The sequence below is a fragment of the Pogoniulus pusillus genome, chromosome 2, assembly GCF_015220805.1.
Source record: "Pogoniulus pusillus isolate bPogPus1 chromosome 2, bPogPus1.pri, whole genome shotgun sequence".
Taxonomy (NCBI): domain Eukaryota; kingdom Metazoa; phylum Chordata; class Aves; order Piciformes; family Lybiidae; genus Pogoniulus; species Pogoniulus pusillus.
Genome location: NC_087265.1, coordinates 44,067,946 through 44,280,384, shown reverse-complemented (window position 1 = coordinate 44,280,384; position 212,439 = coordinate 44,067,946). Strand labels below are relative to the sequence as shown.

The 212,439-nt window shown below is 43.6% G+C and overlaps 4 protein-coding genes across 12 annotated transcripts; 2 read left to right on the top strand and 2 right to left on the bottom strand.

Moving 5' to 3' along the window:
- The first annotated feature begins 13,699 nt into the window (after positions 1-13,699).
- Positions 13,700-115,184, top strand: CERS6 (ceramide synthase 6). Of its 2 annotated transcripts, XM_064163599.1 has the most exons (11): positions 13,893-14,062; positions 45,079-45,184; positions 47,985-48,115; positions 64,369-64,426; positions 81,240-81,290; positions 83,092-83,184; positions 94,039-94,167; positions 98,264-98,370; positions 110,506-110,662; positions 112,444-112,467; positions 114,054-115,184. In XM_064163599.1, the coding sequence occupies exons 1-11, from the start codon at positions 13,893-13,895 to the stop codon at positions 114,213-114,215; spliced, it is 1,188 nt and encodes a 395-aa protein (XP_064019669.1). In that variant the 3' UTR covers positions 114,216-115,184. The 2 variants fall into 2 exon arrangements, with proteins under 2 accessions (XP_064019673.1, XP_064019669.1); XM_064163603.1 differs by lacking the exon at positions 112,444-112,467 and having other exon boundaries at positions 13,700-14,062.
- Positions 115,185-134,463: 19,279 nt separating this feature from the next.
- Positions 134,464-138,327, bottom strand: SPC25 (SPC25 component of NDC80 kinetochore complex). The gene is made up of 7 exons (XM_064163586.1): positions 138,090-138,327; positions 137,552-137,709; positions 137,402-137,467; positions 136,340-136,486; positions 136,086-136,190; positions 135,715-135,813; positions 134,464-135,145 (listed from the first exon to the last, which is right to left on the bottom strand). Exons 2-7 carry the CDS (start codon positions 137,703-137,705, stop codon positions 135,012-135,014), a joined length of 705 nt encoding a protein of 234 aa, XP_064019656.1. The 5' UTR covers positions 137,706-137,709; positions 138,090-138,327; the 3' UTR covers positions 134,464-135,011.
- A 183-nt stretch (positions 138,328-138,510) lies between these two features.
- Positions 138,511-178,129, top strand: G6PC2 (glucose-6-phosphatase catalytic subunit 2). Of its 8 annotated transcripts, none has more exons than XM_064163540.1 (6): positions 138,511-138,764; positions 145,797-145,870; positions 146,203-146,312; positions 149,567-149,678; positions 151,576-151,691; positions 153,372-157,634. In XM_064163540.1, exons 2-6 carry the CDS (start codon positions 145,821-145,823, stop codon positions 153,881-153,883), a joined length of 900 nt encoding a protein of 299 aa, XP_064019610.1. In that variant the 5' UTR covers positions 138,511-138,764; positions 145,797-145,820; the 3' UTR covers positions 153,884-157,634. The 8 variants fall into 8 exon arrangements, 7 of the variants coding, with proteins under 7 accessions (XP_064019610.1, XP_064019624.1, XP_064019617.1 ...); XM_064163547.1 differs by lacking the exon at positions 138,511-138,764 and adding an exon at positions 138,905-138,981; XR_010306716.1 differs by lacking the exon at positions 138,511-138,764 and adding an exon at positions 177,706-178,129 and having other exon boundaries at positions 145,499-145,870; positions 153,372-154,008.
- Positions 159,267-207,467, bottom strand: ABCB11 (ATP binding cassette subfamily B member 11). The gene is made up of 28 exons (XM_064163506.1): positions 207,392-207,467; positions 205,093-205,114; positions 202,388-202,435; positions 202,244-202,292; positions 197,000-197,241; positions 194,151-194,238; positions 192,775-192,908; positions 189,403-189,574; positions 187,678-187,802; positions 186,565-186,739; positions 185,216-185,329; positions 182,744-182,854; positions 181,315-181,440; positions 180,348-180,551; positions 178,194-178,364; positions 177,659-177,860; positions 176,921-176,999; positions 175,887-176,022; positions 174,256-174,417; positions 168,651-168,755; positions 168,398-168,559; positions 165,134-165,337; positions 163,682-163,923; positions 163,414-163,570; positions 162,580-162,777; positions 161,623-161,829; positions 160,565-160,711; positions 159,267-159,467 (listed from the first exon to the last, which is right to left on the bottom strand). Exons 1-28 carry the CDS (start codon positions 207,465-207,467, stop codon positions 159,267-159,269), a joined length of 4,059 nt encoding a protein of 1,352 aa, XP_064019576.1.
- Between the last annotated feature and the right edge of the window lie 4,972 nt (positions 207,468-212,439).

Here is a 212,439-nt window from a genome sequence, read left to right as displayed (position 1 = left end):
AGCAGAGGTGCTGCAGCCCTCTGAGCATCCTCATGGTCCTTCTCTGGACACGCTCCAGCATCTCCACATCCCTCTTGTAATAGAGGCTCCAGAACTGGATGCAGTACTCCAGGTGGGGCCTGAGCAGAGTAGAGAGAGAATCACTTCCCTCGATCTGTTGGCCACACTTCTAATCACTCTACTAGTAAATCTCACTCATGAATGATTGCTAAGTAAGATACTTGTCTCTTGTTTTGAGCTACTAGGTTGGGAAATAGTGGCCCTTAAGGTAAGTCATGTGCTGTCAACAAGACAATGATCTCTACTTCTGCCAGGCAGACCATAAATCATCCTTAAATTACCTTAAATCTGGCAGCATTATTCCAAATACAAGTGGTATAAGTGAAACCCTTGCTTGTACTTGCACGTGTCTCACTCCCTGCTGTTTTTACTAGATTGATAAACATGCTGAGACTGTTGTGGTAAACATGCTCACTATCCCTAATATTTCTGGTTGAGTGACTTTGAAAGTGTGTTTTAATACCTTTCTAAATTTGTTTTGAAACAGCCTCTGACTATATACCCTTTGCTCTTGGTTCCTAGGCTGATTTTGTAATCAAAGCAGCATGAAGTCAAACAGAACACCGTAATTCTGTGACTGCACTAATAGAGAAACTCATTAACCATCTCAAATAATAATGCACTAAAAATATACAGATTTTCACAGCTTAACATTGAGTTTGAATGGTAAATGTGGAAAAATGACCACATAGAGGGGGAATGACAGAAGAAAGGCAGTCAAGTGAGAATCAATAATGGCTTACAAAGCAGTAAAAAGTCTGCAAAACCAAAACATTAAGAACTGCTGATGCAAAACAGTCAAAGAAATAAACAGCAATTCAGGATTTAAATACTTAATTATCATAGAACAACCAGGTTGGAAGAGACCTCCAAGATCATCCAGTCCTACCTAGCACCCAGCCCTAGCCAGTCAACTAGACCATGGCACTAAGTGCCTCAGCCAGGCTTTTCTCCAACACCTCCAGGGACAGTGACTCCACCACCTCCCTGGGCAGCCCATTCCAATGCCAATCACTCTCTCTGTGAAGAACTTCCTCCTAACATCCAGCCTAGACCTCCCCCAGCACAACTTGAGACTGTGTCCCCTTGTTCTGTTGCTGGTTGCCTGGGAGAAGAGACCAACCCCACCTGGCTACAGCCTCCTTTCAGGTAGTTGTAGACAGTAATGAGGTTACCCCTGAGCCTCCTCTTCTCCAGGCTAAACACCCCAGCTCCCTCAGCCTCTCCTCACAGGGCTGTGTTCCAGGCCCCTCATCATCTTTGTCACCCTTCTCTTGACACATTCCAGTATCTCAACATTGCTCTTGAATTGAGGAGCCCAGAACTGGACACAGTACTCAAGGTGTGGCCTGACCAGTGCTGAGTATGGGGGAAGAATAACCTCCCTTGTCCCACTGGCCACCCTGTTCCTGATCCAGACCAGGATGCCATTGGCTCTCTTGGCCACCTGGGCACACTGCTGCCTCATGTTCTGCTACTATCTATTAGTAAGCCCAGGTCCCTTTCTGCCTGGCTGCTCTCCAGCGTCTCTGTCCCCAGCCTGTAGCACAGGGTTATTGTGGCCAAAGTGTAGAACCCGGCACTTGGCCTTTTTAAATCTCTTCCTTGTGGCCTCTCCCCACCATTTCAGCCCATCTAGGTCCCTCTGCAGGGCTCTCCTACCCTCCAACAGATCCACTCCTGCTCCTAGCTTGGTGTCATCTCCAAATTTACTGATGCTGGACTCAATTCCCTCATCCAGATCATCAATAAAGATACTGAATTAATATTATTTAGCTACAGGAGAACACCTGCAAAGCGTTGACTACTGGGTCTTTTTACAGATATTGATTGGTGGAAGAAAAAAAAATGAGAGAAAATTGCTATTGCCAACTGCAGTTAAAAGAGGTTCACAAATTGACGCTAAGTGCTCCCTCACATGGTGACTATCCACATTGTTATTAGTTCAGGCCATCCTTGTAAATCTTGTAAATGCTGACAATTTGTTTAGTGCTCAGTGTTACAACACTGAATTCCTCCTTGGTTTGTTCTGTGTGGCAGTATTCCACACAATAGACTAAATTTGCTGAAAGAAAAGCTGCAGAGCTTGAATTTTAAAAGCCATTAAAATTTAAGTGTATCGATGCTAACCACTTCTAATGCTGGCAAATTGTCAGGGTTTTTGAAATGGAGTTTTCTAAATACTACAGAGCCTGAAAGGACATCTTACATAAACAGTAATTGAACTGGAAGAGAAGATTCCTGCAGTCAAATGCCACTTGCAGTCAATACACCACTAGCCCACTAGATGGACTCCAGGAGCTCCTTCTGCTCATGGCAGAAGGCAATGGAGAATTACAAAGAGGCTTTTAAGTGTTTACTCACAAAATTGTTATTACCCAACTCATGGGGCTGGCCACAGACCCAGACAGTATCCAAACACTTTCAGGGAACTCTGTCTTGTCAGCTGCTGAGACTTGATTGTTCCCAGGGTTCTGGGGAAAGAGGCAGACAACCTCTGACCTTGTCTCCTGGCTCCCCTGGACAACCTGTGTATCTCCAGGACTTCTCCTCTTGGCAGGAGACTTTGAGGTGCAGGCAGGATGTCTTGTGGTGTGCAGGCTCAGCACCATGTCACACAGGCTATGCAGGCTGATCACATGCAGGCATTTAGAGTCGGTTCCTGGTAAACTCGTGGCAGTGGAGTTTCCAGGCAAACAATAAGGCAATATAGCAGCAGGCAACAGCAGGCATGAATAGCATGGCAGAGCACGGCAGAGCACACTGCATCTACCTGTGTATCTCTTCCATCAGTGTGGGCTGAGACTAATGGGCCTTTGGACACAGAATAGCCAATCAGAATGGCATTTAGCCAGACCTGACTATATCAGGCAAAGCCACAGGCTTGCTTTACTCAAATCTGGCAAAAGCCACTGGCCTTGCACAAGGCAGGCACAAGCTAAGTGTGTGTACCTTGTTTATGACAGGACCAAGACAAGTCTGGGCAGGCCAGAGTCCTCAGACCTACTGGCTCCAGGTTCTTTTGTCTTCTTTCCTGCGCTTGCTTCTCCTGTGGATCAGAGCATGCCTGGGCAAGCCAGGACATGTATAAGCCTATTTGGGGTCTGTCAGGCCTACCATGACAAGCTGTGCTCTAGAGAACGTGAAAAGCACAACACAGGGAGCTCAACGTGTTTTAGAGAAGTGGCATTTATTTAAAGATAGGCAAATCAGGGGCTGGGGGTGTAGTCTGGAATAAAGCACAGCTGTGTGTGTCTGCCCCTGCTTAACCATAGCTTACATGAAGAGTTTCTGTGTCTGAAATGGTGCAGCCCCAGCGTGCTGCCTGCCTTCCCTTCTCAGCTTCTGAAAAAGCTCCCAGTGCTGCTTCAACACAGGAAAAATTTGCTCCATAATTGAGGTGGCAACGTAGAACCCATCTCAGCTCTGTTCCCCATTGTCAAGGGCTGCAGCTTTTCTTCTGCTCTGAACCACAGCCAGGAGAATCCACAAGCAGCAGAATTTCAGCTCCAAAGCAAAGAGACTGAAACCCCTGAACTTGTGGTGCAGCCAGCGTGCACTGCCCTCATCCAAGAGGGAGCTGGGGTTGTTTAGCCTGGAGAAGAGGAGGCTCAGAGGTGACTTCACTGCTGTCTACAACTACCTGAAGGGAGGTTGTAGCCAGGTGGGGGTTGGTCTCTTCTCCCAGACAACCAGCAACAGAAGAAGGGGACACAGTCTCAAGTTGTGCCAGGGGAAGTATAGGCTGGATGTTAGGAGGAAGTTCTTGCCAGAGAGAGTGATTGGCATTGGAATGGGCTGCCCAGGGAGGTGGTGGAATCACTGTCCCTGGAGGTGTTGAAGCAAAGCCTGGATGAGGCAGGTCTAGTTGACTGGATAGGGCTGGGTGCTAGGTTGGACTGGATGATTTTGGAGGTCTCTTCCAACCTGGTTGATTCTATGATTCTATGACTTTAAGTGATTCAGGTTCAGCTGTGGAATCATGTCAGTGTTTCCCTCCATCCTCTGCCCCTGAGGGCAGAGCAAAAGTATGTTGCACTTGGTGATCAAATCCACTGGAAGGTGCAATAGGATAGAGAAACAATCTTTTCCTTACTTTAAACTGTGTTTCTTAAATTCCCTTTCCTGTTGCCCCTACCAACAGTTTGGGCCCCAGCCAGCTGGATCATTATCTGCTGCTGATATCCTAAATGCACAGTCAGAAATGAGTGCATTGTGGTTTGCATTATTTAGTTTCTTTCTTTTCTGTGATGAGTACTTAATTCTAGAAGCAGCATTTTCTTTCTGAGGTTTAATTACTTAGGGTTTTAGTAAATGAAATTGATAAACAACAGCAAATAGTATCAGTGATCAGCATGTCAGTTAAAAGACTACATTTAACATTAAGTGATACCGATTTAATTTCCCCTCCCCCCCCCGCTATGGAGTAAGTAACCTTTCCAAGAAAAGACATTGTTTTGACTGAAACCTGGGAAATGTTTCATTTCTTGGGAGAAAAAAAATGCTTGGCAATGTTAATTGTATTATTCAGCTACCCTTATTCACTTGGTTTAGAGTTGTCCTATTTCATTCAGCTGTCTTGACACAGACCTCACCCAGCAGGGAAGCTCCTGAGCTTTTAGAGCTGTTGTTTATGCTGGTCTTTTATGAAGAAGTAGTTTCCAACTTACAATTTGTTTGTAAAGTTCCCAAATTACAGCCTGGCATCTTTCACTGTGCAGAAAGAAAAGTCTTTCTCAACACTGTTGTGATGATTTGGGTGTTATCTGCCCCCCCCCACACACACACACTTAAGGAAATCACCCAGACTAAACTCAGCGGCTCTGGAAATTGAATGAAGCTTTATATTGACAGCTTAGCACAATATACAAGCAGAAATATACGAGTTTAAAAATTAATGCAGAAACACAACACCACTCCCAGAAACCAGAGTCCCCAGGAGGGGGTCCCAACCACCCTTCCACCCTCTCCTTACCACTCTACCTTACCCCAGACTTTGCCTTACGCTCAAGGCACTTTGGAGGGTCAGCCAAGAAGATTGGGAAGCTGATGGATTAGTCAGGCAGGTTAGAGAGAGAAGTGCAGCCCAAAAAGCCCAGAGGGAGACTCTCTTATCTGTACTTATGTTCTCATTCTTATACATCTCAGCAAACCTATGAGTGAAGTAGACATCACCATCATTTCCTTTTCACAGCCTCTAATCTAATTCTTCTCACCAAAATATTCTAGCTAGCTTCAAACTAGCACAACTGTATCAAAAGTCAGAATGTAAGGAGGCAGCACTAGCACAAAATGTTTTGCAGCAGTATTGATCAACATGTAGTTTCATTTCTGCATTTGGTTAGTCTAGAATGCTGAAGAACACCAGCCTCAACAGTAGCTGCTTTTAACTGGGAAATTAACAGAACAGGACAACTGCACTGCCTCTGGTGAAAGGATGCCCCCCTGCCAAAATTCTGTTTCAAGACATTTGATGTACTTGATTTGTTCAGGTCACTTTTAGAGAAATTCTTTTGGTGGTACTTCTCATAATTTAGAAGTGCTTCCTCCTTTCCTTTGTTTATTATTTGTAGGTAGATCAAATGTACACTCCTTCAGCAAAATAGCAACAACAGAATCATAGAATCATAGAATCGACCAGGTTGGAAGAGACCTCCAAGATCATCCAGGCCAACCTAGCACCCAGCCCTGGCCAATCAACTAGACCATGGCACTAAGTGCCTCATCCAGGCTTTTCTTGAACACCTCCAGGGATGGCAACTCCACCACCACCCTGGGCAGCCCATTCCAATGCCAATCACTCTCTCTGGCAACAACTTCCTCCTAACATCCAACCTAGACCTCCGCTGCCACAACTTGAGACTGTTAAAAAAAAGCCTGGATGAGGCACTTAGTGCCATGGTCTAGTTGACTGGCTAGGGCTGGGTGACAGATTGGACTGGATGATCTTGGAAGTCTCTTCCAACCTGGTTGATTCATTGATTCTGTGATTCTATGATTCAATCAATGGGAGCAGGTATTGCTCTAAACCACTTTGAGTGAGTTTGGTGATATGTATTAGCACCAGTGTGCCTTGTGCCCTACTGATGGCCATGTGGAGGAGTTGCTCTACCAAACCAGGAAAAGCTGCAGCAAACCTCTTGATTTTAAAGATCTGAAGAACTGAAAGCAACCAGGCAAACTTTTAATCTCATTTAGTCTGCTATAATTTTGGAGTAGCACCAGACAACACACAGAACACCAACTAAACTCTGGGCCAGTGCCTTTAATGCAGCAGATAGCACAGGTGCCGGTAACGTGATCCACTGAGACTTTTGTTATCCAAATCTGAGCCAGGTTACACCTGAGCAGAAAAGATGACTGTTGCTGACCTGTGTAAAAGTAGTGGTGACAATTCCATTTCTGTAGGCCTATATCATTAGGTGACTAATGATGTGCCCAGTAGAAGGGCCAAGAGTTGCCCAGGTGATGTGCAATTGCTCTGCACTCTCCTGGGGGAAGTGACAGTGTAAGGCACGGCCCTGCACTGTCCTTCTTCTAACGTATCTTCTATCTGCTGTCTCAGCAGCTGTGGGGAATTCCAGTTCCTTGTGCAGCTACTTTTACTAGTTTCTCTAATAATTTCAGTGAGGTAGAATCACATTAAAAGAGCAGCAGTCTTCAGGTAGCAGTCAAAGCTATGCTGGACCAGTCACATCAGTTCTGACTCTGGCATGGGATTGTATTAGTCTGAAGACACAAGTCTGGCTTTACCGAGTTACCAAATTATGTACTCTGAACTCAAATCACTAGCAGAGCTCAATGTAATAGTGCCAAAATACATTGATGCAGTGAGTGTCCCCAAGTGATACCACTTCACAGCCTCCCAGATTTTTTACCTTGGCAAACAAGCAAGTTTTGTCATGTGGGAAGACATGTAATGGCAATTAGCACGGCTGTCATGAAAACATGGGTACACGAGGACCTCTAAAGAAGTGTACAAGCCATGGTGGGGTTTTATGCTTTGTGCTGGACTCCAATTAAAGTCAAAACCTGAAGCAGAACCTCTCTATAAGGACTGGTCAGAAGGAGAGAAGGAGGCAGGGATTGCCTGAGTCACTGCATGTCTCCATGATTCATCTGTGTCCATTGCTCACTTTGGTTTGGCTTCCTGCTCTAGATTTAAAGAAAGCATGAAGTGTACATCCTAATTATCATTCAGTCATAGTTTGCTTAACTTTAGTGTTGCTTAACTATCTGAGCTTATGCTACACTGACATAGATCCTATTCAAACTATAGTAAGGGTAGCCAGAGTCTCCTGCATCAAATTTAACTAAATTATTTTGAAAGACAACTTATATATATATATATATATATATATATATATATATAAGTTTCCACAACTTTTAGCTGGGAAAAGTGCTTGGTTTATCTCAGACTAGATACACTGCGTTACACTTCCACTGGAATTCAGAAACATCTACTTCACATCTGTTCATGTGACCATGAATATATATAGCATCATATAAGCAGTCACAATTTACTGTGTTGGCCAATTTAGATCTTATTGGCAGACACCTGGGGGGACTGCAGACTTTCAGTAGCCAGGCATTATTTCCATGCTTACTGACCAACAACATCATTGTGCCCAACTCAACAATCAATGTGCAATCTGGATGCTATGCCATCTTTATGTCAGCTATGAAGGGACCTGACCCTACCCATGAACAATACTCACATAATGAGGGAGCTCATCTGGCATTAAAAAATCAGCTACCACAATGCTGACTGTCACACTATTTACAGGGAATTTGCATTGCCAGTGTGAGCTTCTGCAAGATCAGTACCTCCCATCTCATGCCTGCTAGCTGTGCTTCATCTTGACAGTCTGGCAGTTATGTACTGTCTAATAAACAACAGTGCTGAGAACTCCAGCAAGTGCTGTCAGAACTGAACTTGCTGATCTACCAGCCATCTTAACACAGCTTCCAAAATACTGTGGTAAGCTTCCATTATATACTGCCCAGAAGAACATTCACCTGGGCATCTGAGCTTTTTCTTCACAACTCCTTTAACATCACTGTCACAATGTTGTCTTTACTTATCTGAAAGAGTTGGGGCTGTTCAGTGTAGAGAAGAGGAGGCTCCCAGGTGACCTTCTTGTGGCCTTACAGCATCTGAAGAAGGCCTACAAAAAAGCTGGGGAGGGAGTTTTGAAAGATATCAGGGAGTGACAGGACTAGGGAGAATGGAGCAAAGCTGGAGGTGGGGAGATTCAGCCTGGATGTGAGGAGGAAGTTGTTGAGCATGAGAGTGGTGAGAGCCTGGAATGGGTTGCCCAGGGAGGTGGTTAAGGCCCCATGGCTGAAGGTGTTTAAGGCCAGGCTGGATGAGGCTGTCGGCAGCCTGATCTAGGATAGGGTGTCCCTGCCCATGGCAGCGGGATTGGAACTAGATGATCCTTGTGGTCCCTTCCAACCCTGACTGACTCTATGATCTGTTGACATGTTGTTGTAGTGCCAAGCCCAGCTGCAGCTGAACCCTACAGGACCACTCACACAGCTGTCTCCCCTACAGCTTCACCCCAATAGAATGGGAAGGAGGATTTGTGAGCAGAATGCAAAACCCTATGGGTTGAGATAGGGACAGTTTAACAGAGCAATACAAATACTGAATGAACAACAACAGTAAAAAAGTGATAAATGAAAGGAGCAATGTGAGATGCGACACAGTTACTCTATGTACTGAAGGCTTTGCTCCTGCCCAAGCCAGCCCTCCATTTATATTGCAGGCATGACATGTATGGCATGAAATACCCCACTGGCTGTCTTGGGCTTCCCCCCCAGCTTCTTGTGAAGAAAACTGACTGTATATGAGCCAAACTCAGGATTTACTTTGTGTTCACACAAGAACAAAGGGTTAAAGACCCCACATAGATTTAGAATCATAGAATCAACGAGGTTGGAAGAGACCTCCAAGCTCCAAGCAAGGCTTATTCTATTCTAGTCTAGTCTATGCAATTTTTGCAGTAACTGTTGGAACATTGTCCTGATCAACTGATATTTTATGTGCCCCATTACTTGCAGTAACTCTTCTCTTAGAGTAACATTTAAATACTGTTCAGTGTTGGTTTTAATCCTTGTTTTGTATCTGTGTGTTTATATTCAAGTGGAAGCCTAAGGCAGCATAAATCACTGCCTCTTTTACAGAGTTTAATATTGATGGAAAACAAATGTCAATTTTCCAGAAAACTTCCTGTATTTTCATGTATAAAACCAAATCTTATTGGGAAGCATCACAAGGCTCATTCTGTGGCACAGAAGGGATAATTAATTAATGCAAGATGATAGTTTTCCAAAATTAAAATTGTTCATTAATTTTGGTATTCAAAACTCTCACCACCCCATGCCACTAATTTTAGTAATAATAGGTTCTTCACACAGTCATGGAAACAACTTGCAAAAATATATAAGCATTAATTGAACTGGAAGAGAAGTTTCCTGTGGTCAATAGATATACACTTGCGGTCAGTACCGCTTGCCCACTAGATGGACTCAAGGAGCTCCTTTCTGCTAATGGCAGAAGGCAATGGTGAATTACAAAGAGGCTTTAAATATTTACTCACAAAACATTATCTCACGACTCGTGGGGCTAGCTACAACTGCAAACTGTACACAAATGCTTTCAGGGAATTCTGTTACTGTCTTGTCGGCTGCTGAGACTTCTGATTCTTCCCAGGCTTCTGGGGAAAGGAGGCAGGCAGCCTCTGACCTTCTATCCTGGCTCCTCTGGATGATCTGTGTATCTCTAGGACTTCCCATCTTGGCAGGAGACTTTCAGGTGTAGGCAGGATGTTTTGTGATGTGCAGTCTTAGCATGAAGTCATGATAGCTATGAAGGTGAATCGCATTGAGAGCCTGTTCCTGGTAAACTCAAGGCAGTGGAGCATCCAGGCAAACAATAAGGCAGTAAGGCAGTATACTGCCAGAAACAGAGAGTAATAGCAGCAGGCAACAGCAGGCACAAATACAATGGCAGAGCATGTTGTGTTTACCTGTGTATCTCTTTTATCAATGTAGCCTTTGGACACAGAATAGCCAATCAGAATGGCAGTTAGCCAGGCTTGACCATGTTAGGTAAAGCCATAGGCTTACTTTACCCAAAACTGGGAAAAGCATAGGCCTTGCACAAGGCAAGCACAGGCTAAGTCTGTGTACCTTGTTTATAGAGAAGCAAAACAAGTGTGGGCAAGCCAGAGTCCTTAGATTCCCTGGCTCCAGGTTCTTTGTCCCCTTTCCCATGGTTGCTTCTCCCCAAAACAGAAGGAGGGGGAGCAGAAAAGCATTCCTGGGCAAGCCAGGACATGGATAAGTCTATTTTTAGCCTATCAGGCCTGCCACAACATTCTGATCTGTGAGGAAGTACTAGCCATGTCCCAGTCTCATGTGTAAAATGAGTCCTGGAAGTCTATGGCTAGGGGGAGGCTGCTGGGCAAAGGAAGTCTTCTGATGTGTGAATTATTTTTTTTTGTATTCTTGTTATAAGTCTGAAAAAGGAACTTCATTAGACAAAGAACAATAATTTTATTTCTAAAGCTAAGGAATGTTTTTCTTTGTGCCTGAGATCTAACTTAGCTTCTTGATACAGATCTGGCACTGTCTTGGATTTAGTTGCCTCAGGATATGAGACCACAATTGAAAGCATAGTCTTGAAAGTTCTGTCTGGGTCTCTTCTGTAATATAACAGCATTAAGGGACAGAAAAACAAATCCTTGTAGTATCTCCTCCCAAAGCACAATAGTCAAGCATCCTCATTCCATAGTCCTGTCTTAGCTACATCTGCATAACTGCTGCTGCAATTTGAATTCAATTAAAAGCTTTTAATTGGTCATCCTCTCAGATGTTTCAGAACTGTCATTCATTTTCAGATATGCTTAGAGATCTGTCATCCTAACACCATTTTAGCCTGACACAAAAGTCAATTACAGTAATTGTTCAGCATGAATTAACCTCTTATGCATTATCAGATTATTACTGTTCCTAGGTCTATTTTGCAAAGATCTTTTCCTTTCCTGTATCTGTACATAAGCAATGGTGAGCACTAGTGCCTGAAAGCCTCAGTACTGGCTGGGAAAGAACTACTTCACTGCACTGAAAACAGACATAAATATTGAATATACTTCTAAACTGATTGGAATATTGAAATATACTGCAAAAATGTGGGTCACTTTCAGGTGCAGAACAATGATACCAATTTTTCTGATTAAAATTAACATTGCCTTAAACACAGTTATTATTAATGAAACAGTTATCTGTGTATTGTCAGCTTTTAAAATAGTATCTGGAGAGCTCTGCATCAATAGATTGCAAAGTTTATGCTTCTGAGGTAATTGTGAACTTGTATATCCATTTAAGACTGGCTCGTGCAAGTCCATTTAGAAAATGGAGTGATTTGGATGATTTGGGTGTACTGCAACTGAAGAGGGGCTAAGGTATGTGTGCAGGAGTTTGTGAAAGTGCTGGAAGATGAGCTTTTGGAAAGTTCTGGAAGCTCTGGGAGCTAGGTCAGCTGGATGGAGGGAGGGGAAATCCATCTGCAAGAACAAGGCAGAGGGATTGGAAGGAAGAAGGCAGCTACTGGCCAGTTATATTTTTGGCACTAAAAGAGGCTTTGCTGATTTGAATGAAGGAATGTTTTCTTCTGTACAGAAAATTATTTGTAAGTGAAAGTGGCTGCACTAGAGGTGTGCAATTCCCATGGGCAGTTTTCCCTCTAAACTGAACCACAGGAAAGCCCTGGGATTTGGCAGAATGATCATGTCAGAGACTCACAGTAAGATTCTGAGATGATCATGTGGGAGGCTAGAATCAGAGTGGAGATGAGGGCTCAGACAAGTACAGGCAGTGAGCACCATGCAAACCGCTGAGAAGGAAGAGATGGGGGCAGGTAGATCTGGCAGTGATGCTAGAGCCCACACTGTTTTTCAGATGATTTGAAGGTGTCCTTGGAGCAGGGTCCAGCGGCCAGCTCTTTTCTCTCTCCCCAAGAAGTAATCTTAAGAACTAAATCAAAGTATCTATACAAAGTTAGGATGTTGGCTCTGCAGTAAAGCAGAAATAGCCAGTGACAGTTTCATCTGCATGGCTTCTCAACCATCCCACCTAAGTATTCCCCAAAGCATCCCCAAAATATCCTAGATGGAAATTCCCTTCCTATACAGGAATGGTTTAAATCAGTACAGCATTTTTCACAGCATCGGGGTTATGTGTTTAAATTTTCTTCACCACAGAAACGAGGAGCTGTGCAATTTTTCATAAAGGGCAAGTAGAGTCAGTGGGGGGGAAAAGGCCATGCTGGCAGAAAGCCTACAAGGCAGGATGGCAAAATCCTGGGGTATGGCATGTCCGTAAGTCAGTGCATCTTAGTGCGCACAAGCCAGCTGTACAGTGTCATGATACACTTGAGAGAACTGAAGCCATCTAAAAGTAAGTGAGGCAGGACAGACGAAATAGTGATGTTAGGAGGAAGTTCTTCCCAGAGAGAGTGATTTGCCATTGGAATGGGTTGCCCAGGGAGGTGGTGGAGTCACCATCCCTGGAGGTGCTCAAGCAAAGCCTGGATGAGGCACTTAGTGCCATGGTCTAGTTGACTGGCTAGGGCTGGGTGATAGGTTGGACTGGCTGATAGGTTGGACTGGCTGATCTTGGAGGTCTCTTCCAACCTGGTTGATTCTATGATTCTGTGTTACAGGAATGACATAGCTACTACTTGAAGTAATTTTGTGTGTGCTTAGACCACCACGAGTACAGTCCAGCAGCTACTCTAAAGCTGCCAAACCACCTTTGGTGGAGACAGTTAAGTTCTACTCTTGCAGCTCGTCTCTGGTGGGACTGGGCAAATAGGAAACCAAACCCAAAAACCTATATAAAGACAAAAAGATTTTCTTTAGCTAGGAGTGCAAAGCCAGAGTCCTAGCCTCAGATTTGTTGCTGACAAGAGGTGTGCTCTAAAATGCTTTTCTATGCCTCATTTATGCCTGTTTGCTATACATGCATATAGGTTTAAGTCACAAATGTTTTAGAGGATCCTTTCAGCAAGGACAGTCCCGCTCGCATTTAAACGTTCTGGCAGAAAAGGGCAGAAAGCAGTGCCCCAGGCAGGGATTTTTCGCCTAAGGGCCCAGGCTGAGGCAGCCCACACCAGTCCGTGTGGCTGCGCACGGTTCGGAAAAGGAGGGCTTCTTGTTGCGGCAGTCTGCCTATTCAAATCAGGCAAGGGCCTTTCCAGGAGCCCGGCAGTACCGCACGGCGGATCAGCCCGTCCGAGCGGTGGGAGAGAGGGCCGCGGCAGCCCGGCGCTGTGACACGGCGCTTAGCCGCGTCGCCGCCAGGCCGGTTGGGCGTCCAGTCGACGCTGAAGCCGAGACTGCCCGCAGCCTCGGCCCCGGTGAGTACCCGCGGAGCAGGGTCCCCGCTAGCTTGGGTCGCGTAATTTGTGGTTCAGGGTTTGGTGAGTTTCTCTGGAGGGCGAAGAGGGGCGGGACAAGGCTGGTTCCGACTGCCCGACAGATCCAGCCCCGAAACGGCCAGAAGAGTGCGGCGGGCCCCGGGGCAGCTGAGCAGCCGCGCGGCGGGGCGCGGGCGGGAGCCAATGGGGGCCGGCGCGGCCGTGTGACAGGCGGGGCGGCTGCTGCCCCCGCCGGGCGGCCGGGGTGGGGAGCCGGCACAGCCCCGCTCCTGTCGGCAGCCTCGTCCGCTGTTGCGGGGCTGACACACGCCTCCATCATCTTCTCCTCCGGCAGCGAGAGAGGCCGGCGGGCGGAGCGGGGGGCGCCGCGGCAGACAAAGCAAAGATGGCAGGGATCCTCGCATGGTTCTGGAACGAGCGGTTCTGGCTGCCGCACAACGTCACCTGGGCGGACCTGCAGAGCACGGAGGAAGCGTCTTTCCCGCAGGCGGAGGACCTCTACCTAGCCTTCCCCCTGGCCTTCTGCATCTTCATGATCCGGCTGCTCTTCGAAAGGTAACGCTGGGCAGCCCGCGCCTCCCTGAGCTCGGCGGGGCCAGGCGGGCCGCGCGGCTTGCGGCGTCCGCTCACCGAGGGGCAGCGCAGGAGCCTTAACTGCTCGGCGCCCTCCTCCCGCTGCCGTTTCTCAGCTGGCCTTGCGGGGCTCTTAAGGCTTCCCCTACCCGCCTCCGTTGGTCACGTAGCGGGCCCGATGCAGGAAGGTGAAGAGGTACGGGAGTCAGCGGGTTCTTCTCTCCCGCTGCTTGCAGCGCGGGCGCTAGGAGGCGAGGTCTACCCGGGAATGGGCGAAGCTCTCTCCACCTGCGGTGGCTGCGGCGCCCTGGCCTGGTGGCGGCGGCGGGAGAAGAGCCCTCCGGCATCTCTTCGAGCCGGGGGCTGACCGGCTGCGGACCGCTGCCCACGGGCTGCGGAGGGGTCCTGCTCGTCCTCCTCCAGGAATGCCCGCAAGACAGGCGTGGGGACGGGCCGGCTGGGAAGGTGTCCTGATAGGAGAGCTTGCCTGTGGCCTTGCAGGGTCGGGAGAGGAAGCTGAGGCGAAGTGAGCGCTGCCGGTCCTCTGCTCGGCCCAAGCTCCCCTCAGGGCAGGTGGTGGCTGTTAAACCTGGGCACCAGGTGGGCATGGGAGCCTGGTGAGCGTCAGGCAGCCTGAAGGCAGGGTGCTGTGGTGTGGCTGAGCAGAGTTCTGCTTAGACGGTTTGTGTGGTAGCGGTATGAACGGTCTGTGACGTCCGTCGGACTGTCCCCCAGCCCTTTCAGGGCGTAGGATCTCGGTGGAGAAGCGCTCCCGCCGCTGTCCATGACCGAACCAGTGTGTAGAGCAGATCTGGAAGTGTGTGCTGCCAGCCAAACTTGCCATTCTTTGAGAAGCCACACGTTTCACAAACATGAATGCACATACGTACATTGAAATCCAAGGCGTCGAACTACTGAGGGGCCTGCAGTGACTGTGAACGTTGCCGTGTGGGTATTTAACGCAGTCCACCTGTCATCGGGAGGCAGCTGAACTGGGTTGCTTGCTTGTGCAGGCTTCTGCACTGCCTGACAAAGGTGGTGTACCCTCCATCTACAGAGAACAAAAGGATGATTCCTTCTGCCAACACCTACGTGTTTTCAGTGCTGTCTCCCTAGGCAGTACTGTTAGAGCAGTTAAGGATGATAAGGGAAGTCTAGTAGTTACCACATGCCAGAGGAAGGCTATAAAGATGTTTTTAAAGGTAGCACACCTCTTCTAAGCATTCCCTCGCCCTGGTTAGAATAAGGCACCTGGGATGTTGGTTTGTGAAAAACTTGGCTGTTCTTGTGACTCAGTTGAGAGGACCACGTTTGTTTTGAAAAATAAGCTGTCATGGGCTGTGGAGCTTTACAGCTTGACTGAAAAAACCTGTGTTTGCCTCAAAATCTGAGGTTATCAAAAGTTAAACACTTATCCCGAGCTAAATACTGCAATACAGTTGCAGTTTGAGTGCAAAGTGTTATTTGGATCATGACAAATCATTACTGGATTTTTTTTTTTCCCTTGTAGTCTGTACAGTGTGTACTTTTGAGCTCTGAGAGTGAGTGCGTGATGTTGCATCTCTTGCCATCTAAACTGCAATGTGTATCACTGCAGGGATGTCGTTAGATGAAGGAACAGTTAGTCAGGGAGACCATTTCAGCCTGAACTTAGAATCCTATTTCTGCTAGTTCTGATGCAGCTGTGGTTAGCTTTATAAAAGCTACTCAGGTTATTCAGTTGTCCATATCCAATCCCTCTGGTTATTTTTCTTCATTCAGTTAAATTATTTTTTGTGCTTTTTGTTATTGTTATTTATACAGGTGGCAAAGTAATTTCCATAATTCTCTTGTATTTGTTAGGCAAATTTTGAAATTTAGATCTGGGAATGCATTCTCCTAGGCTAATAGTGCTGATTGCTCAATATGCAATACTAGAATATCCCAAATCTTAAATTTTGTGATTGACTAGTCCCAAGACTAATAAAAAGATAACTAAAGAGTTTATTAATATCAGGCATATCTACCACTGACACACAACCCCAATGCATTCATTGTGAAAATGAAGGCAATCCTCAGTTTCAGATGTACTAATCAGCTGAATATAAGCAGAAAACTCATTTCTTTCACCCCCTCCCATTATATGAACTTACCTCTGAAATGCTTCAGAAGGACTTGTGCTCTGTTCTTAATTTTCTCCTTCTTTAATTGGACAAGGTGAGGTTTTGCACTCATCCTGGCTTTCACCAGAAGTGCAGTCTTTTCTCTGTAAACAAATGTTGACTGGATAGGGCTGGGGGGATAGGTTGGACTGGATGATCTTGAAGGTCTCTCCCAACCAGGTTGATTCTGTGTTTCTATAAGAAACCACCAAAGATCTTTCATTACCAAATACTTAAGTATGTATTTTTTTCCTTTCTTTAATTTCAAATCAATTGCAGGACTCCACTAAGAGAATAGAATCAAGCCATTTTGTGTGAGATTAATCCACGCAATATAGTACAATAGTGATGTTTCATGCTGAGTATTTTATTAAAGCAGGCTGAGCAAAAGTGACTCAACCTCATTGTACTAATCAAAGCCGGGGGATAGTCTTGAACTTGAAAAGTGGGAAAAATCAAGCCTTATTTTTGCTCAGCAGTAACTTATTTTGTCAGACCTCTCTGCTTTGTTTGTTGGAAGCTGCAGAAATGCTTCTTGCACGTCATTAATTGAAGACTTGCAATCACTTCAATTGATGAAGCTATAGATGATCTGGAAGGGGAAAGAGTAGAGTATCTGTTAAACTGCTGTGTGTTAGAACAGCAACATTTTTTTGTTTTCATTCAGAAGTCGAGTTGTAAATTACTGATGTTCTATACTGCATCCTGGAACAAGCTTTTGCAGGTGTGTAAAGAGTTTCCTGATTGTTTTGCAGTAGTAGCAACTGTAGAAGTAAAAGTAGATGATGTAATACAGTTGAAAAAAACAACTCAGGTCTACTTTAAACCCACAGTTTTACTGCAATATTTGTAACACCAGTGTATTCTCTACTTTTTGGGTTTTGTTAAGATACTTTTTAGTGGTAGGTAAGGTGTTAAGAATGTGATTATGTGTATTATATCCGTTATTTTCAGGCTCTTTCACAGCTGTGGGCTGCTGGAGTGGTATGGCTTTACTTCTCTTGCAGTGAAGCATGACTAGCTTCATGGATCTCCACAGTAGTAATATTTGTGGTTCAGAGGAAGCTATGGTTTGGACTTCATGTGAATTTTTTTCAATGAAGTTCTTGGTATGTCTAGAGGAGAAAACTTGTCATGCCAGGAGTTAAAAGCTGACTTAATTTATATGTGTATATTTTATATATGTATATAATACATATATAAAATTTACATATTATATATATTTGTGGGTGCAGCTGAACTTACAGAACTTAGAATTTTTGTTCTATTCATGTTCACCTGTTAACAGAGTCAATCCTACTGGGATTTTTTTTTGTGCTGCTGCTTTGGTGAATTGACTAAACAAGTCAAGAAAAGAATCTAAACACTTCTGAAATTATTTTTATTTTCTTCCTTTTTTTTTTTTTCTTTTCAAGTACTTTCAGTAATTTCCTTATGCAGCCATCTTTGACCAGCACATGAAAAGATGAAGTAGATGAAAACATTAATGTATGCTGAGTTGCTTCAGAAATTGGATCTGATGATGATGAAAATAAGCTCTGAAATAAGCTTTGCTCTGAGGTATAATTTCATAACCATTTAATGGATCTGTTTGCTGAGGCCATCATAGTTATGGATAAGTTGCTGAAATACCTTAACCTTTTCTCCTTTCCCTTCCTTCTCATTCATGTCTTTAAACACAAAGTACATTGTAGAAAGCTGTAGCAGCTAACCATAAAGGTGATGTTAGCGCTTTGGAATGTGGCAAGAGTTCAGCAATGCAGCGGTAATGAGGGTACATATTTCTCATGTGTCCATCCGTTTTGTGTGTCATACTATTTTTTGAAGGCATGTAAGCAATTAAGTGTCCCCTCTTGTGCTATGCAATGCCTTCAGCTACAAGCAGATAACTTAAGTGCTCACTAATACCAGTCTCTGTCTCTCCAGATCCATTCTAGTGCAGGCAAGATGGGCTAAAGCTGAATTGCAACTGGACTTACTGATAGCAGAGTAGTGTAGTTTTTTGTTTCACCTGAAAAAGAAATCCTTTTTATTCTGGGCAAATAAAACTTTTCTTCCTTCTTTTATGTGATTGCATAGCTCTTCTTCCACTGTGTTAGAGCTCACTGCTTGGAAGCAGCATCTTTTCCTATCTTCCCAAGCAAGCCCTCTGTGAGGAATGTGTGGTTATATTGTGTTCATTAAGTAGTTGGTGTGCTTGTTGGACATGAAACAGGAGGGTAACACACCTCCGCTTTAGAGACATCTCTCAAGGACAAGTTGTCTGAATTCTCCAAAAGAACTAACTAAATTGTTGAGTTTTTTGTGTCAAGTAGTTCAATATTACTTCTTTCTTTACTTCATCTGCTTGGATTTCTTGTATCTCACCTACCTTGTAGTTGCAGTATACTTTATTTCCCTCACCTTGTAAGCAGCAGATTGGGCTCACATCTGATGAGATCACTTCAAACTAGGCTTATAATCAAATTAGACTTATACTGCCTTTATTGTCCTCTATCCTTGATGTGCGGGGTGATTCTCAAAAGTAAAGCTGATACTGCTCAATTGGTGTAATGGCTGATATGGTCAGGTGTAGCTTGATTAAAATAACACAGCTGGGGGGCTGTTCCTATGTATAAACTGAGCCACCCTCATCATTTACTGTCAGTCAGACCAAGGTACTCTAGACACTCAGTATATGGAAATTCATGGCTTTTGTATGGCATTGTGCTTTTATAATGATAATTCACCCCCAAAGGGAGTCTCAGCTGACTCTAATATAGTATGACACTGTAAAATTCCTAGTGGATCGAGGGTGCATAGTACAATGACTATGTGTGTGTACATGTGTGTGTATGTGTATATATATTGCTAAGTCTAAAAAGTAATTCAGGTGACTTGTAAGTGTTTCTGGTGAATGGTGTGTACACACAAATTGGATTTTCATAATCCCTAAGCCATCTCATATTGGTGCTTTCTTACAACACTGAGGGTAGACAGGATACAGAATTTGGCAGAGACTGTATGAACTTGCGTTTCCAGCAGCTTAAAACCTCATCTGGGGAGGATAAGTAGAGCAATGATCATCATTTTTTCATCAAAACCTGTTTGTAGGCTGTGATATTTTTCACTTGTGTATAACTTCTATGTTCACTGTGAGTTGACTTTCTTGGTTTTTTTTTTTTTTTCCCTAAATCACTTTTTTGGTAATTTCTATTTTCATAAGATGACCTCTCAGGTATTTTTTTTCTTCTTAATTACTATTGAATAAATGCTTCATTCAGTTGAAGTGGAATAGGACTTTGCAAATGGTAATTTCCTGTGGAAATACACAGGTGATGTAAAGAAAATAACTGAAAAAGCTATTTCTTTTAAACTATAAACAGATTTCTTTTAAAGATAGTAACAATAGAGCCTCAGCAGTAAATAACCTTAAAATAAATGTGTATCTTCCTTATTTTACTATCCATTTTTGTGTTTCTTTTTGTTAGTTACTAAATTTCTGTCATGTGAATTTTCCTTTATGTAACTGTGTTTTGTTTCCCGAGTTTGCAATGTCTGAGCTTCAGCCACTGGCACAAGTGTATACAGGCTGGGGACAGAGTGGCCGGAAAGCAGCCAGGAGGAAAGGGACCTGGGAGTACTGATAGATAGTAGCAGAACATGAGCCAGCAATGTACCCAGGTGGCCAAGAGAGCCAATGGCATCCTGGCCTGGATCAGGAACAGTGTGGCCAGTAGGACAAGGGAGGTTCTTCTTCCCCTGTACTCAGCACTGGTCAGGCCACACCTTGAGTGCTGTGTCCAGTTCTGGGCCCCTCAATTCAAGAGAGATGTTGAGGTGCTGGAACGTGTCCAGAGAAGGGTGATGAAGCTGGTGAGAGGCCTGGACTACAAACCCTATGAGGAGAGGCTGAGGGAGCTGTGGTTGTTTAGCCTGCAGAAGAGGAGGCTCAGGGGTGACCTCATTGCTGTCTACAGCTACCTGAAGGGAGGTTGTGGCCAGGTGTAGTTGGTCTCTTCTCCCAGGCAACCAGCAACAGAACAAGGGGACACAGTCTCAAGTTGTGCCGGGGGAGGTCTGGGCTGGATGTTAGAACGAAGTTTTTCCACAGAGAGAGTGATTGGCATTGGAATGGGCTGCCCAGGGAGATGGTGGAGTTGCCATCCCTGGAGGTGTTCAAGAAAAGCCTGGATGAGGCTCTTAGTGCCATGGTCTAGTTGCTTGTCTAGGGCTGGGTGCTAGGTTGGCCTGGATGATCTTGGAGGTCTCTTCCAACCTGGTTGATTCTATGATTCACAACAAAATGTCTGAGTTTACCTGGAAATGCATATTTGTGCCAATCTTAAGATTGGGGGTTAAATATGAAGTAGATGTTGAGCTCCAGTAGGGAATGCCATTAAAACAGATTTCTAACATATCCAAGTGAGAGAAGCGTGACAGCCAAACCACAGCTTGTCTGAGGCAAAGGTTTCAGTGACAGGTCAATAATGATTACTGGGAGCCTGTTATTGGGGGTTTGAGTGCAAGTTTCAGTTACTGTTAGAAACTCTCATTCAGTTCTTCCCAGGATTTTTGTAATGACACAGTTGGATTCAGATTGACTGTGGCTCTTTTCTTTGCTCCTATTTCTGCCTCTCTTGCTGGTAGGCATTTGCTAAGGATTTGTTGTCAAAAAAGGAAGAGCTGCTGTTACACTTGCCTCTTTCTGTGCATCTGCAGTGTGCTGGTTTGAAGCTAGCTAGAATGTTTTGGTGAGAAGAGCTAGGTTACAGGCTGTGAAAAGGAAACAACGGTGATGTCTACTGCACTGGTAGGCTTGCTGAGATGTATAAGAACAAGAACATAAACATAGATAACAGACATGCTCTCTGGGCTTTGTGGGCTGTACTTCTCTAACCTGACCTGCTGTCTCTGTGACTAATCCATCTGCTTCCTAACCTCCCCTGGCCAACCCTCCAAACTTTCCTTAAATATAAGGCAGTGTCTTGGGTAAGGTAGAGGGGTAGGGGGAAGGTGGAAGGGCAGTTGAGAGCCCCTCCTGAGGACTCGGGTTTCTGGGAGAGGTGTTGTGTTTCTGTATTACCTTTTACCTTCTGTATATAACTGTATATACTGTAAATATCTGCTTGTATATTGTGCTAAGCTGTAAATATCAAGCTTCGTTCAATTTCCAGAGCTGCTGGGTCTAGTCCCTTCAGAAATAACCAGATCAACCCACATATATCTCACGTGATAAATCTGGAGATCTGAGGTGAGCTGTCAAAAAGACAACAAGGAGGTTAGAGGAAAAAGGGTTAGGTCAGATTAGAGTTAAGGCAGAGACCAGACTGCCAGAAAGAAGGAGCAGAACTGAGAGCTGATCAGTGTGTGAGAAGTGAGCATCTTGATCTGTATTTTGATTAGTTGCATCTCTCAGCAGAAGAATGGGTGATACAGGGTACTGTTGGTTATTTTCTTTCTTCTCACAGCTAAGGATTTAATTTCTCTCAGTAAAATATTTCAATTAACCTCAAACCAGCACATAGTCTGTGTTACATAATATCCCTTTTGCTTGCCTGGTTTTGTTGTGACTGTGTGATAGATCTGTTGCTGAAATGCAGTGGTCCAGACAAAGTCTGGGTGTGCTGTCATGAAGGGAGCATCCAGAGAAGATATCTTCCTTAATGAGTGCAGAAATTACCCTTGGTGTGCCAAGTACTGAAACTTCATAGGTGGGCAGCACAAACACTGTTCTAAACCTGTGAGCTTTATACCTCTTTGATTCTATTCTATGATTCTGTGAAAGACAAATGAAGATAGATATCTCTTACGGCTTTAGTGATGGGACTTTGGTTCTTGAAGAAGCACAGACATTTAAACAAGTCAAATTTTCCCTAGCAGACTTGGTTAGAGACACTGTCTAGTTAATGAGAAAAGTTTATTTCTTTGCTTTAGTTTAGATTTTTAGCACTATGATGATACTCCTTTCTGTTCTGCTTACATGGTATTAATAAAAGGGGAAATCAACTTTCTTGTATGTAACAAAAGCATTAATCTTAATCTCATTAATTATAACCAGTTGATAGATCCATTTTTTTCTGTGATTGAAATTTACCTTGAGTTGCACAAGCAGCAATTCTTGCATGACAAAATGAGGCACTTAGTGCCATGATCCAGTTGATTGGACAGGGCTGGGTGCTAGGTTGGACTGGGTGATCTTGGAGGTCTCTTCCAACCTGGCTGGTTCTATGATAAAGTAGGGAAAAGTAAATTCGTGTGAAATAAAAATGAGCTGAGAAATTTGGGTGTGTGAACTCAGGTGGTAATGGGTTCCTCTGATGCATTTCTCATCCAGAAAGATATTTGCTGAGCTGAGGAGCTGAAGGGTTCCAGCTTCTTAGCAAAATACTGTCAGGTCTGTGGCTTTCCTGAGCTTTCCTGGTGAGTCATCAAGACTAGAATGCTTCTTGCAACTGGTGAGTGCAGTTGCTTCTGCTAAAAGCGAAGTTTTAAGTAATGAGCATGTCATGAGTAGGAATATGCCTGTTGACAAGCTTTTCTACACTCATCCATTACATTTTCTTGAACCTCCTGTTCTTTGCTACTTGTAGTTGTCCAAAGCATGCTGCTGGATGAAGTCATTTGGTCCGGTTGGGTGTATTTATTCCTCTTATGAGCATCATATTGGAAAGAAGCTGTGGAGATAAATAAAAGCAAGTGGTTAGACCACAAGTAGGAGTGTGTTTTTAATCTATTGAAGCAATAATTGGGTGGTAATTGAGTGGCTGATATTTATCTGTCAACTTTTCCCACACACCTAGTATGAGAGAAGGGAGAGACCAGATATGATAAGAGAGTAGTTTGAAAATATGAACACCACCAAACACTCCCCAAGATTACAACACCCATTGTACTAAATTAACTTTGCAGTGATTGCATTGATGTGATTATGACAAATTGAATAGCAAATGGAGTCCTGGGAGTGCTGCTTGACAGCAAGTTGAACATGAGCCACAAATGCACCAGCAGCACTGGGGAAAAGTGTTGCCAGTAGGTCAAGGGATGAGATTACTCCTCTGTGCTTGGCACTAGTGTGGCCATGTTTGGAATGATAAGTCAAGTTTTGGTCTCCTCTCTACAAGACATGAAGTGAGGGCAGTGAAGGGTTACTTAGAAGATTAAGGATTTGGAGCATCTGGTTTCTGAGAGGCTGAAAGAGCTGGACAGTTCAGTCTGGGGAAAGAAAGCTCATGGGCATATTAGCATCATGTACAAGTACCTGGTAGAGAGAGTAAAGGCAGCAGAACCAGGCTCTTATTGGTGTCCAGAGGAAGGACAAAATTTGCTATTGGAGTGGGCTGCCCTGGGAGGTGGTGGAGTCACCATCCCTGGAGGTGTTCAAGAAAAGCCTGAATGAGGCACTTAGTGCCATGGTCTAGTTGATTGGATAGGGCTGGGTGCTAGGTTGGACTGGATAATCTTGGAGGTCTCTTCCAATCTGGTTGATTCTATGATATGCAGAAAATTCTGTTTAAATGTTAAAGTCTGCTCTAGTTGATTGTGTCATGAGCAGGGGGCTGGATTTGGAGACCTCTAGAGGTCTCTGCTAACCTTAGTGATTCTGTGAAGTCATAAACCTCACTAAATGGCATATTTTCACAATGCAGGGCTTCAAGGGGCTTTTGGGATCCTACATCTCTATGAAATTTATACTGGAAACCTGAGCAGGCAGGGATCAGATTGAAGTTCACTGTAAGCTGGCAGGAGAAACTTAATTAGGGCAGAGCCTATAACGCTTGGTTGAATGGATATCTGGGTTTTCCACTTGCTGTATAATAGATATTTTGATTGTGTTGTAGTGTGAAATGTCAGCAGGTGGGACATAAATCAGGAAATAAATGTAGACAGGGATTACATTATGGGTGCCCAAAATGCAGTCTGATTTGCTGTGGTGTAAACACATTCTATTCCCTTCTATAGTCAATACTTTTGAGTATCCTGCAGCATTAAATTTGATTAGAACAAGCTTTTTTTGAGGATAGTTTTAGTTTTGTTCCATTAAAGTCAATTTTTCTCCACACTGCAATATCATCAAGGTAATTTTGCTTTGGGGAAAAGGAAGAGGTGCTTATAAGACAAGGACTTAGTAACAGGACTAGGGGGAATGGAGATGAGGAGATTCAACCTGGATGTGAGGAGGAAGTTGCTGAGCATGAGAGTGGTGAGAGGCTGGACTGGGTTGCCCAGGGAGGTGGTTGAAGCCCCATGCCTGCAGATGTTTAAGGCCAGGCTCGATGAGGCTGTGTGCAGCCTGCTCTAGGGTAGGGTGTCCCTCGGCATGGCAGGGGGGTTGGAACTAGCTGATCCTTGTGGTCCCTTCCAATCCTGACTAATTGTATGAATGGTGATCTCATGTTTTAATGGAAAAGCTTGTATTCCCTTTGTGGTCCTTATCATAAGAGTAAATTAGTCTTGGAAAAAACCTATGGGAAGTGAGTCTTTAGTTCTGCAATCATTATTTATGAAGCTTATACATATATATGTATATATATACGTACATGTGTGTGACAGAGTTATATATACCTCACACTGATATCATATCAATGATACAGTAAATTATTTCCCTTTATTCTTATACACACATTACATAAAAAAAATAAGAAGAGCAGCTATAAACTACTGAGTTGTCTAGAAAGTGAGATATTTTAAAGTATCACTTTGGTGTTATGATAGAACCATTTGACAGACCAAACATACTCTCTATCCTAATAAGAGGAATTCTTGTATATGCTAACCTGGAACTTTTATTTCTTAGAACATTTATAGGCAATGTGAAAAAAAAAAAAAAAGGGTATTTTTCCAGTTTGGAATGAAATAGAAATTTAGAAATGTCAAAATTTTGTGAGGAACAGATGTCCTGACTTTCAGCCAGCACAGATAAATGGGTCTGGTTACAAGACAGCGATGCAGAGAGAAAAAATGAGATCCCTATAACATTGCCAGTCTCCAGAAGCTTTGTGCTGGTTTGAGCCTAGCTGGGATATTTTGGTGAGAAGAATTAGCTGGTAGGCTGTGAAAAGGAAACAGTGGGGATGTCTGCTGCACTCATAGGCTTGCTGAGATGTGTAAGAACGAGAATACAAACTTAGATAACAGAGTTGCTCTCTGTCTCTGGGCTGCATGAACTTCTCTCTCTAACTTGCTGCCTAACTAATTCTTCTGCTTCCTAACTCCCTCGGCCAACCCTCCAAACTCACCTTCAATGTAAGGCAAAGTCTGGGGTAAGGTAGAGGGGTGGGAAGAAGGTGGAAGGGTGGTTGAAAGCCCCTCCTGGGGACTCTGGTTTCTGGGAGGGCTGTTGTGCTTCCATATTCCTTTTTACCTTGTATATTTCTGTCTGTAGCTGTATATGTTGTAAATATCTGCTTGTATATTGTGCTAAGCTGTAGCTTCATTCTTCCAATTCCCAGATCAACTGAGTCTAGTCTGGGTGATTTTCTTAAGTGTGGAGAGGCGAGTAACGCCCAAACCATCACGTCCTTACATTGTTAGCTAGCTCTTAATTTAAGAGTGATTCAGGAAGTTTTGTTGTGTGGGGTTGTTTTTTGTTGTTTCATCTTTTATTTGAAGAAAAAAAATGTTTCTGAAGTGGATGATTTTCTTGAAAATTGGCTGTCAGATTGCTGGAGTCGTGGTAGAAGGTCAAACCTTGAGCCTGGCATTTACCTTCAGTTGTCAAGATGAAAAGTGCTCTAGCAGAAATGAGCGAACTTTACTTCATTTTACTTACTCTTCACATTGAGAGCTGACTTCAAGGTTTGATGAGAAAGTAGCACTTGGTATCCATCACCATAGAATTACTTGTGTTTTACCTTGTTTTCTGATTGGAATAACTCAGGCATAGCACTAGAGTGGCTTGGAGCTTTAAGTATTAGTAACAAATCTCTTAAGAATAGAAAACTGCAAAGTTATCTCAAAGCATCTACTTTTACAGTTGTTTTTAAATGCATGTAGTTAAATCCTTTAGTCTAAAGGGTGGATTCAGTGGTGGTCTGAGTGGGGCTTTTGTGGCAGTTCTGTTTATTTATTGTATTTTATTGCCTTGCTTTCATTTATAACACAAAACATGACAGCCATCATGTCTTTGAAGCACCAGAGCTGTATGAATATACAAGTGGAATTGAGGATTCTGATTGTTTCATGTCTGCCATGGAAGTTGACTGTATTAAAAGAACGTGCTGTTTTTGGGCCAAAGCATATGACACTTTTAACTCTCTTGCTTCTCATCTTACAGCTGCACTCCCATCCCAAAATAAATTTCACTTAAATGAAAATTAAGGTTTGTTCCAGTATTGTTGCTATGCATCTTTCTGATCTTCATCTTTTCTTCTTTGTGCCCCATAATTTTTTTCTTGTCCTGCATCTGCTCCCATCTTACTTTTATTTACCCTCTTGTTGGTTTCCCTTTTCCTCTTCCCTTGAACAAAAGCTGCCTTTCCATCTTCTCTAGAGCTGCTAGTGAGCAAAGGCAAATCTGAAGTTCCTGTCTTGAGGTTTATCCATCATGACCCATCTATTATGGATGGAAGAAGGAGCAGTTGAAATAGAATCAAACAGGTTGGAAGAGACCTCCAAGATCATCCAGGCCAACCTAGCATCCAGCCCTAGCCAGTCAACTAGACCATGGCACTGAGTGCCTCATCCAGGCTTTTCTTGAACACCTCCAGGGATGGCCACTCCACCACCTCCCTGGGCAGCCCATTCCAAGGCCAATCACTTTCTCTAGCAAGAACTTCCTCCTAACATGCAGCCTATACTTCCCCCGGCACAACTTGAGACTGTGTCCCCTTGTTCTGTTGCTGGTTGCCTGGCAGAAGAGACCGACACACACCTGGCTACAGCCTCCCTTCAGGAAACAAAGTCTTTTGCCCTTTTTGAGTGTGTAGGAACTCTAGATGAGCTGATTTTCCATTGCACCTTCATCAAAGAACAGTGATAAGAGTATTAGAGACTCCTAACTTTGTTTTTAAAGTGTCATTTAGCTGTAAGATCAGCCATAGTGGAAGGTCTGCTGAAAACAGTGGTGCCTAGGAGGGCTGGTTTGGGAGAGGGTTTCACGCTGATCCTAGTCTTATTAGGGATTTTTATCAGGTGGAAAAAGAATATATTGGTCATCTTAATTGTAAAACCCTCAGTGTTAGAAAAAATCATAGCTGCCTTTATGTTTTCTTTCTACAAAGTCCTGCATCCATACCAGGAAATATTCCCTTGAAAATGATTTGGAAATAAACCAAATGCATTGACTAAGAAGATGACTTTATCACAGTTGCTCTTTGTCTTTGGCAGTGGGGGAGTGGGTAACACCCAAACCATCACAGAAATCCATATCATAAATCTGCTTTGGAGAACCCAAACCTTCAGCTATAAATTCTAGTGGCCACAGGGAAGCTTGCTCTTTTTACTTCTAAAATTCTTCTTAAATATTGTCTTGCCTGGAAATGTTCCAACATTATTTAAAAGAAAGTAAAGAAACATTCATGGTAGGAAAGTGTGAACTGTCAAATCATCTTAACTTTCATGGTATCTTCTTGCTTTGCCATGCATAAAGAGTGGGTTCAGAAGGGTCACACAGATGGTTGGTTTTCCTTTTTGCCTTATTCCTTACCTCTCAAATGGTATTGAAAATGTATTAATAATAGTGGTGATGATTATATAATATTTACCTGTTCCAAATGGGTGTGTTGAGATGCCTGTAAGAGGGACTTAGTGCATATGAACAGTAAAGAAAGGTCTGATGCTTTCCTAAGGCACCACAGTATAACACTTGGCATGAAGATCTGCGGGTGAAGGAGAGGTGCTGTGTGCAGCAGGGCTATAGCAAATGGACCTGTTGTCTTTATTTGGTTGGAGAGGAGTGAATTTTGGAATGCATTTTGGGCATATGAATGCCATTTAGGACAGAGCATAACAAGTATTCACAAAGGTATTGTCCTGCAACTGTGACTTTTAATGAAGGACTGTCACAAGTCATCTGAAGCATGCAGCTGGGAAATGCCAACATGGATTTGCTATGGGCAAATCATGTTTGACAAACCTAATAGCCTTCTATAACAGAGTAACTCACTTGGTCAGTGCAGAGTGAACAGTTGACATTGTCTACCTGGACTTTTGACAGGGTCTCCCACAACCATCTCCTAGAGAAACTGACTCATTATGGCCTGGATAGGTGGTCTGTGCAGTGGTTAGGGAGCTGTCTGACAGGCCATACCTGGAGGGTGGCAGTAAATAGTTCTCTCTCAACCTGGCAGCCAGTCACAAGTGAGGTTCCCCAGCGATCAATACTGAGCCCAATGTTGTTTAATATCTTCATAAGTGATCTGCATGTTGGGATCAAGAACACCCTGAAGTTGCTCTTGAGACACCAAAATGAGTGGGGAGATGGACACTCCAGAAGAGAGAACCACCTTCCAGGAAGACCTGGACAGACTGAATGTGAGTGGGTTAGCAAGATCCTTGTGAACTTCAGCAGGGACAAATGTAGGGTCTTGCACTTGGGAATACATAACTCAGTGCAGCTCAGATGGGATCCACCTGCCAGGAGAGTAGCCTTGTTGCAAAGGGACATGGGGGTCTTGGTGAATGACAAGCTCAGCATGAATGAACAGTTTGCTGCAGTGGCAAAGAAGGCCAACAGGATGCTCATTGCATTACCAGCAGTCATTGTCCTACTCTACTCAGTGCTTGTCAGGCCATATCTGGAGTACTGCATGCAATTTTGGTCCCTGTTGCACAAAAAAGATGTGAACAGGTTGGAAAGCATCCAGAGAAGAGCCACAATTATCAGAGGACTGGAAGACCTGCCATATGAAGAAAGACTGAGAGAACTGGGTTTGTTCAGCCTTGAGAAGAGAAGGCTTAGGGGAGGCAGTACATAAAGGGTGACTGTGAGGATGATGGAGACTCCCTTTTCATGAGTCGCATGGAAAAGACAAGGGGTAATGGGTACAACTTACTCCTGGGGACATTCTGACTGACATCCAGAAGAAAGTTTTTCACAATGAGAACAGTTAGAAATGGGAATATTCTCCCAAGAGTAGTAGTGGATTCTTCTACAGTGGCCAATTTTAAGACTTAATTTTACTGGGGGCTGGGGTGTCTCATTTCAACTACACTACCACTTAGAAAGATTGGTCCCTTGCAACCTGGCATTTGGTGACTTGGTTTACTCAGGCTTTATTTCTGACAGTGCCATACTAATGTAATGCACTTCAGCTAATAGTTTTAGTTTAGGGCTTGATTGTGCAGCTGGATTCTTTATGATATTAATGAAACAGGTTCATCTGATCCTACTGCAGAACAGAGTGATTTTGGTGTTCCAAAGCCTCTTGATGGGTGATGTTAAAATAATGAGTAATAAAACCAAAAATTGAGATTCTTCTGTGCCATCAATAAATATTTTCATCTTAAATGACAGATGAGGAACAGTCAACTCCCTCATGTGTGTGAGTAATGGTAATAATTTTTGCAGAGAGACTCTGTAGCACCACATGGCTTGTGGTGTGGCAATCTGCTGCTCTTCAGTATTTTGTCACTTCTGCTGCTTACTTGGAACTTAGCTTAGGAAATTAATTGCTCCTAAATTAGTCCTCTACTTGACAGGTAAAAATTGTTAATGGAGAGGTTGAGGAGCAAAGGTGGGGATGGGAAAGAGAAGTACAATTGGAAGGTGTGCACAGGTGGTTTCTGGAACGTGGGAGAGAGGAGTGAGACTAAAAATAGCGTGAGGGGAAAAACGTGGCCATGATGTATCTCTTTGTACCTTGAAGGAATGCAGTGTAACCAGGCATACCCATTCATTTGTCCTCACCAGAAACAACTATTTGCAGCTGTTCCTTTCAGACACACCACTGAATTCAAAGGATTATGAGAATACTTGCATCCTAGAATAGGAAGAGAGTTGACATATGTGTAATTTGTCTGCCTCGAGTTGTGCATGGGCCAGATCTGAACATCCTTAAGAAAATTAAAATTTGACCTTTTCTTTTTTTAGTAGGTAGTAAAAAGCTATCCTGTTAGTATCATTGCAACCCCCTCCCACATGGAAGGGTGTAGCATGTCCAGGCACCACCACCACCACCCTCTTGCAACATCTTTAAGGAACACACATTACAAACAAGAAATAAAAGGGATGCCAGCTGGCTAACGTGACCCAAAATGATTACAGACTGGTATCTGCTTATTTCTGGTGATGGCATCCAGAAATCTGCCATCTGGGAGAAACAGAACTCTTGCTAGTCTTTCCAAACTGACTCAATAATAACCTTCCAGGTTTGGTTGAAAAATGTAGGTACTGGCAGGTCTTGATGAGAGATTGGATGCTTATCATTCATGAGAGCTGAGGGTAGTCAGTGAGACTGGGAACACCAGAAGGAGACACAGATTTCTGTAAGACTTTAATTAGGATAGGTGGCCTTATCTGTAGAAGTTACAAGTAGTATGAAAATTGACCAGCTTCTGATTACTAATCTGAGAGCTCCATGGGCAGAGGAATTGCAGATATCTGTAGAATGAGGAGACATACCATAGTATGTCAAAAGAAGTAGGGAAAATGAGAGATCTTCAAGACGGAGCAAGTAGATGAAATTTGGGTCTGATGAGCCTCTTAGAGTAAGATTTAACAAGGCTAAGTGCAGGGTTCTATTCTTTGGCCACAACAGCCCCAAGCAGTGCTACAGGCTGGGGACAGTAGCTGGAGAGCAGCCAGGCAGAAAGAGACCTGGGGGTACTGATAGGTAATAAGCTAAAAAATTCTGACTGAACTATGGAGCAAGAAATAGTACTTAAGCAAATGAAGCTGATGGAATTGTTGTATGATTTATCTACTGAACAGGTTGGGGGAGGAAAAAACCCTTTATACATTCAGACTTTCTCATTCTGGGGCAGTATTTAAAGAACCCTCAAAAGATTAATAAAAGTATTACCATAGCTGTTTATCTAAGGTGCTGAGACAATAATTGTTTTATGGCACACTGAGTTGCAGGTGAAAAAGGATTTAAGGCTGAAAGTTTGGCAGTGACAGTAGATAAGATCCATCTCAGAAACAAAGGCCAGATGGGACTGATTTTGTTGAGTTATGTGAAGCATTGTCCTTGGCTTCAAAGGAGTTTAGCCAAAGGCAGGAAGGGTAAAGGTAAGGAAACATGAAAGACTAAGTCTGTCCTGCATGTTTCTGAATTTAGACTGTGTTCTGGGTAGTTTGCTTCTCAGCTATCTTCTGTGCTCCAAATGCCTTTTCTGGGTGGTCTCTAATGGTCTTGGATTTGCTTGGTGAGAGAAAAAGGCTTTAGTAGCCTCATAGAAACTCTGCTTAGCACCTGTGTGGAAAGACAAATTATGATGCTTTCCATTAACTCAAGCTAAAATGGCTTAAGGCTGGTTGTGTGCTTCTCAAGCCAGGTTTACAAATGTCAGTTTTCACAGTGGCTTTTATTTTCCATCAAAGCAAATGAATGAGACAGCCCAGACCAACAGTAGCATCCTCCCCACTGACCCCAGTACTCCTTTCCCATCACTGAAGTTCCTTGTCTGCTTGTAAGCAGGATATTCTAGTCCTACTCACTGAGGAGGCAGCAATGCAAGCAGTGTTAGAGGAGGCACATGCTACGAAGCATCTGGGGGCTGCTTCTCCCACCCAGTCCATGGGGCATGCCAGCATTCCTCTAGCCTCCAGCTGTCAGCATAACATCCTGTGGCATTCAGCCATATGCAGGCTGTGCTCTGTGGCCTGTCAAACCAGTTAAGTTGGCCGTCACAGCAGTAAGACAGAAAGCTGATTTCTTTGCCTTCTTGCAGTAACTTGTCAGGCAGCATATTGTGTGTGATGGAAATGGAGTTCAAGAGTGATTTGCTTTAGTATTCAGCTGATTCAGAATTGTGTTATCATTTTTTTTCCTTTTTCTTTTTATAAATAGTGAGACACAGTGCCTTCTGCCTGTGCAACAGAAGGAGAGAAAGGCATAAAAATGAGTAAGCTGAAATTGAACTGACGTGGTCTTTACTTTTGATGAAGACTAAAGAAACCCTTAATTCCTCTCTGACAGTGACTGTATGAATTGCAGTACAAGAACCCTTTGTGTTCTAAAATATTAAGGATACACACAGAGTGACTGGGAGAGATAAAAACTAGTATTACAGTTGCTCTTTGGAAATACAGGGTCAAAATGGAGATATTTATGAGGTTTCTAAAACTGTTCACTCAGAAAGCTGTAGAAAATACACTGGCAAGATGTCATTAAAAGCAGCAGATGCTCTAGTGTTCTTGCTGCAATTCCACTGTGATTTGCCTCTTTCTAGCCTAGCTTTTTCTGTCTCTTACCCTCCTACCTCCTGTTTTTCAGCATGCATCATTATCTGGCTGCTAATGGACCCTAGTGGCATTGAGTACACACGATCTAGGATTAGGATTTGTGAATTGGAAAGACCGTAACGATTTAATTCTTCCTCATTCCATCTGTAGTCTCGTAGATGACCTCCCTGATACGTTCCAGGCAGAAGTAATTTGAGACCTGCATGACAGGTCCATTGCATTCTCATTAATTGATTTCTTCAGTCACTACTGAGAGCTAAATGGGAGGCAGCATGGGGAGGAATGGCAGCAAGGCTGACTAGCAAAAGATTTGACCTAGTTTTGTTCAATCTGCATGGCTCTGCAGATGGAATCAGTTATAAATCTGCTTCTTTACAGGAGCTTTTTTTGGTTTTTAATTTATTTTTGTTTCCTGCATGAACAGCTGCATTTGGTTTGAATGTTCACATTTGGTGGGTTAAAACATAGGGGTTTTTTATCATTGTGTAGTGTCATGAAAATGTCACAGAAATGTGTATGTATGGTGAGGAAGTAAGGGGAGGCACCTACTCCTGCTGGCTTGCTGGGGGGCTTTCTGCCCTGCCTCTCCATCATTCTCCTTTCTCTTTTTGATAGCAGTGTGACATTACACACTTGGTTTGTCATCCTGCCTGCAGTGGTGATGTTCCCCAAGAATCAGTCCTTGGCCCAGTCCTGTTCAGTATCTTTATTGATGATCCGGATGGAGGGATAGTCCAGCATCAGTAAGTTTGCACATGACACCAAGCTAGGAACAGGTGTTGATCTGTTGGAGGGTAGGAGAGTCCTGCAGAGGGACTTAGACAGGCTGGATGGGTGGGCAGAGGCAAGTGGCATGAGATTGAATGAGGCCAAGTGCAGGGTTGTGGCTGGGGACAGAGTGGCTGGAGAGTAGCCAGGCAGAAAGAGACCTGTGGGTACTGGTGGATAGTAGCTGAACATGAGCCAGCAGTGTGCCCAGGAGACCAATGACATCCTGGCCTGGATCAGAAACAGTGTGGCCAGTAGGACGAGGGAGGTTTTTCTTCCCCTGTACTCAACACTGGTCAGGCCATGCCTTGAGTGCTGTGTCCAGTTCTGGGCTCCTCAATTCAAGAGAGATGTTGAGATACTGGAATGTGTCCAGAGAAGGGCAACAAAGCTGGAAAGGGGCCAAATTTGTGACAGGTTGATGACCCAGTGTTTTGACCCTCTAATTGCTCTGGATAAGCATTACAACAGACATCTGAAGGGAGATACTCAGTTGCTGTGTAGATATGTGTACATTTGTCTTGTGATGCTTGACCAGAGATGCTTCCTTCTAGCCCCATTCATTACCATAAGCCCAGGGCTCTGTTGTGGACTGATGAGGGGTTTACCTGTTCTGCATTCTTTAATTGCTTTTGTTCTTCAACCACTTGCATCTGCTACAGGAAAACTATACACAACTGAAAGAAAGAACTTCTGTTTCTGAGGATACTCTGAGACATAGATGGAACTGCACTGGGAAATGGTGTAAACCTATCCTTGCTGGTTATGCACTGGCCTGAGGCTGTTTTCATTCTGCTTGTACCTGTCAGTCGACAACATTCACCTGCATTAGGCCTGAAAAAGACAATGTCTGCATGCTGCTGTGACCTTGGTGTAACAGCATTCCTTAGCTCCTCATTTTCCTTCCCTCTTTGGCTTTGCAAGTGCCTCTTTCTGAAGCTGGAAAGAGATTCCTATGGGTAAAATCTGATCTTGCAGTGGAGTTAATTCATCACCATTTCCTATTCTGAAGTAAAATTAATGATGATACCATAGTTCTGGGTATACTGAAGACTTCTGCTTTTCTTTGTGTTCCTGGCTGCTGACATGAGGCAGTGGTCGTGCTCTTTGCAAGCCAGGCTGTGTCAGTAACATTTCTCTAGAGGACAATCACTGATATGCATGTTAAGAAAGAGAGTATATGCTGAGGAGATGAAAGGAATTGTCTGGTTGCAGGAGCTGCTCTTGAGTGTCCTTCTGAGACATTTTATCTTCTGGCCTGACATTCCCTGTTCCATACTAAGTCAGGTACAGTCCTGGGCTGTGATACTTCCTCTTGTATCCTGGGTACAGATGCCATGTCTAATTTGTTCTCAAGGAAAGGCAGAGTTTGATCTATAATTCTGTGTAAAGTTGGCAATTACCAAGTGCTCTCAGCACTTGCAAAGCCTTGCTGCAGATCAAGCCCTGTGCAGATGCTTGACTGATGTGGATGCTCACTGGTTTGGAGTGCATGCAACAGGGAAGAACAGGGTCTTAGCAGCCTGCTGCCAGAGTGCACATGGAGGGCTGTAAACACTTGTATTTGCCTGGCTGTGGAAGTTTGGGAGTTTGCTGATGTCTAGGTGGAATTTTTCTCCTCCTGGGCCACAGCTGCCTTACAGGAGGTGGGCATCTGTTCCTGATGGCAAAAACATGCACCCATTCAAATCCTTTACTGGTAGAGATGGCCATTTACCTTTCAGTACTAGGAGGGAATCATGTGCTCAGGAGGGCAGGAGAGCCAATGGCATCCTGGCCTGTATCAAGAACAGTGTGGCCAGTAGGACAAGGGAGGTTCTTCTTCCCCTCTACTCAGCACTGGTCAGGCCACACCTTGAGTGCTGTGTCCAGTTCTGGGCTCCTCGATTCAAGAGAGATGTTGAGGTGCTGGAATGTGTCCAGAGAAGGGTGACGAAGCTGGCGAGGGGCCTGGAACACAGCCCTGTGAGGAGAGGCTGAGGGAGCTGGGGGTGTTTAGCCTGGAGAAGAGGGGGCTCAGGGGTGACCTCATTGCTGTCTACAGCTACCTGAAGGGAGGCTGTAGCCAGGTGGAGTTGGTCTCTTCTGCCAGGCAACCAGCAACAGAACAAGGAGAGACAGTCTCAAGTTGTGCCGGGGAGGTCTAGGCTGGATGTTAAGAGTGATTGGCATTGGAATGGGCTGCCCAGGGACGTGGTGGAGTTGGCCCTCCCTGGAGGTGTTGAAGAAAATCCTGGATGAGGCACTTAATGCCATGGTCTAGTTGATTGGCTAGGGCTGGGTGCTAGGTTGGCCTGGATGATCTTGGAGGTCTCTTCCAACCTGGTTCATTCTATGATTCTATGTTTCAATCAAGTGTCCTTTGTGGGATCTTTTGGCATGTGCAAGTCGCTTAGGAAAATCTTCTAATGAGCTGAAAGAAAATAGGATTGCAACAGTTTCTTGTGGGTTTGGATGTGCAACATACACATGCTTATGGATTCAAGGTGTAAATGATTCACAGATATCCAAGACAGGGGATTACAACTTTTCTTTTGACATCTGCTGCAGCGTTTCCAGTTGCTGTCAGTACTTGTGCACCAACATTGTTCCCATGTGGTGAACCACTGTGGCTGGCACGCAGCTGGCTGACACATCGTGCCACAAACTCCCTTCCCTCTGCCCTTTCTGGCTGCAGCAAAGCAGAGAGTCGTTTCCAAAGTGGAGTTTGGGTGATCCACTAGCAAATCCTATTATTTGTTAATAGGATTTATTCTTGTGCTGCTTTGTCTGATCGCCAATTGCTTATCGTGCATTAGGAGTACAATGAGGTGCCTGTCAGCTGCATTATGAGCATTTTGTGTGCAAGACATTGTTTGCCTGTGATTTCAGGTTTTGCTTCGGGAAGGCAGCCTCAGTGTGGAGAACAGAAGACAAAAGCTCCACATTTCCACCCCTGCAGTATGTCCTGTGCTCCAGCAGATGCTGGTTTCCACATCTCCCCAGTAGGCTGTGAGGCACAGAGAGGGGGTCAGTAATCTCCTCTGGAGTGCTGTGTGCTCTGTGCTTGTGGTTGCAGAGCCACAACTGCATTCCAGGTTGCCTCTGCCTTTCATGCTGATGCATCAATCAAACAGGAAAGCATTAAGAAAAATCAGAAATCATTTGAACTAGAATATAAAAATGAAGATGAAAAGTGTACAGGAGACTTTGGAACCTGGTGAGAACCAGTTCCTTTTTCAAATGTTCTGATCAGTCTGGATGGTATGATACAATGCAGGTAGAAGTTATGTCTCAAAAGGGGCCTGTCTGAACTGTTCCCTGAAGTTTCAGGTGTGAGCATTCAAACAGATATTTTTGCATGTCTTTGCTGAAGCACTTCTTTCAGAAAAACAACTCATCGTAATTCTTTTGGATCAGAGGTATCCTAATATGCATTTTGTGGAAGGGAATACTTTTTAAGAAGTGCTGAAGTCGGATTTCCAAAGCAGAATGTAAATGCAGTCCTGTAATGACTTGAGCTTCTCAAGAATTCACCCTTTAGGTTTGCTTGTGTACCAATGTGTTGCTGATGAATTGAATTGGACCAGCTCACTGGTCCAGCTAAAAACTTGATGTTTTTTTGGGGAGGTGGACACAGAGACTTTTCAGTTTCTCAAAGTCCTTATCTGCTGCTTCAGTAAAGGTGGCAAGGTCAAATGAGTGTGGGTGAGGAAGCCTGAGCTCTTCGGTTGGCTGCTGATGCTCAGGATGTAGTGTTCAGGTAAATGGGGCTGGCTTGGGGAAACCTGCCCTGTCTTGGACTATTTGGATCCAGATGGAAACTTCAGCCGCAAATTTTGAGCAGTCCTTATCTTAATCTCAAATTGGGGATAAAATAGGTAAAATAAGTTACTGTGTAGCTTGGCCACATACTTCTTCAGAAATAGGTTTCTTAAATATCTACATGTCTGATCTGTTATCTGTTTGAATTGCAAGCCAATAAACTGAAGGTCTAGATCTTTGTACCAGTTAGGAACAGGGATTTGTTAGGAGTTAGTGCAAAGTGTCTGGAAAGAAATAGAACTCTAATTCTTGTAGTTGAGTAGTCAGATGATTTGCTGAAGTTTAATTATATACTTATATATAACTTCACATATTTATATGCACAAATGTATGCCCTATATATAGAATCATCTAATTGCTTAGGTTCATTGAGTCCAACCATCAACCTAATACCACCATGGCCATCAAACCACATCCCAAAGTGCCACATCCACACATTCCATGAATACCTCCAGGGAAATGGTTGTCTTAACACAGCCTGAATTTACATTGGGCAGCTCTACCGGAGAGTGCTGAAAGTTTGCATGGGCTCAGCAAGCTACTAATGAAGCTTGGGGAGAGAGAGGCAGCTCTTTGGGGACTGCTGCATGCAAAGATGCCTTTTTTGGTCTACAAAGTCCCTAAGTCACAGCTTTTTAAAAGTTGGGAGGATATTTTTATCTTCACTGACCTTTAACAGTGGGCTAGACTCTTGAAAACCTGAGTTTTACCACTGGCCCTGACTTGTGAATCCTGATTTTAATGTGTGCAAAAAGAGTGAGAGTGATATATCACCATATCCAGGCTTGGTGATGCTGATGGACAGCACCTGAGAGGATGCACAGTGTTTCAGAGGTGAAGGTGACTAGAGTGCATCTCCCCTTCTGTTCCCTTCTGCCTCCGTTTCATCTGGATTTGGAAGGTTACAGAGTGACTAAACTCTTTATTTTTAGACATTTCTTTAGAAAGAAAGCATCAGGCAGCTGGCTGCAAAAATACTTATTTGTGACCTTTCTCTGCATTTGTGCAGTTCTCATTGCTGTTCTGGAGTAAGCTTGCAGTTCCTCCCCACTTCAGCTTTTCAGTCTTGCAGAGTTTCAGGAGAAACTGAAATATGTGTGGCTTTACACGTTTGTACATTCAAAAAACAAAGCCATTGCTTGCATGTTTGGAAAACTTAGCTGCTTTTGTTTGTCAGCTGCTGGGCTTGCTAGTGTCATGTTTTCATAGTAACAGTCCTAACTGGACAAGCAACTGGAGCACTGCTGCTAGAGACCATGCTGGAATATTCCCATAACAGTGGCTGTTGTGAGTCCTGTTGTCATCTAACTTGCATCTTGAGATAGACTCTTCCCTAACCTTTCCACTTGAGAGGCAGAATTAAGTATGTTTAATGACTCAGTGAATCAGGATGATTTAGCACTATGTGTGAACAGGGCTGGAGCAGAGACCGCAATCAGCAGGGCATGAGCTGCAGCTTGTAACGGGAGCTAGCAGGTATGCAAAGGTAGCTCAAGACAAACAGATGCTACTGGTCATGTTTTTTGTCATTGGAGCACAATCTTAAGAAAAGGGAGATGGTTTATAGGCTGGATCTTAGGAGCAAGTTCTTCACAGAGAGAGTGACTTGAAAGAGACGGTGTTGCCTTCAGTCAGCCTTGGCTTTAAATGAAGTTACCATACACTAGACAAGTGGCTTGAAGGGGAATGAACATAGACACAGAGCTGCTATTTTTCAGGAGAACCATAGGAGATGTACAGATCAGAAAGCCATAGCTCAGTCTGGGATGCTTCAGACTTGAAGACTACTTTTAATTTGCCATGGGAATGGGCCGCCCAGGCAGGTGGTGAAGTTGCTGTCCCTGGAGGTGTTCAAGAAAAGACTTAGTGCCATGACTTAGTTGATAGGCTAGGGCTGGGTGCTAGGTGGGGCTGGATGATCTCGGAGGTCTCATCCAACCTGGTTTATTTTATGATTGTATGATCTTGGAGGTCTTTCCCAGACTGGTTGATTCTGTGATTCTGTAATTTGGATGAGTATGTTCAGTCTAAAGGAAAAAAAAAGGGGGGGGCAGAGCAGGCCAACATAAATGTGAGAAATCTAGCTGCAAATGAGAAACAGTTTTACAGTAATTGAATGGTATGGATCAGTCATGTTCTTTAAAGGTAATTGTAGGGCAAAGCATTTCATAGTACTGATGTTGAGTGATGTGAATAATTTGGTTTATTAACTTAAAGTGGTATGTATTAGCACCGCACTAACTGGTTACCCTGCAAGCTGAAACATAGCTGCCCTCTCTTTTTTTTGATCACAGCTGTCTTTCATAGACTGTTGAGTAAAGTGAAGCTTTACATTGTGCATTTACATTGCATCCAAAGTATAAAAAGCCACTCAATACTGGATACTGCTGTGCTAAACCAGTGTGCTGCATTTGTAGGGCACTTGGTTTCCCAGCTGCAGAGCTACTAAAACATTTTTGAAGGTGAAAGGTAGTTCTGGCAAGCAGAGATAGAATAGTTATATAAAGCAAATACATGTATGTCTGTACATATGTTTATGTGCTGTGGTCAATTTGTCTGTTGCATCAAGTGTTACAGGTGTAGTGTTTTTCCTCAACTTGCTTTTTAGATCCTTCTTTGATATATTAAGGGAAAGAATATTTGCTGTCAAAAGGCAGAAAAATGCATGGGAGTGATGCTGTAGCATTACAGGGGGTGTGACAGTACTTAAGTACAGGCAAATGATATTCAAGGGGCATCTGGCAGATGCAGCAATCCCCAGTAGGGCCCATGTGCAGCTGTGCTTTGAATTCTGTCACCAGTGACTTCTGGGCCTCTTCCTGTGCTAGATGTTAGCAAATACCTGTGCTCACTAAAGTGTGGGATTGCACATCCAATGGCATCCTGGCCTGGATCAGGAATAGTGTGGCCAGTAGGACAAGGGAGGTTATTCTTCCTCTGTACTCAGCACTGGTCAGGCTACACCTTGAGTGCTGTGTCCAGTTCTAGGCTCCTCAATTCAAGAGTGATGTTGAGGTGCTGGAACGTGTCCAGAGAAGGCAACAAAGCTGGTCAGGGGCCTGGAACACAGCCCTTGAGGAGAGGCTGAGGGAGCTGGGGGTGTTTAGCCTGGAGAAGAGGAGGCTCAGGGGTGACCTCATTGCTGTCTACAACTACCTGAATGGAGGCTGTAGGCAGGTGGGGGTTGGTCTCTTCTGCCAGGCAACCAGCAACAGAACAAGGGGACACAGTCTCAAGTTGTGGTGGGGTGGGTATAGGCTGGATGTTAGGAGGAAGTTCTTCCAAGAGAGTGATTGGCATTGGAATGGGCTGCCCAGGGAGGTGGTGGAGTTGCTGTTCCTGGAGGTGTTGGAGAAAAGCCTGGATGAGGCACTTAGTGCCATGGTCTAGTTGACTGGCTAGGGCTGGGTGCTAGGTTGGCCTGGCTGATCTTGGAGGTCTCTTCCAACCTGGTTGGCTCTATGATTAAGTAGGTCAGGTAAACAAAAACAACAACAGAAAGTTAATCAGTTGTTTCTCTGTGTCATGGCACTAAACATATTAAGTATCTGCTTAGAAACAAGCCTCTTCCGATCGTATAATTTGATGTGAGGTATCAAACTGAATCCTTGTAGTTAGAGCACATTTAGATTGTTTCTCTGTAAAATCAGCAAGCTATGTTGAACAAGCTAGACAACTGTAACCATAAATCCCTGGAACAATCTATGTTTAAAGAGCATACAGTAGAGGAGCTGGGAAAATTTATTCAATATTGGTCTTTAAAGAAGAGAGTCGAACTCTTCAAATCAGATTTGGACACCTTTAGTACAGAGAAGAATGTTTGCTGGTGTTAACTGCCTCCCTTGGTATTTGTAAATATGCTGATGGGAAGCTATGAGATTTGGCAGATGTATTTAATTTGCAGAGAAAGCTTGCTTGGGTTGTTCTGTTGTGAAGCTCACAGCTGGCTGGTGTTAGCAACACAAGCATTCTTTTATGCAGGTATCAATTGGACTTGTCCAAGTGCCAGTTTTTCATACAATCAACCAGGTTGGAAGAGGCCTCCAAGCTCATCCAGTCCAACCTAGCACCCAGCCCTGTCCAGTCAACTGGACCATGGTACTAAGTGCCTCAGCCAGGCTGTTCTTGAACACCTCCAGGGACAGTGACTCCACCACCTCCCTGGGCAGCCCATTCCAATGGCAGTCACTCTCTCTGGAAAGAACTTCCTCCTAACATCCAGTCTGTACGTCCCCTGGCTGAACTTGAGACTCAGATGTGCGTATATATGTAATCAGTGTATAGCACTTAGCTCAAACTAGAGTTCATTACACTTGGAAATGATTCAGAAATGCTCTGCACACTTCACATTCACAGTAGTTTTCTTATGTTTCTCCATGTAGATGCATGATCAGCACAGGAAGAGGAGATTAAAGCCTTCATCGTGCACTGACAAGCAATTAGCCCAAATGTCTTTGTAGACATGAAAGTCTAAAGCAAAACTGCATGTTCTTGGTACTTATGGGGACTTTGTAGCCAGGGTTCTGCCTCATGGCTTCATGGAATTTTTAATCCATTGGCATAAATCATGTAGGAGCAGACTCAAGGATGATTTCATGCAGGCACTTTGTGTAAGGCTGTGGTACCTTGCCAGAGAATAAAATGTTAATCAGAGTTGTGAACTCCTTATGGGCTGTAATAAGAGGCATTAGTTCAATCTGGTGGTCTGTAGTGGGACCTACTTTTGATGAGTTGACCACAAAAAGGAAGAAGCTTTCTGTGCTTGAAACACATAAAAGAAAGATTTCCTGGTGTGCGGGATAAAGAGTTTACAGAGCCTGTTGTCCATTAAAATGTGTTATACCTAGTTTGAAGAAGTCATTGCTTTAACAGTGGAGGAGCAAGAATGATGATGTGAATCTAAGAAATGATGGCAGCATGGCAGAAACTGAAACAAATTTGGTTTTGCTTGCAGTCCTCATAAGAACATTTGAGGTTAAGGAGCAGAGAGGTAACTTGTCTAATGCACATAGTTTGCAAGCTTGGAATTAAATGTAACAGATTCCAGAAACTTTAACAAACAACAGGATTTAAAGAATGAATAGGGAAGTCCATGAATTTAAGAAGGAAAAAACCCAAAGCTTATTGGCAGTTATTCCTGAGTGTGGGGACTACCAGCACCATCCCTAATAATGGTGACTTACTTTAAGCCAGTTTTAAATGCAGAACTGTAAAGCATCTTTTTTGACCTACATCAAAGCATCATATCTTGATTTAGGTTCTCTTAAATGGATAATCCTGCCCTTACCCTTTTGTAAAAATAATTGGACCTGAGTCCAGTACCTTTTATTGCAGATTACATTAGGACAATACAGTAAAATCAAAGACCAGGTAGTTATTGTTATCTTTCTGCAGTAAGGAGAGGGCAGAAAAGGGAAGCTCTATAGCAATCTTTTTTGTTCAGTCTCTTGATGCATCTCTTTCTTCTCAGATTGTGGCATTGCACCCTGAGAGAGAGGAGAGAGTTGTGGGGTATGGCTTTTTGTTTGTTGGATTCTTTGCTTGGAGGTTTTTGTTTGGTTTTGTTCTGTTGGATTTTTTGGTTAGGTTTTTTTTCCTTATCTCAGTAAACAGGAAGAAAGATTTAATGTTATCAATTTTAAGTTTCTTTTTCTCTTGTTTTAGAGAGAATTTTGGTGAAATGAACTGAGTTTCTAAATTAAGCAGCAACATTGCAATAAGCATTACAAAGTAGTACAATTTTATCACCTCAAAGAGCATGGGAAGGAATTCAAACCTGTTTTGAACTGGTTAATGTGTACTGCTTGCCAGCTAACATTGTCAGTTATTTTAAGGGGCTTGGACTCTTCTCCCAGGCAACCAGCAACAGAACAAGGGGACATAGTCTCAGGTTGTGCTGGGGGAGTTATAGGCTGGGTGTTAGAAAGAAGTTGTTGCCAGAGAGAGTGATTGGCATTGGAATGGGCTGCCCAGAGAGGTGGTGGAGTCACTGTCCCTGGAGGTGTTCAAGCAAAGCCTGGCTGAGGCTCTTGGTGCCATGGTCTAGTTGACTGGATAGGGCTGGGGAATAGGTTGGGCTGGGTGATCTTGGAGGTCTCTTCCAACCTGGTTGATTCTATGATTCTATGAATGCAGCTGTACTGGAATCCATCAAAACAAGAGCTGTTAGTGTTCAGTTAGTTTGTTCAGATGTGCATGTTTTAAAGAGAAAAGCTGGCAATATACTCAGTTCCACAATAGCTCTTCTTAATTGCGGTACCTTACGCAATAAATAGTCCCATGGGTTTCAGTAAGACTGCTTAGGGAATTGAATGCCACAATCTTAGCAGAAGTGGAAAAAGTGAATAGTGCTTTGAAGAAGTGAACATTTGGCAAAACACGCATTGTTTGTACATGTAGTAAGCAGTAATTACTTTTTATTTACTCATGAATCTATTAGCAAAAAACTTTGGGTGAAGAGTTATGTTAATGGTATTTTTTATGGCACTTGGTATGACATGTGGGATTTAAATTCAATTTTAACCTTGAAAAAACATTTTTTTTTAATACTGCAAAGTATTGTTTGAATTAGTTAAGTTTTTATATGAGAAGTAAAACATTTTGGGAATTTCACCAAAAGCAGTCGATGGCTTCTCTCTTCTTGAGCTTAGCAGTGGTATTGATTGTCATAGAACCATAGCTTCATAGAATCAGTCAGGGTTGGAAGTGACCACAAGGATCATCTAGTTCCAACTCCCCCTGCCACGGCCAGGGACATCTTGCCCTAGAGCTGGCTGGCCACAGCCTCATCCAGCCTGGCCTTGAACACCTCCAGCCATGGGGCCTTAGCCACCTCCCTGGGCACCCCATTCCAGGCTCTCACCACTCTCAAGCTCAACAACTTCCTCCTCACGTCCAGTCTGAACCCACCCACCTCCAGCTTTGCTCCATTCCCCCTAGTCCTGTCACTGCTTGATATCCTTCAAAAGTCCCTCCCCAGCTTTTTCGTAGACCCCTTCAGATCCTGGAAGGCCACAAGAAGGTCACCTGGGAGCCTCCTCTTCTCCAGCCTGAACAGCCTCAACTCTTTCAGTCTGGCCTTGGCCTCACAGCAGAGGTGCTGCAGCCCTCTGAGCATCCTCATGGCCCTTCTCTGGACATGCTCCAGCACATCCACATCCTTCTTGTAATAGGGGCTCCAGAGCTGGATGCACCACTCCAAATGCACTCCAGAACTGGATGCAGTACTCCAGGTGAGGTCTCACCAGAGTGGAGTAGAGGGGGAGAATCACCTCCCTGGCCCTGCTGGCCGCACTTCTGCTGTTGAAGCCCAGGCTCTGGTTGGCTTTCTGGGCTGCAAGTGCACACTGCTGGCTCATGTTGAGCTTCTCATGCACCAGCACCCCCAAGTCCGTCCCCTCAGGGCTGTTCTCCAGCCAGTCCCTGCCCAGCCTGGATTTGTGCTTAATATTGTCTCCACCCAGCTGCAGGACCCTGCATTTGGTCTTGTTGAACCTCATGTATTAGAAAACTGTATTGACTGAGCAGCTCAAGTGGACTTAGAAATTTCAGGGTTCAAATGAAGTCCTGAGGCAGTACCCACTCTGGAAACTGATTTATGAGCAAGGCTGTGTTTGGACTAGAGAATTATGTGCTCCTCACCTCTGCAAGCTGCCCTGCTCTTTTAATTAATTGGTACTTCTCTGGGAGGCATTCCTCTCATACTTTTGTTCTATCCCTTTTATTTTTCCCCAACATGAAAGGAAATCTCTGTTTCATGTGCACCAGAGAGTTCGTTTCATTCTTCCAAGCAGTGATACCTATTTTGCAGTGTAATTACCTGTCTGAGCTTGCTCTTGGGCTGTAACACAACATATTGTTTTGGTTGACAGGGTTATAATGTTTGCCTATTTACCATGTCATTGATTGATAACAGTAATGAATTAAATAACTGAAGGCTTTCCCTTGTTTTCTCACAGGTTTGTTGCTAAACCATGTGCCTTAGGCCTGAAAGTCCAAGCTAATGGACCACAGAAAGCTCAACCTAATGCTATCCTGGAAAAGGTTTTCACAGCTATTACAAAGGTAGAGTATTTAACTGAACTATTTGCCTTCTGAAATGGGATATGGCTAAAGATGGATATAAACTGTCTAAACAAAACAAAGCTGAGTGATAAGTGCAATGCTACAGATTTACTGCTTGTGATGGTTTGGGTGTTCTCCGCCCCCCACACTTGGGAAATCACCCAGACTAGACTCAGCCAGCTCTGGAAATTTGAGTGAAGCTTTATATTTACAGTTTAGCACGACATACAAGCAGATATTTACAGTATTTACATTTATATACAGAAATTTACAAGGCAAGAAGTAATACAGAAATACAGCAGCCCTCCCAGAAACCTGAGTCCCCAGGAGGAGCTCCCAACTGCCCCTTCACCTTCCCCCTACCCCTCTCAACCTTACCCCAGTCCCGAGGAAGAATGGAGGTTCTGCTCCGGGTAACTCGCAAGGCAGGACATGTATAAACCTATTTTGGGGCTGTCAGGCCTACCATTGTGATAACAACATTGTGACAAATTCCTTCAAAACTGAGGGGAAAGAAGCTGGAACAGTTGAGGGAATTATGCTTCAGAACTTGCACTTTTTTTTCCTGTACCATACAATTTTTTCCTCCACCATTTATGTCTTTCGTTTCTACAACTCTCACTGTATGGAAACTCAACTAAACCTCTGTGACATCCTGTCCATGCTTTTGAAGCAACCTGAGATTTTTCATATCAGTGAGCAGTGGTCAGGTATCCTTTAGCATTTCCTGAAGACCTCAGTGGTCAGTTGCTTTGTGGCCAAAAGGTCTGTGGAGTCCTGAAGGATGAAGCCACTGTGCTGCAGGAACTTTCCAGTTCCACCTGGGCTCTGAGCTTCAGCTAGACACACTACAGCAAAGTCATCAGCTAAAATTTCAGAGTATTAGAATCATAGAGGGCAAAATTGTGTTCAGTGTCAAGGACAGTAAAATGTGCTATGGATCTGCGTTGCTTTTGTGTCCTATCCTGTGCTGAGATCAGCATGACACTTGGTATGGGTTTTGTCCAGTTTTCAGGGAGGGAGTTGCATATACCTTGTTTCTAAAATGTTCAGCATGTGCTCTCACACAGACACAGCTGGAGGAAGATTGGGAGTTAAATGTTTATTTCCTTGCAGATTGTGCTACTCTGACACAGGGCCTGAGTGTGTTAAATCACAGAATCAAGCAGGTTGGAAGAGACCTCCAAGATCATCCAATCCAACCTAGCACCCAGCCCTATCCAGTCAACTAGACCATGGCTCTAAGTGCCTCATCCAGTCTTTTCTTGAACAGCTCCAGTGATAGTGACTCCACCACCTCCCTGGGCAGTCCATTTCAGTGATCTCACTAATGCCTGTGAGTCATGGTAGGAGCTGGCACACTCAGCCTCCAGCACCCAGTGCACAGAGATGAATGGAAAGAGCTCCAAAGGAAAGTATCTGCTTTCCTGCAAGAGTTTGGTGGGGCTGTCTGGTAGCTGTTCTCAAATAAACTGCCATTTAGTTACCTGCCATTTTTCCATTTTTGAGTTATGTGCAGGAGTTCTGTGATGGTTTGGCTGTTACCTGCCCCCCCACTTAAGAAAATCACCCAGACTAGGCTCAGCTGAGCTGGAAAATAAAGAATGAAGCTTTATATTTACAGCTTAGCACAATATACAAGCAGGTATTTACAATATAGACAGCTGGAGACAGAAATAGACAAGTTAAAAGTGATACAGAAACACAGCAGCCCTCCCAGAAACCAGAGGCCCCAGGAGGGGCTCCCAACCACCCTTCCACCTTCTTTCCACCTTATCCCAGACTTTGCCTTATGTTCAAGGTGAGTTTGGAGAATCGGCCAGGGGGGTTAGGATTTGTTACCCAGACAGCAGGTTAGAGAAGGGACGCAGCCAAAACCAGAGAACAACTCTGTTATCTATGTTTGTGTTCTTGTTTTTAATCCATCTCAGCAAACCTATGAGTGCAGTAGCCATCACCATTGTTTCCTTTTCACTGCCTATCATTTAATTCCTCTCACTAAAATATCCCAGTTAGGCTCAACTTAGCACAAGTTCCCTGTGATCAGGAGATCACTGGTCCTCAGCTGGTTCTCTATGTGTAGAATTGTTGCATGATTAGAAATGTAGCCTGTACCACTCTTCTTACAATATTCAGATTAAAGACAGGCTCTTCTTTTTATTCCCTTTTATTCCCTTCTGCACTGGCTAGCAGCCACTCTAGTAGAATGAGAGTCCTACATTTGCTACTTTGCAGAATAATTGTGTAGCTAATTTTACAGAAGAAAAGTTCTTTCTCACTCTTGTCATGGTGGTTTTCCTCTTGAAGTTGTCACTTTGTTTAATGACCCAAATAATTAACATTAAGCTGCACAGGCAGAGGATTTATCTTCTTCCCAAATCAGTCAAACAATCTTCACTATTGCTACAGGAAATAAGACAAAGATGCAGGAAGATGGAACAGGCATAATGTGTGGGAGGCAGGGAGGTGTCTGTAAGCCCAGCTGCTCAAGAAATTCATGGCACTTTATCCCTACTTACTGCTTTCCAAGTTTCAAGCAAGCTTTCATCTTACTGTCCCTTGTAAGTGCCTTACTAATACTACACTGCATTCAATATTACATCGTATGTCCTTCTAGATTAATAACAGTCAGAGGAAATAGGTTTTGACGTGGGTCTGCCAGCAGATTTCTGTGGAAGTGTTTGATGTGTCTGACAGGCAACCTCTAAGACACCGAGAGGCAGTTACAGTGGTTTGAATTTTAAAGTGAAGTTAGTTCAGTTGGGCAAAGAAATAATTTCTGTCCTTCTGTGTTCTGCAGCATCCAGATGAGAAGAGGCTGGAGGGCCTTTCCAAGCAGTTGGACTGGGATGTACGCAGCATTCAACGTTGGTTTCGACAAAGGCGCAACCAGGAAAAGCCCAGCACTCTGACAAAGTTCTGTGAGAGCATGTAAGCATTCATGGTCTTCTCTTCAGTTTTGAGCCTATGTCCTCATCAGTTTTCCCCTTTGCTTTTGTAGATGAGTAGAAAATTATACAGATTAGTAGAATTTAACATCCTAAATGAGAAAAAACAACCTTTCTCCTGATGGAGTCTGATTGTACTTGTACTGCTTGCCCAGGGAGGTGGTTGAGACTCCATCCCTGGAGGTGTTTGAGGCCAGGCTGGATGAGGCTCTGGCCAACCTGCTCTAGGGTAGGGTGTCCCTGCCCATGGCAGGGGGCTTGGAACTGATGATCCTTGTGGTCCCTCCCAACCCTGATTCTGTGATACTTTAAGAATTGGATAGGAGGGAAATTAGAAGAGTTGCTGTTAAGTATGCTGTTGCTAGCCCAGAGGATCAGAATACTTTTTATATTTCAGAGGAGGACAGATAAATTGCCTAAAGGTGATTACCCTTTAATAAACAGAGGTTTTCATCTGCCAGGGTGCTTAAAGTCCTTTCCTTGGTATTTACAGCTAAAATCCACCCTACTTAATATTTAATAAAGCCAGGCAGAGTGAGATTACAGATAAGCCCAGTCATCCTGAGAAGTTCTTCACAGACAGAGAGTGATTTGCCATTGGAATTGGCTGCTCAGGGTGGTGGTGGAGTCACTGTCTGTGGAAGTGGATGTTAGGAGGAAGTTCTTCCCAGAGAGAGTGATTTGCCATTGGAATGAGCTGCCTAGGGAGGTGTTCAAGAAAAGCCTGGATGAGGCACTTAGTGCCATGGTCTAGTTGACTGGCTAGGGCTGGGTGCTAGGTTGGACTGGATGATCTTGGAGGTCTCTTCCAGCCTGGTTGATTCTATGATTCTGTCCTGTTGCTAGCAGCCAGTGGTCTTAAGAGTTACAAATTTCTGACGTCATTGAAGAACAGCCTTTTTTCAACATGGGCTGTAGCTGTTAATGTACAGGCTTGTGTGTTTAACTTGTAGGAAAGGCTGTAAAAACCTCAAAATAAAATTGAAACTGTATTACTGTCAGAGCTAGCATATCTGGGCAGTTTACTTGACTGCTTCTGTAACTCACATCAAGAATTTCACTCCTGCATTAGCACCAGAATGTTTGGATTGACCTAGAGGTGGAAAAAACTTGCATATACCATGAAATACAGACCCCAATAGGAAAGTTATGGGTGTAGAACATGCTCTGTTTGTGGCATACATGATGGAAAAAGTGTGCAGATGAGAGCTATGAATACAAACTTGAGAGTAAGGTCAAGTTGTAATGAATGCTATTGACTTATGGTGATAGAATTAAGTGCCAGCTTCATTTAGAGAGAGCCACTGGGCACTAGTACAATATGTGTACTAAATAGTAATGATAGTAATTGTCCAAAAAGACTCAAGGTGGATAAATAATATTAAGTGGATAGTTCAAGTACTGTCTGCTTATGACTTGTAGAAGGTACAGTGGGAGTTGCCTTCCCATCTCTGTATGTACATGCTGCTCTGAGAATATGGTGTTACCCAACAGATTGTGCATGCATTGCCCTGATAGGCATTTCCAGTGGTGCAGTACATGCCACCAGCTGTCTTGTCACAGATGCTGGGTGGAGTTGTTGGTAGGTACTCAGAATTGTGTTTGGAGGCCAGAGAAAAGGGATGTTAAACAGTTGTTTAGTTATATCTATCAGGGCACTATGAAGTGCTTCGCTTGGATGTGTCTGGGGAGAAGAAGTCCTTCTTTATGAGGTCTGTAGCCTTTTCACAGCTATCAGTTTAATGGGATGGCATTTTAGATGAGGAGTCCACGTGAGGCAGCTAATTTGGAGCTCTGGACTGCCTAAAACACATGCTCCCAGGAAAGTCAAGATAAGGGGAACACTCCAAGTCTTCAGGAATTGGGTTGCCCGTAGAGATTCTTGTAGCCCTGACAGAGAACAAAATGTGCCCTTGTGTAATAAGCAGGCATAGAGCAAGCAAAATTACAGTAATCTCTACCTGCATCTTTGACTATTGAAGGTGTCTTGAGCTGTCCTTCCAGAGAAGACTTCTGTTGTGCTCTGGCAACCACCTTGTTTGCTTGTGACTTGGGAAGAAAAGTGATGGCAGATACGGGGTTACTTAAAAAGATCTCCAACTCTTTTTACATGAAGAGGATTCAATTTACTGCTAGAAAAATTGTTCCTTGGGCCCACAATGACTTTTCTGTAATGCAGAGGAGAAGGCAGCTGTGCCAGAAAGGCTGTAGGCTGTTCCTGACTGCCTTATCTCTCTTGCCAAATGAGTAGTGTGGGTACTATCTTAATGTAGAGCAGCTTCAACAGGACAAAGTCTGAGAGTGAAACTCAGTGGTAAACATACTTGGCTGAGGTAAATGAAACAGCAACTTAATTATAGCTTCTTCTTGTCCCAGATTTCTTACTTTCTCTACCCTTTCTCTTCTTTTGCGTTTCAAGCAGCTTCAATCACAGGATCACAGGATATTAGGGGGTGGAAAGGACCAAAGCAGATCATTGAATCCAACCCCACTGCCAGAGCAGGACCACACAATCTAGCACAGTTCACAGAGGAACACATCCAGACAGGCCTTGAAAGTCTCCAGGGAAGGAGACCCCACAACTTCTGTGAGCAGCCTGTTCCAGTGCTCTGTGACCCTTACAGTAAAGAAGTTCCCCCTTGTGTTGACGTGGAACCTCTTGTGATGCAATTTACACCCATTGTTCCTTGTCCTATGACAGGGAACAAGTGAGCAGAGCCTGTCCCCCTCTCCTGGCCAGCCTTCAGATAGTTATAAACGTTTATCAAATCGTCTCTAAGTCTTCTCCAGACTAAAAAGCCCCAGGTCCCTCAGCCTCTCCTCATCAGCCTTGCTCTCCAGTCCCTTAATCATCCTTATAGCCTTCAACTCTGATCCTGAACAGAGTGCAGATAAACTGCAAAACCTACTTTTTTTTTTCCCAAATTAAGTAATTCCCTTCCTGCCAGCCTTCATAAGATGTCCTGGCCATTACCAGCTGGTGGTTTTGTTGAGATAAAGGGGAAATAAAATGTTTTGTCTATAGACACTGTTTGCAGCACAGCAGCAGAGTGAAAATACATGACTTTTCAAGGACCTTAGCCAGCCATGATCCCATAGAGTTTAGGGTGTCAGTCTGAAGAAGGCACTATTTTTTTGTCAGAGCTGTGCAGACCACTAATGGTGAGACTTTCATGGCATCATGTACCTGCCTAAGATTTCAGATGTTATGATGGTAAGTACCTCTATGAAATATGAAATGAGTAATTTCACTGGGTTGTAATTCATGATCCAGTGTTAGTCAGAAATAAAAGGGGTACTGAGGATTACTTTACTAGCAACTCATTGGGTTGTTTCTTAAGGATTTCTCTTAGTTCTGACATGAAACTTGGAATTAACAGCAGTGTTTGCAGTCATTAGGAGAGGCATCCACCTACTATGAGCTCAGATCATAGTGCTCAGGCTCTTAGATTACAATATTAGGTGCTGGATAAAGTCTGTCCATAGCTTTTCTTTCCCTTGTGGAAGTTTAGAGAGTTTTGCTCCTTGCTCAAATTGAAGGATCCAAGGTGAATAAATGAAAGGACAACATGATGAACTGAGTGTGTGTAGTGAACTTTTCTACTGACAGGCATTTCTGTTGTTTTTAATTAGCTTCTCTTTGTCTCCATGGCACAGCCTAACATAAAATCAGTCAGGGTTGGAAGGCACCACAAGGATCATCTAGTGCCAACCCCCCTGCCAGGGGCAGGAACACCCCACCCTAGCTCAGAACTTCATCCAGCCTGGCCTTAAACACCTCCAGGGACAAGACCTCAACCACCTTCCCTGGGCAGCCCATTCCAGGCTCTCACTACTCTCATGATGAAGAACTTCCATGAGAGTGATGAGTCTGTTTGTGTGATAGTTTGGGTGTTACCTGACCCCCACTCTTATGAAATCACCCAGACTAGACTCAGCTGACTCAGGAAAACAAGCTTTGTCCTGAATGAAAGCAGGGCGAGGACCTTGGGCTCAGGCACTTTGAGTACGCAGCACATGAGAGAACACAGAAAGTGGGTTACTTTCAGTCTTGTCTGTTCACTCGTGGAGAGTACCTGCAGTACGTTACAAGGCTAAAAGTTGTTTCTGCAAAAGGCTATCAATCCATTTATAGGCAGGTGATAGAAATAGGATCAAGTGCTTTAGTGACTCCATGAGAGCATATCTTTAGCACTAAATCACTAAAAAGGTGTCTGACTATGTGATGGTTTGGGGGTTACCCCGCCCCTCCCACACTTTGTATTTGCCCCAGCTAACTCAGATGGACCCTGGGAATATAAATGAAGCAATTTATTTACAGCTAGCAGAATTTACAAGCAGCTATTTACAATATATACAGTTATATACAATTATATACAGAAATATACAAAAGGATAAACAATATAAAAGCACAACTCCCCTCCCAGAAACCTGAGTCCCCAGGAGGGGCTCTCAAACCACCCCAACACCTCCCCCCGGCCCTCTCAACCTTACCCCAGTTCTCAGGAAGAAGAGAGGTGCAGCCAAGAGGTTAGGGAGCAAGGTTAGTAGGAGCAGGGTTAATGAGATGTGACCAGGTCTAAGGCAAAAGCAAGAGAGAGAAAGAAAATGGAAAAAGAGTCTTTCTTCTTCCCAGAGTTCTCAGCGTGACTGTGAGAGAAGTTGACATCAATTGTTTTTCATTTCACTGCCTGTTATCTAGTTCTGTTACCAAAACATTCCAGCTTGCTTCAAACTAGCACAGACTACAAACAAGTTCCCAAGAGTGTCTTAAGGAAGAATATGCATATGGTGGAATTGCTGTCTACAAGTACATGAAGGGAGTCTGTAGGCAGGGGGTTGGTCTCTTCTGCCAGGGAAACAGCAACAGGAGAAGGGGACACAGTCTCAAGTTGTGCCAGGGGAGGTCTAGGCTGGATGTTAGGAGGAATTTGTTGCCAGAGAGAGTGATTTGCCATTGGAATGGGCTGCCCAGGGAGGTGGTGGAGTCACTGTCCCTAGAGGTGTTGAAGCAAAGCCTGGCTGAGGCACTTGGTGCCATGGTCTAGTTGACTGGATAGGGCTGGGTGCTAGGTTGGACTGGATGATCTTGGAGGTCTCTTCCAACCTGCTTGATTCTGTGATTCTGTGGAATTGCTAAAGGGCTTCAAGGTATACTGCAGTAAGTAACTCTAGGAAGACCATGGATGGTGAGTTCGCTGATCACCAGTCAGAGTGCAGGATTCAAGAATGTCTTTGTTAATGTCTGACCTGTCAGAAAGCCAATGCAGTAGTGATTCCCAAACCAAATCCAGTTTCTTCCTGCTGTCAGTGTATTGTGCTGCTCACAGTACCAGTGTGCAGGCAGGACTGCTTTCCTTGAAAACTATACAGTGTAGAAAGAGCAAGCATCCTCTCCTTCTCCCTTGTTGTCCAGAGCAAAGGGAAGGAGCCTGCAGTACTCATAAGTTATTAGCTTGGGACTTCAGAATGTCATCAGGCTCATAACTTGCCTGTCCTACAGCTATGTACATTTGAGCAAGTTGTTTATTAGAGTCATTTACTATTTCCAAGGAGTGGCTGACAGAAACATGTGGCCAAGACAGTTTTTTTTGGATGTTATGCAAGAGTCTGCATGTGGAAACAAGGAAGGCACAAACTGAGGCTGAGGGAGCTGATGGTGTGCAGCCCAGAGAAGAGGAGGCTCAGGGCTGACCTCATTGCTGCCTACAAGTACTTGAAGGAAGGCTGTAGCCAGGTGGGGGTTGGTCTCTTCTGCCAGGCAATCAGCAACAGAACAAGGGGGTACAGTCTCAAGTTGTGCCAAGGGAGGTCTAGGCTGGATGTTAGGAGGAAGTTGTTGGCAGAGAGAGTGATTGGCATTGGAATGGGCTGCCCAGAGAGGTGGTGAAGTTGCCATCCCTGGAGGTGTTCAAGCAAAGCCTGGCTGAGGCACTTAGTGCCATGGTCTAGTTGATTGGCCAGGGCTGGGTGGTAGAATCATAGAATCAACCAGGTTGGAAGAGACCTCCAAGATCATCCAGTCTGATCTATCACCCAGCCCTAGCCAGTCAACTAGACCATGGCACTAAGTGCCTCATCCAGGACTGGATGATCTTGGAGGTCTGTTGCAACCTGGTTGATTCTATGAAGAGACAAAGGTGGTTTTTTTGGCAGTGATTTTGTTAGTTTTGGGTTGTTTTTTGCCTTCATTCTTCTCTAGAAGAAGTTTAGATACTAAAGTATCTGGAAGTGGGGTACCTTTTAGTTTTGATGTAGTGGAAAGAAAGGACTGTCTCATCTCCTAGCCAGAACACATCTTGTTTTTTCTTAAGGTGTTGAAACTATGTTTATGCACATTGCTCTTGGGGAGATTTTATCTGTCAAAGCTGTAAATATATCTATGTGTATAGATAAGAGACAGATATTTTTGCTTGTCATGCACATTCATGTGAGAATTGTATGGGTGGTTTGCAACTTCTTTTCCATATTGCTTTTCTCAATTAGCAGAGTAAGTCTTCCCTACAAAATTGTACTGGAAAAATAACCATACAAGAGAAAGAAATTAGAGTAGCTGCTTGGTTGCTAAAATTCTGAGTTCTGCTGATACAAATCTTCACAAAGCACATAAAAGAATTCATCAGTCTGTTCTTTGTGTGTAGCAATAAAGCACTAGAAAATGCAATTGGCTGAGGCCAATTGCATGAGGTTTAACAAGGCCAAGTGCCAAGTCATGCACTTTGGCCACAACAGCCCCCAGCAGCCATACAGGCTCGGGGAGGAGTGGCTGGAGAGCTGCCTGTCGGAAAGGGACCTGGGGGTATTGGTGGACAGCAGCTGAACGTGAGCCAGCAGTGTGCCCAGGTGGCCAAGAAGGCCAACAACATCCTGGCTTGTATCAGAAATGGTGTTACCAGCAGGGGTAGGGAAGTGCTCATGCCCCTGCACTCAGCACTCGTGAGACCACACCTCAAGTACTGTGTCCAGTTTTGGTCACCACAGTATAGGAAGGACATTGAGGTGCTGGAGTGGGTGCAGAGAAGGGCGATGAGACTGGGGAGAGGTCTGGCGAACATGGCCTGTGAGGAGTGGCTGAGGGAACTGGGGTGGTTTAGTCTGGAGGAGGCTGAGAGAGGACCTTATTGCCCTCTACAGCTACCTAAAGGATGTTGTAGTGAGGCTGGAGCTGGTCTCTTTTCCGAAATTACTAAAGGTAGGACAAGATGAAATGGCCTCAAGTTATGTCAGGGGAGGTTTAGGTTGGATGTTGGGAGGAAGTTCTTTGCTTAGCAGGTGGTCAGGCACTGGAACAGGCTGCCCAAGGAGGTGATGGAGTCACCATCCCTGGAGGTGTTTAAAAAAGAGTGGATGTGGCACTTGAGGCTATGATCTGGTGATTAAGGATGCTGGGATGAAGGTTGGACTGGATGATCCTGGTGGTCCTTTCCAACCATAGCAATTCATAGTGATTAGATGTTGTGCTGAGGGATTTGGTTTAGTCAAGGACTTGTCAGTGTGAAACTAATGATTGGACTCAGTGATCCTGAAGGTCTTTTCCAATCTAAGAAATTCTGTGGTTCTGTGAAAATAGGTATCAAAAAGTTTCTAGCTTTGAATTTTTAATAATCTCAAGCCCTCTTAAGTCAGCTTCTAGCCACTGCTGAACACAATGATCTTAGGGATGCAAGCAAGAATATGGGGTGAATGGTATTATTGCTGCATCTCAATCTAAATAGTAAAGAAACATTTTAAGTTGTCTCAGTGCAACATGCAACAGAGGACTAGCTAGTGTCTCACAACCAGAAATGAGAACAAAGGAGTGAGTCTGTAAAGCCATACTAGGTGTTCTGAGGTTAGTGGCTACAGAATTACCCTAAACAGGAGCACTCCCTCAGGTGCTGGCAGAGTCAAATTTGTGAGGCAGCTTGGTAAGGGAGGACACAGGTTTTCAATGAAATGTGGAGGGAGATGGCTTCCCAGGGAGGTGGTGGAGGCACCATCCCTGGAGGTCTTCAAGAAAAGCCTGGATGAGGCACTTAATGGCATGGTCTGGTTGACTGGCTAGGGCTGGGTGCTAGGTTGGACTGGATGATCTTGGAGGTCTCTTCCAACCTGGTTGATTCTATGATTGTTCTAGAACAGAGAAGATGTGTCTTTCGCTGAGTGCAAGAAGAGTTTATTATAGCTGCAGGTAGTAGGGAAGTTGAAATGAGTCATAGCAGCCAGAAAGAAGACTAACTAAAGTCATGTAGCAAGTAGCAACTGAAGTGTAGAGAGTAGCAATGACAGTCTGGCAGTTATAGTAAGCATGTAAAATACTGCAATATCACAGTATCACCAAGGTTGGAAGAGACCTCACAGATCATCAAGTCCAACCCTTTACCACAGAGCTCAAGGCTAGACCATGGCACCAAGTGCCACGTCCAATCTTGCCTTGAACAGCTCCAGGGACGGCGACTCCACCACCTCCCCGGGCAGCCCATTCCAGTGTCCAATGACTCTCTCAGGGAAGAACTTTCTCCTCACCTCAAGCCTAAATTTTCCCTGACATAGCTTGAGGCTGTGTCCTCTCGTTCTGGTGCTGGCCACCTGAAAGAAGAGAGCAACCTACTCCTGGCTACAACCACCCCTCAGGTAGTTGTAGACAGCAATAAGGTCACCCCTGAGCCTCCTCTTCTCCAGGCTAACCAATCCCAGCTCCCTCAGCCTCTCCTCGTAGGGCTGTGCTCAAGGCCTCTCCCCAGCCTCGTCGCCCTTCTCTGGACACGCTCAAGCATCTCAATGTCCCTCCTAAACTGGGGGGCCCAGAACTGAACACAGTACTCAAGGTGTGGTCTAAGCAGTGCAGAGTACAGGGGCAGAATGACCTCCCTGCTCCTGCTGACCACACCATTCCTGATGCAGGCCAGGATGCCACTGGCTCTCTTGGCCACCTGGGCACACTGCTGGCTCATGTTCAGGCGGGTATCAATCAGCACCCCCAGATCCCTCTCTGTCTGGCTGCTCTCAGCCACTCCGACCCCAGCCTGTATCTCTGCATGGGGTTGTTGTGGCCAAAGTGCAGCACCCTGCACTTGGAGCTATTGAACTCCATCCCATTGGACTCTGCTTATCTGTCCAGAAATCACATCAGTGTAAAAGTTACATCTAGACTCTGGGATTGATGCATTCAGTGACCTATCATTCTCCAAGGGCATTCTATTGAATAACGTCACAGAAAAGGCAGAGCAATGTGCTCGAAGACAAGGCCTTAAAAGAAGGTGAAAGAGAATGCAGCATCTGTACTGAGGCTTAAGGCAGGGAAACTGTTGCTGTGCAAAATGGCCTGGAGTCATTGTTGAGTATGTAAAGCAAAGACAGAAATCTTTCTCCATTTTACATCAGTGAGAGCAGCACTCTGTAGCTGTGTATATTACTGATTCCATTGTCAGAGTAGGCTGAGTTGAATGTGCATATTTCTCTTAAGACACATGTGAAGTCAGTGCAGAAAAGTGTGATGGTTTGGGTGTTGCTCACCCAACCACACTTAAGAATTCACCCAGACTAGACTCAGCCAAGCTGGAAATTAATTAATGAAGCTTTATTTACAGCTTAGCAGAATATACAAGCAGATATTTACAATATATACTGCTATATGTAGAATCATACAAGTTAAAAAGTAATGCAGAAACACCACAGCCTTCCCAGAAACCAGAGTCCCCAGGAGGGGCTCCCATCCACCCTTCCACCTTCTCCCACCCCTCTACCTTATCCCAGACTTTTCCTTGCATTCAAGGTGAGTTTGGAGAATCAACTAGGGGGGTTAGGAAGCAGAGGGATTAGTTATACAGACAGCAGGTTATAGAGAGAAGTGCATGCAGCCAGAGCCAGAGAGCAACTGTGTTATCTATGTTTATGTTCTTGTTTTTAATCCATTTCAGCAAGCCTATGAGTGCTGTAGACATCACCATTATTTCCTTTTCACAGCCTATCATCTAATGCCTCTCACTAAAATATCCCAGCTGGGCTCAAACTAGCACAGAAGAGTATTGGTGGAAGATTTTAATTAATATATGTTTTTTTTTGTGTGATGTTCTGTGTGCTGCTTCACTGATGGCTTCCCTGCTCCAAGAAGAAGAGGGTCAGACAGTACTGGTTGCCTTGAGTTGCATAAAATACTGTAATTTGTAGCCAGAATCCCTGGACACAAGAATGAACTAATGTCTGGCAAAGCTGTCCCAATTTTAAAGTTGTGGGAACACAATGAAGCCACTGACAGCAATTTTAATTCTTCCCTAACAGTTGCTTTCTCCTGAATCAGAAGTAAACATCTTGCACACACACCTCTTCTCCAGCACACACCTTGCTCAGCACTCACCTTTACAGAGGCAGTCTGGGCAATCTCGCATCTCACCTAGCTCCTACGGTGTGGTTTGCTCTGGGCTTATGCTTTCAGCATTGTCTCTGACCATTGGTATTAGGCTTTGGACAATTCACATTTCTTTGATGCCCAGGCTGAATAAGTAGTTTAGTTATGATTCTGTTATGTGTTTTTGTGGTGTGGTGTACTTGCACAAGCTGGCTCAGCAAAGCAGCCTACCTTTCCAGCTCCACTGAGCAGTCAAGGCCACCTTCCTGATCCCTGCTTCTCTCGTTTGCTCTGCCCTGTACCAGACAGCTGGCTCTACAGCTGTTTCATAGGGCATCCTATGCATACTGGGGTTAAAGTTCACCTTGCATAAAACAGTGTTTGCTGGTCAAATTTTCCTGGTTGTGGGTCACAAGATAGTCACAAGCATGGAGTACTTTTGCTTGTGGTAGAGGAGAACATGTATACATTATGGCACTTTAGGACATTGTATTATGGCCTCAGTGGTTGGACTGAATGGGAAGATGTGGTGTGGTTGAGCAGAGCACAGCATGCTGCACAGTGGCATGCTCTAAGTGCATCTCTTCTTGCTGCAAGCTCCATGTAAGTGCTTAGATGAACACTACATAAGAGAAGGAATGATTTTCTGCTGAACATCTTTAACTCCTCCTATCATTCTTTCTCAGTTTTGAATAGTGAAATGCTAGGTCTAGCTTGCTATCACACCACATTTAATAGCTGAACCATCTGGTGGAGGGGAAAGTGGGAGCAGACTTGTTTCATACTTGTCTTGTACAGTGCTTGAGAGGTTTTCAGTTTGGGATTGGTTTGAAATAGACCCCAGAACTGAGCAAGGATGGCAGTTTCCCTCATTGTTCTCTTACCATATCTGCTGTGCTTACTTGTTAATCTGGTCTGTGACCTCTCTTTTTGGTTTTTAAACCTTTCTGTACCCAAATACAGGATTGGGGGGGAAGATAAAACATTGGTTCCATGCTAGCCCTCTTCCCTTATTGTTCTGCTGGAGCAAACAGGCAAAGATGTTTGTGCCATGTCCTCAGACTACACACACTGTATTTTTAGACTGTGCTGTAAGCACTTTTCATTTTGCATCTTATGAAATTCCTCTTTCCTCAAATTGGATTACCTAAAACTTTGAATTCCCTGCCCTTACTGCCTTCTATGACACAGTTTTTTAACACAATTAATACATTTAACTCATCTGGGTCCTGCAAAGACCCCACCAGTTGATGTTATCATTGCACATTAAGCAAGATTATGATAAATTAACTAGTTTGCTGTTCTCTTGAGGTTTGTGTATACTCAACATTATTTCATGTTATGGAAATTAAATAATTCTTCCCTAATTCTAGTTAATGTGAACATAAGTTCAAAATCACAGTCAAAATATCACTTAAAGACAACTAAAGGAAAGCTTCAGAGAATGTAGTAGCTGCTGCTTTCTGATGTTCCACAAGCCTTGAATTGTCTGGCTCTTGGTTGTGAAAGAGACAGTGTTGCTTTCAGTCAGCCTTGGCTTTAAATGAAGTAACCATACACTAGACAAGTGGCTTGAAGGGGAATGAACATGGAAACAGAGCTTGGTGTTTTTCAGGAGAACTATAGGAGATGTACAGCCCAGAAAGCCATAGCTCAGTCTAGGATGCTTCAGACTTGAAGACTACTTTTGATTTGCCATTGGAATGGGCTGCCCAGGGAGGAGGCTCGGGAGTGACCTCATTGCTGTCTACAACTACCTGAAGGGAGGTTGTAGCCAGGTGGGTGTTGGTCTCTTCTGCCAGGCAACCAGCAACAGAACAAGGGGACACAGTCTCAAGTTGTGCCAGGGGAAGTCTAGGCTGGATGTTAGGAGGAAGTTGTTGGCAGAGAGAGTGATTGGCATTGGAATGGGCTGCCCAGGGAGGTGGTGGAGTCACCATCCCTGGGGATGTTCAAGAAAAGCCTGGATAAGGCACTTGGTGCCATGGTCCAGTTGACTGGATAGGGCTGGGTGCTAGGCTGAACTGGATGATTTTGGAGGTCTCTTCCAACCTGATTGATTCTATGATTCTGTGAGTAGCAGAAACTTGTCTGCAGTGCTGGTGGAGATGAGAAACTTACTAGTTCCGCTCATGTTTTTTGGTATGATGGTAGTTGGCCATCGTGGCTAGGACAGCATTGCTATGTGAAAAGCAAATGCAGTCTGGAAGGCCTTGTGTTCCTCTAGAACTGGAAAATAAGAATGGAGACTAGAGGTCCCCTGTTTGAAAGACTCTGTGTTGCTATCATAAAATTAACCAGGCTGGAAAGAGACCTCCAAGATCATCCAGTCCAACCTATCACTCAGCCCTTTCCAGTCAACTAGACCATGGCACTAAGTGCCTCATCAAATCTTTCCTTGAACATCTCCAGGCATGGTGACTCCACCACCTCCCTGGGCAGCCCATTCCAATGCCAATCACTCTCTCTGCCAACAACTTCCTCCTAACATCCAGCCTAGACCTCTCCCACCACAACTTGAGTCTGTGTCTCTTTGTTCTGTTGCAGGTTGCCTGGCAGAAGAGACCAACCTCCACCTGGCTACAACCTCCCTTCAGGTAGTTGTAGACAGCAATGAGGTCACTCCTGAGCCTCCTCCAGGCTAAACAACCCCAGCTCCCTCAGCTTTTTCCTCTCTAAGACTTGTTAATTGTGTGCCTGGAACATTGTTGATTAGACCAGAAGGGAAAGGGTGCATGGCAGTGATATGTTTTATCTTTGTGCTTTTGCCATGAACTTTCCAGGTAGTAATATCTCTTTGTAGGGCAAGATTTGGTGATGCCAACAGATCAGAGCTTTATTTCATATAGTTCTCAAAATACTCAGAAAAGACTAATTACATAATCATTAAGCACAAGATGTGTAACCTAGCAGGAATTACCAAAGCACCTATTGTATTATGCATCTTCTCTGGTCTGATTACAGAAATGATGCTTTATTATTTGTAAAACTGCATCACTTCAAAATGTAGTACTGGGTTTGGGGTTTTTGTTGTTTGTTTTATTTTCCCCATGCACTACTAAATTTTGCTCTTAAGAATTTCAGAAGTGCATTTGGAACATACAGATTTAGGACAGGACTGGTCTCAAGTGGCACTGTGACATTAAATATTAAATAACTGATTCAAACTGCAGCCAAGGGGAAAATGAGATGGAAGCCAAGTCTTAAGCTAGAAAATTGAAGAGGAAAGCAATCAAAGTTTCTCAATTTATCATACCTGCTATTTTGCAGATCTTAGTGACCTGTGCACAGCTCTCTGCTTCCTTAACTCCTGTTTAACCACAGTGCAGGAACTACTGTTTGAATGGGATCTCTAGTCTAATTCACCAGCTGTACCATGTTGTGATGGTTTGGGTATTCCCCACCCCCCCACACTCTGGAAATCACCCAGACTACACTCATCTGGCTCTGAAAATACGAATGAAGCTTATATTTACAGCTAGCACAATATACAAGCAGATATTTACAGTATAGACAGTTATAGACAGAAATATACAAGGTAAAAGGTAATACAGAAACACAACTCCCCTCCCAGAAACTTGAGTCCCCAGGAGGGGCTCCAACTGCCCCTTCACCTTCCCCCTACCCCTCTCAACCTTACCCCAGTCCCAGGGAAGAATGGAGGTTCGGCCAGGGGGTTAGGAAGCAAAGTGGATTAGTCCAAAATGGAGGGTGAGGTTAGAGAGTAAGATGCAGCTCAGCCAGCAGCCCAAGTGAGAGTGGTTATCTATGTTTTTATTTCTTGTTCCTATACATCTCAGCAAGCCTGTGAGTGGAGTAAACATCACCATTGTTTTCTTTCCACAGCCTGTAACCTAGTTCTTCTCACCAAAACATTCCAGCCTGCTTCAAACTAGCACACATGTAACTAAAATTAAGAGGATTTTATTGACCTTTTAAGTTTTGCTTTATTTTTTAATTCCCGTTCTGGTTACCCCCTTGCATCTGCCAGGTTTTGCAGAAAATCAGTGAAGCATTTGCTCAAGTGTGTGCACTTAGTTTTTGCTGAACTCATCCCAGTGTGGTGTACCAGATTAGTTGGCAGCAGCTCTCCAACTATTCCATCTTCATAGTTTTCTGTATCGTGCTGAAGCATGCTTAAAATTTCATTAGCGGCTCCAAGTTAAAAGGGTTGAGAGATTAAGAAACTGTGCTCTGGATCAAGGATACAGTTGTGCATTGAGTAAGAGCAGTTGGATCTGCTTCTGTGCTCTTGAGAGTCACAAGCATTCAGGACTACGTTGGAAAAGAGTTTTCTGAAGAGTCACTTTGTAGCTGGACTCTTTGCTGCAATGTGTTGCATCCATATTTGAAACACTGGCCAGGTGAGCAGTCACACCACCTAAAGGATTTGCCAGAAGGACTGTTGAGATACTGGAACGTGTCCAGAGAAGGGCAACAAAGCTGGTGAGAGGCCTGGAACACAGCCCTGTGAGGAGAGGCTGAGGGAGCTGGGAGTGTGCAGCCTGGAGAAGAGGGGGCTCAGGGGTGACCTCATTGCTGTCTACAACTACCTGAACCAGCAAAAGAACAAGGGGACACAGTCTCAAGTTGTGCCAAGAGAGGTCTAGGCTGGATGTTAGGAAGAAGTTCTTGCCAGAGAGAGTGATTGGCATTGGAATGGGCTGCCCAGGGAGGTGGTCGAGTTGCCATCCCTGGAGGTGTTGAATCAAAGCCTGGCTGAGGCACTTAGTGCCATGGTCTAGTTGACTGGCTAGGGCTGGGTGCTAGGTTGGACTGGATGATCTTGGAGGTCTTTTCCAACCTGGTTGGTTCTATGATCTCTCTTTATTTTCTTGATACTAGCTTGTAGTTTGCCTCTATCTGTAAAGAAAACCAAGAAGCCCAGCAATTATTTCATATGTACTTTGGAAAATGTAAAATTATCTTTATGAAGGAAACTCTTTGGAAGCAGATGGGATGTAAATTGTGGGTCTTTATCTGTTTTCAGCATATCTATCTGACATAAATGCACTCCCTAAAGCCAAGATTCAAGTGCTCAAATTTACCAGGTGAAATTTTAGCTCCTTGGAGATGATACTCTCATTACCAAAGATTGTGTTTGGTGTTCAGCACTGAAGTCACCTGTTGAAGAATCAATGAAATCTCTTATTTTCCTTGTCCTGCTGTCTAATAACAGGTGCATGTGAACTTCCCTACAATAGGCATGTGACTTGACCTCTGCCCTCCTCTGTCACTGATATTCATTGAACTTTTAGAAACATATCTATGCTTTAAAATTTGCTATTTCCTGTCATGTTGAAGTGAAATGAGTCAGTATTTTCAGAAGGCTAAGGCCCTGAGCACAGCCCTACGAGGAGAGGCTGAGGGAGCTGGGATTGTTTAGCCTGGAGGAGAGGAGGCTCAGGGGTGACCTTATTGCTGTCTACAACTACCTGAGGGGTGGTTGTGGCCAGGAGGAGGTTGCTCTCTTCTCTCAGGTGGCCAGCACCAGAACGAGAGGACACAGCCTCAGGCTGCGCCAGGGGAAATTTAGGCTGGAGGTGAGGAGAAAGTTCTTCACTGAGAGAGTCATTGGACACTGGAATGGGCTGCCCGGGGAGGTGGTGGAGTCGCCGTCCCTGGAGCTGTTCAAGGCAGGATTGAACGTGGCACTTAGTGCCTTGAGCTCTGTGGCAAAGGGTTGGACTTGATGATCTATGAGGTCTCTTCCAACCTTGGTGATACTGTGATACTGTATACACAATGCTTGGTAGCAAAAGTTGTGGAAAACCAGACCAAATCTTTGCCTCATCCTCTCTTATCATGGCCAGGGTGTGGTGGTTTGGCAGTGCTGTAAGAAATCATGTATTGAACTGTGAAGTGTGTAAACCTGGTATCCTAGAGTTAATCTCTTGTGCCTTTTGCAGGTGGAGATTTACATTTTACCTTTATATATTTACCTATGGAGTACGGTTCCTGAAAAAGGTAGGCACTTACATCATTATGCTTTCATAACACCTTGCAGATTTGATTGAAGTCTTGGATAGGTGTTATATAAAGCACAGGCACAGAAGTTATGTTGGCAAAGAATAGAAGTTAAAATTTAATTGGCTTTTGTCAAATGAGTTGTTGCTGGCATTGGTAAGGAGCACTTGATGAAGTAAAGAAGAAATCACTTGGTATAAGCAACATACCTGGTTCACTACTGCTGCTCATTTTAGGCCTTTAGCTACCAGTAAGGTTTACCAGATGATTCAGCTGATTTTTTTGCATCATCCTTGTTTAAATGCCTCTTGCAGGGATTGCTTTTATTCATGAACAAAATCCATTTGTTTTTTATATAACACTACTTTTTGCCTGTTCTTTGTCTGATGGACTATGGAAAAGTTTCCCTGGAGTATATCATCAATGCTCTGGTTTGGGTGATTTAAGCAGAGACTGGTATCAGCAGCTTCCAAATGCCCTGGCATAGATCTGTTAACTCTGCCATGGAGAGTAATGTGGATTCATGGTGCAAACTGGTTTACAATGTGACTAGTTCTCAGGGAGTTTTGTGCAAGTCAGGCCACATTTGTGTAGCTCTTAGAGGTGAAATTTGGGGCCTGTGTGGTCTCAGTGCATTCAGGTAGTCTTACCTCCTTCATTTTTGACAAAAATTAGGCACAACAAATACATCTTAAGTGTCTCTGGGGCTTTGTATGTAAAAGCTATTGAAAAGATCCTCATCACTTTTATGGTTGCGATTCTTGAGGCTCTCCCAGGTGTCAGTCAGCTTGGTGCCTGTGGGGCTGATGATGTAGTTGTACAGAGAGGGAGGACATCAGAGCTGTTCTCAGCTATTTGATGGCTGACCAGACCAGCATGTAGTGTGTAACCTCTCCCTGCTTCCCTGAATGCTTGCACTTCATCCATTAACATGCTGTGTGGTCATCATGTGGTATTCTGTGTTCTGCCTTGGATTCCATCCATGTCTGTGGGATGAAATATGAGAATAGCACAGATCCCTGGGGACCCCCCTGGGCACCAGACACCAGCTGGCTGCTGCCCATGCACAGCCACTCTCTGTGCCCGCTCACTAAGCCAGCATTTAACCCAGCAAAGGCGGCACCTGCCCAGGCTGTGGGCTGCCAGCTTTGCCAGGAGGATGCTGTGGGAGGCTGTGCCAAAGGCTTTGCTGAAGTCTAGCTAGAGCACACCCACAGCCCTCCCCTCATCCACCAGGCAGGTGCCCCAGTCATAGAATGAGATCAGATTGGTTGGGCAGGACCTTCCTTTCCTGCACCCATGCTGGCTGGGCCTGATCCCCTGGCTGGCTTCTACGTGCCCTGTGATGGCACTCAGGGTGAGCTGCTCCATAACCTTGCCAGGCACTGAGGTCAGGCTGACAGGCCAGAGCTGAAAATTTTTTTTCAGGACACACCTTGAGTACTGTGTCCAGTTCTGGGCCCCTCAATTCAAGAGAGATGTTGAGATACTGGAACATGTCCAGAGAAGAGCAACAGCTGGTGAGGGGCCTGGAACACAAACCCTATGAGGAGAGGCTGAGGGAGCTGGGGGTGTGCAGCCTGGAGAAGAGGAGGCTCAGGGGAGACCTCATTGCTCTCTACAACTACCTGAAGGGAGGCTGTAGCCAGGTGGGGGTTGGTCTCTTTTGCCAGACAACCAGCAACAGAACAAGGGGACACAGTCTCAAGTTGTGCTAGGGGAGGTCTAGGCTGGATGTTAGGAGGAAGTTCTTCCCAGAGAGAGTGATTTGCCATTGGAATGGGCTGCTCAGGGAGATGGTTGGGTTGCTGTCCCTGGAGGTGCTCAAGCAAAGCCTGGCTGAGGCACTTAGTGCCATGGTCTAGTTAACTGGATAGGGCTGGGTGCTAGGTTGGACTGGATGATCTTGGAGGTCTCTTCCAACCTGGTTGATTCTATGGTTCTATGATTCTAATAGCTCCAATAAGCAATTGTCACAACTTAAAAAGTTATTCAACCTGTGGGTGGACAACCATGAGTTCATAAGATTCTCTAAGACACAAAGACATGGAAGCTTTATTCTTTGAATTTCTCTGTTACAGATTACCACAAAAAATCACCAAGTGCCTCAAAGCCACTAGTAGAAAGCATACCTATAATTAATAAATCAAATCTTTCTCATCACAAAGAAAGTGTCTGTTCTAGGAAAAAAACCTCTGAATACTGGCATTTCTAAAGAGATAGAAATAGTCACTAAATGCACATTTCATTACAAGCCTTTGTGAGCTGTTTCTAAAGGCTGAGTTGACATGCAAAGTGCAGGTTACCTTCCTCCCAATTCAGCACATCACAGCAGTTTGAGGAGTGCTGGCTGACATAGCGTAGTTGTTGGAACAAGTTAAACCATTGCTTGCTTAACAAGTATTAATTTAACTTTCAACATGTTGTCCCAGGTTAGGGTGGATCCCTCCCCTGCTAGAATAAACTCACTACAACATGGGGTTTTTTGGAAAGTCAGGGAAAAATGAAATTGTATTTCTTATAGTTGAAATGTAACAGTAGGAGGAGAAATAAACTACTGGAGAAATATAATAGCCTTAAGGAAGATGGGGAAGGGATCAGGTGGCAGTGAAGCAGCAAAAGCAGCAGCAGCCAAAACAGTGGTTGGGGGGGCAGATAGCAGCAGGCACAGCTGAAGTGGCAGAAGCAGCAAGGGGAAAGTCCAAGCTGTGCTTCCAGACATAAAGCTCTTGATGCTCCAATGAAATGTTATTAACTTATCCATTGTTGCCATTGTATGGCCTGTCCCTAGAATGTTCACCTCTCCACTCAGAGCTTCTACTTCTAAATTTCTCTGTTCTGAATGTTGTTATGTCTGAGCAAGAAATCTAACTCAAGTGGCCATAGCATGTTTAATTTTTGCAAAAAGAATCTGTTAATTATGTCATTGTGTATGTTGTTTTATGTGTTGCTTTTACACAGTGTTGTAGTCTTGCAACATTTTATGCTATTGTTGTTATTCCAGTATTCTTCTTCCCACATTCCTGTCCTTCACATAGGAATCTGTGTAAATCAACTAAATTATGGTTGTGATTATATTTATGTCATCATCTCCCTAGTAACATTGAGTAACTACAGGCTTTTTGCTGTTTGTCAAACACTAAAGCTTTTCTTGAGTCCACTGAGGAATGAAATTCAGACCCTTCATTCTGGAGGCAGCACTACAGTACTGAAGTGAATAAGCCTTTTTGCATTCTATTGGTTTTCTCAGTGAGGTCATTGCAAAGAAACATTTAATCACTTCCTTAGGAAGCTACTGGAAAAAAATGAAGTGTAATAAATTCTCCAATAAATTTGATAGAGCTTATACATCTCAGCAAGCCTGTGAAGGAAGTAGACATCACCATTGTTTTCCTTTCATAGCCTGTAATCTAATTCCTCTCACAAAAACATTCTAGCTAGCTTCAAACTAGCACAGCATGAGAGTGGTGAGAGCCTGGGTTGAGTTGCCCAGGGAGGTGGTTGAGGCCCTGTTGCTGGAGGTGTTTAAGGCCAGGCTCGATGAGGCTGTGTGCAGCCTGCTCTAGGGTAGGGTGTCCCTGCTCATGGCAGGGGGGTTGGAACTAGATGATCCTTGTGGTCCCTCCAACCCTGAGTGATTCTGTGATTTGGGGGCTTTGTAGAGCTGACATGCTTATCTCACTTCCTGGGAAGACACCACCAGATTTAATATATAGTAATTAGTTATCAGACTTACTGACTCTGTTTTAGTTCTGGAAGTGTGATACAGTCGGTGTGGTACATGTGCACCTGTTAATTTATTTTTAGAATGCAGTAAGTAATCACATTAAAGTTGTATCTTTGCTTGGCTAGAGCATCTCACAAGGAGAAAGAGCCCTGAGGTTTCAGCTTTATTTCCCTGCAGAAGCAGATGAAGACTAATAAAGCTGTCAATTAGAGCAATCATAGCTCTCTCTAAAATACTATGTCAAACTTGTTTTTGTTACTGTCCATGACTGCAGTTAACAACTTACCTAGATTAAAAAAACAGAAGTCTACATCAGATAAAACACCCTCTAAGTCCTTGTAGTAACAGCTGTGTGTGGTATGAGGTGTGAATTCTTTTGCTCTGCTATAATCTCTGAGTGCATTGCTGGAAATGAAAACACTTCTTTCTTGCTGAAAGCAGTTCCAGTGACATTAAACTGATTGTTTTACTTATTGCAAATATAGGAACAAGATAACATTTCTGTTCCATCAGTAATGTTTACAATTAAATTGATGGTTACTTGGCTCATGAAGAGTTAATGGTCTGATTGTGCTCCCACTACAAGAAAAAATCAGCACTAGCGTCAATGATAAAGAACCAGGGTGAGGAATTGAAGATTGGCTTATTACTTGCTCCCTGACCCTTGGTGCTAAGCAGTACCTGTGTAATGCTGTAGAGTGAAAAACCTTTTCAAACATCTGGAAGCAAAGCTTCCAGGTGACATATGGTGACCTCTCACATTCTGCTTACTTCCTTTAATTGCCTGTGTGTTGTCTGTATTGAGACTGAAGAATCTGAAGTTGCAAGTAGCTCTCCTAGTGGGGAAAGGACCATCTGCCTGAATAAACAAATAACTTCTGATTTGCTGATTTGCACATCTAGTGTTGAAATAAAGCTGATGATAGGAGAATGCTATAGCTATGTTGAAAAAAATGCCAGGTGCAGCAACCTTCCTGTGATGCTTTGGGTGTTACCCACCTCCCCCACACACTTGAGAAAATTACCCAGACTAGACTCAGACAAGCTAGAAATTAGAATGAAGCTTTATATTCACAGCTTAGCACAATACCCAATCAGGTATTTACAATATACACAGCTATAGACAGAAATATGCAAGTTAAAAAGTAATACAGAAACACAGCAGCCCTCCCAGAGACCTGAGTCTCCAGGAGGGGCTCTGAGTCGCACTTCCACCTCCTTTCCATCCCTCTACCTTATCCCAGACTGCCTTACATTGAAGGTGAGTTTAGAGAATCAGCCAGGGGATTTAGAAAGCAGACAGATTAGTTAGACAGCAGGTTAGGGAGAGAAGGGAGGCAGCCAGAGCCAGAGAGAACAACTCTATTATCTATATTTATGTGCTTGTTTTTATACCTCTCAGCAAGCCTATGAGTGCAGGAGACATCCCCATTGTTTTCTTTTCACAGCCTATCATCTCATACTTCTCACTAAAATGTTCCTGCTAGCTTCATACTACCACTCTTCTGTATGTATGTAGCTGATTTGACTGTCAGTTCTGCATCTCCTTGCCTGCAGAGTTGTCTGTGAGAGAACTGCAACTACTGATAACAGACAGATTGCAAAACAACAGGAAAGCCATACTGAAGTGCAGTTTTGACCCCAAAACCTACTCAAGTGTCATAAATTTGTGGAAGTTAGAAAAATAACAGTGTAGTATAGAGGAGGAAAAAACCCTTAAGAGATAAAACTCTGGTGCTGCTATTATGAAAGGTCGTTTTTCTTCGAACTGTAGAATGTTTCAAAAGAAGGAAAAGAATCAGAGAATCAACCAGGTTGGAAGAGACCTCCAAGATCATCATTCCAACCTAGCACCCAGCCCTAGCGAGTCAACTAGACCATGGCACCAAGTGCCTCATCCAGGCTTTGCTTGAACACTTCCAGGGACAGTGACTCCACCACCTTCCTGGGCAGCCCATTCCAATGCCAATCACTCTCCCTGGCAACAACTTCCTCCTAACATCCAGCCTAGACCTCCCCTGGCACAACTTGAGACTGTGTCCCCTTGTTCTGTTGCTGGTTGCCTGGCAGAAGAGACCAACCCCCACCTGGCTACAGCCTCCTCCTTTCAGGTAGTTGTAGACAGCAGTGAGGTACTTCTGGGTATTCATTTGGCTCAGGAACATGAAATTATCTTTTCATCATTTCAGAATAAAAGTCATGATGCAGTTTAAATGGAGATTTTAGTTAGACTGTTGATTATGTTGTTATGGAGGAAATAAATTTGGATGCAGAAATTGATAGTTTCAGATTCTTCATGTGGGTTTCAGATTTTCCTGCAGTGCACAGAGAGCATCCTTCAGAGGGCTCTCAGCAACTATTGTCATAAATAAAGAATGGGGTTTTTTTCTCATTATTTTATAAGAATCATAAGAGAGAGGGTATGATTCATCCTTAAAGTACTGACACCAGTTTTTTTCCCACTGGAAGCTATCCTACACCAAATATAACCTTCAAATGCAGAGTTTCCCAAGGCAACAATTGGCAGCTGTAGCATTTTAAACTTTTCATGTTGCTGTAAAGATTTAGCCTGGAATAATTTTTGGTAGATCTAATAGATGTTTTAAAAAGCTGCCAGACTAAAAAATGAATTGCTGTGTCAAAAATGGTTTATGCCCTAGTGGTTTTCAGTCTTTCTTGGAATAGAAGGGACTAGATTCTGTTGTACAAGTTTCTGATTTATATGAAAGTTATTCACAGAATACACAGTGCATTACTTTTGTCATTTAGAGCAGGAAAGAGTTAGCTGCCTCAGAATGGTCAGCATTTCACTTAGCATTTCCATCTCCTCTTGTCATATCTGTTGCATCTACTTTTTCATGAAGCTGGTAATGCTTCTGGATATTGTGCAGAAAAGAATAATACAAGAAACACAGCATCTTGGGAATACTCTCACTGCCATTTGGACTACATCTGACCATCTGGTTCTTAGAAGGAAACTGTTTAAACTGGGCTAAATGTTTTGTGGTTTTAACACTGAGATACCAAAGTGTGAGTTTGTGAAATATTTTTAACACTTTGGTTTAAACTGGAACTGACTCTAGAAAAGTATGTGACTGTGCCAGTTTGAGCCTAGCTGGGATAGTTTAGCGAGGGGAGTTAGATTGTAGGCTGTGAAATGGAAATGATGGTGATGTCTGCTGCACTCATAGGCTTGCTGAAATGGGTAAAAACAAGAACACAAGCGTAGATAACACAGTTGCTCTCTAGCTTTGGTCTGCCTCCCTTCTCTCTTTCTAACCTGCTGTCTGTGTAACTAATCCATCTGCTTCCTAACCCCCCTGGTTGATTCTCCAAACTCACCTTGAATGTAAGGCAAAGTCTGGGATAAGGTAGAAGGGGAGAGAGATGGAAGGGCCGTTGGGAGCCCCTCCTGGGGTCTCTGGTTTCTGGGAAGGCTGTTGTGTTTCTACATTACTTTTTAACCTGTATATTTCTAGATATAGAATCATAGAATCAACCAGGTTGGAAGAGACCTCCAAGATCATCCAGTCCAACCTAGCACCCTGCCCTATCCAATCAACTGGATCATGGCACTAAGTGCCTCATCCAGTGTAAATATCTGCTTGTATATTGTGCTGAGCTGTAAATATAAAGCTTCATTCTTTAATTTCCAGCTTGGCTGAGTCTAGTCTGGGTGATTTTCTTAAGTGTGTGGGGGGGTGGGGTGGGTAACACCCAAACCATCACAGTGACAAGAGCTGAAAGTGGGAAGCTTGTCTCCAGAGCCCTTGCTGCTGCCTTCTGTCTCCTTCATTCTTTAATTATTTGAAGCCGTCTGTGACGGTTTGGGTGTTCCCCCACCCCCCCACACTTTGGAAATCACCCAGACTAGACTCAGCCAGCTCTGGAAATATGAATGAAGCTTATATTTACAGCTAGCACAATATACAAGCAGATATTTACAGTATATACAGTTATATACAGAAATATACAAGGTAATAAGGTAATACAGAAACACAACAGCCCTCCCAGAAACCTGAGTCCCCAGGAGGGGCTCTCAACTGCCCCTTCCCCCTACCCCTGTCAACCTTACCTCAGTCCCAAGGAAGAATGGAGGTTCGGCCAGGGGGTTAGGAAGCAAAGTGGATTAGTCCAAAATGGAGGGTGAGGTTAGAGAGTGAGATGCAGCTCAGTCAGTTCCCCAGTATCAGCAGCCCAAGTGAGAGTGGTTATCTATGTTTTTATTTCTTGTTCCTATACATCTCAGCAAGCCTGTGAGTGAAGTAGGCATCACCATTGTTTTCCTTCCACAGCCTGTAACCTAGTTCTTCTCACCAAAACATTCCAGCCTGCTTCAAACTAGCACACAGGCATTCACTTGGACACCTGTTGCCATGTTTCCTTCCTGTGTTATACCCAAAAGGTTGTGATATTATCTGTTACTGAAACCTTGTAATTATTTTTGTTCAGTGAGCATATCTGCCCACTACTGTATAAATACTCTCATTTAAGTGAAGGATGTCAGAAGCCACTCTTGAGTCCTTTTGACACAATGCTGGTATTTGCTCTTTCATTGTGCCATTAGCAGAGGGATAAAGTGATACGTGTGTCACTCAGGGAGGAAATGAAGCCAGCCTTCAGCAGATTGTTCTCGTTGTAAAATCCATTTAGACTCTCTTGGTTTGTTTATTAGTTGTTGTGTTTGGTTGTTTTTTTTTTTTAATCAGAAAACAAATTGCTGGGTATCTGTAAGTGATTCAAATTGTTAAACTAAAGTCATTTTAGGTGTTCAGTCATACTGTTAGTCCTTTCCATTAAAGCAAGGCTGAGCGTTAGGTGATAAATAAAGCAATTTCTAGCTCATGCTGCCAAAAGGAAAGGACACTTCTGGCAGTCTCCTGAAGGATGCTGTTATGAAAAAGGGGCAATGCCATATTGCAGTTTAAAATGTGTGTCATATGTGGGAAAGGTTTCCAGTAAGACCAAAGTTAGATCCCATCTAAGGGAAAAGGGATTTGTGTAAGATATCTCTTCAAAGGGGCATAGAAATTGTTGAGGGCATTCATAGAATCAACCAGGTTGGAAGAGACCTCCAAGATCATCCACTCCAACCTAGCACCCAGCCCTATCCAGTCAACTAGACCATGGCACTAAGTACCTCAGCCAGGCTTTTCTTGAACACCTCCAGGGACGGTGCCTCCACCACCTCCCTGAGCAGCCCATTCCAATGTCAATCACTCTCTCTGCCAACAACTTCCTCCTAACATCCAGCCTATACTTTCCCCAGCACAATTTGAGTCTGTGTCCCCTTGTTCTGTTGCTGGTTGCCTGGGAGAAGAGGCCACCCCCCAATTGGCTACAGCCTCCCTTCAGGAGCTGTAGACAGCAATGAGCTCTGCCCTGAGCCTCCTTTTCTCCAGGCTGCACACCCCCAGCTCCCTCAGCCTCTCCTTGTAGTGATAGGGTGCTTTGGATGTCTGAGATCTTAATTGTGAGAGTCATGCTGTATGAAAGATTAAAGTCAATGGAGAAACTTAATTTTAGATTACTCCAACACCTCCTTGTACACTGAGAAGAAAAATTAATGCTTTATGGACAATGAGGATTCTTCAGAGAAGGCCAATTAGATTAGGTAATTCATTGTGTAAGCTGTTGGAAGTTAAGATAACTGGATTAAGCAAAAGAGGGCAAACCTAAGGTGGCTGAAAGAAAACAGGAGGTTTTGGAAAGAAAAATGAATATGGAGAATATTGATGGTATTCTATCCTAACAGAAGAATGAAGGCAACAGGACTTTCAAATGTAGACAATGGAGACAAATTGGATGTAAGCATGGTGAGGAAAAGCAACAAACTAATTTAAAACGTGTATGTGGATTTGAATTCCACTTTATCTGCTTGGAATCCACTTGGGGGTGTTCAGTAACATCAGAATAGTAAGTCAATACTCTGTAATCAGAGACTTGGAGACTTAAGCTGGTATTGAGATGTATGCAGCATCTTGTTACTCTTTGGCAGCCCAGCTTTATGAAAGATAAAACATTTTCGGTGCCCTCTATGTGAAAATGGCAGATCTAGAGGAAGTACTTCCTGAAGTGTTTTACTGGAGCAGGTTTAATTCATGTGGAAACAAAGGTGGTTCATTCATACCTGCAGCAAAGTATTTAACACAGCACTCGTCTATTGCCAGGAGCTTTTCGTGTTCTACTCTTCAGCTGAATGAAGCAGTCTTATTTTCCACAGCTAATTAAACCTGAGCAGAGAGTACACGCTTGGATATAAGAGCAGGTTATTAATAATCAGACTGATGCTTTGACTTGCTGTTATTGAGTTGAACTCAATCATGAGGCAGTAACTTAGATCAGGGTAGCTGTATGCTCGTTTAAACTAGCCTAACCTCTACAGCAATACATATTTTTACACTATAAGGGCTTTGAGTCCTAAAGCTGCTTCACTTTACCCTTAAAGTAATAGGGGAAAGAAGCTTGCCACTTAAATGAATGTAGTATCTGTGAGGTTTGGTGAGTTGTTGTTTGGTTTAGCTACTGGCTGCTGAACTATGACAGAAATTAGCGTGGGGAAATACTGCTTTAAGTTCAGATCTGATTCTAATTTTTCAACTGGTGGCATCCTGGCCTGTATCGGGAACAGTGTGGCCAGTAGGACAAGGCAGGTTTTTCTGCCCCTGTAATCAACACTGATCAGGCCCCAACTTGAGTACTGTGTCCAGTTCTGGGCTCCTCAATTCAAGAGAGATGTTGAGATAGTGGAATGTGTCCAGAGAAGGGTGACAAAGCTGGTGAGAGGCCTGGAGCACAGCCCTGTGAGGAGAGGCTGAGGGAGCTGTGGGTGTGCAGCCTGGAGAAGAGGAGGCTCAGGGGTGACCTCATTGCTGTCTACAACTCCCTAAAAGGAGGCTGTAGCCAGGTGGGGGTTGGTCTCTTCTCCCAGGCAACCAGGAACAGAAGAAGGGGACACAGTCTAAAGTTGTGCTGGGGGAGGTCTAGGCTGGATGTTAGGACGAAGTTGTTGGCAGAGAGAGTGATTGGCATTGGAATGGGCTGCCCAGGGAGGTGGTGGAGTTGCTGTTCCTGGCTGAGGCACTTAGTGCCATGGTCTAGTTGACTGGCTAGGGCTGGGTGCTAGATTGGAGTGCATGATCTTGGAGGTCTCTTCCAACCTGGTTGATTCTATGATTCTAACTGCTATTATCTCACATGTGACTTACGGAGTTTCAACAGGGGTTTGTGTGTTTCTTGTCATATCTCATCCCCAAGGTGAGACTCTTTCCTCTTGCCCCATTACTCTAGGTGTTTGCTGTGGCCAAAATTGACTGGTTATGCTTTTATACTAAAACTTAATAGAAATTTTGCAGTTCTAAAATGAAGTACAAGTCCTCTGCTCTTCTCTCCAACAGCCATACATGGCTTGTTTTAAAAGATCCATTGCAGAAAAACACAGAAAGTTGTGTCTGAGTAGATCCACTTAAAGGATGACAGGAAGAAAAGCAAAAAGTTTGTGTCTGTCAGTGGGAGGGGAAGATGGAAAACAAAAATGAAGTAAATATAAAATTTTATTTAGATTTAGGCATTTCTAAATGTTTGGGAAACATTTTTGGCTGTCTCCCTTTGCTCTAGTGAAGTAAATGTTGTCATGGCCACATGGCGTCCCTATATACATCAAGAAGTAGTTCAGTGGTAAGGATGCCTGAACACTGAATTGCCCCAATGCAGTATGTGTGCACTGACTTGAGAAAATGCATTGGTTGTGGGAATGGGAAGGGAGGATGGTATTATAGTCAGTCCTTGCTCATTGCTGCTTAGGCTTGTGCTTTGTTTTGGATGAAGGGTTTAGAAATACTCATTTTTAAGTGACCATATATCTAGTGACCATAACACTCATGTGGCTGGAGATGGGTGCTTTCAGCCCCCCTCTTCCAACAACCTCTCTGAAGGAGCTCTGCTCTCTTGATTGCATGGAACTTTGTGATGAGTGTGTGTTTAGAAGCAGTCAGCTGTTCTGTCGAGGTTTTAGCAGCAGCACTGAGTGAGAAGTTCCCTGCCCAGAAGTTTCCTCAGGAGTTGCCCATAATGGCACCATGTGATTGAAACACACTTTTGCCTCTTTGCCCTGTGACCTACACAAATACTGAATTTATTATCAAAAAATGTGCAGTTGCAATACCTTTGTAATTTTCAGAATGTTAGGAATGATTTTGAGACCTTGCTGCAATGTTCCTTTGCAAAGGCACAGCAAAAGGCAGCACTTAGAATCATAAAATCAACCAGGTTGGAAGAGACCTCCAAGATCATCCAGTACAACCTAGCACCCAGTCTTATCCAGTCAACTAGACCATGGCACCAAGTGCCTCATCCAGACTTTGCTTCAACACCTCCAGGGACAGCGACTCCACCACCTCCCTGGGCAGCCCATTCCACTGCCAATCACTCTCTCTGCCAACAACTTCCTCCTAACATCCAGCCTAGACCTCCCCCAGCACAACTTGGGACTGTGTCCCCTTGTTCTGTTGCTGCTTGCCTGGCAGAAGAGACCAACCCCCACCTGGCCACAGCCTCCCTTCAGGTAATTGCAGACAGCAATGAGGTCAGCCCTGAGCCTCCTCTTCTCCAGACCGCACACCCCCAGCTCCCTCAGCCTCTCCTCACAGGGCTGTGCTCCAGGCCCCTCACCAGCTTTGTCGCCCTCCTGTGGACACATTCCAGTATCTCAACATCCCTCTTGAATTGAGGAGCCCAGAATTGGACACAGCACTCAAGGTGTGGCCTGACCAATGCTGAGTACAGGGGCAGAATATCCTCCCTTGTCCTACTGGCCGCTCTGTTCCTTGGAGGATTAGAAAGTGGAAGGGACCTTTGTTTTTTCTCTATATGAATTTTTTTTCCAGTAGGCAGGATAGATTCATAAATGCCACAGTCTTAAATGCCTGGTTTTGTACATGTAATTGTACCTTAGTGCTCTGTTACTCAGGAGTTGTTTTTTTGTCATTACTGAAACTTGTCTATGTGTCCCCTTGTGGCCTGTGAGTAGTGATGGAGCATGTTATATGTCAGTGAAGCAAGCCCCTGTGGCACACTGAGAATCCTGCAAAGCAGTTCCCTTGGGCTTTCCAAAAGTTAGCATCAGGAAAATGATGAAGGCCATGGAAAACACTTCCCATGAGCACCTGGCCTAGAAGCGAGCAGCTGGCCAAAGTCCAGCAGATGCACTCTTCTGACAGAGCAGCCTCAGATAGGAGCTATAATTACAGAAAGTAGAGATGTAGTGATGACTTTAATTATTAACCACTTTCCTGTGTGCCTTCGAGTAACCATAGTATCAGAGCATAGAGCACTGGCAACCCTGGAGCTTTGTTGAAGCTGCATCCTGTATGAAAACGAGTAGTCTGAAATCCTTCTGCTCTGCAGTGATCTACCAGGGCTGAACTGCCCCATTTACCTTTTCTAATCCTTTTTGCTTGTGACTTTTGGCAGTCTCTTTAAGGTAACATTTTACACAGGTCACCCTTCTACCAAGGTATGGCTTATCAATTATAAACTTCAGCACTCTCTCTTTCCAAGCTAATTCCAGATCTACAGTTGTGCCTTGTCTGGTTTAATTCATACGTATCTTCCTAGATCCAAGTTCTAGGCTAATTGATGTGATCAGCTCTGCAGCCAAAAACTACAAAGAAGCTGTAAAACTAATGGGTTGTCGTGGAGGCAGGGAATTAATGAGGCAGAGTCAGGAGTTATAAAAATAGAATTATTTTACTTTCCTGGAGCCCTGCCCCCAAAACTACATACAGGAGTTAGTGTTGTTTATTAACAGATTCAGTTTGCTCAGGAATATCTTCCAAAAAAGGATATTATAGATAAATTTAGATATTTAGGAAGTCAATAAATGGCAAAGGCTAAGCTATAAACACAGCTTTACCCCACTATCAATCAGGCTGAGCAGAAAATTAAGGGAAAAGCTTACTCAGGGAGGTGAGATAGGCGTTTGGCAGTGATCCCTTTCTTGAACACCTCCAGGGACAGCGACTCCACCTCTCTGGGCAGCCCATTCCAATGCCAGTCACTCTCTCTGTGAAGAAGCCTATGCTTCCCCCAGCACAACTTGAGACTGTGTGCCCTTGTTCTGTTGCTGCTTGCCTGGCAGAAAACACCAACCCCCACCTGGCTACAGCCTCCCTTCAGGTAGTTGTAGACAGCAATGAGGTCACCCCTGAGCCTCCTCCTCTCCAGGCTGCACACCCCCAGCTCCCTCAGCCTCTGCTCACAGGGCTGTGTTCCAGGCCCCTCACCAGCTTTGTCACCCTTCTCTGGACACGTTCCAGTATCTCAGCATCTCTCTTGAATTGAGGAGCCCAGAACTGGACACAGTCTAGGTAGAAGAAGTACACTTATGACCAAACATTGGTACTTGCAGAATCAGTTTATTCTGTGTTCAGCCTGCAGTAAACAGTATCAGCCAGTGGTGTTGGCATCATTGGCTGCCAGGGTTGCACCCTCAATGTCTGTAACAGGTGGCCAGTAGCAAATTGAAATGGTCTGATGTGTTCTGTAAATCAGTGAGACTTCAGTATGATAAATCCCTAAAAAGCAGTAAAAGAAATACAAAAATAGCAAGGATGACATTAGCATTCTTTGATCCTAGTAAGATCTTAGAATCATAGAATCACTAAGGCTGAAAATTACCTTTAAGATCATTGAGTGCAACCATAACCCAACTAGCATGACTGCTAAGCCATGTCCTGAAGCACCATGTCTGCACACTTCTTGAATGCCTCCAGGGATTGTGACTCCATCACCTCCCTGGGCAGCGTGTTCCAATGTCTCACCACTCTCACAGTAAGGAAGTTTTTCCTAATGTCCAATCTAGTATTTGGGTGGAATTTACATCTAAGGCATTAATGTATTGAAAATTCTCATGGTTTTACTCTAAATAGGTGGACTAATTTTTACAGCAGAACATAATGGCCCTGGCAGGGGAAGCTACAGCAGGATGCTTTTATGTGCTGCCTGGTAATCTGGCTTTTTCTCTTAACACCAGTAGCCATTCAGCATACTGTGCCAGTGGTTGCAGGTGTTACAGAGAAAAAGAGAACAAGCAATATAAGTAATTCCCATCTAACTGAGTGCTTATTCAACTAAGTGATGTGCAGAAGGTAAGCTTTTTAATATACTGGGAAAACAAAAAAATGGCTATAATCTCTAGCCATAATTGAGGGAAAAGTGAACACTGAGACACTATTTAAGAACACAGAAGATTATATGCAAAAAAACCCACAACTCCATAGCCCAAAACAACTGTTGATTATGAGTAATTGTCTTGCTGATGATATAAAAGGTGCTGTTTGCTAAAAGCCTGTAGTTTTCAGTGCCTGTATAATAAAAGCACTGAGTTAGAATCATAAAATCAACCAGGTTGGAAGAGACCTTCAACCTCATCCAGCCCAACCTAGCACCCAGCCCTAGACAATCAACTAGATCATGGCACTAAGTGCCTCATCCAGGCTTTGCTTCAGCACCTCCTGGGACGATGACTCCACTACCTCCCTGGGCAGCCCATTCCAATGCCAATCACTCTCTGGCAAGAACTTCCTCCTAACATCCAGCCTAGACCTCCCCCAGCACAACTTGAGACTGTGTCCCCTTGTTCTGTTGCTGGTTGCCTGGCAGAAGCAACCAATCCCCACCTGGCTACAGCCTCCCTTCAGGTAGTTGTAGACAGCAATGAGGTCAGCCCTGAGCCTCCTCTTCTCCAGGCTGAACACCCCCAGCTCCCTCAGCCTCTCCTCACAGGGCTGTATTCCAAGCCCCTCACCAGTTTCATTGCCCTTCTCTGGACATGTTCCAGTATCTCAGCATCTCTCTTGAATTGAGGGTCCCACTTCCAAGGACAAAGTAACACCAGAGCTTGTGCATTTTGGGATATGTCGAGTACAGAGAAAAATACTGCAGCTTGCCAGTGTGATGAGCTGTGGAAATAACTTCAGCTACCCAAAAGCAGTTATTGGGCAAATTTATGTAACCTCTCTGTGTGTGTGTATACATATTTATATTTACAGACACAAACTGATTCTGTAGATTGTGTGTGGAATTCACTTACATTCATGGTATGCTTTGTTACACCCACATCTGATGGTTGGCTTGCTGAGAACATAGGAAAGTACTTGTGACATGTGCGGCTCTTGTCCACCTCTTAGAACACCTAGACCGTGCCTTTGTGTGCCCAGGTGGCCAAGAGAGCCAATGGCATCTTGGCCTGCATCAGGAACAGTGTGGCCAGTAGGACAAGGCAGGTTATTCTGCCCCTGTACTCAGCACTGGTCAGGCCACACCTTGAGTGCTGTGTCCAGTTCTGGGCTCCTCAATTCAAGAGAGATCTTGAGATACTGGAATGTGTCCAGAGAGGGGCAACAAAGCTGGTGAGGGGCCTGGAACACAGCCCTGTGAGGAGAGGCTGAGGGAACTGGGGGTGTTTAGCCTGGAGAAGAGGAGGCTCAGAGGTGACCTCATTGCTGTCTACAACTGCCTGAAGGGAGGCTGTAGCCAGGTGGGATTGGGCTCTTCTCTCAGGCAACCACCAATAGAACAAGGGGACACAGTCTCAAGTTGTGCCAGGGGAAGTACAGGCTGGATGTTAGGAGGAAGTTGTTGGCAGAGAGAGTGATTGGCATTGGAATGGGCTGCCCAGGGAGGTGGTGGAGTCACTGTCCCTGGAGGTGTTGAAGCAAAGCCTGGCTGGGGCACTTAGTGCCATGGTCTGGTTGATTGGCCTGTGCTGGGTGCTGGGTTGGCCTGGCTGATCTTGGAGGTCTCTTCCAACCTGGTTGATGCTATGATTTTGTGAATTCACCCTCCAACAGTGTGTCTAGGTGTTACTCTTGAGAAGGTAATGTGGGATGTGACCTCTTGAGCACGAGCTGATTACAGTCAGCCTGAGCTTGGGCAGAACTCTAGGTCATGGTGCACCAACCAAAAATATCTGTGAACAGGAGGCAGGTTTTTTTCCTTCACTTGTATTAACCATGCCCAGTTACATTGCCCACAATGATGTGTGCAGACCTCTAGACCTCTTTTTTTCTCTCTTCTTTTTCTCAGACACCTTGGCTCTGGAATACCAGACAGTGCTGGAATGGCTATCCATATCAGGTAAAACTCACAGCGCTACCTATAACCCAGCATGATGCCTCTGCAGAGCTCTGAGTTTGTTACAGTGCTTTGTGTCAATATGTCAGTGCCAATGAGCTACTCAGCATTTCAGAACATTGCTAGATCCTCCCTATCCTGCTGGAGTTCAACGTGGGAAAGGTGAATTTAGCTGTCACGCTTGTATTGAAATGAAGCACAGGATCTGAAAACAGATCTCAGAAATCTAACCATGAAAGCAGACATCCACAGTGGTGATAGAACGGTTATTGTTTGCAGAACTCTGACAATACTGAAAGCTTCTAATTTCTTGTTTGCTACAAGGCCTTTGTACAGTACTCAACATAGCTTTGCAAAAAGTGACCTGGAGTTGCTGCAGAGGTACTCATGTGGATCATTTGTGTGACCACTTACCCATAAGCACAAAACAGTCTCATAGAAGTAACACCTGAAACCTAATGTTTAAGTTAAACACACACCACTGATCCTTTCACAGACCATGATATCTTTAGAATCCCCCTTTAAATTATCACTGTGTCTGGGGTTAGAAAATGCTAATGCTATTGTTAGTAGAAAATGCTAATGCTGTTGTTAATAAAGCAGCTGTCAGTCTTAATTGCTTCACTAGGAATTTCCCCCAGTGAATTCTCTTGAAATAATGAATACAATAGTTGTGGTTCATTCATGTTCTTCCCTCTCTTTTTTAATCACATCTAATTAAAAACTTGCTGGCAGTCTCACTGAATCAGAATATTATTATGTTGGGCCAAGAAATGGCTTTAAAAGCTTGATCTTGAGTGTACAGGTTTTTGATAACGCATAAACATGTCTATTTTTAAATGACTCACACAGAGCATTCAGTGGGCACCTAAAGTCTGTTTTTCAGCTACAAAGTGGCCTGTGAAAGAGAATGGGAGATGAAGAAGCAACTGGAATGCTGCTTGCTAATAGAAATTGCTCATGTCATGCTTGAGTGTGTGGTTGTGCCAGTGCCATCAGGAGATGGTTCATCTAATCTCTCATGAGATGCCTTCAGGAGCTTCTCCTGGGCCAGTGCCTCTCTCTGTGTCACTGCAACAGCAGACGTGACTAGCAGGGAGGCAACTTGCATAGAAATTAGAGTAGCTCCTTATGCTGGGGGCTAAACATCTTATGCATACTGGTAGTTAGTGTATTTTAAGTTACCCAGCCTGATTTTGGTTGTTTGTATTTCTTTCACTTTTAAACATCTTTGTAACCATGATGTATGTGAAACAAGATGCTTGGATAACTTTATTTTCATCTTTCCAAGTGTTAGCATGTTCCCTGAAAATAGTTACCTTCTTTTTTAAAGTAGGGGCTTGTGTCAGAAAGAACCTCACTTAAAGCTCACAACCTTTTTGGCATGAGCATGTGAGATTCTACACCAGCATTACTTTTCTCTGATTAGCAGTTTCTTTCACTGTGCTTTACACCCGCATTACTGATGTAGAGAAGAATGTTTTAAGTAATCTTTTAAAACAGACTTTGGAGTACTCACAGTTTAGTTTGTTCCAGGTTCCAAACAGACAACATTGTATTTTTTTTTGGATTATGATATTGCAGTACTGTTAAGATTAAAACATAGGAGAAAGGTATGCTGGGGAGTGTTGTTCTTTCCAGAGCCATCAAAGATTGAAAGAGGCAGCCGTCACTGTTTTTTCTCACATAGGCTGCTTACATATAATTCAGTAATCCTCTTGTGATTCAGCATGTTTTCTATAGACCTCAGCTGCATGTAGTGTCAATTAGACTCTGTTAACCTTTTCTCATCTCCATCTTTCAGCCACTGATGCCTGACCTTCATTACTACTACATAGTTGAATTGTCGTTCTACTGGTCCTTAATGTTTTCTCAGTTCATTGACATCAAAAGAAAGGTAAGAACACTAAAAGACTAAAAACATTGAAAGCCATGAGCATGCATCTGTCTTGATTTGAGGAATACTTGTATTATCTGTGCAGTGAACTGGAAAGTCAGCTCTGTCTAGCCACTGCCTCTTGCAGGTATTCATCACTGAGAAACTGGTGTTGAGGTGCTTGTCTTACTCTGTTCTTTTTTTGCTATGATGTGGGTTTTTTCTGCACATGGGAAGAAAAGCCTGAGGTAATCACATTTTCAAGCATCATCTATAAAGATCTACTCTCCTACAGTGACTTGATTGGAATTGAACACATTGCAGCTAGAAGATGTGCTGTTTCTTCTAAGAGTTAAACAACGGCATGTCAATAACAGAGCAAGGCTGCCTCACAAATTTACAGTGTCACTTTAGTAAGACCTGTGAGCGGTTTTCATCCAGTCTGCAGAGGGATGGTGAAAAAAGGGATACATTTAACAATAAAAATGACAGAGTGTTAGGGGCTGGAAGGGACCTTCAGAAATCGAGTCCAACACCTCTGCTGAAGCAGATTCACCTAGGGCGTGCTGCACAGGGATGCATCCAGGCAGGTGTTGAAAGTCCCCAGAGAAGGAGACTCCACAGCCTCTCTGGGCAGCCTGTTCCAGTGCTCTGTCAAGGTGAAGAAGTGTCTCCTCATGTTGAGATGAAACCTCCTGTGTTCTAGTTTTGTACCCGTTGTTCCTTGTTCTGTCAATCACTGGACACCACACCAAAAAGAGACTGGCACCTTCATCTTTACATCTGTCCCTCAGATACTTGTTGATAAGATCCCCTCTCAGCCTTCTCTTCTCAAAACTAAACAGCCCCAGTTCTCTCAGTCTTTCTTCATGGGAGAGAACTTCAAGTCCCTCAGTCATCCTCACAGCTCTCCTTTGAAGTCTCTCCAGCAGGTCCCAGTCTCCCTTGAATTGCAGAGCCCAAAACTGGGCAAAGTATTCCAGCTGTGGTCTCACCAGGGCAGAGTAGAGGAGGAGAAGAACCGACCTAGACCTGCTGAACACACTTTTCTCAATGCACCTCAGGATGCCATTGGCCCTCTTGGCCACAAGGGCGTTGCTGACCCATGGATAACTTGGTGTCCACTAGGACTCCAAGGTCTTTCTCCATGGAGGTGCTTTTCAGCAGGACAATCCCTAGTCTGGACTGGTACCTCATGTTACTCCTCCCAAGATACAGGACTCTGCACTTGTCCTTATTGAACTTCATGAGGTTCGCCTTTGCCCAGCTCTCCAGCCTGTCCAGATCTCATTGGATGGCAGCACAGCCTAGTGGGGTGTCAGCCACCCTGCCCAGTTTTGCATCGTCTCTAAACATACTGAAGGTACACTCAGTCCCCTCATCCAGGTCATTGATGAAGGGAGGGAACAACACTGGACCTAGTACTGATGCCTGGGGAACACTGCTGGCCACAAGCTTCCAACTAGACTTTGTGCCGCTGATCATAACTCTCTGAACTCATTTGTTGAGCCAGTTACCAACCTGCCTCGTGGTCCAATCATCTAATCCACTTTCCTTGAGTTTGCCTCTGAGGATGTTATGTGAGGCAGTATCAAAAGCCTTGCTGAAGTTAAGTGATATCCACTGCTCTCCCTTATGTATCCATTTGGCCATACCTTTGTAGAAGGCTGTCAGATTAGTCAAGCAAGATTGCCCCTTAGTGAATCCATGCTGGCTACTCTTGATAACCCTCTTTTCTTTCATATGGTAAGAGATGGCCTCCAGAATGAGGTGCTCCATCACCTTCCCAAGGATGGAGGTGACTCTGACAGGTCTGTAGTTCCCAGGGTCTTTGTTCTTGCCATTTTTGAAGACTAGAGTGGCATTTGTCCTCTTCCAATCCTCAGGCACCCACCCTGTTCTCCACAGTGTTTCAAAAGTGATGATACTGTTAATCATGCCTTTATGGTTATGAAATTTCAAGTTGCTGAGCATTGCTATTAAGGGGCTATTGATCAAGAAAATAAAACTCTGGACAGATAAAAAACATTTTTCCAGAATCAGTCACAACCTGTTCCATATTCCTTCATCCAAGTTCTCTCTTCCAAGCAAAGTGCTAGCCCACAGCAGAACAGGCAGCAAACAGTCGTTCTGTAACAGTCCCTTGAGCTATTTTTACAGAGCTTTTTAATGTTTCAAAATAATTTTGTTTTGAATCATAGAATCAACCAGGTTGGAAGAGACCTCCAAGATCATCCAGTCCAACCTAGCACCCAGCCTTATCCAGTCAACTAGACCATGGCACTGAGTGCTTCAGCCAGGCTTTGCTTCAACACCTCCAGGGACGGCGACTCCACCACCTCCCTGGGCAGCCCCTTCCAATGCCAATCACTCTCTCTGCCAATAACTTCCTCCTAACATCCAGCCTAGACCTCCCCCAGCACAAGTTGAGGCTGTGTCCCCTTGTTCTGTTGCTGGTTGCCTGGCAGAAGAAGACCAACTCCACCTGGCTACAGCCTCCCTTCAAGTAGTTGTAGACAGCAATGAGGTCACCCCTGAGCCTCTTCTTCTCCGGACTAAACAACCCCAGCTCCCTCAGCTTCTTGTCATAGGGTTTGTGTTCCAGGCCCCTCACCAGCTTTGTCGCCCTCCTGTGGACACATTCCAGTACCTCAACATCTCTCTTGAATTGAGGAGCCCAGAACTGGACACAGTACAGAAGGTGTGGCCTGACCAGTGACAACCTCCCTTGTCCTACTAGCCACACTGTTCCTGATACAGGCCAGGATGCCACTGGCCTTCTTGGCCACCTGGGCACACTGCTGGCTCATGTTCAGCTACTATCTACCAGTACCCACAGGTCCCTTTCTTCCTGTCTGCTCTCCAGTCACTCTGTTCCCAGCCTGCAATGCTGCTTGGGGTTGCTGTGACCAAAGTGTATTTGGAAGGATTTTATGCATCTCCTTCTGCTGTTGATTATACACTTGTAGGGTATGCTGATGGATAAATCTCTGCTTACTAGAATTTTAGCAGGAGCATAACTCTGAAAAGAGTAAATGATGGATCCAGTATGTCCTGAATAGGTTTAACTAAAATTTGGAACCACAGTGCACTCCTGGATGTCTTGTGTCAGAGCTGTATCTATGGAAAAACATCCTTCTGAATTTCCAGATTTTCTCAGAAGTAGGTATCTCCAGAAAAAAATCACAACTTTTAGATCTGTATTGGTGGGTAGAATTCGGGGCTGAATACATGTAAAAGTTTTGTTTTCATTGGCTATACCATTAATCATGAGCTTGAAGTAAGTACAACTTCACTGTTTCAAAAAAAAAGTGTGATGCAGAAAACCAGTGCTAGTTGATTGGACAGGGCTGGGTGATAGGCTGAACTGGATGATCTTGGAGATCTCTTCCAACCTGGTTGATTCTATGATAGTGGAGATGGATTTAAATCAAGAGTAATATTGAGCAGCATACGTAAGCTGCAGCTGCCAGCAATACTGAAGAGACATTTGGCAAAACTGAAGGTCTGCAGCAGCTTTGCTCAATTGTTCAGGTTATTGCTGCAGAAAGTTATCACATCTAATCAGTTCCCTTACATTCATATTCAGCCCTCTGCAATGTGCCATAGGTTGTATTTTAATATCTTTGTGCACATCTTGAGGGAGAGGAAAATGTAACAGCATTGCAAAATTGTGGTGCAATATATCTTTAAAGAGTGTCTGATTGATTCCTGATGAGTTGATTTGCTCATGGGAAAAATAATTGAACAACATCCAGGTTCAGCACTGAAGTACACTTCTGAAGAGGGCCATTGGGAGGGCCAATAATAAAATACTCATGTCTCTTCTCCCAGACAACCAGCAATAGAACAAGGGGACACAGTCTCAAGTTGTGCTGGGGGAGGTCTAGGCTGGATATTAGGAGGAAGTTCTTGTCAGAGAGAGTGATTGGCATTGGAATGGGCTGCCCAGGGAGATGGTGGAGTCACCATCCCTGGAGGTGTTGAAGCAAAGCCTGGCTGAGGCACTCAGTGCCATGGTCTAGTTGATTGTCTAGGGCTGGGGGATAGGTTGGACTGGATGATCTTGGAGGTCCCTTCCAGCCTGGTTGATTCAATGACACTATGAGCAAATGATACAGTTTTTTTCCTCATGACTGGGAGAGTTTGTACCTGTTGGTGAAGTGAGCTAAAAAAGCTAAAGCTTGTTCCTGTTGATAGTAGGGGTGCAAGTAGGCAATCTTTTGCAGATGTGTTTCTCAGTTATGTATAAATGACTTGTTACCAAGAAGGAAGCCTTTGCTGCAGGCTACTGTGAAAATATATTGGGAGATAGAGGAGGGTAAGTGGATCAGTAACAGCTGCAGATCTACAGTGCTTGAATGTAGAGCGCCAGATCCAAGCATTGTCTCATGCATCTGCTGTGTCTGCTAATATCCAATGTCCATCAGAAAACAGGAACATGATATCTGCAGTGCAGCAATAGCAAGGCAAAAGCTTTTCATTATAAGCACTCTGCAGGAAAGAGTTGAGATTAATAACCTATTGGGTCACTGACCAGTTTGGACTGTGGAGGCACTTCATTTTGTTCTTTGAATGAAATTGATATCTATTGATATCTGGGGAGATCAGACTGGAGAAATGTATCCATGTACTGGTGTCACACTGTTGTAAAACTCTTCTGTGGCCCAGGATGAGTGCAAGCTGTCAAGAAAAGTCATGAGTTTGCAAATGTTAGCACTGGAAGCTTACAGTAGTTGAGGAGAAAGTAGTACAGGCTTGACAGAGACACCAGCTGTTGCAGCACCATAACAGTTATCTTTTAAAGAGCAGATTTAGTTTAAAAATTGTGGAAACCTCTTAAAATACCAAATATGCAGTGTGTGAAGCAGTGCCTGTGTGAGATAAAGGCTCTCTGTAACTGGAAGAAGCAGGAAATTTGCCAGCTGATATCAGATGCTATTGTAATATTTCATGACAGCTTATACAGAGAGGACTAACAGTTCTCAGCCTAAAAAACCTGTTGATATTTTCATGTTACTGTGAATGGAACATTTTTATCTGAATCTTGGTTATAATTTTAGATACTTGAAATTCATTGGTGGGTGCACTGTAGTCTGGGGTGATCAAAAGTACCTCAGCAGCCTCAAGCACTGCAGGAGTCCAGCCAACTGCTTTTAGGTAGCTGCATTTCTCCCAAGGTATGATAGGTCTTCTGAAAGTGTCAGCACTCAGCACTGCCCTAACTGCAGCACTGGACTTGATGCTTCTTCTAACTCAGGAGGAATGGGCTTGCTGGATTCCATCTCCATTTTATTATTTCTGATAGCAAATTCATGACTTAATTACTTCAAGTTGGTTTGCTGACTTTCAAATCCCCATTTATTTTTATTTAGGTGTTATAAACTTAAGCAGATCATTTTTGCCTGGCTGAAGTAGTGCGAGCAAACTACTTAGGCTGTTGCACAAATTATTGGCATTAAGGCAGCAAACTGAGTAAATCAGCTACTGGAGTTATATAATGGCATGTTGTTTGCAATATGAATGTCACTGTGTTGCTGTAATGATCACAGTATCACAGTATCATCAGGGTTGGAAGAGACCTCACAGATCATCAAGTCCAACCCTTTACCACAGAGCTCAAGGCTAGACCATGGCACCAAGTGCCACGTCCAATCCTGCCTTGAACAGCTCCAGGGACGGCGACTCCACCACCTCCCCGGGCAGCCCATTCCAGTGTCCAATGACTCTCTCAGTGAAGAACTTTCTCCTCACCTCCAGCCTAAATCTCCCCTGGCGCAGCCTGAGGCTGTGTCCTCTCGTTCTGGCGCTGGCCACCTGAGAGAAGAGAGCAACCTCCTCCTGGCCACAACCACCCTTCAGGTAGTTGTAGACAGCAATAAGGTCACCCCTGAGCCTCCTCTTCTCCAGGCTAACCAATCCCAGCTCCCTCAGCCTCTCCTCGTAGGGCTGTGCTCAAGGCCTTTCCTCAGCCTCGTCGCCCTTCTCTGGACACGCTCAAGCATCTCAATGTCCCTTTTAAACTGGGGGGCCCAGAATTGAACACAATACTCAATGAACACAATGATGTTCTACCCTTGAAGAGGTTCATTTTCCAAGACAGCAAACCAGTATGGTTGGGAGTTTTACTATCTCTGTCCACTTTCCCATATGCACCTCCTGTAAAACCAGAGAGAAAAAATAGTAGGTCATGAAACTTTGTTAGTCTCACAAATCCCTGTTGAGTTTAAAACCCTGCCTGCTCTAGGGTAAGGTGTCTCTGCCCATGGTATGGGGGTTGGAACTAGATGATCCTTGTGGTCGCTTCCAACCCTGACTAATTCTATGATTCAGTTTCCAAAGATGTGCAGTGCCACTGCCTCTCAGTTCCAGCAGCTGGCTTCACTGCAATGACTCTTAAAAAACATGAGGCTTATTTACATGTTTTCTGGATATCTGAAGTATTGTTTGATAGAAAAAAAAAATGAGTGTATCTGGTCACAAGTAGTGTTCCCCAGGGATCAGTAGTGGGGCCAGTTCTCTTTATTATCTCTGTCAGTGATCTGGATAAGCAGATTGAGTGCTCCCTCCAGAAGTTTGCAAATGACACTAAGCTGGGAAGCAGTGTTGATCTGTTTGAGGATATGAAAGCTCTACCAAGGAACTTTAGGCAGGCTGAATCAGTGTGCCGAGGCTAATTACATGAGATTAACAAGGCCAAATGCTGAGTCCTCTGCTTGGGTGACTACAACCCCATGTAATGCTACAGGCTTGGGGAAGAGTGGGTGGAAAGACGCCCAGGAGGGAAAGACCTGGGAGTGGTGATCGACAGCCATGTGGATGTGAGCCAGCAGTGTGCCCAGGTGGTCAAGAAGGCCAACAGCATCCTAACCTGTATCAGAAATGATGTGACCAGCAAGACCTGAGTAGTGATTGCCCCTCTGTACTCAAAACTGGTGAGGCTACACCTTGAATGTTGTGTAGAATTTTGGGGCCCTCGCTACAAGGAAGATATTGAGGTGTTGGAGGTGGGTGTAGAGAAGGGCAGCAAAGCTAATGAAGGGTCTAGAGAACAAGCTTTATGAAGAGTACTTTGAGAGAACTTGGATTATTTAGTCTGGAGAAGAGAAGGCTGAAGGGAGACCTCATTGCTCTCTACAAATGCCTGAAAGTAGGTTGGGGTGAGGTGGGTGTCTGTTTCTTCTCCCTAGTAACAAGTAACGGCACAAGAGAAAATGGCCTCAAATTGCACCAAGGGAGGTTTAGAATGAGTATTAGAAGAAATTTCTTCGCTGAGAGGGTTCTCAAACACTGAAATAGGCTCCCAAAGGAGGTGATTGAATCACCAATCCTGGAGGTCTTTTAGAAGACCTGTAGATGTGATGCTAAAGAATAGAATTGAGCACCAGATTTGTTAGCATTAGGTAATGGTTGGAGTCAATGATTTAAGGGTCTTTTTCAACCAAAACAATCCTATGAGCTAGGAGAATGTGTCACATTTTTACTCAGCATTTTAACAGGTTTGTAGATCTAGGGGACCTTTCTGTGTATTCACACCTTTTAATTCCAAGCAGTTGGCAATTTCTAGAGCTTCTGTGTTTAGCTTTCTTGCCTTTTTTCTTTTTTTTTAGTGACAGTTCACTTATTCCCAAAATAAAATTATCTGTGGCTGATGATTTTCATGAAGATTCCATTTTAATTCTAGCAAATTTAAGCTCTATTTTGCTGAATCTGCATCTTAGGTGTCTTGCTTGAGTCTCAGTAAAACAAAGAGTCATAGAGCTGATTTCTTTTGTTTTAGAGGAAAGGATTTTAGGTTGTGTGCATTTTGCAGACATTTATTAGAATTGCATTGGTCAAGGCCTTTAGCTGATGATATTCCCTTTCCTTCTTTATCTGTTTGTTGTTTATGAGAAGAGGCTGCGGGACCTGGGGCTGTTAGTCTGGAGAAGAGAAGACTGAGAGGGGATTTAGTCAATGTTTATAAACACCTGAAGGCTGCCAGGAGGGGGGGACAGGCTCTGCTCACTTGCTCCCTGTCATAGGACAAGGAGCAATAGGTGTAAATTGCATCACAAGAGGTTCCACCTCAACACAAGGGGGAACTTCTTTACTATAAGGGTCACAGAGCACTGGAACAGCCTCCTCAGAGAAGTTGTGGAGTCTCCTTCCCTGGAGACTTTCAAGGCCTGTCTGGATGCATTCCTCTGTGATCTGTGCTAGATTGTGTGGTCCTGCTCTGGCAGCGGGGTTGGACTCAGTGATCTGCTTTGGTCCTTTCCAACCCCTAATATCCTGTGATCCTGTGATCTGTAACGCAGCCGATTTCCAGCAGCCAGGGTGAGTAATGAATACAAATGTTTTGTCTTTCAGTGACACTAACACTCCATATCCACTTGGCAGTTTAGTGAGTAACTGTGCCCAGGTCACCAAGAGAGCCAATGGCATCCTGGCCTGGATCAGGAACAGTGTGGCCAGTAGGATGAGGGAGGTTATTCTGCCCCTGTACTCAGCACTGGTCAGGCCACACCTTGAGTGCTGTGTCCAGTTCTGGGCTCCTCGATTCAAGAGAGATGCTGAGGTGCTGGAATGTATCCAGAGAAGGGCGGCAGAGCTGGTGAGAGGCCTGGAACACAAACCCTATGAGGAGAGGCTGAGGGAGCTGGGGGTATTTAGCCTGGAGAAGAGGAGGCTCAGGAGTGACCTCATTGCTGTCTACAACTACCTGGAGGGAGGCTGTAGCCAGGTAGGGGTTGGTCTCTTCTGCCAAGCAACCTCATAGAATCAGTCAGGGTTGGAAGGGACCACAAGGATCATCTAGTTGCAACCTTCCTGCCATGGACAGGGACACCCTACCCTAGAGCAGGCTGCCCACAGCCCCATCCAGCCTGGCCTTAAACACCTCCAGCCATGGGGCCTCTACCACCTCCCTGAGCAGCCCAGTCCAGCCTCTCACCACTCTCACACTGAACAGCTTCCTCCTCACATCCAGCCTGAACCCACCTATCTCCAGCTTTGCTCCATTCCCCTCAGTCCTGTCACTCCCTCATAGCCTGAAATGTCCCTCCCCAGCTTTTTTGTAAGCCCTCTTCAGATACTGGAAGGCCACAAGAAGGTCACTTTGGAACCTTCTCTTCTCCAGACTGAACAGCCCCAGCTCTTTCAGTCTGGCCTCTTAGGAGAGGTGCTGCAGCCCTCTCATCATCCTCATGGCCCTTCTCTGCACACACTCCAGCTAAGTTCTACTCCCTGTCACCAAATGGAAAGTTCTAAACAGGAAGAGTCTGGACCTTTCCTGAAAGAAACGAAGTACACAACAGAGAGAAGTGACACCAGTATTGGCTGCTTGCTCTCAGAAAGTACTTGTCACCCAAAATAGTCTGTCTTTTCATTATGTATTTCTAAAGTTTGAAAATGAAAGTGTTTGCTAGCTGATGGCTATTTAAAAAGCTGGAAAAGCAACCTGATGTATATATTTAAAGAAAATAAAACTCCACCATTTTATTAAACAAAAATAGCTTCAATGCACTAATTACATGACCTGTAGCTGAAACATTGTTCTGGTGTTTATCTTAGCCTCTCGTGGCCCTTCTGTGGACACGCTGCAGCATCTCCACATCCCTCTTGTAATGGGGGCTCCACTGTGATGCCTGTGATGTGCCAGCCACATTGCTAACGAGAGGGAAGGTGACTCTTCCCAGAACTGGAGAGAGACAAAGCAGTTGGCAGCAGTGGCTGCTGCCTGTCTGGACAGTCTCTAGAGATTACAGAGTATCAGTTTTAGTTTATCTGCTGTGAGACACTTAGCAAGAGACTATCACAGCTCAGGAGAGCTGGCCTGCAAAAGCTGCCAGAAAGCCAAATTCTACCTCCCAGGATGCTTGTCAAGCAGGCTGCCTGAAGGAGCTGCTGCTTCTGACTGCCTGGATCTCCCTACCTTCAAACAACACGGTGTGAGATTCATCAGATCTGCTTAGAGTCATGGCAGTCACTTTGCAAACAGTGCACAGAGAAACTCCCCAGTCTGATGCCTCTGATTCTGAGTGGTTTGATAACATTTTCTCAGAGTTATGGGGGTAGTTCAGCAACCTCCAGCAAGAATTATCCAGGTCCTCTTCTCTCAGTAATTAGTCCAGGAGTTGGGCTGTTGAGACAGGTTATTCCTTGGGCTATTGAGACAGGTTATTCCCTCTGCTTTGCTTGTCCTTCAGCATTTATCTGCTCCCACTAGTTTTCAGTAGTAACAGTGACTTGCTGGCCAGATAATTTCAGTTACTGACCTGAACTCCAGCTAACCTGCAGCATTTGAAAGACAGCAAATTGGATGGGAGTAGAAGGCTTCATTTGAAGACTTTTCTGACCCCCTTGCAGTGTGAAGACACAGCAAATTCATTAAAAACAAATAAAAAGCCTGAAACTGGGATTCTCAGCTCTGTGAAGCTCTGCTGTGCTTGGCAGGTTGCAGTGGAAATGTTTTTCCTCTCTTTGTAGCTACTTGAACTCTTGTGAATGGTGTGTTATTTTGCATCTTGTATGTTGCTTGGTGTGTAGAAAATACAGTGTAATCTGACCTTTATCTACCTATACCTTTTCAAAGTAACCTCAGCCACAAATGTTTACTTCAGTTGGTTAAATTCCTGTGCCTCTAGAAATGTAGATAATGCCTGGCTGTCAATAACAGTTGTGCATTTTGTTGACATGCAGGTTACAATTTTGTTCAGTCTAAGTGAAATATATAGCAGGGTATTTAATGCACTTCTGGAGCAGGGTTTTTATGTAACATAACCATAATACTGGGTTTGGAAAGCATCCATCCATTTTTGCATGAAAGGTACTGAATCTCACTGTTTGCTTCATTGTTTTTTTGTGTTTTTCCCCTGCTTCTCGCTGCTCTAGGATTTTGGCATCATGTTTACACATCACATTGTAGCAGTCACCCTGATATCCTTCTCATATGTAACCAATTTGACACGAGTGGGAACCTTGACCTTATGTCTCCATGATGTGGCCGATATTATCCTAGAGGTGAGATAATATGTATGTCCTCAGTGTCTGTACACAGTATTCACTTGTCAGCAGGCAGAATCTATTTGCTATGCAGAACAAGTATTTCATAAGCAATGAAATTACCCAGCAATGGTAATTAATCCAGTGTGTTTCCTTGCAGCAGTGCATGTTGGTGACTTAAGGCTGATTTATCTCTTGGTTAAGTTGCTTGTGCGGAGCAGAGACTGGTAGCGTGTTGCATGCCAGGGAGGCTTGCACACAGATTTCAAATACAACATGGTGAAGTCAAAAGCTCAAAGTTGCAAAATCTGGAAAAGGGTGACTGGGATAGAAGCTCCTGGTTCTTGCCACATCTGACGTGTCTGCAGGAGCCCTGCAACCAAAAGATTTAAGGTGTCACAGTTTATTTCTGCTGTGCTTTGCCAGGCAGAGGATGCTGGAAAATTTAGCGTATGTTTGGGCAGTCAGTTGACCTCTGGTTCCAAAGATTTTCCAGGGTACCAGTATTAAACTAAAGGCTTTGGAGAAAGAATGAATTGTGTTCTTTTAAGTCAAGGTGGTCTGTAACTTCCATAGGGGCAATTTAGAGATGTTGTTATCCTGTACTTTGCATCAGGTTTTAGGCAGAATTGGGCTGTCAGTGAACTCTCCATCAGAATCAAAACCAAATCTAATAACTGATTTGTCTGAATTCTTTTTTAAGTGCTGCAGGGATCCTGTTATGCCAGAATATAGTCTCATGTGTCAATCACCTATTGCAGAATCAAAATCTGTTATGCCAGAATATAGTCTTATGTGTGAGTCACCTACTGCAGAATCCAAATCCTGCCCTTCTGATTCGACACTGCTGTAAATATGGTTTTGTTTTTTCAATCTTTTTTAAACCTGGAAGGCACATAACTATTTGAGACAGAAAGCAACAGAGAATCTGGTTTTCTCCTGTTAGAAATAATTCCATCTTCACCACTGGATTATTCTGTTTTAGCAATGTATATGTAGATCCATTCTGCCAGCTGTGGGTTTGCCCAAACTTTCTTCATTCCTCTTTTCTTGCTGTCAGAAGGAGGTACTTGAAGGTTTTCATTCCAAATCTGACCAGTGACTGTGAAACTGCAGAACAGCTGTAATAAGCCAGCTAAAACCTTACCTTGAGCACAATGAGATAGATATTTTTGGTCTGTTCCTCTGTTGATTCACTGGCTAAGACAAAGATAAATTGGTGGTATTGTCACAGGTGTTGCAGATGTTCAACAAATACACTTCTCCATGCCACACATTGTTGAGTGATTGTTCCAGTCAACTTGTTCAATATGTTCTGACTGGAAATACTACAGAGATTCTAAAATCTAAGAAAGAGAATTGCAAGCCTAGAGCAGCATTTATTGGGAGGGCCATTATGAATCTCTCAATAGAGTTTCTTCTGCTAGGGCAGTGGGTCACAACCCTGATCCCATGTGAGGGAATATGGACCATTACACACTGGTGATATTAATGAGGGAAAAGTCAGTGCAGAATAAGGAAATTATTAAACTGAAAAAGAAGCTGATAAAATACCTTGTTGTGATGGATCAATTGTGTGTCTGAGCTGCTTTACATATTATGTAGTTGTGAAAAATGAGAACCTGTTTCCAGATGCCACTAGGCTCTTTCCACCTACCATTTCATAATGAACCATGTCCAGTGGGATTCTGGAATGTAACTATTTTTGCCATTCTCATTGCACAAAGTAACTATGATTCTATGATTCTATGAACATATGTTGGTGGGAATACTGGAGGTGGGATTTTTAACACAGGTCTTAAGGCATCTGCAGGAACAGAAGTGTCATAATGTAGGATTTTCAGGAATGCATAGTTGTTCTCTTAGCTCTTTGGATACTCAAAGCAGTCTAGCCATGGCAGGATGAACCAAATCTGTAGTATTTTGCTTGCCTAGGAAGCAATGACATTACTTTAAACTGAAATCTAGACTACTGAGAGACAGCGTCAGCATTTCAGCTAAGGTTTTTTTCTGCAGTCTTGGGTATCAGCTTGTGGGTTGGAAATATTGTGACCTAACTTGCTGAAGCACTTAAAATCCCACCTATCTCAGGACCTTAAGACTTTCCAACTTCAATTAATGAACACAGTGACAGTTCTGATGGCAGTGCATGGATGTGAATAATTGCTAGTTGGGTATAGTAGGATATGAATAATTGCTAGTTGGGTATGCTTCTGGTGTGTGAGCCTCACATAACTGACAGTTCAGCCTGAATTCATTCTGTCAGCTTCCAGCTGTCTCCTAACACACTTCTCTAAACCAGCAGGGAGTGGACACTTCAGACTAAGGCATATAGCTGTGCTATAAAATGAATGTATTTAAATAGACTAGCAAGTGTGTCTGGAAGAGCTCTGTTATTCAGTTGTAGCTGTGGCTTGTAAGCATTGTCTTATTTGGCCATCCATCCAACAACAGTATGCTTATTCCCTTCTTTTGGAGTCCTTCCTTACCAATAGAATGTTTAGATTTGTTATTTGAGGTGTGCTGGTTTTGCAAAGTGGCATGATAATGCTAGAAATTGCTATAGCAATATCAGCTCCACACATTATGAAACGAGCTTTTTTAGACTGCCACTGTGAAAACACATCCAGAACTCCTCTCTGAACATCTAGTCATCTAACAATCAAGCTGTTAGTTACTCTTCTGCTTTACATGTTGACACATCTTTTCCTTAAGCCAAACTGCTCAGAAAGTCCCTTGTGTCCACTAGGATATAGGGGTGATTTGAAAGGGTTATGTTTGCTTTGCAGCACTGGTGACCTTCCTTGTGTCTTGTGATTTTCCCAACTTGTTTACTATTAGTGAGGAATATCTTTTGGATTGAGATTTTGAGTGGAAAGGTTGCAGAAGTTAGGTAACATCCAAAAGTGCTGGTTGGTTTTGACATCTGGCTTTTCTGAGTACTTTCAGGTCCTGTGTGGTCATACCAAAAAAAAAGAGACAGAATGCATGGGTGCCTCTCCCTTTTTTAGGCAATTCTCTAGTTTGAATTCTGTGTTCAGAATACTACTCCATATGCATAGTTGCAGTAATTTTGTTCCCTCTTAGCCCTCTGCACAAGGAAAGTCTGCACAAATAAGCGTCTTCTCAATATGGGAAATGGGTGCAGAATCTCTGAGTAGGGCTTTGAAAGGGTTGCCAGTGACCTAAGTGAACACTATATCAGGCTTTTTATGTACTTCCTTGTGCAGTGACTCTCTGCATACATTTGACACAAAGCATAGAGATTGTCCCTGCCTTGAAGCAGGTGTTTTAAAATAAGTAACTGCTTACACACATGAACACTATGGGAACAGAGCAGCTATCTTAAAACTAGCTTGCTTGTATATGCTGTTTCCTTCAGGGAGAAGAGGGCAAAGAAAATTCTGGGAAGATTAGTGTTTTAATGAGCAGTTTGACTGCAGAGTAGTCACAAGACTTCATGAAGACAAATGAGAGAAGCATGTATAAACAGGCGTAGAGCAAATGGGAAAGCAAAAGTTGGAAAAAGATGGGAAGAGAGCCTTGAAAAAGATGTGAAGGAAAGGGATGTAATCCTTGAGGTGGGAAGTTCTATATAGGCCAGAAAGGAAGAAGAGACGCTGTTGGGAGAATGTAGTATATGAGGCATAATAGAGGATTTGAGGCAGTGTTTATATATAGCAAAGATTAGGGTGTCAAAGGGCATGGGACAGGTGGAAGATGGATGAATTCTGGAAGTGCAGGTGGAAGATACTGGCAAGGTGAGAGACAGGTAGGTAAAGAGGCTGGGGACAAACAAGAACAGCATAAACACGGTGAGGTTCAGTAAAAGGTTTAGAATAGCTTTGTGAATCTGAAACTAGGATTTCAAAAAGGAAGTCGTACAAGGAAGGAAGAAATGAGAGATGCACTCCAGTTTTATAATGGCTGGTTGTTTTTTTTTGTGAGAAGACATTTTTCAGCTGCTTGGTGTAGAGGAGTCACTGTGAGATGGACCCATGGAAATGTTACCAATTTTCATGAAAATTTGGTTTCTTCATCTTACAGCATGTACACAATACAGGAGAACTCAGCTGTCCTCACAGAAGTAAAGAGACATTTCTTTCTTTTACAGGCTGCCAAAATGGCAAACTATTGCAAGTGTCAAAAACTGAGTGACCTTCTGTTCCTTACATTTGCCATTGTCTTCATTGTCAGTAGGCTTGGCATATATCCCTTATGGTGAGTAAGCATATTGTTTTCCTCCAATGCTAAGCATCAAACAGGCATGGAAATAACTATGTTGTTACTGTCCACGATTCACACACGTTACTCTGTCTCCCAAAGCTCCAAGGAGAGGTTCAGATGTAACTAGATGCTGAAATAGGCTATTTGCTGGAGTACCATTGTGTTTACTGTGTGCTAGATGTGAAACACAAGGGCCTTCTGCTACTGTTGAAGTAGAAGTGGGTTGGAGACCATACAGCTTCAAATTAGCAGTCCTTCACCTGTGTTGGCAAGAAGTTTGAGGAGAAATAAAATATTAATCACCAAAGACACCAAACAGAGGCTGAGCCTGAAACTAGAATCTTATTAGCTTTCAGTCTGCACTTTTTGAGTGTCTTCATCTTAAAACTACAGTGAGATAAGTAAAGTCTGGCCTGCTGAAATTGTTGTAAGGATGTTATTGCAATGCAGATTGCAGTTCTGCAGGGTACTCCTTTTCCCCCTGTCCTTTGACTTGGGCAGATGCTTGTAAGATATTATACTGTCTATATATATTACTGTAATCTCACCTTTTCCCAGGCAAAGGCAGCTGCTTGCACATACATTTGCTCTTTCTTCGAGGTACACACACATGCATGCATGCATGCAAACAGAACAGAAGTGTTGGATTTTCTTAGCTAGTGCACTCAATACACAGAAGACAGCTGGCTAGCTAGAAAACACAAAGATGTACTTCAGTGTAGAAGCCTGTTAAAGTTTCTCTGTAGTTTGTGCCCTATGTATATGTGGAGGTCTGGGAGAAGGCATTGGAGTCAGTCTTTTGTATTCTGGTTTCTTCCTTCCTCCCATATGAACAGAACTAACAGAAATCTGTGTGTTCCTATGAGACCAAGAGGGGTCATTCATTGCATCAGAAGATAAAAGTGACCCTTTTTATTTTGGGAAGCACCAAAAATGCTAGAAATGTTACCTTTTGCAGCTTCATTTAGAGAGATGATCTCCAGGCTCATTTAAGCGTGCAGAGGATTTACAGATGTCAATATCAGCCTGCCACAATTTCCTTTCAAATCCTGTGTAATGATATCCCTTTGGGGTTTTGTTAGTGCAAACAGGATAAGACCAAGGTGCCTTTAGGGAGCTGTGTCATCAGCTCTGCTTAGCACTGTGTTGTAGTCACATTTTAATGTGGTGTGGCAGACTAGGCACGGAAGTCATATGAAGAAATTAAGGATAGGAAGGCATCCAGACTCCCTGGATCATACCAGATTTGCTTAGATGATAATCTTGGGCACACCACATGCAAAATATTTCTTGTGTTCTTTATAATAAGCATAAAGCATCTCTATCTGCACAGCTGAGCCACTGTGCTCAACCATATTTCTGGGGAGTACTAATCCAGTGTTTGAGAACCTTTTCAGTGAAGAAGTTTCTTCTAATATCCAATCTAAATTCCCTTGGTGCCACTTAGAGCCATTTCCTCTCATCCTACACTTTGTTATTAGGAAGAAGAGACCAGCACCTACCTCACTGTGATCTTTCATGTAGTTGTAGAGAGCAACAAGGTCTCCCCTCAGACTCTATTTCTCTGGACTAAATAAGCCCACTTCTCTCTGCTGCTCCTCTTGAGATCTATTCTCCAGATCCTTCATGAGCTCCATTGTACTTCTGTAGATCTGCTTCATCACCTCAGTGTCTTTCATTATGTAGTCAGGTGCACAAAACTGAACACACTACTCAAGGTGTGGCCTCACCAGTGCTGTGTGCAGAGGGACACTCACATCCCTGGTCCTGCTGATCACACTTCTCCTGACACAAGCCAGGGTACCATTGGCCTTCTTGGCCGCCTGAGCACACACCAGCTCCTATTCAGTCAGCTGTTGACCAATATGCTGCTGGGCAGCTTTCCAGCCACTCTTCCCCAAGCTTGTAGCATTGCTGGGGGTTGTGATGCAAGTGCAGGACCTGACAAGAAAAGAAGGCTTTCCAAGAGTCTTTGTCCTTTTTTGGATGCAGTGGGGAACACACTGGTCACAAATGAGGCACTTAATGATGCAGTAGGGAACACACTGGTCACACGAGGCACTTAATGTCCTTGTGGGTATGGCAAAACCCCCAAACAGCAAAAAGTAAACCATTCCTACATCAACAAAGAGAAGACCATGTCTATGTAATTCTAGGAAAACCAAGCATTCCTGGCCTGAGGCAGAGGAATGGCAAAGCTTTTTGACATAAAGAAGGGCTTGATGCAGTTGCTTTGCTCAGCTTGATTAGATTAGTCAGGGGCTCATATCATTTAGATAAATTCTTTTGTCTGAGTTTGCATTCATTCTCCCTACAATCCTGTACACCTGAAAAGGCACCACATTCCCCCTAACTCACAAAGAGTTGTGTTTTGTGTTGTAATTTGCTAGGCCAGTGATTATGTGCAAGTGGGAGAATTTCATAAGCAAAATGTCTTGTCAGTGAACGCAGCAGCTTTACTCCCACGTTCACTTAGCAGTGGGAAGCAGAAAGTGTCTTGGGGTTTTTGAATTATTGCTGAAATGAACTCCAGATGCCTGCAGAAGGACTGCTAAATATATACCTAATTGTTAGCTTCTCTTTGTTTTATCCCTGCTGCTAAACAACCTTCAAACAAGAGCATTTGATACATTCTGAATTCTTTATCAGCACCTTTATGCAAAATTAAATGGCCCTTGTGCAAAGCCGGCCACGATACCATGCCAGTGCTTCCTACCTGTCATTGCTGGAAGCTTGTCTTGGCTATTCACCTTCCAGTGTGAGGGAAGCTTTCTTATAAATCAGAGTCTTCCTTTTACATTGCATGCACACCAATTTTTATATCTGTTTTTTTTTTTAATGCTACAAATATTTGCATATTTATGTAATATTAATCAGGCATCCGATTTTGCTGGTTTGAATATTCATCAAAGGAGAGCAAAACTACTGCTTCCTGGCCTGCTGCTGCTCCAGTGACTCATCTTTGCTGACATGCAAGCTAATGGCAGGGAAGATTCAGAATTGCTGTTTCATAGAGAAAATTATTTTGGGGAGACAGAAGGTCATACATCCCATGCTTCATCCCAGCTAACCCTGACTCTCATGTGCAATGCCCATAGTATGGCTAGCATAGAATCATAGGATAAACCAGGTTGGAAGAGACCTCCAAGATCATCCAGTTCAACCTAGCACCCAGCACTAAGTGCTTTTCTTGAACACCTCCAGGGATGGTGACTCCACCACCTCCCTGGGCAGCCCATTCCAATGCCAATCACTCTCTCCGTGAAGAACTTCCACCTAACATCCAGCCTAGACCTCCCCCGGCACAACTTGAAACTGTGTCCCCTTGCTCTGTTGCTGGTTGCCTGGCAGAAGAGATCAACCCCCACCTGGCTATAGCCTCCTTTTGGGTACTTGTAGGCAGCAATGAGGTCACCTCTTCTCCAGGCTGCACGCCCCCAGCTCCCTCAGCCTCTCCTCACAGGGCTGTGTTCCAGGCCCCTCACCAGCGTCATTGCCCTTCTCTGGACACGTTTTAGTATCTTAACGTCTCTCTTGAATTGAGGAGCCTAGAACTGGACACAGTACTCAAGGTGTGGCCTGACCAATGTTGAGTACAGAAGCAGAATAACCTGTCTTGTCCTACTGGCCACACTATTCCTGATCTGGGATGCCATTGGCTCTCCCGGCCACCTGGGCACACTGCTGGCTCATGTTCAGCCTACTACCTACTAGTACCCCCAGGTCTCTTTTTTCCTGACTGCTCTCCAGCCACTCTGTCCCCAGCCTGTAGCACTGGTGTTACCCTTTCTAATGCCTAGTTGGTTCATTTCCTCCCATTCTTTACAGCATTTGTGACCTCAGGCCTCTGAGTGCTACATGAAGCACAGCTGAAGTCTTTGGAGTGCCAGGTTAATACTGATCCAGCTATTTACAGAAAAACACTTTAAAAGGTTACAGGTGTCATTCACCATTGTGGGGTTTCAGTGTAAATAACAAAAAGTGGCATTTGCTTAGTGTTTCTTTTCTAAAGACTTTCATTTGGTCATAACAGGGAAAATAGATATGAAAAAGGATTTTATCAGATTCCCAAAGCTGACTTTTGTGCTTGGTTTTAGCTTCTACAAACTGTACCTGGTAGCTGTAATAATGGCTTCTGTTGTCTGGGATAGGTAGTTTCATCAGTGTGCTTCTTGCTGTCCTCCTTTTGTTACGAAATATGTCCTTTTTAAATGCTCTGCTCTGGTTGAAAACAGGATGAAACCCATGCTGAGGCACTTAGTGCCATGGTCTAGTTGATTGGACAGGGCTGGGTGCTAGATTAGCCTGGCTGATCTTGGAGGTCTCTTCCAACCTGGTTGATTCTATGATTCTATACTACTGATGGTATATAAACCTCCTAAAAGACAGTGGGTACCTGGCAGAGAACTGGCTGCAGCTCTTCTGTGATGTTTCCTGGGCTTTTGGACTCATGTTGTTTATGTAGTTCCTGCATTTACAGGAAGTTTGGGTAATCTTTTTTACCCCCAAAATCATCTGCCATGGCATCTAGCTAAATACAGGGCAGCGTGGCAGTGTGTACTTCAAAAGCAAGAAGAAGAAATGTTCCTTGAGGCGAGTTATTGCACTTAGCAGAAAGGCATGGGGAAGGATTTTTGTTCTCTTATACTCTGTTGGGAACTGACCTCTTATAGTTGACAACAAATGCCTTCTCTGTTTGGAGAATAACATAAACTCCAGGCGGATGGACCTTCATATATATTTTCTATTGATCCTAGGAGTTTTATGTGTGCTTGGAGATTTTCAGGTTTGGAAGTGTCATTCTTAGCACAGCCCAGTTTCTCTGTTAGGATCACAGGCCTTTACAGAAGCATTTTGCCAGAACACATTACTGATACAACATTTTGCTGAGCATAATTACATTCTAGTAGGAAATTTGAATTCTTCTCATATCCTAATGTCTACTGAAAGACTCTCCTGAGATTTGAGCTTGGATTGTGGAAGTGTCTCTGACCTTGTATTCATGCTTCTTTTCTATCCACAAGAGTGGAAATGGTATTATTCATGCCACTAGCTGCAAAATCAGGTAATGGGTAGTAGCTGTTGATGAGAAAGGATTGAGCAAAGAGAAGCACAGCTGAACCCAAGACAGTGACAGCTTGATCAGCATGGTCTCTTTTCACAGTACATCAAACATGGGTAATTTCCTGCCTGTTCCATCAGTTCAATTAAGTAATGGGGAATCCTATTGATCTACACAGGACTTAAAATAACACAGTCTCAGTGGCAGGGCTGTGATTTCTGCAAAAAGGTGGTGTTCCAAATTAGCATTAGGACAGGTGCTACCCATCTCTACAGCAACTGACCACAATGTCAGGATATCCTCTGATGTGAGGCTAGTGTGGGTAAGCAGAACTCCACATGATGCTGAGCTCACTGCTAAGGTGTGTGGATATAATATTGCTCTCACTACTCACTTGAGAGTTTATATCCCTTCTTTTGGAGCATTTTGCAGAGATCTTTTTTTTCATCAACTTACTGTCTAAAAGAAGAGGGCAGTGATCATCACCAACCAAAAAATCTGAGGAATCAGTCTGAAATGCTGTTGAAAGACCATCTCTCTCTTCCCCCAAGTCCATCCTTCTCTGTTTCATTGATGCTGTGTGGGTGACTGGTTCATCTAACTTCTCGGTTTACAGTGGGTCTTTGCTATTCCACTCATATTTGCCATGCACTGTTTAGTACCATAAATATTACTCTGGGTGACTGAAAACCTAAGAGGCAGCAGCATCCAAAAAGGCAAATCAGCTTGCTCTTTCACTCCAAGAACCAAGAGGCATCTGTTTAAAGCAGAACAGTGATATAGACATGGCAGCTGGCTGAGCTGGAACTCAGAAGAGGAAGAAGTTGGCAGTACAGGCCCTTGTGTGCTGGATTTGCCATAATTTAATCTTTAGCTGTGCTGCAGCTTGAGGGCTCCAGAACACTCAAGTGCAATAGACCAAAGTTTCTTCAATTTAATGGCTGGTTTGCATATCATTTCATACACTCCTCAAGTAAAAAGTTTGGCAACTCATCTGAACAGAAACATTTTGCACAAAAACATCTGTTTTCAGGTCACCTGTGGTGTCATGTGTAGTTTACCATTGTCAAAGTAACTAGAACAGTCTGGGATATGAAGTCTTAGTAGATTTCAGTGAAGATCTAAGTCTCACAGATAAATCTTCATTATTGATGATGAAATGCAAGTCATTCATCATCCTGTGCCTGATAGCCTGTGCACGTGTGTGTGCTTTCACACTCCACTGACTCTTCACTTATCTGTGAATCTCACTGATTTACTGTGTTTGGGTTTTTTACTTGTCCATTTTATGGTATCTTAAGCAAGCAGTCAGTCCATGCTGGTTTATAAACAAGCCAATCAATTACTTCTCACAGCATCTTTATGCAGCAGACAAGGTGTACCAATACCTTGTGCCTATCTTTAAACAGAAGTAAACTAGGTAAAGCAAATTGAAAAAGGTTTTGATAATGTAATAACAGAATAGCTAAATCCAGAATTTAGGACTCCTGAGTCATTGTTCTCTGATTTTGGTCACTTTATACCATGTATCATGAAGAGTATACTATGTTCTGGGGCAAGAGTAAGTCAATTGTTTCTTTTTTAAAGGACAAGATCAAAAAGCAGAAGCCCTGAAGCATTGTTGACAGCAGTATTGCTGGATTACTTGTACTAAATAGGATTCAAATTTAATTAATGTCTACCTAGATGTAATTATCTATTTGCTCTGTAACAAATGCAGTACTGAAGGATGTTCCAGTGCAGCTGATTATGGTGCAGCATAATGTTGTCTGATATACACTTGGTAAAAGAGACTGTGCTAGTTTGAGCCTAGCTGGGATATTTTAGTGAGAGGAATTAGATTGTAGGCTGTGAAAAGGAAACAGTGGTGATGTCTGCTTCACTCATAGGCTTGCTGAGATGTATGAAAACAAGAAACACAGATAAGAGAGTCGTTCTCTGTTTTTGGCTGCTTTCTTTCTCTCCCTGACTTGCTGTCTAACTAATCCATCTGCTTCCTAACCCCCCTGGCTGATTCTTCAAATTCACCTTGAATGTAAGGCAAAGTCTGGGATAAGGTAGAGAGATGGAAAGGAGGTGGAAGGGTGGTTGGGAGCCCCTCCTGGGGACTCTGGTTTCTGGGAAGGGTGTTGTGTTTCTGTTTTCAACTTGTCTATTTCTGTCTCTAGATACCTGCTTGTATATTGTGCTAAGCTGTAAACACAAAGCTTCATTCATTCAATTTCCAGCTCGGCTGAGTCTAGTCTGGGTGATTTTCTTATATGTGTGTGGGGGGGGGGGGGGGCAGGTAACACCCAAAACATCACAGAGGTAAATACACTTCATTCTGAACTATTTCAACAAGCAGATACCTGGTGTCATGTTTTACTGTCCTCAATTACACTTCCAGACTTCTGGCCACTGCAGTGTGGTGGCAACTCGTCTGTCAACCAGCATCTCGCACACACAGCGTGTTGCTCACCAGACAGTGCTGCTGAAGTCAGGGCAACTTGTGGCAGCACTCGCTTCAGCTGCACAGTTTTTTTTGGATGTGATAACAGTTCCCATCACCCTGCTGTGCTTCATTTTGCCAAGTTTATAATGAATTTCCTACCTCTGTGGAAGAATGCCTATTCTTTCCATGTGGCTTTCTTTCTCATCTCCTTTCACTCCTCCCAGGATATTTTCAGAAGGAAACAGCATGGTTTTGCCAGTTCTCAGGCAAATGTAGCAAAGCATTTTACTCTTCCACCAATCCCCCTCTATCTCTTCCTTCATCTTCTTTTTCTCCTTCCATCTTTGGTGTGAGACAATTAGAAACTGTTGTCCAAGAGCCTGGATTTGTGCCCACTAAACTGAAGGGAGAGTGTGTAACCTTATCTGAGTCAATGTGTGGGCCTGTTGCCAATAGCCTCCTAAGTACTGCTTCATTGGCTAGATGAAGAATTAGAGAGTAGAGGGAAAATCTGTGTTACTGTTGATGTGATGTAACTGATTGTTTAGCAGTTGTCAATTAATTCTGAATGTTCAATTAGAGCATCAGTACAGTAAGTACAGAACTACCTCTCCCAGTGGCTCAGACATTGTGTCAGTGTTCCTAACAGACCACCACAGATCTCCCTAAGAGCAGATTGGATATTAAGCAGTGAATTTGGTTGCATTTGATTTCATGAGCCACACTCCTAAATTCAAGGTGCTAAACTAAGTGCTTCATGTGGCCAGGTGCACAACCCCACTAGGGATGCATGTGAAGTGGGAATAACACCTTCACAGAATCACAGAATTAACCAGGTTGGAAAAGACCTCTAGCATCCAGCCTATCACCTAACCCTTCTAATTAAGTAAACCATGGCATTAAGTGCCTCATCCTCCATCTTTTTAAACACCTCCAGGGATGGTGACTCTAACACTTCCCCAGGCAGCCCATTCCAATGCTAATTACTCTTTCTGTGAAGAACTTCTTCCTAACATTTAGCCTAAACCTGCCCTAGCACAGCCTGAGACTGTCTTCATGTTCTGTTGTTGGTTGCCTGGCAGAAGAGACCAACCCCCTCCTGGCTACAACCTCCCTTCAGGTAGTTGTAGACAGCAATGAGGTCTGCCCTGACCCTCCCTTTCTCCAAGCTGAACAGCCCCAGCTCCCTCAGCCTCTCCTCATAGGGCTGTGCTCCAGCCCTCTCACCAGCCTTGGAGCCCTTCTCTGGACACATTCCAGCACCTCAACATCTTTCTTAAATTGAGGGTCCCAGAACTGGACACAGCACTCAGGGTGTGGCCTGACCAGTGCTGAGTACAGGAGCAGAGTGACTTCCCTGGTCCTGCTGGCCACACTATTTCTGATACAGGCCAGGATGCCATTGGCCTTCTTGGCCACCTGGGCACACTGCTGGCTCGTATTCAGTCGTCTGTCAACCAGTACCCTGAAGTCCCTTTCTGCCTGGCTGCTCTCCAGCCGCTCTGTCCCCAGCCTGTAGCACTGCATGGAGTTGTTGTGGCCAAAGTGCAGAGCCTCAGGCAACCAGCAACAGAACAAGGGGACACAGTCTCAAGTTGTACCAGGGGAGAAATAGGCTGGATGTTAGAAGGAAGTTCTTCATGGAGAGAGCAATTGGCATTGGAATGGGCTGCCCAGGGAGGTGGTGGAATCACCATCCCTGGAGTTGTTGAAGAAAAGCCTGGCTGAGGCACTTAGTGCCATGGTCTGGTTGATTGGCCAGGGCTGGGTGCTAGGTTGGGCTGGATGACCTTGGAGATCTCTTTCACCGTGATTGATTCTGTGACCTCTGCATGCTTAGACATAGCCTTAACTCCATCTGCACATGCAGCCTGCACATCAGGTCACTGAACCCTCTTAGCATTGCTAAGCAGTGAGATCTTTATGCAGCTTATTGGAGAGTTCCAGTCCTGTCCTTAGTGTGCCAGACACAAGCAGGTTAGAAAGAGGTCTACTCTTTTTAATGAAGGCATATTTCCTTTATCTAATATGCAGCAGATGACTCATTTGCTTGCAGTGAAACTGCTTTTGGAACAAGCAGAACTCTTTTTTGCTTTGCTGTCTTCCTGATATTTTGAACTTCTGGAAGAACAGACCATCTGCATCTCTAATACCACTTTTCTATGCCTATGGAAATCCTCAGATGTGGATTCGATTCAGTGAATGAAAATATGAATAGAAACCTGTAGAAACTGGTATGTGTTCTAGAGCACATAAAACTTAGACTCATAGAATCAGCGTTGGAAGAGACCACAAGGACCATCTAGTTCCAGCTGCCTCACCAAGGGCAAATCGTGTCTGATAAACCTGGTGGCCTTCTATGAAAAGGTCACAACATCAATAGGGACAAACAATTGATATCATTCACCTGGATAAAGCCTGCTATAGTGTCCTGCACAACATCCTGGCCTCTGAGCTGGTAAAATCTGGGTTTGATGGATGGACAGTGGATAAAAAACTGGCTTGATGGCTTCACCCAAAGCTGCTGTGGGTGACTCCACGTCCAAGCACATCTCTTCTCCCAGGCAACCAGTAGTAGAACAAGGGGACAAAGGCTCAAGTTGTGCCAGGGGAGGTCTAGGCTGGATGTTAGAAGGAAGTTCTTCACAGAGAGAGTGATTTGCCATTGGAATGGGCTGCCCAGGGAGGTGGTGGAGTCATCATCCCTGGAGTTGTTGAAGAAAAGCCTGGCTGAGGCACTTAGTGCCATGGTCTAGTTGACTGGATAGGGCTGGGTGCTAGGTTGGCCTGGATGATCTTGGAGGTCTCTTCCAACCTGGTTGATTCTATGATTCTAAGCAGAGGCCAGTGACAAGTAGAGTCCCTCAAGGATCAGTCCTGGGACCAGTCTTGCTCAACATCTTCATCAGTGATATGGACAGTGGCATTGGGTACCCCCTCAGCAAGTTTGGTCCTCAGCTGTGTGGCACAGCAGAGACCCTGGAGGGAAGGGACGCCATGCAGAGGAGCCTTGACAGGCTGGAGAGATGGGCCCATTGCATATTAAAAAGCTGAGCCCAGTATCTCTAACATCTCAAGTGAGAGCTGTGCTCTTCAGAGGCCGTTACCGAACAGACTCAGTTACATCTCCTGCCTTCAGACACAGCAGATGCAGGCCGAGGGCTGTGCGATGCCCTTTGTTTGGTTGCCCCTGCCATCTAGTGGCTTGCAGGGGACGTAGTTTAAGCTTCATGGGAACAGAATGCCAATCGACGGACTAGTATAGTGAATTTTTACACCAGCAGGGAAAATGGATGGAGGCTGACAAATCCTTCTCTTGCCTTCTTTGTCTCCCTCAAATTAAGCATTTGTACATCATTATTTGTTCCCATAAATACCATTGTTTGCACTGTTTATTGTCCACTCTCTACTCTCAGACGATTTCAATGTGGACCTCAGCAAGCAGCCTGCTATGGCAGAATGTGGAGGCAGAATAATTAGTGCTGTATTCACAAAGCTTCAGAAGTCTTTTTGCAACACTGCTGTTACTGCCTATTGCTTCTCAAAACCTTTATTCAACTGCCTTGATTTCATGGAGTGATAGAAAGGTTTGGGAGACCTTTAAAGGGCTTCTAGTCCAACCCCTCCTGCAATGAACGGGGACATTATCAACTAGATTAGGTTGCTCAGAGCCCTGTCCAGTCTGACCTGGAATGTTTCCAGGGGTAGGGCATCCACCACCTCTCTGGGCCACCTGTTCCAGTGTTTCACCACCCTCATTTAAAATAATTTCTTCCTTGTACCTGGTCTAAATCTACCCTCTTTCAGTTTAAAATCATTGCCCTTGTCATACCACTGCAGGCCCCGCTAAAACGCTTGTCCTGGTCTTTCTTACACGCCCCCTTTAGTTATTGACTGAGAGCAATGAGGTGTCCCTACCCCTTGCTGCCCCCAAGTATCCCTGTTGTGCATCTGCCTTCTGTGTAGCTGCTAAACCTCACCCTTGCTTGTACATAAGTGCTGTTAGAACTGAGTTTTGTGCAAAAAGTGGCCTTTCCAACCCTGACTGATTCTATGATTTGAAAAGGAGGGCTTTAGATGGGAGCACCTAGGGAGCATTGCTCAGCTCTTGGTACAGATCTGTTTTGTGTAACATGGGAAAGGTTGTGGCTCAGGGTTGCAGCCTGGGAATGTGGTTTGAAGAACATGGTAATGTGTGTAGGTTGCATTGTAGCATAATGATCTTCGTACACAGTCTTACTGTGTGCTGATACGGGGCCAACAAACCCCTGCTGGAGAGAGCTAAGATGCAAAAGCTTTATTTTGAAACATGGAATTAAAAAATCTGTTGTAAATCAGAGGAGGAGTTATTTGAGACAGCCAACATGTGCCAGCCTTACAAAAGAAGATAAGAAATTCACACTGAAGATCTTTGTTTTACATAATATGATGTTAACAAAATGAAGTGAAACACTGAAAGCAACATTTTGATGTTGTTTCTCTCTGGAGACATTGGCATGATTCAATCTGAGTCATTACTTCTCTGAGAACCAACTATCCATGTAGATCTCAATTAATTAAGTACTTGTTGTCTTGATATAAAAAGAGCCTCTTTTAGATTGTTGAATTATTTTTCTGTTCCTTTCTCTTCTAGGATATTAAACACTACGTTGTTTGAACTGTATGAAGCTCTGGGCAGTTTTCCTGCCTTGTGGGTCTTCAACATGCTGCTTATCATTCTTCAAATTCTGCACTATTTCTGGTCCTATCTAATCATAAAAACAGCCTACAAAGCTATTGCAAAGGGCAAGGTAAGACAGCATAATTCTGTGTCATGGTTAGGATTTTAAACACAAGGTCACTGACTCTGCAGTTATTTCTTTCTTCCTAATCCTTCCTAACTCATTGCTGGCAACAAGTTTTATGTAAACTTTTCTTGCCTTTCGTTTTTTCCTCTTACTCCTTCTAACAAATGCCTAAGGAGTTAATGTACTCCTTTATATGTGCTTCCACATTTATTTTTTTATCATCTGGTACACTGAACCAAACTACATTAGGGAAATTTGATTTTTTTTATTATTATTTGGGTTTTAATCAGCAAACTGCTTTCTTGTGGCTACCAGTTTTGGGTTTCTTCTTTATAGTAGTAATAATAGTAGAATCCTAGAATTAACCAGGTTGTAAGAGACCTCCCAAGATCATCCAGTCCAGTCACCCAGCCCTATCCAGTCAACTAGACCATGGCACTAAGTGCCTCATCCAGGCTTTTCTGAATACCTCCAGGCACGGCGACTCCACCACCTCCCTGGGCAGCCCATTCTGATGGCAAATCATAGAATCAGTCAGGGTTGGAAGGGACCACAAAGATCATCTAGTTCCAACCCCCTTGCCATGAGCAGGGACACCCTACCCTACATCAGGCTCGCCACAACCTCATCCAGCCTGGCCTTAAACACCTCCAGGTATGGGGCCTCAATGAGCAACTCATTCCAGGCTCTCACCACTCTCATGCTGAAGATCTTCCTCATGTCCAGCCTAAACCTACCCATCTCCAGCTTTGCTCCATCCCCTCTAGTCCTGTCACTCTCTGACAGTCTAAGAAGTCCCTCCCCAGCTTTTTGTATGCCCCCTTCACTCTCTGGCAAGAACTTCCTCCTAACATCCAGCCTAGTCCTCCCCCAACACAACTTGAGACTGTGTCCCCTTGTTCTGTTGCTGGTTGCCTGGCAGAAGAGACCAAACCCCACCTGGCTACGGCCTCCCTTCAGGTAGTTGTAGACAGCAATGAGGTCACCCCTGAGCCTCCTCTTCTCCAGGCTAAACAGTCCCAGCTCCCTCAGCCTCTCCTCACAGGGCTGTGTTCCAGGCCTCTCATCAGCTTTGTTGCCCTTCTCTGGGCACCTTCCAGCACCTCAATATCTCTTTTGAACTGAGGAGCCCAGAACTGAACATGGTACATTCCAAAGTGAATTTTTTATGCCTTTGCTGGGGGCAAAGGTACAGATCTCAGTCTCATTTGGATTTTACAGTTAGTGAGCTTCTGCAAAGAACCATGTACTTTCTTTCTAGAATTCCCACAAGAAGAGTGTTTGGGATAAAATGTAATTTCTTGCTACTATTGTTACATTTGACAGGAAGGAGTCTGTGGATTTGTCAGGAAGGATTCTGCAGGAATCTGTGTATTTTATAATCCACAGAAATTCTGGGTGCTGAGAAGATATGGCACTTACATTTAGATGATAGAATGAACACATACAGAGCACGTAAAGTGCAGGGTGTTTTGCCCTTACAGTGTAGAGCACAGAAGTAGGTGTTTTAGACACGTGGCTGCCCCTGACTGAACAAGACTGCTCTGCAGAATACTATGTTCTGTGGGTGTCCTGGAGGGCTAAGCCTTGTACCCAGCAGGGTCTAGAATGGGCCAAAAGTGTGCATTCATGAACTGTGTTTTACCTGGAAGCCACACTTCAGTCTCCTCTGCTTTTAATGATTAGCCTCAGCTGTCCTGTGTGAATTACCAGTGACTTCAAACAGCGCCTCGTACTCTTTCTTACTCTGCTTGTTTATCCTTTCCCTTGTGCTCTTCTGGAAGGCTGGGAAGTGGAACCCTTTGCATGTAAGTTTCTTTATGTTCACTGTGCAAAATATTTATTCTGTGCAATACTGCTATTTGTGGAGGGATTCTTTAATTTCTACTTTGTGCTTGGTGTTTTTATCCGTTGTTTGTGTTTATATATTTAAATGAAGGCTATATTTAAAGGGCAGTTTTACTTCTTGGCTATGCATTGCCTAATATCATTCAAACCCACTTCTATCTGTAGTAAGTGGGTACTGCTATGTTACAACATGCTTACACATGTATACCAGCAGGGTAACTGCTTTGTTGATGTTCAGGAAGCATACTTAAGAGCAACAACTGTGCAGGAGAAAATTCTCCAACAGCAGAGTTAGACAGTTGCAGTAAGTCAGCAACCAGGTTTAAGGTCATGTGCATGACATGCACGTGGGATTCCTTTTCTGTCAGATCTTAACTTACTTCCTCATTTGTAATCCTTTCATTTATGCAGTAGAATAAGCAGTATCTTCACAACATATCACAGGTACCTTAGAGTAGACCTTCATCCCTAGTTATTTTAGCATTAAATCTGTAACTGAATGCTGATCATCTAAATCGTGCTTACTGTTAGGCTTAGAGGGTTTACAAACCTAGTTACAGATTTTCTAGAGTCTTTCTGTAGAAATTATTCCAGTGGGTTCCTTTGGGGATGAACAAATAGAAATCAGTATTGCAAGATGTGTTGTATTCATGTGAGGGTTTAAGTGCAAATACTCTGGTGTGTTGCTGCATTTTAAAAGTAAAGAGAGTGGATCACACTTTAATGTAAGTAGCTGCAGTATAGAATCTTCTTTTGATTGTTTGGCTTCAGAGCAGGACCCTAACAGAAGAATTGACAGTCAATCTAATACATGAGGAGAATTTAGGATGATGCCCTCATGTGAATCACAGGCACACAATTCCCTGTGCTGGGCCCATTCTCTTCTGTCTGATGAAAGTCTGTTTCGAGAGCTATGAGGATTTAAGTGCAAATACTCTGGTATGTTGCTGCATGTTAACAGTAAAGAGAGTGGATCACACTTTAATGTAAGTAGCTGCAGTATAGAATCTTCTTTTGATTGTTTGGCTTCAGAGCAGGACCCTAACAGAAGAATTGACAGTCAATCTAATACATGAGGAGAATTTAGGATGATGCCCTCATGTGAATCACAGGCACACAATACCCTGTGCTGGGCCCCTTCTCTTCTGTCTGATGAAAGTGTGATTTGAGGTGTATTTCTGTATCTCAAACAGCTTTAATATAAAGATCCCTTTATATAAAAGAGACTGAAGTAGTCTGTTAAGTAAGCTTTGTAAGCATGAAATGAAATTTCTGAACCTGAAGTTCAGTTTCACAAGTGTCAGAACTGTGGACTTGCTGGGTGTTGACATTAAAAGCTTAACGTACTAGGGGGTACATGGGAACTGTGCGTTTCTTTCTTCTCTGTTCCCAAGCAAAACAGCATCCCTTGTGTTAAGGTGGTTGGTAGAAACACTGAGAGCCCCAAAGGCAAATGGCTCTTTCCAAGTTGAGAGCTGCAGAGCAGAATTGTCAAGGAAATTACAGGTAGTGGTGCTTATGCTTGCTTCTCTTTCAAATTCTGCAGGTAGCAAAGGATGACCGAAGTGACATTGAGTCGAGCTCAGATGAGGAAGAAACAGTACCTCGTTCAAAGACCCTCAACAGCACTGTCACCACTAATGGGACCAGTGGTGCCAATGGGACAAACGGGTATCTCACTGGTGGCACTTGCTCAGAGGAGCATTAATGCTTGAGTTCAATGGCGAGACATGAACAGAATTAACTGTTTGCTACCGGACGTAAATTCTAGGTTGTGAATGCAGTTCCTTCATATATCTCAGCATCAGAAAAAGTTAGGAGTGTCAAAGCATTCTGATTAGCACACTGCCATATTTCCTGTTTGTGAATGAAGACAACACACTCTTCTGTATATGTAGGCATGCTGTTTGTGTATGTAACAGACACAATGGGAGCAGTATTTTCACTTGTACTGTCTTGGGAGTATTATTTATTTTGTATCCTTTGGGAACTTCTGGACAAAAGGGAATATCCATTCTCCAGTTTTCTTGGGATTCTCAGTGGTGGAGAGCATCACACTCAGATCTCTTCTGTCCATCCCTGTTGCTTTTGCTGAGTCTGCTATAAGTAATAGTTGCTCGATTTGTTACTCACAGTATTATAGAACATAGCTTTATAGATTTTAAATCTGCTTCAGATATTTTTGCTATTATTGTGTTTTAAAATGCTGGTTTTGAAATTGCCTATCAAATTACAGTGGCTGTTTCTCCAACATAAAGTTTTTAAAATACTGGGTTGATATTTTAAATAGCAGATGATGTGATCAATCAGCAATCTGGGGAGATTGAAGGGAAAAAAAAAGAGCCTGTGGTAATTGTGGGATATTATTTATATTATTTTAATGTAATTTAAAATTCAATTTGGTATTTAATTGCATTAGAATTAGACTTCATTTATTGTGCAAATACCCAGAGCACTGATGTCGATTGCTAGGATAAACTCATTCTCACTTTCCTTTGCCTTGCAGTTTTTTGACCTCTACAGAGTTTAGCCTTCTGCAGAGGTTGATGTTGAAAGATGTTTGTTCAAGTGCACCATTGTGAATGCAGACCTCACTCCTGAAACTGTTCGTGCACATTCAGATGGATGAGAACAGGAGTGTAATAGAGAGAAGAAAAATAAAAGCAGATGAAATGTCCATTGCTTCCTCAGACACAGACCAGGTTAGGTATCTTTCTTAGAGTTTTTAACATCTTTCTTAGAGTTTCTTGGTAGGGTGAAGAGAGAGAAGGCAGAATGTCATACCTTGCTATAGAAGTAGAATCATAGAATCAGTCAGGGTTGGAAGGGACCACAAGGATCATCTAGTTCCAACCCCCCTGCCATGGGCAGGGATGCCCTACTCTAGATCAGGCTGGCCACAGCCTCATCCAGCCTGGACTTAAACACCTCCAGCCATGGGGCCTTAACCACCTCCCTGAGCAACCCATTCCAGGCTCTCACCACTCTCATGCTTAACAACTTCCTCCTCATGTCCAGTCTGAACCTATCCCACTCCAGCTTTGCTCCATTTTCCCTAGTCCTGTGACTCCCTGATAGCCTAAAAAGTCCCTCCCCAGCTTTTTCATAGGCACCCTTCAAATACTAAAAGGCCACAAGAAGATCACAAGTAGTTTATTTTAAATGCACAAAAACTTGAACAAAATTCACTTAACATAATTGTGATGGTTTGGGGGTTACCCCGCCCCCCACACTTTTGAATTTGCCCCAGCTAACTCAGACGGACCCTGGGAATATAGATGAAGCAATTTATTTACAGCTAGCAGAATTTACAAGCAGCTATTTACAATATATACAGTTATATACAATTATATACAGAAATATACAAAGGATAAACAATATAAAAGCACAACTCCCCTCCCAGAAACCTGAGTCCCCAGGAGGGGCTTTCAAACCACCCCAACACCTCCCCCCGGCCCTCTCAACCTTACCCCAGTTCTCAGGAAGAAAAGAGGTGCAGCCAAGAGGTTAGGGAGCAAGGTTAGTAGGAGCAGGGTTAATGAGATGTGACCAGGTCTAAGGCAAAAGCAAGAGTGAGAGACAAAATGGAGAATGTTTTCTTCTTCTTCCCAGAGTTCTCAGCGTGACTGTGAGAGAAGTTGACATCAATTGTTTTTCATTTCACTGCCCATTATCTAGTTCTGTTACCAAAACATTCTAGCTTGCTTCAAACTAGCACAATCCACCCCTGTCTACTTCGCTCAGAGTATCGCTGAGAATTATCCAATCTAATCTAAACCAATATTTACACTAAAATAATATATACAAGTTCAGTTCACACTTCAATCAGATGTAGGTGATTCAAAAGCTCAGAACAGGGACTCCCAGGTGATATTGGGTTCGTGCTCACGTACTGTAGATTCTATCGTAGATTTTCTCAGTGTTGGGCGCCGATGTTACCTAGAACAGAAAACTCCTAACAGCTTGAATTTAAACTCTCTCAGCTAAGGTTAAATTTCTCTGTGGAATACACTGGATTTCACCATTCTCCTGCATTACCCAGTATGTATGACCAGGACCTTCAGCAGAAACCACCCCTCGGACAGGTTTCCCTTCGCCCGAAGGAGAAAATACCCAAACAGTTTTCCCTAACAGATTCTTCTCACGTACAACAGGAACTTTATCACCATCTACTGTTTGGACCAAATCTGATTGTGCAGGTCCTGCTCTGTTTACTGAACCTCTACTATTTACCAACCAAGTAGCTTGTGCTAAATGTTTGTCCCAGTTTTTCAGAGTTCCACCCCCCATGGCTTTTAGGGTGGTTTTCAGCAAACCATTGTAGCGCTCAATCTTCCCTGAAGCTGGTGCATAGTAGGGTATGTGGTAGATCCATTCAATACCATGCTCTTTGGCCCAGTTTTTCACAAGATTGTTCTTGAAATGAGTACCATTGTCTGACTCAATTCTCTCTGGAGTTCCATGTCTCCACAAGATCTGTCTCTCCAAACCAACAATGGTGTTACGTGCAGTAGCATGTGGAACTGGATAGGTTTCCAACCATCCAGTGCTGGCTTCTACCATCGTTAGCACATACTGCTTGCCAGAACGTGATCGAGGTAAAGTGATGTAGTCAATCTGCCAGGCTTCACCATACTTGTACTTTGACCATCTCTCACCATACCATAAGGGCTTGATTCGCTTAGCCTGCTTAATAGCAGCACAAATGTCACAGTCATAGATGACTTGGGTGATAGCGTCCATGGACAAGTCAATTGACCTATCACGAGCCCATCGGTATGTTCCATCTCTGCCTTGATGTCCAGAGGAATCATGGGCCCACCGAGCTAAGAACAACTCACCTCGGTGTTTCCAATCAAGGTCAATGTCAAGTTCAGAGTTGGTATCAACTTGAGCAATCTTAGCAGCTTGATCTGCCTTCTGGTTATGGTGATGTTCCTCATTGGCTCTGCTCTTAGGCATGTGTGCATCTACGTGCCGCACCTTCACTGGAGTTCTCTCCAGCCGTGCATCAATGTCCTGCCATAGATCAGCACACCAAATAGGCTTTCCTTTCCTCTGCCAACCATTCTTCTTCCAGTCCTTTAGCCAACCCCATAGAGCATTGGCTACCATCCACGAGTCGGTGTAGAGGTAAAGGATAGGCCACTTCTCACGTTCAGCCACATCAAGAGCAAGTTGAACAGCTTTTACCTCAGCAAACTGACTGGATTCTCCTTCTCCATCTTTCGTTTCGGTAACTCTCCTGGTTGGACTCCAAACCGCTGACTTCCATATTCGCTTGTTCCCAACAAGACGACAGGAACCATCTGTGAACAAAGCATAGTTCTTTTCCTGATCAGAGAGATCACCATAGGGAGGAGCTTCCTCAGCACGAGTTATTTTCTCCTCTGGAGGTTTGGAACAGTCTGTGCCTTCCGGCCAGTTGGTGATCACCTCCACCAGACCAGGTCGGTCAAGATTACCCATTCGTGCTCGTTGGGTTATCAAAGCCATCCATTTAGACCAGGTTGCATCTGTGGCATGATGTGGTGATGAACCTTTGCCTTTGAACATCCAGTTAAGAACTGGCAGTCTAGGAGCTAAAAGCAATTGTGACTCAGTTCCAATCACTTCAGAAGCTGCTTTCACTCCCTCATAGGCTGCTAGAATCTCTTTCTCTGTTGCAGTGTAATTTGTCTCTGAACCTCTGTAACAACGTCCCCAGAAACCAAGTGGACGACCACGTGTCTCATTTAGAGCTCTCTGCCAAAGACTCCAAGTTGGACCATTGTCACTGGCAGCCGTGTACAGAATGTTTTTAATGTCTGGACCAGATCTCACAGGACCCAAGCCCACTGCATGGACTACTTCTCGTTTGATTTGATCAAAGGCTGCTTGTTGTTCAGGTCCCCACTCGAAATTGTTTCTCTTACGAGTCACATCATGCAGAGGTTTGACAATCTGACTGAAACCAGGAATGTGTAGTCTCCAAAATCCCACCACACCAAGAAAAGAAAGCGTGTCCTTCTTACTGGTGGGAACTGCCATGGTAGAGACTTTGTTGATCACATCCTGAGGAATGTAACGGCGACCATCCTGCCACCGCACTCCCAGAAACTGAATTTCTTTGGCAGGTCCTTTGACCTTGTCTCTCTTAATGGCAAAACCTGCTTGCAACAGAATGTCAATGATTTTGTTACCTTTCTCGAAGACTTCCTTAGCAGTTTGGCCCCACACAATGATGTCGTCGATGTACTGGATGTGCTCTGGAGCTTTACCTTTCTCCAGTGCATTGTGGATGACTGAGTGACAGATGGTTGAGCTGTGTTTCCACCCCTGAGGCAAACGGTTGAACTGGTACTGGATTCCTCTCCAGGTGAATGCAAACTGAGGCCTGCACTCCTTTGCTATGGGAATAGAGAAGAAAGCATTAGCAATGTCTATGGTTGCATACCACTTAGCCTCCTTCGATTCCAGCTCATACTGGAGTTCCAGCATGTCCGGCACAGCTGCACTCATGGGTGGCGTCACCTCGTTGAGGGCACGAAAGTCAACTGTGAGTCTCCAGTCACCCGTAGGTTTGCGCACAGGCCAGATGGGACTGTTGAAAGGTGAATGAGCTTTCTCGATGACAGCCTGACTCTCCAATTGACGAATCAGCTGATGAATGGGCAACAAAGAGTCACGGTTAGTTCTGTACTGCCTATGATGAACAGTTTGAGTTGCAATTGGCACTTCCAGGTCCTCTATGTCATGATGTCCCACAACTGCAGATTCATCAGAAAGTTCAGGTCTAATGGACAATTTCAATTTATCATCCTCAATCTCTACAGATGCTATTCCAAAAGCCCATTTATGACCCTTAGGATCTTTGAAACAACCTTGTCTCAAAAAGTCAATTCCCAAAATGCAAGGCGCATCAGGACCAGTTACAATAGTATGTGTCTTCCACTCTTTACCAGTTAAACTGATCTCAGCCTGTATCTTAGTTAACTCTTGAGATCCACCAGTGATTCCAAAGATAGAAATGGACTCTGTCCCTTTGCAATTTGATGGCAATAAAGTACACTGAGCACCTGTGTCAACTAAAGCCCTGTATTTCCGAACTCTTGAACTGCCAGGCCACCTAATGAATACATTCCAATAGATTCGGTTCTCTCCACTATCCCTTTCCTCCTCCTGGCTGGAGGCAGGGCACCCCTAATGCTGAACATGGCATGTAGGGTGTACACAATGATTGGTGTTGTTGTGAGAGGAACTGCAACTGTTGGAACAATTGCAGTTGCTCTCGGGAGCTGAAGAAGTGACAGCTACTTTCCGGGCATTACTGCCTCTGTTTCTGCCACTCTGCAGATCCCTGACTCTCTTTGAAAGAGCTGAAGTAGGTTTACCATCCCATTTGTTCATGTTCTCACCGTATGTGTCACGCAGAAGTATCCACAGTGACGCACGTGATTGCTGCTGTCTGGGTGGAATTTGTCTCCTCCTGGGCTGGAATTGCCTTGCAGGAGGTGGGCGTCTGTTCCTGACTGCAGAAACATGCACCCATTCAGATGATGCAGGAATGGTATCCTTTACCAGATTAGTAATTGAGGTTGTAAGATCCTCCTTCAGTTCTTTCATGCTCTCCTTAATGCCATCTCTAATACCATCTTTAAGCTCTGTAGTCATAGTCTTTATGGCACAGATTATACCAGAATGTGACAAGCTGTCCTCTATCTGCCTGAGCTGGTCAGTGAATTCACCAACAGTGAAAGATCTTCCATTATCACTCCTTGCTAGAAATTTACTGGCCAAGATGTTAGCATAGGATGAAGGAGCAAGCTTAATCAGCTTCTTCATGAGACCTGTTCCCAAAGGAATGTCATCAGGCTCATGAGTACCATGATCTCCATAAAGCACTTCCTTCACAGCAAACTCCTTCAGAAGCTTAATTCCCTGCTCAACAGTGTTCCACTTCTTGGCAGCCCATGGCAAATCATCTCGGGAAGGATATCTCATAGCCACAGCCAACAGAAGGCGTGTCCACAAGCTAACCCTACCAAGAGGACTTGCCAGGTGTTTGTCCACTCCACTCTCCTTAGTGAGTGGTCCCAGCTGCTTAGCAGACTTGTCTCCTACCTGCAGAGCATTAGCACCAATGCCACGGCATCTCACTAGCCAGCTTAGGATTGGCTCACCTGATTCCCTTGTGTATTCCTTCCTAACTTCCCTGACCTCTCTGAGTGGATCCTTGGAGCCTTGGATGTCATCTTCCTCCTCTTCTTCCTGTTGTTCTGGTGGTGCCGGGCCTAACACAATCTTCCTCATAGCATTCCTAAACTCATGGGAACCATCCTCTCTCTTGGCAGCTAACCTCACAGCGCTCCTCTCACTTGAGTATTGTTGTCTCAGCACATCTACAAGGTTTCGCAGACTAACTGCCTCCTCTTCCTCCTCTTGCTGCTGATCACCAGAGGTCCCCTCTCTTACATCCTCCTGCGAACCACTCTTTGTCTTAGCTTTTGCCTTAGCAGGTGCCAGAAGGGCCTGAGCAGCAACAGACTTGGATGTGTCTGCTGGAGGATTTGAATCTTTAGGTTTCTGACCTGGAGGGTTTGAATCCTTAGGAGTCTGACCTGGAGCATTTGAATTATTGGAGGTCTGACTTGGAGCATTTGTATCCTTAGGGGTCTGACCTGGAGCTTGTGAGTTCAAATCTGCCTTGCTTTTAACAGGAGGATTTTGGTTCTGGTCTGCTGGCTGGGGGTTTGAATTGGCTGAGCTGGTGTCATTAGGATTTGGACTGACTGGGCTAGCGTTACCAGCATTAGTAGGATTGTTTGCCTGTCCTCCTGGGATGCCTGCCAACCCTGAGGTGTTTTCATTTTTGCTAGGAACATTCTGATTTTGGGTACCTGCCTGTCCTCCTGAGGCTCCTACCGAACTCTGTGGATTGTTGTTGCCTTTGTTATCATTGTTTACGTTAGTGGCAGGAACACTGGCTATGTTCCCAGCACTTGGAGAAGGAGGGGCAGAGGCTGGCAAGGGGGAAGCCGATGACTGTGTTCCCTTGTTTTGCTGTGAAAGAGACTGCTTCTGAGACACAGAATTCTTCCTAGCTCTTACAGAAGCTGGTTTTGAATTTTTCACCAATAATGCCAAAATTAATATGAATATTAAAATCATGAGGCAAATATTAAAAATTGTGAGAAGAAAAACAGTTTTACAAGAGCATGTACCTAGGCAAACAGTTGGAATTCCTGTCTTAGGCTGAATAACTCTCATTAGAGCCATATTTAAAGCAGAATTTCCATTGATTGTCACATTATTAACCAGAGCTCCTGTAATGTCCTTGGTAATATTCTCAGAGATATTAAAACCAGCATAACCAAGAATAAAATCACCCCAGCTCCAGAACATATCTGAAACCTTAGCTTTAGCCTTATTATAAGCCAGATCAATGAAATAAGCAACAATTTGACCTTTTAACCAACTAAATGCCAAGAAAACAAAACCAGACCAGAGCAATGCACCAACCAAATACAATAGCTGCTTGATTAGCTTCATCTTAATTCCCAGAGCTAATTTCCACTCACTGAAAAGTCTCTAGCCCCACGTTGGGAAAGCCAATTAAAAATGTGATGGTTTGGGGGTTACCCCGCCCCCCACACTTTTGAATTTGCCCCAGCTAACTCAGACGGACCCTGGGAATATAGATGAAGCAATTTATTTACAGCTAGCAGAATTTACAAGCAGCTATTTACAATATATACAGTTATATACAATTATATACAGAAATATACAAAGGATAAACAATATAAAAGCACAACTCCCCTCCCAGAAACCTGAGTCCCCAGGAGGGGCTTTCAAACCACCCCAGCACCTCCCCCCGGCCCTCTCAACCTTACCCCAGTTCTCAGGAAGAAAAGAGGTGCAGCCAAGAGGTTAGGGAGCAAGGTTAGTAGGAGCAGGGTTAATGAGATGTGACCAGGTCTAAGGCAAAAGCAAGAGTGAGAGACAAAATGGAGAATGTTTTCTTCTTCTTCCCAGAGTTCTCAGCGTGACTGTGAGAGAAGTTGACATCAATTGTTTTTCATTTCACTGCCCATTATCTAGTTCTGTTACCAAAACATTCTAGCTTGCTTCAAACTAGCACAATAATTCATAGCAAACTTGGAACACTCAGCAATATTTTGTCCCTTCTACAAATAAAATTTAAGATGTCTGTAAAATAATTTTGCACTCCTTTTTCATCAAAGATTTAGAAACCATGTCCCAAAGAAGACAAGGTAACACCCCAAAGAAATACCTTTTTTAAACATTAGATGCATGCTTTTCCCAGTTTTTCAGTCAAAGTTTGATGTAGGATGCTAAGGATCATACAGCTCTTGCAGGACACTTCTCTGTGGTTTGTGACAGCAGTGCCAAAAGTAGGCAAGATTCTTGGATAATAGACTCTATGCAACCTACTGTTCAACAGTATTGTGTGTGTGCAAACAGAACCAATGTGCTTATAGACCAAAGACTTATATATGTAAAGAAAACAAAAGAAGGGGAAAAAAAAAGGAAATGAAATGTTAAAAAAAAAAATAACAGTGTGTCTTCTATCTACACAGGGATTGGAGTGCTGTGTTCAGCTGGAATTGTAAGCCGGGAAAGCTTTCTGATTCCTTCCACCTATGCAAATAGCAAAGTAAACCTGGATGGTTTCCAAGGCCATAAAATTTGTTGAAAGGCTCTATTCTATAGAGGCTCCATTGAGGAAAGTTGTCTTGCCACTTCTTTCTTTTTTAAAGACTGATATTTCTCCTAGTCTACTCTTGAAAACCTCTGAAGCCTTTATGCTCCCTAGGGCCCCGTGCTTGTTAGCAAAACAATGTGCTAAAAGTAATGGCAGAATGGGGTTAATGAAAACAGTAACTCCACTTAGTAGATAATAGAGGTAAGAAAACTGGAGAAATGTGAATTGTGGCTTGACTGTCAGTTTTACTGCTCACAGAACATCTCAAAAAGCCAGGTTGCCTTGTCATCAGTATCTCTATGGCTTATATGCCTGTGAATATATCTGAGGGACAAGGGAGTCATACTTAAATCACCTTCTCCCCCCAAAAAACTTCCTCTGGCTCTAATTTTTCTCACCTGTCTCCTTTGCCTCCAACTTCATGTGGCACAACAGGCTGTACAGGTGGAAACACACCAACTGCAGTAGAAAGTGGTATTTGAAGTGGCAGTTGTTTAGTAACTACTGATACCAACATTTTAAAAGAAAACTATTCTGAGATTTGTGGAATTACTGTTGTAATTTCTGAAATCTGACATTCTGAGATGGTAATTTGTCATGGCAGTTTAAGCACACCTCTTTCATGGTGTGGGTTACTGTCTCCACTGGACCATTTCCCTTCTTCACAGCTTGTTTTTTAAGTGTCATTCTGGCAAAATACTACATAGGGACAGAATGTTGCTCTGAACTATCTGTGGCGTTGACTGAGATACAGAGTCAAGGCTACAACCCTCCAGATGGTTTACTGGCTGGATATATATGCTCTTGTATTCCCTCTGTTTAACACAACTTGAATTGAAACTTTTCCTCTGAGGCTTAAATTCGGTCGCCTCTACGATGCACTACATTGTTACCACGGTTCAGCTGACTCCCAGTGTCTTATTTGCCTCCCCTCAACCAGGCTTTCTGGAGTCACAGAATCATAGAACTCTAGAGGCTGGAAGGGACCTCCAGAGATGGGAGTCCAACCCCCCTGCTAAGGCAGGATCACCTAGGGTAGTTTGCACAGGAACACATCCAGGCAGGTTTTGACAGTCTCCAAAGAAGGAGACTCCACAATCTCTCTGGGCAGTCTGTTCCAGTCCTTTCTTAGCAGCCTAGACTAAATGCACCTGTGTCTGGAAAATAGGTGAGGTGAGAGATTCAGGTAAAGCATTTAGAGAAATGGGATAAAGAGTAAGGTAGCAGTAGGAACTTCACTGAACTTTGCTAAACAATCATTAAACTCTCAAGCTACAGCCTTTTAATGAAAATTAAAAACTCAGATGATTTTTGTCTGTCTTTAGTAGGAAGGAACAAGTGTTACAGTGCTCATACATGGCAGTGTATTTTGACCCATTGCTTTAACCAGTGGATGTCAGAACTGGTTTAATCTCCCACTCTGCAGAGAGAGTATCAGAGAATCAGAAAATTAGTCAGGTTGGAAGAGAATTCCAAGATCATCCAGTCCAACCTAGCACCCAGCCCTATCCAGTCAACTAGACCATGGCACTAAGTGCCTCAGCCAGGCTTTTCTTGAATGCCTCCAGGGATGGCGACTCCACCACCTCCCTGGGCAGCCCATTCCAATGGCAAATCACTCTCTGGGAAGAACTTCCTCCTAACATCCAGCCTAGACCTCCCCCACCACAATTTGAGGCTGTGTCCCCTTGTTCTATTGCTGGTTATCTGGGAGAATAAACCAACCCTCACCTGGCTACAGCCTCCCTTCAAGGGAGTTGTACACAGCAATGAGGTCTGCCCTGAGCCTCCTCTTCTCCAGGCTGCACAACCCAGCTCCCTCAGCCTCTCCTCACAGGGCTGTGCTCCAGGCCCCTTACCAGCTTTGTCGCCCTTCTTTGGACACGCTCCAGCACCTCAACATCTCTCTTGAATTGAGAGGTCCAGAACTGGACACAGGACTCAAGATGTGGCCTGACACAGGGTCAGAATAACCTCCCTTGTCCTACTGGCCACACTTTCTTTTTCATTTGAATCTCTTTGCTTCACTGCTGAAGAGCTTTGTAAGGTGCTTTTAGAGGCTGTGTTTAGAGAATAATCATCACACACATTGCAGGAAATTGACTGAAATTATTCTCGTGGCTCATGGTAAATGCGAGATCTTAAAAGGTTCTGTATATTCATACCTTTTGTAGACCCTTTTAGCAATTTTAGAGATGAGGGTTTGTACTCTGTAATCTATTTGTCTTCAGCTTCTGTGCTCCCTTTTTATAGTACAGTACACAACACGGTGGTTGAGATGTTACAATAGAAAAATGAGGAAATTATCTGTAGAGTTTAATAGTAAATAGTAAGAAATTGTCTTCTCTCCCTAGCCAGCCCAGAATAAAGGAAATTAAGGTCTCCCTTTGTTTACTATTTCTCATATTGGCATATTTTATACCAAAATAATAACATGTGGTGGGGTTTTCTCATTAAAACAGTGCAATCAGACATTGCAGTACACGGTAGAAGTATCTGATCAAACACCAAGGATGGATGTTGAAGTCTTTTGGATCGTAATCAGTGTTAAATAGTGCTAGTTCTGAAATACCAAAGTGTCCCATGCTGTTTCCTTGTTGTAGTTTTTCTATGCACTGTTTGTTTAATTACTGCAGCAGAACAGGTGCCACAGCTTCATATGCTTCTGTCTCAGCCTCTGATCATTCTGTGTGATCGCCAATGCCAAACCTTTTTTCTGAGACCCAAGTACGTTCACTAAAGCTTTGCTTGCAGGAAAGTGATTCTTGTTGAAAACTGTAGGTGCTAGAGGTTAAAATCACTTTCTGGTTCTTAAAAGGAGATGACAGCAGAAGCCATTACCCTGCAACAAACATCAGTGATGTTCCACACTGGTTGATTTAAACACCACCTGTGTTTTACTCAGAGCATTCCGGTAGGAAGCCTAATGCCTGTTTCATTCATCTTCTCATTACTGCAGCCTTCTGTATTCTCAGAGAAATATGGGCTACCATTGGTTTTCTACACTTGATGCTTTGGTATTTTTTTAATCTTTTTGCTACAACTCATTTTTGTATGTCTCCTCATGTCTACTGGTGACATTTGTGCAAGAGGAGCTATCAAATACTTTTTACCTTTCCTGTAATGTAGCTCCTGTGAGGCCTGACTTCAGTGTTCTGCAAACTACAGTTGCCCTTGAGCCGTAAAACAAGACCACTTTGTATTCCTTGTTTTGACTGGATTTGATTTGGACCTAATGGGAACTTCAGTAAGAGGATCTTACTCTTTCTTTTCTTTTTAAAAAGCACTAGTGGAAGTTTGGAGAAGTGGCATGTGTCACCTTTAAATGGGAAAGATTTCTGATTGTGGTTGCAATGAAAACACAGTGTTTGAGTGTGTCTGTAAAGAACTTTGAAATTGCTTTCAGTTCTAAAACTGGAGGAAATACTCTGAAATTACATTTTGGAGCCATGTCAATGATCATACATGTCAGACAAAAGGCAAAACTTACATGACCTAAAACATTCTGTGCAACAAAACAGATTTTCTGGCTTCTGTTGAGCTTCAGGTTCTTGCAGTCCTGGGGTTTACCTCTGGTACATGAGCTCTCACAACGCACTGTGCATTTTGACTGCCTGTCGCAAGTCAGGGTGAGGCAGATGACACCACTTCCCCTGTGTTTTCATGACAATTCTGTGCTTGAGCAACTCCTTCAGAAATGCAGTGATGTGTAGGAACTCCACTGTCAGAGCCACACTTGATGTGCTAGCTAGAAGTCCTTTCATGTACAGCTGTTATGTAGAACTTGGGGAGTTTTGCGTTTAACTCGGTTGGTTTTATTTGTTTTGGTTTTGGTTTGTTGGTTTGGTTTTTTTTTAATATGACAAACAATTATTCCTCATAAAAATCTCTGGAACGAATCAGTATTGTGGGCAATTTTAATTTGGAGACACTTTCATAATAAACATATTAGGAATGTAGTGTCAGTTTTCTTCTCTGTTCTCTGGAAGGCAAACGCTGCTTTGAGCTGAAGCAGAGATTGTTCTCCACGCTGCAGTCTGCAGTTCATCACTGCTGTGGTTTATGTTCTTTCTTGTATGACAGTGTTTATATAACAGTAAGTATTACAAGGGCAGATTTTTCTCTATACAATTTAAAATACTTTTTTTTTTTTTTTTTGTACAAGACATTTTGCTAGGATTTCAAAAGTAACATTTTGTATGCTGGTGATTTCTGAATGTTCAGCTGAAGCCACTTTGGAAAAGATGTCTTTTCTTTTCAGCGTAGGTGGTCAGAGTTTCATTCACATGTTCCAGGCTAAATTGACAAAGCACCACCTACAAACCACTTCTGTCAGGTAGAGAAAAGGGCTGCTCTTGTATAGTGGTTCTCCTGAGAAAAAAGATGTTGTTTTGCTGAGGAAGCTGCATCTTTCAGACCTCTGTCATCAAAGCAGACTAAACCTCCTTCCCTATTTATGGTAGGATTGTCTCTTTATTCGTTATTGTTAAAAGGGGGGTTGGTTGCTTTTGTTTGTTTTAAACAAGGAGCTATCTGTGCACTGACCTGGAATGGCTTTCATACACTCACCAAAGGAAAGCCTCCAAATACCACTGTCAGGCAGGCTCTGGTGCAACATTTAAAGGTTTTCAGGAGATACTTAGGAATGGGATGCATGAAAACATTCTTACAACTTCAGCAGAAAACTGAGGCAACCATTCTCATAACACAAATATCAATGATACAGGATGCTTCACACATCAGTTGAAGCCTCTGGAAGACAAGTCAACTGGGAGACTTGCATTGGGTTTAAAGAAATACTTGCTGTAGTTGTTAATAGCTCTCCATGATATATAGAGATAATCTTGTATGGAATTTAATATGACATTTAAATCTTTGTTTAATGTAGAGACTTCTAAGAGTTTTAACTAGGTGGGAACTTTCTCCAGTTTTTTCTCTGATGTCTTTTAATTCCTATTTCATTATTTTCCACAACTTCCATAGCACAAGACAGCCACTGTGTACAGAAAACAGCTCAGGATAATGTGGAAAAGATCAAGATGTTTTTTATCCTGTACTGTCTTTAAGCATACAAAGGCCCCTCTGGACAAGAAAAAGCAGGTCAAAGAAGACAACAACCACAGGAGGTCAGTGCTGCTTTAGAAAAGACAGTGACAGTCTCCTGTGGTACAGAAGGTGAGTGGTAGGAATCCAAATGCGTAACCAAGGGATGGGCCAAACAGCCGGGTGACTTAGTAGTTCTTGATGTTGTGAGGATGAGGCTGGGAGCTTGTGTGGAGGGGTTTTTGCTCCACACCATTAGTCCCAGCTCTGCTAGTGTGGGTGGAGGTTAGTGTTTTGCTGACTTAGGCTGGTTTTTTTGGTCTTCTGTGTGCCCCGTTCTGAGGAACACTAGTCCTGCCCCTTGAGAGATTTTACACTGCCTACTCTTCTCAGAGGTTTACCTTGTTAAGTAAGCAGAATTTGTGCTCAGGTATAGGAGCGCAGGGTGGTTGTCATATAGTCATCAGAGACTATTTTCCTCAGAATCCTCTTGCTGGAGAATGTTAAAATGTGAACACAGTCAAGAAAGATGAGTAATACCAAAGGAGCATTCTTGCAAACTTGCACATACTGACATCTCACCAATGAGTACCCTCCCTCCTGCACTTAGAAAATCCAGAGATCACAGCTCAGTAAAAAGGTAGTTTCAATAATCCAAACCCTATTTGTGCAAAGCAAGTGAATAAAGTGATAACCAGGGGAGGTCTAGGCTGGGTGTTAGGAGGAAGTTCTTCCCAGAGAGAGTGACTGGCATTGGAATGGGCTGCCCAGGGAGGTGGTGGAGTCACTGTCCCTGGAGGAGTTCAAGAAAAGCCTGGATGAGGCACTTGGTGCCATGGTCTAGTTGACTGGATAGGGCTGGGTGCTAGGTTGGACTGGATGGTCTTGGAGGTCTCTTCCAACCTGGTTGATTCTATGATTCTGTGACTGAGCAGATGTCAAAGCCAGGACTGTTTTCCAGACTGGAAGCAGCTTCTTTAAAGAGCTGTTCCCCTTTCATAGCAATTGCCTAACTGAATCCTTCTTTTCCAATAAAGGAATTGTCAGATAAAAAGCATGTGAACCACTGAGACTGCTCATATCGCTATGGTGGTCTGTGCTACTCTTGCAACTAGTCCAAGCATCCAGCACAAAGATAGCTGTTCTACATGGGAGAACTCTTACATAAGAACTCATTTGTATAAGATTTGAGAGGTAACTGCTATGAAATACTAACTATTGTTTGGAAGAGGAAAAAACAGATTGGAAGAACAGTGACATAAGCTGCCATCTGGATAGGATTAGTGCACAATCAAAAGCAAGAGTGGAGGCACAGTTTTAATGTCTGTTGCACACCAAGCATTGTATTTGAGAAGTGATAGTTGAGGGGAACTTAAGCAGGAGCAGCGGAGGAAAATAACTATCTTGTGTAAACTGCATGAACAGTGACTGTAAATTTGGTATTTTGATTCATTATGATGCCATTAGCAGAGCACTTGGGAAAGGTGGTCCCTACCATAACACAGTTCCAAGCAGACTGTCAGGACTGTGAACTAACCTTAGAGAAGGCTGGAGCCCAAGGTGATGGGTAGCTGCTTGTAGTTACAGTTGACAGTGTTGAGGGCTGCATGTCAGAAGAGGTTTTCTCTCTTCCCTTTAGAAACATGATTTCATCAGATGGCTTGTCTGCCTTTGCACTAAATATAGGAACATACAGACTAGTAAGTCATGCTCATACTGATGACTAATGTTGGAATACAATTACCAGTTTGCTTCATTGTCTTCCCATTAATGGGGGTGTATCAGACATGTTACACAAGCAAGTCTATCTCTTGCTAGGTTCATTTGGGAAGTTAAGGATTAGTTGTTTGCCTGGTTCTTTTTTAACCTATGAGGTAAGCATTTACACAAATGTATTGTGCTTTAACTTAGACACCACCCACATGGTCACCCCTCTATCACCTCCACCTTCTCACATAGCTAAGAAGTATGCAGTCTTAAATGCTTGGAAACCTTTATGATAAATGCCATCAGTGTGAAGTGTAGTGTGCTTCTAAATCAAAACAATGATGTACAGCTGGTGTTCATTCAATGGACCTGTTTCTCTGCAAAGCCAGTTATTCCAGCTGAAGGTCTGATGCAGAAGATACTGTAGTGAAGAACTCAGCCCAGGATCCGATAGCCAGCATAAAATAATCCATGGAGGCAAGTCAGTCAAAGAGCAGGTAGAGAGTTTCCCATCAGTCTGATGGGTACTGATGGGGAACTTTCTACATGTTTCCATGTAGAGAGTTGCCCATCCATCACGGAACAGGTGAGTCAGTAACAGTTAGCACTGTTAAACTTGCTGTGGCTGAAGAGGAAGGAAATCAAATTGCTGTCTTCTTTCAATTTATCATTTCAGTGCATAACCACTTCTAAATATAGATGCAGTAACATAGAAAGTCCACTACACACTTGTCTGGTTAAACTCTACTTTTAGCACAGCCTGTCAGTCTCTGCAACAGGTTTTTAACCTGTTACTCAATTAGCCCAGATTATAAAGGGGTTGTGTTGCAGCCCTCACTGAGCTTATGGTGTACTACAGATTGGCAGATAAAGAAGCTCACATCACTGCCTTGTGCTGCAGGAAGGGTGGGCAGTTGCAGCAGCCAAGCAAAGGCACAAATGGCACAGCTCTTGAGTGGACCTGGCTTCCATCCACAGGAGAGTAGGAAGAGCTGGGATATGGCAGTGAAGAGAATGGCATTGTTTAAGGACAAACCTGCTGATCTGCAGGAAATCAGGCTTCATTGCTTCAGTGTCGACTAGAACTTGTTTATAAGCTCAAGAATCTAAAAGGTCCTTTGTGTGTAATTATTAGAGTGATTAAGGATAATGAGAAGGACAAGAAGAATGAAGTCTCACTGACAGTCACAGCTATTTCCCCAACACTTACAGAATCACAAAATCGAGCAGGTTGAAAGAGACCTCCAAGATCATCCAGTCCAACCTAGCACCCAGCCCTAGCCAGTCAACTAGACCATGGCACTAAGTGCCTCATCCAGGCTTCTCTTCAACACCTCCAGGGACCACCTCCCTGGGCAGCCCATTCCAATGCCAGTCACTCTCTCTGGGAAGAACTTCCTCCTAACATCCGTCCCAGACCTCCTCCACCATAGCTTGAGACTGTGTCCCCTTGTTCTGTTGCTGCATGCCTGGAAGGAGAGACTAACCCCCACCTGGTTACAGCCTCCCTTCAAGTACTTGTAGATAGCAATGATTTCCCCCCTGAGCCTCCTCTTCTCCAGGCTGCACACCCCAGCTCCCTCAGCCTCTCCTCATAGGGTTTGTGTTCCAGGCCTCTCACCAGCTTCGTCACCCTTCTCTGTTCCAGTATCTCAACATCTCTCTTGAATTGAGGAGCCCAGAACTGGACACAGTACTCAAGTTGGGGCCTGACCACTGTTTCTGATCCAGGCCAGGATGCCATTGGCTCTCCTGGCTACCTGGCCACACTGCTGGCTCATGTTCAGCCTCCTACCTACCAGTACCCTCAGGTCTCTTTCTGCCTGGCTGCTCTCCAGCCGCTCTTTCCCTGGCCTGTAGAACTGCTTGGGCTTGTCATGGCCAAAGTGTAGTAGAACCCTCCACTTGGCTTTGTTAAATCTCATCCCATTGGCCTCTGCCCACCCATCCAGCCTGTCAAGGTCCCTCTGCAGGGCTTGCCTATTGCATGCTCCTTCAGGCATCCAATCCTATTTCAGTAGTAAAGGCCTGATGTAATTGGATTGCAACTAGTACTTTCATAAAGGTAGGTTACCATAATTATTCATACAGTTAAAAAATGAACTGTAACCTGCCTGTGGGACTAAGTGACAGATGTGTGCATATGTTTATTGGGCAAGGCATTTTAAAAGTTACAAACTTATAAATCACAAATGACTTTGCATTGATTTTTAAAGCATTATAATGTTAGGACTAATTTAGACAATTTCAAGGTAGTGAATAAATTGAGAGTTTATTGAAGCATTGGAGAAGACAGCAAGTAGTACCACACAATTGGAATATGACAGAAGTCATTTTCACAAGTGCAGCCAGTGCTTGTTTGTTTGCTTTTCAAAATGTCTAGCAATGTCCAAGAGGCTTTATGAAAAACATCAACAAACTTGGCTTAACCACCCCCACTGCTGGTTGAATAGCTGTATAAAACTGATCTGTTAGCCAAAAGGACTCTTGCAGTAATGCGGTTTCTTCTAAGATCTGACCTCCAGCTATCATAGAAACAACTGTGATTAAATGCACTTAATACATGTTATTAATATTCAATTCTATTTTGTCTTCCCAGCAGTCCTTAAATCCATAGTGTATTTCCAGTACCTCCTAAATTCAATTTTGACATTAAATTCTGAGATGAAGTTGATGAGGTGCTGGAGCACCAGTACAGCAGCAGTCCCTGTCTACAACTACCTGAAGGGAGGCTGTGGCCAGGTGGGGGTCGGTTTCTTCTGCCAGGCAGCCAGCAACACAATGGGACACAGTCTCAAGTTGTGGTGGGGGAGGTCTAGGCTGGATGTTAGGAGGAAGTTATTGACAGAGAGAGTGATTGGCATTGGAATGGGCTGCCCAGGGAGGTGGTGGAGTCACCGTCCCTGGAGGTGTTCAAGAAAAGACTGGATGGGGCACTTAGTGCCATGGTCTGGTTGATTCGATAGGGCAGGGTGCTAGGTTGGACTGGCTGCTCTTGGAGGTCTCTTGATTGTATGATTCTGTATGGTCAGCATTAGTTGATGGCCCACCCATGCATTTCAGGCATGACCCTCGGTAGCTAAGTCTTGGTCAGAAGTTTGAAAGGGAAAGCAACATTCAGGGTAGAAAAAAGAAAAAAAATTGAATCTTTTACAAACCTTCACTGAAATTGATGTCTGCCTTAAGATATACTTGATCCTGCTGGTAGAGCACAAGCACCAACTGGAGTAAGTTGGTTGATGGTATCTTAATTCCTCAGCTGGATACTGGTTTTGAGCTCAAGAGCCTCCCTTGTGCTCTCTGGGGCATTTCAATATTTGTATGCTATCTAGTGCACTGGGGTCACAGTAATTGTACCTGCTGGGTCCTAGCTGTTATTGGGTGTCATTGTATTGTGGAGTCTTAAAACAGAAAATTCCAAATTAACACAGAGCCAAGTGTGTGAAATTCTGCAAGCACTAAGTGCATTTGATAAAGACACAAAGGTCTTAAGATTTCAAGACAGCTCTTCAGCTAGCATGGATGCTGATTTAGGGATGTTGTAACAGAGTTTTACTCCATATTGTATAATAAGCAAAGAAACCTATTGCATACTCTTTGCAAGCTTTTCCCACCTAGGGAATAGGTTTCTGTTTTAGAGGAAGAGATGCACCTGATTTGTCTGGGCAAATACAAGATTTAATATTCTAACTTGGAAAGGATTTGTAGAGGTTTAAATTATACAGAACAAACATTGCAAACTTTACTTGTTGCTTTAGGCATATGCAGAGAACATTTACAAGCAGGAGTATCATTTTATCTAGCAAATAATTTCTAGGAATGTAAATTCCAGTGCAGTGTTTGGTTCATATGTTATCTTCTGTGCATAATAATCTTGGCAAAGTAATTTTGTTAGAAGCAATAAACCAGCTACTCCTGTCTGGGATGAACATGAAAAGAAAATGGCAGCAAAACTAAGCCTTTCTTTTTGTTACTCAGGGAACATTTCAATTTTTTCTCTAGTGACAAAGATGATCGAATGAGATATGGCACAGAGTGCATCTGAGGAACATGTTTCCCCTTAACAAATAGCTCCATTTGAAAACTTGCTGCCTGTGCTTTTGCTTCCATACAGCAGCTGTAAAATATTTGGCTGAGCATCCTGAAGTTCTTACTTTCCAGAATAAGAGTTGCTTGGCCCAGAGAGCTGAAGAATGGCAGGAGTGCTTTTCAAAATGAAGGCAGGCATTCTGGACACAGGGACAATGCCTTAGGGAGATGCCAGAAGGGATAGACGTTGTCCTGCCCTAAGACTTCAATGACAGTAAGTAGTGCTTCACTGCACCATGCTTTACATAAGGCAAATGGCTGGTCTGTTCTAAAACATACCAAACAAGCTACTGAGGCTGGTCATCTTACAAGTGTTACTCATTCAGAGTGTAGTTCAAATTCAGCTGTTTTGGGAGCTAGGAACCTCTGGGCTCTAGGATTTCTCATCAAATAAGTAGAAAATTCCTGCTGCTTCCTAGTAAGAGCTTTATTGAAGAGCAGCATGCACATCAAATGATTTTGTTACTAACAAGATAAATGGGCATACAGACAATCAGAAAGAGGCAGTAAAATATTTACAGAAAAACAATGTTTGACATGAATGAAAATGAGTGGGAACATTGGAAGTACAAGACAGGGTAAATACTAAGATAGTGGTACCTGAAGGGTAGGTTTCAGGCTTTTCCCAACCACATAAAAACCTGGAACACAGTTCTGTGCTTTTGGAAGAGATAAATTACATCACATACTTTAGTTAGCTGCTCCAGGAAGATACTAAAATAATGATCATTACTCCATTAAGCTATTTGCTACTGGATCACTTTGCATGTCTAGAGACACTCAGATAAAAGAGTATAATCAACAATTTCCATTAAGAATGATCCAAAATTTATCTAGACATCAATGGCCTAAAATGGTGTGAGGACTTTTTATTCAGAGTAGAGTAAGACAGGGATACACACATATTTTCACAATAAAAGGGAGTGCTGTACAGTGCTGGTAAGAGGTATAAAGCTAGTTTTATGCAGACTGTTTATGAGATAAATCAACAAAAGCTTTTCTGATGTTGGCAACAAATGCCGAAAAATTGTTAGTTTCTCTCACTTTGAGCTGGAACTCTTCTATGCAGTCCAGAGGAGGAGTACAGGAAGTCACTAGAATGACAAAAATTCCAAAAGATTAGGAAATGATAAAATAAGTTCAGCATTAGTGCTTTTCCATCCTTATGAAACAGAAATTGGAGTTTCTTTGTATCTTTTAAATTCCTCAAGTATTATTTTTGAGTAGCCTATGAAATAATTCTTTCAGCAAAGACAAAACCTCAGAGCACAATTGTGTTTCCACACCTCCCACCCAGTGTCATGCTCCTGTCTGAATTGTTACAGCAATCCTCAGTAATCCATAGCCTGCTAAAAAACTGAATCACATTCCAAAGTGTTTGTTGCTCTGTAGGCAGGCAGGCAAAACTGATATAGCCCTGGATGCTATAAACTTGCAGCTTCAGCTATTTGGATTTCATTTAGTAAAACCCAAAATCACTTCAGTCCACGCCTAGAGGCATGGCAGAGCAGTAATACTCATCTAGAAAATACTCAACACTGTACTCAGATTACTGCTGCTGTTCTTCCTAACTGAGATCTATATATTGCAAAAATCAGTGTTAAGAGCTGAAAGGTGTGCATCAGATTCTGTCCTCTTGCTTGAGTATTCAGAATTCACATACCTTCGTAATCTCCTTGTTCATTTATGGAAAGAGTAAACAGATATGGCTTGTCAGGATCTTTGTGGTCAATATGTCTGAATATGAACTGTAATTGCTCATCTAAAACAGACAGAATTAACAATCATCATTACCCTCTGCTGGAGCATAACAGTGGTGACTAAATATCACAATATGAAGCTAAAGTTCTGACATTTTTATAACACAAATTAAGCAACCCTGGTGTCTTCAAAAGACAAATGCATTTTGACATACTGTATTTAACCAATTGAGAGGCAACAACCTGAACTAAGACAGCTCTTCAGTTGTGTAAGCTAGCATGTTCTTCTCTGCACAACACTAAATGCATTGCATGGCTGCACATGGAAACTTACTGTGAATTCTGCGTATCTCCAATCCAAGCCGCTCCTCAAACAGTTTCTTACACAAGCATAGTCGTTCCACTCTCTCCTCTGCAGCTTTGCTTTTAGAAGATATTACTAGAATTGTAAAAGCCACCATAAAGGTCAGAGTAAAGGTAAACTGGACATAGAGAAATATTTAGAACAGTAGAAATAGCGATCAAAAGTAAGCGCTAGAAACAATTCCTCCTCTAGTTAGCACCATGTACTTATTGCCTATTGCTTACTTTCCTTTTTCTTCTCACACTCTTCTTTAAGTTCTTGGATGCTGTCAGTCAAGTCCTTGTTTTTCTCTTTTTCCTGATTTAGGCTGGATTTGATTTCTGTCAGACGCTCCTGAGTTTCTGATGCACGTTGGCTCTGACAGAGAATCTCTGAAGGAAGGCAAGAAGATACAAACACACAGTTGATTAATCAGGTTCCTGCTATTTAGTACTTATCTGTATTTTTTAAATTGTTTAAACAAAGTTTAGTGAAATGCATGCTATCTCAGCTGAAAAGTCAATGCAATTATATTAACACCAAATGAAAACTTAAAGGGAAAATCATTCAAAAGAATAACTACTAAGTACAGAGATCCTCTGGTACTTTGAGCAAATGTGGTTTGTTTATGGTGCTAGCATTATGTACATCTTCAAAGCATAAGGATGATAGAGCCTGTTCACAAGTAATTTAACAGAAAGCAAGGGTAAGCATGTTAGAGTTGCAGTTATTTTTAACCTCATATTCTGAAGTTTACAAAATTCAGAAGGTAATCCTAGGCTGATAGATAGTCTGTGTTCTATTACTAATACGGAAGAGGCACCTGCTTGCTGCAGCAGAGTTGGACTAGATTCCCTTTAAAGGTCACTTCCAGGCCAGAGCATAATAATTAACTGTACTGAGCAATGTAATTTACTTTTTCTACTGCGGTCAGCAAGTTTTGGTGCTTTGTTTTTTTTTAAATGCTTAAAACACCAAACCCACTACACAGAAAACTGTTTACCAATCTCTTATGTTCTTGCATCACCAATGATGGTCCAATTCCTGGTCTAGCGAAAGGTGTTCCTGCCCATGGCAGGGAGTTGGAACTGGATCTTTGAGATCCTTTCCAACCTAAACCATGCTGTGATTCCATAATGTTTTCCAACAAACTGTTTTTGACTTGCAATTAGCCAGACGAGTGTTTGGCTTCATTTCTACCTTAATTCTGATGTTATTTACTTATTCAAATGGAAAGTTGAACATATTATTCACTGTAAGAAGGTAATCTTAGGAGTGTTACAGATAACTAGATCATCATACTGTACCACTGCTATACTCATTGATTTTATCAATCATCAAGTCCTCTTCTTTCAGCTTCTTAGACCATTTCTCTGTAACAGAAAGTTATTTCAGTTATCTGAAGAGGTTTGGAGATAACATGGAAGTAGAAGTAATAGGAATATGAAGCCTTTTACCTGAAAGCACTTTTATGGACTCCTTGCAGGAATCTTTCAGTGCTAAAGACTGACTGATCTGTTCCGAGCCATAAACGCTTTTTAATTTGGTCCAAAACTCTTTCATTTCCCTTTCTAAGGAGATTATTTCATCTTCAGTCTTAGTATCAGGCATAGTGCTGCAACAAAGTTAGTGACATACACAAGGCAGATGTGCAGCAGTTACAACTCGCAGAATAAACCTCATTCACAGCATTTGTTATTCCCTTGGCTTATTAAATCCCATCCGGTAAGTTGTTTTTGTTGTTACTTTTAGTACAAGCAGTAACAGTGGAAGCTACGTTTCTTTTGCTAACCTCTCCCCCCCCCCCACCCCCGCCCCACCCAGGGATTATCTGCGTCAGGAAGATGCCCCACACGGCCTTCGGAAGCGCCGCGGTACCGACAGCCGTTCCCCGTGGGCCAACGGCCCTCAACAGTACCCCGGCGCCGACCGCTCCCACCCTTTCCCAGCCCTCCCGCAGGACTGCCCGGAGCCAAGGCTCCTTTCTATGCTCACAGGCCGGGCCGACGGGCAGGCGGAGTTTCCTTCTTCTCCGTCTCACAGGACACTATCGGCGGCGAGCGGGCTGCTGCGGCCCCGCAAAGCAGCAGAGCTCCGCAGCGGTACTTGCCAAGCCCCGCAGGCAGGGACCCTGCCCGGGGAGAAGGGCAGCGGGCGGAGAAGGGCAGCCCGAGGCCGCCCGCAGCCACCCGATTTCAAACCGCCAGAGCCTCCCGCTTCCCGCCTCCCGGGCGGCTGCGCTCCCATTGGCTGCCGCCGCCCGCCCGCCTCTCAGCAAGCGCATCGCTGACTGGCTGAGCCGCCCTGGCCGGGGCGGCAGGGCGCGCGGGGAGCTGCCGTTGCTGTGGGAACGCCTGTGAGGGCGGAGGTCAGGGGCGAGGCCGTGGCCTTGTCGCGGCGTTGTCGTGGTGTTGTCATGGCGTTGTCGCGGCGTTGTCATGGCGGGCAGCCTGCGCGGCATTGCTGTGGAGCTCTTTGGGGCTGTCGGAGGCGGCTGGGGCTCATCGGTGAAGCGCTGCAAAGCAGAGGCCCTCTCCTGCTCTGGGAAACGTCTGTCGGGATTAAAGCGTTTTGTCAGGGCTGTGTGTAGCGCCGGGGAGCGGCGCCACAAAGCCTGGTGCGGTTTGCCTGAGGTGCAGTTCGGTGCTGAAGGAAACCAGCCACGATCTGGTGAGCAGGCCAGCTCCTTTCCGCTCCTCTGAAGCTAGAGCTTGTTTTCAGGGCGAAGTTCATTCACAGAACGTACTTGGGGTAACAGGCATAAACTTTGTGACGCTCATAAATCCTCTTTAATTCCCCAACGCTGAATTCTCTTGCGAACGTGGCGTTATTTGCCATTAAAAAGGCAAAACAAAAGGCGTTGATGACAGAAGACTGACCTGCAGAGGTAATTCAGTCCTGTGCCCACTCGAACGCTTGTCATACTCTCTTCTCGTTGTGAATGTGCTCCATAGGACACCATGGCTAGTTTTATTTCAGCCGGCTTTATTCCCTTTTGGCTCCAGATATGTACTAATTTGTGGTCTCAGTTACCAGCCTTTAGTTTCCCGTGGAAGCTGTTTGCTGCTCATTTTGTTAAGATAGCTAGAGCTATTCAGGTAATCTCAGAGTAATGTAAAATCAGTAAAGCTTTGCAGATTGCTGTCTAAAATCACTAATTGCTTTTCCTTCCTCCACCGGACTGAAAGCAGAGTCTGAGCTGAAATCACCAACTACTAATTGCATTTTTGTGGAGTAGGCCTTGAGCACAGCCCTATGAGGAGAGGCTGAGGGAGCTGGGATTGGTTAGCCTGGAGAAGAGGAGGCTCAGGGGTGACCTTATTGCTGTCTACAACTACCTGAGGGGAGGTTGTAGCCAGGAGGAGGTTGCTCTCTTAGGTGGACAGCACCAGAACGAGAGGACACAGCCTCAAGCTACGCCAGGGGAAATTTAGGCTTGAGGTGAGGAGAAAGTTCTTCACTGAGAGAGTCATTGGATACTGGAATGGGCTGCCTGGGGAGGTGGTGGAGTCGCTGTCCCTGGAGCTGTTCAAGGCAGGATTGGACATGGCACTTGGTGCCATGGTCTAGCCTTGAGCTCTGTGGTACAGGGTTGGACTTGATGATCTATGAGGTCTCTTCAAACCTTGGTGATACTGTGATACTGGTGGGTAGCACTTCTACCCAGTTGTAATTCCCTCTTACATGTACACTTGCTCTCCAGTTTTCAGTTTCTCCATCATTAGTCCTAAAACTAATTATTAGACCTCTGCCTCTTTTCTGGTCCATTTTCTTTTCTGCTTCAGATAAGTTTGCTGCAGTTAGGCTGGTTCAAGGGTCATTATCTAGCTACACAGAAATTATGGCATTACAGAGCCTGTATCTTAAGGTGTTTTTTGTTGTTTTGTTTATTTTTTTTTTATCTAGGATGATTTTATTCTTTTTCCCAATCAGACCTTAAATCTAGCCAAGTGAACACTGCAACTCTAAAGTTTAAATGTTGCCTCTAACATCAGTAACCTGTGTTGTTTCAGTACATAACTACCTGAGTAGACTTTTTTCCCGGCTGCTGCAGTTCAGCAAATATAAATCCGACTAATCTAAACAAATCCTGAATTCTAATGTGTAATCTTTGGTGGATTTTTCAATCTGGTCTCCTCTGAGTTCTTTTGTTAACCTAGACAATGGGTTTGTCCTAGAGTAGCTGGCACTAGTGCTGAATTACTAGATATCTTTTTTCATCAGTGACATTTCTCTAGATTTCATTAGTCTTCCTTTGATTTAGACTTTCATCAGCCAAAGACTAAATTCAGCCTGTGTCACTTACTAGCACAATCCATACCTTTAATTGATCTTTTTTCTAACTGATTTGGGTGTCCTTCTGCACAGTTTTCTCGAGACATTAACTTGCAGTATAGCCTATCCTTAACCTTAACTTTCCCATCATGAGCTCTGCACTATCATCTCACAAGCTGCCTTTTTAAATGAAGCATGGTGATGCTAGGTTTCTGTTCAGACTAACAGCTTTTACCAACCACAAACAGAAAGGCGGCCTCATAACTCAAGCTGGCATGGGTCATACAGTTTTTAAATCCTCTATTAGCTCTAATTCAGGAGGCTCCATAGCCAGAAACTCTGGCACCAAACTACCATAACTCTAGTCCAGGCACTTGTTCTGAAATGGTTTTTCCCCTAAATGGTACATTGTTGCAGAATAGAGATGGATGCAAGAAAGTGTCAACAACAATTTGTTTCTAGCAGCACTATGAACGTTGCTGGAGATGATGTAATTGTACCATGTACCCCTTTTTCTGCGTCTTCCAGCTCTTCATGTATATCTTGTAACCCAAGTAAAGACCACTTGGTTAAACTTAAGTTCTGAAGTGACAGTGCAATCAAAATGAAGGGCAGGCTATTGCCAACACAGATCTAGTATGCTTTACTGCTAGCTCAAACTCCATTCTGGGCTATTCCAGTGCTGGGTTAAAGGGTTGTCCATGGCTAGTTTGGGGTTGAAGAGCTACTGCAGGTTATGTGGAAACTGCTAACTGAACACAAAATTGAAGAGCTGATGTTAATAGACTTGGATACTTCTGTCAGGTTTCTGACCTCGCTGGGCTATGGTTAGCAAAGACCTAGTTTCAGGGATTAGAGAACAGCATATAAATAAGACAGTGCATTTACTGGAAAGGGAGTTTTTAAAAAGGCAGTGGAAATCTGCCCTTATGGGTCCAGACTCCATTCCGTTTGCAGTCTATGCAACTGGAAAGATTTTTATACACTGTTAAACTCTGGGTTGCTTGTGATTTCTAAAAGGTAGCTCATTATAATAACTAGAATTCCTTAGATAGGACTTTTGTGAACATTCCATAATTGTATTCCATGCATTGTTTATATCATTTCCACTGTTACACAGATAAACACACATAAATACAAATAAGTATTATGATCTGGCAGTCATTGTTATATTACAAGCATGAGTTTTGCTAATTTCCTGTATTTGCAAAGTTTACTTCAGAGAAAAGAATAATGACAATGTAGTAACTAGGAAAAAAAAGATTAAGGGGGCAGAACCAAGAGCAAGAAAAGTGGTTCATGCTAGTGTTTGCTATACCTCTACTGGTTAGTCCAGCTGTAAAGAAGCCTGACATAAACTAGGGCTGCCTGGGTCTGATGAGGAAAGCTTGAGGGAATGAAATACAGACAGAAAGAGCAAGCTTCTTGAAAGATTCTTCCTAAGTCTAAAATTAAGATATATCTTCACAGTGTTCCCTTTGGAAAACATTCATACTGAAAAAAGTAGCTGTCAGCTGTTGTATACAGTATCTGCTTGTTAACTTACTAAATTGCTAGTTAATCTTTATAGCTGGTTCAGTGCCAATGAAAACACTGGTGTGGAAATTAATCTTATTGTTCAATTAAGTAAGCATAATGTACCAGAAAGTTAGGCCCAGTACACAGGCCTCCATTAGCAGTGTTTTAGGAAATATTTGCTTTGATGGCTTTTTCTCCCCTTGCAAACATTTGCTTAACAACATCTGATATCTGTTATGTAATATTTGCTCTAATATGTAGGTGTAAAGCAACTGTAAACACTTTATCCTCCCTTCAGTGGATCATCACTGTGATTCTTATTTCAACATTATTACCAAGAATATAAAAAGTTTTAGATAGTCTCTTGTTTTGTAGGTCTTGAAACAGAAATCAAGAAAGTATCAAAAACATTTTATAGGAACAGATAGCATTTTAAGGGTTTTTGCTTTGCACTAGTCTCATTTGATCGTGTGAAGGCCAAACCTGGGCTCTATAATATCAAAACAAGACACAGCTTTGGTTATAAAATTTGTTTGTATACAGTCTGACTATTTTGTAAATATCACTAATTTTCTTGGCAGTTCCGTGTACTAAAATTCAGCAAATAATTTCATTTCATGTATTATCTGAAGTGTCTTTGGAGCATTAAATGTGTTACAGAAGCACATTGCAATGCTTTGCAGAGAAAAGAGTAAAATGTGTGGAGGAAGTATTTCTTCTTAGCTTGAATGCATTATTAAATATAGGATTTCAAGATATGTTTCACCATCTTTCTCCCCTGGTTATTAGAGCTACAAAAATCATTAGTGTCTCAGATAGTTACAGCTTTCCAAATGTCACAGGAACATTAAGAGATGACTCATGTTAGTTGTCGATTGGTTACTGAACAAAGCAGAATCGTAAGTGCTTCCAGGCACAATGAGAACATCACCTGAACTGCCTCTCTCACAGGAACCTGCTTACCTATTCCAAAAACTTCCCAGTTTCTGTTTTGTAGTCTGGATTTGTTTGGGGTTTTTACACTTTCTATAACTCTGACTCCTCTGATATGTCTAAGATGTGGGTGTGAGTGCTTCTGAAACAATCAGAAAGAATGTAGGAAAAAATGAAAGCTTCCTTGTTTGCTGTTAGTTTACATTATGTCTAAGGTGCTTGTCTTTCTGTTTAAGCAGAAAAATAAGTAGCAGCATAATCATTAAAATGAGTATCAGGAGGCCTTTACCATTTATACTAAAAGAAGATAGTTTACTGAAATATTGCCAAGACATAGCTTCAAGCATTCTACTATCAAAGGGAAGTGTGCCCGAGTAGTTCTGTCAGAGTGAGAGTTCAGCCAGAGCAGGTCCAGCATTGTCCCACTGAGTCACATGGGTGGGTAGGTTTATATTTATAATAAATGGGTGGGTTTATATTTATAATAAATAACACCCAAAATACTGCAGTGGTTCTACACATTCTGCATCAGAAAGGCAAATTTTCTGATGTTGTTGAATAACAATGGTGGCATTAGAGAGGTAGTAGAAAACAATCTGTTTTTTTACTTGATAGACCCTTCTGAGGATATTGAGCTATATCTGGATGGAGGCTTGTTTACTATGAAGTATTTTTCCTCATAGGACAGTAGTTATTTAGTCTTAATCTTGTAACAGTTGCTTTTTTAACCAGAAGTAAACTGTCTGTTCCTCAGTTACCAACTGACTTGATATTTACACTCTTGATGAACTGGACTGAAAAACAGAAGAAAACCTCAGGTTCTCCACAGTTTTGCATACTGAATCCAGACACATCTAAAAGAGTGATTTTTATTGTTGTTGTTATTTAAAGCCCTACTTGTCTGCAGAGGAGAGATACTTTAGCAGGGGAAAAAGTAGCAGAAAGACATTTTCCCTATTAATAAGTAATATAAAGTTGAGAGGATGTTTCTAAATAGATTCTTGAGAAAGAACTGAAGAGGGAAAATAATCCGGAGAGTTCATTTGTATGACACTCTATAAAGCTATAAGGCTTAGCAAATATTTGCAGCTAAAACATTAGGAAATGCTTATTGTTGAAATATCCTGAAATTTTGGTTTTTGAAGGGTTTTCCTTGAAATCAGGTAATACCAGCTGAAGTGAATATATGAAGTCAATATACAGAAAGATATTATAGTAGTTATTCAGAAACAGTGCATATAATGTTAAATCTGGTTTTAACTGTATTCTACATAAGGCCACTGGTAGCAGTAAACATTTAGAATATAAAACTGCTAAAATTTTCTAAAATCAGGCTATTAATATCTAAAGTAAATGTGAGTAGCTAAAGTAAATGTGAGATTGTGTCAGGGAAGTCTTTTAAGTCCATTTAATTGTCACGCCGTATTTGCTGAATCTGCTTAATGTTTCCATGTGACTTCCCTGACCACACATAAAGCTCTGTTAAGCTGTTAAGTCCCTCTTCAGCAAAAACAGTTGAGTAGTTCATATCTTTGTCTCCACAGCTCATATAGTTTAAATGCCAGAGAAAGCCATAGAAAAGTGAGCATTGCATATATGCAGCTGCTTTTGTTTTCTGCTTGTAATTGTTTCAGATACCTAGATACTCTTTAATAGAAGATAAGAAGATGCCTGGATATTAGAGCCTGATAAAGAACTAAAGTTTCCTTCTTGCTGCTCTGATGATATCAGCTGATGGTATCACTAGATTTTGGGTATCCACCTAATATCTTGTGAAGAAAGGTTTTCCATTTAGCCAGCTCACAAGCAAATGTAATCTTTTCATGTGCTATGGTTATTAGTACTAACAGATAAATCTGATGTGCTGGTACATTACTCGCTCTATACTCTTAAAATCCTAGTATCTGGCAGAATGTCTTGGCTGTTTGCCCTGGAGAAGCCAAATGCTTCACTTGGGAATACTTCAGGGAAATGGAATCATCTCTTCTCAGTCTTGCAATGGTTTGTGAAGCCAGGCTGCGCAGCAGCAAGCGTGGCTGCTGTAAGTCAGGTTTCATCTCCCTCTGGCAGAGGTGTGTAGGACTTGCATCGCGTATGCAATATGTGAGAATGTCAATAGTGAATTAGATGTCTCAGAGACTCAAGACATTGTGCTCTGGATTAACGTGGCCTCTTGCATGAAGGAAACAATTGTTTTTCAGTGCTTTGAGAGCGTTGCTGATTGAAAATAAACCTGGAGCTCAATGACATTGTTGGTGTATGGATGCTGGTTGTATTTTCCATGACTGAAAATGTGTTGTGCAAAGTATTAGACACAGCACAGTAGCCAAATTCTATTTCATTTGTACAGCTTTAGTGACAGTTCTGCGAAGACCAATGCTTTGTGTATTCTTCCTGTCCTTTTATACAGGTGGCACTTAATGAAGGGTGCACATTAATAATGTCCATCCTGCAGAGAAATGAACTGTGAAAAGATTTAAGCAAACATGTTCCAACTGTTCATACAAAAGATTGCATAAACGACACATTGCATTTCCACAAAACTTTCCTCACAATTTGCTGCTGCTCAGCATGTACTTCACTTAGTTTCTTCCAATTAAAATTTGCAAACAGAAAAGCTTTCCAGTGCTAACAGACTTATGCTTTTCCAGAGATTTGGAGCCACGTGTTCCAGGAATGGCTGGGTACACCACGCTGATACAATATAAAGGCAACGTCAATCACCTTCTCTCACTTTTTAATAGATGCCCTTCCTGGTTCTCCTTCTCCATCACTAGAAACTTAAGATTAAGGGAACTTTACTTTGTTTCAAGTACAGGTTAATCCACTAAGATGGATCTTCTTCACAGCAATGGCGTGCTTATCATTCAGCATTTACAGAGGGACTACAGGGCTTACCAGGATTTCCTTAATTTTATGTCCCATGTTGGCGATCCCCGGAATATATTCTCAATTTATTTTCCTCTTTGGTTTCAGCTTAATCAAGTGGTTGGTACTAAAATGATATGGGTGGCAGTAATTGGTGATTGGTTCAACCTCATATTTAAATGGTAAGAAGTTTGATTTATTTTAAAGATTTATTTTATTTTTTCATGATGGCTACTATATATACCTCAAGTACAGAAAAATGTCTGTGAATAATGTATTAGTAGATTTCCACTGTAATTTCAAAACAGGGATTCACAATGGAGATATTTTGTATATATTTGAAATGACATTTTGATAAGAAGAACACATAGAACTATTACAGAATAGTTTTGACAATACAGTTCTTTGTATTCATTGTAAGATTATTCTGCTCTGCTGAAGCCTTCTTACATAAAAATCTTTTTGTTGTATTTCTGCTTCTGTTTTTGTTTGTTTGGTTTGTTTGTTTAACCAGGATTTTATTTGGCCATCGCCCCTACTGGTGGGTGCAGGAAACAATGATTTACCCCAATCAGTCAAGCCCATGCCTTGAACAGTTTCCTATAACATGTGAAACTGGACCAGGTAAGAAATGTTGATGATTACAGTGGCACATGTGACAGAGATAGTGGCTTTTGAGAGGAGAGGATGTGACTTACAAAGTTTTTATATGAAGTACAAATCTGAGACTTTATGTTTAAAATGGCACCGAAGCATAGGAATTGAAAAACAGAGGAATAAAACCTGATAGGTGTTTGATTGTTGTATGACAACAATGTTTACTTCATTGCCTTTAAGCAATGCAGATGAGTGGAATTTGCTTTAAATATAACTCCTACTAGAATGAACCAGAATTCTGGAAAGGAATTTTCACATCATTTCTGTCATAGGTTCAGAAAGAGTGAATCAGCTGCTTCGTGAGGTCACTTTTATGAACAGTTTCAGTACCAATAACATCAGCTTGGAGAGGAAAATTCTGCATTAAGCGTTCCAAAGCAGAGCAGGGAGCTGTTGAGTTTGAGAGCTTGTGCACTAATGCAAGAATTATCCAAACCACAAAATCCAGTAGATGGTTCAGTGTAAATAGCAAGTGTCAATCATCTAATGAACAATAATCGATTATCTAATATATCACAAGTGGAAAAAGGAACCCCTGATCATAGAAGTAGCCAGTGGCACTGAAAGAGTGGGGGGGGGGTGTATAGAATGAAAATAAAATAACAAAAATGTACTTTTAAATGCATTTTCCCTTTTTTATATCTCACTGTTTTCTCTGTGGAACTCAGAAATACTGCTGAAGGGTAGGGTGTCCCTGCCCTTGGCAGGGGGGTTGGAACTAGATGATCCTTGTGGTCTCTTCCAACCCTGACTGATTCTATGATTCTATACTCATCATTTCAAAACAGTATGCCAAATAAGAACCCATCAAAAAGCCTATGTAAGTCACGCCTTTCACTTCTGAGGTTGTGGACTCTCCCTCTCTGGTGATACTCAAGAACTGTCTGGATGCATTCAGTGTGACCTGCTGTAGGTGATCCTGCTCTGGCATGGGAGCTAGACCAGATAATCTTTTGAGGTCCCTTCCAGACCCTGACATTCTATGATTCTGTGACAAGTTAAATGAGCTTGTGCAACCCTAATACATGAAATCACTGCTTGCAGCTAAATGACTGGATTCAGTTCAATTCATTGTACAAGAAAATATTGACTGTGGAAATGAATGTGCTTAGTGCTTTTTCAATGCCACTGCAAGCTTTTGAGTGGCTTGCAGAGCTGTGTTTTGTTGAGAACACTCTGCATTATATCCCACTGTAATTTTGAACCAGAAGTGTATCAGGCAGCGTTTAATAATGTGTGTGATCTGCAGTCAATTCCAAGTGAATTTATTTGGGACATAATCTAAAGTATTGAAGTCTCTCAGATCTTCTCAAAAATCTTCAGAACTGAGCCTATTTAGCACTGTGTCATTCCAAGCCCTGGATAAGAAACTAGTTATCATAGAATAGAATAGTTGCTGTGTTTCATTTTGATTCATTGAACCAGGAGGCCTTTCTTCCTGAGATAACAAGTTATTCCTGTTTCTGTCTCATACCAATTTCTTATAATAACCACATTTTCTCCCACCTCCAGATTTGACTTTGACTGTTGACAATATCTGTCATTCACCTGTTCATCCTTTACAAGAGGAGGTGCAGTCAGCACAGCTGTTAGCTGTTAGGTGTATGAGTTTACATGGTGCTTCACACACTTTTGAAAGATGCAGTTTATATGAAAAGATTAGAGAAGCAGCCACATATATGAGAAAGCCTTATCCAAATATTACTAGGGCAGCCTGAACCCCAGATTCTGCAGCTCCACAAAACTGAAAGCTTAGGGAAGTGCCTACATGGTAAGCAGTCTAAGGGCATGAATCTCATTTGTGCTTCTGGAATGGACAGAACCCTTGTGCTAGTTTGAAGCTAGCTAGAATGTTTTGGTGAAAAGAACTAGATTATAGGCTGTAAAAGGAAAACAATAGTGATGTCTACTTCGCTCACAGGCTTGCTGAGATGTATAAGAATCTAAGTCAAAACATAGATAAGGTCACTTCTACTGCTGGCGAGCTCTGAGCTGCATCTCAAATCACTCGTCACCACTCTTGCTTGGGCTGCTGGCTGAGCTGCATCTCTCTAACCTCACCCTCCATTTTGGGCTAATCCATTTTGCTTCCTAACCCCCTGGCCGAACCTCCATTCTTCCTTGGGACTGGGGTAAAGTTGAGAGGAGTAGAGGGAAGGTGAAGGGGTGGTTGAGAGCCCCTCCTGGGGACTCAGGGTTTCTGGGAGGGCTGTTGTGTTTCTGTATTACCTTTTACCTTGTATATTTCTGTATATAACTGTATATACTGTAACTATCTGCTTGTATATTGTGCTAGCTGCAAATATAAGCTTCATTCATATTTCCAGAGCCAGCTGAGTCTAGTCTGGGTGATTTCTGGAGTGCAGGGGGGGCAGGGAACACCAAACCATCACAACCCTGCAGCCATCTTTTCTCTGGTATTAGTCAGGTTTGAAGAACATAAACGTTAAGGTGGAGTTTATGCTATTCCTGGCAGGTAATTTGCAGATTGAACATTTTTTCTAGATGACAGTGCTAGTGTGCAGCATTATGGTTTCCTTACAGGTGACAGTTCTTCTGTTGTGTGTTTTAGAAGTGTACATCTGTTACAAAATTAACAAAACAATTGGTAGTGTGACTGCTAACCAGGGTGCCAGTCATTGTGCTTGTCTTTCCTAGACATTTCTGCTTTGCTTCTTTACTGAAGTATACTTTCCATTTGCAAACTAATTTTGATGTGCAAAATACTATTTTGATATGGGGAAAAGAAGTGACAATAATTTTGGGACTCATTTCCTTTAGCATCATCCCAGCATACTTTGGGTTTTGGTGATTTTCACAGTTGTAGGAACTTCCCTGTGGATTCCAGTAAAGTTAAAATTCTACTTGTTAAATTAAAGCAAATTACACATACATTACATACCACGGCCCTAAGAGAGCCCTCAGTGCTCTCTGTTTTTCAAATCATGATCCAAATCTGACAGAAAAATACTATGCTTTCCAATCAGGCTGTCATACCAATATAAGATGGGTGAGCTGTTACCTTCTTGATGTCAGCCAAATATTCTAGATTCCATACAGGTGAGTCTTCTGACTTTGAGAACCAGTTAACAGTCTTTCAGCTTTTGTTAAACACTTCTTTTCAATGATTGGGCACCCAAGTAACTGTCAGTAGACATTTTCTATATCATGAATATTGCAGTCATTTAAAAGCCTGAGTGTTTCCATTTTGTTTTTACTAGGAAGTCCATCTGGACATGCCATGGGATCTTCCTGTGTCTGGTATGTAATGGTCACAGCAGCACTTAGCTACACAGTTAGATGGAAAGATAAATCAGCAGTTACCCTTCACAGGTCAGTGTCTTTCCATTATTCTAACTTGTACAGATATTCTTTACATACATGTCATGGTTTTAACAAACTTATTTTAACCAAATATTCAGAGCCTATGAAAAACAAACAAACAAACAACAACAACAAAAGAACCAAAAAACCCCCACCAACCAAATGTTCACTGTCATAGAATCAAACAGGGTGGAAGAGACCTCCAAGATCACCTAGCACCCAGCCCTATCCAGTCATCTAGACCATGGCACTAAGTGCCTCAGCCAGGCTTTTCTTCAACACCTCCAGGGATGGCGACTCCACCACCTCCCTGGGCAGCCCATTCCAATGCCAATCACTCTCTCTGGCAACAACTTCCTCCTAACATCCAGCCCATATCTCCTGCGGCACAACTTGGGACTGTGTCCCCTTCTGTTGCTGGTTGCCTGGCAGAAAAGACCAACCCCCACCTGGCTACAGCCTCCCTTCAGGTAGTTGTAGACAGCAATGAGGTCACCCCTGAGCCTCCTCTTCTGCAGGCTGCACACCCCCAGATCCCTCAGCCTCTTCTCACAGGGCTGTGTTCCCAGCCCCTCACCAGCTTCGTCACTCTTCTCTGGACACGTTCCAGTATCTCAACATCTCTCGTGAAATGAGGACCCCAGAACTGGACACAGTACTCAAGTCATGGCCTGACCAGTGCTGAGTACAAGGGAAAAAGAACCTCCCTTGTCCTACTGGCCACACTGTTCCTGATCCAGGCCAGCATGCCATTGGCTCTCCTGGACTCACTGCTGGCTCATGTTCAGCCTACTGTCTACCAGTACCCCCAGGTCTTTTTCTGCCTGGCTGCTCTCCAGTCACTCTGTCCCTGTAGAGCTGCTTGGGGTTGTTGTGGCCAAAGTGTAGAACCCTGCACTTGGCTTTGTTAAATCTCATCCCATTGGCCTCTGCCTACCTATCCAACCTGTCAAGGTCCCTCTCCAGGGCTCTCCTACCCTCCCACAGATCGACACCTGTTCCTAGCTTGGTGTCATCTGCAGACTTACTGATGCTGGGCTCCGTCCCCTGCTCCAAATCATCAATAAAGATGTTGAACAGGACTGAGCCCAGCATTGATCCTTGTGGGACGCTACTAGTGACAGCTGCCAACTGGATGTGGCACCATTCACTCTCTGGGCCCGGCCCTTCAGCCAGTTCTTGACCCATATCAAAGTGAATGTTATGATCTACTTCAGCTGAAAAAAAACCCAGTAAGCAGATTTATCTATTTGTATAGATTGGTATTGATTTATTTAGAGTCATTGCCTATGGTATCTCTGAATCAGCTCCTATTAAAAAACATTCCTAGCTTTCAGTGTTGGAAATTTTGAATTATATTCATTGCCTTTACATGTTGGCTCTTCTCTCCACAAATGTACTGCTCTGATGGTAGTCCTTCTTAACCTTGTTTTAAAGCAAATGCACATAATCTTGGCAAACTTCAGTGTCACTTTTTACTGAGGCCCGTGGTGAAGTCTTGCAATTGTTTATATGGCTTTTCTTTCTAAGCCTGACAAGGTTGTTCCCATACCATGTGAATTTTGTCCAAAAATAATGAAACCTCTACATTTAAGTATAACTTCATGATGAGAAATACAATCAATGTACTACTGCTGACTTAACTTGCCGTTTAATGACTTTCATCACTAGAACCACAGTAGTGTCTTGGACCTGAAAGTGTTCCTGCAGTCCTAGATGTGGCTGCAAAAGCAACCATTATTGATAATGTTTTGCTACTGATTTCCAGTTTTTAATCATCTGATTCTAAAATTCTCTACTTGTAAACCTCTGCTTGGTAAAAGTATGATCCTGACACAAAGGGGCCTGGTATAAATTGGTGAAGTTTTTTGTCTTAATTTTCAAGCTGCTTCTTTTTCCTTCTTAGACTGACATGGTCATTCCTCTGGAGCATTTTCTGGATTATCCAGATCAGTGTGTGCATCTCAAGAGTATTCATAGCAACACATTTCCCTCATCAAGTTATTCTTGGAGTATTTGCTGGTAATGCTGCTCATTTATTTTTACTTTTTTCATTTTCACCATTTATGCAAAATCTGAAAAACCAAATCTGATAAAAGGCAGGAGAGTTTTAGTAGTGCTGTGAGCTTGCAGTCATAGCAATGCTCTTCACTCTCTGGAAGATCAAGGATTTGATGGTAGTCTAAAGGTAACATTTACAAGGTAGAATATATCTGGTTTTGTAATTCACAGAGAGAGTGAGCTGTTGTCCCTGTGCCAGCTGATGCTGGCTGCATTATGTCCACACTGCCACACACTAACGCTGTCTGGTTTGTACTGGCCACATCTGATCTTTAGCTGTGCTGCCTGTGTGGAAGGGAGCAGCTAGGAAGTTGCTCCTATATGGCAGTCACGTTTCCTCTCTGATGGCACCCAGGTGCAAACTAGCATGTGTGCAGTGTGGACAAGAATAGGGCCAGAGGCCTGGGGTGAATCAGATTAAACAGCAAATTAGCAGCACAAACTCCCCAGGGTGATTTAAGAAGCTGAAATACATTTTCCAAGTTACTTAAATACGTTTCAGGTTAGTATTTAGGGTGTTCAGTATCTGAGCTATCTCTCTAGGATTTTTGGGAGGTTGAGCAGAGCATCGAGTGGGGGCTCCCTGCAGACATTCTTTTTTATGGATGCAGGGCAGCCTGGGCAGTGCTGGCTAAGCTTGCATTGCAGTCCAGCCCTCACTTTTCACAAACCAGGACAGAATGAGTCAGAAGGAAGATAAGTGTGTTCTGTGTCTTCAGCATTCAAACCCTGTTTGGGAACTGGAGCCAGATTTTGAGAGAGGGATGCTTTTGGAAAAGGAGTCTTCTCTTTTATGCCTAGTGTTTGTTAGGTTGTCATCTGAGAGATGCAGGCAGTTCTAAGGTATGCCTCATATCAAAAAACATAATAGTGTTTGATATTTGATTTCTCTTGTTTCTGAATTAGCATTTTGAGTGGAAGAAGAGGCTTTGTAATGTACTGCACAGGTGGTAAATTGTGTGTGTGCAAGTGTGTGTACATACAGCTAGAGGAGGGGGAGGATGGGGAGAGAGAGGCATATAGAGAGAGGCGGCGGGGGAGAGAGGGGGTGTAGAGAGGGGAAGAGGGGGCAAGGGGGGAGAGAGTGGGGAAGAGGGAGAGAAAGGGGGGAAGAGAGGAGGGGGCGAGAGAGAGAAAGGGGGGAGAGAGAGAGGGAGGGAGGGGGGAGAGGGGGAGAGAGAGAGGGGAAGAGCAGGGAAAGGGGGAGAGAGAAGAGAGAGAGAGAGGAGAGAGAGAGAGAGAGATGGGGAAAGGAGAGAGGCGGGGGAGAGAGAAGGGGAAGAGAGAGAGGGGGAGACAAGGAGGGGAAAGGGGAGGAGGGAAGAGAAGGGGAGAGAGAGGAGAAGGGGGGGAGAGAAGGGGAGGGGAAGGGGGGAGAGATGAGCGGAAGGGGGGGGAGAGGGGAAGGGGGAGGGGAAGGGAGAGAGGGAGAGAGAGAGGGGATGGGGAAGGGGGAGAGGGAGAGAGAGGGGAAGGGGGAGAGGGGGAAGAAGAAGAGAGAGAGGGGAGAGAGAGAAGAGAGAGAGAAAATATATACATTCTTCTTTCTTCACAAGTCAATTTGTACAGGGGCACTGTAGCAAGTGCTTTGTTGAAGGGCAAGTGTGTTGTTCGCTGTAACCCTGAGTTTCTAATCCACAGGCATTCTTGTGGCAGAAGCATTTGAGCATACCCCTGCCATTCAGACAGCAAGCTTGAGAACGTACATCAAGACAAACTTATTTCTTTTCATCTTTGCCCTTGGCTTTTATCTAGTCCTCAAGCTTCTTGATATTGACTTGCTGTGGTCTGTTCCAAAGGCCAAGAAGTGGTGTGCCAACCCAGACTGGATAAACATAGACACGACTCCATTTGCTGGACTGGTGAGGAATTTAGGGGCGCTCTTTGGCCTAGGTATTGGAATTAATTCTGAAATGTTCATCTTGAGCTGCAAAGGTAAAAACGGCTGTAAGATAAGTTTCCGCATGTTGTGTGTAGCTGCTTCTTTAGCTACACTGCAGCTGTACAATTTTGTTAAGATCCCTACTCATACTGAGTACCTGTTCTACATTCTCTCTTTTTGTAAGAGTGCAGCTATGCCTCTGACTGTAGTTGCCTTGGTTCCGTACTGTGTCCACTCATTAATGAGGACGACTGAAAAGAAACTTAATTAGATAAAGTTTCCAGATGGTTAGCAATTTGGGAACGGATGTGAACTGTTCAAGAACCCTTCACACAGGCAGTTTTGCTCACTCCTTTTAACCAAGGGGGATGCCGCTGCATCTTTGTTGTGTTCCTGGTAAGTAACCAGCATATCCAAATCAATATACTCACAAATGACTTGGGCAGCTCAGAAATATTAACTGCTGGTTTTAGTCTAAGAAATATTGCAACCACACTGCAGCATGGTTAGAAATCACCCAATACTCTGGGTGATAATGAAGTATAATCAACTAGGTTTTTTTTTAGTTACTTGGTAGTCTTCTAGTTCTGTCCATCTCCAGCTAGGAGGTGCTCCAAGTCTCAGTTGTACGGAGTGATAGCCAAGGTTTAATTTCTTTGACATATAGCTACTGTGTCTTAAACTGCTAAATAACAGTGTGACAGCACCACACTGCCTACAACTGTACAGCTGTGCCCAGACACTGTGAAAAAGGCCAGCATAGTTAGCAGCAAGGCTTCAGACTTAACTTATTGAGCTTCCTGAGCAAAACAGCTTGTGATTGAGCTAGATGAGGAAAAAAAACGTTTATTTCAGTTAGAATCTGTAAGATATATTTTTGCATTATTGTGTGTTTTTTGACTTTTTTACTTTTTGAAAGTGGTCACATAAATTGCAAATGCTAGAGATGACACCTTGGATACTGAAAATGCATCAATACAGTGCACAAATCTTTGAGTTCTGTACAGCTACACAAGAGCAACAAATAAGGGAAGTTGTTAATACCGAAATTATCTCAGCATATTACCTCAAGAATGTTGGTCACGTTCCTGTGTTGCAGATGTAAATTAGTCTAGTGGTTGTGTAAATCATGACAACACGATTGCAGAGTAAGTCGTTGTGTGTTTATGTTCTTGTGAGCTTTGCTTACCTAAACACACCAGTAACTAGCATGTGAAATACATTTCCTGTGTACTCCAACTAGGCAAAAGCAGGTACTCCCTTTTTTGATTCATTCATCTCCTCTTGCCTTTCAGGGTGCAATGGTCAAGCAGTATTTTGCTGATGCCATCTCAATTATTAAATACACAAGCAGCATATATAAGGCTATAACATGGGTAATGAGGACTGTGTATATATGATCTTATAGCAGTAAGGCTTAGAAGACATTAAGCATGACATTGCTCCTAGGCTTCCAATTAGTTGTGGCATAATTGAGCTGGAACCAACCTTATTTAATTGGAAATACAAGGTGAATAGTTTGAGTTGGCCCTTGGGAATGAGCATGATACAAATTACAGAAGCAAATCTGAAACAGGCCTCCTTATTTAAGAGCCCACTAGGACTATCTTAAGAAAATTAATCATTTGGTTTAAATAGTCTGAGGAGTATTCTGCTTATGCATCTCCTTTAATGGTTCTCTGAATCATTTTTCTCCCCCAGCAGCTGCCCTGAAACCAGACTTTGCTATAATGGTGACTCCTTAAGCAAAATTACTAAACTAATGGGACTAGGAAAAAATCATGAAGAACAAAGACAACTATGGCATAGTTTTCTCCCACGTTCAAGTTGCCCTGTCCATCATTAATCCCTACCAGTGAGGTGACCTACAGAGGTGTCGTGAAATGCTAGAAGGTTGTTGGTCCAGCTGTCCTGTTACTACTTCTGGCCAATAGCAGTGGCTTCTTTCTGCGCAGCTGTCTGTGGCTCTTGCAGCAGTGTTTAGGCCTGCTGGCTATGTTGGCCATTCTAAGCAGGGAGTTATGGGTAGACACAGCATTTCTAAGCTCCTACCACTTGAGGGTGTGTGCTTCCCAGAACTAAGTGTCTTGGTGCCTCTGCTGGGATAAACAAAACCATAAACATAGGAGAATACTGCAGAAATGCTGTCATTCTAAGTACTGTACAGCCATGTGAGAAGGCAAAGGCTCTCACTCACTTTCTTGGAGTGTCTAGTTAAGTCAGCCAGGTACTTCAGCATCAGGAAAAGGGCCTAAGACCAGCTCTCTGTCTGAACCACCTCTGATTCTTTCTGCAACTCTTAAACCATTACCGAAACCAAGAATAGGGGAAAAGCTGAATAAATTTAGTTTAATTCTACCAATAACTTCAGAAATTAATCTGTGTGTAAAGTAATAGCAGTAGAGTAAGACACTTTATAAGTGTGTTGGGCTATAGAGTTTTATGCAATTGCCTGAAGAATCTCCAGAGAGGGCTCCTGAAACATGGAATCTTATTGCTTTGGTAGAATTAGAACGGTGAGTCAGGAGCCAACGATACAGTGAAATAGGCCTACATGTCCCTTAGACAGGCTTTACTGAATTTATCACAGTTAAAAATTAGACTTCAAGCCACATAAGACTGTGTAGCACCTTAACTAAGAGCTATCAAATTGTTATGCATTTTACCTGTAACCTCACCAGGATTTTGCAGATGTTTCTATTGTTAATCTTTGAAACAGATCCAGAGATTACACCCTTACACAGTGATGGGATGAATGAATCAACCTGGTCTGGGCTTTGAGGTCCACTTTTGAACTGAGCTTTTCCTGTGTAATAAGGAGGGTGGAAAGTGCTTGAGTGATCCCCTTGCTCTGATAGGATCCCAGTGGAAAGTTAATCTTTTATTCCTGATTTAGAGATGCCCAAATTGGGATAATGCAATCCCAGAAGTCCTTCCATCTGTCTGCAGAAAGAGTGTCATAAGCCAGGAGTTACATGAAGTGAAAGTGTCCCTCCTCCCTAGCTGACAAGTTGGCACTAGATTAACTTCACAACACGCTTGCTAATATGCAGCTTTTCTTTCCATCCTTTTCATTCCCTGTTTTACCTTCCTGATGGAAGGACTTTGGCCACAAATAGTCTAGTTGAAGCAGGGGCTGGTTCTGCAGAGTGGTTCTTTAGGTGCTGTCCCAAAACAATAGCATGGTTCTATTTATACAGAGGAATAGGATGATTAGAAAGCCAGAAAGTGCAGCTGCCATGGACCACGCAGAGAACTGGGCAGCAGGACACACCAAACACCACTATCAGCAACTGATGCTGAGACTAGTAACAAAGCTCTGAAAGATGCAAGCAAATACCTTTGTGTCTGCTCAGAGTCTTGTCACCAAGTTCCACAGCTGGGAGATCTTACCTGTGAGGCAAATATAGAGGAAAGGCCTGTCCAGCTCTGCACCAAGCAGTCCATTAAGGCTTGTTGCTTATGCCCAGACATACTGTGTAACTCCACATGTACCTCAGTGCCTTTGCACAGGTACTGATGGGCTTTATAGTCAACTGGTTGTCAACAGCACACAGAAATAAAGTGGCAGGAGATGGCACCCAAGGACATGTAAGACAAACCCAAATGTTTGTGTACCCTGTGAGTGCCTTCTGTTATATAGGCATGATTCCAAATACATAGCTCCCAAGTTTGATGGCTGCCTAAAAATGAGATATTATGATGAAAAGCAATAGCACTACCGCCCAGCTGGGCCCATGTCACTGTGCTCCTGCAAGGAGATGGCAAATTCCTTTGAGGCAGGGGCTAGTGTAGTTGGGTTGGTCTTCTCACCAACTCTGTCCTGCACAGCAGATCTTTGTTATAGACATGATGTAAACCTACGGAAGTACTTGTTATCTGCTGCTCGTCTGAAGGGTAAGACATGAAATGCTAAAGCACAAAAACCAGCAAACAATTTATTGGTGTGATTTGAGCCACAAAAGTGGTGTTCTTTATGCAAAAGAATTTATGTATGTTTTAATAAAGAGTTGTTATTTTTCCATGGCCTTAAATACTATTATAAATTAAGTATCATATAGCTACATCAAGATGTTATTGATAGTCATCCTGTAAACAGTTTCAGTCCTGAGACATCCCAACTAATGATTGCTCTGAAATGTAAAATAGTAAAAAAGATTAAATTGGGGGCAGTTTCTTTTTAGTTGTTTAGGTAAGGATTAAAATACAGCCTTCCTTGGGAAAAAAAGATTTCGGTGTCAGCTATGTGGTTTCAGTAGGGTCAGTTGAAGTATTTCAACTAATGGAACTGAACAAACCTTAAAATTGTTTGCTGCTGCCTAGAATTAAGGGATGTATCATAATAGTTTTCACTGTTACAGCTCTATTCAAGTTCCAGGAATTGGTACTGCTTGTACTTCTATAAGGAACTCCATTGTAGTGTGTTTTAAGAGGATGACCCCCACCAACCCCAGCTAACTATTTTTAGGACATGGAGAGAGACTTTTACAGTTAATAATCTATTATTCAAAATCAAGGTCTAAGTTGTGACACTGTAGTTTAGACTTCCTATCTGCTTTGTCTCTGAGATCCCAGACACCAAGGAAAGAGCCCTGTTGTCCCCGCAGACAAGAACCAATTACATATGTCAGAGAAATATGCACTAGACCTTATAATGTGGTTACAGATACAAGCTTCTGCCAGAAGATGATACTGCCTGACCTTTGTAATTTCTGGATGAGTTGTTGTTCTGTTCCTCAACTCTGCTTAATGCAAACAAAGAGGTGATTACATGGTTGGTTTTTTCCACCTTTGCTCTATTTATGATTTCTGTTAAAATAATAATCATCATCTTGCCTGCTGAAAAAAAAAAGAGAACATATTAGCCATCACCATCTCCACAGAAGTGATTTAAATAGCTGTGATGATCAGCTGTAGGATTTTACATTTATTTAACTAAAGCAGCTTTGGCTGGATTGGTGTGTATCAGGGAAATGATCCTCACCAGACTCTGGTCTCCTTTATTGCTTTCCTTACTTTTGTGGAGCTGCCTTCTACATAAGTACTTAATGGTTTTCTTGAAGCCACTCTGCCATGCTCAGGGCACCAAGGTGTTAGTGCTGTAGCTGTACACAGGAGAAACCCCAGCCTCCTGTACCAGCACAGCTGATGTGTATGGTGTTCAAGGGTGAAGGATAGGGGGTTTGTACCCAAGTGAGGGTATCTGTTGTAATCCTCTGCAAAGAGAATGTTAGATTTGATCCCATCAGATGTGCTCCATTGTTCTTAGGGTTATTTGTCCTTCTTAGAGCTGACCCAGAAAAGAGGCAGTTCCAAGAAGATCAGAGCAGTCTAGTTGTGGAATGACAGGACTGTGCAGTCTGAATGCAGATGGTAGCAATTCTCCAACTCATCAGCAAATATCTTTCCCATTTTCAGGCTTTCTTTCCGTTAGCAGCGGGCTAGGCTGATTCCTGAATGGATCTGCCTATGCTTAGTCCCCAGCATGTGCCTAACAACTGTGCTTGATGCAGAAAGCTACATACATTGAGAATACCACAGAACTCACAGTGTTGTAGAGTGTTTGTAGCACAGTGGGCTACCAATATACACATAACTACCACAGGGTGTCTGCTTACAGAAGAGAAACCTTTCAAATCTGGAACCACAGTAATTCAACTAATTGGGGCGCCAGTGGTGACAAGCTTGTAGTAAGCTCCTTCCATGGCCATCAGTTCATCATGAGTGCCTCTTTCAATGATAAGTCCTTGTGACATCACAGCAATGATGTCTGCATTCTGGATCGTGGACAAGCGGTGGGCAATGACGATGCAGGTACGCCCTTCCCTGGCCTTATCCAGTGCTGCCTGCACAGTCTAAAGGCAAAAGACAAAGTGTCAGAATGAAAATATGCAAACTAAACTGGGCCTCAGAGATGGAGAAAATAGATTGCTTCAGATTGATTGATTAACCATACTGTGCAGCACATGTAAAAAGTGATTATGGGGTTACATCAAAGTTATCTTAATGGTATGCTTTGGCTGGTCATGAACTCCGTGTATAAGCAGTGCAGAGAATCAGAATCAACCAGGTTGGAAGAGATCCTCCAAGATCATCCAGTCCAACCTAGCACCCAGCCCTATCCAGTCAACTAGACCATGGCACTAAGTGCCTCATCCAATCTTTTCTTGAACACCTCCAGGGATGGTGACTCCACCACCTCCCTGGGCAGCCCATTCCAATGCCAATCACTCTCTCTGTGAAGAACTTCCTCCTAACATCCAGCCTAGAACTCCCCTGGCACAACTTGAGACTGTGTCCCCTTGTTCTGTTGCTGGTTGCCTGGCAGAAGAGACCAACCCCCACCTGGCTACAGCCTCCCTTCAAGGGAGTTGTAGACAGCAATGAGATCACTCCTGAGCCTCCTCTTCTCCAGGCTAAACAACCTCAGCTCCCTCAGCCTCTCCAGGTGAATACAGCAGTAGGAGTGAAGGAGGGCCTTATTCAGCTGACATGGTGACTGTCAGGATTTCAAATCTCCACCCTTTCTCACATTGCTGAGTGTAACCAAGCTGCACAAGTTATTGCCCGTTCTTCGTCCCCTCACTGCTGTATGGGATATTCAGGCTTACCATTCATATGCTTGAATACAGTTTGGGTTGGCTGGGTCTTCTGAAATGTTTTAATGTGCAGAAGCTGTAACAGTGAAACGTTGCCACTGAATGCTTGGAAACCCCAGCAATTGGTATGCCTCTTTCTAGCAGTCTGAGAGCCCTTGTAGCTGGCTGCTTTTTTATAGCTGTACCTCCTGGGCATTTAGAAAAGATCATTAAAGGTATGCATGCTGAATGAGCAGTGTGGAATTACGCTGCAGTCATGTCACAGAGTGTGTTAGGACCTCTCTAGAATGGAAACAGGTACAGTGTGAGCCACGTTGTTACCTTTCCCTTGTTGCTTATCGTTGCACATTTACCTTTTCACTTTCCGTGTCCAAGGCAGACGTAGCCTCATCCAGTAACAGAATTTTAGGGTCTCGTATGATGGCCCTCGCTATCGCAATGCGTTGTTTTTGCCCACGAGACAGCTGAGATCCTTGAGCACCAACATGAGTTTCATAGTTCTGGAAAGTGTACAGAAGAAAGATTTTATTCATAGAGTCACAGAATCAACCAGGTTGGAAGAGACCTCCAAGATCATCCAGTCCAACCTAGCACCCAGCCCTAGTCAATCAGCTAGACCATGGCAAATACCAGTAAGTGACCTGAGGGAAGAGCAGGGGGAGAGAGGCAAAAGTGCTGACCATTGCTCCCTGCTCCTTTAAAAAAAAAAGGGCAGCAAAATGCAGAAATACCACAGGGTATTTCACAGACCTGTCTGTGGTGACATCACTGAAACATGCTTTGTAGTGTGCAGGGCCCAGAGATGACTGGCCTGGAACTAAGGTTTGACAGCAAAATGTTGGCTGAGGCTAAAGAAATTAATTCCACACCCCAAACACAGAGTTGGGTGAAGAGGCTACAAGTGTTTAGGGGCCTTCTGAACAAATATTTTAGGTTGGTGCCTAAATTGTATCTGTAACTTTTATTTTTCTGCTTTATATTTCCATTATTTCAGTGCATTTAAATACTTCTTAAATGCACATGAGCGGCTAGCTTAAAATATTTTTGCCAAAGTTTCATGCCCTATTGAGAAGGCAAATGTCCCACAGGTGGGAATAGGGTTTATGTGTTTCCTGACTCGGTGTAATGCTTTGACTGTGATGTTTTCTCTCTCTTGTCCATGCCTTTGAAGAACCTTCTCACACTTGCAGCTGCTAGATTCAGTTTTAGAAATATTTGCCTACTGTGTAAATATCCAGTAGCAACTCATGCCCAAGCTCTCAGGACCACAACAAATGGTCATGACACCCTCTGTAAAAGTAAATAAAAGGTATATGTGTGTGACAGCTTTAACTGGGTTTGGAGCATCTCTCTCTGCAAAGAACACTGAGTCGCTGTGCAGTTTCACAGCCAAGGCCTCACAGGTACTTACCTGAGGGAGTGACATGACAAAGTCGTGCAGCTGAGCTTTCTGGGCTGCTTCTATGACTTGTTCCATTGTCACCTCTTTGGTGTTACTGCCATACTTGATATTTTCAGCAATGCTGCAGTCAAACAGCACAGGTTCCTGGGACACTATTCCAATTTTTGATCTAAGGAACTGTATGTTTATTGTCCTGGTGTCATGTCCATCTATTAACTACCAGGAAACAAAAGAAAACTTGAAACATCATTCCAAAACAATGGCATCTAACCCCCAACTAATCCATAGCACAATTAAACTATTTAGCCATATAACTAAAATGGAGGCACATCTGGTTTAAAGTGATCTGAAGAAACTGCTTCAGTTTGACTGCTGTATGAATGATGATCTTGCTGTGTCTGTGACCCAGCCAAACAACAGACCTTACACTTCACTTAGGTTCAAGGTTACTATTTCATTGCTTAAGCTTAGGCACATGCTTTGTTGCCTTCCTGCCAGTGATCAATATACTAATTTCAAAGAGAAAGAAATCAAACTAGATGGTTAAGTATTTACAGGAGCTCTAAAATCGTTTTAAGCTATGCATAATGGGAGAACTGGAAGTTAAACAAATTCAACTTGCATAGAAGCTGCATGGTGAACCTTTCTATTTAGGGATGCTCCAGATTCTTTGCTGCATTGTGGAGTTTTCTTCTGCTCCCACAATGTCCACCACACAGGAGCTACCAAGGTGAATACCTGGCCTACATAATGCCCAAAGGTACACCTGAGGCTTGTACTATTCTGTTCTTCCCTGAATAGCTCTGCAGTGATCCTTGGGAATTGTCTGAACAGTCCAGGTTACTTCAGAGAGCTAAAGCCTCAAGCTGCATTTGTACGTGCCGCCACTGCTAGCACACCTTGGAAGGAGTCCTGGTAGCTTTGCAGAAGACAACAATGCACACAAAGCACATTTCCCTTGCTTACCACAGTTCCTTGCTCAGGGTCATAGAAACGCTCCAGAAGCTGGACGCTGGTGCTCTTACCACAGCCACTGCTTCCAACAAATGCCAAAGTCTGTCCAGGTTTAACAGCTATAGAAAGTCCTTTCAGGACCTGAATATCAGGCCGAGAAGGGTATGTGAATTTACAGTTAACAAATTCAATGCTTCCCTTGAAGTTATCCTGGTGGGGAAAAAAAAAACAAGAGAAAGACCTCAAGCTCAACACTGAATTGTAAAGTACAGCATAACTCTTCCTCAGATGCCATTCTTGCATCTCTTTTATCAAATATGACACTGGGGCTAGTGACAGTATCCCAGACAGAGGGATCAAAACCAATACTGGAGTAGCTGTCCAACAGGCAAAGCCATTATTCATGATACTAATGCTTTGCTTAGCATTCCCCCATACAGAAGTACAAGTACAGAGGCCTTGATTAAAAGTAGGATTGCCTTGCACGTGAGTTTTAATACTCTATGTAAGTGTAAATTTGGTGCTAGTCCAAATACATCAGTGCAAAAAAGTTGGATTTGGTAAAAACCAAACAAAAAAAAAATCCCAACAGGAAAACAGCTTGTCAACATTAGAGCAATATGTGAATTTGCACACACCAGGTCTTGAAAAAAAAACCCCTTTTACAAACCTCTGAAGGGAATCAGGATATTTGATTTTTTCAGGGTCTGAAGCAAAATATTTCATTTAGTTGACAACTATTCCAAGCTTTTGTTCAACTAAAACAAAAATTACTTCAATTTTCTGGGTTTGACTTTTCAATTCACCTTCATGATGACATCACCAACTGCTCATCTCCACTCTTACCCATTTGTCCCCCTCTGCACTGTAAACGCTGATTTTAGGAAGCCGATCAACCAGCTGGAAAAAGCGTGCAGCAGATGTTTTGGCTTTGGCATAGTTTGGGGTGTAGGAAGAAGCTCTCCCCAAAGCAGTTCCACTGGTCACGATGGCAGAGATCACCCTGTGGGATAGGAGGACATGGACATTCTTTGGAAGCCATCAGGGAACAACACTACCCTGAGCCTCATGCTCCTAGAGGGGAGCCTGTTTCTGGCTCCAGGTTGGCTCTCACCTGAACACAAAGCTGTAATGGAGGCCTTCAGTGTCAACTAGAAACCCCCCATATCTGTAAGAGACAGCATTGGCTATGAAGACAATGCTCTGGGCAAAGCCAAAGCAAAGTCCATAGACGTGTGCTTTTTTGGTCGCCGTTCTGTAGGGCGTAACCAGGTGCTTCTCAAAGTTGTCAATAAACATCTTCTCTTTCCCTATCCCAGCTACAGTCCTGATGTTAGAGAGGGCTTCACTGGAAATCTGCAGGGAAAAAGGAAGAGGGAGGTAAAACCTCCAATGTTTTCCTTGGAAAAGTAGAATGTGCCTCTCGCATGCATGATTCTTCCAAGAACACATTCATTTGTTTGCTGCACTAATGCCATAGGTAAATTGACTCTGATATGATCTAGACTGCTCCAATAACCTGATGAGAAACTTTGCTGCAAGCAATTATCTACCAGCATCCTCAACAGTATTTCTCTGTCTGCTCCACTAGAGCTGTGTAAGCACACTTAGGAAATCAGGACCATGCTCACCCTTATTTAACAATCATAGAATCATAGAATCAAGCAGGTTGGAAGAGACCTCCAAGATCATCCAGTCCAACCTAGCACCCAGCCCTGGCCAGTCAACTAGACCATGGCACTAAGTGCCTCATCCAGGCTTCTTTTGGGACCTCCAGGGACAGCAACTCCACCACCTCCCTGGGCAGCCCATTCCAATGGCAAATCACTCTCTCAAGTGTACTCAGCCAGTGCAAACTACACTGACCTCAGCCTTTGAGGCGAGGCAGTTTGCAGGGTCTTGCAGCCAAGAGAGTGTGAAGTGCTGCTGTGATACTGAAGCTAACGTAACAAGGAGGAGGGCTTTAGGAGGGGTCACTGAGCACAGGATGCATTCTTTCCAAGGAAGGATTTCCTTCCTCAGCTCTACTGCTGATTGGTTTAATACCTGTACAGATGTGTTTTCATCAGGAAGCAAAATCTAAGCTATTATAAGAAAGTACCATGTCTCCTATTAGGAACTAAGAGTAAAAAGGTTAACGCTTATGTGAGTTTAAAAAAACCCAAAACGTTTCCAGATGAGAAATGAGAATTGATAGAATTTTGACCCTTAAAATCCATACATGAAAACAGTTATGAATGTGATCTTGCAGCACACATTGAAGCTGGTAAGCTAGCAGGGCCCACTGAAGGAACATTTTTGCTCTCTTTAAGCTCTGTGTACCGATCAGTGGTTCAGTGCTGAATTATCAGATGCGAGGACTTCCAGATGAGCAAGTGTCACTGTGTTCTGAGGACAGCATAATCACAGGGCATTAGCAAATGGGGGTGTAAATAACACCTGGCAAAAATGAAGCAGACTGCTAAGATATCAATGTCTACCAACTAGGCCCAAAGACTTTTCAAAAGTTAGTAGTTTTTCAGCTACTTGTGGCTATAAATATTGATTTGTTTTTAAGTAATCTTACCTGTCCAGCAGCTTCCAGTGCTTTTTTGTCCTTAGAGGCAAATCCTGTCAGCATTTTAGCCTGCACAGCACCAGATAAGGCCAAAAATGGCAGGAAACACAGTATAACTAAACTCAGTTTCCAGCTGAAGTAGAAAGCAATGATCAGGGCAACCCCGATGTTGGTAAAGGAATTGACAATCATTCCTATCTGCGATCCAGTTGCCTTCAGAGAAAGGAAAGAGCTATCATTGACTGTGAACCCAACAGTAACTTTATATCATCTTCACATTTTTCATTTATAGAAATATTTAAATAGTCTTTCAATAACTTCTCCTATTAAACTTTAGAAAACTCCAAATTACATTAAAATATCAAAAGGCACCACCAGCTGCTGACTGTGCTGGAATTCAGCCAGTTTGGATATAGTTTCCATTCAGTTGTCTCAAGAGAAGGACTGCAAGTGCAAGGTCCTGCATCTTAGTCGAGGCAATCCCAAGCACAAATCCAGGCTGGGCAGGGACTGGCTGGAGAGCAGCCCTGAGGTGAGGGACTTGGGGGTGCTGGTGGACAAGAAGCCCAACATGACCCAGCAGTGTGCACTTGCATCCCAGAAAGCCAAACAGAGCCTGGGCTGCATCAGAAGTGTGGCCAGCAGGTAGAGGGAGGTGATCCTCCCCCTCTACTCTGCACTGGCGAGACCTCACCGGGAGTACTGCATCCAGTTCTGGAGAACCTATTACAAGAGGGATGTGGAGATGCTGGAGTGTGTCCAGAGAAGGGCCACTGGGATGCTCAGAGGGCTGCAGCACCTCTGCTGTGAGGACAGACTGAAAGAGTTGGGGGTGTGCAGTCCAAAGAAGAGGAGGCTCCCAGGTGACCTTCTTGTGGCCTTCCAGTTTCTGAAGGGGGACTACAAAAAAGCTGGGGAGGGACTTTACAGGCTCTCAGGGAGTGACAGGACTAGGGGGAATGGAGCAAAGCTGGAGGTGGGGAGAGTCAGACTGGACGTGAGGAGGAAGTTGTTAAGCATAAGAGTGGTGAGAGCCTGGAATGGGTTTCCCAGGGAGGTGGTTGAGGCCCCATCCCTGGAGGTGTTTAAGGCCAGGCTGGATGAGGCTGTGTGCAGCCTGCTCTAGGGTAGGGTGTCCCTGCCCCTGGCAGGGGGGTTGGAACTAGATGATACTTGTAGTCCCTTCCAACCCTGACTGATTCTACAATTCTATGATTCTTATGATTCTACATGTCCAATATCCCTTGCACCCACAAAACATTCCCTTCAGAACACAGGAAATTGTTCTTTATGACCTTGAGAAAGATAATCTAACTACTGAAGCGATGAAATGATTTGGTCAGTGTTTTACAAGTTTGTTTCTTTTGTTTGACGTATCTCATGTAAGTGCCTGCAAGGCCTGGAGAGGTTTGCAGCTGGTTTCATAGAATCAACCAGGTTGGAAGAGACCTTCAAGATCATCCAGTCCAACCTATCACTCAGCCCTTGCCAATCAACCAGACCATGGCACTAAGTGCCTCATCAAGGCTTTTCTTGAACACCTCCAGGGATGTTGACTCCACCACCTCCCTGGGCAGCCCATTCCAATGCCAATCAGTCTCTGTGTCAAGAACTTCGTCCTAACATCCAGCCTATAATTCCTTCCCCTGCCACAACTTCAGACTGTGTCCCCTTCTTCTGTTGCTGGTTGCCTGGGAGAAGAGACCAACTCCCACCTGGCTACAGCCTCCCTTCAGATAGTCATAGACAGCAATGAGGTCACCCTTGAGCCTCCAGGTTAAACACCCCCAGCTCCCTCAGCCTGTCCTTCACAGGGCTGTGTTCCAGGCCTCTCACCAGCTTTGTTGCCCTTCTCTGGACACGTTCCAGTATCTCAACATCTCTCTTGAATTGAGGAGCTCAGAAGTGGGCACAGTACTCGAGGTGTGGCCTGACCAGTGCTGAGTTCTGTAGAATCTACTGCTGACAGAGGTTTGAGGAACCTTTTCTCTCATTTAAGTTCTGAAAAGTCTCCATTAACAGTTTTTAAAACCTAGCCTGCCATCTTCAGGACAATTTTTGTAACAAAGAAATCTTTATGCTTCCTTCTTTGTGGAAAGTTGCTTGCACTGGCACCTGACTCGCTTTTACCACAGTGTCAGTCCAGACTGGCACCATTTCTAAGTCAGCACAATTTAACTCTCACCTGCTAAGGAACTGTGCTAGTTTGAGCCTAGATAGGATGTTTTGGTGAGAAGAAGGAGATTACAGGCTGTGACAGGGAAACAATGGTGATGTCTACTGCACTCATACACTTGCTGAGATGTATAAGAACAAGAACACAAACACAGATAACAGAGTGACTGTCTAGGCTTTGGGCTGAACTTCTCTTTCTCTCTGACTTAACCTGCCATCTGTGTGTCTAATCTATCTGCTTCCTAACCCCCCTGCCCGACCCTCCAGTATTCCTTGGGCACAAGGCAACGTCTGGGGTAAGGTAGAGAGGGGTGGGAGAAGGTGGAAGGGTGGTTGTGAGCCCCTCCTGGGGACTGAGGTTTCTGAGAGGGCTGTTGTGTTTCTGTATTACCTTTAACCTTGTATATTTCTGTATATATTGTAACTATCTGCTTGTCTGTTATGCTAAGCTGTAAATTTACAGCTTCATTCAATTTCCAGAGCCACCGAGTCTAGTCTGGGTGATTTCTAAAGGGGGGGGCGGGGCGGGTAACACCCAAACCGTCACAGGAACAGAATGCCTGGTGTTAGTGGTTCACTTCCCCAGACAATGTCCCGCTGAAACTGGCTGCGTGATTCCCCCACTGAGCACCAGCCAGTACTGTAAACTATTTTATCAATGGACTGTCAGTTTAAATCAAAACTGTCAGAACAAGCACAATGCTATGCTGAAAACTGGAAAGTGTGGTTAGTCACTAAAGTAGTAGTCTGACCTGGCTTTGAAATCATAGAATCATAGAATCATCTCCAGAAAACAGAACTGCCAACTTTCCCACTGGCTGCTCCTTCCTGTATCATAGATGGTTGGTGTTTTATTGCTTTCTGTGTTCTGGTAACACAGGCAGGAAATGGTGAGCCTCTTTCTACTTTTAGGTAAATACAGGGGTAACAGTTCGCTATTGACAGCCTCTGATAAACAGAAGTATTTTAACTGACTGACCAAGAACTGGTCTACAGTGACCTCACTCCTGGTATGCTAGCTAATTTCTGTGACATTGTGCCAAAAGAAGCCTTCAATCAGTGCTTATTAGAAAGCAGTTATTAAGGTATGGGTCTTACCCCTTGGACCTGCGAGGCATCCGTTGCAAGTCTGGTAGTCAAAGCACCAGGGCTGTTCTGCCGGTCATCGAACCAACCAATGTCTTGCCCTAGCATGGCCTTGAAACCCAATTTCCTTAGCCGCCTGGTAAGCAGCTCACCAGACTTGGCAAAGGTGTATCCCTGGGGTGCAGAAGCATACAGTTATTGTACAGAAAGACATGCCCACTGAGTAAGGAATCAGAAACAGAACTTACATTTATTGGACTACTACCTGCAGAAACTGTGTGAAAAAGGAAAGAATTCCAATGGCGACAAAGAGCAGGCAGACGCCGTTGATTTGGTTACTTTGTTCTTCTGCATCCAGAATGGAGAAGGTCTTTAGAAAAAAGAAAAAGAAAGAAAAGGTGGCTTCATATTAGAAATGTCAGTTTTGCTGTGCATGAAGTTTGTTCATGACTCCCTGCTGCCATGTGCAGAAGCCCACCCTAGAACCAAAGGCAGAACACAGAGCTCTCGCTCACCCCGTGCAAAGGCCAAATTCCTTACTTATCCTAAGGTGAGCCAAAATAATACTTTCTACTCCCATTAAACAAGTCTATTACACTCAGTGTCTGCACATAATGCTATTACTTGCTGCCTGTCCCTTGTTATAATCAGACACCTCCCACCCCCCATACACACACACTCTAAAATAGATCCAGTGAAAACCAGAGAAGCAGCAAAATAAACATCACAGGGACAAAGCAACAGCAGAGCAGCTCCCTTACCTCCCATCTGATGTATGCAATTGCAGCTTTTTGGGGCTGTATAAAATGAAGTCTGCACAAACTTAGAAATGCTGTAGTTGCTAGAGGAAGGCTTCAAGACAACTCTATTCTCTTTCAGTGAAGGATTGTGGATACAACATATTTGCTTACTGCTGGATACTCGAGGGCAAGCATTAGAGTGCCTCCACCCCACTCTGCTGCAGTCTCCTTGGTCTTTTCTTTTGATCTCTTGTTCTTAGTATTTTCAATACTTGGCAGCTTTGCTGGCTGCTGCTGAAGGATTGGCCCATATCTAAGCAGCCATCCATTGGTAATGACTTCCAGTCAGAACAGTTGGTATGCAGGTTAGCTAACCTACCTAAAGGTGTTAAACTACTGCTATTTGCAGGTAAAAGCCACAGCTCACATTTGCACTTCTCCACTAACCTAAAATCAATTCTAATTAGTTTTCACAGGTAAATATTACTATAAATTCACTAATGTATTGATCTGGTATTTGTAAGGTGTAATTAAAATTCACTTCTGCATTTGAACTTTTTTAATATCAAGACCAGCTGAAATTCTTCTAGGTAGATATTTAACAGTAGAAAGAGAAGGAACTTTCACTGCAGCTCTACATTTGAAAGTTCCACAAAAACAAACTTAAGAACAGAATAGAGTACAATAGAATAGAATGGAAGTAGAAGAGAATAGAAGTAGAAGAGAAGAGAAGAGAAGAGAAGAGAAGAGAAGAGAAGAGAAGAGAAGAGAAGAGAAGAGAAGAGAAGAGAAGAGAAGAGAAGAGAAGAGAAGAGAAGAGAAGAGAATCAACCAGTTTGGAAGAGACCTCCAGGCTCATCCAGTGCAACCTACCACCCAGCCCTATCCCATCAACTAGACAATGGCACTAAGTCTTTAAGTACTATTCTTAAAAGGTCAGCCCAGGATACTTATAGTTCAAAGTGAGCTATACATCAAAGTAACAGATGAATTAGAGCATGAAGTTGAGAAAAAGAAATGGGAAAGAAATGGGAATTCCACTTACAGGCTGCCCAGAGAGATTGTGAGTTCCTTCTCTGGAGGATTTGAAAACCTGCCCAGACAGATCTCAGTGCACTCTGAGCTGGGCTAACCTGAATTAGCAGTGGGCATCTGACTCGGTGTTCTCCAGAGGTCCCTTCCAAAACCTACCATTCTACAAATCTATGGAAACTGGTGTGTGTGCCTCAGAGATTTATACTGGCAACAGTGCTTCCAGGACTAGAAGAGCAGTGGACTGAAGTACATGCTTTCACTCTCCCAACACAGAAAGCAGCAGCACTTAATAGTGTCATAAAAAGAAATGTCAATAACATTTGTTGATAAGAGATCTCTGTAGTGCAGAGGATTGTTCATCCTCTTGCAAATCTGTCCTGTAAAATTGAACTATCCTGTTCTGCAGCTATGTCCTTGATAGCAACCAGCAACAGATCAAGGGGGCACAGTCTCAAGTTGTGCCAGGAGAGGTATAGGCTTGATGTTAGGAGGAAGTTCTTCACAGAGAGAGTGATTGGCATTGGAATGGGCTGCCCAGGGAGGTGGTGGAATCACCATCCCTGGAGGTGTGCGAGAAAAGCCTGGGTGAGGCACTTAGTGCCATGGTCTAGTTGATTGGCTAGGGCTGGGTGCTAGGTTGGACTGGATGATCTTGGAGGTCCCTTCCAACCTGGCTGATTCTATGATTTTAAAAACTATCAGTGAATGTAGTAACATGTAGCACAGACAATAGCAGTGAGTCTACCAAAGGGAAGAGTTGTTGATGTTCAGGTTTTATAAGTTTCAGTACTTTCAGCATGGGCTACCATTTATCTGGAGCCTTGGGTCATCACTCACTTCTCAGCATTAACTACTTCAAAGTAGACTTTGCTAAATTTACCCTCCCTTTTTGTATCTGTGGGGATTTCCCTCCTCACTTCTCCAGTACATGGGTCCCTGAGTAGAAGCCCACGTGTCTGTCACAATATCATTGTGGATATTCACACAGCCTGGAAAGCAGACGCACATTCCATCTGCCTGCCTGCCTTGGCACCAGACAGAAATGGGTTTATGAATAATGAAACACAGATGCTGGACTTTGCTCATGTTTGCTATGGCTTGCTTTCTGACTTCAGCCTCTCTCTTTGGATGGATTGAGACCTTCAAGAGAAGGCAATGAAGACACTTAGTACCTTGCAGGATGAAATCAGCCCCAAAGCTGTCAGTGTCTAGAAAACTTCTCTCAACAGGAAACAAAGGTTAGAATTATTGCAGAATACACAAAGCAGTGTTTCACCTGCTGTCTAGTGAAAGCCAAAGTCCTTGGCATGAGATGTCCCTGCCTATAGCTAGATGATTCTTGGGGGTCTCTTCCAGCCCTGACAATTCTATAATTCTAGAGACTCATGAGGTGGAGGTAAGCAGACATACCTACGACTAAAAGACCAAGCCCATTGGCCAGGAGGCACATGGTGGATCAATAGGGACTGGAACACCACTTGCTCTGCCACTCCCTGAATACTAGCTAGCAAACATCAGGCTACAAGTAAATGTGACTCAAAGTCCAGAGCAGATTCTCAGAGAGATATATCTAAGCCAACATCTGCCACCCGCCCACCTCCCCACCATCTCAAAACCAAACCAAGCCAAACCAAAACAACCCTGGACAACGAGAGGTCAATCCTGCTTCTGATAGATTGCTGGCACTGTTTCTAGGAGCATTTTCTCATCTCTTTTATAATCATTAGTTCAGATGATGGGGATCATCTAGTTCCAACCCCCCCTGCCATGGGCAGGGACACCCTACCCTAGAGCAGACTGCACACAGCCTCATCCAGCCTGGCCTTAAACACCTCCAGGGACAGGGCCTCAACCACCTCCCTGGAAAACCCTTTCCAGGCTCTCATCACTCTCATGCTGAACAACTTCCTCTTCATGGCCAGACTAAATCTCCCCACCTCCAGCTTTGCTCCATTCACTCTAGTCCTGTCACTCCCTGAGAGCCTAAAAATTCCCTCCCCAGGCCCCCTTCAGATACTGGAAGGCCACAAGAAGGTCACCTGGGAGTCTCCTCTTCTCTGGACTGAACAGCCCCAACTCTTTCAGTCTGTCCTCATAGCAGAGGTGCTGCAGCCCTCTGATAATCCTCGTGGCCCTTCTCTGGACACACTCCAGCATCTCCATATCCCTCTTGTAACTGGATGCAGTACTCCAGGTGGGGTCTCACCAGAGCAGATTAGAGGGGGAGAATCACCTCCCTCTACCTGCTGGCCACCGTTCTGATGCAGCCCAGGCTCTGGTTGTCTTTCTGGGCTGCAAGTGCACACTGCAGGATCATGTTGAGCTTCTCATCCACCAGGAAGAACAGTCATGGCTGAATTCTGAGTTTTGAGTGAGGCTGTGGATTCTGATGGTAATGCATCCTTTAGTGACTGCCGAAGGATATTTCAATTTCCTGCATGTCTTTCAAATTTACTGATGCAAGTCTACTTTCTGTTGGCAGCTGTGAGGTCTGTTATAATTATCTACCTGTCTCTGGGCATTGTGCAGGGAGCAGGCAGCAAGTAGCTGCCCAAAGTATATAAACCAAAAAGTGAAGTGCTTTCTGGATCTGATCCAAAGTTTTCTCAAAGGCATGTAGTTGTGCAGGGAAGAACCACTGCATGTCTCACTCTCCTCTGTTCCTGTACATCTTGTATCATCTAAAATAAACTGTATGCAAGTGTAGAGACTCACAAGTTGCTGAAAAGTGAGGAGAGATAATAAAGAACACATGACAAATACTGATGAGCCTACCCCTTCAAAGAGCTCAAATGATAGTGATGACAGTGATATAAATATCTCTACTGAATAATTGATTATAGATGAGAAAGATGACCCCATTTACTTGACAAGATCAAAAGATTTGCCCAAAACATGTCAAGTCCTGACTCATACATTTACTCCCCTCTGCTCCAGATCTAAAATAGAATCGTAGAATCATATAATCAAGCAGGTTGGAAGAGACCTCCAAGATCATCCAGGCCAACCTAGCACCCAGCCCTAGCCAGGCATCTAGACCATGGCACTAAGTGCCTCATCCAGTCTTTTCTTGAACACCTCCAGGGACAGTGACTCCACCACCTCCCTGAGCAGCCCATTCCAATGCCAATCACTCTCTCTGGGAAGAACTTCCTCCTAACATCCAGCCTAGACTTACCCCAGCACAACTTGAGACTGTGTCCCCTTGTTCTGTTGCTGCTTGCCTGGGAGAAGAGACCAACCCCCACCTGGCTACATCCTCCCTTCAGGTAGTTGTAGACAGTAATGAGGTTACCCCTGAGCCTCCTCTTCTCCAGGCTAAACAGTCCCAGCTCCCTCAGCCTCTCCTCACAAGGCTGTGCTCCAGGCCCCTCACCAGCTTTGTCGCCCTTCTCTGGACACATTCCAGCATCTCAACATCCCTCTTGAATTGAGGGGCCCAGAACTGGACACAGTACTCAAGGTGTGGCCTGACCAGTGCTGAGTACAGGGGAAGAATAACCTCCCACATCCTCCTGGCCACACTGTTCCTGATCCAGGCCAGGATGCCATTGGCTCTCTTGGCCACCTGGGCACACTGCTGGCTCATCTTCAGCTTACTATCTATCAGTACCTCCAGGGCTCTTTTCCTCCTGGCTGCTTTCCAGCCACTCAGTCCCCAGCCTGTAGCACTGCTTGGGGTTGTTGTGGCCAAAGTGCAGAAACCTGCACTTGGCCTTGTTAAATGTCATCTCATTGGCCTCTGCCCACCCATCCAGCCTGTCTAGGTCCCTCTGCAGGGCTCTCCTACCTTCCAACAGATCAACACCTGCTCCTAGCTTGCTGTCATCTGCAAACTTATTGATGCTGGACTCAATCCGCTGGTCCAGATCATCAATAAAGATGTTGAACAAGACTGGGCCCAGCACTGATCCTTGGGGCACACCACTGGTGACAGCTGCCAACTGGCTGTGGCACCATTCACCACCACTCTCTGGGCCTGGCCTTCGAGCCAGTTCTTTGACCCATATCAGAGTGAGTCTGTCCAAGCCATGAGCTGCCAGCTTTGCCAGGAGCTTGTTGTGGCAGATGGTGTCAGAGGCTAGCATAACTTACCCCAAGAATCTGACTGAATAACAAAGCATAGAGTGGACTGACTGCTCCATTCACAGCTGCTGCCAGAGTTCCGAGCACCATGTATGGCCATTCAGAGGCATTGTATTTCAAAATCCTGGTGAATGGTACAGGCTTGGCCTCTTCCTCCACAGCAGCAGGCTCCTAGAAAAAACAACAAAACGGGTTGGATTTACGAAACATCTGTATTCCCCAGTAATGTTCTCCCTTTGATAAGTTAGCCTAGTCTGTTAAATGGCCAGCTAGGGCCCAAACAGCTAGCTCTGGCTAGCTTTGTACAGGAAGGGGTAATGAAGGGTCTTAACTTCTGTCTGGAGCTCTTTTTTAGGGCTACTGAGTCATGAGAGGGTTACACGAGTGACTACCTCTACTGTCCCTGGGGAAAAAGAGAGCTTACGCCTTCTGCAGCTTTACTGATTCCAGTTTAAGAGGTTAATTATGACTAGTTTGAGATTTTCTGCCACTGAAACTCAAGCTGTTCCATTTTTGCTGCCTTCAGATGACCTGTGATGCAATACACAGTGCTTAAACTGCTTCCTCACAAGCATTCGTGTGTCACTCATGTGGAGTCTTCTTAAATATTTTAAAGCATTGTGAGCACACTGATTGGACTCTGCATCAAATGAACAGGTGTGCTATATAATAACACTCAGCTGAGCCCTGCTCATCTGCCTAAGCTCCTGTCTCTGGAAATACTCAAACACTATAAAGATGTATCTGCTGGAAATGTGCAAGGATGGATGGATGGAAGCATGTTGTATTTTCACTTCCTTCCAAGCTAGTGCCAGTGACAGCCTTGAAGCCCTCTGTCCACAGAATAAGCACAGCAATAGCAAGAACAGTGGCTTCTAAATGCTGCTCCATGCACTGAACATCTGTAGCCAAGCACTTTGGTGCAGGGAGCTTCACAAGCACTTTAGAAACCTACTGTGTATATTGCTGCATGATTTGAAGGCATGTTGTCTTTGTTTTCTGTGACAGTTGATAGCACAAGGACACTAGCAGTAAAAAAACCCTCTGTGTTAGGTTACAGGAGGGTCTCTCTTTACTCAAGTCTCCAGAGGATTTTGAGAAGAAAGTGAATCTGCTCTTCATTGAACAACCAGGAGTGTCATGTATATCATGGGAGGTGGTTGAGGCCCCATCCCTGGAGGTGTTTAAGGCCAGGCAGGATGAGGTTCTGGCCAGCCTGATCTAGGGTGGGGTGTCCCTGCCCACAACAGGGGGATTGAAACTAGGTAATCCTTGTGGTCCCTTCCAACCCTGACAGATTCTATGATTCTGTATCACTGAGTGGCTAAGGCATTTCAGAGATGAGCATTTTGGGTTTTGTCAGTTAATTCAGCTTTTATGAATATATGTTTTTCAACTAGATCTACAACATCTATCAATTTGCCAACAAGTCACATGCTGCTACAATAAGCATTACAGCCACTAAAATGCAGACCAGGGTTTACACAGAGGATACAACTCGAAGCTGTGGTTTTGTTTACACATAGAAAAGGGTCAATCCAGCAAGATGTACCTGCCAACAACTCCTGTAACAGGGTTATCATTATCAAGTGACATAACCTTTTTGGTTGAAAATTTAATAACAAACTCTTGAACCACACCTTTTTTGTTTCTCCATCATCCTCTCCATAAGAAGACATAAGATACATAGACTCTGTGTTGTCTCTTGTAATTGATAATGGATGGTCAGGGACCACATTAGAGAGCTGAGATCTGGAGCGCTGCCGAAGGGAAGCTCTGTAAAGAAGACAGAAATTACCTGTTCTTCACAACTCAACAGCACAATACTTGCTTGCAAAGCAAGTTTTCATATCAACTAAATCAGAATTCACTGAAGCAAAGCATAGGAATCACACAGACTTTTTACTTCTTTAGAAACTTCTTGAGAAGAAAATATCCCACAATAGAGACAAATACATTTCAAAATCATATTCCACCCCCACCACTCATCATCTTGTACGTACCCTGCACTGTGTATCTGTGAAGTGAAATCATGGGGACTCCTACTATAATTGCACAAGTTGTTAAGACATCAAGTCAATTCACCATTATCACCACCAAGTAATTCAGTTCAGCAAAACAGGATGCTGAAACAATCTACCTCTCTCCCAGATAAAATATAGCCCCTTATTGTAGAAGATGCATGTATGACTTGGACTTGCCTTAGCTTGTCTAGCTAGAAAACAGTCTGGCTTGTAAAATGTTTTAACTTTCATCAAGTAGAACCCATGATTAAAGTATCTTTGTACATTGCATTTATTTCTCAAGTAATTGCATAGCAAGTAATGTTTCAAGTGGCTGGACTGCAAGTGCATTAGGTCATACAAATATATGGCTTTCCTGTAGTAATACTAAAAATGGAACATTAACACAGTACACCAGAACTGAGGAGAAGGTACTATGGACAGAAAGGGTTGTAAATAGTCTTGCTATTTCTCCATGGGCCTTCAATCAGTAATGCATTACCCAGGCTATCTCTTTTCAAGTGAACTGTCTTAGTAAAATGTTTGCAGCCAGCCCACCCTCTTTTACACACCACGCAGAAAAGTGATTCATTAGCACAGGTGGAATATTGGAATTGTGAGATGAATTGAAGAGCTGTGGGAGCCTCCTGACAGTCATTTTTAAGACTCACCGCAAACTGGCACGGTAACTTCCCCTGCTGAACGACTGCACTTTCTCGAGATTTGGCTCAGCCACATCGTTTTCTGCTGCTGGAAAATAGAGTATGTAGAAGTCTTCATTTTTTTGCTAAGTTAACTCCACTATGACTCTGCAAAAAAGTGCAGTGTCTCCAAATCACAGCTGGAATGCTTTGTAGAAGACAAGAAGTGTAATGCAACCTTTCTACTCCACTTACACCTACCACAAGTTCTGTATTTGTATATGACATGATGAAGTTAATGGAATATTAACCCAAGGGCCATCTCACATCCTAAGAATGTGACTGCCAAAGGCTGCTACCCTATTTTTAGCACTTCTTAGGATAATCATATGCAAGGCATGATGCTTCACAAAAATAAAACAGATCATCCTGTTAGACTTCAATTTCCAAAAGCTCTGATTCAAATTTACCTCTACTAAAACAAAGAGGGTGATTTCAGCATACGCTGTTAATTTGCTTGCATTTCAAATGCAGCAGGACTGGAGTACCAGCACTAAATGGACCTATGAAATGTTGGGTATTGCATGTTAGGATGCAGGTTAGGTATTGCAGATCTGTGCTAGGAAAGTAACTCAGTGCAGTAAAACCACTTTGGCCAAGGCTGTTTTATGACTGTTTAAATTCAGCCATAAAGGCAGAATGAAATAAAAACAAGCAACATATCTATGGAATTTGACCTTGTTTTATAACACCAAATAAGAAACTTACTTTCTGTTGCTTCTGTGTTAAGTCCTGTGTCTCCTTTGCTTTGCAAGGTCGCCAACATGAAATAAACCCCTTTCCTCTTCAAGAGTTCCTCGTGAGTCCCTCTCTCCACAGCCCTTCCATGCTCAAACCCAATGATGACATCAGCAGTTTTGATGGTTGACAGGCGGTGCGCTATGGAGATTGCTGTGCGGCCAAGGTGAGCCTGGCAGGGAACAACAACAGCCCAGTTCTCGAGACAGAAACAGAAATGCTTGGAAGCGGTGCAAGAGCTTGGTCAGATCAACAGCAGTCTTTCTAGTGGTTTCAGCTGACTTTGACTTGGACTCCATCCATAGATGAGCATCTGTTTCTGAGCAAAGGCAGCTACAGATTTCTGTTAATGTCCCAACATAAGGAAAATAATACTGGAGTTCTACTTGTGCAAAGAGAACAACTATTAAAAAAAGCTTCTCTCTGCTTTGTGCAATTCAGCAGCACCATCTGTAGAGTGCACTAAAAATACTTTCTGCCCTTTAAAGCCTAATTTATAGCAAACCTTGTGAAGTGCTTCTTGGACAGTAGCTTCACTTTCATTGTCAAGTGCTGATGTAGCCATATCCAGCAGCAGGATTTTTGGGTTTCGCAGAATAGCTCGAGCAATAGCTATCCTCTGTTTCTGGCCTCCACTCAGTTGGCCTCCACCCTCTCCAACATGAGTGTCAAATTGCTGTGTGAAGATAAAAATCCCAAACCAAAACAGATCATTAAAAACTCTGTTAAGCTTCTGATGAAGACATCAGTAAAATCTCTCAGATTTATCCTGGGATTAGACTTAAGATATTGCTATCTTGGAAAGACAAAAACGTTGCCAGTGCACCAGATTTAAAGGCCAGCTGATGAAATAACTTCCTTCATAATAGAATCATAGAATCAGTCAGGGTTGGAAGGGACCACAAAAATCATCTAGTTCCAACCCCCCCTGCCATGGACAGGGACACCCCACCCTAGATGAGGCTGCCCACAGCCTCATCCAGCCTGGCCTTAAACACCTCCAGCGATGGGGCCTCAACCACCTCCCTGGGCAACCCATTCCAGCCTCTCATCACTCTCATGCTTAACAACTTCCTCCTCACGTCTAGTCTGAATCTCCCCACCTCCAGCTTTGCTCCATTCCCCCTAGTCCTGTCACTCCCTGATAACCTGGAAAGTCCTTCCCCATCTTTTTTGTAGGCCCCTTTCAGATACTGAAAGGCCCCTTTAGATATTGAGAGCCTCCTCTTCTCCAGACTGAACAGCCCCAGCTCTTTCAGTCTGTCCTCACAGCAGAGGTGCTGCAGCCCTCTGATCATCCTTGTGGCCCTTCTCTGGACATGCTCCAGCACGCCCACATCCTTCTTGTAATAGGAGCTCCAGAACTGGATGCAGTACTCCAGGTGGGGTCTCACCAGAGCAGAGTAGAGGAGGAGAATCACCTCCCTCGACCTGGCCACACTTCTCCTGGTGCAGCCCAGGATGTGGTTGGCTTTCTGACCTGCAAGTGCACACTGCTGGCTCATGTTGAGCTTCTCGTCCACCAGCACCTTCAAGTCCCTCTCCTCAAGGCTGATCTCCAGCCAGTTCCTGCCCAGCCTGGATTTGTGCTTGGGATTGCCAACATCATTTTGCCAGAGCTGGGGTTCCAACCCCAAGCCAAAAGTATTGAAAAAAAAAGGTGAAATGTTCTGGTTTGACTCAATACTACTACATCAGCAAAAGCTGACATGCAGAGGAAACACCTGTCCACTCTCTATCAGATCACTCCTCAGTGAACTTTCCATGGAGCTGGATTTGTCTGCTGATGGCCTGTGACTAATGTGTCTGTGATTCATGGCCATTATACTCAGGTAGTGTCACATAAAGAATTAAATAGGTAAAGCCTAGCATCTAAGGAGGCAGGATAATTATATTCACCATTTCCAGGGACTTTTACATAGTCTTCTTGTTAATAGTTTCCTGGAAGCCTGGAGATGCGTAGATGGAGGGTAAAAATTACATACTGATATTGGTTAATAGTGCTTGAATTCTGTCAATCAGGTTCACTGTGTAGCATGTGATTTGCCATTGGAATGGGTTGCCCAGGGTGGAATCACTGTCCCTGGAGGTGTTCAAGAAAAGCCTGGATGAGGCACTTAGTGCCATGGCCTAGTTGACTGGATAGGACTGGGTGATAGGCTGGACTGGATGATCTTGGAGATCTCTTCCAACCTGGTTGATTCTATGAAGTTCTTCACAGAGAGACTCATTTGCCTTTGGAATGGGCTGCCCAGGAAGGTGGTGGAGTCACTGTCTCTGGAGGTGTTCAAAAAAGCCTGGATGAGGCACTTAAGTGCCATGGCCTAGTTGACTGGATAGGGCTGGGTGATAGGTTGGACTGGATGATCTTGGAGGTCTCTTCCAACCTGGTTGATTCTATGATTCTGTGATACTGAATGGTGTGCACATGACACCTGAGAAACTAATTCTTCTCAATCTGCTTTGTTTTTCTTTTAACTTGATGACATTCACATAGTAATATGTCCTTACCTCTATCCAAAGGAAAGGTTGCTTTCTACTATCTACATGAATCTTTTGCTCTTCCACTTGAGCACAAATGGCTGCATGGGTGGAGGAACAAAAGGTTTCTCTGTTTTCCCATGAAATTCTGCCAAACATTTTACAAGGCACAGCATACCTGTGGCAAGTCCATGATGAAATTGTAAGCATTGGCCTGTTTGGCTGCTTTGATTATGTCATCCATGGTAGCGTCGTCCCGACCATAGCGAATGTTCTCTGCGATTGTGGTGGCAAACAGCACTGGCTCCTGTTCAACAATACCGATCTGTGACCGTAGCCACTGGATATTAAGGGAACGCATGTCATGGCCATCCAGGGTAACCTACAGAAGCCAATCAAAACATGGACCCCCAAAAACAAAGTCAGAGACATTATCCCTTCCAGTTCAGAGACAAAGACACAATGGAAATGAAGGGTGTGTGATGCCCATAGCCAGGGTAAGAAAGTGCTTGCATATATAAAAGAATGCAGAGCAATGCAAGTAGTATGTGCTAGTTCTTGGGCTTAGGAGTTGTGCTCTTTGATTTAATTTCCTAACACCTCTTTTTGCTTGCCCTCAGAAATAATACCAGCTGCAAAGCAATTACCAGAATTAAATGTTTACAATAAATCAGTTCTTTGTCATTGATAAATTCAAGTATGGGTCTCCACATATGTGAGTTGTGCCAACTGGGGACACATAAACTAAATCAAACTGTTAATAGACATTATTCATATTCTTAGCCAATCCATTCCTGCGTGGTAATTGCATATACTAAAGCAATATTAGGGGATGATGATTAAATGTTCAATACTATGTCTTCCAGAATAGAAGAAGTTATGTCACTTCTGAATTATCATATCTATAGGTCTAGTTTTCACTCAGATTTACCACTGCATTTGTATTGTCTCTTTTGCATAAATGTTTTTAATAAGACTGTTCAACAGTCCCCTGAAACGCACAAAAGGATAGTTCACGCATCTCAGAAATAAAAGATGAAAATAAAATAAAGTTAGAAGTCTTCCTTCCTACCTTGTAGAAGAAACCATGTTTTTCTTTCAAGTCCCTAAGGATAGAGAGAAACCATCTAGGCTGCCACACTCACCATGCCATCAGTGGGGTCATAGAAACGCTGAATGAGCTGTATTGTTGTACTTTTCCCAGCTCCACTAGCTCCGACAAAGGCTGTTGTCTCCCCTGCTTTAATAACCACATTGAGGTTATCCAAAATCTGGAGAGGAAAAAGAAAAAAGGAAATCTATCCATTCTAATTATCCCAGAGTCACACAACTGAGTATATTAGAATCGTAGAGTCATAAAATTGACCAAGAGACCTCCAAGATCATCCACTCCAACCTAGCACCCAGTCCTAGGCAGTGAACTAGACCATGGCACTAAGTGCCTCAGCCAGGCTTTTCTTGAACACCTCCAGGGATGGTGACTCCACCACCTCCCTGGGCAGCACATTCCAAATCACTCTCTGTGAAGAACTTCCTCCTAACATCCAGCCTATACCTCCCCCACCACAACTTGAGTCTGTGTCCCCTTGTTCTATTGCTGGTTGCCTTAGAGAAGAGACCAACCTCCACCTGGCTACAACCTCCCTTCAGGTAGTTGTAGATAGCAATGAGGTCACCCCTGAGCCTCCTCTTCTCCAGGCTAAACAACCCCAGCTCCCTCAGCCTCTCCTCATGGGGCTGTGTTCCAGGCCTCTCACCAGCTTCTGTATCTTAAAATGGAGATCCAATGGAATTTTACAACATTCAGAAAAGTACTATCAAGAAAGAGGAGAAAGCAAGCCAACTGTTTTTACATATTTGAAGAGTTTATAAATGCAGAGCACTGCTTGCCATGATGGAACTTTGTTCCTGTTATTCATCATTAGGAGCTAAAGTCACTATCATTGGAGAACTTGACAATGAATTGCCTGTAAAGAGCACTGTACACGTAGTATGAATGCCTGTTACAGTATAAATATCTAACAGTGACATTTAGTAGGAAAACCATACTTTAGAAGCAGTAGCACTCATTTGCTTGTCCATTACTATGCTTTTCCAAGCAGAACTTGTCAGTTCAAACACAGAATCAGAGAAATAATGGGGCATACAGTCAGTGCTCCTGTACCTTTTGCTAGCATTTTAATGGTCACTTGCCACATCCCCACAGCAATGAAAGAGTTTTATAAAATCTCCTTGCACCACTCAGCTTATTACCTTGTGTCCTGTACTAGCACATGTTGATACAAGTGTGTAACTGACTCTAAGAGAAGCTGCATGCAGGTAAAGTTGTCTGAGATTGCTATGAGTTTCTGTTCAGCAGCAAGGAGTATATATGACAATGGATCTCTCTGCCAGAATGGTAAAATAAGCAGGATGGTAAGAATCCTTGCATGGAAGAATTATTTCCTCTACTTATAAACAGCAGTCTGTGCTTCTGGAAAGCAAACTGCTGAAAGTCAAGAAATTGCTGGCAGAACCAGTATATCTTAATTGTTTATAGCAATTGTATTCACAGGAGGGATGATCAATAATTACCTTTACATCTGGTCTGGAGGGATAATGGAATGAAACATTATGAAATTCAATTTCACCTCGTACTTTATCCAGCTTGTAGCCATCTTCTGACATACAGTCAATTGAGGGTTTCTAGGATAGAATTGATTGTGTTACATACTTGCTGTCCAACAGCCAACACTGCTGCAGTAGATAAATATTCTCAATACCACACAAAACCATGTCACAGGATCACAGGATATTAGCAGGGTTGGAAGGGACCCATCGAGGCCAACCTCCCTGCCACAGCAGAACCACACAATCTAGCACAGATCACAGAGGAATGCATCCAGACAGGCCTTGAAAGTCTCCAGGGAAGGGGACTCTACAGCCTCTCTGGAGAGCCTGTTCCAGTGCTCTGGGACCCTTACAGTAAAGAAGTTCCCCCTTGTGTTGAGGTGGAACCTCTTGTGCTGCAACTTACACCCGTTGCTCCTTGTCCTATCCCAGGGAGCAAGTGAGCAGAGCCTGTCCCCCCTCTCCTGACCAGCCCTCAGGTGTTTATAAACATCTATTAAATCCCCTTTCAGTCTTCTCTTCTCCAGACTAAACAGCCCCAGGTCCCTCAGCCTCTCCTCATAAACCATGCCCTTCAGTCCCCTAATCATCCTCCTAGCTGGACCCTCTCCAGCAGATCCCTGTCCCTCTTAGACTGGGGAGCCCAAACCTGAACACAGTATTCAAGATGAGGTCTCACCAGGGCAGAGTACAGGGGAAGGAAAACCTCCCTTGATCTGCTGGACACACTCTTCCTAATACACCCCAGGATCCCATTGGCCTTCTTGGCCACAAGGGCACATTGCTGTGCCATGGTTAACTTGTTATCCACCAGCACTCCCAGGTCCCTCTCCACAGGGCTGCTCTCCAGCAGATCACCTCTCAGCCTGTACTGGTGCAGATTATTATTCCTTCCCAGATGCAGGACTCTGCACACTCAGATACTGAGATCTAAAGAAAGGTTTCACTGGTTCTGCAAATGTGAACCTCAGCATGGCTGTAAGTTTAGTGAATGTAAGAAAACCTGTATCAGGACAGAGCTGTGCTTTTAATGCATAATCACAGATTTACAGACACAGCAAGCAGATGGATCTAATTTTGTCACCCTTTCTCTAAAGAGATGAAACCTCACTTTGCTTTTTTACCCTAAGATTATCTGAGTCAGCCTTATCCTGAATTTTGTGATTAATTCTTATTGTTGCAACTCTTTGTGCTTTCTCACTTTATCTTAACTTTATCTTTATCTTAGGGCTTTACCTTATGAAGTACATTTTTAAAGCATATGTCTTATGATTATTACAGAACACTGAAGGGTTACTAAAAAGGCCATTAGCATTACCACAGCCCTTCTAGCCTTCTTTATGGACCCTCATGTACTCTGTAAAAGACAAGCAGCACTTTAATGAGTTTACAGATCTTTTAGCACCATAAAGCTTGTCAATGACCAGGGATACTACATACTGCTAAGAAATGGGCAGTATTTTGCCAACCATTAAATGTATACAGATAGAGAAAGGAATACTCATCAATAAATGCCAGCAGTTCTCAGACTTTCTCATACAGCCTTATTTCAAGTATATACTTGTTGACATAATACTGTGATTAATATTTATGACTACAGTGCCTTTGCTGATGTGTTCCCATTTTAACTCAGGGTTGCTCTGGGACAGGTGACAGAGGCTGCCTTCACCACTAATACCAATAGAGCCATATCTTTTGATGATATCCAGAGGGTGAGGGTTTGGCTTTACTGCTTGCCTGTACACTGATCAGTAATCTTACATAAAGAAAAAGGAGAGCAAGAAGAAAAACTTCATTATTCAGAAACAGGCCAGGTGAAATCCCTGTTCAATGCCATCTCTGAGCCCATGTGCATGTCATAGAACCACAGAATGGTGTGGGTTGGAAGGGACCTCAAAGCTCATGCAGTTCCAACCCCCACCATAGGCAGGGACACTTCCCACTAGAACAGTTTGCTCAAGGCCTCATCTAACCTAGCCTTGAACACCTCCAGGGAGGGAGCACCTACAACCTCCCTGGGCAACCTGTTTCAGCATCTCACCACCCTCACTGTAAAGGACTTCTTCCTAACATCTGTTTTAAATCTCCCCTCTTCCCGTTTAAACCAATTACCTCTCGTCATTACAAGACCTTCTAAATAGTCCTTCCTCAGGCCTCCTGTAGACCCCCTTCAGGTACTGCAAGGGTACTACAAGGTCCCCTCAAAGCCTTCTTTTCTCCAGGCTGAAGAGCCCCAACTCTTGTGGCCTGTCCTTATAGCAGAGCTGCTGCAGCCCTCTGATCATCTTCCTGGCCCTAGACCTTTCTATTGCATGCTTGGTTTTTCTTTAATATACAGTGGAAATGAAGACAAATGAGTGTAATTAAACTGCTAATGCTTGAGCCTTATTTAATTTTCCACTACAAAGTGATAGACATTTAACATGCATTACTTACTTTATCTATTGTCTCAAAAATGTTTGTTGCAGCTCCACGGCCAGTGGCAAAGGCTTCTAGACAAGGAGATGCTTGTCCAAGATTTAAAGCTCCTACTAAAACACCAAAGAAAACCTAAAGAAGTGGAAAAAGAAATTAAGAACTTACAGTGTCCCAATTTTGTTACAGCTCAGAGTTTGGAAAGGCAAATCAAATTACAGCGGTTTAATGATGATTTCTGCATCAGCTGGGCTGCAGTGATTCACCATATGAGCAAAATTAGTCCACAGGAAAGCAAACAAATACATTTTAGAAGGGATTTTCACTGTCATGCACAACTTTGCTTTCACACTGAAATAAGTCAGCTTAAAACCATGTGCACCCACTGAGGTGTCACTGATATATTTTCAAGGCACTTCGACTTGACTTGGTTCCTGTCCCTTGAAACAAGAGCTGGAACTGGTAGCAAGCAGATTATTTTGGAGATGATCACCAATAAGCAGATGAAAGGCTACAACAATTCAAAACCAGAAAGAAGACTAAAACACTGCTTACTTTGTATATTGCAGTTCCTGTCTCATACAATAACTCACAAACTTACTTCTGGAGCAGGTACCAGCTACAGAGAAAATTTTTTCTCCATTTGACAGAGAAACTGAACTGTAGGGATTACTACCAACACTGGATAAGTCATTATTGTAGGTGTCATTATTCTGTCAGTGCAGGTGAACAGTTTCTGCAGGTAGCATGTTCCCAACATGCTCACTGCTACTGTAAAAGCTAACAAGGTTAGTATGGTTCTTTGTATACATTGCAGGAGCCACAGCCATGTGTGGGTTTATCAGCTTATATGTTTACATATTCTCTACCATCTCTACAGTTGGGTCAGCAATTAGGACAAAAAATGGTGAGTCAAAGGAATAGAAACTGTTCATGAAAAGGGTTAGATGTGATTAAACTTTCTTTGGTTAGTTTTCTCTTCATCACAATGGGATTTTTCATCACAAAGTGAGCTCTTCAGAGAAGCCTGCATCCCAGAAGCCAGATACTGCCCCACAAAATGAGAAAGCCAGTTTCACCCTGTGACAATTTTGTAGCACACTCACAAATAAAAACATTGTTCTGATTGCAATAGGCAGCATTCCAAATCTCAGATTTATTACAGCATTCCAAATCTTAGATTTATTATTTTAAAACCCATCCCATTGTGTCACAAACTTTCATACATATATTAAGCAATGATCTTTAAAAGATATATGTAATGTTGGTTACCACTGAGCCACCAGATGCCAAAGCACTACAAATATATGCTCCATAATTAACATCTTATGAAACAGCCCACAGGAGTTGCATCAGGCTAAAATGGATACCTGCAGAAGAGTGCCAGCTGAATACTCTTCATCTTCAAGGACAAGTTTAGAGCCATACCAAAAGGCTAATGCATAACACAGGAAAATTATCAGCCACATGTAACCAGTGAATAATCCCATTATGATTCCTTTTCGAATCCCCCAGTGCTGAGCAAACACCAGATTCTTATCATATCTGTAGAAAGACATGAAAATAAAAGGGGGTGAAATGGATTTCATAGAAAATTCAAGACAAGCAAAGAGCAACAAAATGAGGCATCTTCAATGGCTGGCTACTGACCTAACTACAGCATCTCTCACTCTATAATCAGCCCCAAGACCTCTAATCATATGCTTTACTGGGTAAAACTGCCCTCACACTGCCAGTGACCCGAGAGACCAGCACCGAAACCAGAAGTGCTCCCAGATCATAAAATCCTTCTATGTTCTAGTGTAATAACCAAGAAAAAACACATTCACTGCAGATAGTTTACCGTGGGGTTTAGGATATTGGCAGAGTGACAGGATTCCAGAATTTGGCAAATGCTTCAGAGCACATCCTGCGGCCGTGTTATGTTTTAAATGAATTTAAGATAAATGTTTAGCTTAACATCATCAAATCACACAGTCATGGGATGGTAGGGGTTGGAAGTGACCTCTGAAGATCATCTAGGTTAGTTCTCATGCTAGAGCAAGATCACTTAGATTAAAACACCCAGGAATAATGTCCAGGTGGGATTTGAATGCCTCCAGAAACAGACTTCAATCATGTTATGACTCACTGGAACTGGTTTTCTTACTTAGGTTGAAAAAACTCCAAGTTTTCAAGTGTGCTGCCAAAGTGACAAAGCAGATAATGTTTAGGGGGAAATTTGGCAGTGTGTTCCTGCAAGTGGGAAGGACTTGAAGATAACATTGCTGATGTTTTCTTTCACTGAATTATGAAACTGGTTTTGCACATGTAATGTTATTGGAAATCTAGATTTCTGCAACATACAAGGACATAATTCTCAAAGCTAATGTGTTCCTTGTTATAGAATTCAGGGACAAGATGCTATGACTCCGGAGTACATTACAGCATTACAAAGCCACAGGAAAAAGAAACGAGAGACATTACGATTTGACCAAACAAACCTTTCAACTTCTTTCTTCTCCCCACCAAAAGCAGCCACTGTTCTGATGGATGACAGCACTTCATCAGCCACAGCTCCAGCTTTTGCATAAGCCTTTAATTCTCGGCCTGTCAGTTTTGCCACAGCCTGCAAAAGCATAAGAAATGCTGTCACTTTGTGCTGTCTAGTTTGCATGAGGTCACCTCTGCTCCAAGCAGGCCTTTGTTAGGCATGCCACTCACTGAAAGGCTTCTGTCGTCTAGTACTAGGGCGTATACCTCTGTAGCATATGTTCTGCAGAACAGTTAGTCCCTTAGCCAACAGCTTTGCTGCAAGTAGCTAGAAAGAGCAGCTGTCAGTGCTTGCTTTCATTCTCTCCCTCTCTATCTGCTGCTAACTGGCTTAAACAGGCTGCAGGCTGAGGGTTAGTGCACGGTGGAGGAATTTGGGAGTTTAATCAACAAGAACAGTTACTCTGGCAGAGCCCAGCTTCCAGAATAAGAAGTAATGATACTGACTGGGGAGGATGGAAACAGATGTTGCCCACCACTGTACTTTATTAGTTAAGCTGACAGGAAACAGATCTCTTCATAGCAGCCCAGAGCACACTGGATGCCAGAAGCTTATTTAGGCTCCAAAAAAAATGCTCAAATTGATGGAAGAAAATGTAGCCATTATAATTCTACATAAAGATACCACGTTAGCTAAGGAATGACATATCATTAGAAATTCTAAAGTGTTCTTATTTGCTTTCTCTCTTCAAATACCCTGCCCCAATGAACCACTTTTGGAGGCAGGAAATCAGGCTAGACTGACTTTAGGTCTGTTTTCATTATGGTATAAACCAAAGAGTTGGGCTGCAAATACTGATAAGGCAACTTGAATTTAACACTGAGTATGTGAATGGAAAGAGATGTGGCAGAGAAATAAGGAGAAAATTGCAAGCAAAAAGGGGAATGTGCTCAAAAAAGAAGTTGCAAGTGAAGAAAAGAGGCATTTTGGAATTTCCTTCATTTCCTGCCAGGATTCCACTCTTCTACTTTACACTGAGTCAGCATACATGTCATCTACTTGCAGCCAGCACAAGGTGTTAAAGAAGAGCAGAAAAATTAGAAATTAGTCAACTACATTAGAGGTTTAATAGCAAAATGACAGCAAAGTGTCCCTGACTTTGTGAGGGACAAAGTGTCTCAAAGTGAGACAGCAAAGGGCTGAACTCAGCCAAAGAGCAGAGTATGAGAGAGTGTAGTGCAGGAGCTGCCCAGGCCTGTCAGATTTGGGAGAGAAGATGAGAGTGCAGAGAATGCTGCAGTTTCTCTCTTCATTGTCCTTTCTCTGCACAGTGACAGGGAGTTTATAGGGAGCAGATGGAGGAGCAAAATGGAAACAACTGGGAGAGGACACAGCAGCTGTCAGGAACAAGGACAAGTTAAGTAGCAGCCTTCAACTATTTTACAGGCCGGGTTTTAATCTCAGCAACCACAATATCAGTCTGTAAGATCCAATAAAAGGTATGCTGACACATGCAGAGTTTATTATTCTGGGAATCAGAATAAGCAAAACAGAAACAAAGCCTGCCTTCCCCCCCCCCCCCACCATCCCCTCCTCCACTGCACTGTGACCATGAGCAGCCTCTCTTGACTTTAAAGAAGTCTAATAACCTTCTCATCCACCAATTCTCCCAGATGAATGGTATGACCATTCCTGTCCATCATACCTCAACACAAACCTCTTACAATTCACTTACCAAGCCATAGACAGCTGCTCCAACTCCAAGCAGAGGGCTAACTGCAATAATAACCAAGGTCAGTTTCCAGCCACTGATAAATCCTAGTAGGAATCCACACACAAAGGTGGTTAAGCGCTGGATAAAGATTGCTACTTGGTCAGCAATAGCCTCATTAATTTTGTTAATATCACTGGGAAAAAAAAAAAGAAAGAAAAAAAACAAAAGGAAAAAACAAAACAATAAAATCCAACAGAAGATGGGTGAGCATATCTTTTGTTTGTGTTGCTGGCACTCTTCACATTTGGGTTAGCTGCTCTTGCAAATGGGCCCTTCTCATCCCAATTCATTCCACCCTCACCCCTTACAAAGACCCTGGGCTACAGAGAGAAAATCTGGTGTCCTTACAATCATACAAGGCATGAAGACTTCAATCACAGAATGCATGAATACTGCAAAGCTACTGGGCTTTTGCCCCAGAAAAGCTGTCCTGCCAGCAGACTCTGTCACTGACTGGTTTTTACTACTGTCCCTCAGCTGATTCAAAGGAGGAGTCAGAGATATCCCAGTTGGATGCAGTTGTATGATAGTGGAAAAAGAGTATAGCTGATATGGCATTTAACCCATCCAGCACTGAGAATGTACAGCACTGCTTTGCTGGCGGGGAAGAAAGTTGTGACTGTCTTCTAGCTCCATCTTCCACTATCTCCCCTTTTCTTTCTCTAAATCATAGAATCAAACAGGTTGGAAGAGACCTCCAAGATCATCCACTCCAACACAGCACCCAGCCCTAGACAATCAACTAGACCATGGCACTAAGTGCCTCATCCAGTCTTCTTGAACACCTCCAGGAACAGCAACTCCACCACCTCCCTGGGCAGCCCATTCCAACGGCAAATCACCCTCTCTATGAAGAACTTCCTCCTAACATCCAGCCTACACCTCCCTCAACGTAACTTGAGACTGTGTCCCCTTGTTCTGTTGCTGGTTGCCTGGCAGAAAAGACCAGCCCCCACCTGACTAAAGACTCTCTTCAGGTAGTTGTAGACAGCAATGAGAACAACCCCAGCTCCCTCAGCTGGGGAGGTAATAACGAGGTAGACATTTTTTTCTCTATACAAGATGGAGAGTAGGAAAACTTTGGAGGACTACTTTATCACTGGAGTCAGGGGGAAAACATGACAGCTCTATCACATGGGGGACAGTGATGCAGCAGTTAACACCATTCAGCCCCCAGGCAGCTGCAGATTTCATTTGTTCTTTATTTTGATTCATTACCAACACAGAGGGAAAAAAGTCTTAAAGCCACTCTTGATCATTGCTTCACACCTGAGATTAGAAGACCTGGGAGCTCTGGGAATAAAAAGAAGCAAGCAGTGTTGTGGTTTGAAGTGCAAAGTTGTTAGCTGATTGATATATTAAGTGAAATTACAGTCCTCTATTGAAAAAATTAAGTGTTGAATTGGAAAACGTTTTAATATTTCTTCTGGAGAGTGGTGGGAGTTTTTTAGTTGGTTGGTTAGTTTGGGGTTTGTTTGTTTGTTTTGCAGTCAGGAAGCTTTTTGTAGGCACAAGACAACACTGATCAAAAAAGAAAATCCAGAGAACTAAGAGTTATTTATTAAATAAATACATCCTCAGTTCTTATCTTTTGCCAGAGAAATTCTTCACAGCAACTTGCACTTAGTATTTATCCTTCATACAAAGAACACCACAGAAAGTTCTAGATACTGCTGAGCAGTAAATAAAGACAAATCGAATCCCCTTCAACTACAGAAAAATCCTGTGCAATAGTGACTCCTCTGCATGCACGACTGAGATGAGGGAGCCACCTAGAGCCAACATACTCACTGCGCAGCTGCCTTCAGCTCTAAACAGCTGTAAGCCCCTAAGAAAAGAGGCAAGCTTTAAACCTCACCTTTCTCAGGTTCAAAAGTTTAGCCAGGACAGGAAGGTTTCTCCATCTACCTTGGGTCCTTTTCTGAAGCTAGGTGCTTGTACCTTCCTTAGCAGAATATTAAGGCTCACTCTTCTCTTTTAAAGCCAAGAAAGGTAAAGTGTGCCTGTAATGTAATTTTCATTTCTTGGGAAGTAAGAAAATGTATGAAACCCACACCTCCAGCCTCAGATGAGTGTGCAGGCAAATTATAGGTCACTCTAAAAGGAGTGAAGACAGGATGTGCTAGTTTGAGCCTAGCTGGGATACTGAGGCGAGAGGAATTAGATTATAGGACGTGAGAAGGAAACAATGGTGATATCTGCTGCACTCATAGGCTTGCTGAGATGTATAGGAACAAGAACACAAACGCAGATAACAGAGTCTCTCTCTGGCTTTTGGGGCTGCATGAAATTCTCTCTCCCTAACTTGCTGCCTGACTAATCCTTTTGCTTTCTAACCCCCCTTGCTGACCCTCCGAACTCAGCTTGAACATAAGACAAAGTCTAGGATAAGGTAGAGGGGTGGAAGAGAGGTTGAAGGGTGGTTGGGAGCCCCTCCTGGTTTCTAAGAGGGCTGTTGAGTTTCTGTATTACCTTTTAACGTGTATATTTCTGTCTATAGCTGTATATGTTGCAAATACCTGCTTGTATATTGTGCTAAGCTGTAAATATAAAGATTCATTCAATTTCCAGATGGTCTGAGTTTAGTCTGGGTGATTTTATTAAGTGTGGGGGGATGGGTAGCACCCAAACCATCACACAGGAGGAGAAGGGAAGGACAGGATAAACTGGCAAAAAAGTCCCCCCCTCCCCCTCATACACATCATACACATTTACTGACAGACAAGTCATTCTGAAGACAGAGGAGGGGATCATTCTGGTCTCTGCTCCCAGGAACATAACTGTGTTTTCACAGTATCACAGTATCACAGTATCACCAAGGTTGGAAGACACCTCACAGATCATCAAGTCCAACCCTTTACCACAGAGATCAAGGCTAGACCATGGCACCAAGTGCCACGTCCAATCTTGCCTTGAACTGCCCCAGGGACGGCGACTCCACCACCTCCCCGGGCAGCCCATTCCAGTGTCCAATGACTCTCTCAGGGAAGAACTTTCTCCTCACCTCGAGCCTAAATTTCCCCTGGCGCAGCCTGAGGCTGTGTCCTCTCGTTCTGGTGCTGGCCACCTGAGAGAAGAGAGCAACCTCCCCCTGGCCACAACCACCCTTCAGGTAGTTGTAGACAGCAATAAGGTCACCCCTGAGCCTCCTCTTCTCCAGGCTAAACAATCCCAGCTCCCTCAGCCTCTCCCTGTAGGGCTGTGCTCAAGGCCTCTCACCAGCCTCGTCGCTGAGAAGGTGCTTGTCAAACGCCTAGCTGTTGGCACTGGGTTGTGTTTGGGAAGAGATACAAAATGTTCTCTGTAGCATATGTATTTTTCTAGATTACTCACTCAGAAATCCGGGTGTTCAGCTCTCCTACGGATGTACAGTCAAACCAGCCTATATCCATGCGCATTACTTGTCTGAAATAAGCTTTCCTGATTTTCTGTATCTGACGAGCTGCAGCCGTAACCCATAAGCAGATCTGGAAGAGCACAATGGGGCTGATAAATTTCAGTAGGTCTTTCTAATCTCAACAAATGGGAAAGTGCAATTTGGCTATTGATAAAATTGCTATTCAGGTACAACACATTCCAGCTACACAGATACAATAGTTGCTTTATACTTCTGATGTTTAAATAATTCAACAATTTTGTAAAGCCTCTGGATCAAGCATTTGTCTCAGTTCTGGCAGGCTGAGAGGAGATGGAAGTCAAATTGCTCTTTTCTGTTGCATGAATGTCATATGAACAAAAATTTTGACGCTTACAGCTGTAAGTAATATAGGGATGGCAGCCATCCTACCTGAGCCAAAGGCTGGGATAGTATTCAGGAAGGAGAATTACAGGTGATTTTTGCAATTATAAAAAGCTTCAAAAGCAGTGAGCCCTTTAGCAGATTATCCAGAAACTGTTCTGTGGGAATGCAACGTGAGAAGAATAATAACAACTGAATGCTGGCCTTGATCCCCACAGCTGCTGGCTACCTTATCTGAGGAAGGATAGATAAGTGGACATCTGGTTAATGAGAGAAACAAGGTGTGGTGTATGTAAAAGTCTGGGTTGTTCTTGCCTAATTATGCTAATGTGTAGGTGTGTGCTCTATGCTCAAGATTGTATAGTGAGAGCCAAAATGATCAATAAAGGTCTCTGGTACAATTCACATTGAATCCTGTGGAGTCCATGTAACATTGCTCTGATCACAGTCATCTGTGTGAACTTTGATCATGTTCTCCAGCAGCAGCAAACAGGTAGCTGCAACACTGTCCAAGCAATTGTCATAATGATTGAACCATTACTGTAGAACATGTATGGTGTGATTCTTCTTCAATACTAGTTTTGTACTGGTATTACTCTCCTAACATCTCTGTAGCAGAAACACAAGCCTCAACACAGCTGAGATGCCTCCTGGGAATATGAGTGGATTTCAGCTGTTATTTTGAGAGGGCAAGTGGTTCCCACAGAAACTACACTTAGGCAACAGTTATTTCTTGTGGTGTGAAGGAAGCAGCATCCATCCATCTCACTGGATAAAACATTGTACAAAGACACACATACACAAATCCAAGGATCTTTCAGATTGCCAGAGTTAACAGCCAATAGGACAAGAAATGAAAGCATCTGCTCTGCTCAAATGGGCTAAGATGATAAAAGGAATGTAATTATTGTAAACTTCATTATTTAGTGATTTTAAACTTTGGGATCAAAATAGGAAACAAAATACTGACTTGGAGGTATCCTAACACAAGTACGGCACAACCAATTGCTGCATAATAAGCTGCAAACCTGGTCATTTCTTCTTCTATGTCCAGCAGCCTAGGGGAAAAAATAGCAATACTGTTTTCAGATTCTCACAGATTTATAATCTGGCATTCATACAATCATAGAATCAGTCAGGGTTGGAAGGACCACAAGGATCATCTAGTTCCAACCCCCCTGCAATGGGCAGGGACACCCTACCCTAGAGTAGGCTGGCAACAGCCTCATCCAGCCTGGACTTAAACACCTCCAGGGATGGGGCCTCAACCACCTCCCTGGGCAACCCATTCCAGCCTCTCACCACTCTCATGCTCAACAACTTCCTCCACACCTCCAGGCTGACCTAACCCTAACCCCACCTCCAGCTTTGCTCTATTCCCCCTAGTCCTATCACTCCCTGATAGCCTAAAAAGTCCCTCCCCAGCTTTTTTGTAGGCCCCCTTCAGATACTGGAAGGCCACAAGAAGGTCATCTCAGAGCCTCCTCTTCTCCAGACTGAACAGCCCCAACTCTTTCAGTCTGTCCTCATAGCAGAGGTGCTGCAGCCCTCTGAGCATCCTCGTGGCCCTTCTCTGGACACACTCCAGCATGTCCACATGCTTCTTGTCATGGGAGCTCCAGAACTGGATGCAGTACTCCAGGTGAGGTCTCACCAGAACAGAGTACAGGAGGAGAATCACCTCCCTCAACCTGCTGGCCACACTTCTCCTGATGCAGCCCAGGCTCTGGTTGGCCCTCTGGGCTGCAAGTGCACACTGCTGCCTAATGTTGACCTCCTCACCCAGCAGCACCTCTCCTCAGGGCTGCTCTCCAGCCAGTCCCTGCCCAGCCTGGATTTGTGCTTGGGATTGCCTCAACCCAGATGCAGGACTTTGCACTTTCACATCATGAGGTTGGCTTGTGCCCAACTCTCCAGCCTGTCCAGGTCCTTCTGGATGGCATCCCTGCCATCCAGCATGTCTGCTGCACCACACAGCTTGGTGTCAGCAGCAAACTTGCTGAGGGTGCACTCAATGCTTCTGTCCATGTCACTGACAAAGATGTTGAACAACACTGGTCCCAGGACTGATCCCTGAGGGACTTCACTTGTCCCTGGCCTCCACTTAGACATGGACCCATTGACAGCCACACTTTGGGTGCAGCCATCAAGCCTGTTTTTTATCCATCTTGTGGTCCACCCATTAAACCCATGTGTGGAGTTTTGGAGACCAGGATGTGGTGTGGGACAGTGTCAAAGGCCAAGTGCAAGGGTTGCAGCAATCACAAGCACAAATATAAGCTGAACAGAGAATGAACAGAGACCAGCCCAGAGGAGAAGGACTTGGATGTGTTGGTTGACAAGCTCGAAAAGACCAAGAAATCTGCACTTGCAGCCCGGAAAGCCAGCTGTAATCTGGGACACATCAAAAGAAGCTTGTCCAGTAGGTCAAGGGAGGTGATCCTTCCCCTCTGCTCTGGCAAGACCCTACCTGGAGTATTATGTTCAGCTTTGGTGTCCCAACTGAAGAAGGACATAGACCTGTTGGAGAGAGTCCAAGGAGGGCCACAAAGACGATCAGAGGGCTGAAGCACCTCTCCTATGAAGGCTGAGAGAGTTGAGGTTGTTCAGCCTCGAGAAGAGAAGGCTCCTGGGAGCAATTGTTCAGTACTTAATGGGACCTACAGGATAGCTGGACATCCTACTAAAGCATGTAGTGATAGGACAAGGGGTGATAGCTTCAGACTGGAAAAGACTTGATTTGATTGCGTTGATTTGATGCGTTCCTCTGTGATCTGTGCTAGATTGTGTGGTTCTGCTCTGGCAGGGAGGTTAGACTAGATAATCTCCTTGGGTCCCTTCCAACCCCTTACACCCTGTGACCCTGTGATTTGAATTAAATAAAAAGAAGAGGAGCAACCTGGTCTAGTGGAAGCTGTCCCTGCCCATTATAGTGGAAGTGGAACTAGATAATCTTTAAGATCACTTCCAACTCAAGTATTCTATTCTTCTGTGATTCTCTGACTGTATCCTGCCCAATGTGTAGTTGCTGCTTCAGAGAAACAAAGGTCTGTAGCAAAACTTGTATTCTATCTGCCAGCACCATCTTGGAAGGCTGACTCAGACAGCATGGAGCAAATAATTTGGCCCCAGTCACCTACATCTAAGAATGTGAAGCCCTTAGTTTCAGAGACCTCTGGACAAGTAAAATTTAATTCTAATTAAATGCCACTTGGGGATTAGAAAACTTTTGAAATGATGCACTGAAAAATGAGCCTCGGGAAAGGTTACAGGTTCAAATTTGGCTTTGACAGATATCTGTATCTGAATGAATCATCTCTACTCCATTTATTATATTTAATGGAAAGAAACAGGCACTCTTACAGGGCAGTTATCTGACCTCCCTTAGATATCTCACATAAGCTAAGATGAATTGCATCCTGGAAGCGCTCATTTCTCGTCGATGACTAAAGCTTAGCTAACCTGCTCAGAAGTTAGCAAGCACTTAGGACCTAAGTCCTAACCAGAATGACCAGAAGTCATTACTATCTATGGTGACATCAGATAAAACAGATGAATGAACTCAGATGTGTAATAGATATGTGTTACCAGAACAAGCAGGATCAAATAATATCCTTGCTGACATCTGAGGCTGAAAGACCAAGACCCAAGCTGACCTTCTCTCCATTCACATTGTATCTCTATCTCAGAAAGGTCTGTTTAAGGAAAACGTGCCCCTTTTCTGCCTCACAGACAGAAAATGTGAGCTTCCCTAGCAATACATTCTCTGACAAGCCATAACAAAGGGGGGAAAAACCCATAAATAGGTGTACTACTTACCCACATCTTATTGTGGCATTCTTCTCATCCTGATGAATAGTACCATTAATCCACACTATGGTGTTATTTACACATATCTTGCCTGGGTCTTTAAGCTCTTGCATTTCAATGTCGTATGCAATAAATGTGTCAGCCATTGCACCAAACACAAGCAGCACACCTGGCTGGGCTGCTCCATGAATAATAGCACAGATACTACCAAAAATCATCATTAAAATTTCCATAGATGAAGAAAACCGAAACTGAAGAGAAAGAAGAAAAAAACACAAGCTTGGCTGAGCGGCAGTCTTCATGTTGCTTGTATACTGATAAATCATTAATCAAGTGCATCAGACAGGGCATCATTCTCTCTAAATTTCAGAATTATCTTCAATACAGGGCAAAGACAAAACCCCTTCCCCAGCCTAACCTAATTGCACCTTTGATTAAATCATGATGAGCTCACTTTTAATTGACAGCAGACTATGACCATGTGAATGAATGTATAATCATAGAACATTAATAGCTCAATATCATTCCACATTATCATCATCCCAGAAACTAGATAATAGATTAAGAATAGTAATTATAATTCATATATAGTCTGCTTTGCAAATTTCCAGTGGAGATGAAGACAGAGGAAAAAAAAAACCATAGGGCATTATGCAGAACCTCTGAATAGAGTCAGCCAATTTCTCCAAGGTCTGTGATGCTGTGGCAGAAAAACAACTAAATGAAGTAAATATTCATAGTTAATACTCTGAACTGTGTTGGCTGAGCCAGGAAGTTTACCATTGGCTCTTAATCTAAGTTCTATTACCTTACATTTGTCATGGGCCAAGAACATGCACACATGCAGTTGGTGACTCAGCTAAGATACATTGAGTTAAGTTGCCTTTGTCCTGATTGTAAGGTTGAAGTCATGTATATCCATATATCCACATAGAATCATAGAATCAACCAGGTTAGAAGAGACCTCCAAGATCATCCACTCCAACCTAGCACCCAGCCCTAGCCAGTCAACTAGACCATGGCACCAAGTGCCTCATGCAATCTTTTCTTCAACACCTCCAGGGATGGCGACTCCACCACCTCCCTGGGCAGCCCATTCCAATGCCAATCACTCTCTCTGGCAAGAATTTCTTCCTAAAATCCAGCCCATGCCTCCCCCGCCACAACTTGAGACTGTGCCCCCTTGTTCTGTTGCTGGTTGCCTGGCAGAAGAGACCAACTCCCACCTGGCTACAGCCTCCCTGCAGGGAGCTGCAGACAGCAATGAGCTCTGCCCTGAGCCTCCTCTTCTCCATGCTAACCACCCCCAGCCTTTCCTCACAGTGCTGTGCTCCAGGCCTCTCACCAGCTTTGTTGCCCTTCTCTGGACACGGTCCAGTATCTGAAAATCTCTCTTGATTTGAGGAGCTCTCATGCAAACATGTTATGTTTGCCACCTGCACTTTAGGAGTTAAACTTCAGTGCAATACAGGCTACAGAATTCAGTTCCCTCTCTTTGACCAGCATAGCCCTTGTGTGGACAGATTGTTCTCTCCAGTCAACTCAGAGTTGAGATACTTAGCTAGAGTTCATGTCACACAGATGTAACTGCATTAGCTCAGTACTGCAGTCAAGACCATATTTAATTTGGACACATTAGAGGCAATCTGCCTAGACAATATGTAAAAGAGAAGCAATAAAACCTGTTAGGTTCATGCACCTGGGTCAGGCATGTCTCTATGACATTAAAATTAACATTTAAATGCACCCTATCAGATCCCAAAACCCGTCAAAAGCAAGACCTAAGAGTTCTGTATACTCCTTAGTTTCCATAGTTACCTGTGCTAGTTTGAGCCTAGCTGGGGTATTTTAGTGCGAGGAATTAGATTATAGGCTGTGAAAAGAGAACAATGGTGATGTCTACTGCACTTATAGGCTTGCTGGGATGGATAAAAACAAGAACACAGAAATTGTAACAGAGTCTCTCTCTGGTTTTGGCTGCCTCCCTTCTCTCTCTCTAACCTGCTGTCTGGGCAACTAATCCTTCTGCTTTCTAACCCCTCTGGCTGACTCTACAAACTCACCTTGAACATAAGGAAAAGTCTGGGATAAGGTAAAGGGGTGGAAGGGAGGTGGAAGAGTGGTTGGGAGCCTCTCCTGGTTTCTGGGAGGGCTGTTGTGTTTCTGTATCACTTCTAACTCGTATGTTTCTGTCTATAGCTGTATATATTGTAAATATCTGCTTGTATATTGTGACAAGCTGTGAATATAAAGCTTCATTCTTTAATTTCCAGCCACTGAGTCTAGTCTGGGTGATTTTCTTAAGTGTGGGGGGGCAAGTAACCCAAACCATCACAGCATTTGGTTCTGAAGACTTTACTGTTTGATTAGACACACCACATTTGAGTCGTGTGTCTCTTAAAGCTGTAAATACAATATTACTTCTGTCTCTTATGTAATACATCTGCATTGTCACTTTTTTTCTGTTTTCTTCAGCTCTTTATTTTTACTGTTCTATAATTTTCTGAATAACTTATTACTTTTGTAATTAGTCATCAACCACTGTAGTGGCCACACAGAGATATGATAAAAACCTAGTGATTGACATTAAATATTGGTCAAAATCCTTCTGTTTGTGTTCATCAGTCCATGAACACTGAATGGCAATGTGTCACTAAAATGCCTTTGATCTGGATGATGAGCCAGCAGTGTGCCCGGGTAGCCAAGAGAGCCAATGGCATCCTGGCCTGTGTCAGGAACAGTGTGGCCAGTAGGACAAGGGAGGTTATTCTTCCCCTGTACTCAACACTGGTGATGCCACACCTTGAGTCCTGTGTCCAGTTCTGGGCCCCTCAATTCAAGAGAGATGTTGAGGTGCTGGAATGTGTCCAGAGAAGGGTGATGAAGCTGGTGAGGGCCCTGGACTACAAACCCTATGAGGAGAGGCTGAGGGAGCTGTGGTTGTTTAGCCTGGAGAAGAGGAGGCTCAGGGGTGACCTCATTGCTGTCTACAGCTACCTGGAAAAGAGTCTGTAGCCAGGTGGGGTTGGTCTCTTCTCCCAGACAACCAGCAATAGAACAAGGGAACACAGTCTCAAGTTGTGGGGGGGGAAGTACAGGCTGGATGTTAGGAGGAATTTCTTGACAGAGAGAGTGATTGGCATTGGAATGGGCTGCCCACAGAGGTGGTGGAGTTGCTGTTCCTGGAGGTGTTGAAGAAAAGCCTGGATGAGGCACTTAGTGCCATGGTCTAGGTGACTGGATAGGGCTGGGTGCTAGGTTGGACTGGATGATCTTAGAGGTCTCTTCCAACCTGCTTGATTCTATGATTCTATGATTTTCTTAAGTGGGAGTGTGGGGGATGGAGAGACAGGTAATACCCAAACCATCACATCTTTATTTTGTTACCCAACGTGGGGCTAATTAAATTTGATTGGTTGCTAACTAAGTCTGGAAATAAAGACTGAAGTTATTTTACATTTTATTTTCCATTTTGTACCCAACAGGGGCGTGGTTCTTGTACAATTTTTTTGACAGCCAAAATTGGTTCATTGATTTTTGATATGATATGGAAAAAGCTTAAAGGGATGTTTTTGGACTTTGCAGACTACTGTCTTCTAATACCCACGGAAGAATTACATGGGAGCTAAATTACCTGCCAAACATCACACTGCAAAATTCTGGCACAAATAAGAATGCACCAAGGTCACTTAGATGTCTTTACTCCTTTCCCCACATCTACCTGCAGGTTCAATACGATGTGTTTAACAGTCAGTTGTGACACAAATATCGATAATCGATATCAAGATGACAAAATCATGGAACCATGGGAAGGGACCACAAGGATCATCTAGTTCCAACACCCCTGCCATGGGCAGGGACACCCTACCCTACAGCAGGCTGCATACAGCCTCATCCAGCCTGGCCTTAAACACCTCCAGCAATGGGGCTTCAACCACCTCCCTGGGCAACCCATTTCAGGCTCTCACCACTCTCATGCTGAACAACTTCCTCCACACGTCCAACCTGAATCTCCCCACCTCCAGCTATGCTCCATTCCCCCTAGTCCTGTCTCTCCCTGAGAGCCTCAAAAGTCCCTCCCCAGCTTTTTTGTAGTCCCCCTTTAGATACTGGAAGGCTGTCATGGAGGGTAGCAGAAGCCCTTAGCAGGCCTCTCTGTTGTGAAAGTTACAGTGTCTCACATTAATGCCAAGAGCATCGTAAAACCAAAACAATCCTTCAGCCCCATGAGAAAGTCTCTCCCTAGTCGAGATAAAAGGTAAACATTGGCCACTGTTTTGGCTAGGGGGAGCGGCAGTTCTCATGCCCGCTCGACACCTGGTATGGGCCGAGCTTGGGGTGGTCTTAGAAGTTGTTTTGGTAAGAATTCTCCAATTGTATAGATTGATTGTAATTTTGTGCCAATCTGTAAGAATAACGTAAAATAGCTTGGACTGGAGGGTTACACCTCTTTTGAACATCATAAAAATGGTGTGCCTTCCTGGATCGGGGCGCTTGCTGGCTTGAGCTTGCTGGTACCTGCTCCTACCTGCTTGCTCGCTAGCCTGCCTGCCTGCCTCGCTCCTGCCGCGGTGACCTCACGTTCCTGATCGGCCCTGCCCGACGAGGGGCTCGCAGAGGCCTGAAACCTGCTTGGGCCTGATCCTGACGAACAAAGGGACACCGCCCAAAACTTCGAACTTTGCTGAACTGAACTACGGAACAGTGAGTAAATTGGAGAAAGAACTCTTTACCTAAAGACTGAATAACTTTAAAGACTCAAAAGAACTCTAAAGAAATCACAGACTCTCCTTTATCTGCTATTCTCTGAACTGTTATTCTACAGCTTCAATCCTAAAAGAACTCACGTGGGGAATTTAGTTCGGGAGGGGATCTCTGTGTTTGAGCAATAAATCACTTGAAAATCCACAAGTGAGTCTCCACGGATTTTCCCCACAACCTCCCAAACTACCTTCCGTGACAAAGGCCACAAGAAGGTCACCTGGGAGCCTCCTCTTCTCCGGACTGAAGAGCCCCAACTCTCAGTCTGTCCTCACAGGAGAGGTGCTACAGCCCTCTGATCATCCCTGTGGCCCTGACAAAAGGTTCTATTTAACTCCCATTGGCTTTAATGGCATCATTTCATGCCAAATGGTTTAATCCTTGAAAGCTTGGCTTAGCAACATCTATTTCCTCCAAAAAGCCATACAAGTTACCGTCACTTATTCTGCAGCACAATACAGGTAAAATATTTATCTCCATTGCTTTCATTACCAGTTGAAAGAAGCCAATGCGAAGACTGTTTTCTTTCTTTTCTGATGACCTTCAAGAACAGAAAACACAGAATTATAAACTTGTATTGTTTTACACATTTTGTTCTATGTGCAAAGACAGTACACAGAATTGAACTTCACTTACTTTTTACTTTTCTTCTCTGTGAAAATGTCTTCAGATGCATAGAAATTCCTATAAAAAATGATAAGATTTTACATTATTTCATTTATCCTCTTGGTCACATTTTCTTTAGAATCATAGAATGAGAGACAGTGCAGTAGAGAAAGACCAGGTATGGAAAAGGTCAACTATACTGGGTGACAGAAAATGTGAAGGAAATAGACCTGGTCCTCCTTGATACAGATAGTACCTTGAGATGCAAGTAAGTGTGCCTTGCTTCTGAGGTGGGTGAAATCATAGAATCATAGAATGGTTTAGGTTGGAAGGGACCTCAAGGATCATCCAGTTCTAACCCTCTGCCATAGGCAGGGACACATTCCACTAGAACAGATTGCTCAAGGCCTCATCCAACCTGGCCTTGAACACCTCCTCCAGGGAGAGGCATCCACAAACCTCTCTGGGCAACCTGTTCCAGGGTGTCACTGCCTTCACTGTAAAGAACCCTTTCCTAACACCTCATTTGAATTTCCCCTCTTCCAGTTTAAACCCATTACCTCATGTCCTGTCATTACAAGACCTTGTCAATAGTCCCTCCCCAGCCTTCTTCTAGGCCCCTTCAGATACTGGAAGGCTACTGCAATGTCTCCTTGAAGTCTTTTCTTCTCCAGCCTGAAAAGCCCCAGCTCTTGTAGCCTGTCCTCATAGCAGAGCTGCTCCAGCACTCTGATCATCTTCATGGTGCTTCTCTGGACTCACTCTAACAGTTCCATGTCCTTCTTGTGTTGAGACTTTTTTGCCCAGACCTTTAAGGGACAAATGATTTCTTTCAGGTTTGGAACCAGTGATTTATAGAATAGAAGAGCTCATTTACATTTTAAACAGAGACCAGAAGAGGAATTAGTTTAAAGTTATCTGAAGATTTGTTCATGGTCTCATAAACAGCTCCTTAAAACACTGTTACTATGATGTGGATAGTGGGCTCTTCGAGGTTGGAGAAAAACCTAGCATCCAAATTCTTGGCTAGTCTTCTCTTTTTGACAGAGAAAGGTCCTATTTCCATTCCCTCTTATGTTGTCTCTGTGTTCATAGTGACAGTAGAAATGAGAATTCCTCCAAACCTTCTCCTGAACGAGGCTAAACCACCAAAACCCCAGTGCTCACTTTCTGCCCTGCCATTGTCTCCCAGTAGGCCCAAGCAGGCCTGACTGTGCATTTTAGAATTCACTGTGGCCTTGGAGGCCACAGGCAGGTTACTTCCCCATTAGTTACCCAGAAAATAATAGAATAGAATAGAATAGAATAGAATAGAATAGAATAGAATAGAATAGAATAGAATAGAATAGAATCAACCAGGTTGGAAGAGACCTCCAAGATCATCCAGTCCAACCTAGCACCCAGCCCTAGCCAATCAACTAGACCATGGCACTAAGTGCCTCATCCAGGCTTTTCTTGAACACCTCCAGGGATGGTGACTCCAGCACCAACTTGAAAGTCTGACAGGACTTGGGTTTCAAGATCTGTGTGAGGACATATGAGGTCCATGATAGGTCTTGAATACTGGGTTGGTGCTCTCTGAGATGGGCAACGTGACAAAACCAGAAAATTAAGAGAAGTTTTTTGATTTCTAATTCTAGCAGTAGTTCCCAGACTGTACACTGCCAGAAATAGCTAGAAAAAATTACAGCACCCAATGGGATGTCCATTCTGCTACTGAATTTTAGATCAAGGAAGAGGGAGGCTCTCAATTCCGTTCAACTGCATCCAGTTCTAGCGCCCCCATTACAAGAGGGATGTGGAGATGCTGGAGCATGTCCAGAGAAGGGCCATGAGGATGCTCAGAGGACTGCAGCACCTCTGCTATGAGGACAGACTGAAAGAGTTGGGGCTGTTCAGTCTGCAGAAGAGAAGGCTCCCAGATGCCCTTCTTGTGGCCTTCCAGTATCTGAAGGGGGCCTGGGGAGGGACTTTTGAAGGATATCAGGGAGTGACAGGACTAGGGGGAATAGAGCAAAGCTGGAGGTGGGGAGACTCAGACTGGCCATGAAGAGGAAGTTGTTCAGCATGAGAGTGGTGAGAGGCTGGAATGGGTTGCCCAGAGAAGTGCTTGAGGCCCCATGGCTGGATGTGTTTAAGGCCAGGCTGGATGAGGCTGTGTGCAGCCTGCTGTAGGGTAGGGTGTCCCTGCCCGTGGCAGGGGGATTGGAACTAGATGATCCTTGTGGTCCCCACCAATCCTGACTGATTCTATGATTTATGATTCTGAATCTCAGATCATATCTGAAGGTCACTGTCTCTGAATTATTTCAGATTTGAACCATCTAGAATTGTACATTTGTACCTTAATATCTCATCTCCAATGAAGGGAGTTAATTCCTTTTATTTTAAACTCTCACAGTTAAGCTTTAAGAGAAACAAATCAAGATTAATTAAAATCACTGAAATATTCATACTGCAAACTAAAAGCCCCAATGAAAGACAAATTTGAATGTCAAAAGCATTTTCAGAAGGCAGACCATATTTTGCTTCCATTGTTCTATTTTTTCAAAGGTTGTCTAGGACTGTTTTGGTCTGCCCGTGTCATTTGTATCAATTAAGGCACTTCAGCTCCTAGAGCACAGCTTTTCATTAAATATCATACATTCTATTAATGTGTCAGTTCCATCCAATGTAGTTAAATGCTTTTGATATTCCTAGAAACACTGATAGCTCCATTTGTATGTGTGACTTACTCTGACTTCTTGAGGCTGTTACCTGTTGGAGAAGATAAATCCACAATCTAGTTAATAATTGTTGTTAAAGTACATAATCTTTTGTACACATGTGAAACGTATCCCCTAGACTCCCCATGGGACCTGATCATTCCTGAGTTATGAGTATCTTATTCCCACAGATACATCTGGTCAGCAAAACAAACTGATGTGGGTCCAAAAATGTCATTGTTACATTTATGCCTTCTTTCTCTTGAAGAAGTAGTAGGATTCCAGTCCCCCAGATAACAAACTGTTTGCTAGTATTTAACTAGTTCTTAGTCATCACAGAATACTATGCTGTCAGTCCTTTGAAAGGAGGAGCTGTAGTTCTTCACTCCTGCCTTCCAACAACTTAAAAGACTGCAAATCCTGTGAAAGAGGTGCAGCTGTGCCCATGAGGGGTAAGATGAACCTGTCACGTTGATATCTGTTCTTGGGATATTCTCTAAGGAACCATAGCTTAGAGAAATGAAATTATCCTACAAGATGTAAGTATGCTGTAGGGCAACTCCTTAATCCCCATAATAGGCCTGGATTTAGCTCCCTTTCAAGAGATACTGTTTAAGTGGTCACACCTAAAGCACAGTTTGTGCTGGCAGGGATTCTAAATAGATGTCATCATAAAGGCTGATGTAGAAAATATTTGCTCTGTATCACTTGAGATGACAATGAAGGTTTTATGTATACAGCAGTTTAGAGAATCTAAGGTCATATGCACCTTGTTTGTTTACAATGCACTTGGCAGCTCAGCATCAGGTTCAGAACCATGGTGTGCTTTTCAAGCAGTGCCTTTCTTTCTTCACAGCTATTGGCACAACACTGAGCATGCACAGAGCAAGCACAGAGGAAATTTGCATCACTGTTCACAGAGAGGGCAAAGAGGTTACTCTAAGCACAGATTTTGCCTCCATTGTTTTCCCACCCAAGAGAAGAAGGGCTTTTCCATTTTCTCCAGAGGCTTGCCCTTCTGAGATAACAATGTTAGATTGAAGCATTTTGAGTTTGGGACAGAGGGAACAGCTCATTACATCTGCTTTTTAAGGTTAATAAGATAACTTCATTTGGCTTTAGCTAACTATAACTCTTTTGGTTTTATTCAGCTGTGTATGTTACTCAGGGATGATGAACATTCCTTTCAATAAAGACATATATTGTATCCCAAGAATATCAGACATTTCCCAGGAAGGCTCTAACTTGTGAAATTAGTATTACAAAGAATCTTTTGGTGTAAGAAAAGAGTTAGTTGTGAAGGAAAAAGAAATGTTAAATTGCAGGCTTTTGAAGTTCGGCAGCTGTTAACAGCATCAGTGCTTTGAAACCGTTCCTAGAAGATTCTCCAGGGTTTCTTGGGAAAGTTAAGATTTAGAGCAAGCTTCCTCTGCAGGCTCATAATGCAAAATGTATTGCAAACAGCAAAGGAATTGGCTACTGGGAGGAAAATGGGTGGAGTGAAAGAATCTGGTGGAATAGCTGTTTTGACTCATATCAATTTAGATAGCAAAATAAGTGCTCTCCAAAGGTGAAGAAAGCCTAAGCTATGAACCTGAAGGCAGAAACGAATAGCATGATAAAGCCACTCAAGAGAGTGAGGAACTGTGAATCAGCTCTTGCAGGCCAGCTGTTTTTAAGCAGTTAAGTAACATCATTAAATAATGATGTTACTGATGCTTAATTTGAAAGAAAGAAGCAGATGAGTAACAGTTCACATTGCTACAATTTAAACCGTAGGGAAGATTAATTTAGTTATTAACCCTAAAGAAAAGCTACAGTAATCTTCGGATGCTCAAAATAGGAAATAAAGCCTTTTAAAAAGAAATTTTGCCATTCAAAAAAGAAAAAAAGAAAAAAAAGAGGCCAGCATCAAGGAAAAGATGAAGAACATTGCCAAGAATCTGAGTGTTTACAAGTACTGTGAGAACACAATAAATGCTAAGCCTGAGGAAATCTGGTACTTGATAGAACAGATTAAAAATTGTACTCAAAAGACTTCCAGATAATGTTGGCTCTTAACTACTCCTACAGCTGGAGTGTTGAAGGGTTGTTTCAGAGAGGGCTAATGCTTACTAATTTGTACAAAAGATGGTTCATGAAACAAACCTTGCTGGAGATGAAGTCAGTTGGCAGAATGCCTGTGAGGTTTAAAGTGATCCTGTTTCTATATTCATTCCCCAGACTATCTGCTTAGTATTCTGTAAGCTATTCTCCCCACTTAGGCCACCCACCACCTATTTTACATGCTTTATAAAGTAATGAGCTGACTGAAGAGTAAACTTCTTACACTTTCCATCCAAGTCGAAAGCATAGTTATCCTCTCCATGTCGCTTGATGCTACGCAGAACAACAGGGTCCGACATGATGGTTAGTTACCTAAATCAGAAGAGCTGAAGGATGGGGAGAAAGAGTATCATCATACATTTGTCTGTGAACATACCATATAAGTATATTGCATTTAACTCCTGCTTACCTTAGTGTGCCCTCATTATCTCAGGGCAATGCCACTAATTACTGCACAAGTTATCATTGATAACTCAGACACAGTGAAACTACAGAGTAGAATAACAGAATCATTAAAATCAACCAGGTTGGAAGCAATGTCCAAGATCACCCAGTCCAACCTATCACCCAGCCCTATCCAAAAAACTCCTCAGAGCAGCATTCCCAATTTAACTCTAAGCACAAGGCCTTTGAAAGGCTTCAATGCATCTCAACTTGAGTGAGGGTGCCTCCAGAGGGCTTGGTAGCCCCATGTGAACATCCCTGCCCTCATTAATGGATCTATTAAAATAAAATACTACTAAGTGTGGGGGTTGGGTGGGTAACACCCAAACCATCACACCAACCAAACATACCAACCAACCAACCAACCAAAAACCCCCAAACAATGACAACAACAAACCCGCACAACCACCTCCCCAAACAAACAAAATCAAGTCAACCAAACAAAAAAACCCAAACAACAACAACAACCCCACACAATCACCTCCCAAAAAAATCCAAACCCAAGCCAACCAAACAAAAAAAACCCAAACAACAACAAACCCACACAACCACCTCCCCAAAAAATCCCAAACAAGTCAACCAAACAAAAAAAACCCAAACAACAACAACAACCCCACACAACCACCTCCTCAAAAAATCCAAACCCAAGTCAATCAAACAAAAAAACCCCAAACAACAACAAACCCACACAACCACCTCCCCAAAAGAAACTAAATCAAGTCAACCAAGCAAAAAAAAACCCAAACAACAACAAACCCACACAACCACCTCCCCCAAAAAAAGAAAACCAAGTCAAACAAACAAACAAAAAAAACCCCAAATAACAAACCCACACAACCACCTCCCCAAAAGTCCAAACCCAAGTCAATCAAACAAAAAAAAAAACCCAAACAACAACAAACCCACACAACCACTTCCCCAAAAACTCCAAACCCAAGTCAACCAAACAAAAAAAAAAAACCCACAACCCAAACAACAACAACAAAATCAAACCCATACAACCACCTCCCCAAAAGTCCAAAACCAAGTCAATCAAGCAAAAAAAACACCATCAAAACACAAACCCCTCACAAAACCCTAACTGCACAATGGGAATGTAGCGCTTAGTTGAAATTGCTATGAGGGAACACCAGAGGTAGCGTTCAGTTCAGGAAGTTTCATCAGTTAACTCTGAAACGTTAGCATGATACATTTGTACTCACCCGTGGCTGTGAAAACTCATGTATCATACAGCAAATTGCAAGGATCTCGTTCAACCAGCCAGTGAAGCACCCAACCATTTCAGACCATGTTTTCGTTGTTCTAACCCATTTGTTAGCACTGAATCTTTCAATCGAGCATTGGCTCTTTGCACCTGGGTCAACAGCCGTGCAGCCACAATGGCTACAGTTCATTGACATCTAATGGAGGGTTTAAATTTCACTAAGATAATCTCACAATGTAAAGTCAGGGCATTTGGAAAGCAGTTATATATGAAGAGACCAGACAGTTCTCTGGAAATAAAAAGCTCACAATGAATGTAAAGGACGTGATTCTTACAGCATTTCTTTTATCATCATTAGTATAGAATTACTTTATTAGCCGTGTGATGATTCAGTGTACATTACTGTCCCTGCAGTAAATAGCAACATTAGCTGAGTAATATGAAAATTGTTTCAGAAATTAAGCTAAATTCAGGTTTAAAACTTCCTCAAAAGCTTTGTTTTCTGACCCAGAGCTTGTCTCTCTCCTCATGGCTTCTAATATTTTACCATTCTTCCTTTAAAATGGAGATTTCACAACCCTGAAGGTCCTGAATAGTAGTTAATTCTCGTTGGAGATAAGCCCTCTGTGGATTTTTCAACAGGGGACAGTGGTGAGGACAATATGATCTCAGCCAATATCACTACAGAATAAGGGAGTGGCAAATTAGAGCTGAGACCACAGACTGCTCTCAACCTATCTTGAATGACTCCATTCCATTCTAAAACTTCTGATTTGCACAACTCATCCTTACAAAAAATTCTGAAGATCAGTAAATTCTGAGCTGATTTTGTAACATGGTTCCTAAATATGTACCTATGCTGAAAAATCATCCATTTCTGTAGAGTGAAACACCTAGTTTCAGTCCTGCTCCCACAGAGTTACCATCCTCTTTTATAGCTGCTAGCAGAAAAATCTATCCAAATCCACTCCACGTCTTCAAGCCCTGTCCTTACTGTCCTGGGATACCCCAAATTCCTCTCTTTTCCCTCTCACTCTGTGGGTTTGAATGGAAGAAGAAAAGCACGACAACCTGCTTCCCCCCACTCCTGCCCTGTGGGCTTGAAGGGGGCCAGCAAAAGGTGCCTTACTGGATGTGAGATGGCTAGTGTAGAAGCCCACACTGGAATGGGGCTGGTGGTTGGCTGGGTTTTCGCACCCACTGTAAATGGTAAATGGACATTTGTTCTAGAAAAAGGATAAACAGAGCATAGGTTCCTGCCTTGAGGGTTCCCACCTTGAGAGTTCCCGTCGTGAGAGTCCCCTGCCACTGCAAAGGACAGGTTGCTGTCATGACTGGACTATCACTGCTTTTGGACGGCTTCTACATTTTGTATGACTCTTGGTTTTATCCCATCCCTGCTTTTGGATGGTTCTCCCTACTTTCACACCCTTCTGTGCAAAAGCCCTGGGGTCCTTTGAGAGAAAGAGGCTGGTGGCATAGAATCAACCAGGTTGGAAGAGATCTCCAAGATCATCCTGTCCAACCTATCCCCCAGCCCTATCCAGTCAACTAGACCATGTCACTAAGTGCCTCATCCAGTCTTTTCTTGAAGACCTCCAGGGACAGTGCCTCCACCACCTCCCTGGGCAGCCCATTCCAATGGCAAGACTCAGGTACTGCCCTGAAGTCTACCTTATCTAACAGGCAGAGAACTCCAAGCAGAGCAAGGGATATTAGAAAGAGAATCATGATTTCAATAAGGGCTGTAAAGGAAGGAAATCCAGCCACTGACGCTGGTTCTGCTATGCAAGAGAAGAATTTCCCTGTGTTAAAGGAACTTTGAAATATCACATAGGGAAGGCAGTTATCTAATCACTTCATTACTTCTTCTCTACCAATGATGCAGAGGAAATCAAGCAACAAAAATGAACATCTCTGCATTGCAACTTTTGCAGTGCCCTGGGTAACTTCCAGCTAGCAGAAGCATCTGCATCCCATCAGCATACGTTATTTATGTAAATAAGCACCATGAGCAGCCACAGGGCTTGCAATAAAAATGAAGATATGTGGAACCTCCCATGTCAGAGTAGAAAGCAGTTTTACATGTAGAAAACAAAAGCAGTGTTCCTATTCTTATTATGATGCAGAAAAAAACATGTCACGCATTCGCAATTTCCTTTTAAATTCAGTTTTGCCAGAGGAGAATTTGGCTGTAGTAAACACAACTTCATTTTATCTTGCCCTGCAGAGATGGATCATCTGAAAGCAGTCTCCAAAAAGATCTGTACTTCTTTTTGTCTGCTTAGAATTCATTTTTTAATCGATCACACTAGCCATATCCTGTTTTCCAGGATGTCAGCACTCATGAAGCATAACTGAATTGTTTACTCTAAGCAGAATTTCATCCATCATCATTAGTTACTTGCAAGTTCACTAGAAGTCAATAGCAGTGTAATCCCATATATTCAGGCTCTTCCCAAACATATTTTGCTTCACTTTGGCAGGTGAAGCTCCAAGCTTCACTCTCCCTCCTATGCTCAGAGACCACATGTGCACTCCCACACCCTAGCTGGTCAGAATTTATCCCCTGAGAGCAAAGTATCTGCTACCCCCTTTCTCAAGAGCTTGGCACAGAAAGCCAAAGTTTTTAGTAAAATAAAGGAAATCTGGGTGATAAGTTGGACTGGATGATCTTGGAGGTCTCTTCCAACCTGGTTGATTCTATGATTCTATGAAATAAATCTTCCTGGTTAGCTTTAAGTATCTCATCTAATGAAAAAGGTTGTGGATCCTGCTGATCATGATAGGCCTTTTGTTGCCAGTTAGCTCCACTCTTTAATTTCCTCTGATCTGACACTAAGTTCAGATACTTGTGTTTGTTTACATGCAAATATCTCATTTTTCCCTCTCTTCTCTAGTCAGATGCTCTCTGACATATGTTTAGTGGGAGTTTACTGACCTGGTAGCCATAATCTAACTGTATTATTCTTTGTAACCTCATTACAATATACCTCCAGTTGTCATTTCTGCTCGAGGAAGAATTTCATTTGTTTGTTTGTGATACGGATGTCACTGCTCTGCTGATTAGTTACAGTCAGCCAACTCAAGAAAAAAAGAAAACCACTAAGCAACTGACAGTCCTTTATAGACAAGAAAACTAACAGCATTAGCAGCTGGGGGAACATGTCCAGAAGATTTCAGTAGTATAATGCTTTCCTATGTATGACTCTTTCTTGGCATCACAGTTCCATGGTAGCATGGGAGGGCAAAAATCATAGAATCAACCATGTTGGAAGAGACCTCCAAGATCATCCAGTCCAACCTAGCACCTGGCCCTGTCCAATCAGGTTGGATTGGATGATTTTGGAGGTCTCTTCCAACCAGATATATTCTGCAGTTCTGTTGAGAAGGGTCTTTGCCCAAGCTCTGTAGCACAGAGCTGTGAATGGGGAGGTGTGAAGAGTGAGGAAAGCAAGTTCTGATGACATGGTTATGCAGTGGCACTCAGATCTGGATCAGAAGTGCCCAGCAGGCTCTGGGTCAGGAAGCAAAAAAAGAAGCAGCCTAGTAGTAAATGATGGAGTCTTTTCCCACTCAAATGATAGAATTTCTGTTTGCACAGTTTGTAGAATGAAAAACAT

What these genes read in the sequence shown, in the direction of transcription:
- G6PC2 (XM_064163518.1), top strand. Translation starts at nt 145,653, where the DNA reads ATGGATCTTCTTCACAGCAATGGCGTGCTTATCATTCAGCATTTACAG. An exon ending in TTCAACCTCATATTTAAATG is followed by an intron (nt 145,871 to 146,202) that starts GTAAGAAGTTTG and finishes TTGTTTAACCAG; the next exon opens with GATTTTATTTGGCCATCGCC. An exon ending in TCAGCAGTTACCCTTCACAG is followed by an intron (nt 149,679 to 151,575) that starts GTCAGTGTCTTT and finishes TTTCCTTCTTAG; the next exon opens with ACTGACATGGTCATTCCTCT.
- CERS6 (XM_064163599.1), top strand. Translation starts at nt 13,893, where the DNA reads ATGGCAGGGATCCTCGCATGGTTCTGGAACGAGCGGTTCTGGCTGCCG. An exon ending in TCATTGACATCAAAAGAAAG is followed by an intron (nt 83,185 to 94,038) that starts GTAAGAACACTA and finishes TCGCTGCTCTAG; the next exon opens with GATTTTGGCATCATGTTTAC. An exon ending in AAGCTATTGCAAAGGGCAAG is followed by an intron (nt 110,663 to 112,443) that starts GTAAGACAGCAT and finishes CTCTTCTGGAAG; the next exon opens with GCTGGGAAGTGGAACCCTTT.
- SPC25 (XM_064163586.1), bottom strand. Translation starts at nt 137,705, where the DNA reads ATGCCTGATACTAAGACTGAAGATGAAATAATCTCCTTAGAAAGGGAA. An exon ending in AATCAATGAGTATAGCAGTG is followed by an intron (nt 136,487 to 137,401) that starts GTACAGTATGAT and finishes GCCTTCCTTCAG; the next exon opens with AGATTCTCTGTCAGAGCCAA. An exon ending in GTGTGAGAAGAAAAAGGAAA is followed by an intron (nt 136,191 to 136,339) that starts GTAAGCAATAGG and finishes TTACAATTCTAG; the next exon opens with TAATATCTTCTAAAAGCAAA.
- ABCB11 (XM_064163506.1), bottom strand. Translation starts at nt 207,467, where the DNA reads ATGTCGGACCCTGTTGTTCTGCGTAGCATCAAGCGACATGGAGAGGAT. An exon ending in TTTCGACTTGGATGGAAAGT is followed by an intron (nt 205,115 to 207,391) that starts GTAAGAAGTTTA and finishes CTTCTCCAACAG; the next exon opens with GTAACAGCCTCAAGAAGTCA. An exon ending in AGTTACCGTGCCAGTTTGCG is followed by an intron (nt 176,023 to 176,920) that starts GTGAGTCTTAAA and finishes TCTTCTTTACAG; the next exon opens with AGCTTCCCTTCGGCAGCGCT.